The sequence below is a fragment of the Cygnus atratus genome, chromosome 1 (assembly GCF_013377495.2).
Source record: "Cygnus atratus isolate AKBS03 ecotype Queensland, Australia chromosome 1, CAtr_DNAZoo_HiC_assembly, whole genome shotgun sequence".
Lineage (NCBI taxonomy): Eukaryota > Metazoa > Chordata > Aves > Anseriformes > Anatidae > Cygnus > Cygnus atratus.
In genome coordinates, this window is record NC_066362.1 from 37,742,021 (window position 1) to 38,014,678 (window position 272,658).

General features: G+C 41.3%; 8 protein-coding genes across 33 annotated transcripts; 7 read left to right on the forward strand and 1 right to left on the reverse strand.

The window, feature by feature from the left end:
* The first annotated feature begins 12,434 nt into the window (after positions 1-12,434).
* On the forward strand, positions 12,435-44,430 carry RAP1B (RAP1B, member of RAS oncogene family). Of its 8 annotated transcripts, none has more exons than XM_050708215.1 (10): positions 12,442-12,597; positions 18,930-19,208; positions 19,283-19,416; positions 31,112-31,196; positions 32,606-32,674; positions 35,477-35,533; positions 37,463-37,603; positions 39,638-39,781; positions 41,803-41,918; positions 43,192-44,430. In XM_050708215.1, the coding sequence occupies exons 4-9, from the start codon at positions 31,140-31,142 to the stop codon at positions 41,887-41,889; spliced, it is 555 nt and encodes a 184-aa protein (XP_050564172.1). In that variant the 5' UTR covers positions 12,442-12,597; positions 18,930-19,208; positions 19,283-19,416; positions 31,112-31,139; the 3' UTR covers positions 41,890-41,918; positions 43,192-44,430. The 8 variants fall into 8 exon arrangements, with proteins under 8 accessions (XP_035400168.1, XP_050564172.1, XP_035400170.1 ...); XM_035544277.2 differs by having other exon boundaries at positions 18,930-19,063; XM_035544280.2 differs by having other exon boundaries at positions 18,930-19,057.
* A 1,539-nt stretch (positions 44,431-45,969) lies between these two features.
* On the forward strand, positions 45,970-80,574 carry NUP107 (nucleoporin 107). Its single transcript, XM_035544283.2, has 29 exons — positions 45,970-45,976; positions 51,026-51,173; positions 51,378-51,463; positions 53,252-53,341; positions 57,081-57,196; positions 59,119-59,245; positions 59,749-59,852; positions 60,679-60,806; positions 61,165-61,213; positions 62,422-62,493; positions 62,990-63,078; positions 64,008-64,086; positions 65,277-65,390; positions 67,392-67,482; positions 68,507-68,583; positions 69,127-69,186; positions 70,837-70,982; positions 71,091-71,139; positions 72,258-72,327; positions 72,767-72,885; positions 75,147-75,185; positions 75,519-75,669; positions 76,222-76,328; positions 77,241-77,343; positions 77,587-77,747; positions 78,007-78,132; positions 78,840-78,953; positions 79,250-79,417; positions 80,245-80,574. Exons 1-29 carry the CDS (start codon positions 45,970-45,972, stop codon positions 80,350-80,352), a joined length of 2,898 nt encoding a protein of 965 aa, XP_035400176.2. The 3' UTR covers positions 80,353-80,574.
* Positions 80,575-81,231: 657 nt separating this feature from the next.
* SLC35E3 (solute carrier family 35 member E3) lies at positions 81,232-87,208 on the forward strand. Its single transcript, XM_035544295.2, has 5 exons — positions 81,232-81,742; positions 81,858-81,968; positions 83,208-83,366; positions 84,340-84,422; positions 84,892-87,208. Exons 1-5 carry the CDS (start codon positions 81,353-81,355, stop codon positions 85,076-85,078), a joined length of 930 nt encoding a protein of 309 aa, XP_035400188.1. The 5' UTR covers positions 81,232-81,352; the 3' UTR covers positions 85,079-87,208.
* A 6,322-nt stretch (positions 87,209-93,530) lies between these two features.
* On the forward strand, positions 93,531-120,073 carry MDM2 (MDM2 proto-oncogene). 6 transcript variants are annotated; one of them, XM_035544286.2, is made up of 11 exons: positions 93,531-93,963; positions 103,580-103,652; positions 105,545-105,619; positions 105,980-106,113; positions 107,082-107,131; positions 108,364-108,431; positions 108,572-108,665; positions 111,227-111,384; positions 111,686-111,841; positions 112,978-113,055; positions 114,649-120,073. In XM_035544286.2, exons 1-11 carry the CDS (start codon positions 93,812-93,814, stop codon positions 115,216-115,218), a joined length of 1,608 nt encoding a protein of 535 aa, XP_035400179.1. In that variant the 5' UTR covers positions 93,531-93,811; the 3' UTR covers positions 115,219-120,073. The 6 variants fall into 6 exon arrangements, with proteins under 6 accessions (XP_035400179.1, XP_035400180.1, XP_035400185.1 ...); XM_035544287.2 differs by having other exon boundaries at positions 93,535-93,963; positions 111,224-111,384; XM_035544289.2 differs by lacking the exon at positions 93,531-93,963 and adding an exon at positions 102,962-102,995 and having other exon boundaries at positions 111,224-111,384.
* Positions 111,551-154,902, reverse strand: CPM (carboxypeptidase M). 6 transcript variants are annotated; one of them, XR_007707721.1, is made up of 11 exons: positions 154,816-154,877; positions 154,535-154,689; positions 135,189-135,282; positions 127,621-127,793; positions 125,946-126,130; positions 125,507-125,677; positions 124,505-124,657; positions 123,370-123,518; positions 121,845-122,018; positions 121,230-121,308; positions 111,551-111,877 (listed from the first exon to the last, which is right to left on the reverse strand). XR_007707721.1 is itself a non-coding variant. In XM_050708217.1 (10 exons), the coding sequence occupies exons 1-10, from the start codon at positions 154,831-154,833 to the stop codon at positions 121,285-121,287; spliced, it is 1,296 nt and encodes a 431-aa protein (XP_050564174.1). In that variant the 5' UTR covers positions 154,834-154,877; the 3' UTR covers positions 116,715-121,284. The 6 variants fall into 6 exon arrangements, 5 of the variants coding, with proteins under 5 accessions (XP_050564174.1, XP_050564176.1, XP_050564177.1 ...); XM_050708217.1 differs by lacking the exon at positions 111,551-111,877 and having other exon boundaries at positions 116,715-121,308; XM_050708216.1 differs by lacking the exon at positions 111,551-111,877 and having other exon boundaries at positions 120,437-122,018; positions 154,816-154,902.
* Positions 154,903-195,826: 40,924 nt separating this feature from the next.
* Positions 195,827-220,899, forward strand: CPSF6 (cleavage and polyadenylation specific factor 6). Of its 8 annotated transcripts, none has more exons than XM_035544296.2 (12): positions 195,827-195,966; positions 203,628-203,837; positions 205,727-205,830; positions 206,581-206,726; positions 207,440-207,613; positions 208,348-208,852; positions 210,072-210,164; positions 210,360-210,422; positions 211,111-211,226; positions 211,572-211,725; positions 212,736-212,930; positions 220,469-220,899. In XM_035544296.2, the coding sequence occupies exons 1-11, from the start codon at positions 195,907-195,909 to the stop codon at positions 212,923-212,925; spliced, it is 1,815 nt and encodes a 604-aa protein (XP_035400189.1). In that variant the 5' UTR covers positions 195,827-195,906; the 3' UTR covers positions 212,926-212,930; positions 220,469-220,899. The 8 variants fall into 8 exon arrangements, with proteins under 8 accessions (XP_035400189.1, XP_035400190.1, XP_035400191.1 ...); XM_035544297.2 differs by having other exon boundaries at positions 212,739-212,930; XM_035544298.2 differs by lacking the exon at positions 210,360-210,422.
* Positions 220,900-240,097: 19,198 nt separating this feature from the next.
* On the forward strand, positions 240,098-243,692 carry LYZ (lysozyme). Its single transcript, XM_035544307.2, has 4 exons — positions 240,098-240,310; positions 241,473-241,634; positions 242,541-242,619; positions 243,274-243,692. Exons 1-4 carry the CDS (start codon positions 240,175-240,177, stop codon positions 243,338-243,340), a joined length of 444 nt encoding a protein of 147 aa, XP_035400200.1. The 5' UTR covers positions 240,098-240,174; the 3' UTR covers positions 243,341-243,692.
* Positions 243,693-244,274: 582 nt separating this feature from the next.
* On the forward strand, positions 244,275-249,208 carry YEATS4 (YEATS domain containing 4). 2 transcript variants are annotated; one of them, XM_035544305.1, is made up of 7 exons: positions 244,275-244,411; positions 244,522-244,641; positions 244,983-245,049; positions 245,143-245,237; positions 246,228-246,320; positions 246,398-246,485; positions 248,645-249,208. In XM_035544305.1, the coding sequence occupies exons 1-7, from the start codon at positions 244,361-244,363 to the stop codon at positions 248,812-248,814; spliced, it is 684 nt and encodes a 227-aa protein (XP_035400198.1). In that variant the 5' UTR covers positions 244,275-244,360; the 3' UTR covers positions 248,815-249,208. The 2 variants fall into 2 exon arrangements, with proteins under 2 accessions (XP_035400198.1, XP_035400199.1); XM_035544306.2 differs by having other exon boundaries at positions 244,281-244,411; positions 244,540-244,641.
* Positions 249,209-272,658: the final 23,450 nt, after the last annotated feature.

The window sequence follows — 272,658 nt, forward strand, 5'->3', positions numbered from 1 at the left end:
AAAAATGCAGTATAATGTAATGAGGCAGATGACATTAAGCTGTCAGCTCTACATGATGGATGTGTGTTGTGAAAGGAAACACAAATGCAAGAATTAGAAAAGAACATAAAGGAAGTACTGAAAATGCAATATGCAAAAAACATTCAGGAACTGGAAAGCAGGAAATGTATACAAAGAGGTAGACTGGAAGTCTTGCAGGAACTAAACAGCAAAAGTGAGATGACAAAATGCTACAAATAAGAGGTAGAACCAGGAATGTAAACAGGAAAGCTATAGTCCAAGAAGCAGGGGAGAGAATTGATTTGCCTTCATGGTGATAAACTGCAACTATTTAGTACATAGCATCAGTGGCTGTTCTTACACTGAGCTCTCAGGTATTCTCAGACACATAGGGAGCAGAACAACAGCTGAGCAACTTCCAGTATACCCACAGTCAACAGGTCCGTAATGAACATCAAAGAACCGGGTACCCTCCAACAACCCCAGTACAACAGCTCTGGATGCTGGGAGTGTGTGCAAGGAATGGGCCACATGAAGGGCTGTCGGTCTGACTCTGTATGGCAGCATTTCTTAAATGCTCATGCTCCCAAATCCTTTCAGAAATGCTGTATTAGAAGATAGGTTCACCACCCACCTCTCTCTGTTGTAGTGTCCTATGTTCTAAATGTTCTGAGGGCATTTGTGATAGCTTCTTTCACACTAAGGACAAAGACTTCCAGGATGGCCCCAATGGGCCACATTGTCAAATTGTCTTCTACCTTTTCAACAGGTCAACGTCTCATACAGATTGTAGGGAAATCCTGTGGGCACAAGAGAAGAGATGTGGACTGGAGGAACCCAGAAGAAATATCAGATTACTGTGACAGGACAAAATAAACAATAAATAGTTTTCATTACTTGAAATACAACAGCCAGTTTTTGCATCCCTTGTGGCAATATAAATCTGAAAATTCCTGATCTGCTCAAAAGAGTTGCTGGTTAATATATATGCAGTTTTCATATAGGGCTGTTTCCCTAGAATTGCTGAGTATCTTTGATTCTCATGTTAATACTTTATCTGCTAGTATGAAAGCAGCAGCACCATTTACGCTTGGCCCACAGGATCCAGTGTAAGGAGTACTCATCAGCTCCTATCATTGCACCCAGTAATTATCTTTGTGATAATTAACATATGTCTCTTGGAGATCTCCATCAAGATTCCTCTTTCTATTGTGGACTATAACTATTAGGTTGGATCTCTGGCTGGAATGAACTGGTGTAGCACCCTTAATTAATATCTTTTCCTCTCCCTCAGAGCTGAAAGGAAGCCTTAGGAAAAGATGTTGTTAAGGGTTATTCAAGGCAGCCATGAACTGAAGATCTGAATCTCTTAAAACCTGATTATGCAGTCCTTGTGCACTCAGAACTCTGAAAGTTTTAGCTTGGTCATAAATCCGAGATCAGACCTTCCATTTGTCTGTATGTAGGAAAATGTGCTGCACTGATGCAGGTGTCGTAAACTGATAAACTTGGTACTGATTTAAGCATTTTCCTTAAAGACTGAACTGATTTTCAGACTTCAAAACCTCACAGCCAGTGTCTATGATGCAAAAGTGCTTGGTCTGCCATCCTTCTCATTTTAATTAGTATAATTATAATGGATTGCTTTCGTATCATTTAAACAAGTTCACATACCATCATCTCACAACCGAAATGCCAATGGCACTTCATGAATCTCAGCCTGAGAGCAGCGGAGGTCATTATTTTTCCTCTTTCTCTGCTTGTTGTAAGGATGGCCTGTTTCTTGTTTGCTTCCGAAACACGACTCAGCCAGTTGTGGCTGCAGGACCTGTTTACAACCTGGGGAGCTGGCAGTGGGAGCAGGACCGTCATGTCCCCACTTCCTTTCAGTGATAAAAGCCTCAGGATAAAATGTCAGCCAAGCTTCTCAATGGGCTGCTCAGGCAAATGGGAGGCAGGCTGGACTGAAGTCCAGCTGCTTACCTCCTCCTGCAGCAGATTGATGGTATTTGCTCTGGAAAAGGGAAAGACTTCAGAAGCTGTCGATGCTCAAGAACCACAATGTTAAAGCAGAACTGTTGACGCCTTTCTGTGGTCACACATTGCCCTTGTAAAAGTAGAGTAACTTCTGACTACAAATAAATGTTCATAACATGCCCCTCTGAACTTGTGGAGAAATCTATGCCTAGTTTCTGTACCTAGTAAAGTTTCTCTGGATCAAAATATTTATTTATTTATTTATTTATTTATTTTTAAGAACACGAGTTCTAGAACAACTACTTTACAGGTGCACATAATCCACAACAGTTATTTTGGTTAATTTTTCTCTCTGCAAATAAGTACTACTAGTTACAGCTAGCCTTTGCTAGGATACTGTTAAAATCCTCATCATGCATGTTGCATTTATGTATATAATAGCAATTATTATTCTTACATACCCCTATATAATGACTATACATACTATTGGCATGTATATGTGTTATGCTATTAAAATGATGTATATTTTATAAATAAATGTTATATATTATACATACATGCATGTGTTTTTATACATATATGCGCAAAGGAAAAAATGGGTAATTGGACATAGGATACTATATTTCGAGTCACATATGAATACAAAATAGAGAAATTAAAAAAAATAAATAAAGGCCTGGAAGCTCCTTGCTCCCTGGCTGTGGTCTCCGTCAGGGCTGTAAGCAGGAGGGTGGTGGCGTGTTTTGAAAGGTTGCTTGATCAGGGAGCAAAGATACCTGCCAGGATGCCTCTGCCGAGCACTGCATCTTCCAAGTGCCACCCCCAGCTGCTGGCAACCATTGCTGGCACTGGCCAATGCCTAGGTGTCAGAAAATGTCCTTTGTTGTCCCCAGATGAGGCTTTCAAGCACAAAAAGGTAGGTAACCCCCCAGCCTATTAAAACTCAAAGAATATATTGGCATTTAACTATTGTGACTTAATCAAGATTTGTAAATAGGTTAGGATGAGTAAGCGCTACACTCAGTGTCAATTGAAACAAGAGAATGACACAGCACTGAGTTTATGCTAGCCAAAGATATTTCTGGATGATCTGAAAACCGCACCTATCCGCTGCTGATGCTTGAGGCAAATTATTTCTGTAGGCTCAAACAATTAGAGATATCCTCCTGAATGATGTTTATCTAATGCTGCTTTCTTCGCAGTAAAGACTGTTAATGCAGCAGTTGAGCAACTCCAGGAAGGCACAGTTATCCTGAGATAATCAGGAGCCCGAGGGCTGAGAGGCAGTCATCTGTGTTCTGTGCCCCAATTTCATCGGTATTTTAAATTAAAAAAAAAATGTATGTTAATACATCATGAAGGTCAAACATTTCATCGCAAAGAAGTGTGGAAATTCAAAAATAGGATTCAAAAAAATTCAAAGAAATTCAAAAATAGGATTCCCAGAGCAATTCTAGCTGTGTACATATATATATTACATGTATACAGGTACAGTGGATTTTCCCAATATTATGACTGTTGTCACTCAAACCTACTAGAAACGTGGAGAAATCCAAATCAACGTGGAGAAATATTAGACATCATCATTTTGATGTCTCAAAAATTGCTTATTTGTTTATTTGCCTTCATGTATGTGTTCATGAAGTGTGTGGGTAAGCAGATAGCCAATTAGTTCAATTTCATTTTTGACATGTATTTATAGATATTATTTGATGAATTTTGTAATTCATTTCTGTATTATGTGATTGCATATACTGGGGGAGGAATTGTTGTTGATCTGTCCACCTTAAAAAGGAATGGTAAATATTTCCATGTACCTACATTGAATCTCTTTTATGTGATAATGGTACTAAATCACAGGACACTGGGTGCAGAACATGTTTTCAACTTGCTTTGCAGGAATGACAGATTTTTGCCACCAACATTCACTGAAATAAAATGGAATTGGGATTTATTAGAGGTGTTCAGGGTTCCTAATTATGGGCCAAGCCCCCTTGTACTAGGAAATCCAGTTACAAATCCAAAATGAGCTGTAGCAAGCTGATGGCATCGATAGGACAGAACGGTTCGTGACTGTTGTGAATAGGCTATGTCCCATATTACAGAACTTACAGAGGCAGCTCTGCTCACTTTCTAGAGCACATGTGCCTGTATTGCTGCCGTCCCCACACACACAGCCTCCGTGAGCAGCCGAAGCCACGGACAGCATATTCCCGGGAGCTGGAAGATGGGTTTGTACCTGAATAGGGCAGACACAGTGCGACCAGGATGTGGGCCAACCTGGGAGAGCCTGAAGCGCCTCAGAACTTATTCTATAAAAGGCAGGATTCCATCCTGAGGGCTTTTCCTCCATTATTGGATGCCCATAGACAGACAAAAAATTCAGCTAAACATTAAAAAGCTGTTCCCAAGAACTGGCTATAAAACAACTCTTATCTCCAAGGCACTACTCTTTCTCTGAATCCACTGTTATGTACCAAAATTGTTAAATAACATGGTGCTAATCGAAGAGTGTTTTTAGGAAAAAAAAAAAAAAAAAACTATAGTCCTCTCCTTTCATGTCATTGGGAGGAGCGTAGAGAAATAGAGTAAATGCTGATCTCTGAGCATAAGTTTCAGCGTTGTAGTGGCAGAATAGGAAATGTAAAGGCTATTATGTGATTATATCACACAACCCCACCCAAAACTACGTGAAATCTTTAAACTGCTGCATTAAAGTAAAAGGGGATGCAAGATAAAAGATAGAGAAGAAAGGGGGGAGGGGGAATGTTTGCTGTTTTATAAAGTAATGGAATGATATATAATAAAGCTTAAACTAAATTATATGAGTTGGAGAAAGACTGCATGAAATCCATCACTGCAATTCATTGTGTCCTCACTGGAGTCTGAAGCTCCCATAATTTGCTCATATTTTAAGGAAAAGGAAGAACGCAGAAGAAAACGAGTTAGGAAAAATGGGGAGCAACACTAACAACTCAGGTGGCAATACCATTTTAAAATAAAAATTTGAATTTATTTTATGTCATTAAAATCATGACCCTGTGTCTTCTTTCACTTGAATTGAATCTGAAATGCCACATTGTGCATACAGACCAGCTGCAGAGCTAGCACAGCCCGTGGAGTTTCGCTTTCACATATGAAACCCAGCACCAGAGCAACTGCAGCATCACCTTCACAGGAGGCAGCAGCCTCGACTCCGTCCCCATCTCCAGATGCGATTCACAGGGCTCCTTGCCACCAGCCATCCCTGAATGCTAAGACACTGTCTACAGCTCAAATCAGATGAATTTTATGCTGCTCGAGGTTGTAATAGAAGATTCTGTGTAGCGCAGGAGGCAGTTAAAAGGCTTGGGACCTTGAAGGCAATTCTGAATCTGTTAAGAGAGGTTTGGAGAAGACAGCATTTACATTTCAAATGAGTATTTCTATTGATAAAAGTTGAAGGAATAAAACAAAATAGACATCTCATGGGAATGGGATATTAACAAACAAAGTTCAACGGAACTGCATAGTATAGCAGTAGTAAAATGAAAGGACCCATAAAATAAACCTATTACACAAACTGCCTATTCAGAACGTCAGGCAGGGTAAGGAGCAAAAAGGGAATTTGACCTTGTGTCCTTCTGAGCATCAGAAAGCGTCAAATAGGTTGTAGGCCTATAAGCTGATAAACCGCACTGAAAAACAGGTGGAAATGAACCAAGAAAGTGGCAAAGAGCAAGGAGAGAGGGAGCAGGAGGAGACAGAGACGGGCACCAGCATGCCCTGAGTAGCTCCCACACGACATGAAAAAATGTCAAAAGTTTTCCTAGCCAGGCTGTAAGGCGTGGCCTGTGGCAAACGTAGCAACTTTTTTGGAGATGGTTTCATTTTAGGATAGGATAGGATAGGATAGGATAGGATAGGATAGGATAGGATAGGATAGGATAGGATAGGATAGGATAGGATAGGAATAGTTGAGTTGGAAGGGACCACCAGAGATCATCCAGCCCAACTACCTGACCGCTTCAGGGCTAGCCATAAGTTAAGGCACGTTACTGAGGGCACTGTCCAAATGCCCCTCGAACACCGGCAGGCACGGGGCATCAACCACCTTGCTAGGAAGCCTGGTCCAGGGTTTGGCCACCCTCACAAAGAGATTTTTCCTCGTGCCCAGCCTGAAGCCCCCCTGGCGCAGCTCTGGGCCGTCCCCAGGTGTCCCGGGGAGCAGAGGCCGGCACCTCCCTCCCCCCTCGCCCTCCTCAGGAAGCTGCCGAGAGCCAGGAGGTCGCCTCTCAGCCTCCTTGTCTCCAGCCCAGGCAGCCCAAGGGCCTCAGCCTGCCCTCATGGGACACGCCTGCCAGCCCCGTTACCAGCCCTGTCATCCTCATCACCTCAACACCCTTTTGTATTGTGCAGCTCAGACAGCACACAGCATTCAAGGTGAGGCCACACCAACACTAAACACGGCCAGAGAGTCACCTCTTCTGACCTGCTGGCTATGCTGTGTGTAACACACCCAAAATCATTCATCCATAACGCACTCGTCCAAAAACAGCAAGCTTGTCAACATTTTCTTGGTTTTTCATTGGTTATTTGGGGGATATTGGCTCACTACAATTTACCTTCCAACCAAAATAAGCACTAGGATTACTGGCAAACACATTAATGAAACAGCTGCTTGAGGGATTAGGCACTTACGGACTTGCTAAGAAAGAGGTTAAAAAAAATGAAATTTTTATCAGCTAAAGAAACAATAATGCATTCTTTCTGCAAAAAGATTCATAAAAAAAATAAAATAAATTACCCTGCTTTTTGGCTAGCGCTAAGACATAAGGGAATATGTGTATTCCTTGGTGCCAGCTCTAACAATCCTTATTCAGCCCTCCCTCCTGGTTTGTAGTTTCAGCAACAGCTTCCATGGCCAGAGGAAAGATATGGCAGAACGAGGCCGCATCTACAGAGCAAGCTGAGGAGAAAATGATGTAATGGAGTTATGAAATACATTCTGCTTTCTGCGCCGTACATTTTGTTCTTCTAACCAACCTGAGTACCAAAACTAATGAATTGCTAACGTAACTAATGATCACAAGAGATTCCTGTGAATGCTTCTGGCCCACTGTGTTAATTAAGGCTTGATTCTGAAGTGGACAGAAATGAAAAGGGAAGCAAAGAAAAATCCTATCTATATTTCAGTGTAAATTGTTGTGTTAATTGGGACATAATTCTGCTGCTGGGGGAAGCAGGACAAAAAATACCGAGTATTTTTAGACCTGTCATCATTAAATATACTTGCTCCTGTCTTAATATTGAGGTAAACCAGAAGTGAGTATATGTTTTAAATGCAAGTATTGCTAAATGTTGCACATCCCTCAAGGGCTGAATTTGAGTCCTGGTATAAAGCTCGCTAAAATCAACAGTAACTTTTCCTTTGTTTTCAGTAGAATCTGAATCTGGACATAAAGGAGTATTCTGGGGAAAAAAAAAAAAAAAAAAAGCGTAATGGTGAGAAAGAAAATTCAAAGAAAGGTAACTATAGTTAAAATGTTGTATTGACATTCCTTTATACTTATAAACACTGCTTTCTGAAGTTAAAATTCTGTACTTTAATGTTCTGGTAAAACAGGATCAAAAGGGCCCACTTCCTGCATATCCGACTGGGGCTACCACTGTGGTCCCAGTGCTGTCCTTGCTCAGACTAGTCAGAATTTCTGCTCTAATGTTCTGGTAAAACAGGATCAAAAGGGCCCACTTCCTGCATATCCGACTGGGACTACCACTGTGGTCCCAGTGCTGTCCTTGCTCAGACTAGTCAGAATTTCTGCTCGGTGCATTATTTAAAAAACTCTGGTAACAGGGTGAAGAAGGTCATTCTCAGCAAGAATGCTGACTTATAAATGGAGGAAACTAAGCGTGAGCTCAGAACTTCATGCTGCCATGTTATCTAAGGTGTGATTCAATCAGTCATCATCAGATAATTGTCGTTGCACCCAGCCCTTTTATGGAAGACTTTGAAGAACTCTCCTGGTATCACAGGAGGTGGTGATTCAGAAGGTGGTAACCTTCTGTCTGCATCATGTGCTGCTCAAAGTGTCCTCTCGGAAAAGGAGGGAAGTAAGGCATCTGAAGCTTTGAAATTGTTAAAACACGTGTAACTTTTTTTTTTTTTTTTAAGAGAAGTGCTAATCCATACCCTGGACACTTCTGCTCCAGGTAATTACATTCCCTCTCTATTTCCATGTTATTCTTCATTTCCTCTTTTAAAACACTTCTGTTGCTGTGACAGTCTTGTTCCTCATCCAATCAGCTGGTTGTGCGATGCAGTTTGAAAGATCTTTTCAACACAGGATAAAACAAAGTAGGCTTTTCCTTTTACCAAATTAATCCTTACTTCTAAGAGTTTAAATTCCAGAGCTCAGGGCATTTTCTACAATCTCCCTGCAATTCAGAGTACTGTGCTTTCACAACAGCCATGTTGTGAAACAGCTATTCCGTGCTTTATCTGAAGTAACTACAGTGATATAAAAAGTGGTCTTACAAAGGCAGGAGAAAACAGATTTTAAAAAATGACACCCCAGTAAGCAAATGTTGACACTTACAATTTAGATTGCAGTAGTGTCCATTGCTTTAGACTGCAGTAGTGTCTGCAGCTTAGAAAAACAAAGGCAGAGTTTGGCCCTCAAAAGAGTTATCACAGGGAAAAAAAAAAAAAAAAAGAAAAAAAAAGAAAAAAAAAGGACAAAGATAAAGGGAGGGCTACATTTTATAAACAAATAGAAGGAACAGAAGGACTTGGGCCAACAGCATGGAAGAAAGTCAGATGAGTAAGAGATACTGGCAGACAAATGTGAAGAGAGTCAAACATCCCTACAAGATAGGAAACATCCATTCAACGCAAGTTGGAGGAAGAAGAGGTTTAGAGTGATTTAGAGTTTTCTTCAACAATGAAGAAAATGTGGAAAGTGAAAATGACTCAGGAATAAAAAACTGGAGTTAAGTTTCAGTCAAGTTGTGATGAAGCCCCAATTTAAACAACTTTGATTAATAATTGGCAATACATCAAGAAGATGCAGCTGAGAGAGGTTAGGATGGAAAGCTGCATAAATGGAAGCTATGTCAGAAGTTAAGATGATGAACTGGTAGAAATGATAATCATCAGTGAAAATTCTCAGTCTGAGTTGTCTGAACAGATGAGAAGACAGAGAAATTGCTCAGAGTTTACAGGGGAAGACATGTCTCTGAAATGTCTTCAGGCAGACAGGGATTCCCCACGTACGTTACTACATCTTCTGAGTGTGGAGAAACACTAAACGAAAATCATGTCGAAGGATAAAGAATGATAAAGATATCTCACACAGCTATGTCTCAAAGATAACAGACAGTTTTCTCTGGTGTAGGAGATGTTGTCTCCTTATTACTCTCACAATCCAAAGCGCATTCTGACCTGCTAAACACCCTCTTGCTGGAACAACACAGCCTTCGAGCTAAGAATCAAACCCTTTTGGTCCATTCACCACAAAAGACAAGAACTTTGCTTCCTCTCAGAAAGCAAAGCATCCTCCTCGATTAACCAGATGACATTTCTGTCCCTCTAGGGACAAATTTCTAGAAAAGTTCACGACTAATTGGCACAGGGCCCGGATAACATTCTCTGGCACCGCGTGCCCATTAAACTCCAGAGTTTGCTGGCAGCGCACGCTCTGCGTTCTGTCCCTGGGATGGCTGCATTTCAGCTGTAATGAAACTGCAGTGCACAGAATGCCACATTCCTCCCTCCAACACCCATGCAGCCCCAGTGAAAACAATGCAAGCAAAGTTAGAAAAATGATGTGCAAGTGACCAAAGGCCATCCTGGCAAACTTGGATTAAAGCATCATTTTTATAAGTCCTCCGTTTTCCCCAAATAATCTATCAACTGTCCCCCATCCATTCGTCCATCCCCCAGTAATTCCTCAGCGTTTCTAACAAGATCTGTCAATATTTTCATCCTCTTCTTCCAGCAGAAAGGATCTTCTGTGTTCTCTTTTAGCTGTTCCTCCCAACAGCCACGACATTACCAGGCAGTTCACTGTGTTAGTGATGAGCAGGCTGAACGTCCCATGAGCTTCAGCTGCGTGCAGGTCATGGACACGAGAGGCTTTTGAAGTACAGGCAGGCATCTGGAAATTCAGGGAACATAAGTTAGAGCGCTGAGAAGGAAAGCCAATGTGGCTGTGCTGTCGCTATTCAATACAACAGCACTTCAGCCCTATCTCCCTCATTTCTTCTACGTTTCTGGCTCTTTGGGGAGTTGCTGTGCCATGCAGGCACCTCCGCACTGGCACAGCTGCTGGAGTAACCAGCAGTGAGCGGCTCAGGCACATCTTAGGCACACAACGAGCTGAGCAGAACGAGCTGTGCAGAGTACCAGCCTGTTAAGCGTACCCAATTTCCACTCACCAGTGACACTGATATGAGCAAAGCTGGTTTAAGAATTGTGCTGAGGATTAACCAAATGATTCATAGGCAAATCCAAACTTAGGAGCCTGATTTACATTCAAAATATGTAGTCCAGAGAGTTGGGAAAAGGGAATGTTCAGTCTCTTGCTCAGAATGGATCCTAATCGCCTATTTCTTCTAGTTATTGTGATCAATTTTCAAGCCTGTCTATATTAAGAAAACCATATGTGTATATATGTGTGTGTACACTTCTTTTAAAATATCGGGTTTCAGATTCCCCCATGTGAAACTCAAACACCAAGATCTGCTCGCCAGAGACTCATTCAAACTCCCAAAGGCCCCTTCCTGTTTCTTGTTGTGTAGCAAAGAGCAACACTTGCCCCACCGTCTACAAAACACAGGGTAATTAAAGGCACACTGTAAAACATTATTATGGCAACGACACACATCTGTTCTCTGAACACTGCTTGTTATTTGGGTTTAATCTAGGTCACCGATGAAAGTTGTGATGGCAGAGGATGCATCTTTCTGTTTGTTCTTTTAATCTGTATAATGATTGTCTCTGGGAGCTGATAATAATATCTACTTACCAAAAAAAAAGTCTAAATAAACCTTTTTTTCTGTTTGGTGAGTAGATGTACTATTAAGCTAATTGTTGCAAGAGATACTCTTATGCTTTTTACTCTGGAGACGCTATCGGTTTTGACATCTGATTTATGACTTCTGCCCCACATAGGATGCCCCGATGAGAAAGGACTGGTTTCTGCGTACTTAGTTTCTCACCACCCGAGCTCTCTGGCATTATCCGTCATTTACAGGGATTCATTATCGAAGTACTACACGAGGCTTTAAGCTGTAAAACACCGAGAGATTTGCCTGGACTTTGGAGATTTTATGACGTCTGGGATTTGGAAGCAACACTCAAAAAATGTTTTCTAAATGTGTCACTTTCTCGATGCTGTGAGCCTCGATGAAGCTCCTCCAACCAAGGGCAGATAATTCACTGGTCGCTCTTTGACCGCGTTTGCTCTGACCTCCAGCATCTCCCACGCACCCACTCCAAGCTGTACAGCCCCCAAACATTCATAGCGAGGAACTCTCTCCATCGTGCAACGGGGAGAAACATAATCTTTTTTTTTTTCCTTTTTCTATCTCTGTGCTACAAACAGAGAGCCTGCGCTTCCTCCACACCCACTCTCCTTGCCAGAAGCCTCCTTGCAACTTCCTGTCAGTTTCACACACCATGCCGTGGACTTCCTCTGAGCAAAAGTTTTATCTCAGCACACCATGTTAACTATTTGCTTGCTTTTTTTTTTTTTTTTCCTCCCAGAAACATAAATGATTATTTTTAACGTTTATCAGCGGAACTATTTCTAACTGGAAAATATTAGTGATGGGTGGGGGTTGGGAGGTAACGATGCTAATGTGGAAATGAGAGAGAAGCGTGGGGGGGGAGGCAATGATGTTTAATGGGGAAATGAGAGAGAAGTGCTGAGGAATTTATTTGCAGGTCATGGGCATCCTGCTTTGTATCGCAGGGCCAACGGCAGCCAGTTCGCATCCAGAGGCGTAGCGAGCTGTGTACACGTAGCGGCACGTCATGGTTTGATGCACTCTTCATCCATGGATCCCCAAAAGCCTTTCGGAGGTGGAAGAGCCACATCCCTGCCATTTCTCCTCAGAACTGACCCAGGGCGACCATTACATGCCCAGCGCAGCGCTCGGCCCCACGTTTGGGCCGCCCCTAACCCACAGCTCTGTCACACCGGGGGGTGTGGGGACCCTGGGGGCCGCCCGGAGAGCTGGGGGCGAGCCCACGACCCCCTGCAGCCGGGACAAACCCCGGGGGGACAAGCCCGGGGGGCTGCGTCCCCTCAGAGGGGGCAGCGCTGAGGGGAAGGGGGCGAAGGGAAGGGGGCCGGGCGCCTGCGCGGTGGCAGCGCGGCGGCGGGGTCAGCCCTTCCCCTCCCTCCTTCCCCTCCCTCCCTCTTTCCCTTCCCGTCCCTTCCCTTCCCTTCCCGTCCCCGCCCCGCCGCCAGAGCGAGGCTGGCCGTGCGGCGTCACGGCGACGGCCCCAAGCCGCGCCCCGGCACAGGCAGCCAGAGGCGGCGGGCGGAGCGGAGCGCAGCGCAGGGCAGCGCAGCGCAGCGCGGCGCAGGGCAGCGGGCTCGGCCGGCGGGCGGGGAGCGGAGGCGCTGTCCGGTAAGGTGGCGGCTGGGAGGGGAGAGAAGGGGCAGCAGGCTGAACATGGCGGAGCCGCCGCCGCCTCGAGGCGCGGGGGCCGCCCGGGAGCGGGGCGCTGAGGGACGGGGGGGGTGGGGGTGTGTGTGGGGGGGTGATCGGGGGAGGGTGGAGGGGCCGTGCCCGGCCCTCGCCCCGCCGCCGGTGCCCGCGGCCGAAGTTGGAGCGGGGGCGGAAAGTTGCGGCCCCGGCGGCGGGGCGAGGGGAGGCGCCCGGGGAGGGCCGGGCCCCAGCCCCAGCCCCGGTGGTGGCGGCGGCGGTGCCGGCAGCGGGAAGTCCGAGCCGGGCCCCACCTCGTCCGGCCGCACGCCGCCGCTTCCGCCCGCCCGGGGCTCCTGGGGAGGGGGGGCGGACCGGGACCGGGGCCGGGCCCCGCTGCTCAGCCCCCGGGGGTGGCGGCGAGGACGAGGCCGGAAGGGACGCGGCCCGGCCCGGCTCCGCTGTGGCAGCAAATGGAAGAGCTGGTCCTGCGCCCCGCCGGCGCAGCCCCTTCGTTCCCCCCCCCCCGGATAAACCCCAAAAACCCACACAATGCCGGCCCCTCCCGTCTGAGCGTGGAGGTGGGAGGCAGAGCGAAGTTTGCGAAGGGGCAGAGCGAAACGCGAGCCTTTGGGCTGGCCTCGGACGACAAAAAGAGGATGGTGGGGCGCCAGGGCTCCGGCCCGAGGCTCACCGCCTCCCCGCCTCGAGGGGGGGAGGAAAATTCCCCCCCGTGCCGTGGGCACGGCACCGAGGTGGTAAAGGGCCAATAAAGGGGATGTTTCAGAGGTGCCCCGCTTGAAAATCGCGTGGTTTGTGTGTGTCTTCCTGCATTTAGGTGTTTTGAGTAGTGTAACTTGCTATTTCCACCATCTAACAGCTGGGTTGTGTCCCAAATTGGAGTACGTAGACAGTGAATGACAAAGACTTTTTTAGGTACTCTTTCATGGTAAACTGCGTTGAAATCACCGTTACAAGAAAAAAGAAGCCGGAAAACAATCTTCTTTTTCCCACAGATTATAATTAAGAGATAAAGAAGCAATCACGTTGTCTTATATAGTAACCACTCAAAAATAAACGCATTTCCCTTTGGAAAGAGGTTCTTTTCTCCCCCACAGAAAACCTGAAAAATGAACCCAACGATCTGCTTTTAGATGACTTACATCAATGCTAAAATCTCAAGTTTTGGGAAAACAAACCTTAATTTCTAGTACAGTCAAGCGTTTTCACTTTCTTTATCCATTCCTTTTTTTAAAACTCTTGTTCCAACTCTATCCTGTAGACTTCATTCTAGCTAAAAACGAGCCGAGGGAATAGTGAAGGTTGCCTTGGTCGTTTGCACCAAAGGCTTTGCAGATAAACTTTCTAAATAACGATGTGCAGTGTTCCGATCCTTGGTGCCTGTGTGTTTTCAGGGTCGTGTCATGCACTTGTATGAACTTCTTCAAGTTTAGCTTGCAACTGGAGGGTAAGGCTTTATGTAGCTAAATAGCTGAGGTTTGAGTTGCTCCATATGCTATAAATGTCATGCGTCCTTTTTTTTAATTTTTTTAGCAAAGCTGATCATACGTGGCACCTGTCTGCCGGGGGGTGAGTTAAAGTGCAAAACAGAGCTGAGAGACTATAAGCATAAAAACAGAAGTCATATGAAAAAAAAAATAGTCTTTTGTACTTTTTGTAAGTGGAGGTCCTGCTTCGATTGCTGTATGCATGCACCAGATAAGTTTTCTGAGTGCAATTAAAATTTTGCTATTCTGTTCTCGAGCTCTGCTGCAGGACAGGTCATCAAAAATAAATCTGAAGTGAGCCATGACAGTTTTCTTTGTGCTGTGCCAGTTTTACAGAGCGAAGCTGACTGTCTTTAATTTGAGAGCCTTTCTGGAGCAGAAGCAAACAGATGGGAATCTAGGTGAGAGCCTACAAAAGCAGAAAGAAATTACTTGTATGGCTGAGAAAGGAAGCGTGCTGAAGATGACTTAGCTTGTGATCTAGCACTTAGTAAGCACAGGAACTGAAATAAAAAGGTGTCCACCTATCGTCTGGAATATGAGAAGTGCAGGAGTCACAGAAGTACTTGAGTACTCGGTGTGCGCGTTGCTGTAGTGCCAGTCCTGGCATCCGTAGCGGTCTGCTGCCTGCTCCGAGCTAGAGAGGTGCTCCAAAGGGCAGGGATAGCGTACGGATTAAAAACAGGCGTGCGGTTATCCTTGGGTGGATGGTGAGACAATAGCTGGGTCCTTGGCCGGTAATGCTGAGATGACTTTCAGATACCTAACTGACTTCTGAGAGTGCCCTGTAATTCTCCAGGGCACGCTCTGCAATTTCTCTCAAGCTATTGTGAGTTTTAATCAGAATTACTCTTAGTAAATAGATGGCTAAGTATATGCTATGCAACAGAAGCTTGTATTTAGCTTGTGGTTGCAAGCAGTGCCACTCTTCTGTCTCAGAACAAATACAGGAGCAGACTGAAGTACTCTGTGTAATGTCAGTGTATTGAGTCCCCGCTGAGCTGGGGCAGGCTTCTGCTGAGTTCTGTCGCATCTAGGTCAGGTAGAGGGATATTTTAGACAGCCTCCTTCTTTGGAGAGATGGAGGGAGTGACTGCAGCAGCTACACCTTCCTATCTGAAGGCAGGCTTTGTTTTCCTGCTCACATATGGTTGAGAGAGTCTGATTGTATTCTTCTCGGATAAAGCAGGGAAAAGGAAGGTGCTTTTTTGTTATCTGAAGGCATTTAATAGGGGACCTGCTTATTACTTGACACTTCCCAAAGTTGTTCAGCAGTCGACTGCAGGAGTGTCTGAGCATCTCACTCAGAGCATCTCATGTGACGCTTCCTTCTCGGGGCCTGTCAAACACGAGAAAACTGAGTGGGATAGGCAGAGTAAAAGTGAGTTTCTTACGAGGCTGTGACACTTTGCTTGTAGTAGGCAAGCGGTGTTTGGAGACGGTCGGAGACCTCGTCTGGTGGTGCAGATTGTTTCTTGATAGCACAACTGAGCGAGGCTACCTTCGGAAGTGGTGGTGAGTTCTGGCTTGCAGCCCTTGTCTCCCATGCTTTAGGATGCCTAAAGAAACACTGGACAACTAAAAAGGCCTCCTTTTTTCCTTTTTTTTTTTTTTTTTTTTAAACTGTCTGCACATCTCTGTGCTGTGAACTCCCAGCAATCTCCATGGTCTTTTAGCGACAAGGAAAGGGAGGAAGGCTGTACGCACCATGTTGGCAATCTGCCTCTTGAGCGACTTTCGAAATACACAATGAGTTGTGGGCCCTCTAGCTCTTCAGGATGCTCTCTGCTCAAAGGCAGGGTTTTTCCCAGCACCGTCCCTCAGTGGAGCAGTGGGGTGAAGGCTCTGTACGACCCCGCAGGGAAGCAAAGCTAAAGGAGCTGCTCGGAGCTGAAGCAGGCAGGAGAGGAGGCGTTTGGCAGCATCGAGCGCATTGTCCCGCTCAGCTTTCTAGTTATTAATCTAAGGAGCTGATGTTGTTTGAAGTAAATCCCTGCTCTGCGACTCTGAAAAGAGACTGCCAATTACAGTAAACGTGGTTAGCTCAGCCTCGGCCAAGGGAGGAAGGCCAGACCAGAGTGCAGAAGTGGGAGAGCCTGCCTGGCCCTTCTCATGGACGAGTGCTTGCGTCCTGCGGCACAGAAACAGCATCTCGTGTTTCCCTCCAGCCTGAGATCCTCTTCAGGGAACCCCTGGCTGCTCAGATCAACCTATCGTTCCTGCAGCTGTTACAACACAGGAAGGTGTTCGAAATCCTAATCATTTGACCAGTTCTTCTGCAGAAAGGATACCGGGTGGCGGTGTTCCTAATTCATGAAATAATTTTCAAGGTAACCCTAATCTTAGGGCCATGAGAAGTTTTGTATCATTAAATTTCTGGACAGTGTTGAAGAACTGGAACAGGAGACCAGTTTATTTTCGATAACTGAAGACAAACCTTAAAGCAAGCATCTGCAACTAATTCCTGGCTTTCCTCATAGAAACTCTGAAGAAAATGTGCTCTTTGCATCAAAATGTATTGATGTTGATGTGAATGTTAACTGTTAACCTTACTTGCTTTAACTATAAGGTTTTATTAATCTTGGTCCTTTTAAGTAAAAGGAAAAGATGCAATTCTGCAAGGTTATTTTCTTTAGCATGGCCTACTTCATAACTTCATGAAATGAGTTGGACAAAGCTGAAATGAATTCGCTATCTGTTGCCCAAATCATGCATGTTGGCCAGCCTCCTCTTCAGTTAATCTAAAATAACTCCCAAATACAAATAGTCCCTGCAAGTGTTCCTTTTTGTTGCTCTGTGTTAATTATCTTAGCTTTTGGAGTCTTCTCTTTTTTTTTTTTTTCCCCACACAGTCTGCTTCTGCAACCTAGTCAGTTGTCTTGATTTTTTTTTTCATGCCTTCAATGAAGGGAAACTCTTTAAGGTATTCTTCATGTATCGAGAAGAAGCAAAAAGGGAACCACCACGTGTCTTAAAGATGAGCTGCAGACACCTGTGAGTTACCTGTGTGGAGCTTGAGAGGGGAGGAAGAGGAGACAGGGGGAGGACCTGAACGATGCTAGGTGTGGGACTTCATTCAGCATTACTGAAATCAAAGTGTGTTCAAGAGATGTAGGGCCAGAGCAGCTACTTCCTTTTTAAAGGCTGAGCTTCACATGCAGTCAAATTTTTATTTAAGATGAAGTTAATAAGCTGAAAACCATTTGGACTGCCCCAGACCCTGGACAAAACTGATAGCCAAGTTGCACAATTCTTGTGCGCAGTTAAACTTCTGTAACACCTGGTCTGATACTTCCCCAAAAGTGATTCACTGGAAGAGGAGTGGAAAGCTGAAGCACATCTTGTTTTTTTCTAAACGTGGAGGAGAGCAAACTGGACTGTAGTATAGAGGTAATCTGTTAAATGGAAGTTATTTAAGAACCCTTCTCCACGACATAGTATTTAGGGCTGGATTTATTTGTTTATAAGGTGATATTTACACTTGAGACTGAGCTGTGTGCTTGTGTGTCCAGCTTGTGTGGTCAAGTGCAAGGGCAGTCCAGGGGCATACTGGGCAGGAACCTTTTGCTTATTAACCTTGCAAGCCTTAAGTAGGTAAGGTGAATTGTTAAGACATTGTAAGACACAGTCGGTAACCCTCCTCTCATCTTTCATTATGAAACTGCTTACAAGATAATGTTCCAAAAGCTTGATGTCCTTAAAAAAGATGACCCATAAAACATACCATGCCTAGTTTCTCGTTGGTTATTGCAGACAACATTGGTAAAGGATTTTCTCAGGGTTGGAAAAGTATGTAAATTAATACAGCAAAATCTCAATTCTTGTGCTCCTGCAGTTATATAGTTAGTGTGTTTGTATAAGGGTGGATCAGACTGGCTTTCTGTCACCCTTCTGACTTGTTTTAAATGGAGAATTGATGGTGAACATGGTATTCTTAACCACGTTGCGCTGTTATTTATGCATATGGTTCAGCTGTGTATGTGTACGGGAAGTGCTCTGTGTCTTCATGGATGCCACCATGAGCAGCATCAGAAACGTGAGTTCTTTGCGAGTATGAATTCATCCTCAGAGTTCTTGCCCGTGTTATTACCAGTCCACAGATGAATTTCTGAAGTCATTTAACATCATCAGTCCTCACTGAGTAGAAGCACCCAAGTCGAGTTGCCTTGGACTTGTGTTCTTAACGTGCTGTGAAATGCTTTGCTACAAACCCAACTTCTTGCTGACACTAGTTATTTGGGAATATGCCGTGCTTCTAGAAATCGGTGCCAAATTGTCATCTTAGCACTTGGTGGAGCATAAGAGACTGTGGAGTAGTCCTGTGGCATCGAGCAGGAACACTGGAAGAGGCAAAAATAGCTGACTGTCATGCTAGAGAATTGCTCTTCCGTCTTTCTCATAAATCTCATCTGATTTATGCAGCAGATTAGGAGATATCTCGCCGAAGAGGCAAGAGGCATCCTGTTACTTGATTATACATCATTCTGGGCTTTGAATAAGTTTGGAGACCAGCAGGGGGAAGCTTGTGATCCCACAATAAATCTAGGCACTCATAACTTTCGTTCTAACTAGATGCTTGATTTTTCACATGCTCTTACTTTTGGTGCAGAATTTTCCGCTTGCTTTTTATACTGGAGAGAAACAAGCATTTCTGAATCACACTCATTTGTTCATTGCATGCTCTTTCAGTTTGTTACCTTTTCACCTTGCTTTATGTTTGAGTATGCCCCTTGCTTTCTTTTATTTTTTTTTTTTATTTGTATGATGCTCTTTCCTTTTCTGATCTCCCTAAACCTTTTATTTCAGGAAACGCCCTGAGCTATATTGAGGTTCAGCCAGAGATCTTGCATAGAAAACCAAAGTGTGGTGGCTGAAGTTCTGCAAAAATGGAGTAGCTGAAAGCGCAGTTCTACAATAAAGTGCTTTAGGCCACTGTATGTGTGAGTGTTTGGCATCTTTTTGATCTGTGTTGCTTTTCATCAAATTCCTAAAAGAATCTCAGAAGAGAAATGCTGTGTCTATGTGAGCAGGAATTAGAGTGAGGAAATGGAGTACTACGTGTGAAGCCGTCAATGAAAAGAGCGAGTAGGTTGTACAGTTTGTTTCTTGACAAACAAAGATACAAGAAGTCCTGAAGCTGCCTTTTTCTTTTCTGCTAGGAATCTGGGTCCTGCCTAGCCAGCATGTTAACGAAGAAGCAACATTACATGCACGTTAGTTTGGACTTACTTAACTACAGCAGGCAATAAGTATAGCCTTGCTCACTGGAAGTAAATCCTGCTCCTAACTAGAGGCAAGATCTTAAGATACAGTTTGCAAATATGTATTTTTTTCAAATTTCTCGAGTTGAAAATATTTGTAGTCTCAAATCATGTAATTCTTCCTTAGTTAACTGCGTGCAGAGTGCTTTTTAGAAATGAAATTCTGTGCTGTACGTTTCATAAAGGAAAGCCAAAACCTCTTTTGGAAGTTGAATGCTGAACCTGCTGTGACAGCAGACGTGAAGGTAAGGAACCATTCGCAGCCTTATCTACAGAAGGCTGAAGTCACATGTTGAAAACCCAAAAAGAGGATGCACTGGCTGTACTGGGAACTCCCTGAGCGATGTGGAAATACAAGAGTGGTTTTGTGAAGGATAAACTTGCTTCACTGGAACACGGGGTGAACTGAAAAGTTGTTCTTCCACTCAGGCTTTGCCCAAAATACAGGTTGTTTTGAGATGCATATATTTGATTTCCTGGAGGTAAAACTTGTTCAGGAAAACGTTTAGGATGTGGTGGTAATACCTGCTCAAATAGTGTGGTGATTGTCGTAGTCTGAATAATAGATGACTCTTAGATGAGCAGGCATGCTGCTCTGTATATAGAAAGGTCTTTCTGCCCAAACCTCTGGAGCTGACTTTAAATTTCGGTATGCTTTGGACATCATCTGCTGCCCTGTGAAAGTATGTGTTTGATTTAACTTAACAGCAAAGCAAATCTTAAGGAAGTACAGGTTTCTCCAGTAAATGACAAGCTTTGAAGATGTAGAGGAACCAAAAACTTGTGGTCTGAACAAGAACTAGGCTGATCTTAAGAAGATTGAAATAGACTCTTGTGGAGACTTGTTTAATCAAGTTTAACCCATACTAATTCGGTAACTCACTAAAGATCTAGTCCATGTAATAGCGGTGTGGGGCTGAGTGTGATTCAAATTCATTTGGTTAAAATTCTTTAGCTTTGCGTGTAGGTGTCATTGTGTGTGTGAGCTTAGGCTTACAAACATGAATTGCTTCTCTTTGGGCTCCTGCTCGTAACTGTCAGATTTTTCCTTCTCGGAAATTTCTGACCCATTTAATAAGATTTTTTGGGGGGCTGTCTGAGATGCATCAGCTGCTCACAAAGCAGAGGCAGAATTACTGCTGATCACAGCTTGGCATGTGAAGATAAGCTGGCATTTATTTTAGTGTTTTTTAAACACTCTGGTGTGAAGCTGCAGCAACTTAGCAGTTGCCTCAACAACAAACAAGTCTGCGGATCTGCATCTGTGCAGGGCTTTGGAGTTAAGTTAAGGCACCTTACTGAGGGCACTGTCCAAATGCCCCTCGAACACCGGCAGGCACAGGGCATCAACCACCTTGCTAGGAAGCCTGGTCCAGGGTTTGGCCACCCTCACAAAGAGATTTTTCCTCGTGCCCAGCCTGAAGCCCCCCTGGCGCAGCTCTGGGCCGTCCCCAGGTGTCCCGGGGAGCAAAGGCCGGCACCTCCCTCCCCGCTCGCCCTCCTCGGGAAGCTGCCGAGAGCCAGGAGGTCGCCTCTCAGCCTCCTTGTCTCCAGCCCAGGCAGCCCAAGGGCCTCAGCCTGCCCTCATAGCACGTGCCTTCTGCCCGAGTTTCAGCCACTTCCATGAAGTGTTTCATATCTCGCACAAACTCACCTTCATCGGTGGATTCAGCTAATAAACTGTGAAAAGAAGCAATTAAGTCACGCCTCCATTATTGCAGAAGTTGAATAATCGCGTGGCAGAAGATGGTAGCTATTGCTGGTGGTTTGTGTGTGCTTTTTTTTTTGCCTAACTTAACCTCATGATGGAAATCTTAAGCTTTAAAAAAGGAACTGTTTATGAAGTTATGTATAACTCGAGTAATGTTTGCTCACATTCAAATAACCATGCTTCTGTTGAGGAAGCATTGATTGAGAGCTCAAAACAGGCACGAGTTATAATTACTTGACTTTTCTGCTATGGTTCATTTATCATAGAAGAGCTAATTTTGTTGCTGTAATGATTGCTAGTACCTACTATTCTCAGTTTGCATAGGATCAGTGTCCTTTCAGCAGATAAAACTTCTAATCTTAATTAGAATGGCACATGAGAATTGGTAAGACTGATCTCAGGCTACTATCCTGAGTTGTAATGGAGGGACTGTAAATCATACTACGGAAGGATACTTCGGCATAAGTTGCACTTTGGAAGATGACTTTTTTTCAGTATATCATGATGTTGTTAGCTTCTAACTGGAAATAGGAACTTTTCAGATGGTGGTTGAAGAACTGTATGCATAGGAGCTACACAAGCCAGTCTTCAGTGGCCAGTAACAAAAGGTGATCTAATGATGAGGGAAATGTCTGTGCCTTGATGATGTGTAAGTAATGTCAACAAATCAGGACTGAAATCCAACTTTTAATATTGAAGACGGTGCAAGTAGGCATGAAAGAATGCAAGCTCTGGTATTGCCAGGCCTGTCCACGATGCGTGGATTATAGAGACAAACTGGCAGGAGGGACAAAGATTCAGGACGTCCTGGAATTGCAGCTGTACTCAGCGTTGCCGTACGTTTGAAGGTGGAAACCTGACACGAGGCTGGATGGCTTCAGCAGCCAGCGGCACAAGCAGAGGAGAGCTAAGGTTGGCAGATGTTACACAGATAGCGCATGGAATTTGAGTGTAGGTCTCGTTTCTATGACAGGAGTAAAGCTGCCTTTTTTCCTAAGAGGAGTATCTTAAGCCAACCTACAAGCTTATTTTTTGACTTAACTTTCAAACTGCAGAAGTGCATTTTTACAAGGGAAGTATCTTGACTCTGAAAACTTGCACGCCTCAGTTGTAGTCCTGCTATTTTTGTCTCTATTTGTAACTTGAAAGATAAAATTTACTCGAATGGTTACGACGATAAGCAAATGATCTGATCTGCTGTTAATCAGGAGGAGACACTGGGAGGTGTATCGGGTCAAACCTGGCAGGTTCACCATGTCCCTTAATTAATAAGTTAAGGCAGTCTATTAATTAATAAGTTTTAGAGCTAAATACCGGTCCTTCTCTAATGACAGTAGAGACGAGCTTACAGCTGTAAATTGCTGTCTCAGTTCTCAAAATTTGCTGCATAGTTGAATACTTAGTTTATGGCTGGCAAGATATTATAATGTGATAATTATGCTTTCTCTGAATTTAATGTATTTGTAGTGTTTTTAAAAATCTTTGTGCTTTTTCTACTTACTGTCTGCCTAGAGTTTTCTTTGCAAGCATCAGAAACATTTGCAATTCAGTTTCTTTAGAAATTCTGAGATCATCGTTTTAGCTGGAAGTCAGACTGGTAGAGCACGCACAAACAACTTCTCTGGGGGATGGTGGTGTTTTACTGAGATTGGAAGAAAAGGTGTCACTGCAAACAGTTACCAAAAGTAAATCTGATAAAAGTTACAAAGTCCAACTGAGGCTTAAATAGGCTTAATATAACTTAATTTTGAGTCCCTTATAAAACCTGAATTGGCATAGTTGAGTTTTTGCATAAAACTGAAACTTCAGCTCAGTATTGGAGCATTGCATTATTTTTTAGTAGCTTAAGAGTGTTCATTGCATCACTTGTTTTGAAACAAGCTGGCTTTTTATGCTTGGTATGAAACTGCTTTAAGTTGGTCTCACGCTTGGAACCTCTCATCCTGAGATACCTGTGGCTTCAAGTACGCCGGTTTTCAGCCTTAGAACATGCATCAGGTGTGCATTTAGATTTAAGATCTAGCTGGGAGATAACTTTGACTTTGGGAGGGGGGGGGAAATTACTCAGTTACACTAATTATAGACCCCGGAACTACCCAGAGGTAAGCTTGAATGTGACATTTAGTGTGCTAGATCCTTTGCAGAACTTCTCTGTGTATGTCATACTAATCAAGGTAGTTCCCTTCAATGATGGGAGGAAAACTTGGTTATCTCTGTAGGATGAGCATCCCCATGGGATATTCAAATAGTAACTTAAACCTCCGTGCCCTGCTTGTGCTGCAGTAACTTGTTTTAGTGTCTTTGCCACTTTCTCAGGTGGTGAGTATGACTTCCTGTCACTGGGTAAGTTTAATCGTCCAGGCAAGTTTTCAAGGATAGTTTGGCATCAGTTAAAATACTTGAAGATAATTGAAGAAATATTTTTGTCCAAGAAAAACTGCTGCATTAGGGCCCAGAAGAACTAGCTAGCTAACTGACAAATCCTTTTCTTTCTGAAATAGCTTCTTGTCTTGACAAAAAGGTGTCAAAATCAGGTAAAAACTAGAAACAAAAACTTTTAGCTTTGTTTACTGAACAACTGATTTGCTTCCAGAAAGTCTGCATTAGTAATGGATTAGCTATTTTTCCCAGAGACTTGAGTATAAACGTCTTCAATTAGACTCTACCATCTTTTCATTGTATCTTGTCTCGAATTGATTTCGGAATAATGTTTTCTGTAGATAAGTGTGATAAAGTCAACTCTGGAGTATTTTAACTCAACTCTTGTAAGAGAGATCACCCTATTGAGCAAGGATTATATGAGTTGCTTTAATTCCTAAAACATCTAAAAACTTGTGGAAGTGAATGGACTGAGAAAACCCTCCTTGGCTTGGAGTTTAGAGCTAAGAATTTAGGACTTCTCCTCGTGTATATATTTGAGGAATGGTAAGAACAGCCCATGTTCTCCCTAACCACCTGTTCCAATGACGAAGGGGCTCTAAACCAAGAGACTCAAAACTTGGTGGAATCTGGATAGCCCAGGCAATTACAAAGATTTAGGTTTAGCCAGTACCAGAGGTGGGAAGCATCTTTCCTTGTAAGGTACAATCCCATGGCCATGGTCAGACTGACCGAGTCCTGTGAATGAGCTAGAGGTGTTTTTCAAAATGTCTGACCGCTGTCTTGTCATTCTACCTCAGGGCTAATATCCCCTCTCTGAGAAGTAGGATTTCTTTTCCATGGGGAGTTTCTCAACTGGTAAGCAGGTAAACCGGTCAGTTGATTTGCTTGATCTGTCATTCAGATGTTCGAAACTTATTACTTATGGAAAGAGTTGAGAGGAGATTAAGAGCACTGTTCCCAAGGTGGTTCTAACAAAACGCCTCTTCTGAAGAGGTAAATATGCGGAGGCAGAAAAGTTATGAAAATTTCAGTGAATGCACTGAACAATACAACCAGTACATCAAGACCTGAACATGAGAGCGATGTCTGTAAAGTTCTGAGAATGATAATGCTTCTGGGAAGGACTATTTGCTTAATTCCATACCTGAACAACTTGTTCGCATAAGCAAGTCTCAGGGATATCTTCAAGGACTGAATGTGTTTAGTTCCTGTTTTGGCCTGGAGGTGAGTTCCAGTTCCAGCTTCATTTGGTTTAATATCACTTGGAAAGATTGATTGATTGGCTTTCCCATTCCTCAGACAGGTAACAAAGTTGAATCAGAAACCAAAATTTGAGGCTGAAGGAGTTGAACAAAAATTAGCAAACTAAATTCTAACCCCCAAAAAACTTGTCTTCATAACTGTCATATTGAGTCCAAATCCTTTCAGGTGCCTCAAATGGTATTTGAACTTGCCTGAATTCTGAGTTCTTCATTGTGTGCTTGCTTTTTAGGAAGGCTTTACAGGCAGTAAGTGTGCAGCATCTTCAGTCATCACTAAAAGAGCATTTTTTATTTCTTGACTTCCTTAAGTGAACCATCACTTTGGTTCACCTTTGTCTGGAGACATGCTTCAAGAAAGCTCTCCAGAAAATGTCCAGGAGGCACTTTTTCCCAATTTATCTGATCAGGGCAGAAGCTGAAAGCAAGTTCTGTGTAGAGGGGCCTTGAAAGATGTGAACCTTTTAAAGCGTTTCCTTTCCAGTGGATTGTCTTGCTTAAGCTTTCCTTTTTCTGTTCAAATGGTGTTCATTCAAAGATGCCCTTTGAAGAATGCGCAGTGATTTATCGGATGAAGCGTCCAGTCATTTGCATAAACTGGAGGAGCAAGGGCTTTATCAAGTACTTCGATTTTGAAGAAGTGTGCCAGTCAGAAGTAGAATTAAGTAAGCAGTCATCCTGCTTCAGGAAGAATTCTCCTCTAAGTTCCTTGTTTACTCTCAACTGTATACTTCCTTAGTTATCATCTTTGAGTTAGTTATCACCTTCTAGTACTCTATTCAAAACTGGGATGACCAAAAAACAAGAATATCTGTCATCTCTGGTCTGTATTCAAGAGGTGATAAAAGCAGGATGAGACTAGGAGTAATCCCCTTCCCGACAGTGTGAGAGATGGCAGGGTAAGAAAAATTAACATTGTTCTTTTTAATGTATTAATATATGTATTAATGTAGTACATTAGTTACATTAACGCGCTGTATATTAATGCAGTGTAGTAACACTAATGCATTAATATATGCATTAATTAGTAAAAGTAATATAGACGAATAAGAGCTGCTGGTGGCTTTATGGACTGTTACACCTCAGGAAGCACACAAGGCAGTTACTGAAGTCACGTCAACTCCATCAACTGTGAGTGCCAAAGTGAGCTCACTACTTCTGAGAGACCGCGTATTTCAGACAGCGCTGGAGTCCAGTTTGTGTGAAATGGTGTTTCTTGGAGAAGAGTAAGTTCTCTTATTTTCTAGCTAAATCTTGCATTGGATGTCTCCAGAATTCGGTTATGCTGATGATATCCTTGTATATAAACACTTGTCTCAGTTGTGAAAGACATTCCCTGATCCAGTGAAGGAGGGGAAGGCCACCGTTTTTGCATGCTTCCTGTCTTCCTCTTTTTTAGTGCCTGCATAGAGACCACAGTGGACAAACTTTTTCTGCCTAACATTAGAGGAGCAGAAAAATGAAAAAGCCAAGGAATTATTGCTCTCATTCCTCAAAGGCCTGTCAGCTTAAAGATAGCCACCCTTCAAAGCAGTGTAAATCTCTGTTAAAATACTCTACTAAAAGAAGAGGGAAGGTAGGGATTCAAACAAATTGCTAGGTTTATTTGGTCAGAATAAGTTTGAAATTATTTGTGTCTAATTGCTGGGCAATTCTGTGGATACTTCTTATAAACTACTGTCCAATAAATCTTTTTGCTTATCTGTTAGTCAGGTACTGTGCTATTTTCCTTTTGATTACACCCTTCTGAGTATATCCATTTCTCGTTCCCCCTGAGACTGGGTGATCCGGGGAGTACAGACAAACGTTGTTGGACTTGACCCTGTCTTGTTCTGGGTGCTCTGACCATGCTGTGATATGGCTGTGGCGTTAGCATGCTAACTTTTAGGTAGGAAACACGCAAGCCTAACTGTCTCCTGATTTGAATGAGTGAGATCTTGTCATTAGATCAAAGGATCTAATGATTCTTTCTCTATTTTTTCCGGTTAAGTAATACAATTGCTTTCTGATAGCTTTGGAATGAAAGGGTATCATTGAAACGTCTGGTTTGTGCCAACTGCTGAAAGCTATTCTGAACGTACCACTTCTGAAGGTGCCACTTTGAGCTCTTGTCTGGATAGTACAAGTGGCTTCATAACCATGTACTCTTCCAAGGTTCTTCCAGTCACTTTTTTTCTCCTGTTGTGGTTGTGGGAGAGAGAAGGGCAGGAGAACATGTGAAATGCAAGGGGTAGATTTTATAAGCAGAGATTGCACGCAGTCAGTATCTGTTCTAGAATAGCTAGAGAAGTGTGTTTGTTTGTTTGTTTGTTTTTGTTTTTGTTTTTCCCCAGGCAGAGAAGGCCATCCACCAGAAACTTGTGCACCCATCTTAGGTTTTACAGCATGCGTAGCTTTCAACAGCTGAATTTTTTACATCAGTGTCCTGCTTTGAAGCTTAATGGCTTCTGTTGTTTAAAACGCCATTAGGTAACTGAAATATTGTGTGCTTTATGGCTTAAACCTCCCCTTCTATCCTTTGTCTTCCATCTTTCTCCTCTGCTTCCACCATTTGTCATAAATGAGTCAACAAGAAAGCGTCAGCACTGGATGGAGCTGAATACAATATTAATTCCAGAATCAAGCATTATGTCAACCCGAAAAGCAAAGTTCGAGTAAGATCAAGGCTTAGGATGCAAGCAGTCCGTACACCACGCGATGCAGGATGCGTTTGAGCTAGAGCAGGGCCAGGTCGGGCTAGTCAGGAATCGCTGGAAAGTCAAGTTCAGGCAGGATCAGAGTCCTAACCCAGGCTGGGCACGCTTACAGCCAACGGGCATACTGGTCAGTGGAAAAAGTGCTGACTTCTTATTTTTACTCCACATATCTGCTAGTCTGCCATGCTCCTAGCTTTGAAGACTGGTGGTTTCTTAGTTGAGAAAGAGACAGAGACCTCTAACCAGGAAATTTTGCTTTCCTTCGGAAAGTTCTCTCAGCCACGAAGTGAGTATCTTTCCTATTAGAAAGCAGTAAAAGGAAGGTGAAGTGACTTCAGGGCTGCTATCCAGAGCCTGTGGGTTGGGAGCAGATGACAGCTGGTACTTCTGCAGGTGTTATTCCAGAGTTAGCTTGAAGAAAGTGTTTTGGAAAACAGGTTTTGTGTTTCATTCCAAAGCTTTTTGCTTAGGCATTTCACAGATTAAGAAGACTGGCTGACCAAGCTGTAATAATGTATATGTGCTTCAATTACGTACCGTAACCAAAAGCAGTGACACCAGCTCCAGAGCATTGGCTATTTAGGGCTTTTCTTCCAAACCTGGATGCGAAAAGCAGCTTTGGCTTGTGTTAAACTCTCCTGAAAGTCACAAATGACTCAAACCACTAGGTGAGCAGCAGCTATTGAATATCTATTCTAAGTCCTATTACTTCTAAATTACTGTCAGCCTTCGTTACTGACATCCGCGTATTTAGTTGCTAACTTCAGACCGAATACTGAAAAATTCTGCTGAAACCATCCTTTACAAGACAGTGAAATTGCTGCAGTTCACCCAGATTACTGCACTGGGATTTCCCCTCTTCTGACTAAGTTTGTCATTCTAGTGACACCTTTCCAAAAATAAAGACATAACTGAATGTTTGTTTTAAAGAAATGACAGGTGAAGTAATTACAGGCTTAACTTGTCTTGAGTTTGAAAGGTGTATTTAAGTACAGTTAGACGATCCTTTTTCTTCCTTGTAGAAAGGTTGGACGACTTAGGGTTTTGTGGATCTAACTAAACATTTATGATGGTGCAAAACAGATAAAACAGTGTGCTTGGCTCTGGTGGAAGAAAACTACTTAAAGGGAGGAATGAAAAGTTGTTCTATTAGGTATGAAATTGGATAGTCCTGATGTTTGTTGGTAAACAGAAGCCTGTGGAGAGACCTACATTGCTGGGCACCAGGTCGGTATTAGTTCCTCGCTGCTTTCTCCTTGCACACCCATTGCTTGCTTAAAGCACAAGAAATAGTTTAGGTAAATAAAATTGCTCATGACGTGTTTGCAAGAGCCTGGCTTCTTGATTTCTCAGTCTTCAGATAATGTGGGGTTAATCATTGATGGCGTAGATGGGCACTAACATGGAGGTGCTCTAATTTCTGTGTAAATCGTCTTTGTGGTGTGTTCTAAACAGATGGCATGACTCCCAGAGATGCTGTGAGGTTACTGCTGATGAGAAGGCTATGTCCTACCTTGCTTCTTCTTCCCTTCTTTACAGGAAAGTTCTGGGGGAGGAGGATTTTACCTTTCTAAAGGCAGGGAAAGTATACAAAAACGGGTAACTCAATTTGGTACATGCTGGAGTCAGTGCAGGGAAGGAACTGAGACCTTCCTCCTGTAGCGTGACAGCTGCAGCAGTTCTTGGTTGCCTGCAGGACAGTAAGAGGTACATTTTCTTGTGCACATAACCCAAAGACCTGCCCCAACATCTGTGGCCCTGTTTCTGTTTTTGCCAGGCTCCTTCCAGTGAAGATGAGCAGGCAGATCCAGCAGGCAGCTATAGGTGGGCACACCAGCTAGTACACAACTCCCAGCTTCTTGGAGAAGAAGGGTCTCAAAGTAGTATTTTGGTTGCTTCAAGTTAGTCGTAAAACCACAGTTGTTATAACTGCATTTAGGTATCTAGCAGAACATTAATCATTCCTCAGATTTAAGCAGGTTTTTTATTATTTTTTTAATGCTAACTTCTGGGATCCTGCTGTTCTTTTTGAAAAATATTTGCTTGGTGGGAAGAGTTTGGTTTAATTTTCTTACACGAGTCTCTCTGTGAATGATTCTTCGTTTGGCATTTAAGTGTTTCAGGATGAGAAAATATATGCCATCTCCACTTCAATAATTGTTTCTTATTAACAGTAACTGTTAGCTTTACTACAGTAGGGTTTATTCAATATTTCTTTTATGGCAGAACAGTAATGTGAGAGAGAAAATACTATTTATCTGATGGTTTGCAGCTTTCTGTTGTAGCTTCATTAAGAGTTGGTGGTTTGAAAAATGGCTGCTATGTAATAAAATCCTTAAGCCTTTTTATCAAACTCTGCTTAGTGAATTGGGTTGTGGTGTCAAGGTTGTGCTTTCTGGATGTTGATCAAACTTGGAGCCAGTAGATACAAGCTCTGGCTGATGCTCCACGTAGATGACGCCACAAATGAAGAGATGCTGTTCACTAAAGAAGCTTCCTATCTGTTTTTTTAGTCAGTACTGATGTTCTTAGTGGTGTGGTGCGGTTTTTCAGAGGAAACTGGAGACGTTTCGTTCAAGTCAGCTTGTATGAGCAAAACCACTTGCACATGTGTATGTATATGAAATTATGAAAACTTGTGCGATATGAAACAAGTTTGGGGGATGGCTGAGAAGAGGATGTAGTAGCTGTGAAACTTTTTAGAATTGCTACATCAGTACTATAGGTAATGAGCATTAGCAGCTGTTTACCTGATAAACATACTCAGTACTGGGAATGCAGCTGTAAAACTGCAAGCTCTTCAGGCATCTGAGTGACTCTTGAGGATAATGACTTTGGTCTCCTGTTGCAAGATACATAGTGCAAGGAACTTCTTGTGAGTGGAAAAAGTTCTTGAGAAACCTGTGAATCACCTTAATGCTCCCTGCAATAGTCACAGCGAGGTGCTGAAGACTTGCTTTCCTGTCTAGAAAAGCTTGTGTAAGTTCTTGTGATGAACACAGATCAATGAATGGTGTGCTGTGATACAAGTAATTTCCCTATGAATAGGAGTAAATTTAATTTCTGTGCCTAATTCCTCCGTGCTATAAATGAAGGACACCTATCCATCCAGAGGCCTCTGAGGGAGTGCTGTGTGCGTGTAGGTATGAGCAGCTCTGCCAGGTACTTGGGCACTTCCTTCAAAACACCTGGGATATTTTGGCAAGATCACAATACTGAGCTCTTCATTACAAAGAGTCTTAATCTGTTCTTGCCTTTTCTCCAAAGTACTGTTTCTTAGGATATAAAAATCTCCATTTGAAAAACATTTCCAAGTCTGTAATGTTTTGAGTCTGAAACTACACACAATAACACGTGAATAACAGAACTTCTTGAAGTCTCAAAATCCTGTTCAAAAGAAGCACTTGGCGGTAGTTCACTTGTACTAGGTGAAAAAGTATTATTGATCATCATTATTGTCTTGAATAAGTGGCCATAGTGTCCATACTGTGTAATAATTGAAGTGACATCCTGCTTAGGTTACGCCTGCTTATAATGGTGTCTCTCCTGCCTTTATAATTTTATATCAGTATTTAACTGTTCATATCTTGTTATACATGCAAGCGAACAGTGTCTGTAGTAATGCTAAAATAGCAATCCTGTTGGAAAAAAACGGTGAATAATTTATTGTGTGTTTTAGGTATTGAGGGCGATTTATCTCTTGCATCATGCGTGAATACAAGCTAGTGGTTCTTGGTTCTGGAGGTGTTGGAAAGTCTGCTCTGGTAAGTACTATGAAGCAGTTGAAGTTTTTCTTAGATTTCTGGTGTCTTGCTTTTTCTCCAATACTCTCTACTAACCCATTATTTTTGCAAACTCACGTTAAAAAAATAAGTAATGACTGCTGAGGGTTCCTGGCTAGAATGGCTACACCCTTTGCTGTGTATCTGTCAGCACTTTCTGGGTGTATCCGCATCCAGTGGTGCACTCTCGCATGCTGGTATTTTTGGATGTGGTTGGCTGCTGGTGCTTGGTCAGATCTTTGCCCATCCCACACAGTGAAATGCATAACCAAAGCATTATGAAGGTCTCTGGCTTCACTGGATAACGCAGGCATGCATAGGTTCGTGGGAAATCAAGCTGCTTTGGGAAACCAACATGATGAACTGTGCCAGGCATGTGCCTGGCCATGGTAACTTCTGTCTCTAGAAAGTTCTCTGGTGTACTGGTTGCCTAATGTTTGTTAGTGTCCAAAACACTCATTTTTTAAATGCAAATAACTTCTATCCATCTGCATATTCATGGGAAGTTTGTCATGTTTTCTACATCTGTGCTTGCAAGTAGGTGAATAACTGCAGCAGGTGGATGACCGTACACCAAAGAGCTTGGGAGTTTCAGCTAAATGGGTACAGAAAAGTTGCAGTCAGACTGACATAGACTAGCACTAAAAACGTTCACAGAATATGAAGTTTTCAGCTCAACTGAGAACTTTATATCTTTCAGTTTAATTGCGCACCTTATCATAAAGTAAGATCTAGAGGCCCACTTTATCAGGTAGAAGTTATTCTTTTACAAAGCAATTCCTAAAGGAAGACACGTGACAAATCATCTTAGGTTATAAAAGAACTCTTTCCTTCACCTCTCCGTTCTTACCTTACTGCAGCATGTCTGGATTTGAACCTGTCCATGCTCTGACTTGGCCATTGAGTCTTAAAGTTCCACTTGGGCTAAAAACCTCCTATGTGCTAGGTATACAGGAATATCTCATTGATTTTAGTTAGGAGTATTAAATGCTGGCAGTTATTTTTTGACTAATTCCTTTGCTGGCAGATAAGTAGTAAAAGATGCAGTAGTTCTAAATACAAATGTAAAAGCCATGCAGCTATACAGTATCCTATTCAACTAAAAAATAATAATGATTCCAAAAGTTAGACAAACCTTAAATCAATGCATGCTTTAGTTTTTATGCTCCAAGTGAGTGCCTAAAAGAAAGTGTAGTATTACTTTATCTAACAATACGTAGTCAAATAGGCATATGCCTCTAACTTACTGTAATTTCACTTCATTTATAGTCATCAGTCACTTAGTTTGCCTTCAAAACTGTGATGGATAAGTGAATATACACCTAGAACAGTAATTTGTGACATTTTGTACAGTATACAAGAAGGATCTTACAAGAACTTTTGTGTTGCAGACTGTACAGTTTGTTCAAGGAATATTTGTTGAAAAATACGATCCTACGATAGAAGATTCCTACAGAAAGGTAAGTGCAAAGATGTTCTTGTGTTACAGGAACTTAAATACTTGCTTCAAGCTGCAGTAGATGTCAAATATTTGAGGTTTTTGCTTCAAAAAGGGTATGCCTGGTAACGTCATGGAATACCTAGTATCTTAAGTTTGAAATGCAAAGTTGTTCTTGAGAAGTCTGTCTAAAAGGAGTAATGCAAGATTAGCCTTTTAGTAGTTAGGGATAGTACTTTACTGGCTTGTCAGTTTAAAAAAATAACTTGTCAGAAATGAACACAAATATTTTTATTATATAAATATATATACATATTTATTATTTTATACTTACATATAAATATAGTGATGTATTTATGGTTTTGTATAAAAATGCACATAGATGCATACAGCTGTATATTGAGTTAGTGTCTGCAGGCAGATTTGGACCTGTATTCCAGAGGCTCTGAACGTCTTTGCTACTATGAAAATGTACTAAAACCAAATTCAGGCTCACCTTCAGAATACAAGAGGAAACATACTGTACTCCTAACAATTTCACTGATAGCTTGATACGCTTCCATTAGATGGACTGCTGTTTTATTAATATGTTGACACAAACCTATCATAAATGAACAAACACTCTGGCCTGTTAGTTCCTCTCTTCTCATCTTCAGCATGACAGGCTGCAAGGCCTGACTCTGCTTGCATTATCTTGAAATCTCCATATTGCTCACTTTTCAGTTTCAGCTGAGACCATGATTAATATTCCAGGCTAAGACGGCTTGCATCTGGACTACTACCAAAAGAGTTAACCGTTTGGTGAAGCAGATCGGTGTCCGTTTCTTAAACTCTTTCATTTTGTTACGTGAATTACTTCCCAGTTGTACTGATCCTCTGATGGAACTCACCACAGGACCACAGAAATACTACTTTCTATATAGAGGAGGAAAGGTACACAAACCCTAGCTAGGGATGGGGCTGAGACTGCAGGACGTCCTCTTTCAGCAGTGGGGCTGTATTTCTGTCGGAATAAAGAGGCGCATTAACAGCCATTGCAGCTATAGTTATCAGGAGCTCTTCTGAACAGAAGAGGAATTAAAGCAAAACAATTTCACATTTGTTTTCTTTGACTTCATAGAAATCTGTATGCTGGAAAAAACCTAGTCTTACTTGAGCGTGTGGGCTTTCAAACAGGACCAGAACTCTTATTAAAGACATAATGGCAGGAAAAAAAATTATGTAGCAACTTATTTTTTTGTTGTTGTTTTTGTTGTTTGTATTAGAGGAGTAGGGATTTTGAAACTGTGATATTCAGTGGGTCTGACATAGCAAAGGCCCTGCAATAAATGACTTCAAAAATACTCACAACCTGTTCTGAGTTAAAATGTTTCCCTTGTTATATATTTGCATTCTTCAGGTCACATTAGATTTCTGATGTTTGTTGGATGATTTTTTCCAATGAATGGTTCTGTGGAGTCTGAAAAAGTGAAGCCATCTCAAGAAATTTGCCTTTTGTTAGTGATTTTTTTACCAGAGATCTTACAGTGTTTCTTTCAGTTTTGGTCGTGAAACAACTAGGAATATCTCTTTGTACACTTATTTTCAAATCAGCCAGTGTAAGTTTTTTGCTTAAGTCTGGATGACACTTTATGCTGTTGTTTTCTTCACTCTAGGTAATATTCTAACTTGCTTCTTGACTCAAGTGGCTTTATTTGTTTGGCAGTTGCAATTCTGTATTCTTAATGTTAAATCTAATTTTAAAGTATGTGAAGTTGAGAGAATGTGGCTTGAAAAACTTTGTTTGTCTGCAACTAAATTTTAAAACAGTAAAATAATTGAGCATCTTGAAACTTAGCCTTGATTTACTCATCAAACCCAAGGGAATGGGTGCTGCTTAATTAGCTTGAATACTTTTGTCAGCAATACATGCTAAAATCGTGACTATTAAAGGAATTTCCATTCCTGGGGGGCATGAGGGAGGTATGAGAGGAGTGGAAGTAACTTTTTCCCCCAAAGCTCTAATCTAGTTACAGAAGAAAAACTTGAAGTTAAACTACTGATAAGGGATGTATCAGGAATGAGGGACACACAGTTCTTTTTGAGTGTTCATCTGCCAACTAGGAATTTTACATGAATACAATTAAGGGAAGTGTCCTGATAGGTTGAAAGAAAAAAAAAAAAATCTGATCAGCTTGCTTGAAACAGCTTGAGGGCACTTCCATGTCCTTTGTTACCCTGGAAGACGTTTTCTTATTTAGGGGATGCAGGGAGGTGTAGAAACTAGACGGGAACTCTGAAATAGATGCAGAAATTGATCTGGTTTCCTAAACTTTCTATTTTTAAGCTGAATCAGTATCCTAATTAGTGTCACTAAAGGCTTAATTTTGGGAAATCAGTCTCAGTGGCTTGCTTGGTGTATTGTATGTTGTGTACCGCTTATTGATTTAAATGACTATTAAATGAGCATTAGTGTGCCAATTCAATTTTGTAGGTTTCACCTGGACTTTTCTGTGAATGATCCCTGGAACAAGTAGAAATGACTTGTGTTAGTTGCTGGTAACTGTTACTACAAATTTAGCAACCTTCATTTTCCATAATCAAAAATTCCTAATCACTTTGCAAAGTGGTACTTGGCTGCTGAGGCTGCTTTTGAAAATGTCACAGGGGCTCTTTGAAAACCTTTCTCCTGCTGTTTTCAAAGTGTATCTCTGTATAAACTTCTTAAGCCATTATGTTGCTTTATGCATTATGAATTTGCTTATAAAAAATCACACAACTCATGGTGTTTTTGGAAGGCAGTTACAAGAGGAAACAGTCTAACTCCGTCTCTTTCTCTTAACAGCAAGTTGAAGTAGATGCACAACAGTGTATGCTTGAAATCTTAGATACTGCAGGAACGGTATGTAAAACCAATTTTCCCAAATACTGATGTACTGTGTTAAACCCATCAAAAACTGTAGGGATGTGAACAATGGCAAGTTTTCTTCCTCACTTGCTAAAGAGTAACTGTGGTCAGTGCATTGAATAAAAGTTGTTTTTCAACAAAAGTTGAGTATTGCAACAGAAAATGAATTGCAAGTTTCCTGTGATCCAATGTTCTGTAATAGAGGAAACATCAGACTGAGCATTTTAAAAGTGATTCTGCTGCTGTTTTAAGTTTACATTGCCCAGAGGCAAATTTAGACCCAATGGTTACTCGGTTTTGATTTCTGTTGCTGAAGAAAAAGTGCTTTCTTGTTGTCTGTGAGATGGACTCTTACACGGGGATAAAAATAGTATCACTTTAGTCAGCTTATGTGGACTCATGCAAAGGGTCGGAATAAACCATATGCTTTACTGGTCAGTTTTTTTTTTTCCTGTTTAGTTCCAAAATATACTGAAACCAGTCATTTCACTCATTGATTCCAGTGAATCAAGACTCTTGGAGTGTAGCATGTGTTTTCTGAACTATAATAGCAGTCTGGTCCCATAATCATTTATTTAAACTCCATATTAGATTAAGGTTGTATTAAACTACAGAAAGATCAAGTGGCTGTTCTCTTGGAGTATATTCTTCTTTTCATCTGACATACAGTATTTGGTACAGCTGTAGAAGAAAACATATATGAAAATAGAGACCTTTTGGGTACGAACGTGCAAAATCTGTGTGCGGATATTTAGTATATAGTATAAATCTTGAACCAGAATTTCCACTGCAGCTGCAGAACTGAAATGTCTCATGTCCTTCTGAAAATGTTTGCACTGCATTGTACTAGTTTGCCTCTAATCACAGAAGCTGAGGTATAATGAGGTCAAATTAACATGCTCAATGCATGCAACCACAGAGGAGATGGCCTCACAAAAGAAACCGTAAGTTTTAGGGGAATTGTGTTTAAAATTAACATATAAAACAAAGAAAAAGAAGAAAGTAACTGGATTTTACAGCTGAGGCCATATATACAAGCAGATAGAACTTTTAAATAATTCTGTTACTTAGTCTCATAAATCCTGTATTATACTTGAGTTTCACTCCACTAGAAAGGGCTACATGACCTGGGACAGTTAAAGAGGAATGAAATTTTAGTTTGAGATCGTGCACGTTTAGTTGATGAACTAGTTCCTGGAATATGATAAAGTAAGACAAGAGACCAGGTGAGTGATTGATCAGTCACAAGATCGCAAAGCCACCAATGCCAGAAAGGCAAAATGCTAGCACAGTCATACTAGTGAGAGCCTGCAAACAGCAACAAGTCCTAATGCTGCTGCTGTGTGGTGCACGCAATATCGTAGTTGTCACCAAAGTCTAGGGAATGTGACAGGTCTGTTGAGGATCTCCATCCTCTATTCAATCTCCTTGAAAATGAAAGTAGAATTTGACATAGGAAGTGCCTAGACTACAAAATGGAGACTGAAACGGATGCGATTACTTTGCAGTGTGTTTTAAAGAATAAACAGGAGACAGGAAGGAGTTGGTATATAAGGAGGGATTCAGGAGGAATGTAACATCTGTAATCTACAGACTATCCTGTACCTTCTGTGCTCTGTTCTTGATCTTTCTTTTGAAATTACTTCAGTTTCTGTGATGACTTTCCAGGGTTGTAGGCCTTGGCAATATCTAGATGTTTATTTAGCTACCCTAGAAAATGTTCCAAGCTTGAGACTGATTTTAATGTATCTTAATTTACATTAACGCTTACCATAAAACATTAAAATATTGGTCAGTTTAAAAAGGGGGGGGGAAGAGTACAAATGCATCATACTTGTAATCCATTTGTGACCTGAAGTATACATCAGTTTGTGTAAGGAAAGTGCAAATTGAATGCAAGATCTGTGTCTTTTTTAATTACAGGAACAGTTTACAGCAATGAGAGACCTATACATGAAAAATGGACAAGGTTTTGCATTAGTATATTCCATCACAGCACAGTCCACGTTTAATGATTTGCAGGATCTAAGAGAACAGATTCTTCGAGTCAAAGACACTGATGATGTAAGCATTGCTATAAATGCAAAAGACTTGTATTTAGAGTTCTCCTTGTGGATGTTGTAATGTATACGCTTTGATCAGATAGGTTCCAAGCCTTAAATTAAGAGGCAAATCAACCAGCAGATAAATAGTACAGAAATGCAACTCTTAAGGCAAAGGAGGAAAATTGTAACTTGACATATGGTATATAAAGAGAACTGTGTATTTAATTTCTTCCTTTAAAATGTTCTGCTTGAAACTGTATATAACCTTATTCTGTAGTACTGCAGAAAATATTTCTAAAGCAACTCTATTTCTACCTTCATCACTATACAATTAAGTCTCAAACTTACAGTCAATTTTTCGTTATAATATGCTTACTGTTTGTGGTATTTTGAAAGCACAAAGTCCTTACAGAAGATTGTACTGTAATCTTTAAACTTGCATGTTCTGCAGTCGTTATATTTTGTGTGTTCTTGCAAGTAAGTTTGATCATACTGTTTCCACGCAATTTCAGTATTTAACCCTTAACATTATTAAGGTTATAAAGTGAGGCTAAAACATTCTTGTTTATAACTGATTTTTTTTTTTAAATGGTTGTAGGAAGTGAATACCTTTCTTACTTTTATTAATTAATAAAAGTATCTCAGATGTGAAACATCAGTAAAACTGTTTTTAACTGACACTTTGCAAGTTGTAGCCACCAGACAGAAAACCTTCCTTGGGGTGGGGGAGTAAGCAATGAACACTTTAAGTATGCTCATCATATTGTGGTCCATAACTGTGCTCATAACATATCTCATTCATAACTGTGCTCATGGAAACTTTGATCCCTTCCTCACTTCAAGTATCTTTATGTGCTTTAGCTCTTAGCAGACACAAAATGTATTAAATCTTTCAATTTCAGTGAAGTTCACTATGACTCTTGTAAAGCACCTTGCACTGTATTAAGCATGTGTGTCTGCAGGTCTTGTCTATATTCAGTGTATTTCTTCTAGAAGTGATTTATGACCCATTGTCACAAATGTATCTTGAAAGGGTAGTATTTAAGTTGCATGTACCTTTCCCATCGAGAAGCTACCCAGTTAGTCTTTTTTAGTATGAAATTAATGTTGTACAGACTTGAACTAAAATCAAGATAATTGTGAGCATATTTGAAGACGTAATTTATGTGCTTCTTTTATTCTGATTAGCATAATCTTTCTTTAGTTGTGTCTGTTGGAATTGCATTTTTTTTTTGTAACAAGCACCCCTCAGTCTTGAAAGCCTGAGTAGTATCAAGAGAAAAATAGAGAGCTTCAAGGTGCCGCTTCAGTTCTCTTCACCAAAATTTACATAAATTTTGCTGTCATAGTGGGGGAAAAATAAAGATCAAAATACTGTAATCCTTGTTGCAGCGCTTGAATTTGGGAGAAACTTGCATGTGTCCTTATAATTTAAAAAAAAAAAAAACTTTGCCTTTTCTTGCTGTAAAGTCAATTTAACATTTTCTGTAGTTGGTGATTTTGGTAAACTACCATGTTTCTTTCCTCTGTGTGCATCAGCTTAGTAATAAATACTGCGTGAGCAAACTGCTCTTGGAAGGAGTACAGATATGCTAGAAGTAGAGGAATAGTAGAAGGAGCTTTAGCATCACCTCCTTCATCATGCTGTTCAGTACAGTGCACTTTTTCTAGGATTTCTGAACATGTAGGAATCCTGTAGTAGATTTGTGAGTAGACTACTTGATGTCTTAAACTCACAGGTGGTGGCCATGCATGTGAAAATGAAATCTCATTAGGTCATTCAGAACATGAGAAACCTAATCAATTGGCAGTATACTGAATCCTCCAACCATTCCCTCCCCCCCTCCGCATCCTGCAAAATGGCTGTCAAAAAAAATGCAGACACTTCATCTGAAGCCTCTCAGAGGTGTAAACTTAAGTTTCAGTTACACGAGAACTTGATTATTCTGGGAGTCAGGATCCTCTAAGGAGTCAGATTGGGTTGCAGGTGTTTTATGTTGCGCCTTTCCAAAATTTTAATGTTTTTTTTTTTCTGGTATTAAATTGCTTTTAGGTGCCTATGATTCTGGTTGGCAATAAGTGTGACTTGGAAGATGAAAGAGTTGTGGGAAAGGAACAAGGTCAGAACTTAGCAAGGCAATGGAATAATTGTGCATTCTTAGAGTCTTCTGCAAAATCAAAGATAAATGTTAATGAGGTAAGGCACAACACCTATGGGACAGGAGGGTGGCAACGAAATGAGAACAGGACACAGTGTTTTGATAAACATTACCATTTGTCAAGAAAAAAATGTTATTCATAATTCTGTTTTTATAATGGACGACTGTACACTATTAATATGAGAATCTGTGAAATATTTATATTAGGGATTTATATTAGGGAAATATTTATATTAGGGATATATTAGGAAATATTTATATTAGGGATCTAGCTTTGTCTTGAGACTTTTTCAAATTATGTTTAATTTTAGTATAACTAGTCTTTATATGAATTTGGTATAAATATTTCTGTTTGGTTCAGGCTTTTCATGCTACCTTCCCTAGTTGATACAAGCCCTATCCATTGACTTGACTATCCATTTCTCAGAAAGATCTGTAAGATCCTAAAACTATTGGATTTAAGCTATTTGTTATTGAACTACTTGAGATGGTAGGGACAAAAACTCATGGGCTTTGTCAAAAGTAGCAGCTGGTTGGAGAAGAGACCTAAATAGGTGCTCTGCAAGAAAAAAGGAAGGCAAAGCCCCTCTAGTATCTAGCTACTTACTTATTCAGCAGGATCTAGGTGTCGTAGTAAAACACATGCACTTTTAGGACTTGCCGTAGTTCATGTCTTCTTATCCAGTGGGAGTGCAAGCATAAAGAAACAGATGCAAAAAATGCTTAGAAAAAGAGGCTGTGTTAATATTTACATCCTGAAACAGCTTGAATTTTATGATAAACCCTGCAGTTCATTGTATCTTCTGGAAAACATTATTGGCGGTATCATTCAAGTTGAAAGGACCTCTGTGCAAGACTTGCTTGTAATCAAATGCGTGTGGTGTGTTTAAGCACAGCTCATTTTAAAAATGGGTAATGTTTGTTTAATTAGTTGGGATTTTTCTGGAAACTACTCAGTTTTTCTTAAAAATCAATTTGCTTAACTGTGTAGAAGTCATATGGTTAATAAACTGGAGCTTATTTCCATCAAACACTAAAAGCCTCTGTTGGAAAGTGTGCTGCTTTGCAACCAGTGCTCTAGGAATCTGCTCGGATGGCTTTAGTATGAGGACTTAATTTAAGAGACGCAGAAATAATTGGAACAATGTCAATTATGAACAAAACTGACGCTGTTTAATTGTACTGCTTATAAATGTCTTAAATTAGCCTTTCCGCAAAACTATAGTCTAATTAAAATTCTAGGAGACTCAAAGTGTGAGTCTTATGCTTTATTTTTCTAGGAAACATTTTGCTTGTGTCGTGCTGTAGTCCTATAGAGGCTACTGACTGACTTTAGTACTTTTTAAAGTATCCGGAAAAGCACGATCTTACTCAAAGACTAGAGACTATTACTGTATATACTCTTTACTTCAGTTACAATGCAAATGTGTAGTAGTTAAAACTTACCAGAACCTTTTTCAAAAGAGTGTCCTTATAGCGAGTGATTTGAGTTAAAGGAAAGCTATGTCATGTTCCTTGACCTCAGTGTGAAAATCCAAATAGCATATACTAGTTGATCATGGTGGCATATATCATGCGTTTTCAGATAAATTTGGCCCAGAGTTTAAATGTGTTCAGATTATAGCTGTCATTCCAGTTTGCTTTATTGAAACTGGAAAACCCTTGGCAGACAATTATCTTAAGAAATAGAAAATAAACAGGTGTTAAGTATACAGTTTCACTTTCCATCTTTGTGTTAACTAAATATTTGCAGAGGTTCATAGAGTCATAGAATGGCTCGGGTTGGAAGGGCCCTTAAAGCCCACCCAGCTCCACCCCCCTGCCATGGGCAGGGACACCTCCCACCAGACCAGGTTGCCCAAAGCCCCATCCAGCCTGGCCTTGAGCACATCCAGGGATGGGGCATCCACAGCTGCTCTGGGCAGCCTGTGCCAGTGCCGTACCACCCGCTGAGTGAAAAAAGGTTCTTGAGTATCTGAAAACAGTGTGAAGACTGAAGGGTTAAGGTTATGAGAGAAGCTTCTGAATTCCAATAAGTAATCGACTTTTATATTCACAGATCTTTTATGACCTTGTGCGACAAATTAACAGAAAAACTCCAGTGCCTGGAAAAGCACGCAAAAAGTCATCATGTCAGCTACTTTAATGCATAGCTGTACTGTAGCTCTGAGCCAGGTAAACCTTTTAAATGTGTGTTTTGATTTTATTAAAAAAAAAAAAAAATCGGTAGCTTCTCTAGTGCAGAAGCTTTAAGGTGCCAGTAAAGCTCATTAATCATGTTTGTCCTGATGCTTCTGAAACTTAGCTTTTGGAAGCATGGGGTTTTAATTTCTTGAAGGCTGATAGAAATACTGCAAGATCTTAATTGCAGGAGTACACACTAAAATACTGTGGTTCACATACTAAAACGTCACTTCCTGCTTCAAACTCATCCTCATATTTGCATGATGTCATAGGAATTTATCTTGCTTTCTTTGAACCGTACGGATATTTTATAGACTGTATTATGATTAGTACATTTGGAAGAGAATGATGAAGTGATCATTGTAACACTCCAAATATTTGACTTGGAGCTCTTGGTTATTAGATTAATTTCTTGTCCTGTAGCAGTTGGCTTATGATCTGCCTGACTAAAACCATGCTTTAAGAATTCAGTTGAAGGCTCAAGCAAGCTCCGGCCTGCCTCTTTAGCAAGTTTTTTCAGAAGTTAAGCCACCAGGCATGAATCTATTTTCTGCAACTTGTTCCTGGACAGGTTGTTTCCCCCTTTCCCCCTCCAAGCCTTAGTACAGGCAGATGTCTTTTTTGACTGACATTATGTAAGTTACCTGTTCATCTCAATTCCCTTCAGTTTTAGAATTTTTCAGTTGCTTCAATGCAACAATCCATTATTTTATCATCCAACAGACGTATTTCCTGCACTGGAGAATCCTGGTAGGAAATTTCACTGCTTGTGTTCTTGCAGGCTTGTATTAAAAATCAGGTAGTACTATGTTTAACTCTTTGGTATTGATTAAAAAAAAAATTTGAACATCTGGGATCAATTCAAAGTAGAGCTGAGAGGGTTCCAAAAGCATTAGCTGAGGGTGGCAGAAATGATTGCTGCCTTTCCTTAACAGGGCTTTCAAAATAAGAGCTTTGATCCTCCAAATGTGTTTCTTAAAGCCACTGGAACTGTCTTACTGTAAACAAAACTAGTACCGCTCATCAAATATTGCTTCCACAGTTCAGCTTGGATTTCCACATGCATCCCAGCTCAGTTTTACTTACTGACATAATCTGTTACTGTATTTGTTCACTAGAAATAACAGTACTAGAGGAGAAGTGATTAGGTTATTTTCTAAGTCTGTTTACTAAGAACTTTGTTAGTGTCTGCTTTACATGTATTAACTAAAGAACAATGACGAATAGTTGTTGTTATTACTAACTTGTTGTTGCGTTGTTACAGGTCTGAAGAACTGTTGCCCAATTCAACAGTGCCAGCATTCCAACTTTATTAAACCTACCAACATCTTAAATGGACTTTCCTGTGGTGGTACCCTTTGAGAAATGGATGAAAGCTACTACATCAGTTTGCACATTCTAATCACTTTCCGGTGTCACGAGAGATTTTTACTTATAAATATTCTAAGTGTATGCAACTGGTAAAACCAGAGCCTACATCCAGTATTACTGATAAGAGACATTGTTCATCCACCAATGTTGTACATGTATGAAAACTGTGTACTGTATACTTCAACAATCCCCACTTTCTATTGGAGAGTACAATAATGTAAATCCTAAAAGCACCACTATTTTAGCATAATAAAAGAAAGTCCAAAGAGCTCCTATATAGACTACTCCAGATAACTTTGCTTCATCGGTATTTGTAGCTTATTGTAACTTTTTTAAAGAAATACAGGATCATCATCATTGTATTGTACAAAAGCGCTTTGATTAACACAACAGCTATATAGTTTTTTAATTTTAGGAAAAACCTGTGGAGACAGTGACCTAGTCTTTAAGAGTCCTTTCAGTATAACGTCTGACTAAAGACATGGCCTTTAATATCTGTTGGGAAGGAAATGTCCAGACTTTTCAACCTTTTATTGTATGTTTCCTTTTCCTTGTTTACATAGGGAACAATGTTTATAGTTGTGTGTACAGTGGGGGTCTACAACAAGAAGTGTATATTTTAAAACGATTTTTTAATGATTTAACAATTTTTTGTAAATCATTTTCGGGCTTCTGCAGCTGTAGATTCTCACTGTGAATTCCCTTGCTTGCTCATGCATAAGTGTATTTGCAATACCAAATATACAGGTTTAGTACTTTTGCCTGTTAGTGATTGTTTTACATGTGTAACGTTTTGGTTGAGATGTTAAATGGTGGAAGAGTACTGTGGATGTGAATGTGGGAAGTAATTTTAATCATGTGTAATTGGTCACAGGGCCTAAGTTGCAGTAATTAACTTTTGCTGATTTATTTAACAATGCCTTGTTGCTTTGTATGCATTAACGTTTGGGTGTAAAGATTGTGTGTATATCCAACAGGGAGCCACAGTATTTAAATTGACCAACCTAATGTTACAACTGCTTTGAGGTGGCCAAATGTAAACTAAAAGCCTTAATTAAAGTGGTGCAATTTTGTATGACTTAGCATCAGTAGTTCAATAAATTTGGATTGCCATGCAAGGGCTTGCATTACAGTTATATACTACTTGAATGTTTTGTGTTTTAGTAGTGCCAGTAAATATTGATTTAAATCTCTTGCACAGTGCAGACTCATACATCGTAGGACCAAAAGGAACTGTTACGACTTTGTCTTCTGACAAATACATCCCATAGATACTTTTAATAGCATCATGTGCTAGGGTGGATGAATTTCTGACCGAATTAAACTCCATTTACTGTTTTAGACATGGAATATTTGTAGTTCTAATGTAGGGGAGAAAGTCTTAGGTATGTCTTTAAAAGTTAGTCCATCAGTGGCTGTTTTGGGAACCTGAGGATATGGTGCCCGCTATTTTCCTTCTTTCCAGGAAGAATTAGTTGTTAAAAATGACTTAGTGTAGATTTAAACAGAAAAGTGTGTCTTGGGAGAAAACATGATCTTCCTGGATGATTAAACTAAATTTCTTTGGTTTCAAGGAAATCTGCAGAAGAGCCTTCTTGGAGTATTAAGTGTAGTTGTGCAGACTTTACATCTCTTAACACTGTTGGACTGCAAAGTGGACTGTGGATGATCTCCTGATCTTGGCAGCTGTGCTTTTGAAAATTGTAATGCCCAAATACTTGGTACCTCTTCTTTCTCTGGCACAGAATTACCAAAGCTTGTTCTAATCCATTCCTGCAAAATCAGCCAGTAAGTTTTGAGATACTTTGTTACCCAGAGTGAATTAAGGAGCCCAGGTGATCCTTCCTACTCATAATTTTCAGTCACCACCATTGTTTAATAGAGATAATAGTCTTTCACTGTGCAGAGTCACACTTAAGACTGACTTTTTTTTCCATTTATCATTGGAAAACAGAATGTTGTTGACGATCCCACATAAAATTAATTTGATACACTTTGCATCCTGATTGGTCCCCAGAGTAGACTAAGCTGGTGCATTCAATGTTATAGTTTGTTTTTTTTTTCTTTTTAATGAAAGCTAATCAGGTTTTCCTCCCTTCACTTTCAACCTTTGCTTATTCAGGTCTTTTTACACTTTCATGTCCCAGTTGTCAGTTTATCTGTGTTTTAGAACAGTTTTCTGTTCCAGGCAGCTGTACAGATGGCAGTGGGTGGGAGGCAGAGAAAAATCTTTAATAACATCAGAGGGGGCCGTGGTTTGGTCTCAATGTCCAGCCAAAGAGTACTGATCATAGGGAACATCAGGCTTTGTACTGAAAACTCTGTACGGAAGCAGTCTTGGTTGCTCTGTGGAGTAGTAAATATACAATTCCTCAGCATTAGAGGTAGTTAGTTTGGGGAAATACCTCAAGTTCCAGGAAGTAACATTTTTCATAAACTCAAGGCTTAATCATCTAAAGATTCTGCTTTAAAAAAAAAAAAAAAGACCATATCCACTTATTCTCCAATATTTAGAGCTCAGGCCAGACTTGCAAAATCATTAAATCATAACTCAGGTAACAAATAAAGAACAGTATTTTTCTCCTTGAAAACTTAATCAGGCTTCAAGGGAAGGGCCTCCCAGTTGTTAAAGGGAAGATGCCTAATAAAATGATGCTGAGAAGTGATGGACATGAAGTGTAAGGAAAAAAGCATGAAATAATCCTATCTAAGTGATTGCGGCATAAGAAACTTCCCACTGAGGAAGGAACATTCCTCACAGGAATTGAAACTATGTAAGCAGTTAATTCTAGAAAAGAATCCTGACTGCTGAAATTTTTTTTGAAAACTTCTACACGTCTTCGGGATAACCGTTTTGTCTACCAACGCTTAAGAAGTTCACGCTTGAACTACTTGTATAGGAACAGACCATTTCTCATAAAGCTTTGGATGAAAACCTGCATAATTCATATTTTCAGAAAACTAATGCAGTAATTTTCCAAATTCAGTGTTAATACATATGCATTATGGCCTATAAAGTTAGCTAATGCTTACAGTGCACAGAGAGGTTGACTGCTTTTTTTTCCAACCTAATCTGAAATTGGTTTATGTCAGTATTTAAATGTCTGAGCTTTCTGTGGAAAAAGTAATGTTTATCTCCTGAAATATAAACGTATTTAATGGAATTGCACTCTTCCTATTAGAACTTTCCAGTATAAATTTATTTCTTAAAACTTGTTACTAATGCCCTTCTTCATTCTCAAAGTATTCTGTGAAATGAAAGTCTACTTGCCTAATTTAAGGGAATATTTTGAGACTGCAAGATGTTTTCAGATGCCCAAATGAATGCACTGTAAACTCAAACTACTGCTGTTTTTCTGCATAAGGAAACTTAACTTCTGAGTGTTGTAGAGTTAGATGTTAAGTTCATTTCATAGCATGTACCGATCCTGCAATGCTAGAACGGGAAGGTGGGAGGAGAATATTGATGGAATTTTGATTAAAGCTGTGTGTTTTTCTCCTGTACTGTTGTAATTAGAATTGCTGTTTCCTCATGGTTAAACACCGAAGATGAGGATTTTCTTCTCTTTAAGAAAAAAGAAAAAGTATTGATGAATCGAGCTTTTCTTCTAAAATTTTCTAGTCTCTACCAATTGGGAGGATAGCTTGAGGGGGGGAAACTCTCCCACAATAGTGAACTAGTTCTAGATAGGCTTCAACGTAGACTTAATAACAATAGAAATTTAGTTTTAGACTTGAATTGTCAAAGACAGTAGTCTGTATACAGCTCTCTGAAGCTCTTTTTGAATTGTAATATCAAGATGTAGCCAAACATCAGTGTAAAAAGAGGGCTTTTAATCCAAAGTTAAACTGCTATCCCAGCAGTGTTAAGCTATACTTCAATTTATAGCTATTGTTTCTTGTCTGCTCATGGAGAGTATAATGAAAGCAAATAAGTTGCTCAAACATGTAACAAAATGCAGTTGAATGTAGTTCTCAAAGGTAGTACTAGAAAAGCAGAGCTCTTAGGTTCTCATTTCTGAGTCTCAGGCACCTTCCACTTTGAAAGGTTTATGAACAACTTGAAGATTCTTAAAACCTAATTTAATTTCTCTGTTCTATAAAGTAAAATTCTGGAATGATGCTTGTTGCAAACCTTACATTCTGTTTTGAAGTATAAGCAAAGCTGTTGTCTTCTGTTCTCAGTGTTATAGTATCTGAGCTTCAAACATCAGATAAGTGCAGAGTTTTTGTCTCTTTCAATACCCTCCAGAACCATTTATTTTCAGAATTTTGAATCATCAGGCAGAGGGTGGCTTCCTGTTTTCAATGAGATATTCTTTAGGGAGAGAAAAGAATGTCTTCATCGTTTCGGTGCACTCACTTCAGCCTCAAGAAATACTTAGTTCTGTGTAACAAACCCAAGTTTCATTGTTTTAAGAAAGTTCATGGCCACCAGGATTTATTTTCTTTGAGACTGTGTTTGATATGAACACTTTCAGTTGAAAATGTGTAATTTTGAATTAATTCATACAATTTTTTTGGCTACTGTATCTTGGAGGGGGGTGGGGAAAAATGCTTCAGCAATCTTGGATACAGATTGAAATTATAGTAGTTATAGTTATTTCTTTGGTCAGTATACGTTACCTTTTCATGACACCAATGTGGCATCTTTACCTTCTAAATTTACCAGGGAGGATTCAGTAACTTCGCTGTCACGCAGGACACAAATCTAAACGTGAAATCCCAGCTTTCATAAACTGGGCTTGCTGCTTGCAACAGGGCCAATACAGCACAGGCCTTTGGCACTAATGTCATGTTTTTCAGACACAAAATGACAGTTATGAAATTATTAATATTTTCTTTTTAATAAAAATATTTAGTTCAGCTTCCTCATAAGAGTAGGCCCAGGAATCAACATCGGTTTGGGGTGAGACCCCACACCCCAAAAAAAACTTAATTTGAGTCGTCATATGTATTTTAATACTAAGCAAGCGTATGAATACTTCATGTCATTCTTGAGATTAATTTAAAGAAAAACTGCTTACATTCAAATTTTAAAAAGATGAAAAATTATACACTTCCAAGGATGCATTCTGACTAAGAAGAAAAATGACCTAACGCATGACACTCTTTTGGCTTTAAACTAGATGAAGGGAGATTTAGATTAGATATAAGGAAGAAATTCTTACTCAGAAGGTGGTGAGGCACTGCCACAGGCTGCCCAGAGCAGCTGTGGATGCCCCATCCCTGGAGGTGCTCAAGGCCAGGCTGGATGGGGCTTTGGGCAACCTGGTCTGCTGGGAGGTGTCCCTGCCCATGGCAGGGGGGTGGAACTGGTCTTTAAGGTCCCTTCCAGCCCAAACCATTCAACAATTCTATGACTACCTTCCCTCTCATAAAAAGAGGCAAAGTATGGTGTAGGTTCCATGGCTTTCTTTGCACTGAAATCTTAGCTAATGCAGTTATGCTGCTGTCACGCTTCATACAAGAACTTTCTCATGCTATTGCTTTTGATGGTTCTAAATTAAGACTACAGTTTTGTATATGCAGATGTCATGTTTGCAGCTTAGCAATGCATTAGGGTAATTTTTATCAACTATGTTAAAACATTTTGTAAAGCATAATTAGCGTTTTGAGTTAGTTATACTAAATGTAAATTACACAAGTAATCCTGAACTTTAATCTAGTACATCCTGTAAACCCCCGTGAACTTCATAGAAAGTTAGAAGGGAATTGAGGAATGTTAGGCATTAGTGGCAAACCTGCAGTGTTTGTGTTAGTAGTGCTAGCTGATGAGGTTTTGTTGCTCATTCTGCCTGTTAAGTATGGAGCACTACTGTCCTCTGATAAATTCAAGATTCTGACAACATGGTTGCAATTAGGATCAGTGCTGGTGCAAATGTGAAACTTGAGATGTATTTATAGATTGTAATCATAATTTAAATTCAAAGTTCTCTATATCATGCTGAAGATTTTCATTCACTTCTGCTATTTGAAAGTGTAAGGTGCTTGCATTAGACTTCTTTAGCTTTTTTATCCTTTTTTCTTTTTCTCCTTGTCGGATAAATGAAATGGGACGGTAGTCAAAAAAAATGCTGCCTGAAAACACACCTCAAGATGTTTGTCCCATTCTCCCCTGTGCACACCCCTTACTTGGAGCCAGCTTGATGACTGTAAGGTGCTTCCCCAGCCTACATTTAAAGAGGTTGTATAGACTCAGAAAACTTCTCTCAAGGTTCCTGAATCTTCTGTTTTCTTTTAAAATGATGGTGTTTTGTTTTTACTTATTTATTTTTGAAAAAACGTATCATGCATGCTGCCCTCTTACTTTCTCTTCAGCCTTATTTCTTTTGCCTTGTTTTCATGTTGCTGCTTTGAATAAACTTGAGGAGTATATAAAGGAAGCATTTTCTCTCCTACTGCACCTCTTACTTGCCTCCAGTTTTCTGCCCTAAGGTAGGACTAGCCCAAGAGGTTGAGCTGGCAGCAAAGAACTGAACCAGATATTAATTTGTGCATTACGCTGAACTTCTCACTACAGTACAGACAATAATAATATGTGTTGTGAGGATGTGTTAAGAAGTAAAATGCATTAAGTATGTAGTATTGCATCAGGTTATAATAGTTCCTTGGTATTAGTATCTGCTTTCCTGCAGTAATGAAGGTTGTTGCCTGACACACTTTCATGATAGAAAGGCAACTTCAGGCTTACATTTTTTGATCAGAACTTCAATTCCTGTGTGAAGCATGACCTCTGTAAGGGTCTTGATTGCTTGTGTGCCTGCACACCTGAGCTCCATCAGCATTCTCAGTTTCCCTTTTCATGTGAGGCCCTCCTAGGTTAGGCTCTCCAACAGCTCCAGTGAGGCACTGTGAGTTGGTGCCACCACTTTTCATTAGCGTCTTAAGCAAGCTGTGGCACTTCTGATGATGTCTTGCAATTCTGCTTCTTGCAGCTGTTTTTTAGATGCATTGCTTTCATGTCTATACTAAAAATGCTACATGGACAGTTTTCCTTGTACTAAAGTGTAAGTAAATGGACTATTGGTAGCATCTGTCCCGATTATTTTCCTGTAGTTAATATATGTGCAAAACCTTTTCTTGAGGAGGAAGGGAAGAGGCAGCTTCATACCTTTGTTAGCTTGCCCTTAGTGCTGAGGACTGAGTGACCCTGCACAGCTGCTGCTTCTCTCTCAACGTGGATGGCAGAAGCCTGAGGTGCTCTGAGGGAAGGCAGCAAGGCAGACACTCATCTGCAAGCTGCTGATCAGAGTCTTGTCCCGGTTTGGCAAGGAGCAGACGCTGGCTGGCTCTAGCTGAGGAAGAAAACATTTCGAGTGACGGATTAATCACGTTCATAGGATCCAGGAATCACAGAATGGCTCAGGTTGGAAGGGACCTTAAAGATCACCTGGTTCCAACCCTCCTGTCATGGGCAAGGATGTCACTCACTAGACCCAGTTGCCCAAAGCCCCATCCAGCCTGGCCTTGAACACCCCCGAGGATGGGGCATCCACAGCTTCTCCGGGCAGCCTGTGCCAGTGCCTCACCACCCTCTGAGTAAAGAATTTCCTCCTAACCTCTAATCTAAACCTCCCCTCTTTCAGCCCAAAACCGCTCCCCCTTGTCCTGAAAAGCCGCAGCGAGGTCTCCCCACAGCCTCCTCTTCTGCAGGCCGACCACCCCCAGCTCTCAGAATCAGAAACGCGTGTGTGCGTGTGCTTTATTTTTAACCCCTGATACAGGGCTCCGCCAGCGGGGGACGACCAAAGGGACGCCCCCACCCCGCCATACCCGCAGCACGCAGGCGCGGGGCGGCCCCGACCCTGGCGGAAGGGCGGCCTCGGCTTCCGTGCCCAGCGCCTGGGCGGGAAGGAGCCGGGCCACGGAGAGGTGCGGGACGGGGCCGGGGGTGTGGGGGGGCTCGTCGCCGGGGGGCTGCGGGTCTCCCCATCAGCCCTGCTCCCATGAGACCCCTCCTGGAGCCCTGCAGCCGGCTCTAGGGCCCCCACCAGAGGACTGGGTAACGTCGTAATCCCGTTGCATGCTTTGCTTGCCTTCATTTGCTTACCCTGCTTCTATGTCGCTGTTTTCTAGAAGTGGTTTTGGAGATATGCTGTCGCCCCGCGACACGGAGATGGCCAGGCCTGGCCGAAAACAGAGCTCTCAGAAAAGAGTTTCTGGTATCCTTTTTATGTAAAGGCTTTCTCATCCGTTTAACTGTTGCTTGCTGTGTTCGTAAAGTACCGGCATTCCTACCGCTTCCTTCATTTCGAGCATGTTGGGAAGGGTTTTCAAATACAGAGCAAGCTTTCTGCCATTTAAGATTATTACAAGAATTACTCCTTGTTTTATACCTGCTCAAAGTGAGTAATACTTAAAAATACTTTGAAATTACCTGATTCGTGAGGTATCCTGCAGTGAATTTTGCTATTGAGCAGTTGCGTTTTTTCTTCTTCCGTAGTCTGTTCTCTTTTCTACGTGGTATTTTTATGCCTTAAGGAGGAGAAGAGTTCAAAAACAAAACTACAATTGCAATATCTGAAAGCTGGAAGGGAGGGATATTAACGGCTGACAGAAATTGTGACTAGGAAATCTGGGTGAGTTTCGTTTAGAAAAACATTGTGTTTTCAGCAACACAACACGTTACTTGACCCTTACAGGAAAACATAGGAATAAGCCAAAAGATGCGATTGCTTGCCTTTTCACTGAGTGGTGCTTCTTCTGAGTGGAAATTCTCTCTCCCTTCCTTTATCCTCCCTATTGTTTTCATAAATCTCAAACTTTGTCAAAGCTTCTGTAGTGATGTCTCGGAATGGATTATTTGCTAGACTTCAGGGAAGTACAAGGCTGTCAAAATGCTCGTATAGTCAATTCTTGACTATATTTAGACTGATTATTTTGATTCTGGGCCAATGTGATTGCCAAGATATTTTATTACCCCCCTCCTTTCTGTAATGTTTTTACCGTTTTTCGTGGGCTTACAAACTCAGGTTATTGTCAGCCTGGAGAACTATGTGAGCCGTAGCTGACTCCATACCTGAGTTTTCTTCAATCTGTTATATCTTAATTTTGTGAGTTTATGTTCTTTTGCATGTATTTTTTGTTACCATGGTATTGTGTTTATTCGGTGTATTGTAGCTTACCATCCACAGCAATAGCAAGAGATGTGCACATACATAGATTTGAATTTTCACAGAACTTTTTTTCCCCCTCACTTATTTACAATAAGAAGAAATACTTAATTCGGCAGCTAATATAAAGGTGGGTTTTTGTGATTGTGTCAGCAAAGGAATACAGTACATATGCCCATCCTTCTGCTGTTAGCTGTTGTTTGTGTTTTTTTTTTTTTGTAAGCTTTATAAAACTAGTGAGATATTGGACTTGTTTATGTTGTTGTTGAGAATTAATGTTCCTGGAGACTGACATGAGAGAGGCCGCTGAAACTTTCACACCGCTGCTTCTTAATAAACCGTACCTAGAGCATTGAAGGTGGTTGCTGACAGGAGGAGGCAAAGTAGAGCAACAGAGGCCTTTTTGTTAAAGCCATCAGCATCATGGAATGGAAGGATAGAAAACTTTCTTAAAGCATTCAGGCTTGGATTTTCTTGTTGTGGTTTATGCAGGATGTAGCAGCTCCTCACGGGGCAGAAGTACTCTCTTTAATCCAAGCAGTTACAAGGACCAAGACATCCCAGACCTGTTATGCTTAGGTTTCTGAATTTTAATTTACAGTGTCCCTTCTAGCTCTCCAGCTTTTAAGCTTTTGGTGAAACATTTTATGACCTAATTCAGGATTATGAGCAGGGCTTTCTGCTTTCGTGTGAAAGACAGGTTTTGTAATTTTTATTAGATTTCAGTCCCACCAAAACGTTCTTCCTTTCCAAGCGCTCACGATAGAACTGTTGTTGTTGTTGCATAGACCTGAAAGTTTGTGTAGAAGAGTGTTTCTTAACTTATTTGTTAATCAGTTTTTACATCCCTGGATGACAGTATTGGAAACATGACGCCCAGAAGCCATCTGATTTCCAGAACTCCCGGTTTGTTGCTTCGCCAGCCACGTAAGACTTTTTTTCTTTAATATATAGTTAAAAGGAATAATATGCTTGGACTTGATAACTAGTAAGAATTCCTGGTGGTAAAGACACGGACGTACCGTAGGGGGTCCGGTGAAGGGCCACGAAGTTGATTAGGAGATTGAAGCATCTAATAGATGAGGGGAGGCTGAAAAGAGCCGAGATGGTTTAGCCTGGAGACAAGAAGGCGCAGAGAGGGATCTCGGCAATGCCATATAACCTCCTGATGGGAGTAAGAAAAGAGGAGTAGAAAGACAGCTGTACTCTTCTTGGTGGTGCCCAGTAAAAAGGCAAGAGGCAGTAGGCACGAAATGAAATACAGGAAATTCTGTCTGTACGTAAGAAAAAACTTCTTTACTGTAAGGGTGGCTGGAAGCTATAACTGGTTGCCCAGACTGTGGAGAGTTACTTGGTGATTCTGAAGTTAGAAACATTTATAAACAGGGGAAAAAACACGTAGTATCAGTCAACATATACCTTCATATGTTATATGTATGCTACTGGTGACTGCCAGTGGTTTTGCCTGTCAGATTTTAGAGTGCATTTGAGCTTCATTTTCTTTGTCACAAGAGTGTGTCCAGTACTGTTTCATCTTCTCTCAAGTATCACATAGAAACTGAATGATTCTTGCCTTGCTAGTCAGCAATCTAGTTTGTTCTGTTTCCCTCCTCCTCACAACCTTCTTTTTTTTGCAGCAGCAGCTTCAATTCTTCAAGGTATTTTGTCTTGTAGTGTCTCTCCAGGCATTTTGTCATCCCTAAGTGGCAGGCTAGTTCTGTTGCTGACCTTTCTAACAGGTGTATTTATTGGTTGCATCTGTGAGTGATCTCCTTCTCTAGTGGAGAAGAGATGAGACAGCACACTTCACAGGCTGTGACTGCTCGTCGTGGCTGGGGTCAGGTTGCTCTGAAATCTCCCAATCTCAGCCCCATGTTCTGCATCAGTTTGCGCATATTGGGAGTGTGTTGGAAGTTGTTCCCAAACTGGCACTGGTACAAGATAGCAGGTTCCACAGAGAGACTGATTCTCTGTGATTTCTCAGGTTCCCTGTCAAGTTCCGTGTGGCCCCTGTTTGTTCTTACGTAGTGTAATATCTAGTGGCTAAGATACAAAATCTTAGCCAGCACCAAAGATACGTGCTCTGAGCATCAGCCTTCTTCTCAAGCTACTTGTGTGTCAGCATTGACAGCTCTCACAATGAAACTGCAGGTTGTTCTTAGCGTTGCCTTGACGCTAAACATGCTGTGAGAAGATCTATAATCCTCTTAGAGCCTCCCTCGCTAGTTATCCCTGAAATGAAGAAACATGCCCATTCCTCCCATTCCCATGTCATCACCAGGGCTTACCTCACTTTTTGTTGTCAGTCTCTTCCTGTAGGCTTTATTTTGTCATATTTCAAGTGCTCATATAAGGGTTTTCATTGTCATGTAGCCAGTGTTTTCCAGCAATCTCTGAGGGGAGGCTTGCTTTCCTTCTCCACATCCTTCTTCCAGGACTGTTTGGAGACAAGTCATATATTCTTTTAGAGGTAAGCGTTGTGTGTCATGCTGTGAACATTTCACTCAGGTGGCTCTTTTTCAACTTTTCTCTTCAAAACAAATTAGAACTTACGTATACCATCTTGAGTATTGTTTGATTTCAGTGAAGATCTTGATTTTGCCTGACGTGTTGGTCTAACAACTTGCCTGGATTCTGTCACTGTGAAATTTCTGTTCTGTCTGTTTTCAGAAAGTTCTGCAATAAAAAATTTCAGTAAAAGGCAGCGTACGGTTTGCGTGTGCAGCAGCTGCCCCCCAGAATACAAGCACTTGATGGCAAGTAAAAGCAGAGATTGCAGATGCAAAATACCCTGAGCAGAAAGGTTTAGTGTGAGCAGTTGTGGTTGTTCGTACAATCAGTCATCATGGAGATGACTGGTAACATCTCATGGTGATGTTACTAAACAACGCATACTGTGTAACCTACCTCCTATTTCTTTAATAGACTTCAGAAAGAAAATGTTCTGGTCTCTGTAAACTTCCCTAAACGCAGCTGACAGTTTTCCCCACAGGTGGTTATGATTTGTGATAAACTGTCTTCAAACAGCTTTGAGCGGACAGGCAGTCCTTACTTACTGAAAGGTTTGTTGTTTCCACACTGTTTAATCCGAAGACACGCAGTCCCAAAGCATGAATACGGGCTGGGCAACAGAGAAGGGCCTTGGGGGTGTTGTTTGATGAGAAGCTCGACATGAGCCAGCAATGTGTGCTTGCAGCCCAGAAAGCCAGCCGTGTCCTGGGCTGCACCAAAAGCAGCGTGGGCAGCAGGGTGAGGGAGGGGATTGTCCCCCTCTGCTCTGCTCTCCTGAGACCCCACCTGGAGCCCCGCATTCAACTCTGGGGCCCCCAGCACAGAAAGGACATGGACCTATTAGGAAGAGTCCAGAGGAGGCCACAAAAATGATCGAAGGGCTGGAGCACCTCTCCTTTGAAGACAGGCTGAGGGAGTTGGGGTTGTTCAGCCTGGAGAGGAGAAGGCTAGAGCTGCTTCTTTTTCAAGCAGTCTGAAGATTCTGCAACAAAGCAAACATTGGCATTTTTACTCCTGTTTCTGTTGTACAGTCTCATTGCTACAATGGAACATTTGAAGTGTTCTTGTGAACTGCATTCATTACCTCCTCTCCTGGGAACAAGCTTTTTTCGTTTCCTTTGATGTCAGCTGCTCACAGTTGTGCATTTGGGGGTATTGGAAACTGTATTTGAGAATTATTCAGTGTAGTTCTTTTCTGCCACCCTGTAAATTCCTGAGCCTTGAATGTATTGTGTCATATGGGCAGGGGAGATTTTAGCAGATATTTTCTGGTACCATGAAGGAGAGGAGAACGGTGACCCGCTGACAGCTTGAGTGCTTTGACCTACAACTTCAGAGTCAGACTGGTAATGTTAGTAGCTGTAATTCTAGTTCCAAAAATTGAGAATTGATTTCTCTCTTTGATCTTCAGTATGCCTGACTTTCACATCTCGAGAGTTTAGGGAAGATTTATTTGTGGTGATTCAAGGTATGTGCTAATAGAAAGACAGAAACCTTTGGTTTCTTCAGCTGACGAGGTCTGTACAAAACTGATGCGTGGAGAACCAAACATACCTATTGGTGTGAAGCCTTCTAGTCTCTGTCTACCTGTTTGCAATGGCTTTGTCCCCTTATAATTTGAGGGTGTCAGAAGAAGTGACCAGGTATGTTCTTGGCCATCTTCAGCACCGGGGACATTCTATGAAAGTTCCGTTTATCTGAGACACTTTAAAAAAAAAAAAAAAAAGAAAAAGAAAAACACAACCCTACAGGCATTGGATCTTCTGCTTCCAAACTGGATGACGTGCTTCCAGACTGGCGATTAGTGCTTGAGAATGCTTCAGACTTGGCTAATGCTGCTTGTATAAGCCTGGCATAACTAGAGAGTTAGACTATTAAGTTCCATTATTGATAATTAACATCCTTACTTCCAAGCGTACTCAGGCCTAAGACTTTTCTAATTGGTATTTGTGGGTTTCGTACAAGCCTTCTGATGGAATGAAAATAGCAGTGGGCAGGAGCAAGTCACTTCTCCATCAGGTTGGCTTGTTTGTTTCTTCTGTGACCGAGCAGGATTTCATAAATACTTCAGTCTGCATTGCAAGATTACTTTCCTTGATAGAGCACAGTGGTCTTAACCAGCTTTTGTCTTCAGAAAAGGCGCTCTGTCTTTCAGTTACTTCGCTGTCTCGAAGCTCCATGAAGCAGACGGATATGTCTGCCATCCTGGGAACAGGAGGGAGGTCTCCTCTGATTCTTCAGACTTCTGGACTGCTTGGCAATATGTCAATGGTAAGATGGTTAGAGCGCGTTTTTCTGTTTAGCTCCCGCGAAACTTACAGGAAGCTACCATTTTTCAGTGTTTCCTTGTTTGCACCAAGGACAAACTGCAGGTGGGACAAGCTTGCTCTTACTACTGCTTCTGTTGCTGCTTGCTACTAGTACCATTTAGTAATGTGGTGTTTGAGATGATGCAGCAAGGAATGAAGACGGTTTTATGGACTTCTGAACTACACCATATATGTTAAGCTAGTCCGTGTAACATCTGCTTGTGACTACAGAAAACTTGACTCTGCTTGTTTACAGATTCTTCAAAGATGATTGTTCTGTCAGCAAATTAAACCTTCAGAGTTTTTCTTATTTTAGCACTCTCCAGTATTAGGCGTCGTTTGGATCTTAACGTTTGGACTTCAAAGAGCAAGTTCTTCTGATTACTTTTCAGATGACGTTAATTATCTTCTACTGTAGCATCTTTGGAAAAACAATGATTAGAAAAGTCATAAGTACGGACATCTAAAATAATTTTTCTCCGTTTATTTTTAAATTGACTCAAAAAAAATGTGCTTCTGTATGTGCATTTGAATTCATTCTTCCTTTTGGTTGTTTCTATAGCTTGTAATGGCCTGCTTGTTTCTTTAAATCATAAGGTTCTGGGGCCTACGGGCTCTTGATCAACATTAATAAAGCTCTTAGCAGTAGCGCTGTTCTCCTGCTTCAGAGCCTCTTGATATTCTGTAAATAGCTAAAATGAACTTCACTCACAAAATACTTAGCATTTAGTGCTCTGACTTGAATCCGGTTTAGATTAGCAAGGGTAAATTTGGGACTAAACCAAAGCTTTCACAGGAGGGTGATGGAAAAAGGACTTAAAACTATGTCTCGTGGAAATTTACGTGCTGGTAGATTAGAACACTCATCAGACCTTTTTGTATTTCCCACAGAGACCTGATAAAATTTTAGTGGAAGTGAGCTTCTTGTTATTTTTACTCAGTTGTCTGAACGTTGCTGAGTGCAATAGCATTCTGTTCTGGCTGGCTAGAGGGTAATAACGGCAGCGAGAAATCAGGCAAGAGAAATACAGTGGGTAGAAACTGGGGCATAAAAGGAAAAACAACAGTTACGTCCACAGTTTTTGGATACACTTAAGAGACTTATGACAGTGTCGTCTGGTTTGGGTGTGACCATTTTAACAGTTAGGGAAAAGAATCAACCATTGTCATATCACCGGATCTTCATATGGCATTAATTGCCGCTGAGAAAGCAATTGCTGTCATGGAAACAGCTACGGGAAGCTGTCCTGTCGGTGCAGTGTATGTACAGTCTGTCTTCTGGTTTGGCCATTTTGCTGCCTTATCTCAGATGTTATCAAATACCTCCCCTGAAATACTCCCAAGAAAGTACAGCTATGTCTCTATTTCCCACTTCAATACTCTTGTATTTTCTCCTTAAAGATGTATTGCTTCATTCAATCGGGGGTTTTGAGCAATTCTCCGAGAAGGTTGGAAGATGGAAGTAAATGGTTCTGATCAAATTTTACCTGTTTTGTTTAATTTTTCACAGCTGCTTTGCAACCTAGTCAACAAAATACTTGGTAAACATTTAACAGAATACAAAAGGATGGACTGATGCATTTGTTCTAAGGGGAAAAGTGATACGCAGTGATGTAAAATGCAAGGCCTGATTACATTATACATTTTTTTTATTCCCTGACGGGGGAAAAAAGAAAAGAAACATGAAGAATTTCCTTTTTGCAGACTAAAATTTATCTTTTCAGAGCTATTTGTTACAGTCGTAGTTGCGCTTTATCTAAAGGCAGTTATTTCATTGTTAATTTTTAGAATTGCTCTGTACCATTCGGATAGAATGAAAAAAAAGCTTTGAAGCTAGGCTTGCAGTCGTCTGAGATTGCTGTTTATATTCCGTTATGCTTTTAGTTGGATGAAAGTAACTGGACAACAGTGCTCTCACCTCAGCAGACAGGACTGTTTACAAATCTGGACATGACGGAAGATGTCACTATGAGTGCTGTGCTGTTGCGTGAGGATGATCCTGGGGAAGCTGGTGAGACAATCTGAAGTTTCCATCATAACTGACCACACATATATGTTCTTGGCTTTCTGTATCATTTTGTTTAGATATTTCTATGCCAAGAACAGTCTAGCTTTAAAAGTTCAGAAAGTTAACTTTTTCAGTTATTGCAGTTTTGCCAATTTATGTTTTCTGTGGAAATTGATGACACAAATGGGACACTGTGGTGATGCAAAACACAAACTGGATTAGCTTTATGGAGACAGACAAACAAGTTTGTCTTTAAAACTCTCTCAGATGACAGATTTACAGCAAAAGTTTTATAATTATTTGACTTACCTCGTAGCTTCTGCATATCTTACTGTCTTAACTGGTAAATTCTTCTGACTTTATGGGATATAAATAGTTCGTATCATTGCTGCCTTTGCTTAGCTTTATTAATGACGAGATGCCTTGTCATCAGGATTTTTTGGTAGTGTTGGATTTTTTAACCACATTGTGTCTAATATGATTTTTTCTTCTTATACGTATTCTAGCTACTATGAGCATGTACTCAGATTTTCTACATTCCTTCCTGAAGCATACATCAACTACCATTTTTGATCTGGTGGATGAATATGAAAGTATATGTAACAGTCAGGTAAATAGTTTGCTGTTTTTTTTTTTCTGACTAATTATTTTAACTTGCAGTCCCTTCATTAAGTTCTGTTGTTCTTTTTCTTTAAGCTGAGAAGTCTCAGTGCTTAACATCGATACTTTTAAATCTTCCAGCTGGTTGCAGTCTTGAGTCACTGAACACTAGCATTGGTTAGCATACCTCTTTACTTTGCCACAGGAATGCCCATTGTGTAGCTTGCTAAATACTAGAAACGTCATCCAGCTGTCATTTCCCTGCAAGCGTCAAGTGACAATAATAAACGTGAGCAGATAAATAGATTTTTTTGTTACTGATAGTGAGCTCGATTAACAAATACTTATTTGTCTCAGGTATAAATAAGTAAGATCATTTTACTATGATGGTATTAAGAGCTTTCTAGTGCATTCCTAATAAACTGGCGGTAGAGTTCTCAACATAAAATATAAGAGATCTGCTTTTAGACACAATTTTTGAATCGATCGGTGATTGACAGTTTATAATCAGCAGGGACTGGCAAATTGAAAGGAAGAAGTTATGAGCCTTCCAGCAATAACAGTGTTGATCACAAAAGCGAGAAGAGGGCAGAGTTTGTATAGCACCTTGCAAAAGAGAGCTACATTCTTGTTTTATGGTCTCAAGGCCATGTAACATTTTTTAAACATTCTTATGGGAACTTACAGTATGGAGAACCATCTACCTATTTAGAAGAGATGGTAACTAAATTTGTTTTTTGAGGGAGTCTTCGGAATTATGAAAAGATTATCGTAATGGCTTAGAAAAAAATACAGTGGTGGGCATTATTAACTACGTATATATTTATTTACCTCAGGTGAATATACTAGGCAAAATAGTTTACAGAGCAACTCCTGGACAGCAAAAGTTCTCAAAAACCGCCAGTGTCTTGTGGCTTCTCAAGCAGGAGATGGTAACATGGAGACTGTTGTCTGCACTTTATAGGTAATTTACTTGAAAAGCACGTTACTTCTTTGCGCTGAGCTGACTTTCTTAGATATATTATGAATAAGATTATTTATATGGAATAAGTAGCTACTTATTATCTGTAGCTACTTATTATCTAGTAGCTATTTACTATCTGTTTCTGGAACTAGCTGCTGATAATTATGCCTATTTCCTATCTGTTTATGGAAATCGAAAGTTGTAAACAGTCCTATTATTACTTTTTAAACTTAGAATATTTCTATAAAAGAACACTTTTTTGTAAAGGTATTTTTAAACACTTTCAGTTATATTACACATTCTGCTGAATTTTCTCATCTTTATTTTAATCGTTAAGGTTTTGCACTTTTATTTCTAGAGACAGAATACAGTCGGCACTGGAAGATGAAACTGCATTTGAAATCATGGTAAGCTTGAGGGAGAAAATTATTATTACTATTTTTAAGGGGTATGTGTTAAAGCTAAATGCTTACATTTTATTTTTTACGATCCCAGTGTTGCAGCCACCTCAAAATTCAGAGATAAAAGAATATAAACAAAGATGAAACCAATTTGAATTCTAGCAAGTTAATATTAAATTATTCCACGTTTTGGAAATTGTGAATTTAAATACTCAGTTCTAAATAGAAAATGCTAGTGTAAGAATTTGTATTAACTATACTTGGTTTTGTTTCGTTAAGTATTCCCCACATACTTGGAAAATTCACTGGAAGCAACTATATTTTTAAAAGTTGCATCAGTAGTGATAATGTTTCCCCTGGGGCAGAGATAATTTTGCTTTGCCTAGAAGTGCATGTGGTCTCAAGCTGTGTAGTACTTTGCAGTCCTGATTCTAATTTATCTCAAAAGAAATCCAAATTTTTGTATCATTCTTATTTCAGCTGTAGTCGTCTTGTCTATGTCAATACAGCATTTCTAGCCATTGCTGCCAGAATATGCTTAGGAAGACAAAACAATAAGCAAAGTGACTCCGTCTTTGTAAAATTTATGATTGTTGCTGTTTTTTCTCAGTCATGAAATAGCTTCATCTATGATTCCCGCTGCAAAGTTGTCAGTACTTTTAAGTTAAACACTGCCGTGCCAAAATAAAGTCTCTTCCTATCTGTGTTTTTTAGGAAAATCTATATTCTGTTCTCCTTTTGTTGCAAGAAAGCTAAATTAATGCAGGAGAGTAGAAAGAAGTATCAGGAGGTTGGGGTGTATTTTTGTGTGTTTTGGTTGGGTTTGGTTTTGTTTTTTTTTTCTACTTGTTCATGTTTACAGTTTATATGATCTGGGAAAACGTCCACTTTGTTGACATATACAGTTATAAGCAAAATTTGTGATAATATGAATGCAGTCAGTGGAACTGGTGGATTTACTATGTAGAATCTTTCTCTGGCCATACATTTGAACTATATTGAGTCTTAGTTTTACAGATTTTAGTATAATGGGATGTAGATGATGATCCAAATAAAACAAATGTGTACTGTTGTGTGTTTGCAAAGGGACAGGGGAGAGGTAGCATGCTGAACTTGTTGAAAATCTGTAAGTTAATATGTGTTCAGTTTGGTATTCATGTTTTTGTGTCAAGTTTTCTTTTCCAGGAAGTATTAATCAACTTTTTCTTAAATAGCCTTTAAATGCTAGTGAGAAGACGAATATAGAAAACTTGTTTCAGAAAGATTCATTTGTTCGACAAAGCCAGGTATGACAAAATTTTTACAGTGAGAATGGAAATAGACCAATAGACATTTAAATGTTTGTAACACTAGTATTGCATAAGCTTCAGAAAATGAGTTATGTGCACTTAATTAAGCTGTTTCTAACACTTCTTTTTATTCATTTAGGCATGTTATTATTCGTATGTGTAGAAATATTGTTCTTTAGTTTCTAAAGATCAGAAACGTTTTTCAGGCTAGGCTGGAGAGGATGGAAGGCTGAGATCTATTCTTATTCGGAGCCTCTGTTACTGTTGATAACGATTAATAAACTAGTAGCACTGTAGTAACTGCAGCATCTAGTGAGAAATAGATTAAGTGCCAAAACAACCTTCAAACTGGATACTTAATGGTATAGTCTCAGGATGTATACACCTTTTCATTACTCTGTAGATAACTAGTAGATTTAGAGATGGGAGCAAGACAGTTAAAATATTACTCATTAAATGTTTGTCTTAAAAATGCAAATTCCTGTCATTCCAGATGGTGGTAGATTGGCTAGAGAGCATTGCCAAGGATGAAATCGGGGACTTCTCTGATAATATTGAGTTTTATGCAAAATCTGTATATTGGTGAGTTCAGACTTTCTGTTATGTGTACAGGCTTCCTTCAAGTGTAAGATTCACATACCTAGACACAGAACTGGTCCAAAATCACTCTGAAGAACTGTGTTTTGTTTTTTTTAAAAGTTGGTCAGTTCGTTCACTTCTTTTCCTTCAATTCTTAGATGTAAAATTGAGCTTCCTCCCCAGCTTAAAGGATGTCTTCTCAAAAGTCAAGTACTGCTTTTGGGATGAGAAAATGAAAGGAAAGCCATCAAAGCAATTTAATTTACTCTTTACCCAGATGAAGGTTTCATTTTTTCGTAATAAGGAACAGTAAGAGATGGTCACCTGCTGATCAACCTGTTATTTACACTACACAAAACCTTTCTAATTTGTTTCTCAGGTGGTCAGTTCTTTGTCTGGCTTTACTTTTTGCCTGTTAAAGTTCTTGTCATCACTTTGTGTCATTGATCCTTCACTGGAAGTCATTTTTGTCATCTTTTTTTTATCAGTGGTGGATTTTATGGCAGAAAAGACCAAAGCCTGCTTTTGGTTCTAGTTGCCTAGAGTAAACTTGGTTTCAGTGGATGGGTGAATACAGGCTTTTGGAATCGTGTTCAACGTAATTTGAATTTCTGTCCTAGACTAACTACAGTGAATGCTAATGAGAAATTTTGCTCATGGAGAAATTAATTCATAGTTTAAATATATGAATGATTGGAATAATGGATGTTTTCGAAAGAAATCAAGACTATGTGAATTGATTCTATTATTGTACTTACAGTGAAATTTTAACATTTTGACAAACACAGTCCATTGATACACAACCCAAACCAGGCATGTCTTTTCTGTAATCCTATTCCACTTATCCAGAAGTATTAAGTGTATTTTTAATATTTGTGTCTTATTAAAATACAGTTGCTCTCTTTTTCTGAAGAGCATTTCATTGCTTTCAGGGAGAATACACTACATGCCCTGAAGCAGCGACAGTTATGTACGTACGTCGGAAGTTCTCGAGCTCTCGTAACAGAGTTGGTAAGTTTTACTTAAATATAAGACTTGGTTTCAAAATGGGTATAAATTAGATTAGAGAGAGCATATATGCTATTTTCACAGCATTCCACCAATTTTTAGAAAGTTGTGCTATCTAAAAACTGTTGTGCTGTCTAAAAAGTTGCAGAATGCTAGGTTGGAGAAGGTAAAAATTAGTACAGAAATTGTGAAGCAGGAAGGAACTAGCTGAGGAGAAGATGTTAGTGTTGAAGTTGGATGTTGTAGAATAATTAAGAAAACAAATTATTAAATCTGTCAGATGGGTGAGATTCTGGAAAAGCTTTTTATGATGATGAAATAAACTTATTTTAATTGGAAGTTTGAACACACTGTAGAGTAATTAGCAGTGGACAAGACTCAATGAGCCAGGATACCTCTGGAGTTCTTTTGAGATGTGTAGACATCTGTTTTCTTTCAGCCATTGCTTTTTCCTTTTCTAGCACAAGAACCTGTGGTCTATATAGTGAAATAAATAGCTTTGTTAGTAAACTTTGTCTGAAACAAACTCATGTTCATACCTAGGAAAGTTTACAGAACTGGTTGGAAGCTCTTACAAGTAAGGGCATGCTGTCGTTATACAGTAACTAGTGCAGTGAAACTAAATCCCATAAATGATGGGATTTCTTGAGAGCTACTGTAGTAAAAGCTGACAGGAGGGAAGTCAAGGGAAGAAAAGACTCTTCAGTCGAAGGAGAGAATGAAGTGTCTCTGACAGCAAGGCAGTCGTGGAAGATGAATGCAATTGGGGAGTGATCAATGCATTGATTGAAAAGTGGCTTGAGAAAATCTGTTTGGATTAAATAGAAGCAAATACAGCTATAGAAAAGGCTTCTGAGAAGGTGGAGAAGGACAGACTGTCTGGTAGGTGGAGAGGCAGAAGGGGAAAGGATGTTTAAGGATGAAAAGAGCTGGAAGATGAGAAATCCAAGGCAAAGACAAGGTGGTGGAGTAAATAAAGAGACTGCGGTGGCTCCCTCTGATAGGAACAGTAACAGAAAAGGAATAAAAGAAACAAGAGGGGAAAGACAGGAAAGTATCACGCTAGATACACTGGCTGTATAGCATATTGTGCCAACGTGAAAATATGACTCAAAATTATAAAACAGGACAGGAAATCATTGGAAGAGGCAGACATGCATTGTGTGAATGGATGGTGCCTTTTTTCCTTGCAGGATCCAGATGCTCCTATAAGACAGAAACTGCCACTTGATGATTTGGATCGAGAAGATGATGCAAGGTTATTGAAGTATCTCTTTACTCTCATCAGAGCAGGAATGACAGATGAGGTAAGCCATGAAAAGTGGAAGAATCTTCTTGGTTAACTAGTTTAACTTATTTAAAATCTTACTATTAAAGCTAATGACAAGCTGTGTACTAAAATGTCTGTGTAATTCCGGCTTGTAGGGATTTAAGTTTCAATTAAATATCAATAAGACGGTGATAGATTGCTAAAATTGTAGTTAAAAAGTCTTGCATTTAGTTAAGTAATTTCAGGTGTATAATAGATGCTATGGAAAAAAGTTGCACCTTTATATTTTGGTTGTTTGACAGTGTAATTTTTTTTACTGTAGTGGCTTGATACTAAATACTGTCAGAGAAACATTGGATTTTTCAAAGAACTTCCTAATTGCATGTCTAATAATCAGTGGATTATCATACAGGCTTCCTTTTAAATATGTTGGAATGGAACATGCTTGTAATTTTAACTAGAGAGAGAGAAAGATTTGATGTATGCTTTCCTTAGAAAAAGTATTAAATTAAGCAACTTTTACTTGCTCTGCTCCTCTGACGTCCCCTTGATTATATGGTCTGAATGGAGTTGAGGGAGAGTCATGGCTAGCATTCTACTTTTTGTTTTGTTACCTTTATTGTTTGGCAGGGTCTTCGGCAGCAAAAGCTATGAGAGACTTTATCTGAATATTCTAAAAAGTACATTATTCTCCTCCATAAACTCTTTTACTACAGTTCTGCTTGTTGCCCTGTCTTACTGAATATATGATGCATATACTTTGCATTTTTCCTTATCTGAGTAACATCCAGGCAGTTCTGGTCCTAAAGCTGTTCTCAATAAAGATTCCCAGTTGTCACGAAGCAGCTTTTGTGATTTTATCATGTAAATAGTTGTGTTGTCAAAGGCCTTAGTGGAAACACAGTCCCTTATACTGGGCTCTACATACATGTAATGATATTTGGTTAAGGGGAAGAAAAAGGAACTTGAGATTCTTGTGTCCGAGACCTTAGACTTAAAATGGTTACTTACAAGTGTTTTGTTCCCCTATAGTACATATCCATTCATTTTCCCATAGTATGGACACGAGACCATGTTGGTGCAGAGTATGAATATAAATCTGCAATTTCGATTGTTCATCAGTAGCTGCTAGATGTTGCTACTGTCTGATAAGCATGGAGTAGCTTATTCACTACTGAAATAATAAGTTTGTTTAGAGTTTACTCTGAATTAACAGTGAATCTTGGTTCATTTACATTACCACATGTAATGTACAGCTCCTAAGCTAGACCAGCGTGTTGGCTTGTTGTCTGTTCTTTGGTTTGTTACCGTTCCCAAAATGGTTGAATGTCTGCAGCCCTTTCAGCATGAAGTGAACGGAGGTTGGCTAAACAAACTAAGGGCACATATTGCAGTTTCTCTTGCTCTTCACAGTGTTTTGTTAGTGTTGGAATGATACCAGTCAGACTAATCAGATAATCAGCTAAAGATTATTTTTTTTTCAGAGGTGTAGGATTAGAAGAATTCTAAACAAGCTTTGGTGCTTTTTTTTCCCCTCACAGAGTTTCTGTTTTACATTCCATGCTATTCAAAATAGCTTTGAATTAAACCTTTTTGTGCTAGTGAGTAGACTATTGAATATCATGGGAAAATTAGGATTGCTGGTTTTAGAAGTGCTTGAGGGGTTTGGAAAGCTCAGTCGATGAGAGAAGTAGGTGAAGAGATGGATTAGACCATCTAAGCAACAAGATGATACCTCAACGTGAGCTTATCAGAAGGATGTGTAACAGCTGTCTAAGCTAATAGGGTGGGACTGTAGCATATTTCTCATATTGCTTTAAGTACCGACAGAAAAACTGAAACATTTAGTGAAAAACAAGCTGAGTTTTTATTGACTTTGAGCTCTTAGTTCTTTTGAGTTTAAGGTTCTTTGTGTAGTTATTTTTTATTACAATCTCTATGCAAGCTAATTATTTTAATAACGTTTACATTTTTAATGGAGAGACTGTTGGGTTTCCGACCTTGAAGTCCATTGCTGAGAAAATGCATTATTTTTCAGGCACAACGCTTATGCAAACGATGTGGTCAGGCCTGGAGAGCGGCAACTTTGGAAGGATGGAAATTGTATCATGATCCTAACAGAAATGGAGGTATCTGCTTCCAAATGCACTTGAGATGTATAAAAATAGGGCAGAGGGGTTTCTCTTAATGTCTGTCTCTAGCAAAAAGAAATTGTGGGGTGTTTTTTTTTTTTTTATATCTTCAGGGCCTTTCTTATATCTAAAATGTTTTTACCACGTCTGTTGAACCTACGTAAAAACTAATATGCAATCATTTTAGTTGAAGGTTTGAGTACACTGAATCCACTTAACATGCTGAAGTCATTTTCTTTTTTGAAAAGCAAGCATAATGTCTAGGAAACGGATGTCTAGGAATTCCATACAGCTCTTTTCCACTACCATATAATGTTCCATTATGTATTTTCTCAACATCTGACTTCTGCCATCTAGCAAAGGTCTCATTGCTTACAGACTGAAAAAAAAATAGCTTCAGAAAGATACAGTAGGACTTGAGTTCAGCAAATGTAAATGAAGGAAAAAGATACGCTTTTATGATATTTGGACATCAAAGGATTTAAGAACGTGTCTTATATAGTAGGCACAGCTGGGACTGGAAGGCATACTGTTTTCCTACTTCTTGAATCCTGATAATCCACTATTTTTATCTGCACAATTCACTGGTGTCCTAGCCTTGTTTTGAGTGTTATCCACCTAGTCTGCAGTTATGTATTTTTTTTCTGTGATGCACGCACTCATGCAGAGGCCTGCAGAATAGCAGCATTTATTAGATGCTTATACTCCTTAAAATATACAAATTAATTTACTTCCTAACTCTGTCTTTTCTAAATGTAATTAGATATGTTGCAGTCAAAACCACGATTTTTTGCAAGGCTAAATAGCAGGTAAATGCTTAAAATACTGTAATTTTTAGTTGTGCATTTATCAGACTTCCCAGAAAAGCTGCCCAGCAGGCCAGTCAAAAGCATTGAGAAGCTTTGAGAATAGTTTCAAAGGGATTGGGATAAGGTTAATAACAGAGAATAGGTTTTACCTTGTCACAGTTTCCTCTTTATTTTTTTAATAGTATGTTTGTTTAATTATCATTTGCGTATAGGAAGAGAGCTGGAGCCCGTTGAAGGGAATCCATACAGGTGCATTTGGAAAATAAGTTGCTGGCGTATGGCTGAAGAGGTAAGATGATGTTGATTTGCTTGATATTAACATATAAAGATGAATTTCTTGGAGCTCGATAACATGATTTTAAGTAAACCTACCCTTTGTGTTTGCTGTTTATAGGATTTGCAGGTAATCTTTCTAAGAGGACTCCTGAAATAATATAGTTATGTCTTACAGTGAGAAATCTACATAATTGTCACCAATTTTTAAGACTTAGGAAATGTCTTTTTTTATTTGGTTGAAAGTGAAAATACTCACACTGACTTTGATTTTCATCTTGACTCGGTTGAATGGGAAAGGAAAAAACATTGCTGTCTTTCCAGATCTGTGCAAATTTTTCAGATAAGTTACAATGTTTTGCTACGGAAGGGGAAGTCAGTTGCTATTTTTATTTTGGCTCCTGATATGTCCTGGGGTTTTCCAATTTCTTATTTTGGTGGTTTTTTTTTTGGAAACAAGTGGAACATTTTGTAATGGATTAATCTCTAATAAAATTTAAAGTGATCAGGAAACATATATGCTTTTTAATTCAGTTATATTTTCACCTGCTTATTTTAGGAGCAGTTTAACAGATATGAGAGAGCAATCTATGCAGCACTCAGTGGAAACCTCAAACAGGTATGTCAAGCCTCCTAGTGAATGGTGTTTGATAGTTGTGCATTTTGTTTCTTATATATGACAATAACATCATCAGACATGCTGCAATTACTGCTTAATGTGCTTTCAAAAATCTAGTAAACACGACAATGGCAAACAGTTCTGCTTTAGTCAGTGTGATCTCTAAGATTTTCATGCCTTAGCTAAATATACTTGATAGACTTCTGTTAGTATTATTCATGCTAGCTAGCAGTACAATCCGTTCTAATTCCACTGTATTATTTCTTTTTCATTTTAGTATTACTTAAGAGCTTATATATAGTCATTTTTCTGCTCGTGCACAGTATTGTGATTTGTCAGTGCTTTAAGTTGCAAGTGTTAGACAAGTTAGCATATCCAAGTGTTATTTTGAACCAAATTTCACTATCAGTAGTTTTTATTTTTCTCTACGATGCTTTTTATGTAATTCTCCCTTTTATTAGTTTTAATTCTCCAGATACTATTGTGCTCTCCTAAGTTGGGATTTTTCTTTTAAAGAACAATGAGGAAAGTAGCAGTCAATATCATAAAAGTTTACTTGCTGTTATATTAATCGGTGATAACCTCCTACTTGAGGAGGTTGACACCACCACTCCCATCTTAGAGTGACATATTAGGAAAAAAAAATAAGAAAATAAAGAGAGGGGTGATAGTGAATGTTTTCTGGTTTTAGTCATTGAAGTTTAAAAATCAGTTCTTTGGCCGAAGAAGGCATCATAAAACTGTACAGAATATGGAGCAAAAAGTGTTCACCTTCTTGTGGCAGAGGAAAGAGACAGTTAATGAAATTAACTGTTTTCAGTAATTTTAAAGTTTGTGTAAGAGACAAGTGCTTCATGAAGTGTGTTGTTGTCTCTGGAACTTGTCCCAGGGTTTCTCTGCTGAAAGAGCCTAATGAGATTCAGAGAAGAACTGGATATAAAGCTTTAGATTCTCCAAAGGGAGTTGTTAGTCTATATATAATAGTGTTATCTGGGTTGTCTTGCTCAGTTCTCTCAAATTGAGATTTTTCAAACTTCCTGTTACCAGTTTTAGAGGTGCCGTGAGAATTAATATATATATACGTATTACTTTATATATATCTTATATATTACTTTACTTTATACATCGTTATGTGTATATATATATTTTTTGTGTCTATATCCTCTTAGTTTCTGAATGAAGTAACACAGTTCAAAGGCTTCCAAGGTGCCACTGATGCAAAGGCCTTCCTTCTGCCCTACACCTTTCATTATTCCACAGTGACTTGTGCAACCATAGCATAAACCAGTACGGCAAAGTGATCCTGCTGACAAATGACCTGGTAGAGAAGTACAGTTTTCATCTGTACTGGTTATCTGAGCTACTACACAAGAGAGGGAATGGTATCAGAGCGGTGTCACCTGTGAAAGGAGGAAATAGGAGTATTTATTTTGACAACCTTTGATTTAAAATAGTCAAGGAAGTAGAGCATTATTTAGTGAAAGGATTTTTTGTATCCTACACTAATGAAGGAAGAGTTGCTGTTCGAGATGGTCTTCAGTCTGTTTGAGCGCAGAAAGTCCGATCCTAAATTATAGTCACTGTGTTTTGGATTCTCATGGTTCTCAATCTCTCATAACTCTTGTTCTTTTGTTTTGTTTAATTACATAGCTTCTTCCAGTTTGTGATACCTGGGAAGATACTGTTTGGGCATATTTCAGGGTCATGGTAGATACTCTTGTGGAGCAAGAAATTCGAACGTCAGTAGTAACTACAGAGGAGACGGAAGAGCTCCCTAGAGAATATTTAGAAACCAAGTAAGTTTTAAGTAACAAATATGTTCTTACACTCAACAAAAGATCCTGTGTGATTCTTTTGCAATACTCAAGCTAATGTTTTTTTGCCTTTTTTCTCCTACTTTGAAGTTGGACTTCAGAAAAAGTTTTTGAAGAACTTCAGGCAACAGACAAAAAGGTATGTATTGATTACAGTTCCTCCTCACTGTTTACTATTTTTAATTATTCGCTAGGTTGTACTTATACTCCACTATTTAATGAAATGTTCAGATGTGTACAGTGGCTGGTTTATAACTTTGCAATGTGTACTTTTTCAATCCAAATAGTGTTGGGTTTTTTTGCCACCTTTTAATGATGAAAAAGATGCAGGTTTTGTCTTGTCCTGTATCTGCCAAACTAACTAGATTCGCTAAAGAAACAGTGGACTATCAAGTGCTGTAAGGCATGAAAAGCAGACAAAGTAAATCGCCTATTTAACACTTCGGTAGAATGTGCAAGGATTGATTTCATGCAGTTTTCTTTGTAGGAGGTTTGTGTGCATATTTCAGAACAGGTCTTTGGAAATGAAGAAGCGTATTTGCTTAAGCAGACTGTTTCTTCTTTACGCCCAGGGTATTTATTTAATTTAAGATGGAATATATAACTTATCTGTTAATTTTGTAAATATTAAATTGAAACTAGATTTGATGGAATCAGTTCAAGGGAATCAAATCTGTTCCATTGGTGGAACAGGCATAGTGTTCATCATATTGATAAGAAAGACATATTGAAGGACAGCTTACAGATTGATGGGGTTAGCCAGATACACCCAGCTGCCATAGCCTTTTAGTGCTATTCTCACCACACAGTAATTTCACAGGTGCAGTTGAATTGTATGTCATGCATCCATTCCTCTAAAGAAAAAAATCTTTTCCTTAAATAAGTTTCACAGGCCTTTTCTTCACAGCTTTATACAAAATACTGCTTTTTCTGTGGCTTTGGAGAATCTACTCTCTGTAACGTTGTTATTTATTCTCTTCAAAGCAAAAAGCCCTTGGTCTTGAATTTCTTCCATTACATGAAAGTATTAACTTCACAGATCTATATTCTGGTTCTATGTCTTTCAGTTTGTCAATATTCTTGTAATTTGACACAGATATACAGATATATTTTCTTTTGCTTTTTATGCAGAAGACCCTTTGAAATAGGATAGCTTTTTTCCTTAAGGAACCTTTGCTTTATTTATAACTTTGCTTTCTTTATATATTGTGCTATAAGATTTTATTCACAGTTTGAACTTTCCTTTTTCCTCCCTAGAGGGTTATAGAGGAGAACCAAGAACACTACCATGTGATTCAGAAATTCATTATACTGGGAGATGTGGATGGTGAGCTTTTCTCTAAGTGATTTTTAAATGTCAACTGACTACATTATTTCTAGTGACCTTTCCAGAATCTTTATATGTGAATGGATTTTAGAAACACACAGTAGGCAAACTCCACCTAAAAGCTAAGCTGCTGCTTTAATCAAGAACTATAGGGACTTTCTGCAGTTCGACACACAAAATAGTTTTCAAAGTCATGAAATCATGTAAATGTGTCAGAACGTATGTGCAAATGGTGCTGCAACTTTTTCTGAGAAATGACAAAATGCATACAGCAGATATTTAAGCCAAACAGCTGAATATTTACCAAACTGTTGCTGTTCTGTTTTATTGCGCTTTCAAGGCTAAATTATGTTTGTTGAGTAGATGCAGAGTTTTAAAGTATTTCTTAGGTGTTTTTCCCAGGATATGACTAATATAGACATTTCCTCGGTGGCTACAGGTTTAATGGAAGAATTCAACAAATGGCTTTCTAAAGAGAGAAGTGTGCTGCCAGGGCACCTCCTTCGTTTCATGACCCATCTTATTCTGTTTTTCCGCACTTTGGGCCTGCAGACTAAGGTGAGTGATTTGTTCTCGTAGCAATACCTACTCTTTGAATTAAAAATGTGTGTGTTAATACATAAACTTAGTGCAACAACGGTAAACTACAACCAGGCTAAGGAGGAGCTGCATGCTTGTAGTGTATTATTTGATCTTAGAACCAAAGCACAACAATCAAAATTTAAAAAGAGCACTGTCTTCCCCTGCAATTCAGCTTGAAAATATTTTTGAGGATGATGGATTCTATTTATAAGCCTTTTGTTGAGAAGGACCTGACTCAAAATTCAAGATTAGTCTTATTAAGAACAGCCAAGATACTCTGAATATAACCCTATCTTAAGCACTGGTCTTGGAATTGTACGTATTGCTGGGAGCTTGTAAATGCTCTTGCTTGAGGTAATTGGCCCCTTTTGCTTCTAGCCAAAACAGTTCGGTATTTTCTATAAATACATAGTAAGTATAGCTTACTAGCTACCTAATCGCTGCTAAAAAGGCAGGTGCAGCTATGTGATCCAATTACTCTTTTCTGAGGCAATCACAATAATTAGAAGTTCTCCTTTTCTACTACTTAGAAATTTAGAAGCGCTTATATATTCTATAAGTTTCTGAGTATAACCTATTTTGGCAAAATACAAATGTGTGTTTCCATTAGCTGATTTAAACCTAGCTTTGGGTGTTTTTTTTCACGTCTGTAATCATTGCTTCATTCTCCTGTTAAAGTTGATTTTGAAGTTAGTTATCGTTTAGCTAATTTAGGAGAGTGCGTGTGTGTAAAAAAAAAAAAAAAAAAAAAAAAAAAAAATTTTATATATATATATATATGTAAGAATATATATATATATATATTAGCCAGAATCAAAATTTGATAGACTAGGTCTTTAAGCTGCAATGCAGTAGAACTAATTCTTAGCATGTTTAATAGAGGGAACAAATAAATGCAATTTCCTACACGAATTCCATTGTGGGATGATGACCAATTGTCGATCACTGCCAGTAAATTTACCTCCTCCAAAATCTTAGAGGAAGGGTACTCGATCAACTCAGTAGACCTCAGAAGTAAGAGAAGGTTGTGCAGGCTTTTATGATGTTCCTTATTTGGTGTTTTGAGTACAATTTATATAGGTATGTGCTTATGTACTTTTAGTTTTCTTGCTGGTAGAGAAAAGCTTAGCGAAATCTCCTCGAGTACTGTTGTATCAAAGTGCAGAGGCAAAAAACAAAGCAAGCTTGTTTTTATTGAGTGTTGCAGTGCTTTCTGTTACTTAGGGATGATAATGTGAATTTGACAAAAATCAGTTTGCATGCTTTTAGCATTTTCCAGCTTATAGACTGAATATGGCTGATTACAGAAGATGTTACTGCCAGTAATGTCTTTAAGGAACGTGACAGTGATTTATGAACTAATAGCACTGGAGTCAGCAGTAGTAAGATACATACAAATTAAATATCTTAAGATGGGCTGGCACCTTGCTTTATTTGGACAATTATGACTGCTATATTGTGGCATCTGACAATCCAATGACTTTAGATTTTTCAGTTGACTGGTTTCTGCAAAAGAGATACCCATCTTGTGGGCTGAACAGGAACTCTAAATACACTTCAGCAGACGTTTCTTTTAATTTTTAAAACCTTTGACGAGGGTTATCACTAACTGCTTTTTCGTGTGTACACATAAGTCTGCATAGACACAAGATAACCATATCAAACTAAAATGATAGCTCTTCAGTAACAAACATTTGGTTCTTAGCTAAAGCAGTCTCAATTGTTCAGGCTGTATTTGGAATTGTTGTTTAGTGTAGGCTATAACAAATGAGCCAGGTGATACGTAGTCTCCCTCCATCACCCCCATGTATAGGAACATCAGAGTTTTCTGTCATATAGCAGAACATATAGCACATTCCAATAGTCACCTGTTTTTGTGACACTGGATTTAAGTAATAAAAACAATATGGTAAACTGGGAAGATTAGAAAAACAAAAAAAAAAAAGTAACTTTCCAGTTAAACCCAAAACTGTATTAACTAGTTGCTGAGAAATAAATTCTTTGAAACTAAATCTTTGAATCAGGAGATATATTAGGTATTTTTAATCACACTGTAAGAGAAACGGTTCCTCCAGCTGAGCTTGTTGGAATGCGTAAGTTACTGAAGCATGGATAAGCAAGTAACCCCGTGTCTGTGTTACAGTAGTTGTCTGTAAAATATCTTCTCTTTTTTTTTTTTTGGCTACATTATCTCATTTGATTTAATACAAATTGAATTTATATTTGTTTGCAATAAGGAGGAAGTGTCTGTTGAAGTCCTGAAGACCTACATTCAGGTAAGTTTTCAAAAATATATTTTGTTTTTTCTGACAGTTTAGACAAAAAGGAAGAAAAAAGACTAAAGGTTACAGGATGGGAACAGCTACGAGGCAGCTCATACTCTTAACAGATACAAGAAGCTTGCCGAGTATGCAGCATTTCTGAAAGCAATGCTTGAATAAGATGTAGTTTGTTGACCTTTGAATAAAAGCTGAGGAATAAATGGAATTTTCCCATGAAAATAAGCAATCAGCCATCTGTGTTACACATTATTTAATGTTCATAACTAAGGTGTTTACACAGAGGAATATACCTTTTTTTTTTTTTAATACATACTTTTTATTCTGCAGCGGTTGGTATCTGAGAAGCACACAGATTTAATAGCATTTTATGTTAGCTACTTGCCCCCAGAGCTAGCTGTTGCTCAGTATGCTCTGTTTCTAGAAGATGTTACTGAAAGTGATCAACGCCACCACTGTCTTGAATTAGCAAGAGAAGCAGGTGAGATATGCTGATATTCTATTTATAGTTTTATATAATGAGTTATGCTGTCTTTCAGCAGTTCTTAATGCAAGACCTAGCTGTGAAGATGTTTTCTTCCTGTCTCTCTTTGTTTTTCAACTAAATAAAATTAGCTCACCCATCACTTCTTTGAGTATCTACATTATGTCTTCTAACTGTAACCTGGAATTGCAATTCTTTTTGTAAAGTAAACTAAATATCACTTCTGCTTGTGGATCATGTCCAAACACAACAAGGAAGTGAGTGCCCACTTCCTGTCTCAAATACACGCTCTGAAGTTTGACAAATAGCTAGATCTAGATGCTGGTCCCCAGGACGGACTGATGTTTGGCGTTTTCTGTTACCTCAGGTATCACTCATCTAAAATACCTGTAATAAACTATCTATATCAAAAGCCTGTAATTTAGCATGGCAATGTGAGTGTGACTAGACTGATTACTAGTAGTAAGAAGTCTACAGACAGAGTCTGAGATTCATTCAGTGGCAAGTTTGAATTTCTGATCACTGTTGCACAATTCTCTTTTAACCTAGGTCTGGATGTTGCAGCGATAACAAAAACTGTTGTTGAAAACATACGCAAGAAGGATGCTGGTGAATTCAGTCACCACGATCATATGTTAGACACAGGCACGACAGAGGTGGGTAACTCTTTTGGGCAGATACTCCAGTTTGCAGAAAAGTACAGAGTCCTTTACCATATATAATCTATATTTCTCTTTAAACAATGGTGGAAATTGTCTTGAAAAAGGCTCTGAGGAAAACAAGCTTTCCACACGGCCAAGTGAGGAGGTGAATTGGATGAATTCTTCACTTCTGTTTCTACATCTCCTTGATCTTCTGGGCCGTGACGTGTGTCACTCAGCAGCATGCTTGTATGAGAGCAGTAATTGAAGATCAAGGCAGTGAAACAACTGTGACAGAGTATGTTGTAGCTGAGAGCAGGGTATTATCCTAGCTTCTAAGAATTACGAAGATTGACCCTTTGGAGCTCAGGTGCACCTCATTACATGTTCAAGTAATACATTCTAGCTACTACACACACAGCCTTACTGACAAGTTTTTTGTCATTACTATTGAACGTCAGCTGGATCCAATCCAGTGCTTTAGTGCCAATGGGGCAGTTAATAGCCAGCACTCTTTCTGCAGAGTATCCTTTAGAAAGCAACTGATAGGTTGCAACTCTGGTTGCAGGCTGACTGAACCCCTCAAGTTTATAGCAAGGGTTCCATACACCATGTTTATGCAGCGTGCTCATATTAAAGTTTGAGGAAGGTGCAAGGTAATCCATAAAAACTCTTGAGAGTTGATGCTCATCTGTTGGCCTGAAAGTCTTGGCAATACTTGGAAATGGATTTTGGCTGAATCTCAACTGCAGAGTTTGTTTTGTAAGCTTTTGATACAAAAGGTATGAATAAAGTGATTCTTACTAGTATGTTAAAATGCTGTCCAAAGATCTCTAGAAACTTATGTTTTGTTGACCTGATTTGTTGTATTTAACACCAGTACGCTTGAAATGTTAGTGAATCTAATTAATATGTTGGCTTTTACAGGCGGATCGGCTGAAAATAGATGTAATTGACTGGCTCGTATTTGATCCTGCGCAGAGGGCAGAAGCACTTAAGCAAAGCAATGCAATCATGAGGAAGTTCTTGGGTACTATACTTCAGAAATACTCTAGACTTTTTAAATGTTGTTTTTGTTCTCTTTGACTATTGGCATTACATTTTATGTAACTTTGAATCTAGTCTGCTAAAAAGCATGGGCTATGTAGTAGAGCGAGCACAGTCTGATCCATCTTTTTTACTTTTAATGAATAACTGTGGTACAGTTTGTCTTTTTATACAAATAAAGTATGGAAAGTACAAAGCTGTTGACACTCAGTTTGCATTCTTGTAGCATCCAAGAAACATGAAGCTGCAAAAGATGTGTTTGTGAAGATTCCCCAAGACTCTATAGCAGAAATATATAACCAATGGGAAGAGCAGGGAATGGAAACTTCACTTCCAGCTGAAGATGACAATGCTATAAGAGAACATTTATGTATTCGGGCATATTTGGTGAGTTTCAAATATAGTTCCAACCGTATTCAAGTTATTACTTAAAAATAAGGGTGGCTTTGCCTCGGTGGTGAGATTTTAAACTTTGTCCATTTGATTTGATTTCTGATTCCTGGATGCACTGTAGCTGAAAGTTTACAAAATATTGAGGACCTTTCTGTACCCGTTACAAAGGAACTTTTGGCTTTTGTGCATTTAATTAATGACATTCTTAGAAATGAGTGAAAAATGTCCAAACGTTGTTCCCAATGCAATCCAGGAAGCCCATGAAACCTTCAATGAATGGTTTAAACACATGAACTCAGTTCCGCAGAAGCCTTCTTTGGTGCCGCAAGCAAGTTTTACTGAAAAAGTGGCCCATGAACATAAAGAAAAAAAGTATGAGGTAGGTAAAATTTCAAGTTATTTACTGTAAATATTTATATTCTTGCATAGGAGGCAGTCTTAGTTTAACGAAACAGAAGTCTGCTAACTCATTTTGCATAAGAACTCTATTATAAAATATCTTGTTTCTGTGCTGAAAAGGGGAAGTATAAAACAGCAGAATAGTAAGGTAGCTGCACAGTAAATTCTCAGGCTTCTTTCTTATGTGACAGCTGTACTTATAACACCGTATGGTAAACATTCATTATACGTGTCAGCGTTATAAATAAATCTGACTACTTGATTTTGCTATTAACCATTCCCTAGAAGTGGAGGATGAAGGCTGTTTTGTGTTTTATTTGTCACATTTTCATTTCTGAAAGATGCTGCTGTGGGTTTTTTTTTGCCAGAAGTTCTTTTTGGATATTTGTCCAGTATGAACATGCTATAGTCAGTTTGTACAAGTATTATTTTTATAAGCATGACAGAATAAATTATTTAAAGTTAGCTTCTCCTAGTGACTTTGACTGTTCCTGAACAACCTTTGTGATATTCTGTACAGGGAGTAAAGTGATGATGGCAGTAGCTGTTAGCACCAGGCTAAATTTTAGCCATTGGCTGAAGATTGTAATTTGAATTAAGAGCTGTGCTAGCTGCTATATGCAAGGTGAAGGTTCTGTGTTAAAATAGCCTTGGAAATTAGCAGATAATATTTTTTTTCTTTGCCAGGTGGACTATGGTATTTGGAAAGGTCTCTTGGATGCTCTTACAGCTGATGTGAAAGAGAAAATGTACAACGTGTTGCTGTTTGTTGATGGAGGATGGATGGTTGATGTTAGAGAGGTAAAATGAATTTTTATATCATGGCATAGACCACAAACGCTGGATCGTACCCAGCTGTGCCTTTGTCATCTTTAGCTTGACGTCCTTCTGTTTACTCAGCAGTAATTCTCTCTGGCCTTGCTGTGACCGGTTACAGATTGCTTCCCCTTCAGTTACTTCATAGATCATCTCTGGCAGTCCAGTCTAGGCTGGTTAGCCCAGTTTTTTGCCTCTGACGCTACTAATTGCATGATTGCATTGAGTCGCCTTTTAAAGGTAAACACTCATAATACTCATACATGTTTTCCTATACTAAGGATGCTGAGGACGACCCTGAGCGAACACATCAGATGATTTTGCTGCGCAAGCTGTGTCTGCCAATGATGTGCTTTTTACTGCACACGGTGTTACACAGTACTGGACAGTATCAGGAGTGCCTGAGATTGGCTGACGTGGTCGCTTCTGAGCGACACAAGCTTTATACGGTGAGTTACTGAGAGATCTAGACAGCTTGGCTTCCAATTAAAACTTCTGTGGGTTGACTGTGGGCAAAGCTTCTATTCAGAAAGGAAGATACCATATGTTACTTAACATCCGAAGTTTCTTCATCTCTTCCCATTCGCTGCAGTAGTAAAGGGTTTCTTTGTGTGCTGACTGAAAGCAATCTAGGAATTAAATTTGAAATTCATCATCACTGAAGATGACAACTCAGTTTTTCTGAGTAGTGCAGTTACTAATTTTTGGATGAGGGCTATTGATATAAGTTGAGCTGTAAAATTGTAACTGATTTTTTTTTCCATTACATTTCAGAACATTTTATAAGCACACTTCATTTTGGAGTACGTGGTTTACCTAACCTCTCCCTCCAAGACCCTGAAAAACAATCCCCCCAAAATATATCACCAAAAAAGGCACAATGTCCTCTGCTCCCTCCCCACCCCCCCCACCCCCCCACCCCAAAAAAAAAAGAAACCTGACGAGAACCATCAATGCTAAGAAAAATACTGTGATGCATTTGCATGGATTGGCTTAATATGTGCAGCAATAACAGGAAAATTAAACTGGGCTGCTTCCCAATAATTTTTGTACCAGTTATAAGACAGAATTGTCTTGACATTACTTGCAGGTTTTGAATACTGCCACTAGCTTCCAGTCCTTTAATAAATGCCATTCTGAAATGTCTGTTGTGGACACTGTCCTAAATGAAAAAGACATGAAAACATTGTGTAACTCAGTTAACCACCATTTATTTTGGTATCAGTGCAGTTGATTGTACAAAAATGTAACTCAATTGTGTATTTTTTATTTTTAGGTGTTTTCAAAAGAAGAACTCAGAAAACTTCTACAGAAGCTGAGGGAATCTTCTCTGATGCTTCTGGACCAGGACCTTGACCCACTGGGATATGAAATTCAGTCATAGATTTTTGTGTAGATACTTGCGAAGACTTTTGAACATGAAGTCTAGACACATTGATTTCAAGAACAAAAACATGCATCACTTAAGCTGTTCTGATCTTTGGTTAAAGAAAAACAACAACTCAGCTTTAAATTATGAACTTGAAAGATTCTGACCAACATGAGAGGATATTTGTTACAGGCCCTCTTTTGTATTTTTTTCTAATAAAAGTGGTTTTCAAACAAACAGTGTGTTCATTCTAATCTACCCTGTCTGTGTGTATGGGGAGAGTGTGAACCTCCTTAATGTGCTTGCTGTGTGCTGAAGCGCTGCCTCCAGAGCATTATTCAGCAGTAGGAGAATGTGCAAAGGTTCAGTGGAAAAGGGGTGAGGATGCATAGAATCATTAAGGTTGGAAAAGACCTCAAAGATCATCTGGTCCAACCACCCCCCTACCACCACTGTCACCCACTGAGCCGTGTCCCTAAGCGCCACGTCTGTCCTCTCCTCGAGCACCCCCAGGGACGGTGACTCTACCACCTCCCTGGGCAACCCGTCCCAGTGCCTGACTGCTCCTTCTGAGAAGAAATGTCTCCTCATTTCCAACCTGAACCTCCCCTGGCGCAACCTGAGGCCATCCCCTCTGGTCCTATCGCTAGTTACCTGTGAGAAGAGGCCGACCCCCAGCTCCCCACAGCCTCCTTTCAGGCAGTTGCAGGGAGCAATGAGGTCTCCCCTGAGCCTCCCCTTCTCCAGACCACACACCGCCAGCTCCCTCAGCCGCCCCTCGCAGGGCTTTTACGGCCGAGGAGCTCAGGCCGCCGGCTGACGGGGCCCGTCCCCGTCTCCCCGGTGCGGGCGGCGCCGCCGGAAGGCGCGGGGCCACGTGGCGCGGGGGCGGGGAAGGCGGCGGCGGCCGGGGCTGGGCCGGGCTCTGCCGGGCTCTGCCGCTGCTGCCGCTGCTGCCGCCGGTCCCCGCCGCCGGTCCCCGCCGCCGCTGCCGGTGCCGGCCCCGCCGTGCGCCATGGGCTGGGTGCCGGCGCAGGGCCGGCTGGCGGCGGGGCTGCTGGTGAACCTGGCCGCCTCCATCTGCATCGTGTTCCTGAACAAGTGGCTGTACGTGCGGCTGGGCTTCCCCAACCTCAGCCTCACCCTGGTGCACTTCGCCATCACCTGGCTCGGCCTCTACCTCTGCCAGGCGCTCGGCGCCTTCGCCCCCAAGAGCCTGCGGCCCGCCCAGGTGCTGCCCCTGGCCCTCAGCTTCTGCGGCTTCGTCGTCTTCACCAACCTCTCCCTGCAGAGCAACACCATCGGCACCTACCAGCTGGCCAAGGCCATGACCACGCCGGTCATCGTGGCCATCCAGAGCCTGGCCTACGGCAAGACCTTCCCCCTGCGCATCAAGCTCACGCTGGTGAGGGGGCTGCGGGGGGTTTTGGGGGGCTCGGGGAGGTTTTGGGGGGGCTGCGGGGGCGGCCCTGTCGCGGGGTGCCTTCGCTGAGGTGCCCGGCGCCGCCTCTCGCCCGCAGGTGCCCATCACGCTGGGCGTCTTCCTCAACTCCTACTACGACGTCAAGTTCAGCGCCCTCGGCATAGTGTTCGCCACGCTGGGCGTCCTGGTCACCTCGCTCTACCAAGTGGTCGGTAACGGCGGCCGGGGGGCTTGGGGTGGGGATGGGGGGACGGGGGTGCCGCCCGCCGCTGGTCGGGGCAGGCAGGGGTCTGAGGGTGAAGGTCGTCACCAAAATGCCTGTGGTGTTGCGAGTACCTCACGTCTGGGCCTTTCCCAGATGGGGAAGACTTATTACGGGGAGAAAAATGGATGTATCCAAGGATTGCCTTAGCCCTTTCTGCCATAGCGCTGGACTAAAAGCCTGCAATCAGCACCTTGTCAGCCGTGACCCTAAAAGCTTCCCACATTGGAGTCACCTGTCATGTTGACATGAAAGCCATCATCACTTTAAACTCTAATTTGTTCATGGCAGATAAACTGTGCTTCCAAAAGAAGCAAGGCTCTGCAACTTGTAGCACACAAGATGAGAAATAGTGGTCTTTTGTTCTGTTTGGGGGCAGAAGGAGAGAGATGGTGCATACTAAACTAACTTCAGGTGGTTGTATACTGGAGAAATGATAGCACCTGAGTGAAATTATTCTGTAATTTTTTCAAAAAACTTAGCCAAGTCATATTGTGTGCACTGGAATCCATGTTACTAGTGAACATGACATGAAAGGAGCAAAAGTCACTATGTTTGGTAGTCAATTTTTTTTAATAAAGCTCTGGAAATATTCCTGACAATAAACTACAGAATTTTTGTCTGTGGAAGTAAATTGATGACTTTGAAAAACAGCATAAGCAATGCTGCAATCAGTGAGGATTAGCAAGTGGTGTACACAAATGTATTATAAGCACGCTCTCCACTTTAGAGTGCAGCATATAAAGAAGGGCGGGTGAAAGGTGGTCCCTGCAGCTGCTTGCTCTGCTTTGGCAGAGGTGCTCAGCTCCATCACAGAGAGGGTCTTGAATTTGTGTTGGCTAGAAGGGAGCTGGCATTTTCTTCCCAGCTCTGCTACTGTTTTTGTTCTTCCTCAAGTATAATACCTTGCTGCCGGGCAGGAAGGAAGAAAGGAAAAGGAAGGTTTAGGTGCTAGGCATTTAGCTGAGAGGAGTTTCACTCTCTTCTCTTTCCTCCTCCCGTGGCTGCGTTCCGCTGCTTGTGTGCTTACAGAAGGCCAACACCTGGCCCTCTGGTTAGGGAACAGTAGACAATAATGCTCACCAACTCAGTTACCTAGTATTGTCTGCGTGGCACGGCCTCTGTATTAGTAAATGGTTTGGGGTTGCTTTCCTCGTGTTTAACAGCTTTCTCTTTTGGTTTTAGTGGGTAGGAGCGAAGCAGCATGAGTTGCAGGTAAACTCTATGCAGCTGCTGTACTATCAGGCACCAATGTCCTCAGCTATGTTGTTGTTCATCATACCCTTCTTCGAGCCAGTCTTTGGAGAAGGGGGGATATTTGGGCCCTGGACACTTTCTGCTGTGGTAAGACTTTCATTGACTCTCTTTTTTCCTTAAATAAGCCATCATTGCTGATGTATTTAAATTTGATATTTAATGCTAAGATCTGTTTCTTTGTGAAACAGATTTTTGTACAGTCATTAACTATGATGAGATGAGAGGGGCATGTGGAAAGAGGAAAAAAAAACTTGTCTGCTCCGCTTCCTCTTAGAGGAGTTTGTCTGTCAATTGATTCACCTCCTTATTCTCATTTCTGTTTAGAAGGCACCAGAACAACAGGAAAATCTGACAAAATCCAGAAGCTTCCCCTAGTGTATTAAATTAGAAATATGTAAGTGCCCTGGTTCCAGCTCTTACTGTCCACTCAGAAAAGAGATAAGCATGCTCACTTCTGCCACTCTCAACTCCTCTTCTGTGGAAGGTTGCCAGCATTGGTTACTCTCTAGAATGGCCAGTGTGTTTTCACCAAGAAGGCTGTAATTTCTCTTTAGCCTTCTGCTGTCCTTGGTGTCACCGAAAGAAAGCCAGTGGCGTTTTCTAACCGCTGCTGATCACGCCACTCCATGGTGGGTGGAAGATAAATACTAGTAGTGATCGAGTTTATAAATGGAATAGCAAGTATTCAGAATAGTAAAATTGGATAATTTTTCCTTTTTTTTTTTTTTTTTTTTTGTGACCGTCTCTTGAAGGTGAAGAATGTAACTTCTGTGTGTATGAGTAGCCAGGTTTTCCAAATCACTCATAACTGTTCATTGAGAGTAAAGAAGAAAAAGCGTGCGGTTATATCAGTATGTATTTATGGACATCATACCCTGAGCTACTCATACGCATCACTGGTGTCACTACTGACTTGAAATTATTTCTATTTTTGTTCTCAATATTTCTTTCCTGCCTGATATTTTGCATTTGAAAGTAAAGGAACCTAACTAAATAACCTGGAATGTCTGCGGATGGTCAGAAGTGTGTTGGGTTGCTGACTGTGTCCGTTAATCCACAGATAATGGTACTGCTGTCTGGTATAATAGCCTTTATGGTAAACTTGTCCATTTACTGGATCATTGGAAATACGTCACCTGTCACGTATCCTTTGTAACGTCTAGTTGTTTCTCCTGTTTCCAGATAAATTATGTTAGCATTTATTTGGATGGATCTGCGGTGGGAAAACTGGTTTGTAACCTGCCTGTTTTCTCGTACATGATGAAGCTGGAAAAGCACGTTCATGTTTTAGTGTCTTTTATTTCTGTGGTCATGGTTCATATAGATAACCGCGGTTAACTCACTGACATGACCTTCATGCCTACAAAGAATATTTAACCTCACTTTGGCTGCCTCGAGGAAGAATTGGTGTGGCAATTCGTTGAGTAGGACAGGTGGAAAGCTGTACACGGAGGTTAACTCGTCTCATGGGTGCAGAGATGCTAGAGAGCCGTGCAAGATGAAGTCAGTGTGATGCACCTTTACGTGTCTTGAATGCCATTAATGACGTTCCCGAGTGTTTATGTTAACAGTAAATCAATACTATTTTTGTTAATCCTTAACAGCCGTCTAGATATAACATGTTCGGACATTTCAAGTTCTGCATCACCCTCCTGGGAGGGTGCCTCTTGTTTAAGGATCCGCTGTCTGTTAACCAAGGCCTTGGGATTCTGTGCACGCTGCTGGGCATTTTAGCCTACACGCACTTCAAGCTGAGCGAGCAAGAAAGCAATAAGAGTAAATTGGCTCAGCGTCCATGAAGCAGGGTTTTCTGGAGATTGGGAATATTGGGAAGGAAAACAAATATTTAAGTATGCATTGGTTCTAGAAGGCACAAAATTGCCTCATTTGTTTTGAACTATGGTTTTAGTTTAACTGCCAGGATGGTTGTTCTGTAACTGAGACGAACAAATTGAATTATGTAAAATGCCAGGGTTTGCCCAGCTCGGTCTGGCCTATCATTTTCAGTAAATTTAAATGGTCACTTAAAAAAAGAACGCGGCACACTTCAAATTGCTGTGGAAATTTTACTAAAGTAATTATATTTTTTACATACCAAACGAAATCGTGATGGCTACTGTATTGAGAGAAAGAGAAATAATCTTGCCTTTGTGACCATGCCAGTATTTATGGTTGTGAAGAAACTCGGAGGCACTTTAATACAGACGTTCTGGTATGTAATGATGCTTCCTCCTTTTTGTCTGGTGGATGAGGAAGAGGACGAGCACCTTGTTTTGTTGTTTTAAACAGGGCTGCCAAACTCATTCCTGTTTCTCATATCCTTTCTTATGTATGCTTCACGTGAATACACTGATGAGTTTCGGCTAAAGAAATGAGATAAAATTACTGGAAGAGGGAGACACTGGAAAACGTGAAGCCTTGGGCCAGGCTGTAGAAAAGCAAGAAAACGGTTCTGAACTGTTGATCTTAAATTTTGCTTCTGATCTGTCAGGACGTTAACAAATTCATTGGTGATTTCAGAAAACGTGTTGCTGCTTCATGATTTTCTCTGTGCCAAAACCGAGGCTGGACACGAGATCTTGTACGTACTTGTGAGCCTAATCAAATCTCCTATTTGTGGTAATAATCGCCAAATATTTTGCAGCCCGTGCACACAGGCACCCATACTAAAAACATTCCCGGAGAAATCTTTGGGAAGGTCACCGCAGCCTGCAGTGGGCGCAAAGGCTGCGCGGTTCCCTGCTGCCCGCAGCCCACCTCCTGCCCCAGGTGCGTTGGGCAGGATCCGTGCGTCTCTCTCGTTTCGGGGATCACTGCCGGGTGCCTGAGCAGTGCCAACAAGGCAGCGGTCACTCACCAGAAAGGCCCCAAAAACGTGTCCAAGGGACTGAGGAGCGCGAGGTGGGACCTACTTCTGCTCTAATTCGGGAGCGCTTTGAAAATTGCTTCATGCCGGTAGCGAGCACTGATTTTGACAGCATGGGAGGAGGGAGAAGTTGAGCACTGTTCTATTTTAAAAAGGAAAGGAGAAATAAATGCTCTCGGTAAATCTGGTGAAAGCATATGTTCGCTAGATTTGCGAGGTTCGAATCGATTTGCGGCATCTTACTCCTTACGCTTTGGAGTTTATTTTGTCTTCATCTACCTCTAGCAGATTTAAAGAGGGGAATTACGTGAACATAAAGAGGTGTTAAAGTTTTGCAGCCATCAAGAGAAATAATATTTAGTTCCTCTGAGCTAAGTCTCCGTGTAAGAAACAACGTAGATCTTCTGACGCTCATAAATTATTTATTCTGTTACAGCATTCATGGCCTAAGAAACAGTTACTTCCCTGTGTAACCTCAGCTTACACTGTAATACTCCATAACATTTCAGAGTCAGAAATACCCTAGTAATTTCACATCTTTACTGACTGTATCCTAGCCGTTGTACTGGCCCAAGGATAGTTTTTAATACATTTTTGTAATTCTATAATTAGTTTAAAAATCCAGCCTGGACTGCTGAAGGATGTGTTCAGACAGGACAGTCTCTGGATGCACATCCTTCAGTAGATACACTACGAAAGCCATTCGCATTAATTTGTGCTGTGCACAAGTTCTTCTAAAATATAGTTAGACCACAAAGACTCTTATGGTCAGCGAACAGTGAATTAGAAGCCCCTATGACGACAATATTTGAGATGGGACTGGAGTGTGGCAAAATGAAAACAAATGTCTGAAAATACAAAAGACGCTGTAGGGAGAGGAGCAGATCTGCAGGAGAAAGGTAATAGCATGGTGTAAAACAAAACACTGTAAATACAGTCTGTTTCTGGAACGTCCAAGTCTCAAAGGTCACTTACGCGACATGATTTTTTTTTTTCATATGTTCAAGAGCTCTCCTTTGAGATTCACCTATTGTACCTAACAAATAAAGTATCTTGAACTTTTTCTTTGTTGTGTGGTTCCAAGGATTGAATTCGGGAAGCCCTTTATGTGTGTTGGTTCTTTGGATATCGTATGTGGGGTGGGAATAAAGTTTTAACCACTGGACTGGCAGCTGCTTGTTGAGGGGGGGGAACAGCTCTCGTCTCTTTCATCTCCTGCTCGAATCGCCTGCACCTGAAGGGTATAGGTGTGTGTAAGGCAAAATGGTGCCGCTCGGGTTTCTGTCTGTAATTTACAGAGCTGGCATGTTCTAGGGCTGAACTCGTGACGAATGCGGGAGGCTGCGTGCCTGCCCTCCCTGATACACAGACCCACCCGGAGGTGCGCACGTGCCTGCATGCTTAGAAGCTGCCTGGCTGCTTTTCTTCACCCCCTTCTCAGCCTCCCCCCAAAACTCCTGAGTGCTCCAGGCTCCGTGCACTCCCTCCCCGTGTCCTGCACAGAGGTCCCCGGTGCGAGGGTCTCACCGCTCCGGCTCCTGCCCCAGCCCTGAGCAGGGAAGTCCCAGCGCTCTCCGAGTGGTGCCGGGGAGCAGGGCAGGAGCGAAATGGAGCGAGCAGGTACGATGCCGCAGCAGGGGAACCTTGGCACCAGCCAGCTCCTTCCCTTACAGGCAACCTTACGGAGAGTTTGGGGGAATTAATCCCGTGCTAGGTTGTAAAGCGGTGAAAAGGAAGGAAAGGATGAAAGGGACTTTCAGGTTGAACCATTTTACTGCAAGTGCTGTGACAATATACTTAGCCAAACTTTCAAATCCTGAGGTAAGTGCAGAGTTTTAGAAAAATCACTGATATTTACCCAGGGGTAGAGTCGCTTGCTCTGCTTTTTGCTGCATCGCTTTAATGTGGTTTCATGGCATTTATGTGTATTCAGTTCAGTTTGGGCTTTCATGGAAGAGAAATCAGAGTCTCGACATCTTTAACAATGTGTACAAACCATGGTATTTACTGTCTGCTTCTGTTTTGACTTCGTATTTTATATATGACTGAGCTGTAGTAACAAGTTGGACTTTGGTCCTTTTCTGCTATCAAGTGCTTTGCTGCTTTTCTTAGCATTTATTTTTTTTACTTTAAAAAGTTACCATTACTGTAGTTCCAGGGTAAAAGCTAGCATAGATACAAGGGTGGCATTTAAAAATCAGAGCAGATCCAGATGGTTCTGAGAAAAACATGAGTCACCGATGGCAGAGTTATCTTTGCTAACCCTGTCCCTGCAAGTACTTCGTAGTGCATCCACCAGTTTTTCTCATTTTCCCCAGCGGATAGGAAGCTGCCTTCGCTCACACACGCATTCTTGGTTCAAAGCTCTGTGATACCCCCAACTTTGGTAACTCAGCATTTTTTGACGGATTTTGCGTCTGGTTTTGTGTAAGTTCTTGCAGGCTCTGGGAGGCACTGCACCAGAGGAGTTTTCCTGTTGATGGGCGAGCGGCTGCGCTCTCGGGCATGAGGTCGGAGGAGAAAGCTTTGCTTCTGCTCGGTGTATGAAAAGGGGGCTTGTCCTCCAGGAAGCCTACCTTCAAGACAGAGCGTCAATTCAGCAGCAGTATATCCTCTCTCTGTCTCGTTTCAGGAAATGAATGCCCAGCGACGGCTGAAGCAACTTTTAAGCCTAGTGTGGGCTGCCCCTGGATTTCATTAAACTTTTTTGGAAGTATTAGCAGTAGTCAGTGCAGGATGATTGTTAAGGTAAACGTTCATTTTGATAGTGTCCAACATAATGGGAACTTCAGGAGAGTGTTTCACAACATTTGGGAGTACAGCTAACGTCTGACTCGTGTCTACCTTGTCACATCCGCAAAATCCATCAAATGCAATGATGGATTTCTGAACTGGCTGTGTGTATTTGTCCAGTTGGGCTGTTGAGAAGAGACAGTACCGTGCTACTAAACACTGGCGTGCTGTTAGTGTAGGTAGCAGTGACTTAGAAACATCCAGTGGCATATTCCTGCAATTCACCATTGTGCTCACGAAGGGAGAAAGGCTCACTGATGGGTGAGAGAGCTTTTCATCTTTGGTTTTGACAGCAACCAAGAGGCTTGAAGTTTAGGGGAATCCAGAGAGCAAGCCTGACTGTCCCTCAGCTTACGTTTCATATTAAGATTTTTCCCCCAAGATGTCTGTTCTGCTCCCAGTTACACAGTTGGTATCTTACCTAGCTTTTAAAGAAGCATATTTGGGGTTACAGACCTGCAGTGTTTATTTAGGTTGTGGGTTGGGGTTTTTTGTTTTTTTGCGTTGTTTTTTTTTTCCCTCCTAAAATTTTATGGTAGCCATTCATAACCCAACTTCCCTGTTCGATGAGAAACAAACGAGAGGAACGCTGAATACACGAAAGGTAGACTGGATAGGTGGTGAAGATGTGCTTTGTTTCACAGAACTTCGCTCTCCTAACTGTGGAGATGCATCCCTTTCTTTTTGTTCCCCTAGCATTGTCATGTAGATGCCCAGAAGCACCACGATCTGTTGCATACAAATTCTCTTCCTGCTGGTACTCTCTCTCCGATAGCTGCTCAGCCTGCCATTTGACAGCTCAGTTGCTGCAGAGATGATTCGGATGTCAGCTGCCGAAGGTTAAGAACGTGAAGTAGAAAACCATCATCCTGAGCTGATACAATCTTGGGTAATGAGGAATCCTACTCTAAGACACAGAGACATCTGACCAAAAAGACCCCTGGGGAGAGGTGTGGGCTTATGTCCGGACAAATGTTGTAACAACGTGCAGGAGTTGAATTGTATGAATTCTTGCTGTGCTGTGGTAGTTGACAAATTTAGCTTAAAGCATTCTTTAGTAATACTCGAACATATAAATGCCATGCAAAAAAAATGAATAGCTGGATTCAGTCCATATAAAACCTTTTCCAGACTCATCCCACAGCAATGGTTAACCTCCCCGAGAGAAGGGAGCTGTTGTTCCTCCTCCCGTTCGCTCGGTGATGCCCGAAAGCTGCCCTGTGTGTTTTCAGCCGTATCAGCTGGTGGGGTGGAAACACCTCACCTCTCCCCAAGCAGCTTGTCCCGCCGAAGTTTCTGTCTCTGCTTTCATTTGGCTGACTTGGGTCGTGCTGGGATCTTCCTCCAGCAGCTGAAAGTCGCACTGGGAAGTAAAACAAACGCCGTCAGCTCGTGCTGCAGTGTCCGGGCAGCCCTGCTGCAGGGGATCCAGCCCAGGCCGAAGCAGCCTGTGCTACAACAGGAACTGATGAAAGGGGAAAGGCCATCCCTTCTCATTGTTTTGGCTGAAAAACAGTAACTCATCTCTTCAAAATTTAGTCTTCGTTACTTCCCTTTAGGAGGTCCGTAAGAAAGCTCCCTTTCCTGTTTCAGTCTGCCCTTTCTGTATCAAGTGTGAAGATGCCAAGTTTTAGGGAATTTGGCAGTCGAGACAGAAATTGTATTCAGCGCTCGCATAAATGTATTGACCTCACATGCAGTGTGTCAGAAAAGTCCAGGTTTATTTTTAGACCTGTATATGGCTGTGTCACATCCAGGAAGTACAGGGAGGAGGAGATTTCTGCTTGAAGCACAGCATGAGAATGTAATTTTTAATGACCTTTATTTTGTGTCTTTACATCCTTATGAAGCGCAGGCTGAGCAGCGAACTTGTTTAAAGGAGCTCTCTTCTGACCGAGAGAAGCACATGGAGTAGTCCTGACTACTGGGACTCCCAGAACAGGGGGGGCTGTGTATTTTTTCTAAAAAAAAAAGAGACTGGATTAAGAGAAAACTGGGAGGAGTTTTCAGCACATACACATCTAGGCAGGTTTTTAAATATAGGGTCTAAGTTTAGATACCTAACTCCACAATTAGGCATCCGAATAGCAGGGCTGGATTTGTCAGTGTGAACTCGTTCCCTTTTGGTTGTACTTCACGGAGAATGGCATGTGCTCAACATTTCCAGAAATGGAGCTGCATAGTTGACAAGTTTGACATTTTTTTGGTCTCCAAATAAATTAAGTATGCTGTTTAACAGTGAACCAGAGCCCTTGTTCTGCTGCCTTACCCTGTCTGTAATGTTTTTATCTTCCTTACAGAACATTTGCGTTCCTTTCTTTTTTTTCCTCTTTTTTTTTTTTCCTGTTGTTGTGCAACTAAATGCAGTGACTGAAAAGGTTTTTTTTTGCAATACACTGGAGTTGCATAGTAAAAACTTTTATTAAGATCCTGTAATTTATTTACAAGTGTGCATGTTGAATCCATTCAGGTTTCTATCTCTGAGCTGAGTGGAAAAAAACCCTCATACTATAGAACATCAGCTGTTGTAAAATAAAATGCTCCTTTCCAGGGAGTGGACAGGCAATATTAAGGTGTTCTGGCATCCAGGCTGGTTTGCTTGTTAAACACATTTCTCGTGGTGGTGAGTCAAAGGCTGGTTTCCTATTTCTTGGTCCAGCTGAAAGGAGAAACCGACAGCAGGGGTCACACGTTCTTTAGGAAATTGTGATAGGTGTCTGAAAACACGATCTCACTTTTCTAAGTGCAAGATGGCTCTGCTGATCAGGATAAAAAATATGCCAATGCTTTGCTGACCCTGACGCCCCCACAGCCCCGAGGTGGTGCAGATGGCAGCGCAGGGGATGGATACACGGGAGGCTGAAGGTGAGCACGGGTTGCTCAGTGCCCACCCAACGTTGTTTTTGTAGCTCTAGGTGTGAGGTTACAGAACTGGCTGCCTTTGGTTGTCATTCAAACCTCATCTTGGGTGCTGGAGGGAGAAATTCACATGTAAATGAGACAGCAAATGGACTGGCAAGTCTCTGTTCTTCCTGTCCACAGTATGGAGGGAAGGTCTTTGGGAAGTCTGTGTGTTGGTCCCGTTTTTCATCCTGCTCCATTGAGCTGAACGAGTCTGTGCTATATCAGCTGTTTTTGCTTCCCTGAAGACAGCTTTACTCATTTGAGAGCCTGTAATAATTCACAGTGTGTCACACAAGCTGGAAATCATTGAGATATTACTTTTAAAGGCTGGTTAACTTTCTAATCGCTGTCACGTGTCCCGCAGCAAGCCAGGATTTAAATATCTTGTAGTTAAATATTCTCAGTGGTTTTGGAACTGTGTAAAGGTAAGATAAGCAGTCCCCTGCTCTCAGGAGTTTCCTACACATAGGTCAATATGAACAAAGGTGTGTAAAGAAATTGTTTAAGGATGTGACATCCTTATTTACTAGGAGAATTTAACATATTGAGGCTGTGAATGAATGAAATTAAACTTTTGGAAACACCCATCTGCAAAAGCGGTTTGCCAGGATTGGGCTGTAGCAGAGGAAGAAGCACTGTTTGCATTGAAAACTGGAAAGAAAAACTAGTAAAGATGGAGAGCTGATACACATACATAGTGTAGATAAAACCGTGCTGTGTTCTTAGTTTTACTGCAGTTACCTTTTTGGTCTTGCATAAAGTAACTGTATGGCTGCATGGACCCAGAGGACAGTGATGAGAGACAGCACTGCCCCCCAGCTACCTGTGGCTTCTCCTCTTCCAGAGGCTATTGTCCTTCCCGTCTGTGTCAGCACAGAGGAATGTGTGCCTGTGCTACGGTCTCTCATGGGTGCAACCCCTTGAGCAACAGCTTCATACAAATTGTGAAGCGAACCCACTGAGATGTGGGCAGTGATCCCCCCTACTTGGTGTGTTGCAGGGGCAGTGACTTTGGCTAAGAAAGTGCAGTCATCAGCAGAGGGAAGCGATGTCTTGGACTGGAGCGACTTTATTTGCTAGATCTGCTTGCTCAAAGCTGCAATAACAACAGCAAATCATGCCTGCTAGTAGGCAAAGAAATATCAAGGTCAGGGTTTTGGAATTGTATGGGGAGAAAGCTCCAGGAGCGTTGCGCAGATTAGCTGCATGAGGAGAGAAAACTCCCTTAAGCAGCCGCGCAAGTGGAATGCAAAATCCACAACTGAGACATGCTCTCTGGGTGTCAAGATGTGCATTTCCAAAGACGTGCATTTCCTTCAGAAGGGGTTATTTCTGGGCCCCATTTCCATCTCCAGTTCTCTGCTTCCAGCTACACGTTCCTGCTGCTTTCCTTGCGACGTCTTATGTGCCCATCTGACTGCGTGATAAAGCAAGGCGACGTACTAGCAGCAAATAAAAGTCAATACCCTGCTGTTGAATCAGCTTGCTCTGTGGTGAGGTGAGTCAAAGGCAGCTCTGAGAAACACTTGGCTGGGAATGCCCAGCTCCTGGCAAGACCGTTGTTTCAGTGGTGCGTTAGCTGAGCTTGGGATGTGCTTGCGGTGAGCCAGCTGATGGGCTCGCCTGCGCCGCCTCACTATGCAAGAGGGCTGAGTCAATCTGACACCACACCGCTGCCCAAAAAGGTCTTACCGTCAGAGCTCGCAGCCAGCAGTGAGGAGAGGAAGAGAGGAGTGGGACCTCTCTCTTTGGCGGAATCAGGAACAGAGTAAGAGATGCCCAAGTCGATGGTTCTCTGCAGCTATACCTATGCTCCATCTTGTACGAAAGAGGAGATGAGATACTGTGGCATCTCCTGCACTGAGAGTTAAAAAGTTAAAGAGTTCCAGATCAGGATAGGCAAAGTATCTGCCGAAAGGGATGGTCTGTGTTCTACCAATCCTCCTTCAGTAGAAGTTAGAGAAAACAAATGTTCTCAGGAATCTTCTTGAAACCATGTTGTGGTGCTGAGAGCCAGAAGACCTGTGCTCTCAAGTATCACCGCACTGCGTTTCTGGGTATGCCTGCAGAAGGCTTGCTTTGCTCGAGCAAGGAAACTGCAGCCTGTCTTCTGACAGCCAGGTAAGTCATGATGCAGCACTGTCTTACAGACAGTAAAGGTGGATTTGGGATCCTCTCAAAATGGATTTGCATTCCTCTCAAAATGTTCTGCCATGCTGTTTCCTCTCTGGCCTTGGCTCATATCTGAACCACATGGTTTTAAGATAAGTGAGGTGGGTCAAAAGTCAAAACGCGGTGCCTGCATATCTCACCGGGTACACAGGAAAGGCAGAAGAAACTGCCAAGAAAAGCTCACAGAATCAAAGCTACCACAGCTAAAAGAATGGTGTGGGTGATCTACTTGGGGGTTAACGTGGATGTTGTGAAACCAGCTGAATGAAAGAATGCCCCAAAGTCCATGGACTTGCTTTCTGTGGTGGCAAGAGATAATGGAGATATTAAATCTTTAACGGAACTAAGCAGAGCACAAAGCAAACACTTGGCATGACTTTTTCATCTGCAATCAGAGTTTGTGTCCTGCTTTTCCAGTGGCATCAATGGGTTTGTGAAATTTTTCTTCGTTTATTTCATAGAGCCTTTCTTTGCATATTTAAGATGGAAAAAAAAAAATCTCCACCAGATGGCAGAATCACTGACAAAACCCTCACTGACAAACCTTACAAAGCCAGCATAGTCTAAGGCTGAGTGAGGCAAGGTTTGTAAACCGAGTAATGTCTGTCAGACCAACTAATGTAGCCAGGGGAGGTGGCAGAAAACCAAGATTAATGACCTACGTATCCTTCAAAAGTTTATATACCAGCTGGATTGGCACAACCTCTCCTCTGCAAACCTCGCCTTGCTGATTAAGATGGTTGATGTTATCCTCCTCTGTATTGCCCACCTGTTACTTAGAAAGAGGTTTCAATTTGTAGGGCAGCAGGGGTAAGGGATTCCCCTTCATTTCCTGTTCCATATTTAGTCTGAAAAAAAAAAAAAAAAAAAAGCACTTATTCAAGTTTCTGTAGCGCAGCTGGACCCATCAGAGTCCTCCTTGGGATAAAACATGCTGGAAACCGGTACCAGGGGACTTTCAGATGGGAGCTGTGAAAAACTAAAACTCTACAGTAAAGCAAGAAAGGCAGGGTGTCAAATATACAGATATTAAAATGCTATTAAAGAAGTAAACCTTCCAGCTATATGCTTCTGTATTGATCCACTTCTAGAAAACTTTTTTACACAGAACTATAGAAAAATTAAGACACGTAAGAGTATTTGCAGAACACCTTCCAAGAACTTTATATGAAACTTTTTTTCATATGTTTAGAGACTGTATATTTTGAATAGACTATGGAAATACTAACAAAATCTGAAAGGAGGGGAGAAGGAGACAAAGAATATGCAGGTATGAGAAGAAAAGACACCAAAGGAAGCAAGTGGAGAAATTAAGAGGTATATGTAAAAGAGCACATGAACTCCAGAATGCCAAAATTCCACTGTTAGTTTCTCACTGCAGCTTTGAGAGTGGCAAATGTATATAAGAGCCTTCCCCGTGATTCAGGAGAAGTCTGTGACTGTCATGTTCCAGGGCTTCATCACCCAAGTTGGCACAAGCGGATTAATCATCAAGGCTGTTGTAACTGATGCAGAACTGCCTGCAGCATCCCTTTGGGTCTCAAAATCCCTCCCAGGAACACCCAGCTATCTTCTCAGCCAGCTCAAGTACCTGTGCTTAGCTCCTTGCACCTGGCCTTATAAGTCTTCCCCAGAAAAAGTTCTGGTTTTTTTTTTCTCTGTGGTTACTTGTAATTGAAAGAGAAATAATTTTTGCAGAGAACCCCAAGATCTTTAGAGACATTTGCATGTTCTGTTAAAGCAGAGAAGTGTTTCCTGCTTTGTTCTCCCTTTACAGTCCTGGTCTGTTAATTCTCGGAGGTGAGGTTTAGTCTCTACTTCGCAGGCCCTTTCTTACCAGGTGTTTGAATAGGAAAAAGGATCTCTGAGATGTATTGTGAGTAGCTGTAGAATGGGAAATTGATAGGGTTGATACACGGGTGGAGCCTAAATGCTGGAGGCTAAGTAGGTGCCTTCTGTGTTTGTGGTTTGTTTGTTGTGTTTTTTTTTGGTTGGTTGGTTGGTTGTTTTTTTTTTAGGCAAGTAGCCTTTGTGGGAACAAGGGACAAACTGTCAGGACCAATGGAAGGAAGAGGTCCCAAACAGGGACATTAAGAACATAAGTGAATAAACATTTTTCATCACATCCTTAACATTCATTAATATAAATACATCACATTGATAAGGTACTTAGACAATCCTGGCCAGTGGAGAGCAAGATGACTAGCTATGTCCTTTGTGGACGCCTAAGTACAGAAAAGTCATGCATGTGGCTGCAGGAAATAAACCACATGATCACCCGTAAATAAAAGCAAAAGACTCAAGTTCAAAGAGATTTCAGAAATATAAATCTTCTTTGCTAGAACAAGAAATCTGGGAAAGGGTCACTCAGGATGGAATTATAACGTGTGGCCCACTTCAACTGTATGGTAATTAGGCTGTTTGAATGTTAGGCCGGTTGAAGAAGAATATCTGTATAAATCTTACGTAACTCCCCTTCAGATCTCTTTTAATTAGAACAGTAATACACTACTGGGAACATAATAATAAATAAAACTTTACTGCATATTCATTAAGCTATGCAAACTTAAAGATTAGAAAACTTCAGGAAGACTGCCTCTCCAGTATTCCGTTTTCTGTGTAAAGCTCAATGTGCCTGAGGTACAAAGCACCGTCTCACGGACTACTTTGCCAGCTAGGTAAAGGAAAACCTTGGTACAAGGTTTTCAGTAGCTGTCTGGGATTCATTGCTGCATTCATTTTGTACTCTTCCAGCTTGTCATTCCTATATTTACACACACTGGCCCTTGATCTAAAAAGCCTGCCTTTTTCTTCTATGTCTTTCCTATAAGATAGCTTCTCAAACAGACCAAATACAGCCACCACTTTGAAGTGAAAAGGGAAAGAACATGGAATAATCACTGTCTGGAAAAAGAGTTGCACAGTGATTTATGTTTGCATGTTGACAAAGAGCAGTGCTGTATGTGCAAACTCACTATTAGAAGTCCATAGATCGTCATCTTCTTGGTTTGGGTCTCAGCTGGAGTTCAGGTTGATTTTCTGACTGTGATTCAGGATGCTTCAGGACGTCTGTGAAAGTCAGAGTTTCCTAATTTCACCAGATAGACAAAACATCACTCAGTGAAGTCCGTAACACTATAGTCACTGAAAAATGATAGATCTAGCACAGATATAGCTCCCCTCCTACTAAAACTGCACCACTTCTCTCTCATATATTATGCTGATGTTACTACTCCAGTCCAGAGAGAACCTCTAGGTTCCTGTAGTGTGAATGTGTTCCTTACTTAGATGTGGTTGTTTCATGTCTGTGGTAAAGCAAGTGTTAATTCCATGGCAGACAACTGGACACTATAAAAAAACTTCTTGTCTTGCTTGGCAGCAAGTTGTTAGTTGCATGCCAGCAACTAGATGGTGAGGTGACATTTTATCAAGATCCACCTGAATCAAGGGAGGGCATACAGATAAAGAAAAATGCAGAGCTGATAGCCAGGAAAGCAATGCAGCTCTTCAGAAGGATGACTTAGCCAGGTACAGCTGTTTATTTCAGGAGCTATGTGCATCCATGCCTGGTTTGGAGGAGACCTAATCTCAAGGCAACTCTGAGGAAACTCATCTTCTCAACAAATCCATTTCCAAAGTGGGCTTTGGAATACACGTTCAAGGTTCTGAATGTAGCCTGTTTGTGATGGCAGGGGGCTCTTGGTGTGAAATTACTCAAATAACCTTCAAGATTTCAAGTTGAGGCTACCCCAGATACTGGTAAAGCCTCTAGTAACCGCTCCAAACTACTTGCCTAACTACTAGGATTGTTGTTTTACTCTTTGTTAAAAGCTGTGTTGGCAAAGCTGTGCTTTCAAAAGCAGAGATCGATTTGATACCAGTAAAAAGGTGACTTTGTAATTTATAAGCCACATCAATCATGTCAGCAAAAGGAAAATGCTGAGGCTTTTTCAGGAACAGGCAGTTCTTTCTGTGTAAAGTAAAAGCATATACCAGTCAATAAAACTGCATCAACCAAACATTAAACTGTGGAGCTGACCACAATAAAGTCATAAAGTCTGCAAGGGAGGGCATTTATAGTAACTTTATGGTGGGGAAAAAAACAAAAGAAACACAAAAAAGACTATTATTTCTTATATAACAGGCAGTTAGAAAGCAAGAATGGGAGCATGCAGGAGAGATGTGGAGAAATGGGTTGGCAAGGCTGGGACAATTCTAGGAGCTACATGACCAGACACAGAACGGGTCTGAGTTAGGAAGCTGCTTGTGCGATGTAACACCCTGCTGGGTGCTGGTGTTAGTAACAAACAGTTCAAATCACAGCCAGGCAGTTAGAATTCGTTTTTATCTTCCCCTCCCCTAACCCAAACTGCAGCCTGACTCCAGCAGGCCTGACCTCATCACCAGCTGCAGTTCTGTCCCTCTCTGTCCTTCTGTCCGTATAAGGCATCCTGAGCAGGCAGTGCTTGGACTGCACGCTGTGCTTGCTCGCAGCCTCTAATAGAGCTAGGTTCTCCCTGAACACATTTCAGACTGTGAATCCATTTCAGGCTCTCCCCGGGAGCTTCTGGAAGACATCTGTCTGTCACTTGAGTCCCATGTGCACGCCACACACCCTTCTGGGCGACTCCCTTGAACAGAAATGTGTTTTGTGCTAAGTACATTTGAATGACAATTTAACACTGAATTAAAGAAACAGTTCTAAACTGAACTGGTGTCATCCTAATTTGCTTAAAGGAGGCAGATGACCATTGTTAAAAAAGGCTTTCTTTGATCTAATTACATGCCATCAAGTACTCCTCCAGGAGGAGAGATCACAGGATTATTCAATCTTCACAGCTACAGATTAGTAGAGCAGGAAATGGTCTCAACCTAGCCACATACTTCACCCCTGCTTAACAGCAGTAGGAGAAAACCAGAGTTTCTTCACTCAGTGATATTTGTCACCAAAGCTTTCGGGAATCAGAAGAACCTTTTTCTGAGCTTTTTTCCTTCTCTATTCTTTAGAATCACTCCACAAGCTTCTTTCAAAAGCGAGGACTGAACAGAAATATAGAGGGAAAAAAAAAAAACCACACACAAAACCAACTTTCATTCTATGTTAGATTTTGAGCACTTCTAAGCAGAAAGTCAAGATAATAGTCTTGTATTTTTGCCACTATTGTTTCATTTAATTTTGCTTCTGGCTGACTGAGCTGCTACCAAATAGGAATCAGATTTGGGCAGACAGACAGACACTAGTGTCTCCCAGATGCATGAAGGAATGTGTATGTCAAGTAAACAAAAGAAGAAAAAAAACATCTGTCTTCTGATGTGGGATTGGTCCAGCTCCAGGTGTTTCTGAAGCTGCTTGCCCTTAACACTTCAGAAGAGCAGTGCTTACCTGAAGAAGCTTGTGAACAGCTGTTAGAGAAACATTTTGTTTGAGACCATCTTTGGCAGCCCACCTACATTTTTCAAAATAAAGAAGGTTGAATGTGGCACAGCAGCAAACAAAAGTTTAACAGCAAAGTAGAAGCCAGCGTTCCCTGTTAAACAGCTGCAAGAGCGCTGAATGTGGTCTTTGGGTTCTCACCACTGCCAAGCCCTGCTCTTTATTTCCACTTGGCATTAGTTTGATCGAAATTGCCCCAAGGAAGGCTTCATCCCCTTTTTGTTTAATAGAATTTGGTTTACAGTATGAGGTTTCTGGTGATACTGACAGACCTCTCCGTTGGGATAGGTCTTAGCTTATGAAGAAGAATTCAGGTAAGTTCTCTGAAGCAGACTTTCTATCAAGTGTGTTCTTTCTTACAGAAGAGAACAGGAAGGTCACGGAAGAAAAAACTCTGTCCCTGATCCTTACACAGAAGTGTGCCAACCCATTGCAGGGCACGTGAGGTCGTGGCTGGAGCAGACGGGCCTGGCCACAGGCCTCATTAAGCCACACAGGCCCCAGCTGCACCGCAGCCCACTTTTCCCTCCATCCTGTTATCTCGCTGTGCCTGACAGTCTGTAACCGGGCTGATCACAGCTTTGTCACACTGATAGAGATACAGCCTGAGGCTTAAGGAAGGGTCCGCCAGCACAGCCTGTGGCCCCAGAGGCTGTTTTGGTTTTGCCCTGGGAGCAGTGGATAGACTGCACGTGAGGTTAACCCGCCTGATAGCCAAGCACCACAAGAGAGACTGGAAATCAGAACTGAAAACCCTGGCCACCTATGTCTTTGATCATCTTATGGGAACTTTGGACAATTTCATGCAAACTAAGAAAGAGTAAGAGGGACGTATTGGGGAAAAAAAAAAAAAAGGGGGTGGTGACCAAAATCTGAAACTGAAGCTTTTTTATGACCCATCTGTTCATTTGAGTTGGGCATCCCTGCAGCACAGCAACCCATCTTTCTTCTGGGATACGTGCCTATAGGTAGAACAGATCCAGCTTGGAGAAATAATTTAAATCAAAAGCATTAAACAATGAAATGTCTGCAGTTAGAACCTGATTTTATATTAATATGGATCTCATATACTACATAAGTTAACAATGGTGTAAGGTGGGTATCTCCAGAGAAGGTAGATGGACTACATGTGCTCCAGATATTTTCTGTAATAGAAATAAATGCACAGAGGTTGAAAACCTACTAAGTTATAGTGATGTCTCCTTTTCTTTTTAGGACCTTGAAGCAGTGAGGAAGTCAGCTCTTGTAACTATACAGGCTTATTACCCTTCAAGTAAAACCTCTAATTATGCTTGTCCAGAATTATCAAGCATAAGGAAATAATTGTGCATGTTGATGAAATACCACGCGCTGTCTTAGTGAGAAATGGGACAAAAGTGGTGTAGTACTTCACGTCAGAAAACATCCCCCTATCTTTAGCAAAGCACAGACAGCATATTTTACCTACTAGCTGCCTCCTCTTACTTGAGATTAGTCTGGCTGAGAAAAGAGATAAGATTGTCCTTGAGGAGACAGAAAAATTCTAGACAGAAAAATTCTAAACAGAAACTGTTCTTTTTTTTTTTTCTCTCTCTTAGCAATTAATGAAATGGCAAGGGAAGTTATTCTTTAAAGAATCACAATCTAATCACAAATTCATTGGTCACAAGATGCTTGTTGGCTAAGATGCTTGTTGGCTGAGAAGTGGAAAAAATAAAGTAATAGCAACCAGTTTAGTATTGGACTATATTAACGTAGAAAACTTAGTGATAATTTAAAAAGCACCTTTATATCCACACAGCCTGAGTAAAATAATACCATCTTTAAGACAAAATGTTCAATAATGTGATATATTTTCAGAAGAACTAGATGAATACTCTATTTGTTTTACTTCAGTTCAGTAACATGCATTTTGTATGGGAATACAGTTTGTGTGCCACATCAGAACAAGTTTGAGCATTGATAAGGTTCAGTGTTAGATCTACTGACCACTGCCATTAAGTTCAAACCTCTTGCATTTTTGTGTAGAAGTAATTTCTAAAGATCAAGCTAGCTAAGGATCTCAGTGATTTGTGTGCTGGATGGAAATAAGCAGATACCTAACTTTGCCAATGGCAAGACATTCCACTTAAAGCAGATGTCTGTTTGTCTTGAACGTCTGGTGCTAACAGAAGGTAAGCACACTCTGTGGAATTGGTGCAGCTTCTCCGCTGCCCATCAGTAGACCTTGAGCTTTACACTCTACAGAGATAACAAGCTCATCTTGAAAATCCATCATCACACAAGTATCTCAATTTAAACCGTTACTGGAATTTTTACAAGGTGACATTCTTGCTGAAAATCTGTCTTTGGCCAAAGGACAAGTCCAGGCAGCTATCCACTGCTTGTTTGGGCAAGTTAGTTGTCATGGAAAATCAGCATTATTGAGTTGTGGCAGTGCTCTCTCTGCTATAGCTTATCTTCACACGCAATTTGCAGCACTCCTGTTCCTTAACAAATCTTTTCACTATTCAAATATAAGTTTGAAATGTCATCATGAGCAAAGAATAAAGCTGAGAATTAGAAAAGGGAATCAGGCTGAAAACTAACCATTGTATAGTTGAAGTGTAGCAACGAATGAGTACCTGTCAAAATAACATTCTCCTAACTACCCTACATTTAACAGAAATTTGAAATTACAGAGTTGGGAGATGGCAGGAATATAGTTCATGTTGTCCATTTCTCTTTGGATGTAAAGCTTTTTGCTGCTTTCCTAAATATTGGTGAAAACAACAACAAAAGAACAAATGAGCATTGCAATCGAATTGGTATCCAAAGGTGTCAGCCTATTCGCCAGGTGAGCAACACTTGACATTTTTGCCACTGAATTTACGTGGTCTATAAGCAAGCTTCCACCTTTTGGAGAGAAGTTGACATAATGAGGCCTTCTCTCATACGCACATGCTGCAGCTGGATTTACAAAAGCACAAGGTTAAATCAGAGGTCTCAAGGCTGTTTATACCAAAACAAAACAAAACGTGATGCTTCAGAACCGGCAGGCACGGCAGAGCTGCTGGTGGTGTCTGAGGTGAGGTTGGCGAGATAACCAACACCTGCCTGCAACTTTTAGCGATTTTTAGTGGAGGTGAGGCTCTGTAGGGGAAATTCAGACTCTTTGGGGCTTGCTATTAGCAACAAGCTCCGTCTCCTTGGTGCTTCAGTGCCACAACACGTTTTGTTTACCGCAACCCCACGGCTTCAGGGAGCGGCCGTCACCCTGACCACTGTCGCGAGGGGTTACGAGGGACGACAGCAAAGAAGAGACGGGGGCGAGAAAAACAAAAAAGGGCCCCGGTCCCCGCTCTGCCTCCCTCCTTCCCACAGCCGCCGCTGCCGGAGGCGTCCCCCGCGGCCTGAGGCGGCGCGGCCGTTGCCCCGCGGCCATTAGGGGGCGCTGCAGACGCCAGCGCGCCGGGCAGGGCAGGGCGACCGAAATGGCGGCGCGGGGCGCGCAGCGCGCCCAGGCCCCGTAGGGCCGCCGGTTTCTCCGCCCGCCGCGGGCCGTGCAGCGGAGCGGGCGCGGCTGGCGGTGCGTGGGGGGACCGGGGCGGGGGCTGGGGGGCCGCGGGGCCGTTCGGGGCTTGCTGGGGAGTATGGGGGGGGGGGGGTGAGACGAGCTCCGCGGCTCCCACCCGCGGGAAGAGGGGGGGAAAGAGGGCGGCGGGGCCGGGCCGGGGTGGGGATGTGGATGTGGGCGAGGGGGGCGCGGAGCGGCGGCTGCGTCCCGGGGCCGCCTCCCCCCCTCCTGCTGCCGCTGCTGGCGGCCGCCGTGAGTCAGCGGCGCCCGCCCCCCGCCGTGACTCGGCAGCGCCGCCGGTCATGCTCAGGCATGTCGGGCCGCGGCCGGCGGCGGAGCTAAGCCCCGACTTGCCTGCGCTCGGCGGCGCTATTTAAAGCCCGGCACGGCACGGCTCGGTTAGGCACGGCTCGGCTCGGTTCGGCACGGCTGCCCGGCGCCGGGCTTGGCCGAGGGCGGCGAGGTGAGCGGGCATCGGCGGGGCGGCGGAGCGCGCGCAGCCCGGCGGCCATTTGGTGGTGGTGGTGCGTGTGGGGGGGAAGCGGGGCTGTAGCGCCGCGTTACATGTGCTGGGGTTGTTCTCCCCCTAACTGCAGGCAAATGTGCAACACCAAGATGTCCGCCCTCACGGATGGCGCTGCTGTCACCGCCTCGGAGCAGGAGGCCCTGGTCAGTACCTCGGGTGGACGCGTGAGTGCTTCGTGGTCTCTCTGTGCGGGGTTTTGCCCTGTCAGTGCAGGAGGCCGGCCTTGCTCGGGCTGCGAGGCGTGCAGGAACGCCAGGTGAAGGTGGGCTCTCCTCTGTCTCGGGGTTGTGAAAGCAGATCTTTCTCATCCGCGGAGCTGAAGATGGTGCTTCAGGTCTAGGCTCTGTTTCCTGGAGACCCTTGGCGTTCAGGCTGCTTGCTTTCAAGGATCGTGTAGTCCTGTTTGATCTTGATAAGAATCCTGTGGTGAAACGGTTCCTAAGCTGTGGAAGATGATCCGCAGTGCAAGACATACAGTGTTAGTGAAATAATCTCGGTACAACTGGAGTTGTTTTTTTTTAAATCTGGCATTTTCACTTTCTGTTGTACCGGACTTCATAAGGAAGTTTTAGTAGGAGTCTTTGTTTGTGTTCGTGGCTTTGCATATTCAGGCTTTTTCACAGCAAGGTGACAGTTAGGCAGTCCTGGCTGTGCCCTTTCACAAGGATGGAAGTGGCTGCAACTTTGTTAAACATTGCAGTGTGGACGATGACAGCTTAACTCATTCTGTTCTTGTAGAAGGTTAAAGCCTAAAAATGTAGACTGATAGCAGAACTTAAAAAAAAAAAATCCAAATAACAGAACAACAGTGTTCAGAGGGGGTTTTGTTGTTTGTTGTTTTTTTTTGTGTGTGTGTGTGTATGTGGTTGTTTTATGGTTTTTTTGTTTGTTTGTTTGTTCTTTTTTAAAGTCATAGTAGGATGCTACCTAGTCTGCTGTCACATCTGCATGGGAGCAGAACCCTGCAGGTGTTGGGGAGGGAGGGCTTGGGGTAACGTCATCCCAGCTGACAGATCGAGTTGTGGATTCAGAGATCTGAAACTGCATTGCATTCCTATCCTAGCTGTATTTACTAGTTTAATAAGTTAGTGTTTGCTTCCTTTATGAAACTGCAGTATGTCCTGCATGCTGTAAATAGCTGTAGCATTTAGGAAGGGAGTGAATAGACATGAAACATAGTCCACATTTGTTTTTCGTTTAAGTATAATTCTTGCGACTAATCTCTTGCTAATGCACTAAAATGTACTGTTAGTTATAATGCATATTTGAAATGGAGTATAGGAAAGTTTCCCCTCCTTCCTTAAGCATTTATTCTTTGCCTTGTATCTTATTCATGTTTTCCTGTAAGAAAGAAATTATAAAAATGTCTTATGATAGCTAAATATTAGTCTGTCATTAGAATGGTTTTGCTATGGTTAAAGGGGTGGTAGTAGTATTGCACCCAGAACCATCAGACAGTGGTTACACAGGCATTTTGTTTGCAGTTGTGACATCCCCTGCAGCTTGTTCTCATCTCCTGCATTGTACTGGCACAGCTGTTCATGGAACAGTGCAAAAAAAAAAAAAAAAAAAAGCAGGGGAGGGAGAGGAACATTTCCTCCCTCTGCCTCAGAACTCTGGCTGTTCATAGACTGGCTGCAGAAATAACTGCTGGCACGGCATGTGGATGGGAGGGCAGAGGGCAATGTACAAGTAGGATCGATTGAAATACAATGGAAAGGACAGGGTCAGCTTATCCCAACTAAGAAAACTGTAAGGGGTAGAGCCAGCTGGCCAGTGTGAAACCATAGATAGCCCCATAAACTGTCCCAGGAACCAGAGTCCTGCTTTGTCTCTTGCACTCTGGACCTGACAGTCGTAAAGGTCTTAAGTTTAACTTTGCAAAGCCAAAACCTTGGGAGTGGATAGATTATCACTTAGTTGTGTCTTTTTTTATACGAGGTTAACACAGAGGGAGGAAACTAATCTGTATAAATAATGCTTTGTTTGGTGAACAGTTGCTGCAGACTGTTTTTCTTTTTTCATCCTCACATAGGTGAAACCAAAGCCACTGTTGTTGAAGCTGTTGAAGTTAGCTGGTGCGGAAAAAGACACTTTTACTATGAAGGAGGTGAGAACTTTTATTCAATAAAGGTAGATGACAGTAAATACAGGGAGATTCTTCTTCTGTTTTGGGTGAATGGGAGGTAGTGAGTTTCACAAAAGGTGGTGAGACAGGATATTTTTTGAGTTCTGCTAACTCCTTAGGTAGTGTTCAGCAAGTTTCTCACTACATAAAGAAAGGCTTTTGTCTGTCCTTAGAATAACATAGTACTGGGGGAATAATAAAAATTGCAGCTCAAAGGGAGTTCTAATCAATTAGTGTGAGAGGAATAAATCTCAATTAATTTAATGTTTCCCCTTGTATTTGAACTTGAAACAGCAAAACTTGTGTATGTGCTAATGTCTGTGTATGTGATTTCTTTTACAGGTAATATTCTATCTTGGACAATATATTATGTCTAAACAATTATATGATGAAAAAGAGCAACACATTGTGCACTGTGCAAATGATCTCCTTGGGGATTTATTTGGAGTAACAAGCTTTTCAGTAAAAGAACACAGGTAAAATTGAATTCTTTTCTGAGAGTCTGATTGTGAAATAAATAATGGAGAACATAATTTGTATGGCCTTTTATTAATTCTTTATATCTTGGAAGATGGTAAGTTCTTTCTTATGATTACTTCCCACCTGATCTAGTCTTTTTCTGTGAAATAATGTCTGTCTGTGTCTATAACCAAGAAATCTCCAAAGTTCCACAAACTGGAAAGGGTTACTGTAGCCTCAAACCATCCCAAGGTGAAATGGGAAAATTCTCTTCTGTAATGTAACAGCTACAAAGGGATTGCAGAAACAGTTAAGGCTTTTGACTTGATGTATGGAGGCAATGCAGGTATACAAGTTAAGAGTGGAAAACTGTAGTACATAATCACAGTATGTTCTCCTGTTGAGAAATCATACCTCACTCCAGCACAAAGCTTCAGTATTTTAACATTTATTTTGAATAAATTGTCTTGCTGCAGAGTCTCTATGTACAGTCTTCTGAATCCTAACGTAAATCACAGTTGTGCTGTGTGGTTGCTTTGCAAGACTCTGTACAGATTGTCAGAAGTTCCAGGAAGAGTAATTTTGAATCATTGTTAGATTAGAAATAGATGCTGATTGTTAGGAGCTCGTTGTCGAAAGGATTATGACTCTTCTCCCAGAGTTTTCTGACTCTGAGTGAATTTAAAAAAATAATGCTGTTTTGACTCTATTGAGATGGATAAAATCTCTTCCCTTTCTTCAGAAAGGGAGAGGGGATCTGCTTGTTTTGAAGAGCAAAACAACAATGCTGAAAAAAACTTCAAGTCAGAATAACTGTTTTCCACATTTGTCATAGAAACTGGCTCACTTTTTTGGGCAGTCTCCAGTTATCACAATAAAAGTTAATGCTAACCAGAACAGCTCTCCAGCTAATAAATGTGCAACATATGTATGAATTCTGCAACCTAACTTGCAACATCTCTTTTTTTCTTTATCCCCAACTAAGGAGGGTATATTCGATGATTTGCAGAAACCTGGTAGCAATCAATCAACAAGGTAAGCCAGTTTGGGAAATAGTAGTAGGGAAAATACTACTGATGTTAATGCATCTCGCATGTAGCGATCAGATAACATCTGTCTCTCAATAATTAGCTGTTTAACTTTACACATTAGTGTCTGGAGTGATCGCAAATAATGGTGAATTAAAGCACAACACTGTGTTTTTTCTGGAAAGAAAACTGATTCTGAGCAGCATTTTGGTAATTTTGTGGGATTTGAACTGGAACAAGCATAATCAAAACTGAACACAAACAAGACTCAATTGAAAAATTGCTTGTATTTCTTCCAGATAAAGCTTCTTATGTTGTTGAAGGCTTTAATACCAAAAATGGGCTTCTTGAACTTGTGCCAACAATGGAATCAGTTCAAATGCTTTCTTTTCTTTCTGTTAGTGTCCTGGTTTTATTTGCAAAACTGAATCTGACTTATATTTAGAACTGATCACACTCAGATACACTGCCAGTACTGAGTCCTCTTTAAGAGGTCTACGTGGTTTTTAAGAAGTGGTAACTTTGCTGCAGTATAAATGCTCAATATAGCTGTAATTTTTGACTGATGTAAGGAGTGAACCAGAAGTTAACTAATGTGTGCTGTTTTGTAAGTTAGTTTCTGAATCCATAGTAAGAGATATCCTTTGGTTTTGATTCTTTCTGGAGGTACGTCTTTTGAATGGCTGTCTTCATTACCCCTTATTGTTATGGTAGCAAACTTAAATTTATCTTTTTTTTTTTTTTCTTGGAAGATAATTGATTAATTTAGTGTCCATCTGTTAGTCAGGAGATACAATTAACAACACTCAATTTTTCTTCCATTGAGTGTCTTTTGAATTTAATGTTCCCATTAAATGATAATTAGTAAAATATACTCTATAGAAGTGTAAAAATACTTCCATGTATATTATTTCATACCTGCACAATCACAGCTAATGCACAACTTTCATTTGGAGGCATTTATAATAGAATTCAGAGGTACTTGGCTATTGAGATTCCTTCCTCGTCCCCATTTTCCCACTTTCATAATATTACAGCAGAAGTGCTGCGCAAACTTGGAAAGCAAGGGAGCGGTGTTGCGTTTTCAGTTGTCACAGAATGTCTGGTTTGTAAGTTCTGATCAGAACTTTGTAAATGCTGGGTGCAGTTGACTTCTCCCTGTTACTTTTGCTATAATATTTTTGAGCTTGAAGTTGACTTTTTCTGCTGTGCTAAAGTGTGGTTTTGTTTTGTTTTCAGACTGTACACTTGCTGACACACCTGAGGTTGATGCCAGATTTCAGCTTGAGAAAGAAAATGTTTTAAAGGTAATCTTTCAATGTTTTACATTCTGAGATGTAAATTCTGTTTCATTTCTATAGTGTCAATGGCTTGGATGCAGTTAGAGTAATTCTAGCCTTTTATCTCATTTTCATATTTGGGCTTTTTCATTACTTCTGTTAATCAGGAATCCATGCAAGAGTTAGAAGAGAAGCAGACTTCATCAAACGTGACTTCCCGACCAACATCATCATCTAGGAGGAGAACACACAGCGAATCCGGTATGTGCAGATCAACGATGCAGAGCTTTCAATGTCACGGACACTTAGGAAACAAGCACATTCTGTTACCTCACTGACTTGGAAAGATGCTAACAAACACTATCTATGTTCCTCTGCATATCTAAAACAAAATCTTCAGTCTGGAAGAAGTACAGGATTGCTTGCATTGCTCCAGTGTCATGTTACAGTTTGGATTTTGGGAACTGTTAGTAAGATGATAGAATAATTTGTTCCAGGGATCTGTTCAACTTGTTCACGTTAGCAGGACGTAATCCATTGTGCTGTCTTCATGATGAGAACACTTCTATTTGTACTGATGTTTTCAAATGTGTTTCAAGTCCCTGTGTAGATAGTCGCAACATTTTACATTTTGTTTGCCCTCTGAAAGCAGTTTTCATTGGATTTCAGATGGTGATACGGACTTGAAAAGTCCAATAGTAATACCAGATTATTTTGGATGTTCTTTAAGCACTTTGTAAAAAGTCTGGCCACTTAAGCATTGCATTTGTCTCCAGTTCCTCTTTATTATGGTTATTTAATAATCACTGGCAAATACATTTTCAAAGCATGGAGTGTTTCTTCTGAGAATTGGCAAATAGCAAGTTGGTCAGCATAAACCTGTATAGCATTAAGTTGCTCAATGGATGCGTTCTCTATACAGTTCAACTTGAACGCTATTTCAGATTCCTTATGGTAGTTTGTTTCTTTGCTCACTTTCATTACCTCATGACTTGACACCTGTACTTAACCTGGGCAGCGATAACCTTCTGTCATTGCATAGATGCTTCTTTTTTTTTTCTTTATTTTTTTTTCAGTTGCTTGGGAACATTTTAAAGTTCCTCAGCATTTATGTAGTATTTTTTTCTGTGTTCATCATAGACCACTGTTTTTATTAGCCAGTCCAAAAACTGTGCTGTTTTGCTGAGCAGTTTGCACTAAATTAAAAGAACATTTAATGTTGTAACAAAAACTGGTGAAGGGATGGAAAGCTGCAGTTAAGCATCATAACCTGTAATATTTAGGCATGACCCAGAGCACGTAAGGTCCTGTGTTGTGCTTACTTATTGTAGGTTTGATTATTAACTCGTGTCTTTGCATCCATTTATTAGTTTGTTACAACCTTAAAAGTTCTTTTAATATAGTGTTTTTATATACACTTTTTTTCTAATTTATAGGAAATCTTCCTTTTAAGCCACTATTCTTGTTAAATTATGATGGTAGCGGCTCCTTTGGAGCCGCTTATATAGTGTATAGAAACCTTGTGGTGGTACAGTATCAGTACAGCATGGAGCCATGACAACTAAATGAGGACAACGATGGACAGGAGCAACCCTTGGGCCTTGGGGGCTCCAAATGTGGTGGGGCTCTCAGGGCGGAAAAAGAAAAGAGAGGGGCTGAAGAAGCACCAAGGGAAAGTAAGAGAAGTCTCAAAGTATGTACAAGTGTTTTGTTCTCTTTTCTTTTACGATGAAAGATTCAAGGCGTGGAGACTGGTGGATTGGCAGTGTGTTTTGCAAGGCCAGGGCAAAGCTGGGCAAGGAAGGGTGTACGCAGAGGGCGCCTGTAGGGGGCAGCAGGCCCGTACTGAGGTCTGTTGAACCACGTTGTCAGTCCTCTTGGGGAACTTTCACTCCACTGCACATACATACTGACTTTGCAATGCCTTTTTAAGAAAATTGTTTGATATCAAACACACCAAAAGGCAGTGGAGCTGAATTTTGACTTACCTACCCCTAAAATGCTGTCCCCCTACTGCTTATGCTGCTCTAGATTGTTGTATCAAAGCATGATACATTAAAAAAGCATTGCTTTTTGGCCTTCAAACTAAGCATATATAATAAGCACAGCTTAAAGCAATGTTTTCATGGTTCAGTTTTTATGCTGTGTGTTAGCTTTGAAGATTTTCTTGCTCATGTGTTGTCAAAATCATTCACATAATGTTTTGTTTCAAAAATTCCAACGAGTAAATACAGTTGCATATAGTGCAGCTATTAATTGATGGATTTGCTGAGGTATCTGAAACTTGAACCTGAACGTGCCTTGCCTAGCTCGAGGTCCTTCTTATACATTTGACATGGGAGCAAGTTGCTCATCTCTGTCCAAATTCTGGGACGGGCTAGCAAGCCCCCTGAAAGTGTCTTTCTGTCATATGACTGTAGGGGGAGCTCCTACAATTAAAATCTTAACTCCATTCCTTAAAGTCAGTAGGGATTTAATGTGTATCATGTGTGAATTGGGGTAAAAATGCTTCAAAATTTGCAGTAACTCTATTTCCTGCATGTGGAGACTGCCATTTACAAGCTGTACAGATGGGACAAGTGGGGAAAGACAGCTTCCGAATTGCTATTTTCAGGAATGTTTCACACCTCGTGTTTCTCAGTGTTATTGTCGTCTTTCGTTTGTTTTTGGTGCCTTCTTCTATAAAATAATACTGGATAACTTTATATTTCTTCGATTGCTACATAAGTATATTGTATTTTAAGCTGCTGTTAAGAACATTCGAAACTGCACATTGCATAGATATTTTTGGAGTAATAAAAATTCTTGAATATGCCCAGAAGAAAATTCTTCAGATGATCCGCATGCTGACAGAAGAAAACGACACAAGTCAGACAGCATTTCGTTGACATTTGATGAAAGTCTCTCATGGTGTGTAGTCAGTGGGCTGTGCCGTGAAAGAAGCAATAGCAGTGATTCAACAGATTCTCTTTCCATTCCTGTAAGTCAAAACATATTTTTTTGCGGCATACATTTTTAAGTTTACCAAGCTATAACCAGTTTGTCTTAAAAGTGCTGTTCCATCTAACAGTGGCTATTCTTATTTCTACCGTAGCTAATTAAACTGGATAGTTTGATTTTTTTTTTTATTATTTTTATTTTTTTTTGTAATTGTAGGAGATATCTGTCTCTTTAACACTATCTTAAGGAGATACGCTTTTAAGGAGTTGCTGTCTTAACAGTAATGATTATGGGTATGGACTACTGAGGTTGACCATCTGTTTCCTTTCTTTTTTATTCAGGATCTCGATGCCAGTTCACTAAGCGAAAACTCCGATTGGTTTGACCATAGTTCTGTTTCAGACCAGTTCAGTGTAGAGTTTGAAGTTGAATCTATTTATTCAGAAGACTATAGCCATAATGAAGAAGGACAGGAGCTCACAGATGAAGATGATGAGGTAATTCTTTTTTCTTTGACCGGGCGGGTGGCAGGGCTAAGGAAAAGTAAAGAAAATTACGTTGAAATTCCAACAAGAAGCAGGAGTAATTCTTCAGGAGTGCTACATAACAAATCGCATCCAGTCATTGATTAAAACAAGTTATGTTCTGTGCAGTTGGGTCACCACTATATACCCCTCAGTCCAGTAAGCAGAACAATGCTGAGGCATTCCATAGGCTCTCACACAGGCTTTTGGTAGAAGTCTGTTTGGTAAATTTTACTCACTAGCTGTTGATGGCATTCTGTGTACCTGAGTATTCTTACATAATTGCAGGAGCGTTACTTGGACACGTGTTGAGCTTTTGACAACAGTTTTCATTGATAAGGAAAACTTTCCTAGTAAATCTTTGCAAAGTGATATTTCTAAGTCATTTGCTTCCATTAATATAGAGGCTTCGTAGAGATAGGCTGGAATACAATTTTAGAAATTTTCATTAGGAGGCAAAAAGATTTAAAATAGTAACTGCCATCATTTTTGAGAGACCAAGATATCTGGAATGTCAGGAGGGAAGCAGATTTTTTTTTTCCTGTGTTAGTTTTCTGTTACTTAAGAGCTAAATTGGCTCCTGGCAAGATCAGGTAAGTACCAAAGGTAGAATCAGACAGGGATATAAATGATTGTAATTCATGACAGGGGAGGAATGGGACTGTCTGTACTGATTTACCGTGGGTTAAAGTGCTGCAGAGGTAGGATAGTGGTTGGAGGAAGGAAGGGTTGAGGCGTGCCTCTGCCCCCAGCAGCAGAGGAGCCCAGAACTGGACACAGTATTCCAGGTGTGGCCCCACCCCTGGTGAGTAGGAGAGAAGGAACCCCTCTACTCTAGAAGGCAGTTCCTTCTACCTGTCTAGTCTGGTTTTCTTTCAAATCACGTGTTCCAAGCGTGAACAGATTCCCCGCACCCCCCACGCCACCCCCTGTCAGCTAACCATCAGGTTTTGTGGAGTTGCTTGCTAGCTTCTAGCTTTTTAACATAAACAGAGCATATATGGTATTTTTTATTTCATTTAATTAAAAGCAATCTATCAGAAAACAGATTCTTAATTGAATACCAAAACCAGTAACATCAATACTTTTTTAATTTAAATTTAAATTAGGTGTATCAGCTGACTATTTATCAGGATGAAGATAGTGATGCTGATTCATTCAATGAAGATCCAGAGATTTCTCTAGCCGTGAGTAAAACCTTAACTGGCAAAGCATCATCAGTTGGGTGAACTGACAGTAGATCAAGGCGTATAGAAGAATTCAATCGTTACCTGTGATTTTTAAAAAATAAAGTTGCCTTTTATTTTCCCCATGCTTGAGGATTCCAGGCCGGTAGTTTAGTTACTGAACATGTGACCACTAATGAACATGGGTATTTTAAAAATGGTTTTAGTGAGTTTCCTGAGCCATTAAAAATAATACTAATTTACAGTTTCACTGACTTAATGGGAGGAAATTATTTGAAGCTTAAATTTGCCTTTTTACACAAAATGGGGGGGGGGGGGGGGGGTGGAACAAAAAAAACCCACAAGAGAACAAAAAAAAAAAAGGAAAAAAAACCTGTTCACATATATTTTTAAAAATATGTCATATATTTTAATATATGCCTGTTTTCTTCCTATATAGTCTTCTTGTAGTTCATAATACCTACTTTTATTGTCCAGCCTGAATAAACAAATCTGTAGCATAGAGAAGAAGAAATTCAGGGTTTTGGAGCAATAGATAGAGACATGAAAAAATGACATGTTAAAATTGAAAGTCGGAGGTTTTAATAAAAGATTTATAGTTTAAAATCTTTGTAGTTAAAGATTTATACATTTTTTTAGTTTAGGTCTTTAATAAAAGACTTATAGTTGCTTTTCATCATAGAAGCTTGAGTACAGCTGTTTTACAAAACCATCTGAAATGTTTGTCCCTTGGTGGTCTGTAGGACTTGAGGGACTTGACTATACGTGTGAAACACGGGGCTAGCCATACATACATAGTGCTGCTTGTCTATGGAAAAATACGGAAAAATTTATGTTTAGGAATTAAAGTTAGTCTCAAACTTTTGATGTCTCTGATGCTATTCAGAGCTTGAACCAAAAAGCATTTCAGACGTTCCAAATAAGTAGTGTTTTGGTTTGTTCTCCCACTCCACCCCTGCCACATGCATTATTTCTAAGGAGGGTACTTCTCCTTAAAAATGAAGTGTGTTTTTAATGAGATGGTGTTTGTTTTTGGTATAGCGTATGGAGTAAGCTCTGACACAGTGATGCAGCTCTTCCTAACTGGCTCGTTGTTTTCTATGCTGTGTAATTTACATTCTGCTGTGTCAGAGTGCCCTCACCCGGCCGTTTTGCAGACCAGCAGTTTAGCTTTCCCCAGGTCAAATGTCCCTTCGGTCTTGACCAGTTTCTAGTTCAGAAGTTTGTTGTTGAAACTCATGGGACAGTGCCCATTCTATCACAAAAGTTCTCTGTGAAGTTCTCTGAAGACTTTTATAGACTAGTTTCTTCAATTTTGTCTAAAACTAATAAACCATTATTATTCCACCTCTATTTTCATTTTACAAATCTACTGTAAGAAGGAAGAAAATCAGAGAGTCTTATAAAAATGAAGCTATTTTAATGCAAGACAGTAAAATGGTCAGGCACCCAGTGGAAGTCTTAAACTATAAACATGTTGATAGTTCAAGATCACTGGTATTTTGGCAGTAATAAATTCTTTATAATCTCTCTGTACTTCAGTTGTAAGCATTCCAAGTAGCTTAAGCTGTTTCAACCTTTAATTTACTCAAGGATTATTGGAAGTGTGCTGAATGCAGCGAAATGAATCCTCCACTTCCACGCCATTGCCACAGATGCTGGGCCCTTCGAGAGGACTGGCTTCCTGATGAAAAGAGTGAGAAATTGGCAAAGGGCAAATTAGAAAGTTCTTTCCACCTAGAATCTGAAGAAGGTTTTGATGTACCTGACTGTAAGAAAGTTAAAATGACTGAAGATAAAGAACCACCGGTGGAGGAGCATGAAGATAAAGCAGTACAAATATCCGAGTCCCAGGAAAGTGAAGATTATTCTCAGCCATCTACATCTAGCAGCATGTTTTGCAGCAGTCAGGAAGACTACAAGGAGCCCGAGAAGAGAGAAATGCAAGGCAAAGAGGAAAGCGTGGAGTCCAGTCTGCCTGTTAGCAGCATAGAACCCTGCGTCATATGCCAAAGTAGACCGAAAAATGGTTGCATAGTACATGGCAAAACAGGACATCTCATGTCGTGTTTCACGTGCGCGAGGAAGCTGAAGAAGAGGAACAAACCGTGTCCGGTGTGCAGACAGCCTATACAGATGATCGTACTAACTTATTTTGGTTAGAACCATGTTGAGTGAAAAGGGGCAGAAGGAACGTTATAAACTGGTACCACAATTAAGAGAGTAAGAAACTATTTTTATATACTTATTGGCAGATGAATATTTTGGGTGTCTTTGCGGTTGGTAAGAAAAGTCGTTATTGAAATAAATGCACTGGAATTGTTAAGTTTAGCCTAATGCTCGTTAGTCCACTTGAATATTGTAAGTCCCTCTCAATCGAAGTAACCGATTCGTACTGGGTACTGTTTGCCTTCCCAAGTGTATTACCGTACATCAAAGGTAGCAACGTTTGTATTACTGGATTGATCACACATTAAAAACCCAAGTTCAGTGATTAACAGAGGAAGGACATTTTGAAGAATTCATTTAAAGTTGGTTCCTCCTGTTACAAAGAAAGGGGATTCTCTACATTCCAGTATCTGTAGCCTAGTGAAGACACCAAGCAGAATCAGAACCCTTGGAATAAGTCGATAAAACAACAAAATAGAGCCTTGTCTCCCACATTCCCCAAAAACGAGATTCTCCGAAAGGGAGATCTTTTGGATACATACCTGGAAACGGGGGAAGTTGTGATAGAAAATAACATTTAAAAATTTGCGAACAGAAAAGGGTACTGTGTCTTGTTTAAAATGTGCATTGTGAACTTCAGGGCTCTATGAATGTGTCCTGAGAAGAAGTCGTTGACCAGTTAGTCTTACAATTACCTCTTAAATATACTGAGAAACAGACTTCTAAAATACTCTGTGGTTTGGCAGTCTGTACTATCCTGGTTACTTTAGCAGAGCGTGAGAGATGTGAACAGGCAAGGTAAATGAAGGAGAGCTTACATTAAAAGTCAGGCAAATAGGTGATATTGGGCAGTGTTTGAATTTTCTCTGCACTTGTTTTTGACTTCAGTAGCGTGGCACACAGCTTGATCGCTCTGTTCACTTGAATAAAAATAGTGGAAAAAATATATAAAAAATCCACCTCCATCTGCAGAAACAAATGAGCTCTGTAGTTCTGTTTCACACTGTTTGTTTGTTTTTGTTAGTTTGTTTTTAAGTTCAGCAGTCTTTCTGACTTGTGCTGTTTTTATCTGTACCATAAGAATTTTGAAAATCTCTTGCAAGGTGTTTGGTCGAATCAATGTTTGTGTGAGTTGGATCTGTCCTTACTGCTTTTAGCTCTTGTCTCCGCACTGTACTTTGCCAAAAACTTTGTGAAATTTTCCAGTTCCTTTATTAAGAAGTCTAGTACCTTAGTTCTGTGGTGCGTTCAGAGGGGGTAAGGAGAATATTTTTGTATGGTAAAGTTCTAAAGATGTAGCTAGCTTACTCATCTGAGCTGTTCTTCGGATGGGGAGTTTATGTAGCAGTGGGTTGTGTTTATTTCTTTGGAGAGCTACATTACGAGAGGACTTGCGTGTTCTCAGCAGCTTGTTGTTTGTTCACCTAGTTGAGCTGATATTTGAAAGCTACTACTAAAGATACTGATATCTCTGAGGCTTTTTTTTTTTTAGTTCATTGTAACTAAACAAAAACCATAAGACGTCCTGTGTTTCTTCAAAGGAAGAATTGTCCACACGCAGATGTCTTGTTCTTGCAAGTTGTGAAGTGGCAGCTGCTGGTTGGAAGCTGTTGAAGCTGTTACAGGCTTTGGTCAGCAGGAACCTTTCAGCTGGGTTTTGGCAGTCCTTCGGCCTGAGGTGAAAGAGTCGTTTCAGCAGATACTGAAAATTTTCAGCTAGCAATGCTCTTAATACGTGGTTACCTGCCTTAATTGCTATTGATTTCTATTTATTTTCTGTATTTTTATTTGATAAACTGAAGTACAGTACAGCTTGCAGAGGCTATCCCGTTGCACCTGCAGGTCAGAACTGGATGGTTGTCAGATGAGTCTGGAGCGTGCAGTTAACAAGAGTTTACAAACTCGTACATTCAGGGAAAGCATTGATGAAGTGGGGAGTGTGCTTAAAATCGTCATCCCTTGCATTGTCTCTTATGTCTGAGGCTTTTTTAGTTTGATCCTTCCCTACAGTCACTGTAGCGGCTGTGTAACTGCGGTCGTGGGGAGCGCCCAGATCCTGCTGGGACAAATGGTGCCGTCCTGGTCTTCCAACCCCTTTAAGTGCTCTCCATATGTTAAAAAGAAAATTAAATAAAATACTTCAGCTCTCAAAGATGCATGTATGGTCACAGCAGTGATCTTGCTGTTTGCAATTGCTTTGGAATTTGCCTTCAGAACCAATCCCACTAAAGCTTTCTGCTTTGGCATAAAATAAAATGAAAGCATTCGGCACAACAATTTTTTCCTTGTACGCGAAAAAACTTTACATCCTCAGCATGTCTTCTGTAGTGGAAGATAGCCCTGGAAATACCCTCCGCTCCATGGAATCCCAAGGAAACAGGTACTTTTGGTGCCTGCTTCCTTGGCCAAGCTACTGTGTCAGAGCGATTTTATTTTTAATTATGTTTTCTGGCCTAATATTATTTTTAACAGCTAGTAAGTTTGTTTGTTCTTGAGCTTTGTTTTTTGTGTAGAAGCGTGCCTTACAAACGAGGGAGTGCTGAGTGTCGGCATCGGTCTCATCTCCTGTAGGAGAAGTTTGTGACTTCTGCCTTGTGCTGTGGACCAAGACCCAGGCTGAGAACGGGTGTTTTGCCCAAAATGCTGAAATCTTGGGGCTCGTCTCCATGCAGCCGCCCTGAATGCACGCTGTGACACCCAAGAAGGGGATAATGGTGACCAGCCTTTGCTTGTTGCCCTGTTCTTTTTGGCACAGATACAATTGCCTGTCCTTGGGTAGCGGTGCAAAGGTTGACATTTATTCTTACGTGGTGAGGTGTATTTAATATCGTATACGTTTTAATTTATTGCAGTTTGTAAATATTCTTGTGCTTGTAGTTAGTGTTTTGAGCTTTAATTTATTGAATTAGCCTTCTGGTACAGGTGTCGATAAACCAACATGCGTGCTGAGTGAATCTCAGTTACAAGGAGACTTTAAGAAATTGTAGCATTAAAAACAAAGGTCGGCAGAGCTATATTCAGACTAAGAGCAACATACGAAGACTTGTCTTCTTCTTTTCTCCTTCCCTTAACACAATTTCTGTGTTGAAACTGTACAGCGCGTCTTAGAGGTGGAAGCCGATGCTGCATTAGCATGGTGGAAATCCATTGGTGGTGCGTTCTGATGGAACGCTTTGCCATCTCCAGACACTGCTCCCTTGTGTTGTTAACACTGGGGGTCACTGTATGAAGATGCGACGTGATGAGAGGCTTCCCAGTCAAAATCTACACTGAGTGGTAATTTCTCCCTCCTTTGATCAAGGAGATTAAGGGTGAAGGAATGGCCAGATACTTGGGAAATTTGAAAGTATACAAAGTCTGTAATTGTCTTAGTGTGTTTCTTCGTGCACTTCAGGTCAACAGTATTTAGGTGCAAATGCTGCAAGGACTCGCATTTGTACAAGAAAACCACTTTTGGATAAAATACGACTTTTTCACTTCAACCAAGAAGGATACGTGCAAAGTGGAGTACCCAAGACAGGTGCCAAAACTGCTTTGTTTCAGCGTCTGACACTTCCCAAAAATGCTAGGATTGTTGAATGTTAAAACAGTTGAGAAGGTTCACTTAAAATTTATTACATTACAAGCCTGTTGCCTTTATCTTTTAAAAAAACGTGTCGGGGTGAAGCAGGTAGCTGGGTTGCTGATTGTATTGCACGCCCACTCTGCAAGGACTGTCGGTGTAGCGCACCCACCGCGAGTTGTGTTGGCGATGCTGCCTGGCAGCCCGGAGGAAGTCCGCGCCGTGCTGCGTTGCACAAGAAGCTTTGGCTGCCCCTTCAGCTAGGAGTTTGATTTAGAAACCGGTAAACACACTACAAAATTTAATTGATGGGGTGTTCTATTTATTTCTAACAGCCTAGTACAGTTGTATCACCGTGTTCCGTTTTCTGTTATTTTGCTTAAATGTCACTGTGTGAAATTTCTGTATGGGTATGAAAACACATGGAAGACTTAGGGCACATTTTTTCCCCTAAAACGAGGGGAAAAAACAGTTCCTCATTCTTGCAGAAAGCATCAGCAAGAATAATTTTCAGAAAACCATGCTCTTACAGGAGAGAGAGTGGTTTATCTTATTTTTTGGGTTACTTAGTTTAAAGTTTGAGCAAGCAAAAGAGTGAAAAAAATAAGTAAGTCCAACCAACCCCCAAGCGTGGGCTTAAGGTATTTTTCGTAACAATAGACTGAACGTACTGAAAAGGAAAAATTGTTGCTTTCAACTAATGTGTACTTGCTTTTATTTACCACAGCCACACTGAAAATTTGAATGCCTCTCTGTCATACCTATTGTATGTGTAAAAGTTGTGGGTTATACTTCAGAGGGTGTTCTCTCCCCTTTTAGTAGATGTTGCTTTAAGTTAACAGCCTGGCTTTCAAGGGGCAGGTTTTCCTGTTTGTTTTTTTTGCTAAGTTGATGGCAGTCAGCATGAAGATTACATAAATACCTTAAATAACAGATCGCTTTTCCAAAAGCAGAGTCTTACTTTGTTGTCTGACTGTGCAGAGTTGGAATTGTTATTAAATAGAGAGTTTAATAGTGAAGTTAAATAACTATGCAATTTTACCACCACGCGTAGGTTGCTGAACACACGTGCGGTGACGTGTGTGAACCTTGTAGCTAAGCACCGCACGTCCTGCTGCGTCCAGTAGCCGTTCACGTGCAGCTGTCCACTCAAATCGCACCGCGCGTAGTTCCCTTTGTGAGAAGAATTTTCATGTGTATTGCATTTATGTGTTTTGGTTTTCAGTTTTTCTGAGAAAATTAACTATGATGGCTAAGAGCTTTAAATAAAGATGTGTTTATATGCTCCTTAGTGCTTTTTTTTTCATGTCAATGATTATTTTTTTTTCCTTTAAAGTTCTCCTACTTGATTTTCATACAGCCTCTTAATTCTGTGAAACAACAGCGCAGCTTCTTTCTCCCCTCACTTGGCTGGTAGCATGGAGTGAGTCATCGCTCATGTTCCTGCTTTTGGAGTATTTTGAACTTCAGGGCGCTCTAGCTCTTGCTCTATGTAACAGAACTGGAACCAATCCTCTCTGGAGGGATTAGTGGATAATTGGTTATGGCTTTGACTAGTAAACACTCCACAACATTTAAAAGGGGAAGAAAGGTAGAAAATTCAAATGGATGAGATACAACAAACAAAGACAATGACACAACAGTATCTTACGTACAGTCTGTATGTAATGAGATGCTGTTCTGAGTGCATTGGTGTTCCAATACCAAAAGTGTATTTACGCTTAGACTGGGACCCACGGCCCAGCTGGTATGTCTTGATGTGAAACACAGGAGCACCTCTGCAGTAACAGTGGTACACTTCAAAAAACTACTTTTATCAAAAGATTTACTCTGTTCCTGCATTTTTGATTTACTGTGTGCAGGAAAACGTAGACGTTTCCAAAGATAATCTCTTCTGGCTGCTTTTAAAACTGCTTAAGAAAATTAGCAGCAGATGAAGCTTCAAAATAAACACACGCGGTGACACTGACTTCACTCGGTAACGTCTGAGTTTGCTGAACAGCTTCAAAGTGCCTTGAAAATGGTTTACAACTGACCAGGTAAAAGGAATCTGCTAAATCTGCACCTGATAGCGCACTGTTAGCACAGCCCTTAGAAACCAGCTGCTGTACAACGGTCACTCCTCCTGAAGCACACCTTCCAGCTTCTGCTGTGCAGATACCAGGCATGAGCCAAAGAGGGAGTAAGAGGGCTGTGAAACATGCTTAAAAAAACAACAACTAGCTGAAGTTATTTAGATTGAAAAATTGTGAATTATGGTTCTGCTCTGTAACACATTCAGTTAAAAAAAAGGCAACTGTATGAAGCTTAAGGGGGCTGTCTCTATGTCGCTTTCAATAGTTCTGTCTTAGAGGAACGCTTTTTCAGAGACCTACATTACTGTCTTTTGCCTGATGGCACAGGGTATCATCGAGCTCCAGCAGCATGGCCCTTGGGCACTTACAGATGGTTATTTATTTCCATCTTCTTTTCTTCTACCATGTGTTACCAATCTTATTTCAGCCCCGACTGGTCTCATTTGTCTAGACAAGAAAGAACATTCTTAAAAATGTCATTCTTCATTTATAGCAGTGGCTTTATTACAAGAAATTAGGATTGAGCTACTTGCTTACAGTTGTGCAGGCACATGAACTGTTAGTTCAACACTGAAACAGTTTGAAACAGTGGCAGTACAAGCTTAGACTGTTTTTGAACTCTGGCAAGTTCTTCAAAAGATGTGTAACTACCTGCATCAAAATTCTACAATTACCTCCATAGGCTGTACAGTTTTTCTTTAGAGTAAAATATTTACTCCAAATATGTAGAAAAATACGATAGTCTATTACAATTAAAGTACAACATTTGATTGTCAAGGCAGTAATTTACAAAATACAATAAACGTGATTATAAATCTGAGAATTTGGTTCATAAAAACATACATTCTTTTACATACACAATTCCTTGTTTCAAAAGCCACCTTTGTGCAGGAAGATTTTGCCCTGTCACGTCATCCCTGACTTTATTTGAAAAGTAGAATCACGGCGGTCATTAAAACCAAGATGTGTAGAGTTGGTTTTACCGCAGCTGAAGAACGTTCAAGCTCTTGGTACAAGGGCGTTTTAGGACACGAAGCAGGTCTTGTTCTGATAGAGACTTCTGAGAAAGAGAAGTCTTGTTTCAAAGCACTGAAGTTACCAGTGTTATCACGTATTTCCACTGTCTTCAGCATCGACTTAAATCCAGGTACAGTAGCCTAGGAACAAGCATGAAAGATATATTTTTTTTTGGTTTTAAGCACCGAGTTCAGCTGTAAAACAATCATTGTCTAATGCGCTTATTTATAGTTTCAACGTGTAGGAAAAGTGTTCTAAATATAAGTTGAACTACAGCAAGAGAAAACAGTAAAAGTTTTTCACATTACGGCAATAAGACTCAAAAAAGCTGAGATGGAGACGGTAACAGAACACACATGCTTTTTTTTTTTTTACCCCCCCCCCCCCCCCCCCCCCAGTTCACAAGGCTCTTAGCTAATTTTGCTTTATTTGGGTCATTACCTTGCAAAGGATGAACCGACTAAATTGCTTAGCAACGAGAGCCACAAAACCTGGAGGACGCGAGCTGGTGGGTAGCTAACCGTGTCAGGCAGCAGCACAACACTAACTGAAGTCAGCTTCATGTGAACAGGAACAAGGAACTGCAGTTTGAACAAGCCCGAAGCTAGCAGCAAAAGTGCTAGATGTCATGGGGTATTCTCTGCCGCAGTAAGTGAATTTCTCTCAGTTGTGGTTTTTCCTTGCCTCTTGTAAGGTGCTGCCATGGATCGAGGTTGCTCACCTCTAGGGACCAAACTTAAGACTGCCTTACTAGGAGTAACTGCCTTACTCCTTTAGCAGGCTGCAGCAGGAGGGTGGCAGGGACAGGGGCTGAGCACATGCAGGAGGCCCTCACTGGCTGCTCAAGTCCGAAGAGGCGTTGACCAGACTGACATTTTAGGGGAGGGAAGTCTCTTTCCCCGGAGGTTCTGACAGGAGGATTCATATTTCAAACCAGCAGCGATTTTTGGCCCGAAGACCACAGGAGCACCGCACGCTGTACAAGAGAGGGAATCTTGCAGTCATCCTGGCTCCAGGCGAAGACGTTGGTGCTCGGATGCTCTCTAATACCAGCTCCTGACAAGGCCCTCAAGGAAGCCCCTTCCACCCAAGGAAGCTGTCACTGACAGCCTTGTCAGCCTGTTGCTGCCAGGGGCTACGTGGGTCCCAGCCTCCCAGTCCTCACCCTCTAACAGCTCTCAGGTTTGCTTCAAACACTTCAAGCCAGCATCGCCATGGTCCAGACACTCAGCTGGTTCCACCGCCCAGTTAGATTACTGCTTATTCCTGGACAGCCTGGGGACAGGAGGTCTCCCTGTATCTAAACATTGCCCTACTGCTGACTCAAATATTACAATTAATTAATTTATTTTTTAATCCGCTAACGAGTCTTTACAGTTCCTGTATTTGACTCAAGCAAGTCCACCTTACTCGGCTATAAGGATTTGGTCTCGCTGTGCTCAAGAACTCGATGTAATTAGAAATAATAATTTAGTAAGGCAGCACACTTACATTGATCACATACTTCCCAGGCAAAAGGAGAAGAAAGTACTCTCCGTGTTCGTTTGTTCTGTACGGGCAGACATGAGACCTCCCTTGGGCTTCCACGATCACATTGGGAATAGGATTTCCATTCCTATCAGTAACCTGACCTTTGACTCCTGTGAAAAAGGGAGAGGAGAGAAAGATCACAATGTGTACTCGTGGCGAGCCTCCTCGTCTGGCAAAGTCAGACTATTTGTTGCTGGGTGCATTCAAAGGTTATTTCAATTATTTCAAGTACATCTAATAATATCACTAGGACTTACATATTACTGAAGCGAATTAAAATAGAAAATCCTTTTTGTTGTTAGCAGCTTCCCCTCACGTTAGTTTAGAAAGCACCATTGTAATCTCTAAGTTTCATTTGCTGAAAGCATCATACCTACTTACTGCATGCGTCTTGCTGAAGGGCTTACATTTTCAGTATTGTGTGTGTTCTTTGTGTTTGTTTGTTTTTTAAATAGCCCAGCCTCTTATCTAGTGCTTCCAAATGGCAGAATAATAATGTCTGCTTATGGAGTAGTTTCCCTTAATTCTCACAAACCACCTTAAAGGCAGCGCTGTCATTAAGCAAAACAGCAATCAGACATTCAAGGCAACAAAACCCAAGATAAGCAACAGATCTGTGCGAACCCTTTACCTCTGCAAAATACCACTGATTCACTAAGCAGTTCTCTCTTCCAACTGTGAAGTCCAGACCACGCTTAGGTCTTAAAAATACAAAATCCAAGCAGCAAAGAGCCACGAAACCATGCCCACATGCACACAGGTTTAGAAACCTCGGAGATAAATGACTGCCCCAGGGCTGCTCAGGAGAGCAGGCTCCCTGGAGGGCAGGGGGAGGTGAGATGCCTGAGGGGCCTGTCCCAGTGCATTTTAAGCCCTTGGACTCCACCTGACAATCCCACCTCTAAGTTCTCTCGCCCACCCCTAGCCTTGTAGCACTTGCCCTTCAGGTCTTTCCTGGAGCACAGCAGCTCCCAGATTCATGCCGTAGCTCCTCACCTGTGAGCTCCAACACAGACCCAGGCTACTGCAGCCTGCCCACTTTGCCCAGCCACCCGGTCTCCTCAGCTTCAGCTCCCTTCCCCGGCTGCATACCCACCTAGGTGTACTTGTTTTATATATTCAACCAGAGCAACTTTGTTGTCTCTCCAGAATTTCTCCAACTGGTCTGCCGGAGGATATTTACAGCATGACAGCTCCAATGTGATTTCAAAACACTGTCCCCAGACATAGTTGTAATCTTGCATTCCACCTTAAGAGCAAAATAAAACAAGCCAGTGTTCAGCTGCAAAGAAGCACCAAGCTCAAGCTATACGAAAAATGGAAGTTAAAAATGTTGGCACTTGTATCACACCCGTAAGAAAAGTAAATTAGACAAATTATTCCTCAATACCACACTTATATTCAACTGCTTCCTGTGGAAAACCAGCTTAATAACTCTCTATATACTTGTAGGGTGTTGTTTTTTAAAGCACAGTGATGTTTTGGAAATGATGATTATTGTGGTTGAGGAAGGGTGGGTCTTTGACTTAAAAACTCAGAAGGCTTTTCAAGCACCGCCCACTGAACGGAGACATAAATCCATGTGTTGGTATGGGGTTTACTAGTCTTGGAGCTGTCCTAAGAGCCTTTTAAGGCTTTGAATTCAGACTGGGAAAGCAACACATGGTATGTACCAGAGTAAACAGAACCCATATTGTATTTGGTTACATGTAAATAGAAATGAAAAAAAAAAATCAGTAATAAATCAGTAATCAAAGTTGTTTGTTTGTTTATTTTTAAAAGGATGATACATGAACAGAACATCGGTTTTCTTTCTGAAAGAAGAGAGAAGTTTTTGACCTTGGTGCCACACTGATGTACCCGAACATATATGAATGCTCTTTCCCTTGAGAAAGGACATAGAGGAAATCAAAACAGCAGCAACTGCCTCATTCTGATCAGCAGAGCCTGCAAACACCTGTGTCCTGCTCCAACAATCCCTGCTTGTATCAGCCCTCTACTCTGGGCAAAATGACAGCCCTTTCATCACCACAGGTGGCAGAAGCAAGTGAGAATACCATATCTGAAGTGGCTGAAAAAATAGCACTGCCATTCTTACCTTCCAGCTGGTACCAGGAATACCCATTGGTGATGCCGTCTGGAAAGGTTTGTCTGTTGTCACACCCAGTCCCTTTGTACATGCTGGCATGGTTGAAAGAATAGGTCTTTGCCAGGTGAATAAAAACATCATCATCTGGAGACCTGCTGTAGCCTTTTGATGAGCCAGTAACTGCAGAATAAAGACAGCCATCACATAATTCTCGTTAGCAGTAAAACAGACAGTGCTATCTTACATACAGGATAAGAATCTCCTCAATAGCCAGAGCAGAGAATGAATTTCGATGCCTCATTTTGTCTTTGATGTTTCCCAAAGTCTGCCCATCCCAGCTCAAAAGCTGAAAAAACCCTTGCAGAAAAACCTTACAGATGTTGCTTTGGTACAGCTACGATTCCTAAAGCAAATCAGCTTTGGGGAAAAGGGTTTGTTACCAGCTTACCTGAGTTACCGTTATCGAACGTGTAGCTGGCAACCAGGGCACCCCCATGCAAGTTCGCTGACAGAACAAACGTTTCATTTTTTATCCAGTTCATCACCGCTCGAGTCTCTGGCTGAATGGTGTTGTTGTTATTTTCAAAGGCGTCAGGAAAATTCCTGTTCAGATCCTCTCCGTTCTTATTGTACCTTAGAAAGAGAGAAGGCACTGCCGTTACTGTTTGCCTGTAGACACGTCCACACCACCAGCCCCATGGTGCTTGAGGTCCATGGCACACCAGTGCCTTTAGGGAACAGGCAAGATGACCACTGCAAGGTTATCTTCTCAAGCATTCAGAAATTGGACTTCAGCATGCTTTCTGTCAGCACCAGGCTTTTCATAGGACACAATAAAACAACTCTTCTGTTGTATTTCAGGTGGAAACAGAGAATGATATTTAACACGCATATAGGACATACCCACACCTACACATACAAGAACTTAAAAACCTAAGTCAGGTAAGAAGGATATGTCCTTCTGTCTGTGTTTTTCCACTTGTCTAGGAAGATCAAGGTAACTGCTGGATGGCGATGTCCCTTGTATTCCTGCCACTCTGGACAGACAGCAAAATCAGACACAGGATGGATTCTGTTCCACCTGTACTTGAAGGTCCAGCCCAGGCAAACACTTTCTTCCTTTTTCACTCAGAGAGGTCAGCACAGAGAGTGTAAGAGAGTATTTTAGTTTCAGCTGTGTTAATTTTTTTAAACTCAGTTAGTTAAATTCTATTTGACAGCAAGGGGATAAAAATTCCTGCCCTCCGTACAAGTCCTATCTATTTGCTGAGGAATACTTTTCCTTCCTGATAAAAAGAAGGGCCTACACCAGTCACCTACAGAATTAAGCTTTCTCTCTACCTAAACTACCTTTTCACTTGTTCCTGACGTTGCCATGGCCAAAGATCCAGGCGAACTCCTAGCTCATAATTTTGCTTTTTCTTCACATTCCAGCTTTGCCCCTTTGGCATTTCTTCCCATTCTCTCACTCTCCCTCTTCTTCCCTCTTCTAATTTGTTAAACATTTCCTCCCCTTTTTGGTCTCTGCAAGTTACGTTAAAGAATGCAAAAGCAGCACAAGATGCAATGCTAGGTTACATTTCCTTCTGAGTGTTTTTCTAGCACTGCTATTAGCACAGCACCTATTATAGCTAGCTCTGCTTGCATAACTCCTCCCTCCCGCTCCATCTGCGCTCAATGTGAACTACCAACACGTTTGTGGCAGTCCATTCCACCAGCTCAGACACACCTTTTTCTCATTAAGAAGGGTTACATAGTTCTTCAGTTGAAGAAGATCCCCGGGGGTGGACTTTTTATTTCATCTTTCTTTGTGGTACCCTAGAGGTCTGAATAGGTCATTGTCCTTCTCCTCTCAGTTTGGGTCTCCTGCCCGAAAGGTTAGCTCATTATATCATTCTGACCAATTTTCTCTCGCCACACCACATATAAACACCAGGCTGACTCACTCTTCCAAAACCCTGTGCTGTAACAGTGTCTCTTCAGAACAGCATAGGCCTAAATTATCCCTAACGCATCCACTACGCTATTTTCTCCACCAAGTATGATTCAGTCCCTTGGCTATCTCCGATTATTACTCCCCACCTATTTCCTTTACCACTCCCACCCTCCTAAGTCAGCCTTACCTTCCTCGTGAGTAATAACAATGAGGCACTTTTGTAGCTTCAAATCCATCAGGATTCATTGTTGGCATGATGTGAATCCGGGTATTATTGAGTAACTGGGTAATATTTGGGTCACGTCTGTAGTTGGTCACCAGGTAGTCTATCAAATGGAGCAGGATTTCTCGCCCAACAGTCTGCAAAAGCAGCATAGATTTCATTTTAAGCCTGCTATGGAAGAAAAACAGAACAAAAAAAACTAACAAAAATAGCCCAAACCCACCGCTTTACGCTTACAGGGTTTTGTTTTGACTGGGTTACACAGACACACAAGGCACACAAGAACATTCTGGTCAATACTGTTTTGTTTCATGCTCTCCCTCTAATTACATTTAAAGCAATTTACAAGATTAAAGGAGTCACTGGAAGGTTTTCACAAGAGTTTCAAACCCAGATCAACCAGAACTACTTGTGTAATGGGAAACCGACTGTGTCAGCTACGCTGCTGAAACCCTGTGCGGATAAGGCAGAGCCTTATCAAAAACTCAAACTGCAAGGGCTGCCTGCTGAAGACCACGTGGGCTGGGAAACGCAGCCCTGCGCTATCTCAGGTGGTGCAGAGTCAGCTCTGGGCTGATGCCCCAGGGACCCTGGGCCCTGCACGTAAGTGCCAGTGCTCGGCAGGGCTGGCAAGTGATGGAAGAAGGGAAAGAGACTCCTTCCAAATTTACCAGGGTTCTGCAGAGTACAAGAGTTTGTTGTTTTTAATCTCTTTTTCTGTGAAATCGACTTTAGTGCAGGCTCAAGAGAAGCTGACTCCTGATACAGAGAGAAGAAAGGCTCCCCTGACACTTCCCTCATACCCCGTACCTTGCCGTACCCTATTGCTATGAACACGGGCACTGGGGAAACGGAACAGGTGTGTATGGATCCTTAGAGAAAGACGGAAAGCCCATTTGGATGCAACCTCTGGCACAAGGAAAGGCAGCGGCAGAGAAAAAGCTAAATGCTTGTTTCTGTTCATGTAAATTCGTGTAAGTCATGAAGGCTGGCAGGACATCTCCCTTTGGTCTGCTAGGTCAGATCTTAGCCAAAACAGTGACAATTTCCAGCTCCAGTGAGTTGAGAACAACCCTGTTCTGCCCCAAAAACCACCAGCACAGCGTGTTCACTGGACCAGGCTTTCCATGAGCATCAAGGTTGCAGTGGGGTTCCTAAACTCTGGCTGGGATGGGAACGAACCAAGACTGGCAACTGGATGTGCTCTGCAGATAGTTTCTCTCTACTTTTTCTCCAAGAACAGAGCCTGGTAAATCACTGAGGGCTCCACTTCAGAGCTACGGAGCCTCACTATCTCTTACAATGAGTCTTGCACCACTAACGTGGAAAAACTGCAGAGGATTTTCCCCCGCTCCTAAATTGAGAAACATGGAGTGACATTACGGGGTGAAACTGGCATCACAGATCAACATCCTCTTGCTTGCAGGCTGGTACAGGGAAGGTAAAAAGCAGATGAAATCAGACAGAGGGAAGGGAATATTTCTCCCCAGCTATTTGCTGCAGTGACAGCTTGTTAAATTTTCACATCAGTGCAATTTAAGCAGCAAATCCCGCTCTGGACACGGAGGTAAACCAGAACATGGAGCTCAGCTGGCAGAAGCTGGCTGGTACACCTTGGGTACACCCTCTGCTCAGGTTGGGAGCAAAGCACGTCTCTTCAGCTGGGCGGCAACTGATGCTTGTCCCAGAAGGAAGAGGGGAGGGCAGCAGCGCCAAGCACAGCCCCACAGAGCTGCAGATCACACCGGTGTCAGGCTTAAAACTTGCTCTGTGAAATTTAAGAAGGGGCGCACCAGAACCTGTCTTGTACGGGCAGCTCAGGTGATAGACATCTTGGGCAGCAGGGGGAAGAAGGGAAGGGGGAGAAGTCAGCCAAATCATGGCCCTGGGCAGGAGAGATAAAGCTAGCAGGCTCAGAAGAAACGAGAACAGCCCTACCACAGAGAGAGCTAGACTGCAAGCAAGACTGGACTGCTCTCCGGAGGAAACGGGAAAGGGAATCTGCGCCTATCCTGGTTCTCTTCAGTGTCTGGGGCAGGGGCAGCAACTCCGGGAAAAAAGGGGTAGAGAAGCAGGAAAAGGAAGAAGAAAAGGTGGTTGGAAAAGGATAATGTTCACAAACAGCAGAAGCTGACCGGTGCTTCATAGATGACATTCTTTGCACTCCAGAGTAAAGCCCAGACTTATTACATATGCAGCATTAAAAAACAACAACAAAAAACAAATCCTATTTTATGGGATTCCTTGCGTAGCTCTTGCTGTATCCAAGTACTTAGCTCCATTCAGCTAACATCTGTCAGAGAGGGCTGGTACTCTCATCATTTAAAGAAGTGTGTGTTACCACTTGGTTTTGGTAGAGCAACAGAGGGAGGGCTGTTGCTTTGGCCCAGATGACCCCAGATTTCTTGAGGAAGCACATCTGGAGGTGGTTAAGGGAAGGGCTTCGTTTCTGAGACAGTGAAGCTCAAGTTTTGGTCAAGCCCTCAGAAGGCAGCACCTACTGCCCAGCAAGCTTCGCCCTGACAGCAGGGCGTTCAGTTGTGCCCATGGAGTGAAGCTGGCAGCCGTTCCTCTGCTTTACTGTAATGCTGCAAGTAAGCCTTGAGACACTGGGGGCAGGTTGCCGACAGTAGTGCCGAGGACAGACACCCTAACACACCTCTAATCTACTACACGCACACGGGGAGAGCAGAGGGAAGACCTCTTGTCTTCGAGGGAACACGACGAGTATTCGGTTTTAATCGCAGCCTCCCCGGGGTGATGGCCTCGTGCCCAGGTGTGTGGCTTTGCAGTAGCCCAGACGAGGGGTGACACGAAAGCCAGCCCTTTCTCCCACCCCGGGGACACAGCCGGATGTCACGACCCTCTCACAGAACGCACGTCCGGACGTCACGGTGTCACTGCGTGCCCGAGGGGCAGACAGGCAGCAGAAGAGGCTTTCCGTGATCCTCGGGGAAGGCCGGACTGCAGAGCACAGGTCTGGCTGTCACGCCTGGTCAGCCCCTGCTCAGAGACCGAGCACTTGGTCAAGGAGCCCCGGCCACAGCTTGTTAAAAGATTAAGGTCAGCTGCCACCGTGCCCGCAGCGTGACGCTCCACTCCCGCGCCCCTGTATTTAACACGCTTTTACTGCCACGTGGTAGAGGCCTAGTGCCAGGGGGCGATGGGCAGATAGGCTCTGCCCTTTTTTTTAAAGATTAAAATTCTTTCCGTAAACTTGGCCTTTTTTTTTTTTTTTTTTTTTTAGCTGAACTATGGCGAAAGAAAGACCCGAACCGTCAGGTAGGACCTGTTCCAGAGCAGCCCGGCCTCGCCAGCCTCCCTGCTCCGGCCCCGAGTGCTGCGCAGAGCTGGGGCAGCGCGGGCGCCACCCGACCCGAGGTGCAGGGGGAGCCCCAAAAACCTGCCGGCCATAATGACTGGATTTGGGGCACCTGCAGCACACCCCAACGAGTCTGGGGGATGTCAGCTACGAAGGGCAGCCTTAAAGCCGCTGCTTGTGTGGACGCCACGGGGCACGCAGCCAGCGCCTCCCAAAGCAGCAGCCCGACCTATGTTGAAAGAGATCTCAAAGTTTTTTCAAGCACGAGGTTAGCAAATAGACTGGGGTGCTGGGAACTCTGCGGTTTCTAGTGCCTCTGACCTTCTTTACATCCTGTCAGCTGATATTGAAACCAGGTAGAAAATAGTTCCCTATACAGGAAATATATATACAATTCTTCCCCTATTTTCTCTCCTAGGGTATGTATTTGTAGCCCTGCCACACCTCTGCCATGCTATATCACACAATACAGATAAATGACATCGGATATATCCTGAAAACTTCATATAGCAGCCTTTATAATATGCAGACGCAACCTTTTGTCTAATGCGGTGATAAAAATTGTCTTGTATAGACATATTTTGACAGCATAAATGCAGCTGCTATTCACTTTTGGAAATGAGAACAAGAGATTCTACAAAACACTTTTTTTTTTTTAAAAAAAAAGCTCCAATTGTATCAATCACAAATAAAACTACTCCAGTCCTCAACCACCCAAGCCCTAATAAGGCACCATATTTCTGGAAACCCTTCTGTGGAGATGATTACATCTATGATGACATGCAAAACAGGGTACAGCTGCGCTAACTTCACTCACAAGATAAGCCACCAAGATAAACACACCCGTTCACATGGGCTAGTTGAGGCCCATCACCACAGGCTCAGCTTCGGGGAGAGAAAGAGGCAAATGGTGTTGCACCAGAAAAAGCAAAAGTTATCAGAAGGGGAGGATGTGGGAGAAGGATGGCACCAGTATTATCATCCTGGAAAAGGGATTGACCTTGTGATTGCTATCACACTACAGCTTCAGAAAGCTAAGGAAGCCCTGTCTGTAATGCAGCAAAGGGAACAAGCAGAAACGCACAGGAAGGTTACACTTCGGACATGCTTTCCCTTAGAGCTTTCCTGCTACAACCTAAGTGGTTTAGGAACAGTCTAATGAAATCCTCTGGCTCAGTTGTGCAGACTGGACTCCAGTCAGTGGCACAGCTGGTCAAAAGCTGACCGGTCTGCTCCGTGTACAGCTTAAGGGTGTTTGGGGATTTGGCTTTGGTCAGTGAGAAATGGAATGAGCTTTTCCCTCAAAGAGGAACGTGTGAATACCTACATACAGGAGGAGCTCTTTCAGTGAGAGCACAAGCCTGGGACAAGAGCAGGCTGCTGCCTAAATCAGAACGAGCTGGAGCTAAAAACAAACAAACAAACAAAACAAAAAAAAAACAGGAAAACTCACATCACTGCTCCCCACAGAGAGCAGACCAAAAAAACCACCTCAAATTTGCTTTGAGCTGTCTGTACTAAAGCACTGGTTGAAATACAGGGACTACAACACTAACGAGCAGGCCCTAGAGCAGCAGGCAACCTCTTCCGCATCTTCTTTAGTGCAAATGTTACTGACATGTCACAGGCCTTTGCATTTTGTGCAGTCTATTAGTGCCGTTTTGACTAAAGTGCCACAGAGCTGAAAGCAGCTGCACTACCTCTAATTATCAGGCAGAGGCTGGATTGCAGGTAGTACTGCTGGAAATGGTGACCAGCCTCATTCAGCCACAGAAACATTGAGGTAAGTCTACTGTTGCATCTATGGACCTGGGGCAAAAGTTCACTCTGTTTGCCAATGGCTGTCACAGAACAAAATCATTTAGCCTTGGCTGGTCATGTTTTATGCTATAAAGCAATTAACCTACTCTAAAAACAGTCTTTCCAGTTCTGATTAAAAAAAAAAAAAAGCTCTCTTCCCGGTGTTGTGTACTCCTATTATCTTAATAGAACTGCCCTGTTGGGCAACCCTCCAAATAACCTCGGTTTTCTTCCAGCAGCATGTGTGAACAGCCTGCACATATGCAATTCAGGCTTCCCCGTTTTCCGGTTTTAGGAGCAGCCTGCTGGCTGAATCAAGGAAAAGTGCCATTTACATGATCACAACAGGTTAGAAGGGCAGCGTCTCCAAGTGGTACCAGAGAACAGAGCTGCTCACTGCATGGAGAAGCTCCTCACCTTTATGGGAAGCACCACTGGAGCACAAAGGACATTCGCAGATCAATGAAGCTATAATCCTACAATCTCAGGCTATGAAAGACTGTGGAACACAAGTCGAAGCTTGTCATGCAGTTCGTGCAAAACTTATCTGCTTCATCTATTACAGGGGAAGCTGAGTCTTTCCCCAGTGACTAGTCCAGCAGTATTTTAGATTATGGGAATAAATATTCAAAGATCTCCAATGCTTCTCTATATGAGGAATTCATTTCCTGCCATCTGAAATGCTTTTATGGTCGGATAGGAAAACTGTGTTACATTCGTATGCAAAAATATATGTAAATATAAGGCAAAGATCATCATGAGGGCCTGAAAATGAATAGCCTTAATTCCAGAATCTTTCCTAGGGGTGTGCTTGGTCTGATGAACAAGCTAGAACGTGGTTCGTTGGAGAGACACGTACCTCAGCACGTCCTGCTACGGCACTGCTAGCTCAGGGAACAACCCCTCTCAGATAAACTGGTGATGATGCCAGTACTTAATCTCGCTTCGTTTGTCATAGTCGATGTAGAATTTTTTATCCTAGACAGTGATCCAGGTTGCCTGACCCCAGGAACACGCAAACACTGCGTGCCTCCGTGCTCAAAGCTCCTAGTGCACATCCAGCTGGGCGGTGACAGCAGCAGGAGCGCTTCATCGTGGATGCTCTGCCAGGAGGAGTGGCAGCAGGAACCTGCCCTTCTGCACTCCAGGACTACTGGATTGGAAAGCCAGGCCACGCTGGACAAGACGGTGTTGTGTTCTCCCCTCCAACTCCCTCCTCACCAAATTTGGGTCATCTGTAGCCATAGTCTTGAAACTTTCTTCAGCAGCCCGCAGGGACCGGTGCATGCAGCCGCAGCTCCTGTAGGCGCCCCGCACCACACACAGCACCCAGGAGCGTGGGCCACGCGGGGCCGTGAGTCAGCTCCCTCCCACACAGAGTTAAATTCCAAAGCAGTCAGGCTCCCAGCAGCATGCTGAGCACAGCCACTGTCAAACAAGGTGAAACTAGTCTAACTTGGGGAAAATTCCTGGCACACGGTGTCGCAAGTGCCTGGAGGCGTGCAAGTACTCAGACAGTATCGGTAATAGGAATAGCTGGTGGTAAGTTGTGCTTTACACAGGATACACTTACTATTCCACCTAGTTTCATTAATTTGGGGAATTCACAGTCTGGCATATATATATTTTGCCACTTCTGTTGAATTATTTACCCTTTATAACTAAAGACTTCATAGGAACATACTGTGTAGTTTAAATTTATCCTGACCATGCATCATAAAAGCAGGTAAAGCTAAAGAATACGGGAAATAGGAAGCAAGAGAAGATTAGAGGGAAGTGTGAGAAGATTAGAAGGAAGTGTGAAGCTTTGAATATTTCTATTTCAGATTCACATACTACACCAGGAAAGCTCATAATCACCATTACCTCCTTTATCATTAAAAAATGGGCATACTTTCCACAGCAAATTAGGCCTGAAATTGCTTTTTCTTTTGTACTCAGTGTTACCTTAGATGAATCTGTGTGTTCCTAGCTTAAGGTTCCTAGGAGAAATTGCCTTCTTAAAAACCGCATTTGGTGGTTCACAAGAACTATTATTCACTCTTTGGATGGGTTTTAAGCGTTTTATCACTCATATTTCATTTCTCGGTAATAACAACTTACAAGCAAACCATTACAACTGATTCATTGCCAGTAAAATTAAAGCCTCTGGGTTTACTCTTGTGGAGAAGACAAATCTCTTTCTACTTGAGATGTCTTAGGTGTAGGATTCTTTACTTTGATGGAAGGTCTCTTAAAACCCTTCTGCCACAAGGGAAATTTTCCTTGAAATTCCTCAGGAAACACACACACATTAGTTCTTCTTTGAGGATATACTCGAATAATGAACAGCACACACCTGAGAGAAGTTCACCCTAAACCTCTGGCAAGTATATTTGGTATAAATGACATTGCAAAAGTTGAAACGTACCTCATCCCCATGCATATTAGCAACATACTTGAACTCTGGAATGCCAATCTTATGTTGGGTTGGAAACCTTCCCAGAACAAGAACCCACAGGTCTCTACCTTTAAGAGGGGAAGGGGAAAAGACAATTTTTAAACAAAGTATAAAGTTAAACAAACCTTAAAGAAACAAAAAAGTAAAAGATTTGGTCATCAAGACGACCATACAAGTTCTTATATTTCATTGCTGCCCAATCTTATAATAGAGTGTTTTTAAGTAGACTTATTTATAGAAGTACTTGTTAAATTAGTTATAGGAACAATTGTGCTGTCTTCTAAATAAAAGCATGTAGTGAACCCTGCAATTTCAAAAACATTTAAGCAGTGATATAAAATAGGGGCTTTTTTTTTTTTTTAAGAAAAAACATTTTTCAAATTCAGTTCTGCAAGCAAGATTTTGTCAAGCAAAGTCACCAAGCAACTAAGTAATATTTGAAATAAAAGACACTTCCTCCAAAAGCATTAAATAAGGTTTTTCTGAAGTACATACAGAATTTTCCATCAACAAAGCAAAACTTACTTTGTATTAAAGACAAAGTCGAAAAGCTGAACACATTAATGAATTACTGCTCAGAAAAAAAAGGAGATGACAGGCACAGCTGTATCAGATATCCCAGAAATTAGCAAAATAAGAATTAATAGCTACAGGAAGAGCATTAGTTAAGATTACTAAAAGTTGCACAAGAAGCTGAACTTTAAGTAACAATACAAATATTTTGGAAGTCCTAATTTAAAATGAGGGAGGGCACATTACTGGTAGTGATCTTGTGGCATTTCAGATCTCTCTGCAGAACTACGCTTCCCACTAGGCTGCTCTCAAAGCAGGTGGACAGCTCTGGTTTCGGCAGATGGCAGCAAAGAAACTGGACCAGTTCCTTGATAACAGCAGTCACAGCCCAAAGGTTGCTAACAGCCAGACCTCGTAGGCACACTGCTCACAGTGCTCACACCTGCTGGCTGAGAGCTGCCAATAAGCAGCCTCATAGCTGGAAAGGAAAATAACTGCGGCACCTTGACGAACAGGAGAAAAACGTTGAAGAGAACAGAAGAAACGCTACAAGATGCACTGAAACAACTGCAAGGGAGGTGAGCTGAAGTCTGAGGTTGCCAAGCTAGGTTCTCACTTCACGGGTTGGATCAGAGCCTCAGGCTAATTAGGGCCAAGAAGCACCGAGGCAGCAGTGACAGCAAACTAATTCAGCAAGTGGTCTTAGCATCCCCTGGTTATACCCGGTCACTCTGGAAGACTCTGGATGTCTGGAAGACATCCTTATGGCCAGATGTTATGCACAAGGCTGAGATGCCACCGCTGACACTCATGACGGAGGACGATGTGAGCAAGCAGTCCATACTTCTAAAAGTGAGTCTGCAGTAAGTGCTTTGGTGAGGAAGCCAGTTATTCAGCTGTGTTGCATGCAGAGCTGCTGTTTCATTAAAAAAATAAAACAGCTTGTCTTCTGTAAATCTAGACAAGTAGCAGAGTGGAGAAACCAGAGATACCAGCTTTTAAGCACATCCTTAATCAAAAAGGAAAGGAACCAGCAGCCCTAGCCCTTCTCCCCTCCAGAACCCCAGGGGTCCCTTCCAGCCTCAGCCTTTCTGAAACTCTGTGGAAACGGAGGACAAGCCTTAGTGCAGCAGTACCTTTGGAAATGGGAAAAGACATCCTAGTGCTAAAAACAACAAAGAACATTACTTTTATTTATAATCCAGCATGCACAACAGTCTCAATCTAATTTCCAACATGTCATCCTTTCCCTGGCTGTATCCAGAGGTATCCTACAACGGAAGTCCTTCAAGAGTGCTCCTGATGAGCCTTTGTCCTTGTGCCCTCTAAACCATTCTGTCTCTCCTTCAGTCTTTCGGAAGATAACGCAGACATCCCTCCTTGGTATTAACTTCTCAAAGTTAAAAGGTAGCAAAGGACCTATATAGGGGATGCGATGGTGCCCCAGCCCCCTCTCCTATAGGGAGGGGGATAGAACTAAGCTATAAACCATGGGGTTTCCTGCAGAGCAGACATGGCTTTCCATAAGGCTACAGATTCACCCAGCTCCAGGACTGCCTGCTGTCAGAGGGAGTACCAAGCACACAGGCAAATCTTCAAAATACCTTAAAGCCAACAGGCTAAGTGAATTACATGTCAAAAGCCCTCTCAGAGCAAGAGAAACAAGCGCCAGCTAAAAGCATTAGTTTCCACAAATCCTTTATCACTTGCCATACAAACACAAAGCAGAGACATAAAAGGCAAGAGAGCTTAAAGCAGGACAGGACATTAAGCCAACCAATATATTAACTGTGTTTATATTACAGCCCTGTATCTAATTAGGTAGTATATAAAATACCCAACTAATCACAGCAGACAAGCAATATTGTAGCCCCTAGAAAACAAAGCATGTTATCTCACCAACGACGAGACACTGGGATTAGCCTCTGGTTTTGTTTGAATGGAAGCAGATCACAGGGGCTATCTCAAATCCGACTAACAGCAACGATAACATCCACATCCATCACACACTGACTTTTCAGAGCATCTCATGAGCTAACATAGAACAGCACCATATTTTAGCCACTTCCCTATACCAGCAGCACTATATTCGGTGCCATAGCTCTACGGCAACAAGAGCAACTAAAAAGGACAACTATTTCTGTGACGCTTTAGACTTTCTGCAAATAATATTGTATACTGATTTCAAATAAAAAAAAATCCAGTGCTTCAGAATCACGGAATGGTTTGGGTTAGTGGTCTTTAAGGTCCTTTCCTAGTTGCAATCTCCTTGTCGTGGGCAGGGACACCTCCCACCAGACCAGGCTGCCCAAAGCCCCATCCAGCCTGGCCTTGAGCACCTCCAGGGATGGGGCATCCACAGCTGCTCCGGGCAGCCTGTGTCAGTGCCTCACCACCCTCTGAGGGAAGAATTTCCTCCTTATATCTAATCTAAACCTACTCTTTTAGCTTAAAGCCATTCCCCCCCCTTGTCCTATCACTACACCCCCTGACAAAAAGTCCCTCCCCAGCTCTCCCGCAGGCCCCCTTGAGGTACTGGAAGGCCACTGTAAGGTCTCCCCAGAGCCTTCCCTTCTCCAGGCTGAACAACCCCAACTCCCTCAGCCTGTTCCCACAGGAGAGGTGCTCCAGCCCGCCGAGCATCCTTGTGGCCCTCCTCTGGACTCTTGCCAACAGGTACATGGTCTTCCTGTGCTGGAGGCCCCAGAGCTGAATGCGGGGCTCCAGGTGGGGTCTCACAAGAGCAGAGCAGAGGGGGAGAATCCCCTCCCTCGCCCTGCGGGCCACGCTGCTTTTGGTGCAGCCCAGGACGTGGTTGGCTTTCTGGGCTGCAAGCACACATTGCTGGCTCATGTTGAGTTTTTCAGCCATCAGCACACTCAAGTCCTTTTTGGTAGGGCTGCTCTCAATCCATTCTCCACCCAGCCTGTGTTTGTGCTTGGGATTGCCCCGGACCAGGTGCAGGACCTTGCGCTTGACATTGTTGTTCATGAGGTTCACACAGGCCCACCCCTGAAGCCTGCCCAGGTCCCTCTGGATGGCATCCTTTCCCTCCAGCACGTCCACTGCACCACACAGCTTGGTGGCATGGGCCAACTTGCTGAGGGCGCACTCGTTCCCACTGTCCGTGTCACCAAGGATGTTACACAGCACCAGTCCCAATACAGACCCCTGAGGAACACCGCTCGTCACCAGTCTCCACCTGGACGTGGAGCCAACGGCCACAACTCAGCGCGACCACCCAGCCAACTCCTTCCCCCTTACCCTTGGAGAGGTCCATCCCTCAGACTCTCATCTCTCCAATTTGGAGAGAAGGATGTCGTGTGGGACAGTGTTAAATGCTTTGCATCAGCAGGGCTCATTCCTGCTGTTATCGCTGCAACTGCACTCATGGGAAACACAAGGAAGAACTAAGTATAGGCTAGCGTTAGTTACTGATCTAAATTGGTCTTTCCAGCATTAGCATTTAGACTGTTTATAGTTTGTGTGAGGGCCATCTAAATGATAAACACTCTCATGAACTGAGCCGTCAATTATTTTCTAGCACTTCCAGCTTGTGAGAAGCATTACGCCTACCATTAACAATTAAAATAAATTCCTGGGGCTGCCCAGCCTGCAGTACTGGATAGTGTACCTGTGAGGGATGATGTAAGATTTCTTTCCATACACCAGTAATTTACTGCATATGAAGAGATTCACCAGATAGATAAAAGTTTCCTTTAATCAGTAAAACCCTAGATAACTCTGTTTTCATAGCTGAAGTTAACAGCTAAGCCACCTCCCACGTGCTTTGCATCAACTGAATGTATACCAAGAAGCCATTTCTCACTGCCAAACCAGAAGTGATTTCAGCTAATCAGTGAAGTATATTTCAAGTAATCAAGACAAACTTGTGTTTGTAACCGTGTCTCAGGACAAGTAAAGAGACTTCAGAGTTAGTGTTGGACCAGAGCCAGATTACACAGCTTCTACTAGAGTGAGCAGTCTTTTCACTTATTTATTTTGAAGTTCTCTAGCTTTGCCTTGGCAATATTCGTGGCATGGTATCGATATTCTAAACAGCTCTACAAAAGCTGAGAATTGAGATGGAGAACTGATACTGATCCCCAGATCCAATGGGAAAGAAACTAACTTATTTGTAGGTACTGCAGTCTGGATTACACTCCTTGGTTTGTTCTGGAACATGCTCATCTTCTTCACTTTGTTCTTTGCAGTCGCATTTATGAAAAAGAATTGTTGTTTCAAAAGGCAGTTATGGCTAAGAAGTGAAGCGAACTGACTGGGCAACGCACCAGACCCACTGCCAGCACCCCTCAGACTAGGGCTACGGATTTAAAAGCTCACGCGGAGGTCCCACTAACTCAGAAAAGGCAACATGCTGACTACAGTTCTTCTGGGCTGGCCACATGCTACAGTGACCTCATGGACAGGAACTGCAGTGATGCTGATGCAAGTTGAAGCAGTCCCTACCTAGAAAAGCCCAAGATAGGGTGAAGAGGAAAAAAGACCAAAAACCATCAGAATTTAAGGTCCCCAAACAGTTCACTCTGCCTCCAGGTGTGACTGAATGCCTATTTGAATAGTACAGCACTGAACACAGGTCATACAAACTTGTTCCGACTTTGGCTGGCTGAATTTTCAGATGTCTAAATCCAAACCTCAGGTATGAATCTATATGGATCCCATTTAAGTTGCCTACAAAAAATCACGCTAGATTATGAAAAGAGACAACATGATACCAGCCGTTATACCAATCAAAGTAAGAACCTCAAACAGAACTCTTGAGATTTGGAGTAAGCCACAGCAATTTACTTCTTTGTTTTTCATAACCTCTTTTTTAAGCAAGAGTAAAAATTATTAAGTTTTATCTCAGGTGTGGCAATAAACTCTGCAGACCAAGTAGAAAATCAGGGTGGTTTATCCAGAAAGATGCAGCTTTAAGCTGCAGGGACAGCCATCGTAGTAACAAGAGAATACAGAGGTGTTAAGTAGAAAGTACAAACAAGTTAACAGTCTGAAGAATCATAGTTATCTACTACTGATATCTCAGCAGTCCCGACAACTTACCCTACTGGGGCTTCATTCTACCATCTACCCCACAAACTGCTTAAATACGTTTCTGTCCCCTGAAACATAAAATCAAAGCAGTGCAAAATAAGAAGGGGGACCAGACAGACAAGGTTCTGATCAATGAGAACGTAACAGGGTGGTGGCTATGCCTTAGGCAGAGCTTGTATCAATCATGCTCAATTCCTGTACAAGCAGAAAGGCTTCAGCCTAGGTTCTGTGATGAGAACACCAAGTAACAGTAGTAAAATAACCATAACAGCTGATATAACAGCTTCCACTGCAAAAGCAACCACTACTGTAATTATGGTTTGACAGAAGAAAGAGAAACGATGCAAATAACTAGCATCTGCATTACTTATACAAAACACTGTGGGGAGACAGGGTGGCATGAGAGTTGCTCCTTGATAAGTTCTTCTGTAGATACACCACCGTTCCCACACAACCTCTTACACTCTTTAATCCACTTTCACAATACATACTAATATTGGAAACATTTCCCTAACTGTATTTGGCAACGTTCAGCTAAGTCTTGGGACACTCCATCCTTACACTAGTGTTACATACTAGTAAATCTAGGTTAACTGGTACCGTGCAAGGTATTAAGGGATCTTTGGTTTTCTTTTATCGTAGAGCTATGTCACAGTATGTTCCAAACTGCTTCTAACACCTCTTTTCTGAGGATTTAGTCAACCTGTGCTTACTACTACACAAAATTTCTTATTTTGCAGGAGGCGAGATCAAGAAATCAATACTGATTTGTCACTTCAAACTTTTGTGTCACAGTCATGGTAATCCGTGACTGTGCTAACATAAACCTTTCTTTGGCTTTTGTGATCTGTACTTGCATTTACTGCAAAGCTCGGCAATGCCAGTGTCAAACACAGTAGTACAGCTGCCCCCCATGCGCATGCACACTCGTGAGGTATTTCTGAAAAGGGCAAGAAGACAGAAATGTACAGACATTAAATACCTACGTTGCTCAGGATTGAGCCTGTAAGCTTCAAGAAGAAAGCAAAATGTTAGTTTCTCCATACCGAGTGTACGGAAATGTATCATCTTCCAGCAAAAACACTACCACATCTGCTAAGAGACTTCAGGAGAAGCTCCTTTTTGCTAAGCAAGTGCCAGCAGCGCCCTTGCCTTGTGTTACTCTGATTTGCCATCACCACTCCAAACTGGAAAGTCTAAAGCTATTTTGGAACTTGTCTTCTGCAAGAGGACTGCCAACAGCACATATGACTTAACTCACATTCTAAGAAAAGTTGAGTTACCAGCACGTTATTTATACAACCAAAAACGTTTAATCAGTATGACTGATATGATAGTATTGTAGCAGTAGCCTTACAGACACAAACAAATATGCAAGTTTAATCCAGTCAGACTGCTGTGTAAAGTACCTTTCAGATTACAGAAAGTAATAAAAGTGCCAGGGATATAAACTTTGTGAATTATCAACCAAAAAAGGCAGCTGTGTCTGCTCAGAAAACAGACATTCTAGATGTATAGTTTATACTCTGAATAACCTACATACCTGAAACTGGGGTCAGACAGATGCATGAACCACTGTAGGACAGATTTCTCTGTGAATTTATCCTTGCTGTCAGTACACCATGCTCTCATGGTCTACTGCAACAAAAAAAGATTATCTAAGACTTGGACTGGATTTCCATTAGTAAAGAACAACAAAATTGGTATCCCAAGAGGAGCTAGAGCATTTAAAATATAAGCAAGACTTCAAGGTATTTTGAAGTATTAAGAAATAAAGTAAAAAATAACAATAAAAAAACAGGTCAGTCACATACATTAACCGTGCACATCTGACAACATTCAGCATGGTGCATAAGTCAGGAAAACAAACCCAAAAGAGCCCACGGTAACGTTAGATTACAGGTCTACCGTGGCCAACTCAAACCCCCCAAATAAAGAGCATTTCTTATTTGGGGGGAGTGTAAAGGTCTTCCTGTTTTCTTCCAAGTATCCTGCTTAATGGAGAACTTTGAAAACAGGTCATACATCACAAGAACCACCATACTTAATAGGTTATTGGCAGGAGTGAAAACCATCGATAAGGAAGCAAACACCTGTTTGAGGATAACAGGAAGGAAGAGATTAATGGGAACTACCTGCACTACCTACGCAGCACTTAAATTTTATTTCACAGTGTTAGGATATCCCATGCCCTGTATTTCCACTTGTTAGCCTTCTGAGGGCTAGTACGGGCTGCTCCATCTCAGAAAGTATTTTTGAGATACAAAGGACCAGAACTTTTCAACAAGAGATGCACCGTCACTGACGCAGTTACTATGCTGAGCCCACTGCTTAATCCTTCTGCTTGCTTCTCACGTATCCCTTCTTACAGGCTTAAGGCCACCCCTCACTCAAATAAATAAAAATAACTCCCCACTATTCAATAAGCACCTATTTCCACAGACTATACCAGCTAATCCAATTTGGAGTCAGTACCTGATGAGCAGGACTGGAGGAATGACCCTTGGAAAGCCAGGTGCTGTTTATTTGTAACCAAAGCATTTGAGAATTGAAGGGTTCAGAACAGTTCATAGTTCATGTGCTGGCTTATCTACCTAAAGGTTTACAAGTCTTTGGTTGATTGCGACATCCACAGCTGCCTAAGCACTTTCATGGGACTCGTATGTTATGATGATGACAACCCTTTATTTCCTACGTACGTGTGACTTTGTGCAGTACCACTTCCAGTTCTCGTAATCAAGCTGAGCACACTCTTTATACGTCAAAACGTTAAAAAGCGCTAATGCAGAGCACAGTTTCTACAACAGCACCTTGTCTTTGAACACAAGAAATAGAAGGAAATAAAAAGATCCAAACAAGAACAACCCAGAAGGGAATACCATTTTTAAATTTATACACACTAACCTTATTCAGCGTTGGTCGCTGAGAGGAGAACACCACAGACACAGAATCAGCCCGAACAGGCATTCCCTGTTATTTACACTACCTGCTTTCATATTCACTCCCAGAAACCAAACAGACTTTTTCCTTCTTCACCGACTCTTGCTTCTATTAGCACAGGATTTTTAAACCTAATTCTAAATGTGTCTTATTTTATTTTCTGAGAGAGGTGTGAAACTGGTATACACCCAGCAGTTTTCAGAAAAGCAACTGTATATATAAAAGAAACATTACCCATTCACAGTAACACCACTGGATCATTCCAAGCAAAGTGACTGCCTATAATGCAAGCCAGGTACAAGGAAGGGGGTGGCTTGTTTTTAGTGCAATTTATCCAGATTAACTGGTTTTATTTGGCCTACCCTTCTGCCACCAAAGGCAGAGGAGGCCGAAACTGTTCCTGCCGCTCAAACGCAGAAAAAGGAGTAGAAAACCAATAGAAAACTACAGGCTGTTGCCTTTGATGGCTCAGAAGTCACTGGTGTACTTTGAGGGTCACAGCACACTGAGGTGCCTTGTCAAGAGGCTCGCTATGCACACCCCACTAGCATCCTTGGCATACCCCATGCATTACATTTGCCACAAGTATGGGAAGCTTCCAGCGATACACATCTCAACACTGGCAAGCAGGGTCCTAGAAATTCACACAGTGAGTGGCTTTTTCTTCTTAATTAAACTGGCTGGAGGGAAAAAAATGCAAGATCAATTAACTTATTTTAAATAATTCAATCCATATCATCATCTTTGTTCCTGATTTAATTAATAAATTAGCCTAGTTTGACCAGCCACTTCTAGATTCTTTCTCAAAATGGGTAACAAAAGAAAATTAGAAATATTAATGACTGTCTTAAGGCAACTTGTTTTAACAAACATTACAAGAACATAAAATCCAGGTGGTGCTTCTTGAAGAGACAAAGGTTGTCACATGTGGTGGTGGCCTCTGTTTCCTCTTGGATTTTGGTAGTCACACGGTGTGTCCGTTTCTCTTGGATTTTGAGATCAGCCTCATGCAGCTGTGCAAAGCAAGCTCTGTATTTTAACTTACTTTAGGTCCACCACCGTGCTTTGTCAGAAACTTGATTTGCACGCTGCCAGCAGCGCATACTGAGGAAGTATCATTCTGTGCTTAGCCTACTCCTGGATATTTTCCTAACTTTTTTCTCTAGCTGTTCTTGGGAAAAAAGAATACTGGACCAGACTGGACTTCTGAACCAACAGAGTAGGGCTGCATTTCTTATTGAAAGGAGAGTTTGCTTTATTTTAACCTTAAGACAATGTTACTTTTTCAGATCTGCACAAGCTCTCCCTGCTTAAGTGTCCCAGGTAGCTGACAACCCTTGGATGTGGAACATTTGCTAGGGACAAACAGGAAATACAGCTCAGCTGTCCTAAATCCACTGTGACCTCAGCAAGTTAACACAGCAGCTACAACCATTCAATTAAATAACTTCAACTACCACAGGCTGACCTTTCCCATAACAACAAAAAATGAGTAAGCAAGCCTTAGACACCAAACTGCAGCATGATCTGCTTAGAAGCATCATCTAACCTCTGCCACATCTCAACCACTGCAGAGATTATAAGAGTTACTGAGTCAGAAGTGGAGCCACTTACAGGCAGGGCAGTCTTGGCTGGGAGGGGAAAGAGAGCTTCACCCAGCCCTATGCATCTTCCCCCACCTGCCATCTCCAGTAACCTAATTCACAAAAAACATTGAAAAAGCCAAAATAGCAATCGTGCACATTAAGCTTTCATTCCCAAGAGAAAAGCCAGCCTTAAAATAAATATCTAGATCTCTTCTGTGCATGACCAAGCGTAGAACTGTCTAAGGAACAAATGCTTCGGGGTTAGAAGTCACACCTTGCCTCTGTACATCTAGTAAGTAGGTTCACGTTTGTACTCACTGAGCTAGCTGAACACAATCCGCCACACCACAGTTACGTACAGTAAAGCTTTAATTAGGGAACCCTGAGAATCAGCAAGACTGATAGCCCCAGGGGTGTACAGCCAGAAGGCATGGGCAGAAAGGCCATCCAGAAAGGATGCAAGGTGTGTGCTGCTCTTCTTCTGTGCGAAGAGGATGGAAAGCTGCTGAAAATACTTTTCTACCAACAAGCTGCATCCCCCGGAGCGGGGAAGGAGAGACGTGTTACTGTGCTCTCCTCACAACTAAGAGGAAAATGCAGACAGGACTATCATCTGAGGGTAGAACACAGACAGCTTTTTTCTTTTTAAGGAATTCCGACTAGAATTTGTTTAAAAATTAATAACATTATACTGCAAGTTGCAATCAACTCCCATTGCTGTCCACTAACATCAACATTCACCTGATTTTCCCTGTTCCTAGAGAAACACAGACCTTGTAGCACGGCCCAGAGACCAGCAAACGTAATCTGTGACAGGATAACGGAGAGACCCAATCTGGTAGTAGAAGACCATCTCTTCAATTATGGATATGTTTTCTATTTTTATTGGAGCATCTCATTCTCTTCTTGTGATATTCCACAGCAATCTGAAGAAGTGAATGTTTACGATCAGCTTCAACTGACACTGAGTTACATGTAAAAACTAACTTGAAGTATAAGTAGACATTCAATTTGTTCCTTGCAATCAGCAAGGAGCAAATTCAAGTTGAATTGTCAGTATAGTTATAAACGAAACAAGGATTGTGATCCTGGGTATAAAGACCAATCTTCTTATTTGCATGGCTAGAAATTTATATACAATGCTCCAAAAAGCAAGGGGAGAAAACAAGTAACGTGTCTACTGTACACCTGAAGTTTCCTAGCATACTGAGCTCTGTGGGTTTGCTTGTTTTAAGGGGGGGGTATTTTTGTTTCTTTCTACATCTTTACTTTCCCAACACCAGTTAAAGGACATGGAGATAGATATGAACCAAAGTGTACCTACCGGCCACACTCGCTGATTTTAAGTTACACAAGGTCCCTGGCATTGGGAAGTTTACCGCTACTATTTATGATATCCAGTTGCCACTTCTGTCTACTTCTAAGCAAACATGGAAATCTTCAGTCTTACAGAGGGAAAACAGGACAGCTGTACGTTGAAGACTTTCACAGCTTCTAAAGACATGAAGAAAAGCTTGACATATATTCTGCTTCTAGACAACTAGAAAGCAATTGGTAGAGAAGAGGCAGGAGAGCTGCAACTTTTCCCGCAGCACTGGTTTTAGATAAACTGCTCACAGGAACAGCGAGTGGACTATTTCTAAATAGATCACATTTCCATTTCAAAGTTACAACAAAGATCCCAGTACGAGACAAGTTTTTATACAAGAAGTGTTTGGACTATGTTGCTAGGAAAGGTTTCCTTCAAACATTTGTTTGAAAATCTTCCCTCCCCCCCCAGGACAAATCTCTGATCTGGCAAATTTCACTGAAAAAAAACAACTTCCCACAAGATTTTCCGCAAGAATTGAGTTTGAGTTTCATTTGTATGCATGTATGTATGCAAAAAACCTGCACATATATACACACACTTTCACTATTATTTTTTGGGTGTTTGCCATGTAGAAGGTAGAAATGATTGACCAATTCACAGCAAACATATGGAAGAAGATTTAAGCAAATTATTCCACCTTTACTGCAAGAGAACGGGAACATGCTTACAGTCAGTTACTGCACCTCGAAGATCAACTTCTTCAATGGCTTATCTGTCTTTCAAGGTAAACACCTGACAATGACCAAGCTATGCACTCTTTATAAATTGTGTAGAAAGCATAGGCATTCTGCCAGGGCATTACTGACAGGAAAGCAGTGTGAAGTCATGTTATCAGCCAAACATTGTAATACTCAGCTATTGGAAGACAAATTGCACGCAAAACTACCTGTCACACTACAGCAGTCAAACTACTGGTGCAGAAGTGCTGTGGCTTTTCTCCTCCAGAGAGACACGCACAGTATTCACAGTTAGACTAATTCTAGTAACTAAAGTGCTAGAAGATGCAGTCAGAGGAAATCTGTTGAAAAAAATATTCTTCAACATTTAAAGACTTTTTAGCTTTAGCTAGTAGAAACAGACTTTAAAGCTGATGCAGTAAAGGTAAGCTCTATTTAAGCACTTGATTTAGAGCAAAGCTCAATTGGAAGCTAAAGATTTTTTGAAATGCAAACTAATACTTTCTTGCTTTTAAAGTCATGATTTATTTTTGAAGTCATGATTTAACTTGAACAAATAAGCTCTGAAGAACCCAGTCCTTCTCCTCCTCTTCTGTTCTTTTTCCCTTCCCATCACAGTGACTCACATAATACCCTGCAAACAGAGTTTACAAGGCTGTTAACATCAAGCCCATCCATGATCCCAAACAATTTCAATAATAAAATGAACATGTAAATCTATCTAGAATCTTGTTAACATACATTTTTTATGCCCCAAGTACTGACAAAAACTAGAACAAAGATGGTTAGGAAGAAAGAGACCAAAGAGAAAAAGTGGCATGTAAGGGGGTAGATCAAAAAAGAAGCAAGCAAGAATGGGTAAAAGTAACTATCACAATAAGTTCTAGAGTGCCCTTTTTTTTTTTTTAAAGGGAACTTCAGACTTGAGCCAAGTGACTTTAGTGTGCTTCACATGGGGCCCTCAGAGTGGGAAACATCCCATTCATTCCTGTTTCTAAAAATGAACACTGAAAATCTCAATGCTTATATTATCTACACACGACATGCTTGCATGGTGAGCCTGCGATTCACGGGACTAGGGAAACTTGTGGGGTGGGAGACAAGGAAGGGGGAAGGGAACAGGAGACGTTATCAAGGACCAGAGACAGGAGGAAAGCCATCTGCAGCAGTCACTCAAACGGAACAAACAGAGGGTAATACTCTTATACACAAACATCTCTCTCACTATGTATACACAGAAAAAATTATCTCAATATTCTCTTTAAAGGCATCACATTCCCATGGATTTCCCTCTATACAATTTCTCTTTGTCTTGAAAACTTACAGTTGCCTTTATCACCTTCATGGTTTTTCTCTTTTTTAGAAACATTGATACTTACATTTGGTTTGTGTGAGCATTTATTAATGAGCAGCACTGAGAAGCTTACCTCAGAGTACACTTGGCTAGGTACAGCCTTCTCATTCTATAGCAATGCAGTGCCAGGACCCCAGAAACTAACCAGGAAAGAGCAATTCCAGTGAAGTACAAACACTTTATGGATACACATTTCAGTTTTGTTTCCTCCAACAGTAAAACTTGTTTTCTAGTCCTCAAAAGCATCCAGAACCTAAATTGTTTCTGATGTAAGTGCAATAAAGCTTGCAGTGCATTGTACTGCTGACGGTAGTAACCCAGGCTCCTTCCATGTCGTATCGCAAGAAATCCCTGAAAAGAAATTCCTATTTTTCCCCATTTGTCAGCTAAATACAGACTGCCAACAGTTAGACTAGACAAATACAGTAGCTGATCTTTTACTATTAAGATCCTTTTACTGGAGTGCAATGACCCCGAAGGCCACACTCCCCTGTTGAAGAGCCTCCCCTAAATACCTATAGGTGTTGATCACGCTGTAACAGCAGTTAGCAGATTAACATCAATTCCTGGCATACCTCGGGCACAACTTCCACTGATGTCTGTACAGAATGGTGTCTGGGACAGGTGCCTAGGTTCTCTGCTGGCTACATCACCAGGTAGGCACGCACTTCCCACCCCGCTACGTGGTCCTCATCTCCAGCGTGCCCTTGGGCTGAGTCGCTGCTGCTTATCGCATGGAGCCTTGAGCACCCGGCGTTCCCTTCCGCTGCCTGAGAAGGGAAACCCACAAATGTGGGCAGGGAAGGGGACATGACGAGCTCCAACAGGCGCGCACACACACAGCAACCCAACCTAAAACAGCCTGCACGTTTCAGCCTCTGTTTGTAGAGCAGGGATAGCAGAATGCTGATAAATGAGCTTTTTTTTTGGTGGTCTAGTGAAAGCTGGTGAGGTGTTTAAGATCAATGGCTGGAACGCTTCAATTTAAAAGTGCCACAGAAGAGTGGCAAACAAACAGAGCCACTGAAGAGTAAACACCAGAATAGGATGGTTAAACCACATAGTTCTCACCTGAAAAAAGAGAAAAAGTTATCAACTTTTCAATAGCCCTGTTGTAAGTAGCTATTTCCAAAAATTTTTAGTGAAACCATAATAAAATTTGGTCAGTTTGGTTTGCTTTTTGTTTCTCCAATGACAGAATCCAACAAATAAAGGTTAGCCTACTAAGCTAGCTCTTCAATGTGCAGAGACAGAGGTACTTTATACTTTAAGCATATACAGCTTTCTTTGCTCAGTGAGGAGGAACTAGCTTCAGGAAGATGTTTACAACTGTTCCAGTGGGACTGGAATTCTAAAAATGCAGACTGGCCTCCAGAAAAGATAGATCTAAAACAAGCTGAAATTGCCACGCTATCACTTCATCTGAATCCAGAGCGTATCTGAGAAGTTCTGAAAGTGGGGATCTACTACAAAAGCCACTCAGTTGTTTCAATATTGCTTGGTTTTTTGCTCTCAATGAGGTCATCAGTTCCACCTTTTAGAATCCTTAAGTCTGCTTTCCCATTCCTCCTCTCTACTCACCCTTTTCTTTTCAAAAAGAAAGAGAAGAAGAAAGGAAAAGAGTCTTCAACAATGAAGCACCACAGACAACACACACATTGAAATATCTTCTTTTTAATAATACGCATTGTAAGATCTGCTTGCTATAGTCAGTCTGTTTTTCGTGAGGCAGGTATTAGGCAGGCCAGGTGAATTATGACTACACCAGGTCCCATCCTCTAGGCTGACGCAGCTCTGCGGCCTTCCCTATTACCATACAGCACATATACTGTGCTGAGGTTGAATGCTGTGCAGATTAGAGAAGGCAGCTCCTGCCAAAGAGCTTTTATTAGCTTATTTAACAATGCATCAGAGACAAAGAACCAGGATATTACCCTGAGCCATCACACATTTCCATTGTTTGGCCTGAAGTAACCCTGTGAGGGAAGCAGTTTCTCCTGGCAGACACATGCCTTTCGTAGCTGTATGGACGGGTCTCTGGGAAGGGAGGAACCAGTATTTTCTAGAACTTAATTGCATAATAAGTGGATTCTTCACACAGCGTTTATGAGAACTGTCAGCTGCTATTGACTAGCCTGTGAATAGCCAGCTCTGTCAATACCAGGTTTCAGGAGCCTTTTTTCCTTCCAACTTGTAAAGAAAAAGCCATCATTAGTCATACATGGAAGCAGCCCAGAACGCAGCGCCTGATGTTCAGCCTGCATGAGCCAGATATCCTTGCCAGGTATTGAGGATTTATTACCTTTGATACCATTGCTTAAGCTTTTTCCACTGTGTTTATACACCGCATCAGAAGTAACTGAAGCACCAGTGTTCCTTTTGCAGGAATGTTAGGAAATGTACACATCTGAAGAATGAACACATCATTGCTAGTCTAGAAATCTTCCCAGATCTCTGACAGAGAAGCTGTGAATTTCCACGTAATTTTTTTGTGATGTAAATCACAAAACAGATTGGGCATCTTTTACCTTGGTTTCCAGTGAAGCTCTTGGTACTGGCTTTGTTTTGTACCTCACTGATTATGTACATCAAATAAACCTGCTTTCTAAATCTCACCTCACATTTATCCACAGCAAATCATACTTGACTGCTTAGCTTTCCACGAAGAAATGAAAGCTCAGTGGGAGAGACACAAGTACCAGCTTTCTTTAACCTTGACCTTCGCAAGGCTTTCAGCACTATCCCTCAAAGTATCTTTGCAAACAAGTTAGGAACATATGGATTAGATCAGTAGACTACAGCAACGTCAGAAACTGGCTGATAGACTGAGCAATTAAATGGTGGTCAGTTGGTGGGTCAAGTGACGGCAACTTATCAGCATTGTTCCTCAGGGGTCAGTACTGAGGCTGCCATTCAGAGAGGCCTTGACAAGCTGAAGGAATTTCTCAACAGAAGACTCATGACAAGGGCAAATGCAAAGTCCTCCTCCTGGAACAGAAGCGCCTCACATTGGGATTATCAACCCAAGAAACTAACCCCATGCTTGCACAGGCTGCAAACTGACTATGTAGGTTGCAGATCTGCAAGCTAGGAGTTGAAGGGGTGTCCATGGGGACAGTACGATGAACACAAGCCGGCAGCATGCTCTTGCAGCAGAAAAGGAACCTCTATGCTGGGCTGCATCAGCAACAACATAAACCAGAAGTTGGAGGGAAATAATTATTTGCCCCCAGTCAGCACTAGTAAAGTTGTAACTGGAGTACCATGCCCAGCTACGGGCTCCCCAGTGCAAAAGGGATAACACCACACTGGTGGAAGTCCAGCAGAAAGCCGCTGAGATAATTACAAGGCTGAAGCACACTAGACCTGAGAAGAGGCTGAAGAAGGTCGGTTTGTTTAACCTGGAGAATCACACAGCTACAACCTCCCACTACCTAAAGGAAGATTCTAGAGAAGATGGACCCAGACTCTTCTTAGAGGTGCAAAGCAAATTCTAATCAGATTCAAGAGAATATATTCTCACAGCAAAGGTAGTTAAGTACTGGATCAGGTACCCAGAGATCCTACAGAATCTCTGCCCTTGCAGATAGTCAAAACTCAAGTGGAGAATGCTCTGAGCATCGTAATTTAAAGTTGGCCCTGCTTAGAACAGGGCCTCAAGTTAGACAGCCTCCAGACCTCAATTATTCTATAGTCTGCCTGGAGCATGTGAGACTTCCATCATGAAGAATGTTTAGATATTCCTGATAAAGAACTACAAGCAACTACCTCCTGAAGTGGTGATACAGAGGTCCCTATTGCCCTTCCACATTGAGGCTTCAAGGGTGGACCCTATAGCCTTGCAGAACTCCAGGTCTACACAAGCTATAAATAAATAAAATCAAGCTTTCAGTTCACTTTCTTCATAATCCAAGCCTAGATGACAGTATATAATGCTAGGTTGTTAAATAAAATTAGAATGAGACCTAGACTAAAGAAAAAATAAAATGAAAACAATAGCCATTCATGGTAACAGCAAAGTCACGTCTGGTGTCCTTACAGACACCACTCCAGTTCATAAGATTTTGTATTTATCATCTACAGTCTCCATATCAGATGTATCAAGGGTTGAAAAGAAGACTTACTACATGTCATTCTCGGCTTTATAATATTTAAATTATTTTCTGTTTCTTATCCATAATTTGCTATCATGGTTTAGCTAATTGGTTAGACAATTTAGTGGGACACACCAGTAAATTCATACAAGTGTGTGCATGCATATGCACATTCATGTTTTCAACAGCTTAACTGAGAAAAGAGGACTAGAACTTCAGCCTGTCAACCAAAACTGAAATTTCATTTTAAACAAAATTACATAGCCACCATTGTCACAAGACTTTCTTTCAGTATTATCAAAGAAAATAAGACCCTAGCTCAGTTCCATCCTCTAACATGTTTCACAGAACTCTACAGAATTTACAGCAGAAGTCGAAATCTAACCCTATGGTTAAAAAAAAGTTAGCTAAGTCCCCTCGAGGTAGGAATATGGAGATGCTGATAATTAGTAGTTTGCACTTGCGGGAACCGTACATAAAGGGACTAGCCTTCTCTTGTGTGTGTGAATAACATATTTCAATAGGATTCTGCCTTTGATGAAAGCAAGACGAACACAACTAACTTTAAGATTCCTCGTCTAGTTTGAGTCGTCCCATAATGAGACTTTCTTACAAAGAAGCGTGGATGTGCAGAGACAAGGTTACACATCCATTGCAACAAGACAGGGGTTTGATACCTCACTGAAACTGACCAGACTCTTTCCAAAGAAAAGTTATGTCCCAGACAAGTAGGAGTGCATATTTAAAGAAGAAATTGAAGACACACAATAACACAAGGAAGGATGTGTGAAGAGAGAGAAGCTACTAGTACTCTTCATGTTTATCTACCTAGAAGCGCATAGATTTTAAACAAACAAAAACTACTAACAGAAAAAGTAAAACACAAGTTTCACCTGGCCTTACTGTAGTGATATGAAGTAGGATTAAAGGAACAAATGATGTTTCTAAAGAGTGATCTAATTTTATACATCATATAAAAGCATTTTTTGAAGTCTACTTAGCTTTTTTCCACTTAAAACTAAGCAAATGAATATCAAAGTATAATAAATAAATGCTAACAGATACTAACCTTTCTAATCTCTTCAGGGGACAGAAAAAGCTTTTATTTTTTTTCCTCCATAAAATTATTGTAAGGAAGTACCAATCATAGATAAGCCAAAATACCTATATAAGGCTAGAAAGACAATTATTGATCGAGCTATTTTCCTATAGGGTTTGAGACTAAAACCCCAGTTCTTTACTTAAAACCGGATTCCAGTATGGAATTTGAAATCCTTTTTTCTAGTCAGTCCAGCTTTAGTCAAATAGACAAAGCCAGAAGAGACGATCCTTTAAATGTAGTTAGAGACAAGTTAGAGACCCCGCGCTGCTACCACAGCCCCACCTCGAGCGGGTACCTCGCAGCTACATCTCAAGCTCAGCAACATCCCTGTTTCTGAAATTGCCACTCCGTCGAGGTTTCGGTCTTGAAGAGAAGTAGGTGCCGGGAGAGCTCCTACCCTATACGCAGCACCGTAGGTGCCATCAGGGTTTGTTACTCACGTCCAAGCAAGAGGAAGAGGAAACTCAGGAGAGGCTGAAGCAGAGGCACCCGGCACTTAGCAGCCCCGCCGCCACCCAAGGCCACGGCACGAAGGTACGGGGACCCTCCTAGGGGCTTCGGAGGACAGCTTTACGGGCAGCGGTCCGGCACGACCCCAAAAGAGCCGCTCCTGGCCGCACCTACCTTCCACCGAGCGCCCGATGCTGTGCAGGTGGGTGAGGGACGGGTGGGCGGCGTGAACCTCCCTCAGGTACGCCTCCAGCTCCTCGGTGTGGTGGTACCCGAAATCCAGCGCTGCAGCCAGGGCCACCAGGCAGAGGACGCCCGCCACCTCCTAGGAAAAAGCAGAGGAACCAGAGACCCCCGACCCCTCTCTCAGCGAAGCCCTGAGGGGCAGCATCCCGCCCTCAGCCCGCCAGCCCCCGGCGGGCAACAGGTGCCTTCCCCGCCCCGTTCCTACCCCGGCGGCCGCCCGCATGGTGCCGCCGCTCTCCACGACTGGAGCCCCGGCGCCGGGCGGGGGCCGCCATCCCCCGCCGCCCGGCCTCGCCCTGCCCCTGACTGACGCCGGCTTCCTCCACTCAGCTCCCCCCGGCCCGCCCAGGGGCACGGAGGGAGGAGGCGAAGCGGGGGGACCCCTCCCCGCCATCTCCCTCCCCTCCGCCCGCCCCGCCAACAGCTCGCACCTGAGCGCCGGGCGGCTGCTGGCAGCGGGGCCCTCACCGGGCTCCTCGGTGTGGGACTGCCACCTTCCTCCTCTTCCTCCTTGTGTCTCTCAGTGGAGGTCGAGGGGAGAGAAGGGGCCTGAACCTGAGGTGGGGGAGCCCTGAGGAAACGGAGCCCGTGTGGTACCGGGGGGTGAGGGCTGCCATGCCCCGGGACATACCCTGCTGCGTGCACGGGGCTCCTGAGAGGATTTGGTGTCCAAATCTAGCAATATCCCCGTTTAGCTTTTTTTTTTTTTTTTTTTTTTTTTAGACGAGTTTTTAATAGGATTCACTTGTTGAAAGGGCTGGATTCTATCTACAGAATTAAATGCTTTCCTTGGTTTTGCGCTAACCACATTGCCTTGGGGATATCCTATTCTTGGGATTCAACACAAAGGCTTTTTCATCACCTTTTGTTGTCTTCTTTAGGATTGAAAAAGGCTCAGAGGAAAAAATAAAGAAAAAAAGGTGAGGCTGGGCTCCAGCAGCAAGAGACAGGAGAGCATCAACATTTCTTGTAAAATATGATGTTGGAATACAAATGTCTGTAAATTCTGGAGAATTTTCCTGAAAAAGTAAAATGGCAGTTTTCATCACAATCTGCAGAAGGATTTCCTCTGTCGCCTTCTGAAGTTTCTCATCCTGGTCAATGTTAGAAAAAAAAAAGGATACTGAAGCAAATGAATGTGTGAGCTAATCCAAAATAAGTCCTGAATCCTGGTTAGAAGACTCTAATAATAAAAAATAATAATTAAAAAAAAAGTTATCAGTAAATGAAGTTACCACTTTTTAAATTTTATTTATTTATATTTTTTTAACCCAGAAGCTTTAGGGAAAAAAAAAAAAGTATATTTTAGCACAATCTGTAGTATCCCAATGTACTTCTGTTGAATACTGTTCCTTCTAGCATAGCATTAGGGGGGAGGTGACAGCCCCATAGCCCTTCTCCCATATTTCAACTCCACCAAATTCTAACTCCCATAACTTGACAAGACCTTCTCACCTGTTGTCAAAGAAATTTCTTGTAAGACCTAAATATGGATGTCATTTACCTTCTTCATTTAAAGAAAACAGTTGGTCACAGTTACTTGCATTTGCTACATGCAATGGGAGAGAAGCTGTGGGGTTACACAGTGAATGTCAGGAGGGAGAAGTCAAGTACGTGAGCTTCACATTTCAGTTTGTGAGACTTGAATTTTTATATATATTTATAGGTTCCTTGAAAGACAATCTGGTGACACCATTTATATATATATACATGCTTGGAAACGGTCCCATCGTAATCACATGAAAGCAGAGAACTATGACTCTAAGAAGAGTAGGGTGTTGGCAGCATTGTGAAATGACAGGGGGCTGTAAAAATTAATCTCAGTGAAATGAGGAAAAACACCTTTGATACTAGGTAGTCACAGCGTTATCGCCTCTTGAAATTACACCACCCTTTACCGTAGCTAACAGAGTCATGGTTACATGAGATCATTACAGTTTTTAGGAATCTCAAAAACACTTTGAAATGATAGACTGTTTCCAAGATTGCTTGCAAGTTAAGACAAGTCAGCTTTTTTTTTGGCATTATATGAGTTATATGTTACTGAATCCATTTTTTGTTTGATTGTTTTCAGCCTGCATTGTACCTGAAAGTACAAAGCTTGAGGATACCTGTTGCTCTTGAGCCACTTTTCAGAAGGTCAGTTTAATCCAACCTGGGCAAATAATATTCTGGTATACACAGCTGTTGTTAAAAGTCAGTACTAAAGACCAAATCCTGTACAAAATTGTAATAAATCTCCCACTGGCATCAGTGGTTCAAAATGAGGGACTGTATGTGTTAGGGCTGAAACTGATTGCAGTATCACTCTCAGCTCTCCAGTGCACAATGACCCCTCTAACGAAGGGAGACAAACAAAGCCGTATTGCTGTAAACAGCATCAGCTGCTCTCCTCGCAATGACATTCAGAATCGTCCGTTCAAACCTATTCGACGAGTGACTATTAAAGCTAGTACCGGAGCACGGGTTTTGTAGGAAGAAAACACATTTTTGATGTGAAATTCTTACCTGTGGATCTCAGCAGAGTTCCACAGGTAGGAGTAGGTCGAAGTAGTGCAATGATGCGAGTAGCTGTGTTGCCACCTAGTGACAGGTTAAGAAAATCCTGTCACAAGCAACAGGTGTGAAAAATTCTTCACACAAGAGTTAGGTAGCACTGTAAGATTGATACTTTACAGACATACAGTTGAGGTGCGTCTCAACAGTAAAAAGATTTTCTGGAAGGTTTTGTGACCTTGAAGAGCCAAGTCACACAGCTGATCTTGGGTTTTGAAATCTTACTCTGTGTTTCGTCATCAGTCTGCAGGATTTCTGCACTTTCCAAAGATTAGTAAGAAAAAAGTGTCCCACATTATAATATGCAAAATATTCTTGGTGAGAAATAAAAAGAGGTCACTAGCAAGAATTAATTTTTTTAAGGATTGCCACTGCTTTTAAAACTTTCTCATTTGAAATAATGTCCAAGACTTACAGACTGGAGCTTCAGGTTCTTTGCATCTATTTAACGCCCAGGACCTGACGATCAGATTTGTGGTGTGGGAAAAAAACTTGAGATAGTTTTCCTTAAGTGAGATGGACCAGATAAGAAAGTTCAGTACAAGTGACAACACAGAAACATGAACTTGATACAACTTCACAGTCCTGAATTAGCGTAAACCCAGATACCAATCACTGGAATAAACTGCAGTGAAGCCATCCTGGTGTGTAACACCCACAGTGCTGAATTAACAGGCTGCTTCTTAGCATGGTGAAAGTTGGATCCCCTGCATGAAAGAGCACAAAAGCACATTGAGTTGTTCAAGCAGTCACCAGCTTATTTGTTGTGTCTACCATTCAAGCAGTTCTCAGCGGAGGCTTGCATATTTGGTTCATAAATCTCCTTCCCTCCATCCCAGCACAAGGATTACCCCCAGAGAAGAAAGGGATACCCTGCTGTGTCTGGTAATCTGCAATTAGAAAACGATCCCAAGGGGGACTATTAGCAGCTGGTATAGTTTAGAGCTGTCCAGACAAGCACTGAATTAGCTGGAGAATCTGGAACCACAACTAGCTGCTTGACAAGCCTCTCACCCATCCTATCTTGCAAACAGCAAAATCTGCATACAGCAGATTTTGAGCTACTGTCTGATGATACATCGGCATGTGCTATGGTGGAACAGGTCAGTTCTGCTCCACGGTGGGTGAAAGCATTTGTTTATTTAGATGTGGAAAGCATGGGAATGTGACCCCATTCAAGACAAATGTCTTGGGTGTTGTGTGCTGGGTATTGTAACACAATTGTAAAATGTTTTGTCTTTCTCTTCTTAAATTGGCTTATACTTGCCCTTTCAGTAATACACACAAAATTAGATCTAATTTGAAAATAGATTATTTCTGGAACAGCAGAATTTAATTTTGCAACTGGAGCATAATGGGTCCCTGGGTAAGTAGGAGCACAAGACTAACAACATGGAGAGCCAGGAGGGTTTGGTGGGAAGTCCAGTGGGTTGGGGAATGACGGATTTCAGGGAACTAAGTGGGCAAAAGGAAGGGGAGGAATGTCCATAGAGGTTTTGAGGAGGTGGGAAGACTGGAGGCGGAGGAGATGGGACAGAAGGTAGAAATGTTATGGATACTTTTGTTGGGAAAAAGCAACGGGGAGGATTCAGTGGGGCATTTCATGGGGAAAGGGACTGAGAGTAGACTTTCTGGTCATCAACATCCCGCTAACGTGACTACAGGATAACCAAATGTGAGGGATATAAGATGATGACATAGCACTCTGTCAGGTCTCCTAATTGGCATATGACATGCATTTCAGTTAATACCATGGAAATTACAGATTCTTCATAGTCAATTTCTTGTTGATATTAAGCAACATTTTTGAGAAATCTGAAATTTGTCCCACCAGCTGAACCAATTTCAGCTTTCAACATTTGGAAAAGTTGTCAATTTTTGGAATAGCTTTTTGCCATTTTTGCTAATTATCTTCAGATCAAAATATCCTCCTAATTGCTGTCGTCATGAACAATGCAACACTGCTACTCACAATGATAGCTAGTCTGTATCTTTAAACAAAATTCCTCCAGGCCACTTAATCAACATATCTGTTTCAAGTAAACAATGGTACCATTTCCTGAACAAGAAAATAAGACGTTTTTGGAAAACTTAGTTGTGTAATAAAAAGATCCTCTATTTCTCTGCAGTGATTTATGCAAAATGGGTCTCTGCACAGACAAACAAATAAACAATACACGCTGCAATCTCCTATAAGTGACAAGTACGCATTGTGGTGTTTTGAACTAAAATTTTATTTTGGGGGGGGAAATGAAAAGGTATCTTTCTAGATACAAAAAAATGCCAATCAGCTGTTTAAGAATGAATGTTTAGTGATGCAGTAAACAAGCATGCAACTTGCTCAACCTCCTTGAAAGCAGCTGGCAAGTCTTTTCTTGGATTAATCTGTACTTGTTGTGTACTGGTTAGATTGCTGTTTATTAAACCATATGGTTCTGTGAAGCTCCGGTTCTCAGAGATAAGGGTATTGTTTCATGTCCATCTTAAACCAACCTAAAACCGAGCTGTCCCTGAGAAAGTCGTCCCTGAGAGAGTCATTCCTGCACACAGCCCTGCTGCCTCCCATTTTCCAGTGCAGGCACTCAAGCAGCCATGTGGACAGCTGGATCAGGGAACTGGTTCATCTGGAAGGTATCCCAGCAAACACACACACACAGAGTCCAGAAAGATCTCTTCATTTTTACCTGGCCATATAAGCATTGGCCTTGGCTGAGGGAGCCGAAGGGCTAGATGGCCAGAGAAGGATGAGAATGTGCTTCTTGGGAAAGACCCACCGTGGCTCAGCCAGCACTGATCATGCATCCACACTTTAGATGGAATATTTCAAGTGAACTGCTAGCAAGATGTAGGTAGGTATGTGATACCACAGGTCAGCAGAGAGCTTCTTTCGGAGCTGTGAGCTGTGCTCAGAAGAGAAAGGCTCTTGTCTCTTGACTCTCCCCTCAGTTCTGGTAATGGCTCATTCCTTAGAGATAGGCTGGACGTGAAATCCTATAACTCTTCTTCCTCACTAACAATATGGGCATAATAATACTGATTTTAACAACCTTAGATTAGAGTTTGTCAAGCCAATTAAATAAAAATTAGAGAAAGACACTGCTATTACAAATATAGAAACTCTTGCTGGTCCTACACTATTGCTTATTCTGTGTAGTGGTAACTATTGAATAGTTCCTTCAAAGTCTTCCTTGGCAACCTCTCATGACAGAAAGCTTACTAAGGTTTTCTTAATACTATTTGTGGCTGAAAAACTCAATAGTCTGCACAAATGAGCACTAGAAACAATAACTTTTCTTCACAAATATTTGCAAGTCCAGGGAGAAAAGCTACTCCCAAGATGGATATGGAGGCTGGCTAAAGAGCAGCTTTAACAAGACACAATCTGCAAAAAAGAATCTTTCAGTCCTCTGGCTTCGAGGATACTTTATTAGAGATCATGTATAACCTCATCAGAAAATCAAAAATCAAAGTGAAAATAAAAATTGTTGCTAACACCAGAGAACTTTATTTCTTTTTTCCTAGTTCTTGTTTTATGAAATGACTAGACAACTTAGAAAGCTTTGACATGCTGCAAGAAAGGCCAGACAAGTTTTTATTTTCCCTTTGTTCATTGAATTTTTATATGATTAAGCTTCTTCTAATATTACTTACAGAGACTTTTAAGTGATTTCTCACTTCAGAATGCTTTGTAATTAAACTAAGTTATGTAAGAATAACCATTTTGCTATCCTTCCCTAAGGGTAACCATTCAGCAGTGTTTCCTGTAGAATCAAATCCATGCTTAGGGAAGATGTGCAGGAGAAGGGACAACTTTGCATTCTTGGTGTGTCCTTGGAATGTATGTTTCTAAAAAACATACATTATAGCAGCCTTAAGCATGGTTCTCAGGCATCAAGCCGAAATCTGAGCGAGACCCAGAGTAAAGCAGTTTTCTGTCCCAGCCTCAGAAGGAAACAAATCTTGTGGGTCAAGCATTTTCATTTTTATTTTATTAATATATGACTGTGTAAATATAATACAAAATTCTGCATTGGGAATGAGGTTTTCAAGGATTTAAGAAAGAGCATCTTCATCTCATTTGTATTAGTAATATCTTTTGGCAGTCTCCCACACAGAAAGCCTGAAAATACACATGAAAGAAAGAAAGAAAGAAAGAAAGAAAGAAAGAAAGAAAGAAAGAAAAAGAAAGAAAACCACCATTAATTCCCCAGAGAGCCTGTAGTAAGGAGATCACTAAATTGAGTTAACTTAAAAGATGCCCTCATACCAAGACATCTGTTTAAATTTCCACAACAGATAGCAAGGCTGAATGTTGCATACATTGCAAGGCTTGATGTACTGCATACCAAAAGCACTTCTGTAGTCCATTGTTTTTTGTGTAGTTTTAATTATTTTTCATTCTGTACAGTTTTAATGGATGATTATGAATCCTCAATCTGCCCTTTTCATTACATACTCAGTAACTTTTTTGAGGCTTTACCATGAGTGCTCCTATGCAAGTCTAGTTCCATGAAGAACTCTGTGATAAAAGATTGGACTATTCAAAGAATTATTTGTCCCTTACAATGATCTTGTTGTGGGCTAATACTCTAAATTGCACTATATATTGTAAAAGTTGCTTCTAGATTGCCATGAATATGGATAACCTGACTTGATCATTCAAATATTGCCACTTCTGTACCCACTTTCTTTGAACACATTTTATTTCATTTTGTCCTAATATTCGTAGAACTATTATGCTCCAATGTTTGCTTTTATTTCAAAGTGGCTGTCACAATTCCATGTAAGCCTAATGTGGCTGCTGACTTACAGGCTCATGGTAGAGATCTTAGCTTCACAGTGGCAAATAGACGTTTTATAGGAATGGAACAGTTCTTATGGGAACTGGAGGAAGTTCTTGTATTTCATCTCGTTTCAATTAATGGACCAAACTTAAAGGAGAGTCTAAGTTGGCAGAACTTGCACCTTCTTCTGATCCTATGGTGTAAGCTACATTAACATAAACTTAGACTTCTGACTTACTTTCCTTAGGTGCATATTTCATGAGATTGGACTTCTAAATTTGGTCCTTCTAGTCTAAGTGTATTCAGAAAGGTGTGCTCTGAAACCTCCTACTGAAGGTTCAGTAGGGTGGTCCCTATACTAGATCATCTTAAAAGGCTAATTTCTTTGTCTTAAAACAAATTATCATTTCTTTTCCCTGCGTGTGAGAAAAGAAGACAAAATATATTGAATTAATTATTCCCTGTGTAAGTTTATATCTAGGACATTATTACTTGTAAAACGACCTAAATTTATTTCTTCCTCTCCAGCCAGTGTTGTCCTAATTAATCTCTGCATTTCTGGTACTTTTGTTTAGATGTAGAATTGCAAAAAAATATATATATATAATCTTTATCTCTCTATCTGTTGTCCAGCCATACCCAGCTGCAAACAGAGAATCACACAGCCATATATTCCAACAACTTTACATCTATGCAAAAGTTCCCTTGACTTCAATCACTTTAAGCCTATTATTAAGATTACATGTGTACTACTTTGTAGGAGAGGAGATAGGCTTGGGAGCTTTCCCAGATGGGAATTTTACTGTTCTAGAAATGTTTATTCACTAATTACTCTGGAGTTTACACTGCTTTACATAAAATCAAAGTTGATCAATGGACATACACATATGTAATTTCTATTATGTTTTCTTTTAATGGTTTGGGATCAGAATTTTGGTCATCATTAATTCCTTCTGTCCTATTCTGAAACAAAATTGTAGCGAGTTGCTAGGCCAACAGTGATTTCATGAACTTCCCCTGTGCTTTAGAGCATTTTATCTGGTTAAAATATGATCATATTGCTGCTTACTCTTGTTTAAAGACGTACGCATCTCTTGCTCCCTTTCTTTCTTTCTCTGGTCAGAAATGACCATAAGAAATGTCCAAAGGAAAGTGTTATGAAAATGGATATATCTCCATTAAGTCTTTTTTTTTTTCTTTTTCTTTAATGACAGAATCTGTGGCTAAAATACTGTGACCAACTTGGAATTTAACTAATTCTAATGGAAGAGTTCTAATTATATTCTCTATCCTGTTTTGCAAATCTCATCGATAATTCTTATTTTAATATAGTTAGAAGTACAAAGGAGTAGTTTTGAATACAGTAGTTTAGTTTCTCCCTTTGAATTATCTTCTATCTATGAGTTCATAAAGGTTTATGTAGTATCTCTTACTCTATATGGGATTGAGGTCTCTGAGGACAATCGTAGTGTATTGATCTCAGTTTATATAGTGATCCTCTTCCTGATATCTTGATGTACACATAGAATTGAAAAAACATTAGTAGAGTGGAAAAACAAAACAAAACAAAACAACAACAAAACCTAGCATTTAAAAATTAAGGAATGACAGAATAAAGACTGCTGCTCTAACAGTTACTTTCATACTTTGTATCTGTATTATGACATATATTATATGAACTCAATTTTGTTTTTTGTACCCAGAACCCTTATTTTGGTCAGAGTAAACAATGAGTAGTGCCACTTAATGAGCAACTATTTAATATTTTGTTTCATATTCATTTTTCAGAGGGTTGCCTGCTTTCACGTCAGAGATCAGTCAACGCATCTCAGTTGTTCCCTTTTAAAACCAAAAGGTTGTTCCCTTTTAAAAGAGGAGAGTAGTGACGGAATCAAGCATTTCATTAATACAATATGATCTTTTTCATTTAGGAAGAGTGACAGTCATGAAGTCGTGTCTTGCTGAACTCAGTAGGAGTCAAACAAGAAACATTTTCTTCACTTACACTTTCAAGCAACGTTAGCATTAATTCCGCTGTCCCTCCAACTAAAGATCTTCTATACAGAGACCTCTTCTACTGACCAACTTTGTACATATTTGCAACTGACTTATTTTAAAAATAAGTGTAATTCTCCTATTTTGTATTCAGGGTGAACTTTGAAAACAATTTCATTTGCATGACACTGGTATATTTCAGTAAGCCACTAATTTAAGCACAAAAAAGATATTCCAAACCCTGTTAGGGGGGACCAAATTGTTAATTATCTCCATTGTTGTTGTCGTTGTTTTGTCATGTTCATAAAAAATGAATATGAATAAATCATAAGCATTAATATATATTCATATTCCTGTTTGAAGACTGATGTTATCCTTATTTTACAGATAAGGCACTGGAGCACAGAAAAAAATAGGACCAAAAGTTTTCATCTTTCTTAGGAGCCAATTTGAAACACCAGCAAACTGATTTTTGAGGGTTGTTAGCTTTATATTGCTTTCTTTATGCTTAAAAGACAACTATCACTGACTTCAGCTGCAGCTTTAAATACCAGACGCTTCTACAAATTTGACCACCCCATAGCTGTCTAGGTGCCGTATGCATAAGGGACACACCATATCTGGTAAGTCTAGTTTCACAAAATTGCATGACGTAGTGGAGGCAGAGACATAATCCTGTTCAACTGGACGGTATTGGCAACCTTAAACTCATAACTCCGTGTTTTCTGCCTGCAGTCTGTGATCTCATGTAATCCCTTCCAGTTTCAGCAGCAAATGAGATCAGAATACTAGGCTCAGCTATGACCCTTATTTACAGCCTAAATTCAAGTGTCGTTTAACAGGTCTGTTACAGGGCCTACACATGAAGGGGTCAGGAAAAGGATGCAGGGACTTTCTATTTTGCAATGATACTCTTAGCAAAGAGATTTTTTTATGTAGTCACCCCCCCACACACACAAATATCAAAAAACAGTATAAAGAACAGGCATTTATGTCATCCCCTATATGGTTCAAGCACAAGGTTATATTTGCTTACTGCCAATACAGTTAATGAGAGTCCATTATCCTCAGTGTCAACAGGTTCATCTGGGACAGGGCCAATGCCTTTCAAAAAGGTTTGATGCCAGCAGAGATTTGGGAACCTCAGGGATCTGCTCTCAGCCTCAAGTTGGGCACAGTATCCTCTTCTTACCCAGCTTGACTTCTCATCTCCTCTGCACACCAACCTCCTCCTTTTCCAGTCTGATTCACCCTGCTGCTTGGCTTCTTTTTCCAGTTTCATTTTCTTTACTTAACAAGACTCACAAGATGTACCAAGGACATTCCAAGGCCCAGTTTGCCTCCACTTAACTGAAATAAGCTATCATATTACTTTCTTCTGTACTGTGTCAACCACTGTATTTACCAACTAATTTTTAGCCATTTTCTGGATGTAGAGGAGAAACCACCTACCTCTGAGTGAGGCTGACAGTGAAAAACTTGACCTCTAGAAGTGATCATTTGCTTCAAATATATCCTTGTGACTTATTTTCTGTATTGCCAACAGCCTCAAAAATATCCTCTCATTTTCAAGATCATGAGGTTTATCAAAGTTCTGTGCTTACATTTCTATTTTCAGCATTGTAATCAACCGAATACTTGAGAAATTCAAATAAATTGAACTTCTGTACCCCTGAAATGACTATAACTCTTGCCCGTCACATTAGGTAAATCCGTACAATGCTTAAATGCTTGCATACTGTCTTTTTCTAGGGTCAGGGTGCATTATATTAATCAGTTCATTTGCTTGTATCCTACCATTTCTTTCTACCTTATTTATGTTAGCTCAAGTGAATTATTGCACAAGTATTTGGTGATTGCTGATCTCTCTGTAATTTTGGATAGTTTCTATCATATTTGCTAAAAGCTGAATAAACAATCTGGAAGGGAAGCACCATGAAGACTAAGGAAATAAAGTGAAGTAAACCATTTGCTGCAGAATCTTCAAAAGACTTTTTTTTTTCCCTTTCTGTCTGATTACCAAGTATCATGAGATACCCAGCAGGTCGCAAGGCCACTCCTCAGATTTTCTTGAAGGCCACAAGTATTTTTTCCTTTCTCTCTGTTAACATTGGGGAAGATGTGATGACCTTCTCAAAAGTATTTAGGGAGCAGCCTAGGCCGTAGTAAGACAAGGCATTCGAACAGTTCATTGATCAGACTATTTTCTTCTCTTACATATCACTGTGCCGTCATGTCATCAGCGGCCACACAATCTCTCAAGTCTTTTGTGATTTTAGGCTCTGACATTTCTATTTTATCTGATATTGCCCCACTAATAGAAATCCATCAGGGCAGTGGAGCATAATAACTGCTGAGTCTTACTACTTAGGAAATTAGGAAAATACAAAAATATAATTTCCACACTATGTCAGTTTTTCAGAGGAAATCTAAAATGATACGGGGACTTTTCAGAACTCTGTCTTGCTGACCTAATAGATGACAATGGTTTTCTGTGTCGTGCCACCTACTCATTTCAACTTTAACATCTAGTTTGAAAGGAATTTCACATTTTTATAGACTGCAGTGTATGAATTCTCACACATCTGTTATTTTTCTCTGTTTACATAGTCCTCCCCTTTCGTTGAACCTTTTTCCTGTCAACATAAATAAACAAAGTTTGTTCATAAAATACAAAACAATTGCACAACTATACAGATAATAAATGGATATAAGTGGATACTTTGGGAAAGGATAGAAAATACCTATATGAATCAGGGGGAGAACAGATATTCATTCAAAAGGATAAATTGCCAGCAAAAATGAGGGAAGAAGAAAATTTGACTTTGAGATGCCCACTGATAATAAAATTGAATTTTCTTAGCAGTGTGTGTATATTTCTCTTCCAACGCTTAAAAATCCAACTATTGTCACTCTTTTTATGCCTCCACTTATGCCTAGCTATTTGATCTGAGAGACCTATAAAATTGGAGACAACAATCAGACCTCATCGCAGTCTACAACTTCCTTGCGAGGGGGAGCGGAGAGGCAGGGGACCTATTCTCCGTTATCACCAGTGACAGGACCCGCGGGAACGGTGTGAAGCTGAGGCAGGGAAGTTTAGGCTGGACATCAGGAAGAGGTTCTTCACCGAGAGGGTGGTCGCACACTGGAACAGGCTCCCCAGTGAAGCAGTCACTGCACCAAGCCTGTCTGAATTGAAGAAGCGATTGGACTGTGCACTTAGTCACATGGTCTAAACTTTTGGGCAGACCTGTGCGGTGCCAGGAGTTGGACTTGATGATCCTTATGGGTCTCTTCCAACTCGGGATATTCTATGATTCTGTGATGCTATGAATCAGGCTGGTAATCTAAGGATCTCAGGTTCTGATTCAATATCATTCATCCAGCAAAAAATCTGACCACTCAGGAGTCTTATCAAGAAAACACAAATACTTGAATAGGTAAACAATTCATCAACATGAATATGTAACATAAGCAAAGAAATAGTTCCAATAAATTCTGTATGACAAATGACCTTGGTCATGACTAATGACCGAAGATCCTTGTTGTTCTGTTCCTTATTCCTTATTTACAAAGAAAGCTGTGGATCAAAGTCAGTTTTGCATAAACAGACCTGGGTAGTACCTTCAACTTTGTGGGAGATATGTGAAGTTATATAAGGGCTGAATTAAGTCTAAATATACATATAGTTTATGTAAGTTTCATAAAGAACAACATATTGGGAGTAGAAATAAAGTCTTTGTATTAAATATTATAATCTAAACAATGACAAGACATACACAGAGAAATGATATTATCAGGGCATTAAAATACAAATATAAAGAAACTGAAATATTAGAAAATTAAAACCTAAGGTAAAACCACTAAATTCAAAGCCAGATCTTATGACTAAACCTAGTCTCTGGATTGACTATCTTGACATCCTCTTCACTGTAAAAAAGACAAACCCAACAGTTTATATTTTGAAATGACACAAAACTCAGAACTTTTGTTTCATCCCTAGTTAAACTCTCAGCCTGTGCGTGAAATAAATTGACAAATAAACACATTCAACAGAACAAAATTTTAAGAATAGTAAAGGCAGAACAAAAGAGCCTTTCACTAAAAATTCCAATTGCAGACTTGTATATTACAGAGGGATATTGTCAATTCACTGCGATCGGAAAAGGCTTTGAACTGAATGGTCAAATAAACTGCTTATCTTGCTGGTGTAAGATTGCTCGAAGGCGCAGAATGGAATTTGCAGCAGCCCTGCTACACCTTTGTCTCTTTCAACCTATACATGTAAGTGAAGACTGAATTCCGGCTTGGAACCCTGTTTGCTTAAAAAGAGTGTTTCATGGACATTTCAAAATAATCTGGTCAATGCTTTGGGAAAATTACACACCAAAAAAAAAAAAAGTATATAGTTAATCTGTTGTTGCACCCTGTAAACAAACACAGAAAAAGAGTTTAGGTTTATTATAGCCCTGTACAGAGTGCTGGGTGTGTTGCTATTTTGCCTAACCCACTATATATTCAGGTTCGTCTCTCATCTTACAGGGACGCTGCACTTTATCCTATGGTAAATGCTCTAGCTCCACAAACAGTAAGTTAAGGTAAAGAAAGAAAAATGCAGGCAGGAGATTTAAAATCTATGAGCAGCTTTATTCAGGGGCATTTATCCATTTAAACTGTTGTTACAGTTTCCTGAGATGACTAGTTGGATTGCAGTGTAGGATCAGGCCCTGACACAGGAGGCTAAGGTGGCCCTTCAGTTTTACTGGGATAGTTAGCTCCACTGTTACACGATAAGCTAAGACTGCTGGGGCTAATTTAGGGACATCGGGCTCTTGCAAGCTATGGAGTGAAGAATTCTGTGTAATAAATGTGTTGAGCGAACAGCCACACAACAGTTGTCCTATGTCAATAAATACCGTCTTCGTCTGTAATGGTTCATGGGGCTGCCACAGACCAGCATTAGGTATTACATACTTTTGAAATGATGAGGGTTCTCTAGATAGTTTTTTGAACAAGTTTCCTGAAAAGGCTCACAAGTCAGGCTTCCTTACCCTTCACTAGCAGTCTTTTCAAGGTCAGCCTGCTTCGCAGGGGTATTTTTGTATGCTCTGAAAGATTTAATATTGTCCTTAAGCCACTAACACAGCACTATTGCCTTCTGGTACGGACTGTTACTGTGTTAGTTCTCTGTATTCACAGAAAAGAGCTACAGTAGGGCTGTTGTCCTGCTGTTCTGGGATGCACATCACTGAGCCAATCTTGTCCTTTCACTGACGGTATCTGGACTGTTCTGATGTCTAGGACACTGCAGTTTTGTTTCCATTTCTCTGACTATATGCTTTGTAATGCCATTTCCTACCAGCATGCCCTTTCCATTCTGGTAGACAGGAATTTGGCCCCACCATCTGTTTCTCCAGCTGAAGGCAAATTTTTACAAAATATGTCCTCTTGCATCACAAACTTAATATTCTGAAAGGCAAGGAAGCCCAGAGAAGTGCTCTGTGATTCCAGGAGAAATTACTGCAGAGCCAGTCCATGCAATTTGGTTCACTGCCACCAGTCCTACAGCAGGCATTATTTCTAACGTTACATACGTAGTGTTATTATGTGTAACCAAATCTTCCACTTCTGATAGTCTGCAAACCTATCACAGGCTATCATTCACAAGAGCAGAAAGGGTATTTCAAGCACCCTTTTGGCTAAAGGCTCCTGATCAGCACTAAGCAACGGCTCTTCTAGGAGGAGTCATCTGCTCTTTCCTATACCTGGTCCTGACATGTAATGGCAGCCTATGGATGGCATGTAATCACTGCTTCAGTGTATTGCCATTATTAATTTTGCTAAGCATTTCATTTTTATATCCAATACAATTTGTGCCATTAACATAATCATTCTAAAAATTAAAATGACAACTACAAAAGGGAAAGCCCCATTTGAAAATGTCTGTAGTGGTGGGAAGCTACCATAGGAGGGATTCCCATCACAGTAGTCTCCTTGTCATTCTAACATACCATAATTCCTGGAAAGTCACCTAGCTGACAAATCCAGTAAAGGCAGGATGTCAAGTAAAGCATACACTTCAATAGTTTAGCATATACTTAAAGACAGTAGTTTAAAGTTATCAAACAATTGCCTTTACATGATGGAGTTTGTCATTCCTTTGTCATGTCACAATTCTAATTGCATCTATTCATGGAGATTACACTAAAAATACACATATTTTTGTCACTTTGTGTACTGAAAATATTTACATACACAACTGACCCCCATTTCTAATCAATCTATAAAGTTACATACGATTAAGATAGAATATAAGCAATCATCTGATGGTTGTAGGTGCGGGTCTCCATTTTGCACAGGCTGGTTTGGAATTTGGGCTAGCAATATCTGGCTAATGAAGCTATCCAGAAAGTTTAATCTTGCTCTAGTCCATCTTCACAGATTAATAGCAGGGTTAAAACCCTGAGTGAGCAGGTGGATTTGAGATTGTACAACCCAGTGGCAGTGTTGTTCTTATAATACTGTTGTACACTTCTAACATTATCTGGTCAAGTCTTTTAACAAAACAAACAAACAAACAAGAAGTCTTAATATGGTTAATATGGGATTTATTTCGCCATGTCATCTCAGTTTGTTCATATTTTTTTCTTGTCTTCAAGTTCACCCATAGCAATCATCCTGATAATATATCTTTTCTCTTTTGTTTGCATATATATGATAATAAAAACAGAACAAAGACTGTTAAAAAAAGCAAAGAACCTCTCTCTGCTGGAGTTTCTTTTGATCTGTTTATTGGTCCTCATTTTGTGTGTGTTATCTATTGCTTCCATGTCATCTCTATAACAAAATGTAAAGCTTACAGCTTAACTTAAATCAACAGTACCTCATTACATAATGAGAAAAATTGTCTTTAACATATTGGTTAGAAACATACATTTAAAGAGCTGACTTCTGTCTTTCAAAGCCAACTGTATCCCTGTTCAATGAGAATATAATTCATTCTCTCTCTATCTCAAATCTTCAGATGCATATGCTTAACCCATATTTCTCTCAACTCTTACCCATTTCACACTGACAGCACTTATTCAGGTTCTCATTTTAATCTCCTTTTTTTTTTTTTTTTTTTTTTGGCTGTGCAGATGGTGTACACACTCCTCCAAGATCTCGTTCATGCATGTATTCACATAATTGGTTTATAATTGAAAACACATTGCTGATTTTCATAATACTACTGTCATTAAGCCTGTACTGTTCAGTTTTATGCTGATACCATTTAGATATACTTATCTTGAATGCCCCATTTTAAATGCCTTAAATTTGCTAAGAAGTGAGAACTTTCTTATGCATAGCTTTTTCTTCCTAAATCTTCTTTTTAGAAGCCATGTTAGCAATTCCAAAAACGTTAAAGAAAAAAAAATGGTTCTCGTCTTCTACCTCTATTTTTTTTTTCATCTTAGTAGGTATCTTTTACCCAGGTTTCTTCATTATGCTGCTGAGATATGCTAATCTCTGGCAGCTAATATCAAGCAATATGCCAATATCCAGCAGCATCCAACGACTCTTTGTTCCTTTTCACCACTTAATTCCACCAGAATAATGAGCCTTTCACAGTGGTCAAATTGTAATTTTACTACGAAGCGCCAGGAAGACCCTTTGTATAGATTCTAAATGTGATTATAGAATATAATCTGTATATTAAATTAAATCTGTATTAAATTAAATTAAGTCTGTATAGATTCTAAAGCTGGGGAAGGGCCTGGAGCACAAGTCCTGTGAGGAACGGCTGTGGAAACTGGGCTTGTTTAGTCTGGAGAAGAGGAGGCTCAGGGGAGACCTCATTGCTCTCTACAACTACCTGAAAGGAAGGTGTGGGAAGCTGCGGGTCGGCCTCTTCTCACAGATAACTAGTGATAGGACTAGAGGGAATGGCCTCAAGTTGCGCCAGGGGAGGTTCAGGTTGGAAAGTAGGAGACATTTCTTTTCAGAGAGTGGTTAGGCATTGGGACGGGTTGCCCAGGGAGGTGGTGGAGTCACCGTCCCTGGGGGTGTTCAAGGAAAGGTTGGACGTGGTGCTTAGGGACATGGTTCAGTGGATGACATTGGTGGTAGGGGAATGGTTGGACCAGATGATCTTGGAGGTCTCTTCCAATCTTAATGGTTTTGTGATTCAAAATCATTCCTTTCTCTGGAGGTTTTCTTTTACTCGGTTACCTTTCTCCAGATTCACTCTGCTTTTTTTATTCTTGTTGCTAGTTTCTCCCATGGTTTATCCCGTGTGAATTTTACTCTGGGGGTAGGGAATAGAAGATTTATTTCCTTCTCTTGTAAGGTTTGTGTGTTTAGTGGGACATATCACTGAACAAAGGTACAGAAACAAACCTGATCTTCTTTCATATGAACCACTTTTAGCCATCACTAGCTGAATGCTACTTAGCTCTTATCTTGGAAGTTAGAGTTTGTAGTTTATTCCAACATCATCATCAAGGAGAACAAGCAGGCAAAACAACTTGCTAAAACTCAGTCTTCACGAGTTATACCAGACTTACATTTTTAATAGATAATTGGAATGTCCAAGCTTCTTTTTATTATTCTTGTTAAGAGATGTACTTTAATTTGGACATCTGAATTAAAAAAGAGAAAAAGAGAAAAAGAGAAAAAGAGAAAAAGAGAAAAAGAGAAAGAGAAAGAGAAAGAGAAAAAGAAAAAGAAAAAAAAAAGAAAAAGAAAAAGAAAAAGAAAAAGAAAAAGAAAAAGAAAAAGAAAAAGAAAAAGAAAAAGAAAAAGAAAAAGAAAAACCAACTGTGTTGAGGATTTGAAAGCTAGCTCTACTCCCATTTGATGAGGATATTTTATTATTCATTGTCTCCCTCTCAAACCTTCAAATACACATGCAACATTTGTTACAGTGCCAGAAATTTATTGGTTTGGTATGGAACAAGCACTTAGCCTCGCTCAGAGCTAAAGACTGCCTCTGTTCTCCGGACAGCATCTGGCAACCTTCTCCTGATAAATCTTCCTCTTCTATCTTGTCAGAAAGCACACAACTCACAAAAATGAAGAACATATGGTATCGCTTTTGTTGATACATGTTCTGTTTGAAAAGTTCTGACAGCAGGCATAGACAACGCGGTTCTTTGTGTCTCATTGGAAGTAAAGTACAACTGATAAATAAATAAAGATTTCTAGTTTTACTGGAAAGCTGAATAGCATTTCCACGAAATAAGGATATGGGATTTGCAATCAGGTTTAAAAAGCACAAACAAAGTGAGGGCTGATTTTTATTTATTGAACAGTTCCAGGTCTGGATTACAGCGATTGCACATTCTAATGCTGAGGTTGTGGGGAGACCTGCCCATGCAACATCATCCAGTCATGACTACAGGTTATTACTTTTTAGTTAGCTACAGATAAAATGCAACTGCAGACAGACCAAGCTGATAAAGAAGACATAAATAATTTAAACCTTTCTCGCACAATGATTCTGATTTTATTTGGAAATATGCCATGAACTGTGCTTCTATGATTACACATCTTTTTGGTGTCCAGCGCTGTTCGTTCCAAAGTCACAGAGGTAAATCTAATGCCTGAAGACTGTGAAGGCTGTTTTTGATGCATCTTACTAGCAGTATCTGTGCAGGCTTACCATGTTTGAGTTTAGACAGGAACTTTGCAATATATGTTACTGGGTCTCTAACTGTTAACTTGTAGGAAGTTTTACACTCAGATAATAAAAGTTGTCCTTAGGCTGCCAGTACCCTTGGCAGTAGAAGAAAAAAAAGCCACCTTCTGTTGGATTTGTTGTCCACCACAGGGACTGCAGCCAGAGGGTCTCTGGGGAGCCTCACGGTCCAGAGAGACATATTGTGCCAGGGCCAGATGTCTCTGGATAAACACTTACCTCCAGATCTTCCATCCCAATCCTCCAGAACAAAACAGTGGGTGCCTCAAAATTTTTAAAAATACCATCAAGAGAGTGTCTGGCAACAGAGGATTTCTGAAAGACGAGAAGAACAGAGTCATCCTCTCAAGCAAGATGGCTGCCAACAAGGGCACGGAGGCGCAGCTGAAAAAAATTACTGCAGCCACTTTGGAAATTAAAATCACAACCAACAATACTGTTAGTTGCTACTTCAATTAATTCTTGGCAGTACTACTGGGACAGATGAATATATCTCAAGGGGGATATTTGTGGTGGAAGATGAAGTAAAAGAGACCCCTGCCTAGATCCAGAAAAGTCTTAAAGACAGATATATCCTATGTGCAAGTGGACTAGCCAAATCCTGCAGCCCACAAGGAAAGACAAACCCTTAAGATTTGTCTTCCTGTTCATTACAAAAAATGCTCAGATGTCTGGTGGATGGTGAGTTTCATTTAGCAAAAGCTCTGCAACTGACTCCAGTTGCAAATATAGTATTCTGATATTTACACACCTCAAATTGATTATGAGAAGGGAAAAATGCAACTCAGTGAAAATAATTCTTTTGGGGATGCCACATTACAAATGAATCATTTCCCACAACTTAGCAAAACATACTATTGGACTGCAATCACCCCTTTAAAAAGTAGGAAACCTGCCAGGTGGCAAGGACTTCAACTTTTTAATGAGGTTTCCAGTTCAGCTCTGTTTCCAGATCAGTGAGGCGCCACATCTCTTACAAAAGCTACTGGTTTCTAGTCTTTAACTTTTAATAGCTCACCTCCTGCACACTAGAAACATGGGAGTTACTTCTACTCTCAGTAAGATGTCGTGGGAAAATGCCAAGTGATAGCTCCAGCAGTCAAATGAGTGGAAGAAGAGATCAGCACAGGATAATTCATGCTACCCGTAAGATCACCCATTAACCAGTTCCCGTTCTTCAGCTGTCTGTATCCTCTCCTATCTCCCCTCCACGCCTCCCGTCCTTCTTGCCCACTCATTCTTCATTCCCATGGTTTCCTTCACCCCACCCTCCCTTTGATTTAATCCCTCATTCTCTAAGCCCCTTTGCTCAGCTTCACACATCACATGAATCCAGACCTCCCATGCATGAACCTGGAGTGAAAGCCCATAATAATCGGTCGCTGGGCTTAATTGTTTGTGCTTTTTACTGCCGAGGTTTACAATTTGTCCCTGCAGTTAGATTTTTCCCCTGATAGTTCAATGTTTGCTTTGCATGGGGGAAGGAGAGAGGCTGCCTGGTTATGAAGAACTGGAAAGAAGAAGGCTGAACCCTCCCACTCCCCCAGCACATAGCATCTCACTGAGAACACAAGGCAGTCGATGAGGGTTTCACTCTGGCAAACAATAAATCACAGGGCCAGCGTAACAGCAGACACACTCTCAGTTAAAGAAGATGCCTGCAGAGTGTGAATCTGCCTGCACAGCGTGCTCACCCTTCAAGCACTCAGCTCTTTAATGGTGCAGGCAGTGCCCAAGGGCAGCAAAAATGCCAGCAAAAGGGTGAGCTCTGCCCAGGTGGCAAGGCAGTCACCTCAGCTCCAGCATCTGCTCCCAGAATAGACATTTTTGTTTTATTCCGTGTTCTAATAAGTGGCTTTCATTGATGTTGCCTCCCTTGAAGTGCAATTCTTTAATGTCCTTATTCCCAAGCCAGCACCTCTGCCCACACTGCTGTCTGTGCCAGGGAAGGCTGCGAGGAGCAGGGGAATGGGGAGGAAGGTGAGCACACTCATCCCTCAGATATGCCCCCTCTCTCCTTATAGCCATTTCCAGTTGCTTCCAGTTGCTGCTGGTGGCCCCCTCCCTGGTGTCCTCCTTCCCAGCTTCCTCTGTCTGTCCCACTGCTGCCAGTGGCAAGTCTCAGCCACTGTCTGGAGCAACAGCAGCTGGTGAGAACTGGTCTCTCTCCAGTATCACAGGAGCAGCCTTTAGGGCAGGTTCTCTTCCCATGCTGTCCTTATTACGGCTCCTGTACTGCGCCTTTTGTAGCCAAGCGACCAGCAGCATCCTGCCCACCAGAGTGAGGGCTGCAGTCTCAAAGCCAGGCTCTGTCTGGGTATATTCCCTCTGGCCTCAGAAATTGTTAATTCTTTTCTTCATGGGGGTACAGATTCATCTGGAAGGTGGAGTAGCTCACAGATTAGTGGTTAACCCAGTCTCTGAAAGAGATGGGAGATGTGAAATAGGAGTTATTAATGCTCCCAGGCAAAGGAAAGGGCCAAGAACTGCAACTCTGGGGCATTTCTGTGAAAAAGGAGTGATGGTACCACCCCAACCACACCCCATGATTTAAGTGGAATCAGTAGCCTCTGAGACTATCCCTGCTGGTGTATGAGATAAAGGTTTTGAGACCTCCTGGAGCAGACCACCAAAGACACTTTGACAGAGAAACCCTTGTTTCTAAATTCTGGTGAGGTACAGACAGGACATGCGTGAGTCAGAAAACAATTTGCTGAGCCCTCAAAGATGCTAGAATGCCCTGCCTGTATCCCCGTCTCCCCCGACGATCAGCCGTATCAGTGAGGATAAGAGATGTCCCGTGCCATAAGAACATCCTAGTATTGTGCAGGTCACACACCTGAGGGTCGCAGGATGCAGTCACGGCTGCCCAGCACATGCCACTAGGGTTGCACCCAGTCTTGCAATTTTTGGTTTTGCTTTTTAAACTGGTAATTAAAAATAAGCAATATCAATAATGGCAAATATATGGCTAGTGAATACGTAACATACACTTACTGGCACATAGGGTTGCACATGCCAGTGAGAAATTTAGCATTGTGATTTAAATACCTACTTTCTTAATACGTTAAAATGTAGTTTGTTCTACATGAGGCCAACTATATACTTAGCTTGGGTTTCACCTTTGTAGCTCACCTGGACAAAGATGAGGTTGGTCCTAACAAAAAGTCAATGCACTTTTCACTGTCACGACAGTAAAGAAAGTCAGAAAAGTCATGACATTTTCTAGTTTCACCCAATTCCCAAATCATAGCTGTGACTATATGGTCACTATGCAATCTTTAGTTCTGAAGTTCATTATAGCTTCTGCCTTTTTTGTAAATTTTTTTTTTGTAGTGAAAAAAATGCTAATATATTATTTTGGTATCCTCATATCTGTATCCAAATTGAACATTCACTAAATTTGCTTAAAGACACATTCAGCATTCCTAGCATTCACTTGGTTTTATAAGGATTACCAGCAGGAATCACCTGAGTTGCATGTTAGCTGTAATTCCTCTCTCTTCCTTGCCTGTTGTAAACACTGAGCCAAAAGAGTGATTTTTGTGTGTGTGTGTGTATTCCTCGAGTATAGTAATTAACAATTTGGAAAGTCAATGAAGGACACAAAGATCTGTGTTTCAGTACACACTCCCGTTGTCTATACATCTTGGTGTCGTAATTCCACATTTCCGTCATAAAATATGAACTTTCAGGGGAACGCAAGATGAAGACAAGGACTGATTGGAATAATTTGGTGAAACTGATTAACCACTTGACCACTAGATTAGCATTGGCCATTTCATGGCCTGACCCACTCTTAATTGTGCAGAAGATTGTTAGAATTTATTCCCTGAAAATTGGGCTGTCCAGAGATTACTGGGTCAGACAACAGACAGAGACCTTGTATTGCCACTGAAGGCTTACCTACCTGGGAAGGTACCATAATCATTACAAGAACAATAAATATAGATGTGTATGTGAAAAACAAACAAACAAGCAAAAATATTATTTCTAGTAAAATTAATTATTAATAATTGGAGTGTTTGGGTGTATTAAGACTCAGTGACGATTGCTATTTCCCACATCTATACAGCATAGTCATATACATTTTTGGTGTTTACAAAAGAACAATGTTAAATTTTTGGAGCTCCATTTTCTGCACAGGCTGACAAAATTGTCACGGTTTTCAAGGTTTAAATGCAATCTGCTTACTGTTCAGACCTCTCTGAGAGTTCAGAATTCAGCAGTTACCGCATCATTTCATTCCGTTCTGAAAACGCGTTCAGAAGGTGAAGGGATCTAGGGGTTGGTTCTTGCAGGGAGATCTAGCCAGAGGATGCAAGTTAAGGAGCATGTAAATGAAAGGCAAATGCTCCCTTTTTAGGGAATAATGCAGGGCACTTGTAGATCAATGGGATTTTTCCAATGACTTTCCTTAGCTCTTAGCTGCCTGGAGGAAGGAACGGGACAGCTGCACATTCTGAACCACTCGGACTGGCACCAGCAGAAATGCACCTTTAAGCACGAGGTTCTTGGCTCTGTTTTACTTCCCTTTCATGGGGATAGTCTTATCAGTGAGAGCAAAACGCAACCTAAATTTTGATGTCAGTTGCCTCCTCTAAGCAAAAGAATCTAAGAAATACAGTTGAAAAGTGTGCTGAACTTTTGCTTTGCTCAGGAAAAATAACATGGATGGATGGATGGATGGATGGATGGATGGATGGATGAATAGATGTGCCAAACATTTCACCCTGTACTTGAAAGCTAATGGAAAACATATTCTGTGGTTTTGACAAATTAACAGAACAGAGCAACTTGGTTTTATATATCACAATCTTATTATTTCCTGTTTCTCTGGTGAGTTTTGGCTTGGAAAGCAAACAGACTTTTGCACAGCTGAGTAATGTGTTTAGCTTTAGATTTGGCCAGAAAAGAAAATCCCGGAAGATCTTTTTACTTGGATGGAAATAATGTATGTTACTCTGATATTACTCTTTGGGATTCAGTTCTGTTATTACTTTTATAGCTGATTGCAGTGTGCTAATATGATAGAGCCAAATCTCAAAAGACTTAGTGAAGTCAGTGGGAGTTTTGACTGAGTAAAATTTAAACAGTCTCTGAGTAAGGATTTAGGACTTGGTTTATAACAAGATTCTCATTGGCACCTTAAATACTTTATGTCCTAGAAAAAATAATAATAATAATTAACTGAGACGGCTTCTGAGGTGCAGGCAGGCAATACAGAAAACAACCGCAAGATGGTCTTTGAGTAACACCACCAAGTCACAGTGCAAAGGGCATTTCAAAGACATAGAGGACAGTATGTTAGAAATGCCATCATACACACAGCACTGAAGTCAAGGAACTGCTAAGGCGAGCAGGGTAACATGCAGGAGACAGTCGGCCCCAGCTGGCCCCTCTACATTATTTAGGTAAGAGGGATGATCTATAGAGCAGGCAGGAGCAGGAGTTCAGAAAGGTGGCTTAAAAATGCATCAGTTCTCTCTTGAGCTGAGATTTCTGTTAATACAAACCAGAAACTCATGCCTTATGTGTTTGTTTTTTTTTTTTTTTTTAATTTATGTCACGATGTAGAAAGTATTGGTCTGGCTGGACTCTCTTGGGCCTGACTCCTACTTATACCAAGGCTCTTTGGCGGTGTAACAGAACTCTTTCATCAGTACAAGCCAAGCTCCTACCACCACTGGATTATACGATAGTCTCAATTGCTATCTGTTTGCTTTTTAAATAGTTGTACTTTTCAATAGATTTCGGGCCTTTGTAGCAAGAAAATGTGAACTATAGGGATTGAAAACCGGCATACCAACTAAAAGAACATTTACTATTTTTAAAATCTCTATTTTTAAACTAATCTCATGAATCACTAGGATCTGTCTCTGGGGTTTTGAAGGGTTGCAATTCACATCACTTCCCAGCTCCAGAGGGTGAGAACCATTTTGTGTTCTCTCCTTGAAATTTCCATTAACTGCATAGATTAATGGGTATTACTAGGATAGCTTTGCAATCGGGACTTCCTTTCATTAGAAGGTAGTTGAAGCCACAGATGTTTTTTGTATTATATATAATAAAATACTCACCTAAACATATAAATTCTAGGCTTTTTTACACTCTGATATTAATCCGGTTTGGGTGTTAGCCAGCTGGGTATCAGTGAGGCTCTCTATTTAATCAGCAGTCCTCCGCACTCTCTTCAACCTTCCATAAATACATACACTTATGAACATATAGCATGGTTGAAAAAGTAATTCAGGAGTCCTGGTACGAAATTTTGAAGTATCATTATGAAGCCCTGTACATTTCTCTTCTGACTAGTACATCTTCCTGAAGAACAATGTAGCTCACTGGCATGCACCAGTGTACATATACACACATTTTTCATAGTGAGGACAGTCCAACACCGGAATAGGTTGCCCAAAGATGTCTCCATCTCTGGAGGTTTTCAAGACCCAGCTGGATAAAGCCCTGAGTAACAAGGTCTGATCTTGTGGCTGACGCTGCTCTGAACAGGAGATTGGACTACAGGCTTCCTGGCATCCCTTCCAGCCTCAATTATCAGGTAATCCTGTGATTCTAGGACTACACAGTGTATATATATACATATTTACAATGGGGTTTGGGAACTTTTGCCTTCAAATAGTCTCCATACTGCCATATTATATTGTCTTGTGTAAGCCAATAAAACCAATATAATATCCTGTTCTTCTTTGAAGTTACAGTGTTTGTGGTAATTGTATCTATTCAAAATAACAATGCATAGGGTGTAAATATTTTATGAAATAAATTTTAAAATACACATAAAGGTTATTTTTTCCCCTGAAATGCCTAGGGGAAATATCTTAGTTTTTCTAGTTACCAGAACTGAAAATTCTCAGTGCGTATGGCTGAGGACACTTTTAGTGTAGGGTGTACCTGATCACACACAGAAGGGTAAAAGTGGAGGATATAAACCAAGGAGAGAGATAAGTCAGAGCAGACAAAAGAATGAGGAATGCAAGAGAGAAGAAACAACATCTGGTGATATTTTTCCTTGGTTAAATAGCATTCATTACTGTCCTGAGAGTCTCCGTCGCCAGCTTTACGCACTGATTGCACACAACTCCCACTGATTCCCTTACAGAAGAAGTTTCATGCAACATTTTTGCTACACTCTCCCCTCTGTTCTCTGGTTCATCTTCCTTCCTTCTTTTGTTCCTTTCCACTGCCCTAAAAGGACAGGATTTTTCTTCCCTCTCAGCTTACAACCTCTCAGGGTTCACACCCTTTTCATCCTTTCTCCCAAAGGCTCTAGCAGTGACCTTTCCAGAAAAAATAAACTTTGAGATTGCATAGTGATTAGGGAGATTATCCACATTAAGCATTCCCCTTGTGAGCATGAATATAACAAAAGCTCATTTAAGAAACTCAAGCACTCTGCTGTAAAAGGCAGAGGTATCAGCTACCTCCTGCAAAATTGGCCCTTTTATTCCACTGCTAGATTTAATCAACTGCTCGTGTCTGTCTTCTCAACAAGAAGCCCTTTTGCTTCCCAATGTTTGTATGAGTTAGAAATGCTGCTGCTAAATCACCAGAACAATTGTATTTGTTTCTAATTTTTCATGAGATTGTTCACAGGGAGAATGGTGTCTGGGCTTTTGCCTTCCTGTCTGCTTGCCCTGTGCTTGGCATATTTTGATATCCCACTCATAATTAAGTTCATACCTATTTTTATAAGGTAGAAGGGCATTAACTAAATGTCTGAAAGCAAACAGAAATGCCTGCTGTTTCTTCACAGTATTTCTCCCTGATGTTCTTCCCATCTCCATCACCATGGGGATTAAAATGACATGGCATGAGGCAGAACCAGAGGAAAAGTTCACTTACTGGGAGACTTCACTCCAGTGCAGAGAACTGTGCAAGTCATAAATCTCTTTACATAATCATCCCCCTATTCCAACCAAGTATCCTGTTGTCCCAACAAATTATCTACAGGGCACCACTTGTCCAATAATTTGTCTCTAAGATAAATATTTTGACATTTTCCCTCCTTTTAGAAAATACAGGCATGAGGTGTTTTCAATTAAGGCTAAAGAGTTTGTGGAGGGCTTGGGAAACTCTTTTGAAGTCCAGAAAAAATCAGTTGACAGCTCTGATCATTTTGGCATGGCACCAAGAATTACAAAAGCAAGAAACCATGTGATTGCCTGTTACTGCTGTCTCCAAATGCAAGTGTCACCCTGGAGGCTTTTTCTCTGTTCCTGTTCACTTCTTAAGCTCTTCTTTATGTGAACTGTTAAATAAGTATACTTTATTTGGCTTATGGTTGTTAAATTCATCATGACAGGTGTAATATAAACATGCCTACGAGAAAATAGGCATCTACTAAGCACTTAAATGTTGATTTTCCCTTTAAAAGTAAAGAAAAGCAAACAAAAACATCCAGTAACTCTCCTGTCAGTCATGGCCACTTTGGTCACGTGAGGTAATACATGAAATCAAAAAAATACATATATATAAACTTTCTGTTTCTGATAAGCATAATAAATGCAATGTAAAACATTTATAATTACTTTTTCTTCTAAAAAGCAATTATAGATGCAGAAATAGCTCTGATTTTATGAGAAAACGTGTTCGCTTTCCATAACAGGAAGCATAACCACTTTCATTTTGATCTATGGACTACAGTTCCCTGATCATATAAGCAGAGACTCTCACCTATTGTCAGATTAAAACCAAGTCAGAATGCATGCTGGCTCAGTACACAATTTCAGCTTTTTAGCCAAAATTTTAGCTCATGTAAGGCCTCAGTTTAATACCAGTTTTGCGTAGGTGTTATATTCTTGCCAAAGAAGTACAAAGTACTAAATTTTTCCAGCCACAGACAACAAGAAAGCTGATGAACTGCAAAAGAAGCTAGTGAAGGTCAGGGATAGATGCTGTCTACCTTACAAAGAATTTCTTCTTTACGAAACAAATTGCAATGCAAGTTTGGAGGAGATGGAAAAGATATGTACAAATAATGTGTTTAAAAATGATATAAGCATTTTAAAATGAAGCTTCCCAGAAGTGAAATTCTTAGCTTGAGTCATCCTGGTTTGTTCAGTAGGTCAAAACCAGGGCAGTTGCACCACTGCCTCTTCTTGCAGAATCGGCAGTGAATATTTATTTTTTTCCCAAGTATTTTCATGACCTCACAGTACCTGAGGAAGAAATGGAGGACTTCAGATAATTCTGGCAAGGTAGAATTCAAAGAGTAGACTGAATACCTCTATGGCAAGCTTGTTTGGATTAGTAAATCTGTTATGGACAGATGAAAAGAATCATTCTGCCTATAAAATTAATATTTTTCAGTAAAATATATTATAAAATGATAGTAGCCTGAGAAGGACAGTCACCCTGTTTGAATTAAGGCAGCTGGTTCGGAAGCCCCATATTAACGGCGTGAGCGAGGCTCCTCTCCGGGTTAACTCAGGGAACCTAACCTAGAAGCTTATTTCCACTGCTTATGTAAAGACCCCAAACAGGAGGTACATGAAAACCCTCATTATGTTTGGTTTTAAGACAGGTTCCATAGAAAGAAGGCACCTATGAAACTAAAGATGAGCTTTCTCTACTGCTATTTAATAGCAGATATAATTTCCTACAACATTTTCACCGTAAATTTTTGTCTTTAAAACAGCCCTTAGTAGCTGCTCTTTTTGGAACAGAAAGATGTGGCTGCAGTTTGCGCTTATTTATTTAGATTCACTGCTTCACCATTTCAACTATTTTTCTTACCCCCACCCAGTTTTTTACTGTTTCAAGTTATGCCTTGAATAGTTGCTCATTTGAGGATTCCTATATGGCTGTTTACGTGTCAAGGTAAGAAAAAAAAATCAGTCTTAAGAAAAATGTACTTTATGAATAACAGTTCCCAGTTTGCATAACTGTGCTGTTTTGTGTAAAAGTGTTCTCTCTGCTTTCATTCTGGTAGTCTAGTGTACTCTAGTGTAAACTTGAATCACACAAGATTTAGTGTTTGGAAAGGTTTTATGAGCTCTTTACCAAACTAATAAAATTTTGCAGGCAGCAATACCTTGTTCTCCCTGACTTTCAGATTCAGATCTTGTTTCTAAATCCTGTTTTCTATACTAGAAAAAAATGTCCATGCATTACAGGAAGCACTACTAGCAGCACAATTGGTCTGATGAACACAGTCGTATGCATGCCAGTGAGATATGGTAAAAAATACCAGATCTGTTCTGCACAACTTCCCCATTAAAGCCAGCGTTGTGATAAAGGTGTAAATATCCCTAGTCTAGCCAGATCCACAGAGAAGAGCACTTTTTTGGCTTGCAAGATGAAATGGCTTTAGGCTGTTTCCTTCATTTTCTTTTGAATGTGACATCTTCCAACTAAGAAGATGTGAATTACATTAGGATTCTTCATGAACACAATCCAAAAACTTTACACCTCAAAAACTGGTTTCATTTTGGCCATGTATTACTGAAGAAACAAGAGACCATACATATCCGAAATTATCTTGAAGAAAGTTATGACCCTGATGGAATTCAGTAGCTGCCACAGCTGAATTTCAACATACACTGAACAATAAAGTGATACACATAGGAAGGTTTACATCTCTTATGCTTTCATGGGGAATAATGTCTTTCTCTGCTCCTTGGAGAGATGCAGCTTGTCTTTTAAGTACATTATCAAGTAAGAGAATTAATTTATTTAAAAGTCTCTGTGGTTTTTGTTTGTTTGTTTTTTTCCCTATATACTCAAAAGTGGTTTAATAACAGGTACAGATGCCCTCAGCTTGTCTAAAGCAAACATCTTGATTTCAGATCCCCAGTATTTAGGGCCCTTTCCAACATACTTAACAGTAAGACTCACTGAAGCCTTCATTCTGCAAAATACAACTTAAGCAACAGTGTAGAGGAATGTGGACTGTTTTGTTTAAACGAGATACAAAAAAAAAAGTGCTCTATGCACATCTGAAATATAGATTTATTCCACACAAAATGCAAGTCTCCATTCTAACAGAGTGTCTGTGAGAATGAGGTGAAGCCATTTGGTGTATCTGTTCTTTGGTTTTCTATTTGGAAATAAGAATAATATTGCTGTCTTACCTCCTGAGATTTTATGAGAGCACAAATAGCAAATAATTTTGGAGTGCTCCAATATTAAGCGTAAAAGAGTCAGGTATACATTCTTGCTCAAAGATAGGAAATTCATGTTCAATTATAGAGTATGCGTGGTATCATTCCACGATGTGATCTTCCCTACTTACAGCACGAGATGATTGGTTTTGTTAGCAATGATAGCAAGATTAAATCATTTTGTTCTGTGCTGCTCATAGTGATCCAAAGATTTTCATATACTTTAATACAGAAAACAAGATGTATATGTTTTCAGGTGAAATATTAAAAGGAAGAGAAATAAGTCTCTGAACTGGAGAAGTGCAAGCAGATGGAAAAACTATTATACAAATGCATGATTCATAGTTTTCCTAAGGAAATAATGACCTGAAAAATCTAAAATTGGAATTTGGCCACTGCACAGATGCATGCCAAAGGCCTGATCCTTACTTATTTTGTTGGAATGTTCTTTAAAATTGCACAAAGAATCCTATTATTTAGAGGGCTGTAAGATTCAGTTCAGCTGACTTGCTCATTTGACTTAAGTTATAGTGCCATCTGCTGTAGTAATAGCCACAGATAGTCCAGATATAACATTTCCCCCCTCCTGAGCTTATTTTTCAATATTTTCCACTGTAGCTGTAATCAAATCAAGCTATGAGCTTAGAAGCACTCAAAATAGTATCAGATATAAATATAAATAGAAGGGATGTCCAGAGATATAACAACATGATTAGAATGCACTGTTAGGAAAATAAACCAACCTCAAAATTAAAATTAAGACATTTTGAGGGGATATAACTCTTGCTTTAGGGTTCAGGATGGTCAAAAGGACCAATCTTTAAATACAGAAATCAGAAGGAAATTTTCCTGGTGTTGAGTTTTCCCATACCTGCCAGGTTTGGAGTTTTCACAGCTTCTTTTGAAACTCCTGAGAGTGCTGCTGTTGGAGAGGATCCCATACCAGATGAAATGTTCCTCTGATCCACTGCAACAGGGATTTTTTCTGCACTGCTAATGTTAACCCCCACCTTCCCCCCCAAAAAAGATGCCACAGTTGAATATCATGCCCAAGAGCAGGGATGCAAAGTTGTACATTTCCATACATATTCTCCTCTAATGCCCCAGTGCAATGAGTTCATGTAAATACTAGAGGACACTGACAGTACATGCTGAACGAGACCTCAAAGGCAGAACTGGGGGGTGAAAACCTTCCCTTGCACAGACATTCGTGACACTCTGGAGGGTCAGATGCTAGTTGGAGGCGGTTTCCCTGATTCAAGCAATGCAGAGGCAGATGGAGAGGAGCCTCCGGGGAGCCTCCGGCATGTTGGCGTCATGACTGGGACACAAACAGCTCTTAGGACAGGGACAGTCAACAAACAGCTCAGTTTTGCAGCCCATGTGTTCATTGTGCTGCTGACAGCCCTGCAGAGTAGTTAACGACCTACAAGCATCTCATTTTCCTACATGCTCGTTAGAGCAGAAGTAATTATGTTCTGGAGACTCTCCACACACTGAAGCAAACGTGTAATTACATCACACACCACTATCAACAACAGTGCCAATAGCATTTCTTACCAGGCTTTAGTTTTCTAAATGCAAAGAAAGAAATCTTCACCCTGAAGACCGAGTGAGCATTTGTATGCGAGGATTTCTATTCATACTCCAGACAACATCCGCTATTTCACTTAACCTGTAGTCAAATAGCACTTCATATCTTCCTAAAAATGCATGCGTCAGCTTACAAACAAAGTCAAGTGGATTCACAACTACACTTCCCAGCTGGTTGCATCACTGAAGGAGAAATGTGATACAAGTCAATACTGCTTTGTGTCTCTGACGGGGCTGGATTGCTCTCTTCTCTTTTCTACCTTCTTGAAACAGTCTCTCTGCTGATTTCTCGGGCTGCTTTGCAGCTGACAGTTGCACTGCAAAGACAGGAGATTTACAGCTGGTTAATTACCTCTTCCCAGTGAATTGCATTGAATGCTCTTCTCCTTTTTGCTCGTATTGTGAGTGATTCCCCTGTTGGAATTTTTATTGAGCAATGGAAAACAAACCTTAAAAAACCACATGATATTAGAGTTCACCAAGAGGTCACCTAATATAAAGCCTGGTGCAAGTCAGTTGCGTCCCATGTGGGACTTCCTAAGATTTTAATTCCGTACCAGCCAGCTGAATTTGATACTGGGCATTTTTAGTAAGCCTATGTGAAACTTAACTGTTTGAAGGCACCCCTGGAGAACGGCTTCCCCATAAAATGCTTGGACCTCGATCTTCTGCAGATCGCACACAACGACAATGTGGCCCCAAGTCTTAACTACTCTCTTGTGTGGGGGTGTTTTTTGATTCAAAGACCCTGAAAGAACGGGACGTGTTGCAGCTTACCAGGAGAGGGTTTTTATTGCATGAACCAGCGTGTGTGTGTCGTGCTCTCTGTGATAACAGCATCAGAGAAGGGTGGGGGTTCACGAAGAGGGAACAAAGCTGGGGGACAGCAAAGGACAGAGGGACCCAGAACTAGCACGGTCCCATCCATCCTGCCCTCTCTGTCCCATGAGGCTGCCCAGGCACAAGGAGGGAGATGCAGGCAGGAGATGCAGGGGTTGCAGAAGGGCAGCTCCCCTTCCTCGGTGGCAGTGTTCTCTTGGAGTGCCCCGGCACTACAACTGGTCTTGGGATGACACCAGGACTCGCATGACAATGACATGTCATGAACTGGTCTGAATGAAAGGGAATTCAGTCCAGTTCCAAGGATTTGAAAACTGCTGAACTAGCTTTGACATAATTAAAACACGGGCACCTTTAGCTGACAAAAGCAATGGGTGAGGGCTCTGGTTTACTGCACGGGGTGCCTGCCGAAGACTCTGCCAGAGACCAGTCCTTGTCCATAAAAGTTAGTGCAGGTCATCTCCGTGAAAGTATACAATGGCCACACTGAACCTTGACGTGTTCGAATTTGGAGCTGAGCGTATTGTCTGGAGTATGTGCCAATAGACAGCAATGTTAGTATCCCTGCTGAGGAAAAAAAGTGAATTTAGCTTCAGAGCCATTCATTTTTAGTTGCCATAGAAACAGCCATTAGAGCCATTTTATACCTGGCTGACAAACCTCACACATTTTCTGATTCTGGTTTTCTGATTTCTCTTGCTTTCCTTTTTTATTTTTTCCTCCCTTTTATTTTTATTTTTATTTCAATGTAAAATGACCGACAGAAACATATCCAGCTAAAGTACAAATATGAATTTATTATATTTATCTCTGAAACTCTCCATTGCTCCTCATATATATCTGCTCTGTTCATAATAAAAGTATCTATTTCAAGTTTTTTTTTTTTTAAAAAAAAAGGAATAAAAATACATACAAGACACAAAATTACAGTCACAGATACTTTTCCTTTGCTCTTCTGTTGCAATAGAGTATCAGATTAGTATTAGGATAATATCACACTTCAAATGAATCTAATATAGATTTTCATCTATTCTCCCAGTTTTCTCATCTTCAGTCATCCCAGATGGGTTACAAATGCAAACCAGGAGTCTGTATTTTCTTACTTTCATTTCAAATTAGTGAGATTACATGACTTTTGTGATTGTTTTCATTCATTGAGGTGTTCTTCCAATATTTCTGAAATTTGATACTTCCTTTTTTTTTTTTTCTCCTTTGGTTATGATACTTTATGACCTCACACCTACAGGAATGGCAAATCAATGTTCTTTAAAATGTCCACTCATTCTGAGTAGCCTGAATGTGTAAAGGTGATAAATTCCATCAGCATTTACTGACTTCAAGTAATACTGTAGTATCTGGCACTCTGAATACCAGAATCTCATAATTTCAGTAGGTGCATTTGGAAATTTCAGCTCAAATGTCTCCTTTTGATTAAAACAAATATCATTATATACTTACCTAACTTACAGTTAATGAATATATATTAATATTTATAAAGTACGTAATAAATTCAGATTTAAAGTGTTGGAAAAATACAAAATGGTGATGAGTACTTTGTGCGTTTTCTATAACACCAAATGAAGTTGAGCTGTCAAAATGATACCTTACAGACCGGGATTTACTTATTACATATGAAAATTATTTATTCTTAAAAAAATCCCTAAAACTCTAATAAATTATTTATATATATTCCTAAATATAAATTTCGGAATAAATTATTTATTCCTAAAATATCCCTAAAATTCCCTAAAAACAGCCTAAAAGAAATAACCCTGTTGAGAATATGGAATACTTCTCTATCACTAAGCTGTTAATAGCAAAAGCATGGTCTATTTAGAGAACTGAAGACACTAAAGGACTCCTTGAGAATGGCCTTGAAAAATATGAATTTGTTCTATTACTATATTCTGGCAGTAAGTCTGATGGTGTTAGGTCACCAGGGCATAAGCATTCATCTTCTAAATTCTGCTTAGATGCTTCCCTTTGCTGCCTTTAAAGATAAATCTTTGCCCTGTAACAAATGTAATTGGTGCACATATAATTGTGATTTATGGTTTGGGCAAAGCTTGCCAGCTCATCCTTTTGGAGAGTCCCCTCCACCCTGAATTGTATGGCAGCAAGAAGCTGCCATGAGAGTTGCTACAGTGATTTATTCTGCAGCACCCTGAGACAACCCTTGGCTATCCCCAGCCTCGTCCCAGGGCGCTTGCAGAGGCTGTAGTGCCAGGATGTCGGAAGGAAAACCTCCGAACTGCTATCCCTCCCCACTCTGCAGGCAGCATGGCCCCAGTAGGGCCACAGATAAGGGCTATGTTGATCGCCATAGCATTCCCGTGAAGGCGTCTGTGCCCCAGCCCCAACACCACTGTATGTCCTGCTGGCCACCTGTGTGCACGTGAGTGCGTTTCCCAACACTTTGGCCTCTGATTTCACACTTCCTCTGCCCTTCCCTATTTCCCACTCCCAGTCAGACGGGTATCTAGGGCAGCCTGACTCATGAGTGTGCATCAAAAGAAATTGTCGTAATTTCTCTGAAGCTAACTGAGCCTTCTGCTAACCATTCATATGGAAACGGATTCAAATGGGGCAACTGAATTTATTATCACCTCTTGCACTGTACTTGCCTTCTCTAATTTACCTTCCTGACTTGTGGGTTGGGAAGCCCATGCCATTTGTGAATCATCTGCTGATTCCACATAATTTTCAACCTGGTTCTGAACCACAGAGCGTGGAGCTGAACCAAGAGAATGAGCAGACTGATGGATGGTTGTAAGGGGGGGAACTCTGTGCCTACCTGTATGAATCATAGAATCATAGGATATCCCAAGTTGGAAGGGACCCACAAGGAACATTGAGTCCAACTCCTGGCACTACACAGGACCATTCAAAAATCAGACTGTATGTCTGAGAGCGTTGCCCAAATGCACTTGAACTCCAGCAGACTCGGTGCAGTGACTTGGGGAGCTTGTCCCAGTGCCCGACCACCCTCTGGGTGCGGAACCTTTCCCTAACACCCAGCCTGACCCTCCCCTGTCCCAGCTCCATGCCGTTCCCTCGGGTCCTGTCGCTGTCCCCAGAGAGCAGAGCTCAGCGCCTGCCCCTCCGCTCCCCTCGTGAGGGAGCTGCAGGCCGCCATGAGGCCTCCCCTCAGCCTCCTCTGCTCTGGGCTGAACAAACCAAGGGGCCTCAGCCGCTCCTCATACCTCTTCCTCTCCAGACCCCACACCATCTTTGTAGCCCTCCTTTGGACACTCTCTAACAGTTTTATGTCCTTCTCACATTGTGGCACCCAAACCACGCACAGTGCTGGAGGTGAGGCCGCCCAGCGCAGAGCAGAGCGGGACAATCCCTTCCCTCGCCCGGCTGGCAGTGCTGGGCCTGATGCACCCCAGGGTGCGGGTGGCCCTCCTGGCTGCCAGGGCACGCTGCTGGCTCCTGTTCAGCTTGCTGTCGGCCAGAACCCCCAGACCCCTTTCTGTGGGGCTGCCCTCCAGCCTCTCACCCCCCAGTCTGTACACATAGCCAGGGCTGCCACTTCCCAGCTGCAGAATCTGGCACCTGCTCTTGTTAAACTTTGTATTGTTGATGATTGCCCAGCTCTCTAATTCATCAAGATCTCTTTGCAAGGACTCTCCATCCCTGACAGAGTCAATAGCTTCTCCCAGTTTAGTATCACCTGCAAACTTACTCAAAATGCCATCTAGTCCTACATCCAAATCATTTATGAAAACATTGAAGAGAACTGGCCCTAAAGTGGAGCCCTGGGGGACCCAAGTGCTGGCCACCAGCCTGATGTAACCCCATTTACTGTAACCCTTTGAGACTGACACAGCAGCCAATTGTTCACCCATCGTATTATGCATTTATCTAGCTGTATGCTGGACTTTTTGTCCGTAGAATCATAGAATGGCTTGGGTTGGAAGGAACCTTAAAGATCATTTAGTTCCAACCCCCTGACATAGGCCAGGACACAACCCACTAGATCAGGTTGCTCAGGGCCTCGTCTAACCTGGTCTTGAGCACCTCCAGGGACGGGGCATCCACAGACTCTCTGGGCAACCTGTGCCAATGCCTCACCACCCTCTGAGTGAAGAATTTCCTCCTAACCTCTGATCTAAATCTACCCTCTTTTAGTTTAAAACCAACCTCCCTTGTCCTGTCAATATCTGATTGAGCAAACAGTTGCTCTCCATTTTTTTCAAAAGTCCCCTTCAAGTACTAAAAGGTTGCAATGAGGTCACCCCAGAGCCTTCTCTTCTGTAGGCTGAATAGCTCCAGCTCTCACAGCCTTTCTTCATACGAGAGGTGCTCCAGCCCCTTGATCATCTTTGTGGCCCTCCTCTGGACCCACTCTAGCAGATCAACATCCTTCTTGTGCTGGGGTCTCTAGACCTGGACGCTGTACTCCAAGTGGAGCCTCACAAGGACAGAACAGAAAAGAAGGACAGAAGGATTCTGTGTCCAGTAGGATACTGTGAGAAACAGTATGGAAAGCTTTACTGAAATCCAAAAATATTACATCAACTGGCTTCCCTTGGTCAACTAGATGGGTCCTTGTCATAAAAGGAAATTAAATTTGATAAGCAGGGCCTTCCCCTTGTGAACCTCTGTTGGCTATGGCCAATGACTGCATTGTCCTTCAGGTGTTTTTCAATAACTCCCAGAATAATTTTCTCCATCATTTTACCAGGCACTGAAGTAAGACTGACAGGCCTGTAATTACCAGGGTCTTGTTTCTTGCCCTTCTTAAAGATTGGAATGGCATTTGCCAGCTTCAAGTCAACTGGAACCTCTACAGATTCCCAAGACTGTAGAAAAACAATTGAGAGAGGTCTTGCAATGACATCTGCCAGGTCTTTGAGTACCCTGGGATGAATCCCATTGGGCCCAATAGACTTATATGCATCCAGGTGGTGCAGCAACTCTTGCACAAATTCGGGGTTGGCTGGGAGTTTATGGTTCCTGCAGTCACAGTCCTCCAACTATGAGCCTAGAAAACTGAGTACCTACAAAAAAGCAAATCTGGACAAGATAAAAATCATGCCAGATACCTTCCTACAGCAGCTGTGTCAGCAGGAGTTCTTGGAGAAGCCCTTTCATTGCAGTTTCACATTACACTTAATCCATCTAACTGTGAGAAGGAAATATTCCACTTTTCCCAGCATGGGCAGTTGCTACCTTTGCTGGAGCATGAGAACATGACTGTCCCCTTTCCTTGTCAGCTTGCCATTATGTTAGAGTTAAGAAAACTCGACATTTCTGCCATTGAAAGCAAGTACACAAACAAGGATTTGTCTCCATTTACCTCCTCACTTGGAAAACACATTTTTCTCAGTTTCTCTCTGCGTGGTCTTATGAACTGGGGCGTTTCAGTGGAAATGTTTTTACTACTTGGGATGTATGGACTGTTACCATTTGGGTTATTTTACTGGAAGAAAAACAAACAAAAACAAAAAAACAAGAAGGGGAAGGGAAGGGAAGGGAAGGGAAGGGAAGGGAAGGGAAGGGAAGGGAAGGGAAGGGAAGGGAAGGGAAGGGAAGGGAAGGGAAGGGAAGGGAAGGGAAGGGAAGGGAAGGGAAGGGAAGGGAAGGGAAGGGAAAGAACACATACAATGGCTCCAGGCAGCTTTGGAAAGATCAAAAGCTTCAGGACTACAGCTGAACGACAACAAAAAAAAAAAAAACACAAAAAAACACATATTCAGTGCTATTGGACTAACATAGCTAGGACATAAGTTTATACAACAAAACATACATTGTACATCTCAACTAAGCTGAAGCCTCTTCTATTTTGAGTATTATACTGATTAACACAGCATTTTATTGAATTATCTAACTTTTCACTTTGTTGTCTATAACGTTACTGCAGGAACAGTCTGCTTGAAAATTCCTGTACCACTCTCAGTCTTGCTTACTCAGGGAAATTTCTAACTTTTTTTTCTTTTTTTTTTTAATATAAAAATAGTTTTTTGCTGTGTTGATGTTAGCAAAAGCAGATTACTTTTAAAAATTGCTATTCTATTCTAACTAGTTCTGCCACTCTTACCTAAAGTAGTGTATTTAAATGTATTTTGAAATAACTGCATACAATAAAAGTAGGTGGGAAAAACCTCCTCCTCTCCATTGTCTTGTGGCAGTTTACATCCTACTAGAAAGGCTCTGAATGGCCCTGGAGAGGAAAGAACGGAGAGGTCTGTGGGCTGGCAAGGCATGCGTAGTGAAGTTCTCAGAAGCACCAGCTGCTGCTTTTATGTTTAAAATCAGGATTATGCTTGAATTTACATCATTACAGCACAAGAGACCAAAGGAGCAGTAGACAAATAAATAGGCTCCCGGGGATCCATGAGAAACACAGACTTAAAGCGTAGGCCACTTTCTTATGTAGAGCTGCCAGTGCCCCTTTTTCCTCCTTCTTTTGTTACGAAGAAAGCTCCAGCTGTTGCTGTCAGATGAAAGAAAGTGTGGTATGAAAGAAGAACTGATGGAAGACACCAGCTCATCTGCCGTCACACGCTCTCATGCTGGGCAATGGGTTTGGAAGGCGTGCAATCACTTTGTAACTTGCTGTCCCCTACGAAACTCCTCCTGTACCACCGACAACTCTCTCACGACCACACTTCTGTTTCAGCCCATGCTCTGCCTCAGCCTCTGAATGTTACGGGGAGAAGGCAACATATGGTCTAAATGATTTTGCTGTGTACAAAACACAAAGTACGAACATTTTCACTAGAGTGGATCAACTCTTAAGTCGCTCCATTAGAAGAGTAATTCATAAAGAAGTTATTGGTGACCACAAGAAAGTTGAAGACATATTTATTGAGTCTACTCAAGAAAAGAATTAAAACACAGCAGAAAGTAAATAGAACAGCTTGCATAAAATTTAGTCTCTTACACTGTTTACAGAATTTGCTTAATGGTATGTATACAAGAACAAAAATGATCGTACTATATTCTGTTAATGCCTGTGTGCAATAAATAGCTGAATTTATTTAGAAAGGCTCCCAAGTGGAAAAGTCTCGTGAGCAGAGAAACAAAACGCAGGCAGAGGTCCAAGGGCTTCACTGATCACCCTTCATTATCTCACAGAGCAAAGAGGCAGTGTCCTTTCCCACCTCTTCAAAGCCCCCTGGAGGGGTTCTTCAAATGCTAGTGGTGATCCCTGAGGTGGTTTATGAGGTGAGTATAATGACTTTCTCATTTGTATTTAATTTCCTTGCCCCTTTAAACATCATTAGGATTTACACGCAACTTTCTTAAGGCATCCAGATGCATATAAAACATCCATCTGCACACAACCTACCATCTCCCATGAATTTGTCAGATTGTTGGATAGGAAGAGTTAATTTTTCCTGAATTCAGTAATGTTGTTCAGCATGGCCAGATGGATAGCAGTGTTGTGTCAAGGTGCTTCATGTTGTTCTGGTAAAATACTAGTCACTAAACCAGTTCATCATTAAGCAAACATGTGAACTTATTTAAATCTCAATACTTTAATGGTGTCTGGCAGCACCTTAGCAAATCTTCAGGTGATATTCTGAACTTTGCCAAAGAGTACGGCAGCTGTTAGTTCCTCCAACCTGGAAAGCCCAGTGTAGCTGAGAACAAACTCCAGCTGCTGGGTTTCTGGCTTCCAGAACTATTAACACCAGCTATGACACAAGATGTCAGCACCTGGTAAATTTTAATATGCCACAAAATGGATAGGAACTCCTGGAAAAACCTAAGAACCCCCATTCCCAAGGACCTGGACTGGTGGCCAGTGTGCTCCACAGCATATCCCTTGTTGTGGTTTTCTGAGTTTTCATCTCTTTTTTGGTCTATACATCTTTCCTTTCAATGAAAACTACACTGTGAGGGCAGTGAGGTAGACAGAGGCAGTATGCACATGGGTCCTGGACCCAGTGTGAAACCAGGACAGTACGGGACATCGATGCTGGTCCAGAAACTGGGAACCACTCCCAGCCATTGAAAAGGAAATTCTGAATTTGAATTTGGTGAGGCACTGGAACGGTTTGCCCAGGGAGGTTGTGGATGCCCCATCCCTGGAGGTGCTCAAGGCCAGGCTGGATGGGGCTTTGGGCAACCTGGTCTGGTGGGAGGTGTCCCTGCCCATGGCAGGGGGCTGGAACTGGGTGGGCTTTAAGGTTGCTTCCAACTGGAGCCATTCTATGATTCCATGGTTCTATGATTCTATGAATCAACTTGTAAACAGCACTCAACATTTTTATTCCTTCCAGTGATCTCTTTACATTATTTTCATTCAGTCTGAAAAAAAAAAAAAAAAAACTATTTTGTCAGGTCAGAAGGTAGAGAAGGCGGGTGTGTGTTTTTTTGTTGTTGTTCTTTTTTGGATATGCAACATAATGTACAACACAGAACGTTATCTACTGCGTAGAACATTAAGAGCGTTGTGGATTACACGTGAGGGGCTGCTCCCTGGCTTTGGTATCACCTGGGGCTTAACGCAGACCCCCACACCCCAACCGCCGCCTCACGGCGGACACGGGGCGGGCCTCGCGCCTCAGCCCGCGGCCTAACATGGCGGCGGGTGGCGGGCGGGGGAGGGCGGGGAAGGCAGCGACCCCCGCCGCGGAGGGGGGGGGACGGAAGCGGGCGGCCGTGGCGCGGAAGTGACGCCGCGGCCCCTCCCCCTCCCGGCGGCGGCGGCGGCGGCGGAGCCGGGCGCGGCTGGCGGCGGCCCCGAGGCGCGGCCGGGCGGGATCATGGCGGACGGCGTGGACCACATCGACATCTACGCCGATGTGGGCGAGGAGTTCAACCAGGTACGGGCCGGGCCGCACGGAACGGCCCCGCACGGCCCCGCACGGCCCGCCTTCGCCGCCTGCAGGGCCCCCAGCGCGGCGGCAGGGCCCGGCCGGGCCTCCCCGCCGCCATTGTTCCGCCGGGCACGCACCGGGAGGGGGGCGGGGGCGGCACCGGCACCGGAGGGGACGGGACGGGACGGGAAGGGACGGGGGGAGCGGGGCCCGGTGGGGAAGGGAAGGGAAGGGAAGGGAAGGGAAGGGAAGGGAAGGGAAGGGAAGGGAAGGGAAGAGGGCGGCGGAGCGGGCCCGGCCGCTGGGGGCAGCTTCCCGGTGGGCACGGAGCGGGAGAGGCCGCGGTGCCGCCAGCGAGCGCCTTCCCTCCCGCCTTCCCTCCCTTCCCCTCCCGCCTTCCCTTTCCCTCCCTCCCCTTTCCCTCCCTTCCCTCCCCTCCCCCCCCCATTCACTCTTCCCTCCCGTCCCCTCCCCGGTGCCGTTCCCCTGGCCCCCCGGTGGCGGCGGGCAGCGCGGCTCCCGCCCGGCGGTGGCGGCGGGGCAGGGCTGCTGCCATTGTTCGCAGACGGAGCGAAAGCAGCAGCTTCCCGGCCGCTCGCTGCGGGGGAGGCCCGACGAGTTGCAGCTTTATTCTGCAGCGCAGGGGAAAGAAACTGTCCTCTGCTTTATTTACTTATATATTTTTCACTCTCGTTGTTCTTTACTTAAAAAAAAAAAAAAAAGAAAAACTCAGCTCTTCGTAAGAGGAGATTTATTTTGATGAGGAACCCGCGCAGAACTTCCGTGGGTTACAAGTTGCCGACTTTTCCAGTTCTTTTTTGACCCCTCCTCTTTCCCACCGAAATCCGCTGTTCGCTTTGGTTTGGCGTGCCATCTGGCCTGCTTGTGAATCTTGCGCTTCCCGAGCTTGTGTCGCCCCAGATTGCATAGATCCTGACCTAGAACGCCAGTAACCGAGCACAGCTCCGCTTTCACGGGTTTACCGGGCTCACCGAGTGGCGCACAATGCCTGCCCGCCCTGCAGAGAACTGGGAGACAGATAATAGGTTATGGAATTCAAAGTTAGTCGTGCTAACAACTTAAAACTGTCTCAGGAAACTTTATTTCTTTCAGTATTTATCGGTAAATTAATTCAGAAGATGAGTAATCTCCTAAAGGCATACCGTAAAGGAATGCTGTGCCAGGTGAGCAGAGGATAGAGAGGACCAATGTGCTCCTTGTCTACATGTGAAAGTTTCTCCCTTGCAGCTGAAGACCCGTTAAAGGAATTTAAGTGGGGGTGTACCTTAGCACAAATGCCATTTAGCATAAGAGTACATCCCATCAGCTTCTGTATTAATTTTGGCTTTGTTTTGATCAGTTCCAGGTGAAATACTGATAACGAATCAAGTTTACCTGAAAAACTGATTTGAATCCGGTAGTGTTTTGTTCATGTATACAGAAGCCCTCGAAGAAGAACAGTTTATGGCTGTAAACGTAGTGCACACACATAGTGCCAGAGCAAAACTGGCGGGGATTGGTTTCTCTGTGTACCTCGGTCCTGGTCTACTCAGTGCTGGTTGGTTTTGATACCACCTGAAGGCTGATGGCGCAGATGAAGACAGTCTTGTGGTAGTTTAGCTTCTTCCTGCTGTGAGGGGTTCCTTTTGCTCTTTTCACCGTGTTCACCCCAGTTGCTACCCTGCTAGGGCTGCATTTCTGCAAGCTGATGCTTCCTTGGTTTGCGAGTCGTGCAGAGTAGAACGTAGGGGTGAGAAGGGACTAGTGCCCGTTTTTTCTCAGCTTGGCTCTTTTGTTTCATTTTTGTAAAAAACTTGCTGTTTATTCTCTTCCAAGTTTGATTTTTGAGACGTTGATGTTGTCTCACGACCTGCTCGGTTGAACTGTATTACATTAAAATAGAAAGTTGTACCGGGGGAGATTGACACCTCTGCACTTCCCCATTTCCTTCTGAAAAGTACGAACAAAAGCCGGTTGTTACTGCCTACGGTGTTACTACCTTTAATTCTGAAGTCGTCGTGATAGGCCCTCTTGAAACTTCTGTTCATGGCTTCTGATTTGAAGCTGACAGCTTAAATTGATGACACGGAAGCCGTGGTTCAGCATAGCTGTGCAGGGGTGAAAATGACAGTTGACAAATATGCTGTAGGGAGAAAACGATGGCGACTTGGTGGTAACTTGGGTAGCGGGCATCTTATGGGATGTCGTGCTTGTAAGGAAGGTTTGCTTGATATGTAAAACAATCAACTGTTGTTCTTGAATTCTGTGGTTCACTTACTCAATAATCGTTTGAGTTGGGCTGCAGGGACCCTTTCCACGAGTTTTGTCTGTAGCAGGGACTGAAAATATAATTCGTCAGTTCTTTGGTCTTCTGTAGACGGTAGAACTGTATTTATAACAAAGCCAGGACAAAACTTTTGGTTGTGTCTGTAGTAAGGAGATCTTTTAGGGCTCGTGGCTTGATGAGCTTCCCTTCGTTGCTCTGTCCCGTTCCAGGCCTCGAGGTGCTCATCCTTGGGGCTCCTCAGGGATATTCTTAATGCCTTTGTCCAGGAGGCAGGAAGATGTTCCACCCGATTAGCACTAAATGAACCACAGGTTAGAAGGGTGAAATAAAGACCACAGACCACGGGGTTACAAGCTGGCTGAACTGAATGAAAGCTGAGGACTGGCTTGCAACCAGCTGTAGGTTGCAAAGAGCTGGCTGACTTGACTTGAAGTCAGAGCTGTTCAGTGAGAGCTCTTCTTTCCATCCCATCTGGAGCTCATCAGAACTGTGTGGCTGGGTGCCTCTCACCCTTTCATTAACATATTGTTCATCATCATCTTGTCCTTGTGCTTACAGCTTTACTCAGTTTGGCTCCCACCAATTGCGTTTAACTTTTTTTTAAAATTGTATTTCCTTTTTTTGGATAATTTACTGGACTAATTTTTTATTTTCTTCTTTGAAGCTGGCTTCTCCGTCCAGCAGTCCTTCATACTAAGTGTAGGATCTTGTGCTGAGGCAAGCTTCAGAAATGCAGGACTCCCTGCACGCGTAGCTGGTGACCCATAAGAAACAGGAATTGCATGGCACCTTTCACTTTGGCCATCTCACCAGACACGGTACACATCCGTGCTGCACGTGAGAGCTGCGTTATTGGCACACAAATGGCTGAAGCTGGCACCTTCTTGATGGCGGAAGACCTCAGAAAGATTAGGGGTGCTTTGGCAAACGTTAGGGTGTGTTTTTGTGCTCAAAAGTGCGGAGTATCGGCGCACGATACTGAGGTAGTGAGCATCCCTGATGCTCTGATCAGCTTTGCTTTTCCCAGGCTTTTTCCCAGGAATACGTATGAATACACACATAATTAAACTATTTAAAAAACACACGTTATTTACTGCCAGCTTAAGCAGCATATATCTCTGTTTTACTGTTACATCATCTGCTTGATCAGAAAGATCTCTTGCTGTGGAAGAAAGGCTTGCTTTGTTTATACTCTGATAAGCATAGTTACATTGTGGATTTATCTAAACATGCCTTGAAGAGTTCTAGTTTGATAATTAAATACTAACAAATGAGAAACGAAAGAGTTTTGACTTTGTATTTTGTAGCTGGCTAATAAAAGCGGTTTAGATGGAGTAAGCAGCTGAGAGGCTGAAAGCCTCCGTGGCTGCAGAGCCCTAGGAACATGTTACTCTCTTGCCTCGTTGTCTAGAACAGCAAAAGAAAAAACTATTTTGTCTAATACATAATAAAAGCTGAGAGTGGTTGGGTCCGTAGACTAAATGGGAATCGTATGGCCCAACAAACTTGTCCCCATCATAGATGTTCCTGCCACAGACAGTGTCGTCTTTCCGAAACACCGAGGGCTTGCTGTTCTGTTAGACTTCCAGTTTCTGCGTTCAGGCGCTAATCAGAACCAGAAGGATTTCTGCCTATTCCTTGTGATTTTTTTTTTTAGGACTACCGCTGTTTTTTAAAATGCGGTTGCTAACGTGTATTTAGAGTTTTTGACTACGTGCATTATAATTTTGAATTGGAAAAAGTAGTAATGGAGAAGATGGATAACTTGCTTTTTATTAGCTGAGTGCTTTTTTCAGAAAATATAGTGATTATTTTCATGAAATGTTGTCACTTCTGTCGCCTTGGGGATGTAATTTAGCATTTGACTCCCAAATTGAACAGAGGGAAGAAGCAAATCTCAGAGATGCATGTACTGTTCAGAGAAATGATACCCCCAAAAAATAAAGCAGCATTTTCCAAAACAGCCTTGGGTAAAGGGAGAAAGAGACCAGTTCTCTGCTGCAACTCAGAGTGTGGCTGCCGAGTTTCAAAAAGAATTAACGCGTAATTTGTCCCTTCTGCAGATGACCGTGATGTTCCATGTGTTTGTCTTTCGTTTCTGAATATTGCAAAACACTGCAAGCGTAATTAAAACGTAAAATACCGGGGAGGGGAAGAGTAACTGGTAGTGTAACAGCTAGTCTGAGTTTTTGACGGTGTGTCTTTCCAGTGCCCTTTTTGTTCACCCAGTCCCACTCGAATAGCACTGAACGGGGAATTCCAGTCCTGATTTTGCAGAGCAAATGATCTGATGTTTCAGACAGCAGCCTGTTTCTTAGCGTGTTTATCTGCAGGATTGTGAATGGCTGTAACTGAGCAGAAATCATTTCTTCTCGTGCTTGCTCTTCTCTTAACTGCGGAAGTCAGGTGGTGTCGAAGCCAGCCCATGATATGGGTGGCACATTTACTTCTCCAGCCTCAGCTACTTGAGCAAGGCTTCCTGTATTCTTTCTTACTCATCTGCATCTAGGAGAGAAGAGCGTGTTGGGGTGAGTTTCCATGGTCTGCCTCTGAAGGAGGAAGGGGTTTTTGGATCTTGTGTAACAGCCGTTGAGCCATCTCGTGCCTCTTCTATCTACACCTGCAGTTGCTGACTCAGATCACTCGATCGTCTAACCGCGTGCCTTGTTGACTGGCTGCTAACTGAGTGGGTTCCATGCTGGCTGCAAAACCAGTGTGATGCGAGGAGAGATTGTAGTGAGCAGCATCAGGTTTGCTGCTGGGTCTTCATTGAGTTAAATCAGGGCACTGATGCTGTCAGACAACCTGACAAAAAAGATTGCATTCAACTCGCAGTGCCCAGGTAATTCTCTCACCTTTGATGGTGATCCGAAAGCCTATCTAATAGAAACTTGATCCATTTCAGAGGAGTTTCTTGCTGCTGAGGACGTGCAGCAGAGCTGTGGACTGCTAACTGCTCTGGTAGGTACTTTGGCAATGCTGAGCTCAGCCTTCTCAGAGAGAGAGGTTGGTGTACGTCTGCCGTAACACCGGTGGCTGCTTGTTTGGATCTGTCTACCGGGACTAAATTCTACTTCCCTGAAGCCATCACCCCCACACAAATGGCTAGGATTACTCCACGTTCAGTAGAGGATTTCCTTAACTGCCTTGTGACATCAGCCGTAATCTCCCCGTCAGATACCGTGTTCCAGCCTGTCCCAGGCGGTTCTTTGAACCTCCTTTCATTAATTGTGATGATAGGAGGAATCAAACTGACAGAGGGCTGGGGCAGACTCAGTGAAAATACGAAACTCTTACTTAATGTGGCCATAATAAACTTACCTTAAAAGACATGAATTTTCTGCTGAAGTTCAGGGTATGTGTGGCCCGTGCAGTTTACTGAGGATCAAAACTGCTTGACTGATGACACCAAAACTTTGCGTATCTGGTTTTGTTTATTGTAGTGATATCCTCTTGGCAAGAGTAGCAGCTGATAATGAATGTTTGTATGCTTTCAAGAGAGCTGATCATCTGATGATGATCGTGAATGTAGGAAGTTTTCAACTAAGATCGCTGTCTTTGCAGCCTGTTTTCTGTGAAATCCGAGTTGATTCTCTCCGATCACCATAGCTGGTATCCGGAGCTATTCTATCTAAGATGGTTATGTGAGTTTCTGGATGCACATTCACAAGATAGCAGCCCCTGAAATATCTCCAATATCAAAACTCGGTGAAGCAGTTTCTGTTCTGGATCAGTGTGGAAGAGTCCAGGAGCTCTCTGCAGCCGTTTGAAGCACAACCTTTGCATATGGCAGAACAACTTTCAAAAGTCACTATATAAGCTTTGAAGGCTAACATTAAACACTGCTAAACCTGTGCCAGTACCTCACTACCCTCATAGCAAAGAATTTCTTCCTTTTATCTAATCTAACCCTACCCTTTTTTAGTTTAAAGCCATTCTCCCTTGTCCTGTCACTACACCCCCTGACAAAGAGTCCCTCCCCAGCTTTCCTGCAGGCCCTCTTTGGGTACTGGAAGGCCGCTCTAAGGTCTCCCCAGAGCCTTCCCTTCTCCAGGCTGAACAACCCCAGCTGCCTCAGCCTGTTCCCACAGGAGAGGTGCTCCAGCCCGCTGAGCATCCTTGTGGCCCTCCTCTGGACTTGCTCCAGTATATGATGAGCATGATGAATGACATTGTATAAGATGACAAATGGAAAGTATCACGAGAAGTCTTTGAAAAATAATTCCTTAATGCAAATCTACAACACCTATTCATTCCTGTTCGGAATTAAGCAGTCCCACTGTTGAAGTTTACTCTGACTGTTTTAAAATTGTTTTGCATATTTCTGTTAAGAAGATTCTCTTTTACTCTTCTCTTACTTGTCCATCTTCTGTGATGAGAGTACAGCTGCCTCTATAGTAAAAAGCAGTATGTCCTGCTAGTAGCGCATCAGCAGACTGAGGTAGTTGGTGCTCAGGGCCCTCCACCTTCGTAATGCGCTGTTTTCATGGTCTGTCTCAGGCTAAATTTAGTCTGGTCTTTTGGACCAAATATTCCTTCCATGCTTACAATTCAATATATCTGAGGGACCGCTGGTTGATTTTGACCCGTATGTTTGCATTTAGCAGGTAGTATGAAGTTGCCGAGCACAGGACATGGAGCTTTTGGAAAGAAACTCACATTTCCATTCCCTCTGGAAGGAGTCTGGTTCACTTGGACAGAACCGTGCTGTAAACTGTACCGACTCAAGGGAGAAGGGAGCGATTCACTCCAAAACCCCATGATAATTTTCTCAACCAAAATGTTCTGGAGGCAGCCTTGATGCTGTAGAATAGTCCCTCTGTAGCCCGTGAATAAATAAATGTTTAATACGCGCAAACCCAAGGGTTTATTAAATTTAATGAAATAAAATAGAATTCTGGCCCTTTCTGGCCTCTCTGTGAACGAGGAGATAAAAATGAAGTTAGGAGTGCAGTAGAAATCTGAAATACAGAGTTTATCAGTTTGGTCCTTTTGGAGGTTGGTCTGTTCATTCTACCAAATGTTGTGATAAAAAAAAATTGGTGGAACTTTTCACATTGCTTGTACTTGCTGATATCTGTAATTCTGGGAGCAGGGCTCTTGCCTTTTGGGTTTTCTGTTTATATTACAGGTTTGAAAGCATTGCAGTGCCAAACACTAGTTGGAGGTGGTATTTGTTGTTTTTTTTGGTTGTTGGTGGTTTAGAATCCATTAGAAGTCATAAGAATTTGATATATTTTCATGGGGATGAAAATGGATGTGGATGATGTTGTAAAGGTGTTGGGTCAAACTAACTGTGTCTGTGGAATGTTGTCAGAGTATTTTGTTTAGATTAAGTTTTAAGAATGTTAAAAAAAATTAGGTGCTTTTTGTGTTTTAGGAAGCTGAATATGGTGGACATGATCAGATTGATTTGTATGATGATGTAATTTCTCCGTCTGCAAATAATGGAGATGCCCCAGAAGATCGTGATTATATGGATTCTCTCCCACCATCAGTTGGAGATGACGTAGGTAAAGGAGCTGCACCAAATGTTGTCTATACGTATACTGGAAAGAGAATTGCCTTGTACATTGGAAATCTGACTTGGGTAAGTACCTTATTACTATTCAGGTGAAGCCAGCAATTTGAAAATTGTGAGCGTAATTCTTTGTAAAGATTTTTTTCATTTAAGAATTGTTGTATGAAATATTAGAAGTGCAGTGAAGAAAGTGTTTTTTTCTTTTTTTACCTGCAATTTAGTGAGCCTGCCTGGAGCTGTCTTGATGTCTAAAAATGGATTAAATTTTCAGTAAATATCACCTTTAAAGTTTTCTCTGTTGTTCTAAGTGCTATGAAGGGATATTTGTGGTACCACCATCTTTTCAGAAAACTGAACGAAAGCGAACAAGCTTAAACTATCAAATATCTTATGCTTGGAGATGCTTTACGGCTACCAAACAAACCTGTTTTTAAGTAATCCCTTTCTAAAGTTTTTAGTTTTAAAAGAAACTGAGATTCTCTGGGATTTTCTTGAAAATACTTTTTGCCTTTTCCCACTTACTATTTCCAGATCAGTGACTCTTGCAACAAAGCTGTTTTCACGTTTGCCTTGAGGCTTATTTCTGCAGTCTTGGGAGTAACAGTAACTCACTGAACTGCAGTTGCCCTTAAGACAATTACTTTTGTCAGCATTAAAGTATTTTAAAATCAATTGCTCTTAATCAGAGTGCAAGTAGCTGGTCAGTAGCTAAATTAACTGGAGTTTATCTCTCTTTACCTGAAATCCGGTTCTACCAAAGTCCACGCATGCAAAATTTTCATTCGGGTTTTTTTCCCTTCCAATGAAATTTTTACTAGTGCTAAGCTTGAAAAAGAATGCTTTGTGGATACTTCGGTGTTCTTCATTAATTTTACAGCATCCTAATTTCAGAAGCTAATAGTTAAGTAAGGGAGTAATTGACTTAACAGTTGTACTGCTCTAAAATACATGAACGGAATCAGCCGAACTCATCCAAGTCAAATGTCATGATTTCTGAAGTAGATCGGCCAATGTACTGTTATTTGTACCTATTACTCATTGTTTGGCTTCACAAATGGAGTTACCACAAGCACATTTGCTCATTTGAGCATACAGTGTATTTGTTTCATTTGTGTTTAGATTTCAGCAAAGTAATTTATTAAAGTTTTAAAAGAAGCCTTGATTTGAGGGAGGTCAGATAAGTAGTTGAGAATCTTGAAAGCCTGCTTTGCAGTTTCCATGCCAAATTTAAAGAGGTGATGGAGTTACAGAAGTAGGAAGAAAACTATGAGTATTAATGTGTTTTAATGTGTTACACATCCTTGAATACCCGTGGAATTGTGGAATATTACATAGTAACTAACAGGAAATTAGAGCAAGTAGGTTGAAGTGAAAACAGTTGTTACTAACCATAGGTTTTGTGCTGGTTTTTCCATCTCTTATTTGTAAATCTTGCTACTTCTGTGCAAATAGTATCTAGGCTCTCACTAATCAAAGCTGTCTTAAAGAGCATCAGTTTAATAATAGGGTGTTAAAAATGGACTTTTAAGTTTGGAGATAGAATTGATGGGAGAAAAAAATGGACTGGATGTCCAAAAATGTAACAGTTATTAAAACAGAATCAATCATAGGATCGTTTGGGTTGAAAATAGTTCAGTTTAAGCCTGATACTCTTGAAAAAGTGCTTTCAGCAAAGTTAGTCAGATATAAATGTTTTTTGGCGTACTGTAGCTGGTACACTGTGTGGTGGGACTGGGGCAACATAGCATATGAGGAAGTGTGCACTTCTAAAACTAACTTTCTGATAATTTTAAAATGTCAATGACTGCTCTGTAAGAGTCAGTAAATATTGGCAACCTGAATAAAGTATTCCTCTTGACAGCTTGCACAAAAAAATAAAAACATGTAAAACTTGGTTGTCCTTTTCATGGTGTTATAGATAAGTTTTCATAACTGAATGTTTAAAATATATTTTTCAGTGGACAACAGATGAAGACTTAACTGAAGCAGTTCATTCATTGGGGGTAAATGATATTTTGGAGATAAAATTTTTTGAAAATCGTGCTAATGGCCAGTCTAAAGGGTAAGAACTTGTCACTTCCTTTTTCTTTAAATGAACTGGTGTTGGGGAGGATGGGCATCGGGAAGAGTTCTGATTTTTCATAACTGTCAGTATGTAAACTGATTACCTTTGTTTATTGATATCCAGTGATGGTTGGGTTTATAATTTAATACTAATGATTAAAATTCCAGATGTACATTTTATGGCAGTATTATGTGTCTTACTGTTTAGTAAGTTACATTTTATTGGTGATGTTCATGAAGACTCTTTTCCTAAGTTTCAGTTAGTGTGGTAGTGATGATGTTGTTCTTCATAATGTAAATACAATTTCCCCTTATCCCCATTACTGAGTCATTTTTAGATGCTTGATTTTCTATTAACTGTTGAAAGTGAGTGCTTGAGATGATTTTTCACTGGCAGTCTGATCTTCCATGCATGACTGCCTTTGTCTCTCCTTAGTACTGATGGCAGTAGTAATGAGAATGCAGTGAATTCTTGATAATAACTTGATCATATTCATTCATATATAGTGTGTTGATACTCTACCACACTCTATTTTGCCACGTGTTGTACTTGCACTGTGGTTCTTCATATATGTCTTAGAATGAGTTACTTTATCTGTCTTTAAAACTGGGCTAAGATCTGTGAAAGAGTTTCTGTATTTGGTTTTCAGGTGTCCTTTTGCTTACTCTGTTAAACTTTTTTTTCATGAGGCTTTAGGGTATCCAAGGAATGGAAAAAATGCAGTGTAACCTTTTTTCTTCCTTTCAGGTTTGCCCTTGTGGGTGTGGGATCAGAAGCATCCTCCAAAAAGCTGATGGACTTGCTGCCTAAAAGAGAATTGCATGGGCAGAATCCAGTTGTAACTCCATGTAATAAACAATTTTTGAGTCAGTTTGAAATGCAGTCAAGGAAAAGTAAGTCTTTCTTGTGTGCTGTGTTGGAAAAATAGAAGTTTATTCCAAAAGCTGTACTGCATTTTTTCAGCATCTGATAATTTCTGCGCAGCTTAAAATAGCTATAAAATACTTATGTAAATGAATTTGCAGCTTTGTTAAAAAAAGATCCTCTAAAAAAATCAATATATTGAAGGTCTGTGGTTGTAGCAGGAGATCACACTTATTGGAAGAAGATTGCAGCTTTGTAAAACTTTTGTCTTACCATTGGAGAAGGTTTCTGAATTCCTTCTTGTGAATTTAACTGAAAGCAAACAAAAAAAAAAACCATGAGAGCATTTAGAAATTTGACATTCATAGGCAGATGAGATTAAGTTCTCACGTCTGGATAAGTTGCGCTATGATCGGGTGGAGAAGAGATTGTGTGTTGTGCTTTCACTACAGCACCTTGTCTTGTGGTTTCTAGTCCAGTGTGTGGCCTTGGGCTGCATTAAAGCAAGGACTGCCAGTCTCCCCAGTTGCTGTTCCATTTGTATGGGGATACTGGAACACTGCCATATTTTAGCAAAGCACTTTTTCCCTCTCCACCCTGGCCCCTTATTTTCTTGGGTACAGAGGAACAAGGTGGTGCTCATGAAGTTTTACTTCAGTGCTACATAAAACTTTGGGCTGAGAATTGGAAAGCTTTAACCTATTTTGACTTACATAATTACAATTTTGCTTTTCCATCGCAGCCACACAGTCTGGCCAGATGTCAGGGGAAGGTAAAGCTGGGCCTCCAGGAGGAAGCTCGCGAGCAGCATTCCCACCTAGTAACAGAGGGCGAGGCCGTTTTCCTGGTGCCATTCCAGGTGGAGACAGATTCCCTGGACCAGCAGGGCCAGGAGGGCCACCACCACCTTTCCCAGGTAAAATAATTAATATGTGGGGTTTTGGTTTCATTTCTGTTTCCTTCTATTAAAGCAGTGTAGTTATTTGGGAATTACAAAAATCAAGGCAATAACCGTGTTCTTCATTACATTACGAATTCGCACAAGACAAGAATTTAGCTTTGATTTGTGCCCAGTGACAGGTCAGTTAGCAGGCACATAGAATGCCAAACATCAGGCTTGCATTAATTACAGTGAAGTTCTCATTTCAGCTTCACTGTTTTTTAAATAGACATCATTCTGTAGTGGATTTCCTACTAGCAGTCGAAGGGACATGGGTTGAAAAAACACTAATGAGGACCTGAAAGTAGGTACGGTAAATGTAGGAATGTAGTAAATGTTCTCCAATATAGCTTTTCACGTATTTTTAATAAACATTGTATCTTATGCCCCATATGAAAGGCAAGCTGTAGGTGTAAGTATGGTGCAATATTTTTTTTATTTTTTTGTAAGATTTGTTTTTTTTTTTGATAGCAATAGCAACTGATTACATGATTTTTTTCATCTGTTTTCATGTTATTAACATTCTCTTTAGACATTCATAATGAAGTAATTATAAATTTACTAAGCTACTGGACCCCAAAGTGCAAGATATGCGTGTCTTGCACAAGTTGCAAATTGTTCAGTGAGGGTTTTTTGTTTGAGAACAAAAAGTTATTTCACTAACTCTTATTTCTTTGTATTAACGTTTTTCTTTTTTTCTTTTTTTTTAGCTGGACAAACTCCCCCACGTCCACCGTTAGGTCCTCCTGGTCCACCAGGCCCACCAGGCCCTCCACCTCCTGGTCAGGTCCTCCCACCTCCTTTAGCTGGACCTCCTAATCGTGGTGACCGTCCACCACCACCAGTTCTGTTTCCAGGACAGCCTTTTGGTCAGCCTCCGCTCGGGCCCCTTCCTCCAGGCCCTCCACCACCAGTTCCAGGCTACGGGCCACCACCAGGTCCGCCACCACCTCAGCAGGGTCCACCTCCACCTCCGGGTCCATTTCCCCCTCGTCCACCTGGGCCTCTTGGGCCGCCCCTGACTCTTGCTCCTCCTCCACATCTCCCTGGGCCACCTCCAGGTGCTCCACCGCCTGCACCACACGTGAATCCAGCTTTCTTCCCCCCACCTGCCAATAGTGGCATACCTACTTCAGACAGCCGTGGCCCACCTCCAACAGATCCGTATGGCCGACCTCCACCATATGACAGAGGTGACTATGGGCCACCTGGAAGGTGAGTGCTTTTGGTGTAATGTGCTTTGTAGCAGATTTTATGCCTTGTAGGACACGTTTGATCTTTCTTTTTAAAGCAAATGTTAGTTAAAAGTAAGAAAAAAAAACGAAGGGATCTAATCAGTCTTCAGATTTGCCCCGTTCACTTCTCAGTGAAATAACTCTAAGAAATATGTTTGTAGCAGTAAGAAAATCCTAAAATGCAACACTAGTAATCTTACTTTCCATTTTCAGCTTTGAACTGTTTGTCTTCACTGTTTGTATTTGGCAGTGTCATTATTCCATGTGTACTACGTGTTAACTTATTATATCACTTCGTATCAGTAGCTTGTGGTTGTGCTTCTGTCTTAAGTCAAAATTCTCACTTGTTCCTTTGCCGTCTTGCTTTGCAAGCTGTCATCTTAGCATACTTTGGAGTTCTCCTCCTTGAATATGTGCATTTGTTGAGTATGGTGCCATACCATTTTCATCTTTTAGTAGCTCTGCTTGTCTCTTTCCTTAAGGATTCAATTCAAAGTTAGTCTTTGTCTCAAAAAACAGGTGGGAATTTACTGCAAGACTTTTATCTTCCTTTCCTGTTAAGCCCCTTCTGGTAATTTGGTACAATCTTGCTGTGGTTGTAGCAGTGGCCTTTTCTGTGGTTAATCCTATCTTGGACAGGGTTTCTGAGTCTCTCTGACTTGACTTGTCAAGTGTTTCACATCATTTGAAATGTCTTTTTCATCTGTGCTTTCAAGCATCTATGTCTGACTGCTGTTTCTTAATTTTCACCATATTTGTATTGCTTAGATCATCTTGGGATAAATTGTAAGAAAGATACCTTCTGCGTAGTTACATGTGGATTTTTCAATTGTGATTTTACTGCTATTGAGAGAGACTTCCCTTACCTAAAATGTTCTCTGCACAGGCACTTTGCTTTGATTCTTTCTTTTACATATGAGCACAAAGTTTTAAGAAAACCCACAAGCATTCGTACATATTATGTTAATACAGAAACTGTAGAAATTCAAGCATTTGGCTTAATTGCCTGAAATATAATAAAGATAAGGTGGTTGGTTGTTTTTTTTGATGGACAAAATCTAAGTTGTCTGCAGTTGATACATGGCTGGGGAGGGAAGGAGTGGGGATAGGACAGAATAACTTACTGTCCAGTATTTTCATTAGTAATGTTAAAACTATCATCCATAACTATTTAAATTGTCATTAATTATATATCATAGGCGTTTCACTGGAAATAACATGCCCATAAGAGAAAAATTACATATTCCATTCTATGGGAGGCACACGAAAAATAATACTCAAAACTCAGGGAGGTATGAATTTTTAGACATTTCCTCTTATGCTAAACTGGCTATAGGATCTTGTTCCACTTCTTGCACTTAAGAGGATAGCATTGCTTATTATTCTGCATTTTCTTTCTACTGGAAGAACTAACACTATTTTAGAAATATCAAGCAGTGGGGGCAGTTTAACAGTCTCAACTTTTATCTCTTAACACGTTTCTTCAGATTTTCTGTATCGTTCAGAGACTGGCTAATAGGATGCTGCAAAACTTCTGAGAACAATTTTGTGTAGGTTAACTTCTCTTACTTTGTAATCCATTTATAGGTAGCTAATAATTAAAGTGTAATGAGTACAAGGATTCTTGTTTATTGCTTTTTCATTACAGTGACCAATTTGTAGATATATTTGAAGTACCTTGAACTTGACCAGAAATAAATACTAGAATTAGCTGTAAAATGTTGAAGTGTCATTTGGATAATATATTGTTCTAAAAATGACAGCCTATAGTTGCTTTTCATAAGTTATAGTACTCTGGTCTTACTTAAGAATCTGGAAAACGGTATCATACAGTTCTAATTCTATCATTTTCATAAGAAGATTCCTAGTTTTGCTCAAAGTTGTGTTATCCATATATATGTATTTCTACATCCATTCAATTGGGGTAATATCTGCTCACATACCTTGAAGGATTTTATGAAAATGATAAATATTTGTAAAGCACAGTTTCAAGTGCTGCTGAATCTTCAAAATAGATGGGATGAACAAGAATAATTTTTTTGTTTGTTTGTTTTTTACCTTTTTTAAGCTTTCAGGATTTTGTACTGTAACATGGTCCTTAACACAAACCAAACCCAGATCCTGCTTTCTTTTCTGTTTGTCACTTTGCTTAAAGTTGTGAACTTGGATTGTTAAAACTGCAATGATAACTCCTTAATGTTTTCTTAATCTTTTAAATAGTAGTTTTATTACTTTCAGAGAAATGGATGCTGCAAGGACACCTCTAAGTGAAGCAGAATTTGAAGAAATCATGAATAGAAATAGGGCGATCTCAAGCAGTGCCATTTCAAGAGCTGTATCAGATGCCAGTGCTGGTTAGTAAAGCTTTATTAATATGCTTTCTATTCTACCTAGGTAAAAAGAGTTTATAGTTTTTCTTTTAGGAAGCCTGCAGCCTTGAAGCCGCATCTTTCTGATGTGGCTTTCAGGAGGCTGAAGTTCTGTACAACAATCTTCGGCTGGTTTTGTACTGTACTCCAGCTGATGTCTGAGAATGCTTTCTGAGTAGTGATCTGGACGGTATTTTAATGCTTAGTCCTACAGTAAATGATCTGGATGGTTATTGAAGAGAAGACATCCTGAATGGTAATGTTACTACAGCTACAATTTTTTGTTTTGGTTGGTATAATTTTCTCATAGTGATTTTATATTGTTTTCAGGGGACTATGGAAGTGCTATAGAGACCCTGGTAACTGCAATTTCCTTAATTAAACAGTCCAAAGTATCTGCTGACGATCGTTGTAAAGTTCTTATTAGCTCTCTTCAAGACTGCCTTCATGGGATTGAGTCCAAGTCTTATGGTTCTGGATCCAGGTAAAACTTTCCTCTTCCATCTGCCTTTGTGACGGGGAAGGTGTAGGGCAAGACTCCTTCACAGAGGAGAAGGAAACTAAGTCATGTGGGAAGCTTAGTGATTTGCTCATCTGCACAAGAAATGTGTTAAAGAACCAAGTATGGATTCTGAACTTAAATAATCTGCCTTTTAATTAATCCTGTTTTTAAAATTGATCTGACTAGTTTTTTAACTCTGTTTTTAATTAGTATCCTTTTCTACACAGTAGTATTGCAGCATGTAAACTTCAAAATTGATTTTTGCTTTATCAGTTAAGTTGTCCAGTATATAATTTTGATAATAATTTGCTATTGAAAGTTGATGTAGAGGGTACTTGTTGCCAGTTTTTATTTTGCTTAGAGCAAACTTTCTCCACACTTATCACAGAAGAAGTGTGCTTGAGTTGGGAGAAAAAGGTTGGCCAGAATGATTTTTTCTGTTATTCTTTATCATGCAATCTAAAAACTTTAGAGCAAGTAGATTTGAAATGTATGGACTTCTACTTAGTACAACTTAACAGCCTTTTCCGAGTTAAGACAAACACCAAGCCTCTGTTTCATTTGGATGCTGTAGCAGTAGCGTAGTTCACTTGGAATGATAAAAACAGAGACAGCTGGTTTTGGATCATACTTCCAGTACCCCAGTTAGCAGCCATGTTGTAGGAATCATTTAATCATTTGAGGCACAGTACGTTCCCCCAGCTGATCTCAGCTGTCCTCTGTTTTGAAAATGTACTTTCTGACTTCTCCTTGATTATGAAGCAGATTACACCTATTTGTAAGTGGTCTTAGTCATCACCACCTTCCATATCTTCCATGTTATACACGAAAACATCTCTGCATCACAGCGAAGAGTTATTTCTCTCACATCTGAGGAGATATTTCTCTCACATGCTTTTTTGATCCAATTCTAACTAGTCAACAGAATACAGAATTGGCATGTGAGTGGCTTGTGTTTTGAAGAACAAAATTAATGAAGTAATTTCTTTTAGAAGACGTGAACGATCCAGGGAGAGGGACCACAGTAGGTCACGAGAAAAAAGTAGACGCCACAAATCACGTAGTAGAGATCGCCATGATGACTATTATCGGGAAAGAAGTCGGGAAAGAGAGAGGCATCGTGATCGCGACAGAGATCGCGACAGAGAACGAGACAGAGAGAGAGAGTATCGCCATCGTTAAAGAAGGTGAGCATTTGTTTTGTGTTCTTTAAGTTTACTCTTACTGAATTACTAAAAGTGCTCTAGATCTGGGATTATTTACACCATTAATGTCTGCGTTTAAATGGTCCTGCAGAACATACTGAATTACTTTCTCCTTTTAGCATCTGAAATGAAGTCAGGTAAGTAATGACAGGTAACTCTGGGCTTGGGAGGGAGTATTTGTGTCGTTCTTTTCTGCAGTTGGCATGCCTTCTTTTTAATTTTAGATGGTATTAATGTTTGTAATTTTTATGAAGTGCAATCGAGCCATTTCTTAGTAAGCAGTAAGTCAGACTGATGTCTGCTCTCTTGTAATCTTAAAAGATCATGCGAAATTTGTTTGTATTTATCATTTCTATTCTAAAATAAAAAAAATCTAGTTGTGTGAGGACTGCAGCATTTAGTCCTTCATATGTCATGTGGGGATTATGTCTGTGTAGGGAATGTGTACGTACAGCTGCCGTCCTTGCACTAGTAGATTCTTTCTTTTTGTTTCAGTGAGTTTTACTCAAATTCAGGAAATGTAGATAGACGTTGGTTGTTATTTTCTAAAATGTAGCCAGTCACTTTTCTGTCTTCTAGCTAAATTTAGGTGTTATCTTCAATAAGATTTATGGTTGGTTTTTCCCCACCACCCTGCTTTTTCATTCCCTCCCCTCTCTGACAGTAAAGTCATTTTCTGAAGACTAGTAAACAAATGTACAACACAAGGGTTGGTTCTTTTCTGGTTGTTGACATGCTAAAATGTTCTTTTATGTCATGTTTCTGGAGTCTTGCGTGCATCAAATGTCTAGGTAGCTACAGAGTAGCGCGATAAATAACGTTTTCTTTGGTGTACTGCTGAGAGCTTTAAAATACATATATGATGTATATAATGTATATCACATTATATGATGTACGATTTTGAGGATTGGTGGTAATTTGAGCTGCTCACGATTCCTTATATTTGACAATAAGGGGAGAACAAAACAAAACTACCTATTTTTGCCGCAGTAGTCTTTTCCGGTTTTAGAATTTCCCACCACATCCACATTCAAACAGAAACCCAGCAGATTTGTCTGTCTGCCTAACTTCCATTTCTTATGTCTACCCTCAAATGTAGTTTCCAGATTTGCTTATGGCATTTATTCATGGAAGTTCATTTGCAGAAGTTAAACAGAGCAAAGTATATTAGAAATCACATAAACTGTAACTTGCTCCTAAGTAAAAATATTTCTATAATTTTGCATTATTTGAATGTCAGTTTTTCCATGCTAGGCTTTTGTGTCACTGATTCCTTCCAGAGAAAACAAAATCTGATATTAAATGCACTAGTCTACTGAGTGTTAAGTGGGATATTGTCTTGGGTTCATATTCTAAAAAAGCAGTAATGGATGTTGAGAAGGGGAGTCAAAGGCTTAATTAGGACGATGAAACATGACAGCTGAAATAAAGTTGGGAGTAGTTAATGCCACTTTCTGCCATCAGAAATGGAATGATAGAAATAATTCTGGAATGGCATAAAAATAGCAACTGTTGTTCTTGATTGAAAAAATGTCAGAACATAAAAGTACAGATTTAACAAAAGTCACTGAAGTTGCTCTTGTTGAGCTGGATTTTTCCCTTTTATCATAAATTAATATTTGTGAAATTTGCCAATAGTTACTAATGGGAGGTAACCGTTGAGCTGAATGATGGATGCATTTCCAGAGTTTTTTACTTCTGTTGGAGTTGAGCAAGCTATACTAAAAATTGTTAATCTGGAATTTAGGGCAACTGTTTTACCCTTGACATGCTTTATTAATATAGCTTTCATTTTTGTGTATTTAGACTATTGTGCATGTAGATGTGGAATTTCTGTGCCAGTACAGATTCCCTACCCTGTCACCCCAAGAAAGCATGTCCAATACTGTTAGGTTGCTGCATTTTATAACTTCCAAAGCACAATTTCAAAAAAATGAAACTGAGATTTCAGTCTTAGTTCAGGTGGGATTTGTATATACAACTTCTTTCAACTTTGTTGTGTGCTGGGTCTTCTGTTCTTTCAGAGGAGTTGCATAGGTAAGATACCCTTGCACAAAGAAAATAGGTCCTAATAATTTGGTTTAAAGGACAAATTTAGTATTCCTCATGTAAATGAAAACATTTGGTATTTTTTAAACAAGTTAAGTTGTAAACATTTTGTCTTGTTTCTGTCTTAATGAAGAAAGGCTTTACTGTAGTTTTGTTTATATATATATATAAATACATACATAAAAACGTACAGTGATCTTTTGGTTTGTATGTTTCATTTTCACCAAGATGTATGTTGCCATACATTTTTTTTTGTTTTGCTCTTTACGTTAATTAATACTCATAAATAGATTTAACAATCTCAATCACTATATATATATATCAGCAGTACTGGGAAGAGTTACTCCCCATATTACTGTGTTTTATCAGGTAACATGAAGTTGCCTGTGTGCCTGCACCCTATGAATGGCACCTATACTTCTTATTTCTGTGTGTACCTACAGTCATAAATGTGATACTGTACTGGCATATTAAAAAAAAAAAAAGTGAAAAAAAGTGTTACACCTAGTTTAGAAGGATTTTAAAGGTCCATTGTGAATATTTTTGTATACAGTGAAATTCACTTTGTATTATTGTATTTACTTACACTTAGAGATGGATTAAATTGGAGTAACTTACTAAATGTATTCATTATAAAACCCTATTAAAAAGTTCAGATGTACCATAGCAGGTATTTACACTTCTGTTTGTACACTTTATGATTTAAAATTAAATTCTCGCAAGATTCTTGTGTGCCTTCGCTAGAGTAAGGCTTCACATGCATTGATAATCCATTCTACAGAATTACTGTAACCTGAATGTTTTCTTGAAACGTCTTTGCACATAGAAGATATAAAAGAGAACAATAGATTTACAAGACAAATGTCTGACTTGTAATAGTCCAGAAAGCTAAGAATCCAATAGAATGGTATTCAGAAGGATTAACAGCAAAATGCATGTGTACAAACAGAATAGTAATGTAACTTCATCAGCATGAGTCCTGATTCTTTTTTTAAGACAGATTTTTTTAGTTTATCTGATACTCAATGATGTACTTCTAGCTGATACATTGTCCCAATCTTAATCTGTCTGAATTTCTATAACTACTGAATGTTAAGTTTTTCATTTTATGTTTTTGTTATTGGGTCGTTTGATTATTTCCTATTTAAACTGGATTTGGACTGAATTGCAAAGAAAAAATACACTAACAATGTAACAGTTGATAATGTATGTAGACTTTGTATTCCATATTTTGTGGCTTTTCTCTGATTTTTCTATTCTCAAACCACTGTAAGCAAAATCATTTAGTCTAATGTACTTTTGAGGCTCATATGCTGCTTCAGAAACTGCTCTCAGGTCTCTGAAATAGTTTCAGCTTTGGAGTGGTTTAAGAACTAACATGGTTGTAATTTTTTTTTGTGTTGTTAAAAGGGGAAATGTTACTTGATAGTTTTAAAAAGGTACGTTATATTTTGCCTGTGTAAGTAGGAACTGTCCTGTAACTGTGTTAGCAAACATCAAAGTATGCAATTAGCCTTTTAAGAAACCTTGTAGATAATAGAAAAATGCCTATTTTTGTAGGTTGTTTTTATAATAAGCTTCTAGTTAATAACTGAACTTTAAGTGAATCATGTTAGCATTGTTCGAGACCCTAGTTATATGTGTACATGTTCAGGATTATTCTAGATCCGATTAGTATCGAGCTATCATGAACATTATTTACCTAATCTCTTTTTTTTAATTTGTATTTTTCGAGGAAGCATATATGCGGGGCTGGCATTTTTCATGTGTTTCTTAGCACTCATCAGAGAACTCATACTTTGTGCATCTGATTCAATACTTGAAATCCACCTTAGAGCGAAGGAGACAAGCAGTGCCTTTGTTCTATATGCTTCTTAAAGTCTGTTTTATGGCTGTTCTGGGGCTTTACAGAAGCATATACATTGTTTGTTAATGTTCAGTATCTTGTCTCATTTCCTCAAGGGTGATAAGATGGTTTGAAAAAGCAAGTGAACTGAAAAAAATCTTATGTTCTTATGACTTTTTCCTCAATGAACATTGCTGTAATTTTGTTGTCTTCTGAGGTATCTTAAGACGCACTTACGTTTTTCTATTCCCCACAGCCTGCTTTTTTCTTTTTCTGAAATCAGTAGTATTGACAAATTTGAGCTGTATAGAAGTTCCTCAAGAAACTTGTCTATAAGACATTATAATATTTGAAACAAATAATTTTTACTTGCAAGTAAAAGCATTGGTTTCATACAGCTTTCTCCAAAGAATGAACAAACATTTTTTTTCCTTTTGCTCATTGTGGTTTGAGAACTAAGATATCTTTATGCAAAAAAGAGAGAGGGAAAGATCTTCATTTTATATTTTCCTGTGGCAGACAGATCTACCTTTTATGTCTTCCTCATATATTAATGTGAAAAATACTTGTCAACCTCATAGCATTTTAATTTGTAAAGTCGAGATCTGGTTTTTGAACACACCCCTCTGTTCATCAGTTACCTCTGGTGAGTAGATAGGCTGGGACAGTAGGAAAAGCCAGATAAAGAAACAAACTGTAGCTTCGGATTGTTCTCTTTCTATCCATATAAAATTATTTATAGAAACAAGAAATTGTTCAGTCTTAGCGTAGAACTTAAAATCAACATCAAATCAAAGATGACAGGTAAGTACACTAATAACAGAGGGGAAAAATGAAGTAAGTGGAAGAAGTTGCTACTGGTGGTAGAATAGGTAATCTGTACATGTATGGTGGACAGAGACTGATACATAATTTACGTGCAGAATGACAAATACAGGGTCATGCTTAAAATTCATTCCTGCTCACTGTATTATAGCTAAAACATCACAATACTTGAAGGTGTCTGACAGTCTGGGATCTAGTTAAAGTTAAAACAGATTTTGGCCTTCAAGCTGTTTTTTTTTTGTGGGGCTTTTGCTTTTGTGTATTTTTGCTTTATGTATAGAATACAATAAAGGACAATTATATTCATTCTTAGGAGCTGTTAGGATATGATTATAAATATGTGTCATGCATTTTACTGAAATGTGAACATTTCGTGAGATTGAAATTCAGTCTGAAAATATCAGATAAATAACTACACTTATAAACTTGACAGATGTATGCACATGCAGCTTTAAATTACTGTAGAATTTTCACACTTCTGAAAGCTGTTTAAAGCTTTCATATGCTTATTTGGATGATTGGAATTAAAGGAAAAAATCAGAGTTGTTACTGCAAGATGCTTTATATTTATATGATATCTATTGGGTTTTGGTGTAAGAGTCTGGTTGGGGGTGTGAAAATGCTCAAGTTGCATCTTGCATAGGTATAAAAATGTTTGATCCCTTAAGTTCTGGGATTTCATTTCTGAAATGTTCTGGCATAAAAACATAGCTTTTAAACCACAACTTAACATTAATTTCACAGAGAAGTCTGCAATTTGGGTTTTATTAGTAGAAATGCTGAGAAACTGATTGCTGTATGATGTTAAATTGTACAAACCTAATACGTGCTTGGGACAGATAGCTCATACGAACTTGAGGCAGTTGGCAAACAGCATTGCAAAGAAGGCTTGACTACAGATTCATTTTTTTTCAAGTTGTTTCTTACTTCAATATTCTACTTGCTTGTAGAATACTGAAAAGGGCCGTTGATGAAGGTATAATCCATACAGATTAATTTCTTCCCTTTGGAACCGCAAAGGTTCTGATTTTGCCCAGGTATAGTGGCAGAATATTTGGAAACAAAATTTACCCCACTTTGGATTTTAGTTGGTCATGCTTTTAAAAAAATAAAATAAAAATGAAGGTTTATTGTGGTGCAGACCATCTTAAGAGCCCTATGTTGACAAGTACTAATCCTAAGTACAGTTTATCATGCATTCCTTAAAGTTCCTGTAGTTCCAGAAGTGCCCTTACAAATCTAGCAAATTATTCCCAGGAACTGAAGCTTTCTTATGCTAGTATTTTAAATTATATATACGGTGCTTTGGATCTGTTAACTGTCGCCATAGAAGTGATAAAGATCCATAATGCTTGCCACAGCAATTGTATTATGAGAGCAGCAAATTCTGACATGCAGACTCACAGCTGTCATACACTGAGTTTCTCCACTAAAAACCTGAAATTCTCCGCTGTGTGCGCTACCTTAGCCCGCAGCTCTGCATAAGTCTGCTTGTGGTAGGAGGCAGCACTTTGTCACTTAGCTACTGAAAAAATAGAAGTACCTAACACCTGTGGAAACTTTGGTCTCTGATGAAGAAAGTTCACCCAGAGTAGTTACTGGTTGATACATGGATAACTTGAGAACGAAGTCTGCAAATAAAAAATTCCACTTGCTGCTTCAGCCTTGAACTAATTTACTTGCATACTGTAATGTATACAGCTTAAGCTCTTGGCTATATGCGTTTTTTAAAGTTATCATTAATGGTCGTCTTGAGGAAGGGAGGAAAAAATGTGTCAATTTTACAAAAATTAAATACTTTGTTTTCCCAACTGTTTTGCGAATATTATAAAAGCCGAAGAATATTTGACAGCTGTGTGTACTGATGTATGTTCATGAAATTGCTCCTCTAAATGTCTGTTTTTCAAATGAACAATCTAATGTGTTGGGTTTTAAACAATTTGATTTAAATTATTTTGAAACTATCGAATGTTGAAATTGTGAATTATTGATGAAATGAAGCTAGCTAATTGTTTTGTAATGGAATTCAACTGAAATCCAGTGTATGGAATTATACCATCCCAAGTATTTTGTGAACTCTTTCCGTAATTAACTTTGAATGGTGTGGTTCCTTATTTGCCAAAATAGTTGAGAGTAGGGATTAGGGTTTGGGTTTTTTTCCTAGGGCAACTAGGTGAGGAAACCTGCAGATCTATGTTGTATTATTATTTGAAGAGCGGGTTTGCGTGGTTAAACTTCAAGAGTGTATTTTTAGATGTGAAGCCTGTCCTGCTTGCTACTAGGTTGAAAATTTTGAAGTATTGGTATCAGATTCTGTGCACTTTTAAATGTTACTGAGCTGTGAGCCATCCACTTCATTATACAATCAGTGCATTATTTAAATGTCAAATCAGTTTAAATCCTCTGTAAGTGGGCAGGTAAAAATGTAAAAACCTAGTTGTGGCAAAATTACCTTACGTGCTTGTTCGTTTATTCTTGCAGAGTGCGTACTTTAGGAAATGTTCTATATAAATGTTTCCATCAGTCACAGGAACAGTAGCTATTTATTCCTTTACCATTCAGTACTTCTAACTGTGGAATTCTTGTTCTTTCAATTTTGTTGTACAACAACATCATTTTTAATGCTGTATTAGAAAACAATTTCTTGCACAAACAAGTAGCTACTGCTTCCGGGTATCTTGTGTTAGTTTACATTATGGTGAAGTAGATGCACGACTTGTGTATGTATAGATAAGCCAACAATTTTCTGTGTATTATGGGGACTAGCAAAATCTACATCACAAATTTTGACACATTACAGCTGAAGGAAGAGGAACAGCGTGCAAGACAAGATACGTTCTTCAAGGAAAGATGCTTGTCCAGCAGTTTGCTTCATGTGATTGAACTGAGCCTGTAAGGATTCATGGATAAAATGAACAGGAATAGATCTGAATAAAGCAAATCTGCATACATGGTAACCAGTAGCTCTTTTACTTTTTTTATGTTGCTTAACTGTTTTATTTGAGGGAAACCTGTGTGATTTAAACCTTATAGCTTTTGCAACTTTATTACTGGTTATATACATTTGGCAATTATAATGTGCAAGCAATTGGAAAAAGTCAAGTAAATGCTTGTTTTTATAGTAGTTTGTTCATGTTAAAATGTTCATATGATAATGTCTGTACACAGCACCACTTTGATTACAGTAGATGTAGTGTTGTAATAAACTGTTTAATGGGGCTGATGTGTAAAGCTGTTCAAGTTATTTGATGTTTACACCTCAGGGAAAGTCTTGTGTTCAGCAATATTTAAAGATAATGTTACAATGAAAACATTGATGCTGTCTTTAAAAACATCGCAATAGTTCTTGCATATGCCTCAACCTAATCTTGCATTCAGTGAGTTGAACATACTAATGTTGCTCTCACACACTCAATTTTGATATGAAGACAGATGGTTACAAAAACCTTTAATGCTATTTTGCTTTCTAGCAGTGTTTGCCTAGGTGGCTTGTGAATTTGCTAATTGACATATAAAACTGTAAAAACTGCAGTTCCTCGTGGTCTGATAGGAGGAGAGGTGGTCCCAGGTCTCTGATTTTAGCACGCTGAAAATGCTCGCTTTCAAAGAGTCTCGATTCTGGCTGACACTACAGTTTATATTAACTTAAACTGGTTATATGAACTTAAACTGTTCATATTGAGGGGTGGAAAGGTTAGCTTTAAAAAATAAAAGTTAAAAAAAAAAATCTGCAGTTGTTTACAGTTTTATAGTAATAGTGCTTGTGTGTGTTTTCCCCCTTCCCCTCCACCCCCAAGGCCGTAGCAGTCTGTACATAGTTGTATATTAGAAATGTGACAGAAGAAACCAGATGTTTCCATTTTTCAGACTTCATGGGTTTGATATTTTCTTAATACTTTGGGGTTTATTCACACATGCATATGAAAGAGAAGGTACACTTGTATGTCCTTGTTCAGTGATGGGCGATATTGAAATACCTTAGCAAAAAGTGGCGATAATTAAGTCTGTCAAATGAGGTTTTGTAAATTTACCTAAAAACAATTCACTGGAGCTTGCAGTGGAAGTTGACTTCCAGTCAAGTGGATGTTTAAAACAACTTTAAAACAAACAGGATTTTCTTCTAAATTTCATTGCATGAAGTATAAGTGAACAGAAAAATTCATGTAATTTGTAAGAGTTCAGTTTCTGGCAGCCTTGCACAAAGGCTCACTCTTCATCTATTGTAAGTCATTATGTAATGGATTTAGTATTAGCATTTTCATTTATTCAAATAGCAGCACTTAATGTTTTAAGTTAAATTTCAAGACCTCAAATGGCTTTAAGAGGCAGCTCTTAGACAGCTCTTGATTTCTTTTCTTTTTTTTACTGATTTTTCTTGAAGGTTTTACAGCAGACCTAAAATTTGTTACCTTGTTCAGGAAAGCACTTAAATCCATTTGGTTTTCCAGAGCATTCAGAGCACATGCTTGCATTCCATAGATTTCAAGGAATGTAAACATATGCTTTAGGTTTCTTTTTTTGTGTGATTTTTATGCTTTACTGAGTTGGGACCAGTAGCCTTTGCAACTGCAGAAGTTTTTGCATAAGTCTGAAATGCTCTTAACATTTTTGTCACTTGCCACTTGGCCAGGTTTTCTGCAGCCAGGTTGATAGCGTTGGATTTGGCCACAAGCTTCAGACTACCCCTTTTTTTTTCCTTAAATTGTGTACCTCGAATCCTCATGCATGGGATCACTGGTGTTTATTGAACTATTTGCTACTGAGAAGATACTTGCAATGTTTGTTTAATCCTGTTGAAAAATGAAAACCGCCTTTTAAAATTTTGTAAACTGAAAGTTGTATCAAGTCATGACTCATTTCCTGCTTCTTGTGAATAGGTGTTGGTTACAAACAATACTGTTGTAATTTTTTTATTTTATTTTTTACTTAAAACCATTGTTTACTGCTGTGTGTAATAAGTTTAAGGGAGGAAAAACCTGCCTGTAGCTGTTACATGGGGAGTAGCTAATACTGGAGAGGCAGCAGGTAAGTAATGTTCCACTGCATAGCTATATTAAATCTTAAAATAAAAAAATTGAAAAGCATTTTATGCAGGAACTGATACTTTACTCCACATTAAAATAGATTTAAGGAGACTGTTGCTCTTTTACAGAGTGTAATTTCTCATGCATACAGATTTCCATTGCTGGCAATGGAAATAGCAGGGAGAAAACAACACAGGTGAAACTGAGTGTTTGTTGTGGCTTGAAAGATGAGGTCCCCATATGAAGCCCCTAATTTCTGCCTGTGCTCTGAATACCTAGTTTTAACTGATAGACATACTGTGTCACAATTTAGATAATATTCTCGTTATTGTGAGTTCCATTTGTTAGATTTTTTAAATGAAACAGTAAATATGTACAGAAAAAAAATCCAAAGACCCTGATAGACACCAAAAAGGAATATGTCTAATGCACATCATGTATAACTGGATCTGTAACACAATTTGTACCAGGTTTTGGTTTATTAAATGTTACTGGCAATTTCCTGTGCATGCTCAGGAAATGGGAGTTCAGTAATTTACTGGCTGGTGGTGATGCCACGATGGCTACTGCTGTGTTCTTTGATATTCACTCAGTTGTATTTCATCTCCTTTTGCTGATGAAAGGATAAAACAGTCTCTGAGGAAATACTTGATATTTCTTTTAAATACTGTTTTTATAAGTAATGTTGAAAATAATCTAAGGCCATGTCCTTTATCTTGAACAACAAAACCAACAGGTAGGGGTGGTGGCTCTTTAGCAACAAGTTGTTTTTGCGGTAGGCTTGGGATGTTTTTTTTGTTTTGTTGTTTTTTAAATAGGGTGAGGCTTTTTTTCTTAGTAAAGTTTCTACTGGGTTATATGTTTTGACAGGTCAAAAATAGTTCTTCAAAAGAAGAACAAAATTTTGGAAACTACAGCCTTTGTCTCTCACTCACTTTTTGCTTTCTGTGCCAGTAACTTGAGTTCTGATTGCATCATGGAAAAACATGTATCAGAACTTCACATTTTTATTTACAGCGTGGCTTAAAAGCTTGGATAGCTGTTGTTTTTCTGTGTTAAACAAACAAGATACCTTACTAAGTTTAGGCTAGCTTGATGAGTTTTTTCCCCTCTAAGTAGAGAGTGATTTTGCTTTGAAACTGGTGAGGCTTAGTTTTTCTAACTGTACTTTTTTACCTGATTGTTTAGTTGCATACCCAGACCCTTGTAAATGTTTTCCTAGTTGTATGTGGATAATTTCAGATTTAAATGTTGTATATACTTGTCATCTGTGTTTCTAGTAAAAAAAAATATATGACATTCTTTATAGAAATACTTAGTTCCTGATTTCCTTGTCTTATCCATTTGCTCTCTCTGTACAGGTTAAACAGACCTCTAAGTCCTTTTTTTATTTATAGAATTTTATACGTAGTCTTATTGTTGGTTCATGTGTAAACTGAGATACAGCCTTAAAATTTACTAGCATAAAGCTCATTAAGGTAGTTTTGTCTGTAGACTCAAATGTAAAACATGCATGTTTGACTGCTACTCTTCAGAGATCCCAAGACACTAAATAAATTTCTTCTGCATTCAGATATAAACCCTTCAAGATTCTAGAGGAGCAAAGTGCAGATCCATGTGCATATTCTTAAAGAAGGAATTATTTCCAAAACAAGTATTTTGTCTTAGGAAGTAAGCAACATGGGTTTGTTTGGGATTTAAATTATTTTGGTAATTGATTGCATAGGTCTTAAACATAATGGTTCCAGCAGGGGTTGCAGCATGCTAATTAGTCATGGTGTTTATGCAGAAATGTCTCTTGCAACTGTTTATTACACTGCCTTGCAGTAATGTTGCAGACAGGTTTGGGGTGGGTGGGGGCGTTGGGGTGGTTTTGTGTTGTGTCCCCAGCACGCCGCCTCCACAACCAGCTCCTGAAATTAAGATCTGACACGCTATGTACTTTCCAAATCATTTCAGTTTTAGAGGATGAATTACTAAGAAACATGGAAGTTCCTTAATTTGATGTTCTCACGTTGTTTTTTTTCCATGTTGGACAAAGTATGATAAAGCATCTCATTCTATTTGTATATTACGCACTTGTTAGCTCTTGAATCCTGTCTGTAGCCCCAATTATTGCAGTGGGTGTAGGTTCTGGCATGATCTGTCTGAGCTTAAATTTTTGAAAGCTTCTTTGGAAATACGCAAGTTTTATTTAAGTATCTTGAAAATAGAAAGCAGTATACCTTTAATCCCAAATGAAATTAAGCATTTCAGTTGTAAAATCTTCCTTCTATTCATACCATGTAATGTGATTTTACATGATTCAATGCTAACACTTTGGAATATATTCAAGTAATAGACTTTGGCCTCACCCTCTTGTGTACTGTATTTTGTAATAGAAAATATTTTAAACTGTGCATATTATTATTACATTATGAAAGAAACATTCCCTTGATCTTCAGATGTAAGAAAATGAGGAATGTGTGCGCTTTTATAAATACAAGCGATTGCAAATTCAGTTTCCTTATTAGTGCAGCTGTCCTTTTTATATATATATAAAAAAAGCCAGGTGTTTTACAGGTGAAATACATTCCTATTTGGTAAACCTTAACATTTTTATGAAGATTACCAGCACTGCTGACTTTCTAACCATAAGGCTGTATTGTCTTCCTGTATCATTCCATTTCCTGATTCCCATTTTGCACGAGGATATATGAAAAAACTATTCAAGAAATGGCTTTGAAATACAGCATGGGAGCGTATAAGAGTTGGAATGCAGAGTTGCAATGCAAAATGTAAGGAAATGGATGTCTGTCAGAATGCCCAACTCCAAAGGATTTTATATGTGTATAGTAAACAGTTTCCTGATACCAGCAGGCCAAAGAGTCTGTTGAACACTTGCATTTCTGGAGACCTATATTTCTCAACAAGGTAAGATGGTATCCTAGCAAATATGAATTTTAATACATCTTCAGCAGAGGTACTTAGTTAATCTATAAGTTTAGGGATCATTTCATCGTTTTTAGATGTTATACTTGAAATACTGCATAACTTCTAGCTTTCATGGGTTTCTTTTTTTCAGCCTTTAGGAGACTGTTAAGCAATTTGCTGTCCAACTTTTGTGTTGGTCTTAAACTGCAATAGTAGTTTACCTTGTATTGAAGAAATAAAGACCATTTTTATATTAAAAAATATCTTTTGTCTGTCTTCATTTCAGCTTGTCTAATTTCCTTGCAGTGTTCATTATGTCAGTTTTGTCAAATATTCAGACATTAAAACTTAGTGAACACTAATGTAGTTAAGGCTAAATTCTGTGCTGTAATTCTGAATTTAGAAATAATTTTGTTCACACTAGCTGTTGTCCATCTTATCTGGTCTTCAAACTCTTTCTGTAGAGTTAAAGGTTAGTGAGAAGTGCATACTTTTTTAAGCCAACATTTTATCTTTTTTGTAAAATGCGGTCACCCAAGTGAAAGTGTCAGTTGTGGCGAAAGAAATAATAGATAAAACCAGGCTGTGTAAAACAAGTTCGGTCTTTCTAAATTACATTTCTAGAAACGAACATTAGTGTAAATGCTCCCTGAAGTACCTCAGAGGACCTGGGTTTGCTATACAGGATACAGTAAACCAGTGATGATAAAACTTCATTTTAATCTGTCTTCCTTAGCTGACTGAATGTGGCAACCGTTAATCATTACAAAACACATGTCAAACACAGCAGTGGTAAGCTAGGCTTATTTTGGTCAAAAAATCATCTGTATACCAGGTTGAGCTGTTGTCAGCTCATCTCCTACAGGCAGCTGGCCTAGACCCAATGGTAATGGTATCCTGTGATGGTTTAAACCTACTTTTGCCCCAGTGGTTTAACAGGTAAATATATTACTCCTCTACTGCACAGCAATAGTATATAAAAAACACATGTATACAGTTACATACAAAAAGTCATCCGCACTGCAGTGCTGTACCATAATAATGGTCAACTTCTAATTCCTAATATTTGTTGAAGGAGTTCATTTACTGTAGCGCAATGTGCACTATGTCCATTGCACCATCTTGGATGACCGATACCCGTTTGTGGTGTTGTCATCCCCAACTTTTATCTGTGACAAGCTTCCGGTATTCAGCACTGGTAAGATTATGTGCAGAGACTGATATATATATATATATATATTTTTCATTTGGGAAAAATATTGTTGCTAGTCTTCATAGCTTCAAAGCCTGAAATGCGGTCTGATTGGCCTGAAAAATCACAGCTCTTGTGATTTTATTTAAACCTGATGTTTGAACAAATGAATGAAGGTGGGTGAGTCTGGGTACACATCTGTGAAAAAGAATTAACATGCTCAGTGAAAATGAACCTGGATTTCTTCAAGCTAGTGCCCTAAATCTGTAGTAATGAAAATAACATTGGCTTACTCTATAGGGCTCCAACTTTAATTGTTCAAAATTGCAGGCAGCAAGATAGGAAAACTAACTTGGCCACTGATTATTGCATTATGTCTCAGATTTGTAGTTAACGTGGGTTCTGTGCTAGGGGTGCGTAGGTTGTAGCCTGGCTTTAGAGACCAGGTGAATGTCAGGACAGGCGGAAGGAGCCACAAGGGGTGTGGATTGTGGGGTTCGGAGGGCTCCAAGCTTTGTTCTGCATGGAGAGCATAGGAGAAAACTGTTGTTAACTTTTTTATTTTAAAGTACCTTGTTGCAATTTTCCTCTAGGTTAGGGTGTTCAGCAGTTCTCATTGCTAATTGGGAAAGAATTGTAAAGCATCCTGTCCCCAAAAACGTAGGATGTGTACTCTAAGATAAACACAGTGAGGATTCGGTAGTACGTGGATGGGTTCATTGTGGAAGTGTTCGAGCATAGGTTAACTAACCAGGATGCCAGATCACCGAGGTCTGATTGGAAGCAGTACCCGAAGAACAAGGAAGGTAAGCACTCTGAAAATATTTTTTCCTTCCATGTAAGCTTTCTGGAAAAACAACACCGCTTGAGCAGAGACAAGGAAGTATTTCAGCAGCTTACTAGGGGAAAATCTTGCTCAATTCTGCTTGCGAGAGCCTTGCTGCCAGGCTTTTTCAGTGACTCCTCTGCACTTGCTGCAGATTGAAAGGCCCTGGAGCCTATGGGCTATGGTGAGCCAGAGGAAAAACTGCTAGAATCCAGGCTCTGGCAGATTATTTTCCTTGCTTGTTCTCCCCTTGCTGTGTAGCAGAGCGGAAATTGATGCAGAAGCCTCTTGTCTGCTACCTATTGCTACAGGCAGGTTGGCCTCAGAAAGAGCTAACTCTTCCCAACTAACCAAGGGAAAATGAACTTAAACAAAAACAAAAAACACCCCCCCCCCCCCCCCCAAAAAAAAAAAAAAAAAACACACCTAACCTATGAGGATAAAACTGTGTTTCTGAGCACAGGTGTATTGGCTGAATAAAAGTACTGACTGGTAGGATTTCTTAGGGGAGTGGAAACGTGGAAGTATTTGTATGGTTTAGCAAGGGAGCCTGAAACAGTTGCTTCTGTGAACTGTAGGCTCTCGGTTGAGTTGCAATTGAAGGAGCACTTCTGGACTGCAGGAATTATTTCCATGAGGTTGCTCTTGAGTTCTTGTGAAGATGTTCTGCTGCAGGTTTTGCAGCGCAGGCAGTGGAGCAGCAAAGCCCCCAGGGTATCTTCATGCAAAAAAGAAAATCCTGCTACTGAACTAGTTCTGACCCAGCTTCAGTGAGTGCACTGCTGAAGTTTCCCCTCTCGCAGAGCTAGCATCTTGTTTTACTTCTGCCAACAGAAGAGCATTAGTGACTGGGGAGAGGCTTTATTTTTACAAATTTGACTCCGTGTGGAAGTGAAAGAGATGTAACCGTTTGCTGGGAAAGCAGAACTTCAGGAAGTAGTCAGAGGTGAACTTTTTGCCCCCTGCGGTATTTAGGGAGGGGAGAAATGTACAGGTTGAAAGTATTAGTGATGTTTCATACATTTGTATTCTCCCCTGGTTTGTCCTTCACACCTCAGAATACTGCAGCTAGTCCAGGGGAGAAGCGAAGTTGCAAAAGAGAAGAGGAGCAGAATGCAAATCAAATTCCAAAATCAGCAGAGTGAGGTCTGTATGAAGCTGTGGATAATAAAGCTTGTTCAGTGCAGGCAGAGTAAAAGGAAGATACGGGTTGTAGCAGATGTGTAGCTTACCATCACAAAGATGTATATATGTATTTTTTTTAAACAAACATTATTACAGGAAATTCAGATGCTGGCACATGAGTGTCTTTACACCCAGTTTATCCTGAAATGCCAGGTGCACTGCTTTAAACACTTTGGGGCCAGAACCTCTGCTGCACTGGGTAAGAGTCCTTTTGAAGGCCTATGGCATCACAGTCTTAGAAGTAAGATAGTCAACTGAGAACGATGTTTGCCAAGTTGACCTCTGCATTTCTCCAAAGATAACCACCTGCTAGCACGGCATGTTTTTGTAGCAGTGCAGTCTGCACACTTAACACCTCTGACAGGGTTTATTTAACATATTAAACATAGTTAAATTTAAACATATTAACATATTAAACATAGTTTAACATATTAACACAGTTAAAGCATGACGACTCTACGTGACTTTCTGAATGCATCTTGGCTAACAACACGTTGCTCCAACCCCAATGAAGAGTTTAAAGATGATTGTTCATGGTGTGTGAGAGCAGCTGCTGCTGTTCAGGAGAGTTGGCTGTGTAAGAGGCAAGACGGTTAACCAAGGCATGCAAGAGGAAGCAGGCTTATCAGTTGCATTGGATTGTCAGCTATTTTTCTTCTTAGAAGATCCAAAAGCAAGTGATTGATTTTGAATAACGTAAGTAAATGGCTGGAGATGGGGAGACAATAAATAACCTTGCTCCACATCCATAAAAAAAAACAAAAAACAAAAAACAAACTTTTTGGGAAATGTACAAGATAAAAACATCAGGAGGCCAAGGTGGGAATATATTTCCTTTCTGAGCTGATAGGGGAGGGCAGTGAGTTTGTTTTCAAGGGTTTGTTTCAAAGCAGAGAGGTGTGGCAATGGGAGAGAGAAGGGCTGGTGCTAAAAGGAGCGCGTGTATTTTTTGCTGGTTAAATTTGACCTGGAAGCGAGCTGGAGAAGAAACTCCCTCTAGAACCACCACAGCTTCCTATCAGACTTCATTAGCTTTAAGTCTTGTAAACCATGTCCCGGCTGTATAAGTGGGAATTGAATCCACTTGGCACTGCTACCCATTGACTAGATTTCATCTTTTTAACGTTTTATGCTGAAGCGAGGCCCCTAGGTGTTCCGTCACACACACCCTAGAGTCAAAATGGTGCAGATGTTCACCGGTGGTGTAAAAGGTCCCCTCCTGCCATCTAGTGGCATGAAAAATTTCTCTACTTGCTTAATAATCTCATGAACGGAGAGATTTTTGCGCCTCCTGTTTGGCTGCGAGGAAGTGGCGTGTTGTTGCGTGACACTTCTTCAGTGGTGGCTTTTGTTTGGTTTTGAGATTTGGGTAGGAAGGTGACCTGAAACAGGAGAGGCTTTATTTTTTTTGGTGCTAAAAGTAACAGGTGAAAACACTTTTTTTTTTTTTTTTCTTAAAGCCTGTATTTCGACTATGTATTTTGTGAGAGACTGTGGAGAACTGGTCGATTTAAACAGAGTTGCAAGAGACTGAAAGCTGACTAGTTAAGAGGAAAACACATTTACTGAGATCTTCTAAAACTGCTGCTTCTAAACACTTGTTTGACTAATGAAGCTTTGGATAAATGAGCGCTATTATTACACCTGAGATGCTTGCTTGTCTGATTAATGCCACGTTGATACATTTGTCACTTATCCCATATATTTACCTCCTTACGAGTTACGGTTTTGTCAGAACTAGACTTGATAATCCCCAGCTGTCCCAAGCATAAGAAGATAGCAGTCACTTCTTCCCCTTTTCCCACTAAATAAGCAAGCTGTGTGCTTTTTCCTGGCTTTGACACCTCACGAAAAAGTTCTAGTTTCTTGCCTTATCTTCTGCATATTACCTTGAATGCCTTTTGAGTGCACTGCTGTTAAATTCTTTTGCATGATTTCCTACATAATACACTTAAAGTGAAATATTTCAGTGCTCAGAAGCCTTTCTTTGACACAGAAAGCACTGGGAGAACCACACAGGAAGAGAACGTTGGCTGCAGTTGCTCTGATGAACGCATCTCTGAAAAATGGACAAAGATGGGTGGGTTTCCACGAGGAACAGGCGGTGTTTGCCTCTGAAAGAGCTCTAAAGAGTTACTATTATTTCAGAACTGATGGGGAAACTAATTCTTAAAACTGACTCCTTAGGCTTCACAGCATCCCCTTTGCATCCCCTTTCCCTCTTTAGCAAGCTGCTTATTTCTAGCAGCTGCCCTCACCTTTTACAATCTGCAGGCTGTGCTTTGCTTAAAAAATACGTGGCTCTGCCTGGATGTGTTACAGCTCTGCCCTGGTGAAGGGGGATTAAAACAGAGACCATTCATCCCAGACAGAATCCTTATTCATGGATCAAGCTGCAAGGGACTTGAGCTGCAACCTCAAAATGTTAATTGGAGTATGTACATAATTAAAACTGCATTCTCACATTCCTAAATCATTGAGCCTGGAATCTTTGCAACATGTAGGTCCACAGCTCCCCTTTTCTCAAGGACCTGTAGTGTAAGAGTAGTGAAGCCGGTGAACGATTTAGAACAGCCAGCAGTGTTGTAGAAGAAACTGTTGGAAATAATGTCTAAATTGTGTGGTGGGTTCTTTTTTAATACTTAAACTGCTTTGAATGAAAAGGGTCAGAGGAGGTCAGTGTTTTATTAGCAGCTATAAAAACCAGATGAGTGATTACTATTTTTCTCCACAAGAAAAAATATTTTGAGCTTTTTTGTGTAAGTATAAATTCTCCATAACGATTAAAACTATCTGCTGGCTGGCTTCCATCTCAGCTGGAGTCCATTAACATTTTCTTGGAGTTTCTTTCACAGTGTTAACAGTATGATACTTCAGAAAAATTGTATTTTTTTCTTGTCATATGGGATCCCGACTGTGCCCTCCTAGTTTCAAGTTGTCCCCTGACTGTTCCATTCAATTACTTGAAAAAAAAGTAATTTTATGCCTTTTACTAAAAATGAATTTAGAAATAAAACCCTTACCTCTACATTACCGCCTCTTTCAGCATTCTGGTTTTTAATTACAGCAATAACTAGCTTGCATTTTTAACTGAGGGAGGCTTGGGTGTGTTACTGGGGAACAAGGGAAGGTTTATATAAATTCAGGTCTTTTATTTAGAAAACTGGCAGGGTGCCAAAACCAACAACAACAGGGGGAAAAAAAAAACAACTATACCACCAAATTAAATTAATAGTCTGTTAAAACCATCAGGGGCAGCAAGAGAGATGGCGGCACAGTGTTCATGTCTGGAGCCAGGTTCGTGCTGCCTCCAGCTGTGCCTAATTCATGGAGTCTGTGGCCTCTTCCCCACTCCCTTTGGTCCTTTCCAGGACTGGATAAAGCTTGAGGAAACTCGTACGAAGCTCGTGCAAAATCAGCTCCTGTGAGGTTATATGTAATCTCATGAGGAACAAAAATGTTCCCGCCTCTTTTTTTTTTTTTTTTTTAAACTTGAAAATGTTGGCAAATTTAAATCCACAGCTCTGGAATTAAATCTTTGATCTAATCTGTTTAAGAATGCCTTGTCACCTGGAAATTTCGTTAAAGAGTCTGGAATTGGAGGTCGATCCTCACTTACCAAAATCCTGGTATCAGTGCTCCATCCAAGGGAGCTGAAAAATGTAAGGAAGGCTGGTAAATGAAGGAAGAGTTCCTCAGTTCTGTGACGTGCTGTAGTACAAACAGTCAATGTGCAACAGGTCTTGGTTTCTTGTATATCCCCACCCTATTTCAGCAATTACATCTCAGATCACTTCTGTCTTGGGGTAAGATCTGCCCATCTCCAGGTTATCCTCGATTGCAGTGAACAAGAAGGAAAGTCTGGTAGCTGAAGAAGAAGAACTAGTTCCTGATTCATGCATGCAGTTTGAGAGCTGCAATCACTAGTGTTTTTTTGTTGTTGTTGTTTGGGTTTTGTGGGTTTTTTTTAGTATTAAACTCAGCTATGAGAGGAGTGGCCAACTTCCCATCCTTATAGGGTCATTTCTTTCCTAGCAGCTGCAAAATAATATGGTTTGGAAGGGACCTTAAAGACCATCTAGTTGTCAGGTCATGTCCTCTCATGGTCAGGGACACCTCCCACCAGACCAGGTTGCCCAAAGCCCCATCCAGCCTGGCCTTGAGCACTTCCAGGGATGGGGCATCCACAGCTGCTCTGGGCAACCTGTGCCAGTGCCTCACCACCCTCTGAGTAAAGAATTTCTTCCTAATATCTAATCTAAATCCACCCTTTTTTACTTTAAAGCTATTACGACTTGTCCTATCACTATGCTCCCCGACAAAGAGTCCCTCCCCAGCCTTCCCGTAGGCCCCTTTTAGGCACTGGAAGGACACAATGAGGTTTTCCCAGAGCCTCCTCCTCTAGGCTGAACAACCCCAACTCCCTCAGCCTGTCTCCATAGGAGAGGTGCCCTCTGAGCATCTTCATGGTCTTCCTCTGGACTCTTCCTAATACGTCCATGTCCTTCTTGTGCTGGAGGCCCCAGAACGCAGGGCTCCAGGTGGGGTCTCAGGAGAGCAGAGCAGAAGGGGATAATCCCCTCCCTCGCCTTGCCAGCCACGCTTCTTTTGATGCAGCCCAGGACACAGTTGGCTTTCTGGGCTGCAAATGCACATTGCCAGCTCATGTTGAGCTTCTCATCAACCAGCACCCCCAGGTTCTCAGGGCTGCTCTCAATCCATTCTCCACCCAGCCTGTGTTTGTGCTTGGGATTGCCCCAGCCCAGATGCAGGACCTTGCAACTTGGTCTTGCTGAACCTCATAAGGTTTGCACAGGCCCACCTCTCAGGCCTGCCCAGGTCCCTCTGGATGGCAGCCCTTCTCTCCTGCGTGCTGACTGCACCATGCAGCTTGGTGGCATCGGCAAACTTGCTGAGGGTGCACTTGTTCCCACTGTCCATGTCACCAACAAAGATGTTAAGCAGTGCCAGCACCCATACTGGCCCCTGAGGAACTTCGCTTGTCACCAGTCTCCACCTGGACATTGAGCCAATGACCGCGGCTCTTTGAGGGTGACCACCCAGCCAACACCTTACCCACCAAGTGGTCCATCCCTCAGATCCACGTCTCTCCAATTTAGAGAGAAGGATATTGTGTATAAGATAATGCTTCGCCTAAACTGGGTGCTTCGGTGGAAGCTGTGTTCGGCAGCTAGGGCTGGGTGGCAGATGATGTGCAGTAGTCCCCAGCCAGGTTGGTGGCAGCCTGTTTTTCTTCAGGGTTGTTCCAGCTCCGTCTGCCACAGTGTGTGGTGCCGCTCAGCCCTGTCCCCTGCTATAGACAGGAACCTGAGTAACACAGTGTGGTTCAAACAATTCCATCTATTTCCAGCCCTTTTCCTGTCATCTGCTTTATGCAGATTTTTGTTCTGCTTTTTGTTCTCACACTGTTTTTCCCCCCACGGCTGGCCCTATGCCACAACCTACTTGTGACTCAGAAATGACTGCTTTGGAGGCTACCACATCGCGTGTGATTTCCTTTATTTCAGAATGTGTAGAGCATGTGTTCAGTGTCAGTTTCTATAGTTATGCCATTTTTTCCCCTTTTTTTTTTTTTCCAAAAATGTGCTTCCATGCTGGTAATAACATTCATGCCTGTGAATGTTCAAACAATAAATCCATTAATGTAGTATTCTCTTGGTGACCAATTCTTCAATTCTCTGTGTGAGGTTTTTTTTTTTTTTTTAAAAAGGGCTGTCTATTTATTTTTAATTCTCCCATATCAGTCTTCTCTATGACAAACACAGCAAACTAAAGGTAAAAAGGGCCAAGGATGGAGGAGGGTCTTTTAGCCTTACATAATTCACTACAAGGCTGCAGGAGAAACTGAATTCTCTAAGTAGCAATGCAGGGCTGGAGAATATAGCCCAGGACGTGCAGTTCAGGCCCCTGCTGTGGCAGCTAACCACAACTTATAACCCCTTCTAAGACTCATCTTAAATCCAAGTAGGGTCCGTCTGTGGTTTTTGCTCCTGCTGTTCCCACTGGAAGGCTATCCCACTATTCCACTGCCTCTATGGGTATCAGCCTAAGTTGCTGCCTGAATTTCTTCTTGATCAGATTATATTCATTTGATCTGGTGCTGATATTGTTCTCTACTTTATATAGTTATTTCCCTTTTCCATTGTGTTTAACTCCTTAAGGCATTCAAAACAGCTAACTAAGACTTGTTCTGCCTTTACTTTGGTAAGCCTGCTGTAGGAGACTCTTCCACTCTTTAGGACAGACTGCATTACACCCACTTGCCCCATTCTTGCATATGCACGTTTCAGTTCCTTTTTCCTGTAACAGGAAAGAATACACATTCCTCTAACAGAAATACGTGCACTATTCCAGGTGGGGTCTTAATGGGGTCTGCAGGGTGGCATTAGTACTTAGTCTGTTTACTGAAAGTGCCTTCCCTGCTGCAGCCTCCTGTAAATCCAGTATATGGGATCAGATACTTCCAATAGATAAGCTTTTTTATCAGCAGAGACACTGGGTGCTTTGATGTTCTTAAGCTCTGTTCTGTTCCGACTACACCATTTTCTCCATCATCCAGCTGTTTCTGTATAATGTCCTTGTTATCTGTTGTCCCTTCTAAGTCGGTCTCTTTGACGAATATTAGCCTATTTTGGTGTTCTCTTCAGTGGCCGTTTAATTCTTCAATGTCTTCTTCCTGTTCTGTTGATACCACTGGAAATGGATTTGCCACAGTCTTGCAAAGAAAAATGTCTAGCCGAATGCCTTCTGCCATTCAGTGTTCTTACCAGTTCTTATTGTTTGGAGCGATCCCTAAAATACTAGAGCAACTTCCTTGTCAACAAGTTTGACTCTGTTGAGGGTGGAAAGGCCTCGCAGAGAGACCTTGACAAAGAGAGCTGGGCAATCACCAACTATATGAAGTTTAACAAGAACAAGTGCCAGATTCTGCAGCTGGGAAGGGGAAGCCCTGGCTTTACGTACAGACTGGGGGGTGAGGGGCTGGAGGGCAGCCCCACAGAAAGGGGTCTGGGGGTTCTGGCTGACAGCAAGCTGAACAGGAGCCAGCAGCGTGCCCTGGCAGCCAGGAGGGCCACCCGCGCCCTGGGGTGCATCAGGCCCAGCACTGCCAGCCGGGCGAGGGAAGGGATTGTCCCGCTCTGCTCTGCGCTGTGCGGCCTCACCTTCAGCACTGTGCGCAGTTCTGGGCACCACAGTACAAAAAGGACATGAAGCTGTTGGAGAGTGTCCAGAGGAGGGCTACAAAGATGGTGAAGGACCCAGAGGGGAAGATGTATGAGGAGCGGCTGAGGTCACTTGGCCTGTTCGGCCTGGAGAAGAGGAGGCTGAGGGGAGACCTCATCGCAGCCTACAGCTTCCTCAGGAGGGGGAGTGGAGGGGCAGGTGCCGATCTATTCTCTTTAGTGACCAGTGACAGGACCTGAGGAAATGGTGTCAAGCCGTGGCAGGGGAGGTTCAGGCTGGACATCAGGAAGAGGTTCTTCACTGAGAGGGTGGTCGTGTGCTGGAACAGGCTCCCCTGGGACGTAGTCACAGCACTGAGCCTGATGCAGTTTAAGAAGTGTTTAGACTGTGCTTTTAGTCATATGGTCTGAATTTTTGGGTAGACCTGTGTGGTGCCAGGAGTTGGACTCAATGATCCTTGTGGGTCCCTTCCAACTCGGGATATTCTATGATTCTATGAAATTTGTTCATTTTACTGCACCCACTATGTAATTACTTTGAAATAACTCACAGGGTTTGACTTCACGGGCCAGCAGAGTCATAGTGGAGAATTTTTGGGTTAGGGTTAGGGTTATCTATTAGGGTTAGCACTGCCGTTAGGGTTAGGGTTAGGGTTAGGGTTAGGGCTAGGGTTAGGGTTAGGGTTAGGGCCCCTTTTGGGTTAGGGTTAGGGTTAGGGCTGGGGTAGGGGTAGGAGTAGGAGTAGGGATAGGGGTAGGTGTTAGGGGTTAGTGTTAGGGTTTAGGGGTTAGGAACTTTTGAGGCTGGCTGACATCAACTGAGAGATAGATGAAGTGGTTATCTAGCTCAATAAAATTAAGAAATATTTAAGCTGTAGCAAACAGCATTGACTAATTTATATAGGAACACCCCAAGCTGGAGATTTAGTTTGCCAAAGCCACCCCATGGTATTTGGCTTATGAAACAAGTCGCAGTTACCCCTTCTGGTGAATTGTGTGGAGAATCATGATGACATTTCTTGCTGCTTTACTGCAATAAACTGATAAAACAGGAGACAGCAGAGTAGCACTTGCTCGTCTAGGTGCTCTGCCATCCAGTGATTGCACTTGAACACTCAAAATGAGGGATGATTTCAGCTGAGATATAGCAGTGGCAGTGATGTTCAGGTGCTATTCTGCCTTTTATTAATTTCACCTAGGAGTTCATCAGCCCGTCAAAGGGATCTTTCCAAGCTGAAGGAGGTCTGCTTATTTTCTGTACATTGCCAAGCTTTTGCTTATGGCCTGACTGATGCCTCCCAGATGCTTTATAGTCAATTTCATCTTTATTTCTCTATGGTTTGGAGTCAGAACTGCCATATTAGGAGGGAACATGTAGCAGGGAGTTTATCCCTTATCTCCAAGGCCAGATCTTCCTCTAACGCTCATGCTTCTTATGAGGGTTTGTGTGTGTGTGACTGTAGAATTGCCTTTGCTATTTTTCTTTTTCATGCTGTTGGGAACATTTTCAATACCAGAGAAAAAGAAAAGCACTCTTCTCAGCAAAGAGGAAGTTATCACACCTACAAAATACAGGCTGCAGTCCCAAAGGTTTATAGCCTCAGGGTTTGAAAGAGGATTGGAAACTGTGTATACAGTATTAGGCTTCTTTGCACGCAGTTTTTGAACAAGAAAGGTGTTCCTGGCCAAGGTACTGCTAGTTAGTATTCTCATGATAGGAGACTATTACACCAGCTGGGTGAGTGACAATACATGAAATGTAATTTCTCCTCTTCTGCTTTCTTTCATACGGCCTAAGGAAATGAAGGAGAAAGTGGTGTCTTCCATCCGTTATTAATATAAAGCTAGGCTGCAAAATAAGATTCAGCTCTAGCCACAGGAGTACCTCCATGTGTTTGTGAATAGTGAATGCACTCACTTAACCTTGACAGAAGCGTATTCCGAATGACATTTCCATGGAATCAACCTAAACTTGAAGTATCTAATGTACTGAGCAGGTCATACCCTAAAAGACTTGATAGACAGCTAAATTTGCTCATGCGATCTCCTCCCTTCTAGGCAGCATAAAGCTGTATGAAAAATGTCATTGCCACAGCCACACAGGTAACAACAGTAAGGAAATAATTTAAATATGAAACTTGGGCACTTAGTTTGGTCCTCTGAGAAGTACTGTATGGGAATTTTCCCTCAAAGTGAATTCCTGCAAACCTGTGTAATCAGAGATTGCTTCACTCCTCACTGGCTATGGCCACATACAGAAGCAAATGCCTTTAAACTGCAGTCTGCAGCAGGACAGGAGGAAATACCTTGCCCATTATGAAAGTGAATAACCACAGCCCCTGCAGGCATTTGACTCCTGTTTGAACCAACGCCGTGCATTCCTATGAAGTCTGTAGAAACAGTGGTGAATTTTTAGAAGATGTCCACGAAGGAACTTAAGTGTGGTACATCTGCAGTTGGCAGCTGACTGCTTGCAGGCGGATGAGTAAATAACAGTGAATATTTCTGTTTGACTAGCAGGAAGTCACACATTTCTTTATAGGTATTTAGAAATACCAATTGTGCGTTGCAAGATGGGAATTTCTTAAGATTTTTTTTCTTCCTTGTCGGTGACAGCACCATTCTGGTTATTAAACTCAACTTACATATAAGACAATAAAATAATGAGGATAATAAATCTAAGTTTGAAGACTAAGAAGGTTTTAGCTGCATTTATCTTGAAGAGATTGAGACCTTTACTGCGTAGCTATGGTATTTATGTATCTCTTTGCTTTGTTACGTATTGGCCTCAGCAGAGGTCAGATAAGAACCCAAATCTCCCAGGCTACTTGATTGACTATGAGGCAACATCAATCCTCAAAAAAAAACAAAACAAAACTAAATAAAAATGCAGTCTGCAGTTGTTAAAGTGAACTAGCTGATGCCATAATGCAATCAGTATCATCAGGTGGCTTAGCATGGAAGACAGAGTCTAGGGGCTGTGTTAGAAACTGCTCCCCTCTACCAGAGTTGCATTTTGAAGTGGGACACTGTGAAAAGCTGATCTCTTAAAGAGATTGCTGAACATTACAGAGTAAATTTTCATTCTACCTTTTCAACAGTCTGCAGTTCCCCATGTAAAGCTGCTCAAACAAAGCACTTCCAATCAAATACAATTCTGTGCAGGCAGGCATACTGTTTCTTGCCAGCACTTTCTTCTGAAATGAATTAAGTGGATAAGAATTTCAGAGGCTAGTAAAAAGTAACCAGCTCTGAACGTCATGAACAAGTAGAGCTGCCTTCAGTAGTTCAGCTTATGTATGCCCACTAGAAAATAAATAAATAAATAAATAAATAAATAAGTTGTACAAACAACCTCAAGACTCAGTGGGTAAAACCCACTTCTTATTCTCCTTATTAGTTCCACTATCAAAACAAGAACAAGATATAGGGGCTGGTGACTAGTGCAGAGGGTTTTTCATGCTTTGCCATTCGCGTAGATCTTATATGAGGGTTGATACATCAGGAGTATTAAGGCTGTGCTTCTGCACGTGCTTCTTCCTCCCCAAATACTCCTGCTTGATGTCCCACCTCACTTGCCAGCAAATGTCCCCACAGCCCCCCTGCACTCAGAGCCCTGACAAACCCAGCATTGCTTCAGACTCCAGGCAAGAACACGCAGCACGGTGAGGTTGCTCCTGTTGGTACACGAACGATGCATTGACACTCTTCGGCACTTGACTAGAAGAGCCACCTTTCTATTATCAGAGAATGGTCTAGTAATTATGCCAATTAAAATATGTGTATTTACTTAGGCTATTTTTGTTAATAGCGATAGATTGGTGAACAGCAGCTGTGCAGTAAAACCAGGACTTTGATGATAAACTCCTAATAAACCTTGAGTAGCAGAGCCTAAATACCCAACTTCCTCTTCAATAGGTATTACAACAGACTGTAAACAAAATTCATCTATGGCTGAAGTACTTTCCACCTGTTGTAAGAAATTTGACAAGTTTGGAGTGAGGTTTTAATTACTGGGAAATTGCCGTATACTTGAAAGGCTGTTTCTGATGACAGCAGAGCAGAGAAACCAAAAGGGGGCAGGAGAAAAATATATAAGAGGCAAGTGCAGGAGAGCCTGCAGTCTCGCTCTTGAGAAACGGTGTGTGCTACGCTGACAACATGAAGGCTCTGCTGACCCTCGTGTTTTGCCTCCTACCCCTGGCTGCTCAGGGGAAAGTCTATGAAAGGTGTGAGCTGGCAGCAGCTATGAAGCGACTTGGACTGGACAAATACCGGGGATACAGCCTGGGAAACTGTAAGTCTGTTCTCCCCTGATTTCCAGTGAGCATGTGGGGTGGGAATTTCCATTTAACAAGCTTTGTTACAGTGAGCAGGTAGGCACGATGCTGCAATGTAGGTGTTAAGACTCAACTGGGTTAGTCCATCTCTGCTGGCACAGACTGCAGGCATTTTCTACAGCTTTTCCCTTTACCACTTCTTTCCCTGCCACTCTTCCACAGCCAAATAAAGCCGTTATCAGGAAGCGTTTTGCAGAAGCAACCTGTCTCGTCATACCTCCCCAGGAGCTAATTGCTCGGCTTTTATTTGCTTTGATTCCTTCCTCTGTGACCTCCACCCTGAGGCTGTGGAGCAAGCAGGACGGGAGCATGGAGCTGAGCTGGGCAGAGGCGCTGGTGCCAGGCTTGCTTGGTGGGAATCACTGGAAATAGTAGCGGGGGAGAGGAGACAGTGGGCGTGCTGTTGTGGAAAGGGGGCTGAGGGAGAGGGGTTCCTCCAGACAAGGAGCCTCCCTCCCTCAGGTGAAGGTCAGGTGAAGACTCCGGACAACAGGCTGTTGTTAAACCGATTTCCTTTGAAGAGAAGAATGTGTGGGGTCTGATCCCGGATCTGGAGAGTGATCCATGTGAGGGTCAGACACAATCACTGTCCCCGTCCCTCTTACTTCCCGCTGCCCTGACACAGATGCAGCAGATGTAGATGGGACAAAATAAGGCCATTACGAGTCGCATGAAGTACAAGCGGCTGAAATAAACCTTGTCAAAGCGAGCGGCTATTTGTGCTGCTGCCATCTGCTGCAGTCATCGGCTCCCAAAAGCTTCAAAGAGAGACAGGATGAGAGACAGAGCATGCCCTGCCTGCTGCTGCCCACTCCAGTCAGCATCCCTTGAGATGTGGGTGCAGCCGGGCCACCCGCAGCCACATGGGCAGGAGCTGGCATTTATTTTGAAGAGTAGAAATCCTCTTCTGGGTTTTCTAAGGTCATTTTGAATTTAAGACATGCTGTATTTGTTTTTCATACTGGGTTGGATTGGAATAAAAGGAGCCCCACCTGTCACATGCAGTCTGTATACAATCACGTTTCAGCCAGGGGAGGAGATGGGGTGTGTATGTACACAAGCTGGGTCCGGTTTTAAAGCAAACATCTCTTTTTTTTCTTTTGAATGGAATTTTGACAGGGGTGTGTGCAGCAAAATATGAGAGCAACTTCAACACGCAGGCTACAAACCGTAACACTGATGGAAGCACTGACTACGGAATTTTACAGATCAACAGCCGCTGGTGGTGCGATGACGGCAAGACCCCGAGGGCCAAGAACCTGTGCGGTATCCCATGCTCAGGTGAGCTCAGCTTCCACAGGCAATACCGTGATGGGCTGCCCTTTCATATTCCCATTGCAAATGAGCAAAGGTTGGTGGCAGCTTTGGCTTCAGAAACATTGCCGTACAGAGTTCAAACTCACCCTGCCCCCTTTCAAAAGGGAGATCTGCACCATGGTCATGCACATGTGAGAGGAAAACATTTCTTTACTGCAGGAACTGTATTCCCGTTTACCCATCTTACTGTTTCTAGAGTAAAGAGGTTTCTGCAGAACACATTTAATAATGAGTAGTGACACTAACCCCTGGAAAATTTTCTTTGAAGGTAGTGAGAGCTTGACTTCTTGCAAAAGGCTGGCCCAAATGACCTCTTGCAGCCTGGTTTATTCTGTATAATTTCTGGATTTGCTTCATTGGTTTTACTCTTGCATTCTGATAATTGCAAGTTGCCAGAGGGAAGTTCTTTGCCTTCCCTCAGAAAATAGAGAACAGAGAAATTGCCACACATCTCAAGCCTTTGGTTCTTCTTGCTTGGTACAACGTCTTACCAAAGAAGATGATACACTATATATATATATATGCAAGAGCTGAACAAGATATCCGGAGTAGTCAGCCCACAGCCTGAATATGTTGAAGTTCAAAGCAGCTGTACAACTATTATCATGCTTGCCACTACCATTTTCTCACTTTCTTGGGTGTTATATAGGCTTTTCCTCACACCACGTTTGCCCATGTACTATTTATTCTTCGGAACTGTTGTTTGTACAAGATGTTTAATTTAACCAGATACCATGTGGGCCCTTGGGAGAGAGAAACAAAAAAATGGTGAACACCAACACATACTCCCTAAGGACATTTGAAGACTATTTAAATAAAAATATGAAAAGAAAGGAAAAACTGACGTTGTTTCCTGTCTCCTTTTTTAAGCACTACTGAGATCAGACATAACACAAACTGTGAAGTGTGCAAAGAAGATTGTCAGCGACGGAAATGGCATGAACGCATGGTAGGTTTTGGTGGGTTAAAAAAATGAGCTGCACTTGTAGAACACGGACAATTAAGAGAAGGAAAATCATTTTAAATTAATCCAGCTTAGAAAGAACAAGCAAATCGTAGCAGTCCCTTGCATGTATATTTCAACTCAAAGCATATAAGAACAGTAGCTAAAATGAGCATCAGTGCAAATTGCAGCTGTGGCATCCTTGATGTTCTTCAAACCCTGATATGCACCAAATTCGTCATAACTAGCAGGGCACAAATATTGTCTCAGTTTTCCATTCCCCAAACTTTTAGTATTGAAGTGCAAAATAAATGACCTACAACATACATGTAACTGGTTTTGATTTTGCTGGCTGCAGGGCAAAGGGTAGAGTCATCTTGACCTGCTTTTACAAAGCCCGTGTGCTCTAATTAGAATTAACGCTCTCAAAGAATAGAGCGCATAGACCGGTCCAACCTATAGTCTTAGGTGTGCTCTAATTTCTACATCAGGAATGCTTAATTGTGCCTCTCTCTTTGGGGAAGTAGCTAAGTACTTGATATATAACCTGGCCTTTTGCAGAATTTAGCTGTGTATCTAAGCCAGGGTTACTAAGAAAATCCCACCAGTGCCGACATTTGAGCTTGCTGTCATTAATTGCCCTGATCTTCCTCTGTCCAGGGTCGCGTGGCGCAAGCGGTGCAAAGGAACAGATGTCTCCCAGTGGATCAGAGGCTGCAGGCTATGAGGCGCAGGTGCTCAGTGGAGCCCATTCTCAACAGCCGGCACACCGAGCAAACTGGTTCTTCAAGGTGCTTGTTACGTGATCCAAACAAAATTCAGCCTTACTGCAAGGCAGCTCATTTGTGAAGCCGATGCTTTACTCCTTGCTGATAAAAGGGGTTCGTTTCCACCCACCCGCCCCGTTTGCGCCCGATGCAGCTAAAACTACCAGCTGCTGGTTTTGCTGTATGTAGGCACGAGCAGGAACCCAATCTAACCGAAATCTCACCGCTAGGTTTTGCTGCTGCATACTAGCATGATGTTACTTGCTTGGCAGTTTTAAGTGCATTCATCATTAAAAAATATCTGCAAATGGCTGTGTATTGGTGAGTGTGCTTTTTAATTGCTAGCGCTGCCATGGATTTTAATCTGTGACTGCTCAAAGTGGTTATGGCTAATGAATTGTGGAATCATTAAGGTTGGAAAAGGGCTCTGAGATCATGTGGTCCAACCATCACTCTAATACCACTGTCACCCACTGAGCCGTGTCCCTAAGCACCACGTCCAACCTTGCCTTGAGCACCCCAGGGACGGTGACTCCACCACCTCCCTGTGCAACCCGTCCCAGTGCCTGCCTGCTCTTTCTGAGAAGAAATGTCTCCTCGTTTCCAACCTGAACCCCCCCCCCGGCACAACCTGAGGCCATCCCCTCTCGCCCTATGGCTAGTTATCCGCGAGAAGAGGCCGACCCCCCGCTAACGGCCGCGGGACAGCCTCCTCGGCAAAGCCAGGAAATGGCGGCGGCGGCGGCCTCCTCAGCGGGGCCGCGCGCGGCGGCCGCCATGCCCCGGCCGCCCCCGGCCGCCATGGGGGCGCGCGCCCCTCCCGGCGCGGGCACGTGACGGCGGGGCCGCCATCTCGCGGTGCCGGCTGCGGCGGGGCCGGGCCGGGCTGGGCCGAGCCGAGCGGCCGCGGGGCGGGAGCTGAGCGCGGGCGGCGGCTGGCGGCGGGCGGCTGGCGGCGGGCGGCGCCCCCTCGGTGCAATATGTTCAAGAGAATGGCCGAGTTCGGGCCTGACTCCGGCGGCAGGGTGAAGGTGCGGCGGGCTGGGCGCGGAGGGAGGGAGCCCGGGGGGGTCGGGGGCTGCCCCCCCGGCGGCTCGGGAGCGGGTGCGGGACCGTGGGGTTGTGGGTTTCTCGCTTTAAGGGCGTTACCATCGTGAAGCCGATCGTGTACGGGAACGTCGCGAGGTACTTCGGAAAGAAGAGAGAGGAGGATGGGCACACGCACCAGTGGACGGTTTACGTGAAGCCTTACAGGAACGAGGTGAGGAGCGAAAGGGGGCCGGGGTGCCGGTCCTAAAGGGGGCCGTGGGGGGAAACGGCCACCGAGGCGTGCGGCCCTCAAGGGGGAAAACGTTGCGGGGGGATGCAGCCGCTTCACGTGGAGCGGGGCAGCTTGTCGTACAAGCGAATGAGGGGTTTTAACGAGGTATGTGTGGTGCTACCAACCCGTGGTGCTGCTAACTTTTGGATCCATGCTCTTATTTTCCTGCCGTTGGTGAAGGTAGGGGTGTCAGAAGAAGGGCTAGGCGCCTGGCACGGGGGAGTAAACAGTCGTTTGTCGTGCTGTGCAAATAACGAGAATTACCGAACCTTCCCTTTCAGGACATGTCTGCCTACGTGAAAAAAATTCAGTTCAAGTTGCACGAGAGCTACGGGAATCCTCTAAGAGGTAGGATTTGTGTTTTGGCCTTTGTTTCTGGAGCTAGGGTTTTGGTTAGTTGCATGGGGGCTTCATCACCTTCCCTTCTGCTTCTTACTGCAGTTGTTACCAAGCCGCCGTATGAGATCACTGAGACAGGCTGGGGTGAATTTGAAATAATCATTAAGATATTTTTCATCGACCCCAATGAAAGACCTGTAAGTACATCAAACTTTCAGCAGTACTTAAGGAATTATGGAGGCCTAAGGTTGTAGTGCGTTATATTGCTGGTCAAAATAAGTGCTGTCAGTCACGGGGATAATAAAGCTTGCATTTGTAGGAAATGTATTCAATGGTTGACCATGTTTTCCGATTTCTGTGCTTTATTACAGGCTAGGGCATTTGTGAAGGCCTTTGCTGTTTCTGGCATTTACTTATATGTGAACGCATGCTGCACCTTACCTGGGTTGAGCACACAGGGAGGGTTTCTTCTCAGTGGCTTCCTAATCATAGGATATTTGAATATTTTAATTATCATAACGTAGTGTGTGTGTGTGTATATATATATATATATATATACACACATATGTATATACTGTATCAGATTTGGTCAAAATCAGTTAAAAAGTGGCAAAGTTGCTATACTAGCCTTAGTTTCCAAAGAAAAGCAGGCTAGCACACTTCTGTAAAGCCCTGGAATGAATTATTTTCTTCCTATCATTTGTTTCAGGCATCTTGCAGTTTTGTGTATCCAAGTTTAGGTAGGAAACTTAACTACCATATTTTAGGGTAAGATATTAGTTCCTGGAAGGAGCAAGTTCATTCTGTTACGCAAACTATGGGGATGGTAAGGTTGGGGAAACCACTTTCAGATGGATTTATTGGCAAAGTTGGTTTGAAATAAATCATCTGTTCTATTTGGAAATCTTTAAGAGAAGGTATTTTTAGTAGTTTTTATGCATCAATCCTAAAGCAGTTGTTTAGACGCTTTAAAAATACCAAGCAGCCTTTGTGGCTGGCATGTTTAATAATGAACATTAAACTTAAATAACTCTGCTGATGTTATATGACATTTATTTTTGTATTCCTAAAAGCCCTTTAAATCCTATGCAATTGTTTAGTAAGAACAAATACTACGTGTTCATATCTAGAAGGTGATTTGTATTTCCCTACAATTGTCAAGCTAATAAATCTCTGTCTATGCACAGGTAACCCTGTATCACTTGCTGAAGCTTTTTCAGTCTGACACCAATGCTATCCTGGGAAAGAAAACTGTAGTTTCTGAATTCTATGATGAAATGGTATGAAAATTTTTAATGTAATCCTCACTTTATTTTGAAAAGTATTAGTGATATCACTTGTTTCTCTCCCCCATTAGATATTTCAAGATCCTACTGCAATGATGCAGCAGCTGTTAACAACGTCTCGTCAGCTAACACTAGGTGCTTATAAGCATGAAACAGAGTGTAAGTACAAAATACGTTCATTTTAGAAGTAAACTATAGTGGGTTTTGGGTTTAGTGTTTTTTGTGGAATGTAATCATACGATGGATTTGGCTGCTGCTAGAAAGTGATATTTTTGCCTTAAATTAACTTCAACTTTACAAAGATATTAGTACTTATTTGAAAACTTAAGATTTTCAGATCTCTATGCTTGCTGAAAAGAAAGGAATTACAAATAACTTGGTATTAGATTGATGGCATGATCTATGCCTAGTTTATCGTATTTGAAATGAATTAAAAGAGGATGAATTCAGATCACTGCCTTAGAGGTAATTAGGCTTGTGTCATGAGGATGTTAACTGGAAGCAAAGATTGTGCTTCACCACTGTACGTAGCTCTTAGTGCTGCTTAAGACAAAGCAGCAACCCCCTTGGGATAGAGAGGAGCGTCTGGAAGCTCTTGCTGTTCTTTTCTCTTCTGTCTAATACTTTAACTGTAGGTCACTTCGTAATGCACTTTTTCAGTGTAGTTTAATGTTACTTTTGTCCCTCCTGCCTAATCTGTCTTTAAATATAAAACCGAATATTAATGGAATTAAGGAAATAGGGCTATGAAGATAGTGCAGGGTCTAGAGGGGAAGATGTGTGAGGCTGAGGTCCCTGGGTTTGTTCAGCCCAGAGCAGAGCAGGCTGAGGGGAGGCCTCATGGCGGCCTGCAGCTCCCTCACGAGGGGAGCGGAGGGGCAGGCGCTGAGCTCTGCTCTCTGGGGACAGCGACAGGACCCGAGGGAACGGCATGGAGCTGGGACAGGGGAGGGTCAGGCTGGGTGTTAGGGAAAGGTTCTGCACCCAGAGGGTGGTTGGGCACTGGGACAGGCTCCCCAGGGCAGTGCTCACAGCACCGAGCCTGTCAGAGTTGAAGAAGTGTTTGGACAATGCTCTCAGACACAAGGTCTGATTTTTTGGATGATCTTGTGTGGGGCCAGGAGTTGGACTCAATGATCCTTGTGGGTCACTTCCAACTTGGACTATTCTGTGATTCTATGAAATAAAATGAAAATGCATTTATTCATAAAGTAATGCATTTAGCAATGATTTCTGCTCTGATCTTCTGAACTTGATTTCTGATTTTACGCTCTCAGAAAGCAGTTGTATTTATTAAGTACAAATTCTACCTTGTTAGTTGCAATGCCATTGTACTTCTTGTCACTTGCTCTTTGGCTTTTTCCCCTGACACTGAATACCTCGATCAATGAATGCTTGAGCTCCACAGATTCAGGGTTCTGATTTGCTTCGTATCTGTTCAGGTGTTTGAACATGTGAGGTAATTCCATTTTCTACCTCAGTTTTGTCAGCCTTAAGGTGGATCTTTGTAATACTGCATGTTGTTATAGTTTGTGGATAGAAAGCATTTAATAATTTGAAACTTTTTTTTAAAAGTCCAGAAGTTCTACATGTTTCTCCTGAACATCAATTAAAAAAAAATAGAGTTTTTTGAATGCATTTCCTTAAAAAGTGTTATTGAAGCAGATAAAAGTTTAGATCCAAAATGATGTAACATAGGATCTGGAGGGATATCCATGGCCTAAGAAGACTTGTTGGCTTTACATTGTGTTAAAACTTGTGCATGACAATAAATAAATAAATACCTCTGTCAGGTGTTCCATCGCCAGTCAGATGCTTGTTAAAGCAAAGGTAGCACCACAAAATCTTGTAGATGTGCAGAATCAAACTACAGTGAAGAGCAGAAAATGTGATACGCTCTTCACTCTCCTTTTCCCATGTGCTGTATAAATTATTTGTAATAATCTCCCATTTCTTTTGCTGTCAACCATGTCATTTTATTCAACTAATCTTCAGGTTGTTTTCATTCGATCGTTTTTTTTTTTTTTTACTCTGGCAAATGCTGTAGTGAATTATACTGTTCCAACCACAAAAATGATGGACTGAATGAGGTCATAAACACGTTTTTACTTCCAGCTTTTTTTCATATATCATTTTTACCACAATCGTTGAATCTAAGAGTATTGAATTACAAAGTAGTTGAATTACTAAGAGTAATTGCTTTTTTTTTAGGACATGTACCTTCTAAACGACTATCGCTGTTTAAAAAATAAATCTATTTTTAATAATTATAACTTCTTTTTATACTTACTACTTATTTTTCTTTATCACCATCGCAGTTGCAGATCTTGAAGTAAAAACCAGGGAAAAGCTAGAAGCTGCTAAAAAGAAAACCAGTTTTGAAATTGCTGAGCTTAAAGAAAGATTAAAAGCAAGTCGTGAAACCATCAACTGTTTAAAGAATGAAATCAGAAAACTTGAAGAAGATGATCAGTCTAAAGACATGTGATGAGTGGTGACTTGATAGGGAGCCTGTGCTGAAAATGAAAGGACTCCAGTCATGGAATTGTATGTGTTCTCTTGAATTCCCTAACTGAGACTGTATTCGCAAATCATTGGAATGCGTGGCGATTGACTTCATGAAGAGAACAAGAATGAACGTATCCTCTTTTTATAGTTGAAATCTGTGGGTATGTACTGATTTATTTCAAGGAAACCAGGACTTGAAGACCAGATGACTTTTTAACTGCATTTGAGTGGTATATGAAAAGTTTGTATTAAGTCTTGTATTAGTTCAATGGGACTTTACAAAATGCCACTGTTTACTTTTTATTTTTTTCTACTGTTTAGAGATGCATCTTTAAGTTGAAAATAAAACATGCTCTTTTTTTAAAAAAAAAAAAGTCTCTGTCCAGTTTGGGCTTCAAGTACCATTATAAATAACAGTTTAAGTCAGGGGCTATAATATAATAGTATGCAAGATGCTTAAGTCTTGTTAACAGTAATTTCTATAAGCCTGTCTATTACCAGCAGCATGAAAAAAACACTTCATAAAATCAGGAAAATATTGTTTTTAATAACTTTTTTTTATCTACAGCTAAGAGTTTCTAGTCCCACATCTGCTTTAACACAAAGGCATCAACCAGACAAGTTATGTTTGGATGCAGGAAACCGTGTGTCCTGTTTTGTAGACATTCTGTTTAACATCTATATTCTCCTGTGCTTACTGTTAAGTAGGAAGTGTTCCCCCTGAAAAATCAGTACGTGATCTTTTGCTTGTGAATTCTTCTCTTCATTTGTAGAGGTAAATGAGCCTCATAGAGATGGCAGGACTTGAGGTTTTGAAAGGCTTGGAAATCTCTACTGCTTCAAATTCCTTTGATGCAATAACCTCTGTCATAGAGAAGAAAAAAAAATACACCCTCCACTTCCATACAAATCAGTATTAATGCTTTCAGACCAAAGCACTGATTTAGTCATACTTGAAATAATTGATAATTTTGCATTTAGCATGGCTTGGGAAAGATTCATGATTGAAACAGCTCTAATAGTCTGAACTCAATATGGAGATGTCATTAAGAAAGATAACTTAAAATTCGGTGTACTTCGTTGAGGAAGATGAGGCAGCTTGTACCAGCAGCGTTCACACACATCCCCCACAGCGCTGCAGACCACCCAATTTTTTCTGATGAGGTAACTGCCATTGCTGATGATCACACTGAACAACTATTTTTACCAGCCGCTAGCAATTTTCTTGTACCGTTTTCCAAGCATTGTAGGTAAGTATAAATACGAGGGTTCCAGAACACTCTGAAGTCAGTATATTCAGTTAAAACATAAACGAAAGGCAGGTTTGTTTTGTTTGGATACTGGAGACGTTTTGTCATTCCCACCTAGTCTTTGTTACAGGCTATTTTCTGTGGATAGAATTTGCTTTGACCAGTAGAGAAACTGGCAGCTGAGATATTGCTATTGAGGGATCCTTGTTAACAAAGTTAAATGAATTTTAAGGTTTGGGTTATTCATTCAGTAAACAATTTCCTGGTTAGTAGTAGCTGAAAAAGAGTGTGCTTGACAGCTTTGGTAGAAAAAAATGTGTCAGGTTTTGAAATGGGGATTGAAGGTAAGACTTGTGAGAGCCACAGTATATTACATATCTTAAGAATACTTTTCAATGAAAAGTTAAAATATTCAAATAATTTTATTTTATCATGCCTTATGTTTTTCAAGATGTTTATTGCTTCTGAAGACTGAACAACTTTAATTGTTAATTTTAAGTAGTCAGATGCTTATTGGAAATCGTAAGATGTTGAACTGGGAAATTTTCACTGAACTGATTACATAACAATTTTAGGACAGTTAAATAGCTGTGGAATTCTTCATCAGTTTGGTCTCATGGGGAATTGTTAGAATTGTAAAGATTCTTATAATTTATAGGTATTAAGCAAGTCTGAGGCAATTTCTTAAGCGTACAGTGTCAGTAGTACCATAACAGAGCTGATCAAAACCTTTGGCTACTTCCTTTTCTCTAACAGTCATCAGTAGCAGATGTTCCGAAGGAAACACACAGTAGGGCTGGCATGAAGTGAGTCCTTCCAAATATGTTCTCTTGGCTTCTTGCAGATGTTGTGGTTTAGCCCGGTTGGCAGCTAAACACCACACAGCCGTTCGCTCACCCTCCCCCCCTTCCTCTCCGGGATGGGGGAGAGAAATGGGAAAGTGAAGTCTGTGAGTTGAGATAAAGACAGTTTATTAAGACAGGGAAAAGAATAACAATAATAATAATAATAGTATTAATAATAATAATGTGTACAAAACAAATGATGCACAATGCAATTGCTCACCACCCGTTGACCGATGCCCAGCCTATCCCCGAGCAGCCGGCCCCCCACCCCGGCTAGCCACCCCTATATATTGTTCAGCATGAGGTCAGATGGTATGGAATACCCCCTTGGCCAGTTTGGGTCAGCTGTCCTGGGTCTGTCCCCTCCCAGCTCCTGCTGCATCCCTAGCCTGCTCGCTAGCAGGACAGAGCGAGAAGCTGAAAAGTCCTTGGCTTGGTGTAAGCACTGCTCTACAACAATTAAAACATCAGCATGTTATCAGCGCTCTTCTCATCCTAATCCAAAACATAGCACCCTACTAGCTACTAGGAGGAAAATTAACTCTGTCCTAACTGAAACCAGGACAGATATCCACCCCTTATTCCATACCATTTATGTCATGCTCAGGTTACACTCTTTCCAATACCTTCTAATTAATCACCATTTTCATCTATGATATATAGCAATCATGGTAGTGATGACATACAGTATTATATGATAATTAACATACTACAATTCAACTCATGGGCTATTCTCACCCAGTATTAGGTCCCCTTGAGGTACACACCGGACCTCCCCATTCTTTTGCATTACCCACCAAGTGCATCCAGGTCCCTGAGCAAAAGCAATCCCACGAATGGGCTTGCCTTTTCCTGAGGCAGGCGTAGCCCAGACTGTCTTACCCAGCATGTTTCTTACATGCACTACAGGAACTTTATCCCCTTCTACAGTGCGTAACAGGTTTGATTGGGCAGGTCCAGCTCGGTTGGCAGATCCTCTAGTATTGACTGGCCAGGTGGCCTTTGCCAAATGTGTTTCCCAATTTTTGAATGTCCCAGCACCCATTGCTTTCAGTGTAGTCTTTAACAGTCCACTGTATCGTTCAACTTTCCCGGAGGCTGGTGCATGATAGGGGATGTGATACACCCACTCAATACCATGTTCTTTGGCCCAAGTGTCTATAAGGTTGTTTCGGAAATGAGTCCCATTGTCTGACTCAATTCTTTCTGGGGTGCCATGTCGCCATAGGACTTGCTTTTCAAGGCCCAGGATAGTGTTCCGGGCGGTGGCATGGGGCACAGGATATGTTTCCAGCCATCCGGTGGTTGCTTCCACCATTGTAAGTAAGTGGCGCTTGCCGTTGCGGGTTTGAGGGAGTGTGATGTAATCAATCTGCCAGGCCTCTCCATATTTGTATTTCAGCCATCGTCCTCCATACCAAAGAGGCTTTGACCGTTTGGCTTGCTTAATTGCAGCACGTTTCACAATCATGGTCAGGTCCACCCCTCGATCATGAGCCCATCTGTATGTTGCATCTCTGCCTTGATGGCCTGAGGTGTCATGGGCCCATCGGGCTATAAATAATTCACCTTTATGTTGCCAGTCCAGGTCCACCTGAGCCACTTCAATCTTAGCAGCCTGATCCACCTGCTGGTTGTTTTGATGTTCTTCAGTAGCCCGATTCTTGGGCACATGAGCATCTACATGGCGCACCTTTACAACCAGGTTCTCTACCCGGGCAGCAATATCTTGCCACAATGCAGCAGCCCAGATGGGTTTGCCCCGGCGTTCCCAGTTGTTCTGCTTCCATTGCTGTAGCCACCCCTACAGGGCATTTGCTACCATCCATGAATCAGTGTAGAGATAGAGAACTGGCCACTTTTCTCGTTCAGCAATATCTAAGGCCAGCTGAATGGCTTTCACTTCTGCAAACTGACTCGATTCACCTTCTCCCTCAGCAGCTTCTGCAACTCGTTGTGTAGGACTCCATACAGCAGCTTTCCATCCCCGATGCTTTACCACAATACGACAGGACCCATCAGTGAACAGGGCATATTTCTTCTCATTTTCTGGTAGCTTGTTGTACAGTGGGGCTTCTTCAGCACGGACCACCTCCTCCTCTGATGATATCCCAAAGTACTTGCCTTCTGGCCAGTCCATAATCACTTCCAAGATTCCTGGGTGACTGGGGTTTCCTATTCGAGCCCGCTGAGTAATCAGTGCAACCCACTTGCTCCATGTAGCATCAGTTGCATGATGTGTAGAGGGGACCCTTCCTTTGAACATCCAACCCAGTACCGGCAGTCGGGGTGCCAGGAGGAGCTGCACTTCAGTACCGACCACTTCCGAAGCAGATCGAACTCCTTCATATGCTGCCAATATCTCTTTTTCGGTTGGAGTATAGCGGGCTTCAGATCCTCTGTATCCCCGACTCCAAAACCCCAGGGGTCGACCTCGAGTTTCCCCAGGTTCTTTCTGCCAGAGGCTCCAGGTGGGACCATTCTCCCCGGCTGCGGTGTAGAGCACATTCTTTACATCTGGTCCTGTTCGGACTGGCCCGAGGGCTACTGCATGAACTATTTCCTGTTTAATTTGTTCAAAGGCTTGTCGTTGCTCAGGGCCCCATTCAAAAGCATTCTTCTTACGGGTTACTTGGTAGAGCGGGTTTACAATCAGACTGTAATTTGGAATATGCATTCTCCAAAACCCCACGACACCTAGGAAAGTTTGTGTTTCCTTTTTGCTAGTTGGTGGAGACATAGCTGTTATTTTGTTGATCACATCCATTGGGATTTGACGACGTCCATCTTGCCATTTTATTCCTAAAAACTGGATCTCTCGTGCAGGTCCTTTGACTTTATTTTGTTTATGGCAAAACCGGCCTTCAGAAGGATTTGGACTATTTTCTTCCCTTTCTCGAAAACTTCCTCTGCCGTGTCACCCCACACAATGATGTCATCGATGTACTGCAGGTGTTCAGGAGCCTCCCCCTGCTCCAGCGCAGACTGGATCAGTCCATGGCAAATGGTAGGGCTGTGTTTCCACCCCTGGGGCAGCCGATTCCAAGTGTATTGGACTCCCCTCCAAGTGAAAGCAAACTGTGGCCTGCACTCTGCTGCTAGAGGGATGGAGAAAAATGCATTAGCGATATCAATTGTGGCATACCACTTGGCTGCCCTTGATTCCAGTTCATACTGGAGTTCTAGCATGTCCGGCACTGCAGCACTCAGTGGTGGCATGACTTTGTTCAGGCCACGATAGTCCACTGTTAGTCTCCACTCACCATTAGACTTTCGCACTGGCCATATGGGACTATTAAAAGGTGAATGGGTCTTGCTGATCACTCCTTGGCTCTCCAGTTGACGAATTAGCTTGTGGATGGGAATCAGGGAGTCTCGGTTGGTGCGATATTGCCGCCGGTGCACAGTTGTGGTAGCGATTGGCACTTGCTGTTCTTCAACCCTCAGCAACCCCACAACAGAAGAGAGACTGAGACTCTGAGACAGCCGGGCAAGGTAGACAACTGTTTAATGTCCTCTGTCTCTAAGGCAGCTATGCCAAAAGCCCAGCGGAACCCTTTTGGGTCCTTGCAATATCCTCTTCTAAGATAGTCTATGCCAAGGATGCACGGAGCATCCGGGCCAGTCACAATACAGTGCTTTTGCCACTCCTTTCCGGTTAGACTCACTTCAGCTTCCAATACAGTTAACTGCTGGGATCCCCCTGTCACGCCATAAATACAGATGGGCTCTGGCCCTTTACAGCTTGATGGCATTAGAGTACATTGTGCACCGGTGTCTACTAAAGCCTTATGCTTCTGTGCGTCAGACGTGCCAGGCCATCGAATCCACACAGTCCAATAAACTCGATTGTCCCTTTCCTCCCCCTGGCTGGAGGCAGGGCCCCTCTAGTCCTGGTCAGAATCTTCGTTTCTGTGTTTAAAGGACTGCCTGCTGGAAGTTGGAGCAGCAAACTTTTCAGAGAACCCCTTTCTCCCGATTGTTTTCTTTTGCAACTCACGTACCCGTGCCTCTAGGGTCTCAGTAGATTTTCCATCCCATTTTCTCATGTCCTCTCCATGGTCACGTAGGTAAAACCACAGGGTGGCGCGGGGTGTGTACCCACCATATTGTCTTCTTTGCACGGATGCACGTTTACCCCTAATAGCCGAGATGCTGGTTTGTACAGGTGGGGAAGAAAATAAACTCTCTTTAAGTTGGTGGACCTCTTCAGAAAGTTTCTCCAAAGTATTCTCTTTTAGTTGGTGGCCACTGGTTCGTTCAGGTTGGGGGGGAAGATAAATTCTCTTAAAGTTGGTGGAACTGTTCAGAGAGTTTCTCCACAGCCGAGACGCAGGCCTGTAGGGAAGAGGAGAGATTTCCTTCGTACTCCCGGAGTTGTTTAGCCATGTCACCCACTGTGGGGTCTTCACCGTCTTTCCAGGTTATTATTGCCAATGAGCTGGCCCATGATGATGGTGCATTCCATACAAACTTCCGCCACAGGGGTCGAGTACACTGGACTTCATCTGGATCTGTGGATATTTGTGCGTCGTCTAGGTCCTTATAAATTACTTCCCGTGCGGCTAATTCCCTCAGGTACTGAATTCCCTTCTCCATGGTGGTCCACTTGACTGGTAGACATACAAGTTCTTCCTTGAAGGGATACCTTTCCTTCACAGCTAACAGGAGACACCTCCAGAGGCTGTGAGATTGTGCTCCATCTCCAATTGCTTTGTCAATGCTTGCATCTCTAGCAAGGGATCCCAGCCGCCTGGCTTCCCTGCCCTCTAATTCCACACCATTGGCTCCAGTGTCCCAGCACTGGAGCAGCCAGGTGACAAGCTGCTCACCTATACAGCGACCAAAATCTTTTCGCACATCTCGTAGCTCACGCTGGTATAGGGTTCGGGTAGTTACTGTTGATTTTTCGACATCCTCATCCTCATCTTCATCCTCCTGCACATTTGATGGCCCAGCCCCGTCTTCTCCATACCCAGACTTAGCAGAAGACTGTCTGCGTTCTAAACGACCTGAGTCTCTATACCATTTTTTCACCTTGTCTACAGGGGCAACTTACACTGCTACAGTTCGTTTCTCCGACCCAGTCACAGGGTCTGCCGCAGGGTTTGGAATACCCTCTGCAGGGGCAACTTGCACTGCTACAGTTCGTTTCTCCGACCCAGCCACAGGAGTGGGAGCGGCTGCAGGGGCTGGAATGGCTGCGGGAGCTGGAACTGGAACGGCTGCGGGAGCCGGGACTGGAACGGCCGCAGGGTCTGTCACTAGGTCGATAGTAGCATCAATTGCAGCTCGATAGGCACAAGCCAGACCCAGCACGCCACAGTGATTTGTGTCACTTCGGAACTGCCAGAGTCATGACACCTTTTTTTCAAGCATTCTACCAGTTTTTTAGGATTTTGCAGTTGTTCAGGGTGAATGTCCAAAACACTGGAGGTGCCCACTGCTCTAGAAACCTGCCCATATCCTCCCACACTCCCTGCCACTCGCAACTATCCCGCCTCAAGACAGATCTCCAGATGAGATTCCTAAGTAGTTGTTTAACCTTAAACAAAACCTGAAGCGCATTCAGGAGACATAACAACAGGAACATACTGGTCTGAGTATCCCAAGGATATTCAACATCTTGGAGAGCTACCGTAACTAGCTCGGGGGATAAGAGGGTGGTGAAGGAGGAAGGGAGAGTGAACAGGTAGGAAAAAATATCTTCCCCTGTCCCCTCCACAGATTGACTCGCTGATGAAAAAAGGCAATAGGTGTAATTGCTAATAGTTTCTGAGATATGGTTTCCGAAGTATAGAGTCGACGACAGTGCTGAGTACAAATACCAGGTTAGAGTCATGACCAGATATCTCATCATTTCATAAGCCATCGTTACACCACACAGTACCATAACAATCTTAAACCAGGGCCCGGAAAGGATACAACAGCACGACAGGGAGCACATACAGAAAGTAACGTGCTATAAAACTCAATTTGGGAAACAGGCACAGCAGACTTGAGATTAAGGCAATCAACATTGTGACTAGCAACTATTAAGCAGGTCGAATACTTATACCAATTTTAGTTTAACACACTCTGTCGATATCTCAACCCTTCGTGCCCCTCGATGGGCGCCAAATGGACTGTTGTGGTTTAGCCCGGTTGGCAGCTAAACACCACACAGCCGTTCGCTCACCCTCCCCCCTCCCTCTGTGGGATGGGGGAGAGAAATAGGAAAGTGAAGTCTGTGAGTTGAGATAAAGACAGTTTATTAAGACAGGAAAAATAATAGCAATAATAATAATAGTAGTAGTATTAATAATAATAATGTGTACCAAACAAGTGATGCACAATGCAATTGCTCACCACCCGTTGACCGATGCCCAGCCTATCCCCGAGCAGCCGCCCCCCCCCTCCACCCCGGCTAGCCACCCCTATATATTGTTCAGCATGATGTCAGATGGTATGAAATACCCCTTTGGCCAGTTTGGGTCACCTGTCCTGGGTCTGTCCCCTCCCAGCTCCTGCTGCACCCCCAGCCTGCTCGCTAGCAGGACAGAGCGAGAAGCTGAAAAGTCCTTGGCTTGGTGTAAGCACTGCTCTACAACAATTAAAACATCAGCATGTTATCAGCGCTCTTCTCATCCTAATCCAAAACATAGCACCCTACTAGCTACTAGGAGGAAAATTAACTCTGTCCTACCTGAAACCAGGACAGCGGATTTATTCCATTTCCTGAAAGGACCTGATTTTAGGGTCCATTGAAAGGGCATGTTGAAATCAAAATGGGAGTGGAAAGCACAGTTTTGGTGTATAATAAACCAATACCAGCTTGTATTCAATGTTACTATCTTTATATTTCTGAGTTTAATATTAATGCAAAGTAATTCAAATGGAATATTGAATAGGTTCTTTAAGATCTTTGGCCAACAAAACAGATTTTAATATCCATAGTGCTGCAACAGTCGTGAACAGACTGAAAAAGAACGGAGTGGTACCTTTTGAGGCCATTTTTAATGACATCCTATAACCAGCATAGTAGTCAGCTTTACAGAAGCAAAAATCCTGGCTCCACTGTTAGTGGAGTTAACATTAGCATGCTAGACCAGTGATGTAATTTTTGTTTGTGGTTAGTGGGTTTTTTTTCCTCAGGTTTTCTACTCTTTTTGTATTTTTTTCTCTCTTTTGTGCTCTCCAAAGATTATACAATAGGCATTCTCCAGTTCATACTAAGGCGAGAAAGTAGTCCTAATAACAGTAAGTTCTCATCATGGTCAGTTGACAAAAAACAGCAAAAACATACTGTGCTTTACAAGGTTCCTTATCTATCTGTGTTCCTTGTTTTTGTTAGAAAATACTTCCTTCAGATGCTGACAACGCGATTGAACCCTGTATTAGGAAATAATAAAATTATGGAGAAAACTGAATTAAGAGTTTTAGGATCTTGGCTTGGTAATAAAACGTGAGAAAAGCACCCCCCTCTATTTGACAAGGAAACCTACAGAGTTCTTCAACCTCCTTTACATGCGGCTGTGTGGTTCACAATTGGCTTGGGTTATGTTTGGGTTTATGTATCTGCCATTAAAAGAGTTGTTCGTGTGAGCACCTGAGATATACCTATGGACACCTACTGTGTATATACGCTAGTGTTGTACGCACATACAGTGTAGTACAGTGTTGACGCAGTGAGTATCATTTTAAAACTTACTGGAACGGAAATAGAGTGGGGCACCTAGGGACTCAGTTGCATTTGACCTCCGTTGCCTTGATTTAAAAAAGAACAACAAACCCACAGCTATGCTAAGCTGTATTTTTGGCAGCCCTAGAAAGATGCAATTCGAGGCAAATCGTTACAGTTTGTGCTTACCAGGGGGTTTTAACTTAAATGCTAGCTATTTTTATTGTTGCGAATGACTTCAGACTGTATTTCCATCCTGAGTTATAACGGTGAAACAGATTTATTTAAAATCGCTTTGCAAAGGAAGGAGAAAATCCTTCATAATACTATAGGTACGGTTTGATATTACTGAATTGCACAGTAATTTGTCTAATAAAATACACCGAAGCTTTAGGCTCTGATTGAGCTAACCCTATGGTGGATAAAATTAAAGCAGGCTTATCTCAGTTTGTGTCCTTGCTGTTATCAGTTTTACTAACGAGGAATTTTCTACTCCAGGCATCAAACACTCAGGACTCATAGTTACTGTCACTTCTACTACAAAAACTTGTTTTTTTTTTAGCTAAAGCATATGAATAGTCGTCACAGGAATTTCAAACACCTACTACTTACCTGTTTGCTAGCCGGAATTTTTTATCACTTTTTTTTCTTTTTTAACCTAGCTCAGTCTCTTATATAACTTACCTCTTTCCTTCACCTTTGGGTTTGGCATGCTGCAGTTTACGGTCCTGGCATGTTTCTCTTCAAAGCGATACTACTGAAGACCTGTGTATGCACTCAACTCAAAGATTTACTTGAGACCTTATGTGGTTAGTAGAGATGAGACTGGAAGGAATATTGTCACCCTGTCCCTCCACTTTCCGGACAGCTGCTGGTAGTAATGCCAACCTAAAGACACTCTTGCTGATGATGTATTAAAGGCAAACCATATTGAATACATCATTGTTTCTTAGTGGGAATACAGATGTAAAAGCATGTCAGGTTGTTTTCCAAACACCAGGTGGCAGGTATGTGCAAAACGTTCTTCAGTCTCAACAGCATTTTAATTACTGGGGTTTTGGCAGATCTGTAGAGTCCTTGGTTGGTCTCGTTTGCTTTGAGACCTTGAGATCGTCTGATTAAACAACTTATATTTATGCAGAGATGACCAAATTATCTCTTGTGTATTATGAAACTGTTCAACAGCCTTATGAGCAAATCAAACGTACTGTGACAGGAAGCAAAAACAAGTGTGAATGTTGGTTTGCAATTTTTATTCATTTGGCAAGGGAATTACCTTTACAATTCAATGCCTGGTTTTTCTTTGTTTTTTTTTTTTTTTTTTTTTTTTTTTTTTTGCTTTTTCAGGCCGAGATTGTGTGACAATATAAATGCACAAAATGTGACTTGGGTACTCTACTGGATTGCATACTTTGCTTGCACTCAATTGCAGGTACAAAATGAGAGGACTTTCCACGAGTAACTATTTTTTAAACTTAATTTCAATAGACATATTTCAATGTTAATAGGCATCCATCATTAGTTATTGCTTAATGAATACTGTAAATTAATCTTTAGCTTGTATGTTTGTCGGAACTTGGGATATTCCTGAATGCAGTAGGGAAGAACAGCTTAATTTAAGTATGGGAAGAAGAAGGTATTAGGATGATAAAAAGAAAAATAGAAAGAATGAGACTATGCATCTTAATATAATAGTTAAGATTTATTGTAACATTCATGTATGCTACATTTATACTATTTCCGTTTTAAAATGGTCTAAACTAGAACATGAAATGGTGAGTTTCTAGCGAAACACTGTCTTGCCTATGCAAATAGCTAATACCCGTCCAAAGTTAAAATTTACATTTCAACTTTCAGAGCAAAAACCTCCTGAAAGGAGAGTAAGGAGGGCAGAGGCACTTCTCCATACTGGACTCCACCACCCTCCTAGATAGCATTTGGGAATGATCAGAGCACCTGCCACTTTGCAGAGCTTTGTGTTTGCTCTGAACCTTCCACCTTCGTCCCTATCAGCACCAACCAGGGGCTGAGGTGTTGGAGGAACGCTGCCGTTGCCCTGGATGGCTGACAGGATGCTGTGGGCAACGTCAGTAGAGCGCAAAACAGATTTGGTGCCCAGCCGACTGCCAGGCCTCGAGTCAGCATGTCTGCTCCTGGGACAGCCCTTTATGCTCCCTGAGCATCTCGTCCCAGGTCTGTCTGCCAGGTCTGTATCCTGCCAGATTCACTCTACAGTATTTAGCAGCCAAGAATCTGCTTGTGATTTCAAATAGCTAACGTGATCTAGCTGTACTGAAAGTAAACTGTGTTTTGAGTTTTGCTTGCTTTTTATTAACAAACAAGCAAGGAGTCCTAGTCCTTGTGCATTTGCCGAGGACAGAGGAGATAGTTTTCTAAGGCAGCGAATTTTTTCTAGTGTTGTTTTGTTCTTTTTCCTCAAGGATAAAAGGCAATGCCTTCACTGTAAAGATTAAGTTAATTTATATGAATTTGTGTTGCTTTCTTAGAACAGGTTGACACAGTATATGTATTTTAAAAAGGAGAAGCAGTAAAACCTTCCATGGGTTCATTGTCTAAAAAGTGAAATTTAATAAAAGTTCATTCATAGTCTAATCTGATCCTATACGGTACTGAATGCTCACAAGTGTCCTGCCTATGTATTTAGAGCTGCAAATGCTTAGTACTTCACTAAATAAACCTGACCTTCAGTCCTTGTGAAGTTGGTGGGTTTCAGTCAGGACTTGGGTGGATGAAGGTAATAGATCAGTAAATGAAGAAGCCACCTTTTCATAGTGGAAAGGTCACTTGAAAAAAGGGCAGCCACTTCAGTAGTTTTGTAATGGCTACACTTTACAGCATTCCTGCGGAAGTATTAAGCTAAAACTTCCAGAAACCTGATATGTATAAATTTATGTATATGTATAAGTTAAAAAAAAAAAAAATCAATTTGTCACCTAGCCACTGCTGCTGTATGCCCTCTTGTGGACTTTGCAGTAAAATTATTTTCTTGTAGTGTATTTTATATATTTGCCCAAAGCCTTGCCCTTGATAAGTTCCTTCTCCCTCCTCAGATCCATGCTACAGCTCTTTCACCACTCTTGACAAATAGTAAAGGGAAATCATCGGTAAGACACAAAGCGAAGAATCCCAGAGTTTTATCAGATAGTGTAAACTGCTAGCTTCAGTTTTACCTGAATCCAGAGATAGTTTGTGCAACACCTCTGAATGCATTTTGTAATCACCTAGCAGTTATCCCCAAACACATACACAGAGCTTGGCTAGCAGCTGTTTTATCTGTCACCTCTGAGTGGCCTATTGCAAAAATATCCAAGCAAACCAAAACCCTGAGGCTGAACCTCTACTGTAGTGTCTCTGATACAAAAATAAAATTCACTGATGAACGTTTTTTTAATAATAGCAGCATTTTGTAAACTGTGTCTAATGGTAAATCGTTAGCATATCACTGTGTTAGACACTCACTTGTTATCGTTACAACTTTGGTTGGAATTTCTGCCTTAAAAAATACCACCAACAAATAAATCAACGCAGTTCTTTGAGTGCATTGTGATCTCTTCACTACTCCACAGTTTTATCGTTCTTCCAAGGACTGACACTAGCTTACTCTGGTTGGGCTGGAATTGCATCCAAAGTAACTTCAGCGAAGACATTTAGTAATTGAGAAGCAGAACTGGATTTGAAATAACGTTCTCATGATCAAAGATTCTAAGAAGCTTTTGTAGTAATTGGAGAATAACAACTATATAAAATGTGTTTGCTTCTCATATTTAAATTAAGCATAAAGATAAAATGCATGAGAGCCTTATTAAATGAACATACAGATATTGCATCTGATAAGATCAAAGCAATTGAGTGGGATTTTAATTTAGGCATTTGACTGACCTTGTCTTAAAAAAAAAAAAAGTTTTTGAAGTAATGCTGGCTTTGCTCCATAATATCTGAGAGGTTCACTCAGTTGTGGATTGCTGCACTGGGCTATTCCCTCCTCTGTTGCCATATTATTATTTATATAGTATCCTGAGAGTACTGCATGGTGCACATGCAAACTGTGCAGGCACAGTTCCAGGCCTGAAGACCTTCAGTTTAAACAGACAATATAGAATGGGCGGTATAATAAATTGCAGAGCTCTGCTTGAACTGTAAGTGGTGTCTTTCAGCTCTAAGATTATAGCCTTCAACCACTTTGAACCGAAAAGCATTTTTTGCAGTTCTCATCCTTCTGTAGCACCACAACTCAATCCAACCAGAGTGGGTAAGTGAGGTGACTGCTGTTCTGTAAGTTTCACTACCTTTTAAAAATTAAAAAAAAAAAAAAGGCTTCTTTTTTAAAAAAAATAGTATTCTTGGAAGTCACTTGAATAAAAATTGTTCTTATGGTTTTATAAAAGGAAATAAGACAAAAATTCTCTGGAAATCTCCCATTTGTATCCAAAAGGCTTTGAACTGGGGAGTTGGAGAAGACATGCGGTTGTCTGGTACAGAAGTGAGTGCTCTTGGAATGAAAATGTAAGAACAAAAACTCTAAGCCTTTGACAAAATAATCCTGTATCAACCAATTGTGAATGTAGAACAACAACAACAAAAAAAAGCACTTCAGGCTGTTTTACAGAGGTTTGCACTGCCAAGTGGATCTTAAATAAGATGAGGGTATGCAACGTGCCCTTACTGCTAACAAGACGAGGAACTACTTGAAGCAGCTCTGGAAAGGCCAAGGGTATGACAGAGAAGGGAAAAAAACTATCACAGATCATCTGTGGCCCACAGTTACCAGCTCAGGTTTTCCGTCACAAGGGAGCTTTCTTCCCTGAGGGAGCTCAAGCTTGCTTAACAGTGGAATGAATTTCCACAAGAGTCAAAGGCTCATAAACTTAAACATTTTCACTTCAGCTGGAAAATTTATTTCTCTGGGGTTCTTTAACATGGAACAAGTATTTTTATTTTATTTTTATTTTTAAACACCTTGTTAAAGCAAAAACAACTCTGTCATCCTTTTCTGTTCCTGCTAAGAGGCAAGTATGGATTACAAACCTGATGGGCCAAGTACTTCTCTTACAGCAGATAGAGCTAGTCCCACCTGAGTCAAACTGTGCTGGGAAAGCTTCCATGAGCGAGACAGACCTCCTTGGTCTCCATCCTTCAGACTCTCCCCCACACTTGTTTCTGCGTGAGAGAATAACATTGGTATGTGTTTTGGTCCTGTCCTTGATTTGGCTCAAAATCTAAGCTATTAAAAGTAATTGAAGGGAAATACAATTATTTCTGCTTAAAATAATTATTGCTTAAAATACCCTTAAATTAACAAGTCTACTTTTATTTCCCATGTTTCAAGCAATTATGTCGTTTGCTTATACCAGCTTCGCGTGTGAATTTCAGCAGTCCTGAAGCTGAGAAATAATATGCTGGCTGTAAACTGAGGCACTGTAAAAGCACACTTATATTCCATTACCAATATTTCTGCTTTGCCATACTTCATCTGTTCTTGTGTTACGCCTCTTCTGATTTCGGAGGATGGGGAACGAAGGAGAGCGAAGCCTGCTGCACCAGTGCTCAGAACTGTTGATCTTGCACTTTCTCTGACCACTGCTTTCACTAACAAATTATGATTAAGAGGCAGGAAAGAAGAGTAAGCCTGCCAGTGTGAGCTTGGGTTCCCTCTGCAGATTTATTGCTGAGCAGGCAGAGTTGTTTTGGAAGGCAGAAAGAGAGCATGTTTCACTGTTTCTCAACTTGACAATTTGACTTCTTCAGAGCAGCTTTTATTTCTTGCATACAGTAATACATCCACCCCAGGGAAACTGCACAAAGGCAGTGTGGGGGCAATTTACTTCAATATTTACATTAAGGGTAATTCAAATTAATGCATTTTATCTTTTCTATCCAGATAGGAGAAACGCTGGATGAAAACAAACACAATTATATCTGATTTTGCTGAGTCAGATCTACCTCTGCTAGGGGAAAAAAAAATCCAAGTTGCAACTTTAGATGTTCCTTTAAATGTTCTTCCTTGGCACAAAATAATAATAATAATAATAATAATAATTTTAAGGTGTTTTTTTTTTTTGAAAAAGCCAGGGCCTCTCTCTCTGAGAAAGAACACGGGAATGTCTATGTTAGAGAAAGGAGTTTCAGAAGGGCAGGGGTATGAAACTCTGGTACGTGATATGGATTATAATCTGACTTTAAAGACCATCTCCCAAAGACAATTCAGTTATTCTGCCAACTGCAGTGTCCCTTAGGTGTGCAAATGCTCAAATGGCAATGCTGCTAGCTATGTATTATTGTGATGGTACCTGCTGCCCCTGTAGGCCCTGGGTGCCCTCAGAGTCATGTTAACAATCTCTGAGCATGAAAAAAAAAGTTTGTATAAGTAGTAGTCCCAGAACCTGGAATAATTAATCCAGCCATTTATGAAAAGCATCAAAAAGATGCTTGGGCAGTTCTACAGGGAACACTCTAAGTCATTCTGTAATTCTGTAAGCTGGTGGCAAAACACACACCAGAACAGCTCTTTAGTAAAAGTTTACATCGATTCACCAGTCTTCTCTTCTCACTGTCTCAGATCCTACAAGTTGCCATCCTATGGCCTCAGACTTTCTGACAGTGCGATGCTTTTGCAAACTGGAAACTACAGCAGGACATATGCTTTAAGGATGCAGGCCCAAGGAAAAAGTGGTGTTATCTGTAACATTTTCTATCTGGTAGTCACCATTCATAACTTACAACTTACACTGTGAAAAGGCTGAGAAAACCATTGATTGATTTAAATCTGACTTAATTTTTCACCAAAGGCAAAAACTCCACGCACTGGTGCTTAATCATTCTTTGCATCATGTACAAGCATGCAGTTTTCCATACAAATTCCATAAGGTGTTTAATCTGCTATTGCAAAAATACTTATTTGCATACAATCACACCCTACTGTGGTTTTAAATGTTTTCTGAGAATACATTTTGAGCCTATTATCTTAACCTCACTGCCTTTCTACCCACATATAGACTAGCAGACATGCAAACCCTTTAATTTTTATTCTGGCCTGACTGCAATTAAGTTGAAGTGCATTTGTTCTTTAAAACTATAGGACTCAGCTTATTCCATAAGTATTGTTTGTGAATACCCTGTCGCACAGCTGCCGAGCTGCAGCACGGCTGTGTCTTTCAAATAAAAGACAGATCTCCTCTTATTACAGGAGAAAGCAGTGACGGGCAGTTTGGGGTATTTTTGTAGTGCAAATTGTTTGTTCGTGCCATGCATCCCAGTTGCTGAACACAGTCAGTCACAGAGAGCACACAGGCATCTTATCTTCCAAAAATCTTAACCCAAATACCAAGAAGCACTGACCCTGGAATATTCCTGGAGTATCTTCCAGGAATGAGGCTGCACAGCCTCTCTGGGCAACTTCTTCCAATATTTGACTACCTTCATAGGAAAAATATATATAAAAATGATCTCTATATCTTTGCAGTGTATCCTTTGCACTCCATTTACCTGCTACCAATGGCACTGCTCCCATTTGATTTGAATTCTTTTTCTAAAGCAATGATAGTTTTAGCCTCTACATTTCTGGAAACAGTGAGCTCCTTACTCTAGTTCTGTAGCATCTGAAAAAAAAAACAACACACTACCTTTTGGCTGCTTTAAACCTGTTCATTACTTCCTGTGTTACCGCTTACTAGAAGGAATGGATGATAGCTCCCTACTTTCTCTGCACAGCCCACCACTTTATGTAATTCAGTCCCCTTCCCTCAGTCATCCAGGCATGGTCCATTTTGTCTTTCTCTAACTGAGAAGTCCAAGCGTTGGCTTGTTTTAAACACAAATCATTATCAATGCTTTATTATTCTTTTTCTACATTCATATTCTTTCTGATGTGGGAAACCAGAGCTTCATGCTGTTCTCAAGATGTGGCCGTACCACCTATCTCCATAAAGATGTCGCAACACTCCTTGCTCTGCTGTCTTCCTTTCCAAATAAATTCCTGACATTTTTCACTTGGAGCTGGAAATGAAGTTTCTGAAGAACCACCTATAGCGACTCTTCAGACGTCTTTTCACTGTAATAATAGCCCATGTAAAACCGTGCGCATATAATTAAGATTGGTTTTGCCCATATGCATCAGCTTACAGGTATTGAGACTGAATTTCAGCTTCTAGCTTAACACCCATGCTCAGCAGGATGGGATCCCTCCGCAACTTCTTGCTGTCAGCGTTATATTCCATGACTGTAAAGGATTTTGCATCAGCAGCAAACCGTGCTGCTTCCTTACTCACTCTCTTTCCAAGACCATTTCTGAGTATGCTAACCTGGGCAGGTCCCAGCATGAATCCTCGTGGGAGTCTGATCGTAACTTTCCCGCAGTGTAAAAAATGACTATTTATTGCTTCCCCGTTAACCCTTCTCTTTCAACCCGTTACTAATTCACAAGACAGCCTTCCTTCCAGACCTATGACAGCTAACTTTCTTTAGCAGCATTGCCGTGGGATTGCGCCAAAAACTTTTGAAATCACTGCCTTGACTGTATCAGCCTGGTTTATCAGTTTGTTCGTTTCGTCAAAGAACTTCATAATTGTGACAAAGCTTTTCTATCTACAAAAACTATGTTGATTTTTCCGCGGTCTGATGTACTTGTTTGTATACTGAAGCCTCACCCCAGCTCCCTGCCACTGATTTGCCTGTGTGACCTGAGACATGTCTTGGTTAGTTCTCAATAAGAGGACTCAGATGCTTGAAGTGAACACCTATGATCCTTAAATCCAAAATAACTACCTTCGAAATCCTCACCCAGTTGCTTCCCAGCTATGGAGATGCTCACATTCCATGAATTCTTATTTCAGTGAGGTTCCCAAAACATCTCTGTGATTGCTCCAGTATGTACTTCCCAGCAACCTAATCCTGCTCCTACGGATCCAGTCCAGGCAGTCACAACTGAATGATTTCAGCGGGTAGGACTAAGGAAGCTGTAATAACCGTGTGATGGCTACAGCACCCCCCAAGTGAAGGAAAATACAAATTCACATTTTCGCAGGTAGAGGATGAAACCAAACCCACGTTCCCCTAAAAACCGAGTTTGGGACTTTTTAATCACCAAATTAAGGGAAAAGCACAGTTTGTCCTACCCCTTAAACATTCATGTCTTGTATACAGGGGCCCCCACAGGCATCTCACAAGCTGAAGTGAGCTCCAAGAGGAGCAAGCAGCTCCTTGTAACCCAGTTTTAGTTTTGAGGATGTTGCGAGACAAACTGGTAAATGTTGGGACTGTACTTCCCAGCCTGCTCTGCACTGAAACACCTCCCGTATAGCAAAATGGACCATTTGTCAGTGTCCTCGTTAAGAATTTGCAGTGTGGTCCCACCCTAGCATTCCTGAGCACCCGCTGTAGAGGCAGAGACAAATGTGCGTAGTCCATCTGCCAATTTTCCAACTGCAGCCTCGATACCTGCTCATGGGCCGCTGCAGAGCAGCATCTTTTGAGATTCCTTGGCACTAAACCCTGACCGCTGTGCCCGCAGTCACATAAATGCCATCAGCCTTTCACAGCATGAAGTTCAGCCAGCTTCTTGTTTGGGGTGGATCCCGCGTGATCCCATTCCTCCCCTTGCCTCCGCCACGTACCATATAGGAAACCTGGAGAGAGAACTGGGTGTCACGGATATCACCAAGCTCCAGGATTGTGTAATGTTAACGGCCACGATGCTGAGCACTGCAGCACCGAGATCCCCCGTGCCCCGAACCCACACACCCTTGTAAGCAACATGCAGCTGTAATTCTTCCTCTGGAAACAGGAACGCAGAAACAATCCCACTAATGCTAATGAAGTATCAACTAATACAATGACAAATGCCCTACGAATACCTAAGTAGTTACTCACTGAATGAATAAATAAATAAGGCAAAGGGCACTTGCTGCACGCAGAGATTTAAACTAACCAGCTGTCTTCTGGGAGAGGCAACTACTCTGCGTCCTGAGCGAGGCAGGGTTTGCAAACTAGAAAAATGGCACGTGACAACGTACTTCATTCCCCATCCTTTGCACTCACAGGGGAGTCAAAATTACAGAAGTTGCCTAATTTTTGAAGAGTCTGACATTGTGTCAATGCTCTTTGAACGCTGCTTAATACATATAGTACAGAGTTAAATGTGCACAGCTCTGGGGCCCTGAAACTCCACAATACCGGGGGGAGAACTGAGGACATAGCGGCAATCTTCACTCAGAATTTCCTTGCTTTTGTCAGATGAAGTCAAATCTTGAAAGATATTGCAACACACTGTAGCTTTTTTTTTTTTTTTTTTGCATTTAATTAGATTTATGGCCCACTTGGTTATCACAGGCTAGTTGGAAACAGGCGTGCGCACATTGTGCAGTCAGCACATCGATGCTGCTCCTGGGAAAGAGCCAGCCAGAAGTTAGAGGAGCTGCATGTGGCAGCCTTTGTTAGGGGAACGAAAACAGTTCAGTTGGGTTAAGCAGAGCATTCACTTGTGAGGCAAACTGCATTTGTATATGTACTTGTGAGGCCCAGAAGGCAGCTTCACTGGCAGTAATAACATTTTTCAGACTTTCAATGCCCAAATGGGTAAGGGACCAAGTGTCTAGTATGTCAAGGAGTAAAACACCTAGAATCTCAGCCAGCAAGCTTAGCCTAAAATGAGGTCAGAGAAAATACCTGAGTTTAAATTCATGTTTTTGCAGCTCATTGTAGTATCTATAAAAGTCTAGCTGTCACAGCGACAAGTATCCTCTCCTTCACAGCGTGTTACTTAGAGCTCTTGGATCTTTCAACCATGCCGGTGGCATCTGCGTACAAGAACAAGGCAATTTACACACCTGAGGAAAAACAAATTGCAATACCACCAGTGACCTGCGTAACCAGTTCTGCTCCACTTTTCCGTGGATGTCACAGGACTAAGAGCAGGTTTGTCATATTCTGGCAGGCATTTCAGGAGAAGTTTCACTATGTGAATTAAACCGTACGATGCCTGCATTTACCACTGGATTTCAATTTTTTTTTTTCATTTTAAACTGAAATGTTGACAACTCAACTATTGATGACCAGTAGTGAATTACTGGTGTAAATTATGGGCTCAAACTTGTACTTACTTCTGAAAAATGAAAAAAACTACTAACTTTGTGGGGATAGGGGTTCTTAAGAAGTGCAGACCAGGCTGTAAGTGGCTGCTATATGGCCCTTACTGTATGCACGGGCTTTGTTTGATCATGAAAACAAAAACTTCTTGATTTGACACACAAAGGGTCATTCTACTTAGCATGCCACACATGAGGAGAGGCAGAATGTGACTGGTGTTATTCTGTGCAGCTAGCACACTAAGTCTAGCTCTCTCTCTTTGTAAATCTGTTTTCCAGCTCCAGAAATGTTTGCTATAGACTGTTTTTTTTTTCTTGGTTTGTTTGTTTGTTTTTTGAAGAATTTTGTTAGTGTCTAATGGATTTTGGAGCCAGGGGAGAGGGCAGAATAAAATTACACCCTAGGCAGAATAAAATTACACTCCAGATAGCCTCTTACAACACAGTGAGTTTCTGCACCACATTTCAGCCAGGAACATGCTTTTGCTGCTGAGTCATAAACCCTGAAAGACACTGTTTATTATATAATAGAGCCCTCACCTATAGCTGGGTTAGGTGGTGCCTATAGCAACATCAAAGGCCTTCTTCATTATAAAACAAAGCGACTGCAAAGTTCTACGATTTGTCATGAGGCTGTTGCTATGGTTTTATTTTTAGGAGAAACTGTTTACTCTCCTCTGTTTACTTCAAGAGCGGAATTTATAGTTGAAACATTAAGGATGTGTATCAGTATCCATCTACAAAAATACATCCATTTTAAGATAAGCTTTAAAGAGAAGTATTCCTGCTGGGGAATCTCAGGCTGATCAGAAAAGGCTTCCCAGGTGAGAAGACAAACTATGCATGAAATGGGATAGGTTCCAAAGGTTTTTTGGGGAAGAAATATAACTCTTCTCTTCATACCCTGAAGAAGTTTGTTGCCATGAATCTCTAAACAACATATGAAAGGAAACTGCAAAAACATGGTGCAGAATGTGGCATTCCATTCCCCCATAGTCCCTTCTTTGTCAGACCCAGGCATTAAGAACACAAGATGAATAAGGGAGAACTTTCTTAATGGATAAATCTACTGTTAACATTTTTAATGTGACGGGACTGCTCTCTTGCTTACAGAATTGAATACTGTTAAATCGACGTAGGTAACAGGCAAGAGCAATTGATCTGCTGAGTACAAGTTTCATGATGAACCCCACGATGTTGGTCCCTTCTTGTAAGAATCCAGGAACTGGAACAAGACAGATCTATGAACCAATCCTGAAATACATTAGGACAGTGAAATGAAAACTTACGGAAACACAAGCTGTGGTAAGTATATTTGATGCAGTTCAAGCTCATTTCCTCTTCAAAGACTACGAATTGTTCCAAAATACTTCTATAACCTTCAGAATTTTAAATAAAAAAGAGGTGTTAACCTGAAAGTTTTAATTTGGGCTGAAAGTGTCATTATTAATAAAGGAGTTATTCTAAGTAGTATTTAAAATTAACACCTTTAAACACAACGTTTAATTGGATAAACCAGTTATGTATCAGAGAACGATTAAATGTACGATTACTTTTGTTGTCCCAGAAAAGCCAGTTAGCACATCCTGTAACCACTGTATAAGACCATATAAAAAATGCCCAAGCAAACAATTTGAAATGTTTAGCTACTAAAATAGTAATTTTACAAGTTTTAGCTCTGAGCTAGCTGCTTATGGAGAAGCCTTACAGGTGGCATTGGCAGCAGCATCTCATTTTTAAAGGGAGAGAATATGAGCTACACTGAAATGACAGAGGAGGTCTCTGATTCCAAAGTTGAAGGAATTATTCAAAAGGAAATTTAGGAAGATCCAAAACAGAATTGAAGATGTCATCAAAAGATTTAAAGCAATGTAGGTTCACAATTTGCAGACATCTGCAAGCAGCTGTGCAATCTTTGAAAGAATAGCAATCTTGACAGATATCTCAGTTTGAGATGACAAAAATGATTATAGATATGACCAGCAACCAATATGTCATGGATCAGAAAGATCTATGAAGTGAGAAAAAGAAGCAGCAACGTGGCCAGTTAGAAATTCCCAACAGCGGTGAGACACAGCATGATCTTAAGGAGCTAGAAAAACTCAGCTGGAGAATGATACCCAATAGCTGCAGAATACAGCAAAGTAGCAGTGTCTAAATACAGAATTGGTCTGCCAGAAAATCTGAGTGAGCTAGCTAAGATAACATTTCAGTAAATAGTGAAGATGGCCAGTAAACAGGTGAAAAATTTCACTGCTTCACCTCTGATTAAGCTGTAGAACTAGATCCTCAAAGAGATGCCGTGCTATCCAGACCCGAAACAAACACTGACATGTAGTTTAAATACAGCCATTCACATGAGCGAATGCATGGTAAGAGCTAGAATCATAGAATCACAGGATCACGTTGCTTGGAAAAGACTTCTAAAATCATCTAGTCCAACCTTTAACCTAGCACTGCCAAGCCCACCATTAAACCATGTCACTAAGCTCTACATCTACATGTTTTCTGAAGACCTCCAGGGATGGTCTACATCTACTACTTCCCTGGTCAGCCTGTTTGAATACTTCACAATCCTTTTAGTGAAGATTTTTTTCCTAATATTCAATCTAAACTTCCCCTGGCGCAACTTGAGGCCATTTCCTCTTGTCATACCTGTTGGTGCTTGGGAGAAGAGCTCAATCCCCACTTCGCTGTAGCCTCCTTTCAGGTAACTGTAGAATGCAATAAGGTCTCCCCTGAGCCTCCTTTTCTCCAGGCTAAACAACCCAGCTCCCTCAGCCCTTCCTCATAAGATTTGTTCTCTAGACTCTTCAGGAGCTTCGTTGCCCTTCTTAGGACACTCTCCAGCACCTCAATGTCCTTGTTGTAGTGAGGGGCCCAAAACTGAACATAGTACTCGAGGTGCAGCCTCCCAGAGCCGAGTATAAGGAGACAATCATCTCCCTGGTCCTGCTGGCCTCAGATATA

Coding starts and splice junctions, on each gene's coding strand:
- NUP107 (XM_035544283.2), top strand. Junction 59,246..59,748: donor GGATGATCCTGGGGAAGCTG/GTGAGACAATCT, acceptor TACGTATTCTAG/CTACTATGAGCATGTACTCA. Junction 67,483..68,506: donor TGATCCTAACAGAAATGGAG/GTATCTGCTTCC, acceptor ATTTGCGTATAG/GAAGAGAGCTGGAGCCCGTT.
- SLC35E3 (XM_035544295.2), top strand. CDS start 81,353: ATGGGCTGGGTGCCGGCGCAGGGCCGGCTGGCGGCGGGGCTGCTGGTG. Junction 81,743..81,857: donor TGCGCATCAAGCTCACGCTG/GTGAGGGGGCTG, acceptor TCTCGCCCGCAG/GTGCCCATCACGCTGGGCGT. Junction 84,423..84,891: donor GGAAATACGTCACCTGTCAC/GTATCCTTTGTA, acceptor ACAGCCGTCTAG/ATATAACATGTTCGGACATT.
- LYZ (XM_035544307.2), top strand. CDS start 240,175: ATGAAGGCTCTGCTGACCCTCGTGTTTTGCCTCCTACCCCTGGCTGCT. Junction 240,311..241,472: donor GGGATACAGCCTGGGAAACT/GTAAGTCTGTTC, acceptor GAATTTTGACAG/GGGTGTGTGCAGCAAAATAT. Junction 241,635..242,540: donor GTGCGGTATCCCATGCTCAG/GTGAGCTCAGCT, acceptor TCCTTTTTTAAG/CACTACTGAGATCAGACATA.
- CPSF6 (XM_035544296.2), top strand. CDS start 195,907: ATGGCGGACGGCGTGGACCACATCGACATCTACGCCGATGTGGGCGAG. Junction 195,967..203,627: donor TGGGCGAGGAGTTCAACCAG/GTACGGGCCGGG, acceptor TTTGTGTTTTAG/GAAGCTGAATATGGTGGACA. Junction 203,838..205,726: donor ACATTGGAAATCTGACTTGG/GTAAGTACCTTA, acceptor TATATTTTTCAG/TGGACAACAGATGAAGACTT.
- RAP1B (XM_035544275.2), top strand. CDS start 31,140: ATGCGTGAATACAAGCTAGTGGTTCTTGGTTCTGGAGGTGTTGGAAAG. Junction 31,197..32,605: donor GTGTTGGAAAGTCTGCTCTG/GTAAGTACTATG, acceptor TTTGTGTTGCAG/ACTGTACAGTTTGTTCAAGG. Junction 32,675..35,476: donor TAGAAGATTCCTACAGAAAG/GTAAGTGCAAAG, acceptor TTCTCTTAACAG/CAAGTTGAAGTAGATGCACA.
- MDM2 (XM_035544287.2), top strand. CDS start 93,812: ATGTTCTCAGGAATCTTCTTGAAACCATGTTGTGGTGCTGAGAGCCAG. Junction 105,620..105,979: donor ACACTTTTACTATGAAGGAG/GTGAGAACTTTT, acceptor TTTCTTTTACAG/GTAATATTCTATCTTGGACA. Junction 108,666..111,223: donor GAGAACACACAGCGAATCCG/GTATGTGCAGAT, acceptor GAATATGCCCAG/AAGAAAATTCTTCAGATGAT.
- CPM (XM_050708216.1), bottom strand. Junction 125,678..125,945: donor GTTCGATAACGGTAACTCAG/GTAAGCTGGTAA, acceptor TTTATTCTGCAG/TTACTGGCTCATCAAAAGGC. Junction 124,658..125,506: donor TTCCTGGTACCAGCTGGAAG/GTAAGAATGGCA, acceptor TTTGCTCTTAAG/GTGGAATGCAAGATTACAAC.
- YEATS4 (XM_035544305.1), top strand. CDS start 244,361: ATGTTCAAGAGAATGGCCGAGTTCGGGCCTGACTCCGGCGGCAGGGTG. Junction 244,412..244,521: donor ACTCCGGCGGCAGGGTGAAG/GTGCGGCGGGCT, acceptor TCTCGCTTTAAG/GGCGTTACCATCGTGAAGCC. Junction 246,486..248,644: donor TTATAAGCATGAAACAGAGT/GTAAGTACAAAA, acceptor TCACCATCGCAG/TTGCAGATCTTGAAGTAAAA.